Source organism: Anomalospiza imberbis, chromosome 2 (assembly GCF_031753505.1).
Source record: "Anomalospiza imberbis isolate Cuckoo-Finch-1a 21T00152 chromosome 2, ASM3175350v1, whole genome shotgun sequence".
In the NCBI taxonomy this organism is placed as follows: Eukaryota; Metazoa; Chordata; class Aves; order Passeriformes; family Viduidae; genus Anomalospiza; species Anomalospiza imberbis.
This window is the reverse complement of record NC_089682.1, coordinates 76,854,683-77,143,040: the sequence shown is the minus strand read 5'-3', so window position 1 is coordinate 77,143,040 and position 288,358 is coordinate 76,854,683. Positions and strand designations below refer to the sequence as shown.

The following is a 288,358-nucleotide window of genomic DNA, read 5'->3' as shown; positions in this document are numbered from 1 at the left end:
ATCCATATCTGTCTCCTTTTAAATTACACAAGGCTGGAAAAGGAGAGAAAAGATGTAAGAAGCAGTTGGGGCCAGATATACAGCACTTTCTCATACTTTTTGATATTCTTACAGGAATTTAGCCCTGGAAAGGAGGAAATTTATTTGTTTAGAAGCTACCCTGAGACCTTCCTATCTCCTACATAAATGCTCTCCTTTTAAAACTTCAATATACTAATATCCATCAGTGCAAATATCACCCAAAATATATTGCACTCGATTAATGTACTCCCTCACCCCATTGAACCCAGAGATCTGGTGTTTGCAAAACTGGAACAAATTTGGGAAACAATTTGATAGAATCATCATCTGGGCTGGTTCTTAATTTGTAATTGTCTTGGGCAGTGAGGAGGCTTTTGCTGGTATGCAGGAGTGATTTTTCCTTTCCAAAGTGGAAGCACATCTTCAAGTAACAGTTTTACTTTGGGCAACATTATTAGTGAAGATGGTCTTCTGTCTCCTAATAATTTCCTTCATCTGCCAAATCTCCTTAATGTATACACAACTGACAGTGATATTTCCATATCTGTGAATGTATTAAAAACTGAAGGCTTCAAATATTAATACTAGAATTAACAGAAAAAAAACGAAGAAGACGTAAAGCTTTAGTTTCAAAACAAGGTCGGCAAAGTTAAGAACTTGGTTGTTAGAAAATTCTTGTAAGCAAACAGATTTGTAAAATTCAGGAATAGGTAGGAATTCATAGTCTGAACCTGGGCTTTGTAACTCTGGTTTTCCAGTTTAGTAAGAGAACTGGTACCACTCTTTATAGTGGTAATTAATATGACATCTCTCTCACTTTCTCTAGAGGATATATTACAGTGTGAACATCTGCCTGTGACTTACATTGTTGTCCAAGATACTCAGAATACAATCTAGAAAGAATAAAGACGTGAATCCTTCATCCTGCTTGTTGGAATAAGGATCCTTAAGATGTGAGAGGAGGGTACAGAGAGATCTGCTTGTCTAATTTGCATTTAAACTGGGGGTCATTAGGCACCAGACACTTATGTAAAGACATTGATGTAAACCTTATTATTTATTTTTATAAATAGTCCCAGTTTCTATTAAATATACCCTATTCCCAATAGAAATTAGTCTAATTTTACTTTCCAGTTTTAGATTTTGTAACCTCATTACCTTTTAAGCTAAAACCCAGTTTAAGAAATCTTCTCCCCTTATAATCAAAGAATGTTTTTATTTTTGTTTCTTAAAGAAACAGCATGGACTTCCCTCCCCCCCCACAAACTGTTGTAAAATAGGCTTTACACATTTTAAATTACACTTGTGACTCAATCTTTTCAGCTTTTCAAGCTCTTCTGTTCAGGCTAAGCACCAAAATGTGCTGCAATACTATTTCTATTCTCATTATCATTCATCTGCTTCTTCTCAACCATTTGCTAAAAAAAAAAAACAAAAATAGAAGCTTTACTGAGAAAGTTTGCAGATGATGCACAGATTGATAGAACAATAAATAGCAGTTAGGTATCTGAGAATAGGGTTCGCTGCTGCATCGAACTAAGCTCAAATTTTTTTTAGCTAATGTCTATCAATTTCAGTGTCAGTGTTTTCCACAGTCCCACAGTTTGTAAGGGTGACAGGTATTTTAGTTTCCAGGTGTGTGACTTTCCCCATTTATGTGTGTTCAGACTCATTGCTTGAATGAGTTCCCTTTCCTACCAAATAACCCAGCTGTGTATAACTAGCTCAATGCAGTTTATCATTCCACCAAGCTGTGTATCATCTGCAAACTTTATTAGCAGCACTTTCCTATTTTCTTCCTTATGGTTAATAAAAACACTAATTGCTAAAATGAGATCAGGAGCTTAACACCTGTTGACCTGGTAATGATTTAACATCCAGTTAATGTACAGTTCCGTATACACTTTACTGATTATTTTATGCTAATCTAAAAAAAAATAAGACTATCATGAAGTACCAAAATAAACTCTTTTCAAAAAAATGTAGCTATGGCACAGCCAAGTGTATTTCTAGAAAGAATGAAGTACGTAAAATGCAGAGTTGTTATAATTATCTCTAAAAAGATCACTCTCATGTGATCATTTAATAACATTCCTAAACAAAGTTTTTCAAAGTTTTTCTGGTTTTTATTTCACCTTTTATGTGCACTTTCATGGCTATGCTCTAACTATTGTGTTCCTGTCTGGGGAATGCAAACCACCTATGGTTTATGGGACACTTTGACTCGGTATGCAGCTGCTTTGTTTCATCAGAGCAATGAAAGGCTGCTGAAACAGATTCTAGTACCCTTTGCTTTCTGAACTCTAAATCCCTCCTGATTTGTCACCCCCCACCATCAGTTATTCTTCATACCCCCTTGTTTGTATTCCCTTATCTTGGCTTTATCCTGCAAATGTTAGGAATTCCCCTGACTCACATGATTCTTCTCCCCTTGTATGCCAAACTGGTACTTAATTCTGGTGGAGTGACCAGCTGCCGAGGGCACCAGGTTTATTAAGGGTGACAGCAAAAACTCCCTGCTCTACCACCTTCTTATCTTGTGCCCTAGATTCAGAGGATGCAGATGTCCACTTTCCTCTTCATCACTCCTCCATGAACAGGGCTCCTGATTTCCCCTTTGGTGCAGAGGACAAGCATGGTGCCTTCCACCTTCCTCTCAGCTTGCCTGTAAAGAGGGCCTGGCACAATAGGTGCTTTCCTCCCAGAGGCTTCATATGAATGGCCACACTTGCTATTGGTTTTTGTAACTAAAAGTTGTTTGGTTGTTGTTGTTGCTGTTTTTCCCCCCATGCAGAGTTGTTCCTTTTTGTACTGGCCACCATCATCCATTGTTCTCCATGAAACAGAAACTGCCATTGCCCTCGGGGGAGATAGTGGCTGCCTATACTGTGAGGCATCATAAAACACAGACCCCGTTGGGAACAATGGGGAAAAGCCTTCTCGACGTGGCCACCAGCTGAGGCCCACGCTGAGCACTGGGGAGCAGCAGCCACGCTGAGGGGAGGCAGTTGTCCACCAAGGAGCCTCTTGGCCCTGCCTGAGGGAAAACGAAATTATATGCAACAGGAAAAACATCCAAACCAAACCAGCTTAGTTATGAGAAGCAAGTGAAATAAAGTCTTTGTGCAAGGTTGCAAAGAGCTCTACTTCTGTGTGAGCTAGCAGAGTTCTTAGCCAGTTTTGTAGGAGAGGTTGAAGTTCTTTTTGCTGCTTTCTCTTTTGGTTGCCTTGGCTCCCCCTTAAAAACTAAGTGAACAAAATTCTTATTTGGCAGTTTTAATAGGCAACAATTTTTGTCACAGAATAATAAGCATTTTATCTATTAAAATATTCTATTTTTCCACCCTCCCTCCCTTTTTACTAGACAGCCTTCTTCCTCATAACCTCTTGGCTCTATGGAGAAAGTATTTTTTTTAACAAGATCAGAGATAAAGATAGGTCTAATAATGGGTGGTTCATTTTTAACCTCTTAAGTAAATCAATATATTCAAATAGGTCTTTCATGTTACAGTAAAATATGTAACCAAACCATATGCATTGTGCTGCTAAGGAGAGTACACTGTATATTTTTCATGGAGAGTAAGGAATCAACAAAGCATGTCTGAATCTGAAAATTCTACCTAACTCTAGAATATTTTGTTTTCTCTGAAACATGCATTTAATGATAGAAAATATTTTAAAATATGAAAAATTTGAGAGCAAACATCATCAACAATTTTGCACAAGCCATACTCTAGGAATGTTGTGATTTTTTTTGAAAACAAGTATTGTGAGTCAGGGAAAGACCTCTCTTAACAGGAATTCAAACTGTTCAGGTAATTAAAATCATAGTTAGCATACTCAACCAAGTCAAACTGTGATCTGTTAAAATGTCTGGTACATAAGCCTCCAAATCTCCATTCTTGTGCATATACAGTTTCGTAGAATGAACAGTCATTTGCTGCCATTATTCTTCATAGCACAAAATTTCCCCTTGAGCAGAAGTCTTAACTCTGCGACAGAGTGGCACTTTATGATTATGGCCTATCGCCATCTCAGTGTCCTTGTAATTCAGTTGATAAAGTTGATCTGTAAAGTTTAGCATATGCTCTCTGCTCTGCAGAGTAGGGACAGTAATTACTTTGAAAGTAGCAATTGGTCTAGAATGGAGAAGCCGCATTCTCGACAGAGACAGTAAGTATTTACTGGCCCTGTACACTTATTAATGTGACTTTGGGAGCTGAAAGGCAGATTTTGGTTTTGAATCATCATAAATCCCACTCAGGGTGCTAGGTGTGCTGGTCATCTTCCACACTAAGAGTGTGTTTAGAAATAGCTTAAAAAATTGAGTTTGCTGCCCCAACATAAGCATTGAATGCAGGGTCAGAGGATCAATTACAGTGATTGAAACAATGGAAAGCATGAGGAAGCAGGAAGGGAGCAACCCAAAAATCGTGATACAAGAAATGAAGTGAATACACAATGGTCTTGAGAGAAAGCCAAGGAAAGGAGTTTTTTGAGCAGAGCCCTGACGGCAAGCAGATCTGGGATCATGAGCAAAGCAACGCATTCTTATTCAATCTTACTGTTATTTCAAGAAGTGGGACTTTTTTTGTAGTAAAACAAGATTACTTCAAAGAAATACCTGGCTCTTGTAACCAATTTCTCATTCTAATGGAAACAGCCTGCTGTATCATGCATACAGACTAACTGCTCAGGCCATGGTGGAGTTAGACACTAAAACCAGAGAGGGCAAACAGTGAAGAAAAATAGGGAAAGAGACAGAGGGAGATTTTAGAAAAAGACATGGCAAAGTGGGAGAAATGAAAACTTGCAGGAAATTAACCTAAGGCACAGAGATATAAAAGAATGTAGTCAGGATGTAATCTCCAGCATGATAGTCAGTCAACCAAGAGATGCTAATGTCTAGGGGAAAGAGTAAACCATAAAGTGTACCCATGTTTAAATTCCTGATAAAAAAGAGACTGTCCCTCCCACTCCATTGCCATTTCAGAAAAGCAGCCCTCTCTGACAGTCAGCCAGGCATCATGATGGAGGGCTAAAACACATGAAGCTGCTGCCCATTTGGAACACACTCTGTCTCCTTTCACATCTGCAGAGCATTTAGCTGCTTGCATCTGGTTGTGTTTGCGCAAATATAATTCCATATTCACTAATAATTCCCGAGGCTAAAGGCCCCTCTCCTGTAACCTTGTTAATATTCTCACAAGGCCTGGTGTGAACGCCTCACAGCATTTGGATTAGAATTCAGTCTGGTGGGTTTCCCCCCCGCCCCCGTCTCTTACTCCTTCTCTCACTCGTACTTTTCTGGCCTCCAGTTTCCTGGCCACCCACATGACGAGACACTCTCCCTCCCGCTCTCTCCCCATTCTCAGTTTCAAGGAATTTCCTTTTGTCAAAGGCGAAGTGTGATTGACATATTTTCCCCCTCTTAAGTGCAGTCTTCTTAATACTTGATTTAACTATGTCCTTATGGGGCTCGTATAATCATTACCTAGGTGAGAAAGAGACCCCCTGCTCCCTCACTAGCATCCAGTCTTGGCCTTCAAGTGCCAGACAACTGGCTACTTAGCGCTTTTTACATGGTTTTTATTCACTTTTTAAAGACATTTTTATTAATTTGGTGATTATGAGGTGTTCCAGATTGACAGCATTGGAAACTGAAGTAATTTGTTTGTCCACAAAACAGGTACCACTGAAGCAGCAGAACTGCTGGTTCCCCTATTAGTGTTCATGGGGATCCCCTTTCAAAGCAGCTCACCAAAGCCAGAAAAATTGCCTTCTCCGCTGGCCTTTGTGGAGAGAAAGCAATTCAATTTTCTAATCAGTCCTCAACCCTGATGCTAAGACTGATAAGAAACTGAGCTGCAGCTCACCCTGACCACAGTGTCACAGGAGTGAGGGACACAAGCATTTTGCTGTCCTGCTTCTGGTTTCTGCGCTCTTTAGCACGATAAATGGCTTCCTGTTGTTCTCCAGACTATTTTCCATGTGACCTGCATAGCACAGGCCATGAACAAATGTCCACCCTAGGTAGAGTTGAGGTGTGTTAGTGGAGGGACACAGAGTTGGAGGAGAATGGCTGTGGGATTTGGAAAGGTAGGTGGACTACTGGCAGAAAAAGAGGAAGGTGAGTCCCCAGGCTGGTAGTTTGGAGTCCTTAATGATTCCCTGGTTAATCTGTGTTGGGCACCCTGCTGGAATGCTCTGTTTTCATCCATATCTTGTATACAAGAAAGTAAAATTCTGCACTATGATGTCTGTGGGTTGGCTGTGAGAATGGAGTTGAAGAGGTTGCTCAGACTGAACCAAAAATTTTCAATACCATGTAGGAAGGGTTACTAATGAGTTTTTGAATTAAGATTTGCAAAATCTTAGGACACCTCTTAATCCATATGAGAGCAAACCAGAGCTTTGTATTGAATTTAACAGTAAGTAGTCCTGAAAACTGATTGCTATAACCAACATACGAGGAAATGTTTATAATAATGTATGTTGAAAATTTATGCCACATCACTGTAACACCTTGTTTTTGGTTTTGTATGGACTTTGCTGCATTTGAAATAACTACAGTGAAATTTCCCATATCAGGGATTAATCTCTGTATCTTGCATCCTTCTTTTCCCCCTTCTGTGAAAAATGGAGGAAAAATAAATAACTGAGTTTTCAGAAAATGTTTTAGGGGACTATTCTCACATATGCTAAAAAAACTTGAAAGGGATGCCGGTAACAATTAATAATCCCTACCTAATTTGGATGAAAGAGTTGTCTTTTGATCAGTAGATGGTGTGAAAGGTCCCTCTGATGTCAGGAATGTAATCTTGCCCATTTCCACAAAAAATTTCCCACATTAAGTCAAGTTGTGAGCCTCAGGAAGTCCCACTTCACACAAAGACATTAGAAATGCATGTTCTCGGAAGGATTTCTGCCTGTTCTCAACCCCAGAGGTGGATGGTAATCTTCTCTCCCAGCAGATCAGCGGGGTAGATGTTTTGCCCATGCTGTCTCAAGGCAGGGGAGCAGTGCTGCTCCTTCCACTGTGGTTTCAGTGTTTGTCTGACAGACCATGGGAGAGGAGAAGGAACCTTTCTGACAAGACTGCAAAAGGTAGGGACCTGGGACTGAAGTACTGTGAATGAAGGCATTGGGACAAAAAGCTGCTGAGCTCAATATCTTGATGTTCTGAGAAATGGGTGGGGGGCTTACAGGCAGGACTGCAAGCATGATGAGGGAGAGGCATGGATACTTGTCTCCAGAAACAGAACGGGAATTTCCACACATTGGAATTTCATCAATTAAATATAAGAGGGAAGAAACACCTAAAACTAGAAGTAGAAAAGCTATGGCTCAGGCTTCAGAGCAGTTTTTGCATGATATACAGTGCAAGACATGAGGCACCTATTGAACAATGAGTATAAAAGAAGACCTTGAATACCCAGAATCTTCAACAGAGATCCAATGGAAAATTGTGGGGTTATGTAATCGAACATGGTAAGGTAGCTCACAGATAGAGCTGAAATAAGGTCAGGCTTATTACTTGATGATGATCCTTGACACCTGAGTGTTTGGCTTTGCAGCATTAATAGTTTCTCAGCATATTATTATTCATACAGCACATTGACCTGGTACAGCCTCTAGGCCAGGAACTCACTGCTGCAAAGTGAGTTAGGTTCTTTATCTCATTAACAGCTTAATTTAAATTAATTAACAACCTTAACTCTGGCTTCAAGCTGTAAGAATTCAAAAGAACACATCCTTTGCAAAGCCAGATTCTGTGTATTCTGCAATGAGACGCGGGACCAAATGGTAATGATATAAAAAAATCCTTTCATTCTTGTCTTCCTTTCTTCACACAAACATGTGCAGCTGTGGCCCATATCTGCTGAAAATAGTCATCACCACAATATGGCAATGAATATTTTCAACCATTCTTTTAAGAAAGCTTTTATCTTTTCTTGGCCTCACAATGTCTCCAGGCAATCTATCTCCATTGTCAGGGCCTTGTTTTGTGAAGTATTGTTTCAAGAAGCATAGCCCAGGACTTTTTTTTTTTTTTTTTTGTATGTGCCTTGGAAGGAGTTAATTTGTAGATGGCTTAAACAGTGCATCAGATCGCAGTCCTCAGCCTTGCTGCTGCCATGTGCCAACTGCTTCCCTCGCCACAAAGACCTATGACCTGTTTTGCCCTGGCTTTGCATGCATTTGGTTTGCAAACTGGCCAGAAACTCATGTTGGGTACCTGACTACAGGTATTGGTAAAATACTGTGTTTATGAGTTAGAGGAATGTGCCAGATTCCGTTGCTGTGGAATAAATGTGGCAATGCTTCCAGAAGGTGTTGTGGGAACTGTTGTTTCCAGCTCCAAGGCAGCTCTACATTGCTGCAATGGTTTGCCCCTGGTTCAGGTTCTCACAGTTATTTCTGTAACTGCAATAGTCAGAAGTTTTTCTTAAAATCAAAGCTCTAATTTCTATAGCATGGTTTATGGTAGGTGGGTTGTCCATGGGCTGCAGAGCTTGGGAAGCAGAGTCTGTGAGTGTGCAGCAGGGCAGGCTGTGCCCCCAGAGCAGCTCACACCACACAGGATTGCTGTTCTGCCTTTTCCTCTGAGGCATTTCGGTTGAACACCTTATGCCACACATTGTTGTGCACACCACATGTGAGATGAATTCTCCACCCATGTGTCCTGTTGGGCCAGTCTTTTTTCTAATGTTAGGTGAAGCCTAACATTTTGTCTAATGTAGCTCACTTTCCTAGCTGCTCAGCCTCAGGGCTGTGTTGTGGTGTTTGGAGGGGTTCTCAGGCTTATAAGACTGCATTTTTAACAACAGTGCTCTTGGTGAAAAGCCAGAAAGCAACTTCTGCAAACTGCCAGCCTTGGCTTTCAGAATGACCCAATAGCTCAGGAGACAAGTGACCTGAAACCTGCTAGAATATTTATATACTCTGGTTTTGCTGAAGAATATCACCTCTGTTCTCTGTTGTCAAAAATTGACAGTGATACTATCTCTTCTTTTTAATTCAAAGTAACAAATAATCGTACACCTTCCTTGCCTGATTTAAATGTCTTTAAGTCTTTTTCTTTTCCAACTGTTTGAATTGTTGCTGGAGTGTCTTGATGTGTCAGGTGTTTTCCAGGTATATGTACAATACTATATGTTGCAGCTGTATGTAAAATAGTCCTTTCCTTAGAGTTCTTACAGTGTCAAAGAAAGGGTACAGAAATTCTGGAATTGGAAATTGGGAGTGGGATGAAGCTAATGACAAGTAGCATCATGGTCCTGGAGGATAGGCCTGGAGGGACCTATCAGCACCGGGGTTCAGTTTGGAGTATGGGGAACATAATGCAGAAAGCATTTGAAGCACTCAGTTGTCATCAGGTAACTGTGAAGCACACAGGTGAAGTGCACCTCATTTCTTTAATGGCCAGGCCAAATATGAAATGGCAGGCTGCTGCTTCTGCTTGCAAACTGAGAAACAAAGACATTTCTGTCCCATCCTTCCTCCTCAAAGAAAGAGCAAACATGAGGGATGCTGGGCCTTCTGTTTTTGAATCAATAGTTTGACAACTACACTGTGAACATTGAATAAAAGCAAGGACAATTAAGATGTGGAATGAGAGAATAAGAGCATCCCAAACTCATGATATCCCTAGGAAGAGGGAAGACTGGGATATGGCAACTGGTGTTTCTGTTGAGACATGAGTGACCAGGAGCTCCCTTCTGCATCTGATTTTGAGCTGCCTGCAGACATGTAAGGTCCTGCTGTGGGCTGAGGTGTGAGACATGGTGCCTCCTTTAGGCTTTGTAGAAGCAGCTCCTGTTCCTGTGGATGTTTTGGACAGTGAATGGCATTGTTCTGGGAGCTGCAGCTTGCACTGAGAGGATTTATACACCATGTCAAATCCCTCCTGTCTTGACCCCTCCTGACTCCTAGACATCTGTAAGGGAACACCTCTGAGAGGGTATCTTTAAGGAACTGTTTATTTTGCAGTGAAGGATAATCTCATAATAACCAGGGAGTTCCTCCAAGTTCCTGGGAGTACCCAGTGAACCTTGCCCAGTGTTGCTGGCTGAAATGTTGCAAACACAAGTACAATGGAGGCTCTGAAGAAAACAGAGGAGCTCAGCACCCAGAGCCCGTGTTTATTTTCTCCAGAGATGAAGGGAGAACTGCAGGTCAGCCAGAATTGTGCATTTTGAATGGTATTTATTGACTCAGAAGTCCTTGCTGACAGACAGACAGACAGTCAGGCAGTCAGGCAGGGAAGGGTTCCATTACAGTGACGTCGTTTCTTTCCCTATTCTCCCCCGAGGCTCCCACTGCTGGCACTCTTTACACATTGCTGTGGCTTCTCCAGCTGGTGCTGGGACGAATGGCAGCTGCCTTTCACCTCGCTGGTGCTGGAAGCCTGGCTGCCCCCAGGGAACACGACTGCTGGGCTCTCAGTGACACCCGGCAGCACATCTGTTAGAGATGTGGCAACAACACAGAGATTGGTGTCCAGCCTTTCCTCTGAGACCTGGGTGAAGGCTGGAGGTCTGGGTCAGATGCTGAAGGTGATCCCTGGGTGGCTACAGGAGGTCAGTATACAGGGTGTGTCTGAAAGAGAAATATATCCCTGAGCTGTGTTCAGCCCTATTGCCATCTTCCATTCCCTGATGCCCACTGCTGACCACTGATGCCCTGATGACCACTGCTAATTAGGTCTCTGATTGCCCATCTCTAATATTGTGCTTTAGGAGAGTTTTGAGTCCTTTCTGTAAGTGACAGTAAGGCAGATCTACTGACAGCTATATGCAGGGATACTCTGACACTGAGCAGGCTCTGTTTGTGCCAAGGGTCATGGCTTTAATACTTTTGATTTCTAGTATGGATCCTCTAGCATGTCCCTTTGGATTTAAGACCATGCTGGAGACTCGTATCTATTGCTAGTTACCTATGTTTTTAGCTATCAAGAGCAACTATTTTTTTTCATGAGTCCTCACTGGAAGTGTAAAATACTGTATTCTTCATCCTTTGTCAGAATTGAGAGGCAAAATGTGCATGTTTCAATAGCATGAATTGTTTCTCTTGTCCCCACATTCTCCACGGGTTTTTTTTAATATGATATCTCATTTTGAGTCCATTAAACCAAAGAGTGCAGCAGGCTGGGACAGGAATGGTTTGGGTTGGAAAGGACTTTTAAGATCATATAATTTTCAAACCCCCTACCATGGGCAGGGACACTGCCTGCTAGACCAGGTTGCTCAGAGCCCCATCCAACCTGGCCTTGAACATTTCCAGGGATGGGATCTCCACGGCTCTGGGCAGCCCATTCTAATGTTTCATCAACCTCACAGTGCGAAATGTTTTTGTAGTATCTAATCTAAACCAAGTGTCTTGCAGTTTGAAGCTGTATTGTCTTGTCCTGTCATTCCATGCCTTTCTAAAAAGTCTTTCTTCAGCTCTTTTATAGCCCCTTCAAGTATTGGAAGGTGCTATAAGATCTCCCTGGAGCCTTCTCTTCTCCAGGCTGAACAACACCAACTCCATCAGGAGTGTTTGCAGAAAAGCAGTGCCAGACAGATCTGGTGAGAAGTTTTTTATTTGCTTCACAAACATCGTATCAGCAGCATGGACTAATGAATCACAGTGATCTCTTGGTTAGTGAAACTTATATTAGGGATGCTACAAAGTGACAGTGAGGGTGCCCTTTCAGATACAATCACTATGAATGTGCTGCCTCTGCAAATACAGACGGATATGAATGAGAACCATGAGAACCCAAGCATCAGATAATTCAGTCCCCTTTTTGATTGCCAATGCAAGATTATGTGCAATAGTACACATTTTGTTTTAACAGTTTTTAATGTTGAGGTATCTTTGTGTTTGGATTCTGGCTGTTTTTCCTGTAATTTGATTCATGCAGTGAGGCATGGTTGCAACACTTTCTGTTCTGTGACAGAATGCTTCTTACATCACCTAACATATATGGAATTCTTTTCAGGCTCTGCCTCATTAAAACCCGATGCTTAGATCTCCTGCCTCTCTAATGCACAGGGGCAGATCTAGGCATATTTTCACTTTGAAAAGATTTCCTTTCCTTTTCATTAATGACAGCTGTACAGCTGTCTAAAGACTGTGGAGATTTCCCTCTACACTGCTGTGTTTACTGTGTTGGTAATCTGTTTTGGAGAGCCACATGCTTTTGTTCCCCCAGTAAAGCTCCTTTAAGTAGAACCTGTTTTCCCTAGTGTGGCCTTCCTAATGTGGCCCTCCCAGTAAACGGGAATAAAGAGGGTGAGGGGCTCAATATGTGTGTGGTGGATGCCAGTGGTGGGATTGTACTGCCAGGAAAAGGCTTTCCCAGCTGTGTCTTAGCTGCTGAGAGTGTCTCATGTCAAGGGGCTGGAAAAGTGCATCTCTCTGTGAGGGTGCATATGGAGCACCTTCACGGTGCTTATAGGTGCACACCAACCTACAGGGCTAAGGACAGGAAGACCAAACCAGCCCCCAAGCATTTTATCATCTAGTCCTGCTGAGCTTTATGGCTATCAAAGCAAAATATATTACAAGTATATTGTATATTACAAGTATTTGTATAATACAAGTATTTGGCAGAGTTGTCGGCACTCTAATGGTCTTCTGTGCCTGAAGAGGGAGTAGCTTGACCATAGTGTTTCACCTGTGGGCTGACTTAGCTAACTGGGATGCCCCAAGATAATTCCTGTTTGGACAAGAGCACATACATAGAAACAAAGATTGATTTGAAAGCAAACTAGGTGATTACCAGTCTATTACATGACTATCACACTGCAGCTTTTTCATTTTTTCCATCTTTACTCCACCACTTTTCTTAACTTTTCCCATGAGGTACACTGTCTTTATGGCAGTGGCTTTCAATTTGTTACCACAGAATCCTGGAAGTCAGGGGACTGCTTCTAAAGGGTGTGAGAAATAAAAGCAATGTACATGAGCTAAGATGTAATTTATGTATGTGAAATGTCTACAGTAGATGTCTCTGTGCCCATTGGGATGGTTAGGAAAGTAAGATGATAGATTTTTCTCCTGGGAAGAAGAAGAGTATTTGAATCCCAAGTTTATGGCAGTTTTGTAATCTTTAGATTCCTTTACTTCTGTTTGTTTCAAGAGAGGCATGGTACTTGGTACTTGGTGCTTTGCTGGTACTTTGTAGATTGGTGGCACCACCCAGGACAGTCCTGTACCTGCAGAAAGAAAGGATACACAGTGCAGAGGGTGTTCACATGTGATTAGAATAGGTTCCATGCTACAGAGGTATACTGTATCTGGCTCAAAATTCTGTCTGAGGAAATCTTGGACATGACATCCATGCCCAGGGGAGATGCTGACATCAAAGAGTGAAAGTAATCTCTTTAATAAATGCAGGCACAGATGCAAACCTGTCCTGGACTTGGAGGCGAAAATTTTTTGATCCTGTGCAAATGACTCTATATCAGTAATGTTTGATCTCTAATTCAGATCCTATTTAGTCCCTTTCAAGGACACTCCGTTGTGTTCTACTCTATTTCTTCTACCCTTGCTCAAAGTACTACCATGGCCAGTTTGGCCACCTGTTAACTTTTGATCCTGGTTTTGCTCAGCACCTCGGAGCCCCTTTTCTTCATAGCCTGTGATTTCATCTCTTTGTGTCAGCTGTATTCTAGAAACAGATTTTTTTGCTGTTTTTGTTTACCTTCAAAACAAGTGACAGGCACAATCGATGCAGCAAAATATCACATCCATTGTTACTTGTAGTTAGCCCTTAGCTTTTCCTTGCAAACCTCAGTCAACTCCACTTAGCTTAGTTGTCTTTGTCACTGCAGAAGGGGAGATAGACTTTGCTGTTTTGCCTTCTACCAGTGAACCCTCAGCAAAGAATGGTACTTACAGTACAGAAAATCCACCCACATAGTGCAGATCTGCAGTCTTACTGTCATTGATCCATGGCTTAGGCCTAGGAAAAATTAATTTTGGCAGTGTGGCTAGAGGCAGATTAAAGCATTTTTAAAAAAATAGCAGATCTCTGGGTTCTTTGACAGATCCCCTTTTGGTTTTGTTTCTTTCCCAAATCATCTTGTATTTTCCTGCAGACAAACTGAATGATATATTATGTATACCTAATTTATAGATAATTTCTGCACAATGCAATGCACATAACTGATTCTCCATATTTCTCTGAGAAATATGTACTCACAATTCTGTGGGTTTAAAAGTTTAGATACCTTAACAGATGCTGGATGTCCACAGGTGCTGGATGCTTTGTGTGCACAAAATGAAACTAAAATTTCATTAGCTGGAAGCTAATGAAATTTTGTTGAACATTAGGGCATTTTGACATATATAAGGATAGAGAAAAAATGCTTAATTAAGTATTATATTTTCTAAAATAAGCAAGAGTACACTTACCTAATCCTGGGTAGAAATGAAATTTTTGTCACTGGCTCTTGAATATACATATTTAAATTGGAAGACCTTAGCTTTTGAGTTCTGTTTTTGCAGCACGGATCTGCTGTATTATGAACTGGCAGTTATGAAATATGAAGTGGGAAATAGTGCTTTTCTTTAAAGGCTTGACTGCTTTTGCTTTTGTCAAGTTTTTGTTCTGTGTTTACCCTATGTCCCTCTACTTTATTTCCATGTCTCTCAACTGCACCTGGAATGCCTGTTATTAATGTGTACTGTTAATACTGCAAACTTAATTTTCAGAAGTGCAGCACAAAACCAAAAGCAGTTGCCTTAGGTCTCAGCTGGAATCCAGCACCTCTGAAAATCAGGCACTCCTGTTTTTCAGTTGGAAGAACTGATTCTCATCTATAAAATTCTTTGAATTTACAATTTAAAGAACTTCCAATCTATGTAGGTTTTAAAACACTGTGTACATGCTATGTTTGCACAGGAATCTGGCAGCCATTTCTAGGGAGCATTAAGCAACAAGATCTTGTAGTGAACAGCAGAAATATTTTTTATTTAGAGATTACATAACTCTGACAAAATGGAAACCAGCCCCTGTACTTCACTGTAGACCAGAACTTTCTCTTCCCAGATGGAAGGTGACCTTTAATTGTGTCAGTTCCACCCCACATCCTCAGAAAACAAGGACAGCTGCTTCACACATGAAGGGAAGCTGAAACTGAAGCAACCATGTTGATCAAGGATAGATCAAGACTGAGGTAACCTTACAATAGCTACACAAATCCGACTGCATCCATCAGTCGGGTCTCCAAGAGAGTCCAGGTAAAAATAATAGGTCTTAAATGTCTCAAAATTAATTAGCCCCCACCTACCTGTGTCCCTTTAGCAGCCAGTGCTCTGGCAGTACAGATGCAGCCAGCAAAGCTGCCTGTCACCGCTAATCCATGTGGGATGGATCAAGCAGTGTTTGATGCTGGCGGTACAAAGAGTGACACTGAGCTGGAGTGGGAGGACTGGTGCCCTCGGGCTCAGTCTGCTGGAGGAGGAGTTCCCATGTGGACTTCATGTAACTGGGACTCATAGCAAAGAGAGAGAGAGAGAAACTAGAACCACACCAAGTGTTCTGTCCTGAGTTAATCAATTGGTATCTTATTCCCGTTATAAATAATTGTCCTAAAAAAATCCACCACCAGCTATGCTCCCCTACCTTTCACTCCTTTTGTTCTAGACACTCTGTTAAACAGTCAGGATTTTGATTCTCTTTCCCTGCTCCTTTAATGTTTTCATGGTGTGGAGGGGGTGGGTAGGCAGGAGGTGCTGGGACCCCTTCTGTGAAGCAGCTGTGATTGCTTCTCGAGGATGTGCGAGAGTTGGGAAAGATTTTGAGGTATGATATTTTACTGTACGCTGAAAGGCTTTCTCCATCACCCTGAAGAAGGACCTGAGGAGTTGTGAAAAGGTATAGAGTTGTCAGCCCTGAAACAAAAGCATTTGCACAGTTGGGAAGTAACTGGACAGTGTCTGTGTCCTCTGATGAGCTGAGACAATTCTATTACTCGCAACTTGCCATAAATCAGCGAGTTCCCCTCTGAAACAGGTATTCGGTGTGTGCTCTGCTATTCCCTAAAGTTTGGGGCTCTTGGTCAGAGAAATTATTTCAGTGCCGTGGTGGCATGTAGTCATAGTGCTTTTTCTCTTCAAGCTAGGTCTTATAAGCTTTCAGAGATAAGCATTATATTCTTGATAGCTCAACTACCTCAGGTGTCATAAAAGAAGCAGGATGGCTTCTGTAACAGTGTTGGAAACAAAAAGTTTTAATAAAGGGCAAAATAAAAAAGCTCTTTACAGAGAAAAACCGAGCCAGGACAAGAGGTTCTTGCTCTTGTTAAAACACTTCACAAAAGTGATTACTTCTTTTGTTCTCTTCTTTTTCTAGGGAATTGCTTAGGTGGGACTTTTTGGCTCCTGTCCAATTAGCTATCCTTAAGTTTGAGGTGAAGTCCCCAAGGTCCTATGAGGTGTCTTTTAACCAAATTGAGGAGAGAAACTTCTGGGCTTTTTTCCTTTTTAAGGAGACAAAGGGTAACTTGTTTACTCCGTCAACAGGGGGCACATTCCTACAGAGCCACAGCAGTGAAGACTTTATCATTTCTTTTGACAAAGTTGCCACGGAAGACAGTTGCTTGCTAAAACACAAATTTAAAATAGGAATTCACTCTGTTTATGTTAACTTTCTGAGAACAGTCAAGGAATTTACTTTTATTGACAAGAAAATCTGTAAAAAGTCAATGTCAAAGATACATATGTGTGTATTTAAGTAAACTAGTTTAAAGTTCTCATGCATAAGCATTCAGTTTTGAAGTGCTTACACATTCCCTGAGCCAAAGGAATGGAAACAATACGATGTGATTTATCTGACCAATCAAACCTAACCCAGACAGCTGCGGCGCAGGCTCTCCTGCTGGATGCTATTTTCATGCCGGCAGAAGCAGAGGGTAGATGCCTCACATGATTGTGTTTTTGTTGTGATCTTGGCACTCTGCTCTTCTTGCTGACGACTCAGAAACTAGAAAAAGGACAACCTGCCTTGAAGGGTCAAACAGGAAAAGCCCAGGAAATCTGGTGCTCACCATGAAACTGCCTACCCATGGTCTTCACTATGTTTGGTCTTTCATTTCTATATTTGAATATGTATATGTTGATAGGGAGCAGTTTGTATGCTGTACTGGATATGAAATCTCCCTGCTTCATAACTGATCCAAAATCATTAAAAGTGGACAAATTCTATGCACCACGTAGCATATTTGTACAAAATACACTGACATTTCGTGTCACAGTGTTGTTCTCATGTAGCATGGGGAATGCATGAGATTATCACTGAAGCAACAGCTTCAAGCTATAACTTGTATCACTCCTGCGTGTATATCCCTGTGAACAGCTCAGAAATAAATTACAAAGGCCTCATTAAAAAGAAAAAAAAACCAAACCACTAGTACCAAGAACCAACATCAAGATTGCTCAGGAACATGCCAAAACACCAGCAAAGCTGCTTCCAAACCTGAAGATGTCTAAATTCCTTGCAGGGCTATTACACTGCCAGCAAAACTCCTTGTGATCTTGAAAGTGTTGCGAGGCAGTTAAAACTTGACTGCATTAGATAGCACAGCATGTAACCTGCAAAATGTCGAGTAAAAAACCAGAGAGGTGTGAGCAGGATTTCCCTGCACACCCCTCAGGTCTCTGTGACGCCACAGAAATCCATGCCTGGGATTCAGGTGGGTTATGTGCATGCTTGTGATGTGCTGGTAATCCCACCTGGCAGCATGGATTAGTTTGTAGCTCCCTGTCCATGCTAGTTCTTGGCATCTCTCTTACTTGTCTTTCCTCCATCTGAATCCATTACAGGGAGTCTTTGCAAAGAACTCAGGAGAAAAGGTAATATGAGGACAGGTCTGTGTTTTCAAGGGGCACATTTTGACTGGGGTGTGCATTTGGAACAAAATGACTCTCAGAATTCAGTGCTTCTCAAATCTAATACTTAATTATCTGTAGTAGCATGACCTGCTTGCTGTCTAAAGTCAATTATCAAACAGAAAACTCCTTATAAAAACATTACTTTGAAATCAGAAAAATGGAGTGCTTTTCCCTTTTCAAACCAGAGGTCAGAGACAGATGGATATATAATGTGTGATTGCTGCCATTTTTGGTTTGTTGCTGATCCCTCCCATGCTTTCAGGAGAAACCCCTGTGGCTCCCAAGCTGTCTATGGCTATGAAGGGACCATTTTCCAAGGTATGGGGAGCTTCTGGTGGCCTCCACAAGGGCAGGAGCAGCAGACATCTGCTGCACACATTTTATGTTGCTCTTGTTTGCAGCAGCCATGTGGGCAGCGCGGTGCATCTCACACGTTTTCTCAATCTGTATCCCAACCAGGTAGGATTGACAGCTGGGGAAAACCATATATTCTGGGTGCTAAATAGGTTATCCACCATCCATAAGAAAGAAAAGCAGTGAGCTTTGCAGCCGTGCCTCCCAGCCCTGCCCTTGGTTGTGACTTTGCCACCGGCAAGGCTGAGTGCCTGACCCCTGCTAACGTGCGGTGCCTTTAATAAGGAGAGGGAGGGAAGTAATTTTATACTCAGCATGCGAGTGATTCATGTTCTCAAAGGGGATAAAAATGTTATTAGAAAATTCTCCTGCCAAATGTATGGCAAATGAAACCAATTTATTAATGCTGTGAAGCCAACGTGTGAAACTGGGATAAAAGGTGAGGTGCAGCCTCACCCCTATGCTTGCTGTGGCAGAATGTGTGCAAGACAAAGGGCCCTTGTCCTCGGGAAGGGGATGCTGCTGTTGTGACCACACACACTAGCAGCAAACAAACACAGCAAGTTTTCTTCAGCACAGACGCACTTCAAAGTGTTAGGGTGAGAGATGCCAAGACATAAAGAGCAGACCTTGATCATGGGTGATCATCTGCTGCTTGAAACCTGTAAAACATTGTTAGGACACCTTTGAAAATGCTTTTATTCATTTCATAGTTCAGGGCTTCCCATTCATTTAGGGTTATTATTTATTTTATTATGTGTTAAGCAGTCTGGGTGTTCTCTGTGTCTCCAAAGACACGAAACAAAATCAGTCCCAGGCCCCAGAATACTCCTGACCTGAAATGAAGTCCACACAAGCAAGGCATGGGTTTGGAACCAAGAGGCCCCAGACATGGCCCATGCTTTCATAGTAATGAACTTTATATGGGTTGGCAATGAAGGTGACCATATGTTCATGAAGTACCTATAAAGCAGGTGCTGTACTAGTGACAAAAGCAAGGTGGAAGAGGTTTATATAGTGACCCTTGAGAGGTCAAGAGTCCTCTGCCCTGGTGCCCTTAAGTTGAAAAGGTCTGTGATTCTTCCTGCATCCCCCTAGTTTTTGCTCTCTCTCTCTGCCAACACCATGCGTGATGTGACTGAATGAGACTGAAACAGTATAGATGGAGCTAGAAACAGGATGAGCAATCTTAGCTCCACTTCTTTTTACCTCATATTCAAATAGCATCATCTGCCTGTTTTCAGTGCCTGGAAAACATCAGCATCTGGGCAAAGAGCAGTCATCCAGAGCCTGTCAGGACAAAGGAAATCGGCGGAGGAATTTCTGCCTTGGAAAGCTTATTTTCTCCAGAACCGTATCTGTCTTCAAATTATCATTTAAGTAGTCATACACAGTTCTCCCAGATTCCTTTCTCTTCCTAAGCAGCCCCCAAAGCATAGATTCTAATAACTCCATATTTTTTTCAACAGGTATCTAAAAATCTGGACCTTGTTTAATCAAATTCTGATTTCACTGGAGCAATCATCATCTCCAAGGTGGTTTGTTGCATAATTTCATAGTCAGAAACAAGGCTGAGGATTGTTCTGATCAATTTCTAGACAGCTTCAACTCAGGCCTCAGCTCACTTAGCCCATCCAAGACCAATCTTTCTGCTTCATCATTCAAGAAATCACTTGCCATATTATCCCCACACTCTGAGAGTGGGGCAGAAGGGTCAAGCTTTGAACAAAGAAGTGAAATAGATTCTGAATATTCCTGGACAAGAAATGTGAAATCTTCCTGTTGTTCTTTTATACTAAAGAGGAACACTTAGGAATTTCCTGTAAGACTATAGGGCATAAAATTTAGCTGCTGTAGTCAAGCCCATGTTGAGTATGAGTGGCTGCTTATATTTTTGTCATTTACTTTATGGATTCAACCTAGAAACAAAGTTGTGCAGATTTAACTATTCTCACAAGAATGAGGTTTGTTTTATTTTCATCCTCTCCTCCTCCCCCCCCTCCCTCCCCCGAATCTAGCTTCTATTAATGAATCTTGTACTGGTAAATTTATTCAGATATGGGATTTCTTCAAGCTTCTTTAAGTTTCCATTGTATGACTTTTCTGCCTGTCATCAAACCAGCAAACTCATTCCACAAGATCTTAACATTATTTGTATTTTGTCTAAAGAAGGGATAAATCAATTAATTTCTGGCATAATATGAACATTTTATTAGCATAAGTCACAAAGCTGAATGATCCAGAATCCAAATTAATTCCTGGGATTAGTATAAAGTACCCACAGTCATCTGTCAGGTAAGTGTCTCCATCTGTCTGTGTTTATGGCTTGATTTGAAAGGTGAAGTTTGCAGAATCAGTAGCTCAGTCCCTCACCTTCATATCATCAGCTAACAGCACTCAGCTTTCTTCCCACTAGCAAGAGTCCTTCCAAGAGTGAGGTAACCAGAGCTGATGCTCAGGACACAGTATTCTCAGACAGAGTCCAAGGTCTCTAACACATAAAAAGCCATAAATAAATAAAACCTACCATTGATTGGCAGAAAAAAAAAATTCAAGCTCCGTATATGCTTCAGGGTTCCCAGATTCATGAGAGGGCCCAGTATCACACTCCTAATCCAAGCTCCACAGTGTTTTCACCTTCACAAGCTTCTTATTGTTGATGCAAGTTCCTGTGTCTCTTAACTTTGTGAGTGAGCTTCTATGAGAAGCTCATAGAACATCTTTGAGACTCCAAGCTTAATTCCAGCATTTTTCCACCCTCTTTATGGAAGTGACCTCAGAAATACCTGGCTGTGGGCTTGCTCAGTTGTTAAAGCCAAGGAAAACCTTATGAGTTTATTGCACTTTGAAATAATTCAAGTATGCGCTTGCCCAGAGTATGGGTGTACTTACTAGCTTCTGTCTGATGAGTTGATTCCATGTGTTCTTTGGGCTCTTCAACAACACCGAAAACCCAGTACATTAAATTCTGGAACTTTCCTAGAAGAACCTCCAGGGCAGGTAGAACCTGTAGACAACTTAGGCAAAGGATACCTGTGCCTATATTAAAGCAAGACGAGCACCTGAAGCTGCATCTCAGGAGGTGAAGCCTGAGATGAATGGGCTGCTCAAACCATTCTCCAATAATCTGCTAATCGTATTCACACCTTTTTTTATTCTTCTCTCTCGTTAACCCAAAAATATTACTACAATCCCTTCAGCTATCAGGAAAGCCAGGAAATTGTCCCTCCCTGAAGAAGTCTTCTCCATGGGATCCCTGGAGACCAGTGTGCTGCATTTCAGGAGATCTAAGAGTTTACAGTCTGGTGCTAATTCTAGAAATGCATTCCCTACATAAAGACTATTATTTGCGCAGTACTAGTTTGCAGACCTGTTATCTGAATTTGCTAATCCCTTGCTAAAGTCTATCATGGGTCAGTGATTAAAGAAGAATATATTCTGACTATCACTAAGCAAAATAGAAGACAAATCACTCCATTAATTATGAAACTAAGGGAACATGGATGGCAACTTGTGGTATTTGTGTGGCATCCACTAAAATTTTGATGCCTAATAATGACATCAAAGAACCTCTTTCTCTAATTACGTTTAAGAGCAGCTTCCTGAATGGACTCTCTGGAGTCAGCGAAGAGATAATCTTGCCTTGCCATCTCCCCATCAGCAGGGAAGCACTTGTAAAGGCTTTCCTCTATAGATAGAGACTGTCATGTTGACTATCTGGAGTCAATATCTGTGAAATATTGTCACTTGTGTCAAATATAGTTGAAACTGGCTAAACTGTTCAAGCAACATAGTGAGAAGAGAGAGAATAGAAAGGAAATTCTAAGAAAATGAACATCCCAGTCTTCCATTTTCCCCTTTGACAGCCCACATCTTCATAAGCCTTGCTTACTCAGGAAGCATTTTATTTTACTCTCTGAGCAGCAAAAGCACCCAACAGACTTTTCTGCCACAGTTTGATTATTTTGTGTCCTGAACAGAGACTTAACAGTCAAAATGATGGAAAGGACAATTAACAAGTTTCTGACATCACCTGTGCTGGTCAGTCTATCCTTTGGAGCTTTGTTGAAGTCACTGGGATTACTCTGTATTTTCACTGATGTGAGCAGACTAAAGCATAGCCTCATTTGTGCTGCAACTAATTTTTTTAGGGAAGCACAGGATTTTCCCTTTGTGTTACAATACTTAATTAGGAGTTGTTTGTTATGTAGCATTATTTTCATATGGCCTAAATGTTACTGGGTGGAATAATTTCTCAATGTAATTTTCTATTTCCTGAAATCCCAGATCCTTGGATGTCTCAGACACAGCACTCCAGCTAGTAGCAGCATAGATGTGACTGAGCTGTAAGAAGCTTTTGGTATTGCCTTGCCACATAAATTGTGATTTATTGCTGTGTATCTCATTGTTGTTTTTTGCAGCTATATGGCAGCAGTGCTGTTCACAGCATGCCAGAACTGTATTTGGTCTTGGATATCAACATTTCCACAGCAGGACTGTGTGATTTTGGCTGGGCCAATTAGCATTCATATGTATATGGATATATTCATGTACATACACTCTTGTGCCTACTCCACTGTTCTGTGAATCAGTTTGATGCTGGTTTTAGAATCATAGAATAGTTCCAGCCTCCCTGCAAAGAGCAGGGCACCTCCCACTAGGTCAGGTTGCTCAGAGTCCTGTCCGACTTGATCTTGAATGTTTCCAGAGATGGGGCATCTACCACCACTCTGGGCAACTAGTTCCAGTGTTTTACCACCTTCATTGCAAATATTTTCTTTATTATAGCTAGTCTAATTTGACTCTCTTTCATCTTAAAACCATTACCCCGTGTCCTAATCCACAGGCCCTACTAAAAAATTCGGTCCCATCTTTCTTATAGGCTCCCTTTGGTTCTGGAAGGTGCTGTAAGGTCACCCACAGCCTTCTCCTCTAGAGGCTGAACAGCCCCAACTCTCTCAGCCTTTCTCCTTAGTAGAGGTGTTCCAGATTTTTGACTGTCTTTTTGGCCTTCCTTTGGACCTGCTCCAAGGTCCTATGTATGTAATATTTAAGTGTTAAAGTGTTTATCACCACAAAGAAAGAATGTCCTGACAAAGAGCTACACTGGCATTTCCCATCGCTTAGACTGCAAAACCCTGACTGAGAGATGAAGGTCGATGTGGAACACGTAGTAAATGTATGCCTTTGCAATGAAGGGTCTTTCAACAATCTGTGTAGTCACAGTTGGATTAATTGGAAATAATCCTAAACATTGGAAAACACAATCTTGAAGACTTCTCTTCTTAGTAGCTAAGTGGGGGGACAGGGAGGGCATGCTGGTTTTGCCTGGGGTAGAGTTAATTTCCTTCACTGGTACGGGGCTGTGTTTTGGTTTTGTGCTGAACAAAGGATTGATAATTCAGAAACATTTTTGTTATTGCTGAGCAGGGCTTGCACAGTGCCAAGACCCCTTCTGCTTTCCATACTGACACGCTGGCAAGAAGGTTGGGTGTGCATGGCAAATTGTGAGGAAACAGCTAGGACAGGTGACCCAAACCGACCAAAGGGATATTCCAGACACTATCACATCATGCTCAGTATGTAAAGTGGGGGAGGAGGGAGAAATGGGGGATGTTTGGAGTGACAATATTTGTCTTCCCAAGTCACCATTACATGTGATGGGCCCTGCTCTTCAGGAAATGGCTAAACACCTGCCCACCCATGGAAAACAGTGAATCAATTCCTTGTTATGTTCTGTTTGTGTGTGCAGCTTTTGCTTTCCCTATTTTACTGTATTTATCTCAACCCATGGGTTTTCTCACTTTTACCCTTCCAATTCTCTCCCCAGGCCTGCTGGTGGGGGAGTGAGCAAGTGGTTGTGTGGGGCTTGGCTCCTGGTTGGAGTTAAACCATCACAAAGGGCCACCTGCTCCCTAAGGGCTGGGAACCTGGAAGCCAACAACAATAACATGCCTGGCAGGGTAGCAGGTTTACCAGGCTCAGTTTACTTTCACCATACCTAAATGATGTAAGCAGAGTAGACCAGGGTCAGCTGCAACCAAGAGTCCAGATAATCAGGCAATCTTGTGATGATGAAGCAAGTGCAAGGTCAAGACAGGAAGTCAATCCATGGGACAGAGTCCAGTGATTGTGGGGAAGGTCTGTAGTGACAAGACAGGTCCATGAACAACACCCAAAACATGGGGTTCAAGATCAGACACAGGCAAGGCTGTGGCTTCTCTGGAGAACAGTAGCCCTACAACAAAGGTCAAGCAAGGGCTGTAGTTAACTCAGGGATAAACTCATAAGAACCTCCTGGGCCCGTGGTCAGGGTGTATGGGAGAGTTCCAGGTGTAAGGCTGGTCAGAGAAACCAAAGCTGGTTACTGCAGTCAGGGCACTGACAGATTTAAACTGAAAATACTGTAGAAATAGTTAGAAATATGGTCCATTATCTAGATGAAATTTTCCTGAGTACAAAATGCTCTGTAAGTGTCCTTACTATGTGCCTGAATTCTGCTTGAACTATCCCATATGAAAAAACCATTCTTTGTCTAAGCTGATCATGGTCTAGAGCTAATGTGAGCTCTAGAGCTTGCAGGAGCTCACAGAAACACTTTACCTGCAAGATTAAATGCATTTCCAGGGAACATGGCAAGTGTGTGTTCATCGAGCTTTTTCTTAGTCTATTAGTCTCATTTTGTGTGAAAGGGAGTCAAGGCGTGATCTCTTAATGGAAAACAGACTCTGTGCTTTCAGTTTGGGGCAGTATTATGTTATATTAACAGAAATACTTAGCTGAGAAGAGATCTCCAAAAGAGACTTTTTCTGCAAAGGAGAGAACCATATCTTCAACTTCTCCAAAAGACCTGTAGGTCAAGTGATTGAGCTGCATTGTGGGAAATTGTCTAAAGTCCCCACAGTACTTAATCCACACTTGCAGTCCTTACCTCATGAATTCCTAGTAAGAACTTAGTCCAAAGATCTGTTAAGTCTTTTCTGGAAATCCAGCAGTTCCTGTGGCAAATGCCACTTTTTATGATTATTAATTGGAGTGGTGACTTAAATCTTGTTTTCACCTGCACTGGACAAGTGCCATATCTGCTAAATGTGCAGAACCATTAGGATTATTGCTGACTTGCATTTTGACCCACCAAATGTCTGATTGTTTATCTGAAGTGGAATCCTGTCAATAGAAGAAATCAAAATGGAGAAAGCTAATCTCAAGTTATTAATCTTTATAGAGGTAAAACTGAAATCCACAGTTCAGTTCAGGAAAGTGTGTCTTCAGAAAAGAGTCCTACTATAAAATTGATATAATTGCAACTCTTAGTGATTGCCATCTTTCCTAGCACTGGACTACATGGTGTTGGAATTGATACTCCACAACTGAGTGGAAGGAAAGAATGCAAGATAATAAGAATAGCATGTTTCTGTCTTGATAGGATGCTGAGCACTGTAAATCAGTGTGGACTTCAGCCAGATACAGACTTCAGCTCCTGCTGAGAGTGTCAGCAGCAGAGAGTTCCCCAAGTTTATATCCCTTTGCACAAAATTTGTGCAAATTTGAGTTCCTCCTCTCTGGTCCAATAAATTCTGAAATAGATCTTCATTCTCTATTCCTGGAACTTGTGATTTCAGTCTCTAGGGATTTGGCTTTTCTGTGTATTTTCCCCTTAAAATGTCTTGCTGAATAAAATAAAGTTGTTTTTTCTACAGTGTATTGGCAGAAATAATAGAACATCAGTCAGAGAATTCCAATATATTTTCAGCCAGTGTCTAAACGCCTGTTCAGATATGCTGAGAATGGACAGTCAAACACCACGCTGGCCTTAACCAGCTTAATTAGCTAGTAGCACATTGTGTTCAGATGAATTGCATCACCTTACCCTAAGGTTAAAAAGGATATTTGGAGGGCATTCTCTTTATGCTTTTGCTCTTGTTTTGATAGAGCATGCCCTTTGTGGTGTGCTCTTTGAGTGAAATTCCACAGTCCCCAGCTGGAATGTAAATACAAGTGGAAATCCTTGAGTGGTGAAAAGTGTTGTATCTCTTGTTGGCCAAAAGTCAGGTGAATAAATACAATTTCCATAGCAAACATAACCCGTAGTAAATGAACAGCATGGATGAGTGGTATGTGGTCAATTTGTTTGTGTGTAGCTGAGCTCTCAAGTGGGATTCTGTATCTAGAAATAGTTCATACTGGGACCCCTCCTAGGCTCCTCATAGTTAGGTTTCTTCCTTTTAGTTTCATGTTCTATTTCCCTCCCTCTCAGGATGTAAATTATGCATCCTGGAGAATTCCTATTAAGCTGTCACATAAAGGATATTCCTTAGCAGGAAATGCAACTCAGATACGTGGCTTGAAAAGGAACTGGTTGGTTCTGTTACATCCCACAGTTAGTGCTGTGCTGTAGGGGTGAGTTGTCTTACTGTGAAATTCCGTGTGAGGCTGACACAGAGTGCCTAACCCTGATGGAAGAAAGTAATTTTTTTCTATATTTTTGAAGTGAATGGAATGCTATACACTAGCAGGACAAAAGGAGTAGGTATTGCTGCTGCTGAAGCCTAACTGGGAGGCAGTAACTATGAAAGTCCAGCTTCTGGCAGATGACTGAATATGACCTTTGGGTGCAGGGCTATGGCTGAGTGAGCCCAGTGAGTGATGGCTGGGTAATCACTGGGTATATAAACAGACAACACTGAATAAAAGGATCAGATGTCCTCGGCAAACAGCACTGGTCATATGTATCTGGCACAAGATCTGTGCCTGGTTCTGCTGTCCACACTTCAAAAAGGTGATGAAAAAATAATGAGCGTTTAGAAACTACTGCAGATAGGACCCACAAAGGGAGTCTTTGCAATGAGAAAGCAACTCTGCTATGGCCTGTAGTTAACTATATAGACAGAAAATTTTGATTGAACAACTTGGGCAAAGGCATAAGTCACCAGGAGTCTGCAAGTTGACACATTGTGAGATAGACAAAATCAAACAGAAAATCAAGTTTGGACACAGGGTGAGGCCAAAGAGTTGCTGAAAAAAAAAAAAAAAAACCCATTAGCAAATGCAGTGTATTCCTCTTTACTTGAAATAACTAAGTAAATTTACATTATGGCTGGCAGTTTGCCTGGAGGAAATGTCCTCCAGCTCAGAGTTTTATATAGGATTTCTGTGCCTTGTATTTCACTGGAAGTGAAAATAACCTCCTATTTTTCTCCTTTAGCCATAAAATCTATGTCTACCTTCTCACTTGCTTCTTTGGCCTGTGGGATTGCTTATTCTCCTTTGTGGTGGGCTTTGAGCACAATTCTGAAAGCTGAGATAGTTCATATTCCTAATCTACAGGAAGGGTGGATTAAATTCACTGGGATCATTTTTCAAATTCTCATCATAAACAAAGAAGCTTGCCTATGCTTATTTTAGTTGTGTTATTGTATGAAAATGTCACGTTTAGCAAATAACTGGGGTCTTGCTGCTGCTGCTGCTTGTGTCTTCACCTCACTCCTCATCTTCTTCAGGCCAACTGCAGCTGTTGTGTTGGTGCTGAGTGGCTAGGAAAATAATGATCTGGAACTCAGCAGCATATTGTGTGCAAGCAATGAATTTATTGCCAAGAGTATGTATAAAATAAATTACTGACACAATCCTTTAAAAATCCTCACTTTCCTTAGCTCTATGGCATCTCCTTGGACAGTGCTGCTGGGCTGGAGCTCTGGCAGGGACTGTGTGTACCTGCACAGGAGGTTGTGATTTGGCTCGTGGCAGTGAGAGGGTGGGAGAGGGAATCAGAAGGAGCTGGTGGAAAGGCTGAGGCTAAGTTTTGCTCCTTTGTGCTGTGGGACCAAGGTAATTTTTCTGAGACAGGCAGCTGGGTGAGGAGAGCAGGACCAAGGTGAGAAAGAAGCAAGACAGAGACACATAGTAGGATTGGTTAAAAATATTGGGAGGAAAAAAAAGGGCCATCATTCTTTTCCAGCCTCTGGATGGAAAACTGAGAATCATTAATTTTTTAAAATTCACTTACCTATGAACAATACTGTAAGGGGGCTTAATCGTTATATGTAGGATTAAAGACATTGACAATTAAATATTTCTCTCTATTTGATAAAACAATATAGATCTGTGTTATTTGAAAAATAACAGGATCTGTGTCCTGTTGTCTGCCATGCATTGCCACTAGCGTGCCATATTTTTGTGTTTCTGATTTTTCAGAAAGCCTTTAAAGAAAATGTGTCATATGGTTGTGTACTTAAGGGTTGAACCATAGTGTGCATCCACAAGAGAGCCTAATTAATGTAGGCAGCATAAAAACCCAAGCACATTAGATTATTTCTGATTTGTGATTATCTGGCTATCAGTGTTTTCATAAATTTCATTTTTCTGTTTGTTGAATCGTATGGTTCAACCTAGCAGGCAGTTCCCTAATCTAGTAGGCACTGACTGCTTTTTGCAAGACTCATGCTCGTCCACAGTGGTGTTACAACCCAGCCTCTGATGAAATCCCTGGTTTGCCTTCATTTTCTCATACTCTTATCATTCCATTTCTATGGCTTTCCTGAGTCCCAGCTGTCCAAACCAGCACATACCAAATTCTGCTGCCCATCTGTTCATCTACACAGAGAAGCGTGACCACATCCCCACAGCCTCAACCAATTTCATCCACTTCCTGCTGTCTTTGGATTCCAGATAAAGCTTTTTTTTTTTAAAGAAACCTGCCCCTAATCTGTCCACTGACTGATGTTAGTGTGCATGCTTTCATTTAGAAGGAGGCTTTATCATAATGGTTGCATTGCTTTCCTAACAACGCCTGCCTAAGTAGGTCTGTGAGTTGAGACCATGGCAAGATCAGGCATTTCTTTGGCTTTGTTCCCATTAGGCATTCAGTGCCGGCTGGCTCCACATTTCCACTGTCACCTGGTTTCCCTAGGAAGTTCTTGTATCAAAAATTTGCATTTATTATTGCTCTGTTAGGACTGGTGTCAAAAGCCCAAGTCTCTAATAAGGCCCTGCCATGTTTGGTGTTACATGAACACATGAAAATACAGCCTCTTCCCCCAGCTGCTTACAATGGGCTAGCACCACACAACACGTACCCCTGCAGCAAGCACTTCTCATGTTATTCTCTGGTATGGATGCCTGCAAAATGAACATCATCTGGAAGCAATGGATCATTTTACCTAGGCCACCAAACATGTGTTTGTTCCTAATAACTTTGGTTCACTATTCAAGCATGTCCAAGCAAAATGAATGGCCTGGATTCAGAAGCCTTTGTATCCCACCTCCACTTTTCCCCACACATTATTCTACAAGTCCCTGATCTATGGACATTTGTTTTATAGCCCTATGTAAAGTACCATGTGTTTTACAGAACAGAACAATAGTGACTGCCACATTTTCAGTCAATGTGGTTTGGGATTTGGATGTCTTTCCTCTGCCTCTCTCCCTGCTTTGGGACACTGTATTATTTTCAGAACTGGCATATCTCAGCAATCAGCAAGTTACATATGACTGGGCTCTGCTTTACCTGGGGCCTTCTTGAGTCCTGTGCCATGAGTTTGTCCCAAATTTAAACATTCAGTTTCTAGAAAAGATAATCCCTGCAAGGCAGTAATATTTAGCTTCATTTTTCGCAGCCCTGACATCCAAGCAATGAGTAAGCCCACCAGAGTACCTGTCTGGCAGTGCACATGCCTGTTGTGCTGGTCTGTAAGCCAAAACACTTCAAGTGATGACCAGTGAAAGCAGGACACCATTGCCTGGGAAACCAAATAAATAGAAGCACACAGCCATCCATCACTGCCATCTGGAAAAGATTGGGCTGAACGTCTTCCTGTCAGGATCTGCTACAGTATTTATTTGTGTAGCCGAGCTTTGACTTTGGGGATTTCAGCAAAATATTCCTTTCAGTGATGACTCGAAGAGAAGATTTGGGTCTGATTGTCAGGCTAGTGCTAATTCCTCTGTTCAGTTTTGCAGAACTACAACTGTAACTAATAGTTATGTTTCTTATTTTTTTTCACATGTATGGAAACAACATGTAAGAGATTATCTTGTTTTGATATTGTGTACACGTGTTACCAAAGCACCATGAATGACCATGAGCTGGTGACAAGTACAGGTGTAAATGATTGATGATGGATGAGTTTGCTCCTCCAGTGGATGTCTAAACCTGATAAGAACAAGGTTTTGCTCAACACAAATAGTCTGGTGGGTTCTCCTAACACAACTGAAAGATGGAGTTATTTTAAGCATTAAAAATAGAAACATCTGAATTTACCTAGTGTAGAAGGAGCTTGTGGGTCAGGTAAGCAGTTCAGAGGCTAAGGCTGTACTCAGGAATGTATATTGCAATGCATTAAAACAAACCTTGAAATGAACTGAAGCCGTACTTAATACTGGAAGGACAGCACGAGGAGTACAAGCTATACAGAGCAGAAGAGAGTAAGGAGGAAGTTGTACTGATTCATTTCTCTAAGTGAGAATACAAGAAAAGGAAATAAATTTAAATGGTTGGGGTTTTTTTTCTAACTACAAGCCAGAAGGAGAATATGAACAAAATCTTCTCAAAACAGAATATCATAGAATCATAGAATCGTAAAATCTTTAAGGTCAAAAAAGACCTCCAAGATCACGGAGTCCAACCTTTGACCAATCGCCACTTTGTCAACTAAATCTTAGCACTGAGTGCCATGCCCAATCTTGTCTGGAATACTTCCAGGGATGATGCTGAGTACAGGAGGACAGTCCCTGCCCTGCTCATCCTGGCCACACTATTGCTGATCCAGGCAGGTGCCACTGGCCTTCTCAGCCACCTGAGCACAGCTGGCTCATGTTCAGCTGCTGTCACCAGCACCCCCAGGTCCTTTTCCTCTGGGCAGCTTCCCAGCCACTCTGCCCCCAGCCTGTGGTGCTGCCTGGGGTTGTTGTGGCTCAAGAGCAGGACCTGGCACTTGCCCTTATTGAACCTCACACAATGGCCTCAGCCATCAATCCAGCCTGTCCAGATCCCTCTGCAGAGCCTTCCTGCCCTCCAGCACACCAACACTTTCACCCTGATGTTGTCCAGGACCTTATCCTCGATCCCCTCATCCAGATCATCGATAAAGTTTTTACACAGGACTGGCCCCAGTACGGAGCCCTGGGGAGCCCCACTGGTGACCGGCTGGATATAACTCTGTCCACCACCACTCTCTGGGCCCGGCCACACAGCCAGTTTTTAGTCCAGCAAAGAATGCACCTGCTCAGGCCGTGGGCTGCCAGCTTCCCCAGGAGAATGCTGTGGGAAATGGTGTCAAAGGCTTTACTGAAGTCCAGGTAGACAACAAGCACAGCCTTTCCCTCACCTACTATTAGGGTCACCTAGTCCTAAAGGAAGGTGAGTTTGGACAAGAAGAATACCACAAAATGTCAAGTTTCGGGAGGAGCATAAGGTTTATGTGTGCTGATACCTGCCAGAAATTCTCTTTAGTCAAAGAAGGGCAAAATAATTTCCTAAACTGAATAGAAAAAATAATATTACAGAAGAGAGGGAGTATAGTCAGGGAAGGCACTATGTGGTATCTGCTTAGCCATCTGAGAGGGCTGGAGAGCATGTGATAGGCGCAGAATAGTCTGGCACCAGGACTCGGGGCTGTGCCAACAGAGGACACGGACTGAATTACTGAATTCACAACTACACCGAAGAAGCAGAAGAAAGAAAAGGAAAATGTTAATTAAAAATAGAGAGGAAAAAAGAAGAGGGAATTGCAGTGGGCTTATCCTATGGGAAAACAGGCAGACATTTAATTAACACATTCAGAGAAAGATGTTAGATTATTAGAAAAGTCTAATAATCAAGGTTAATAGTCAAGAACAGAATGCAGGAGTCCAAGAGTCTGTTCTGCAAGGCTGAAGTGAACTTATCTGAGAGTAAGAGCTAATATAAAGGGAGAGATTATGGTGCGGAAGGTTTTGGTCTGGCCAAAACCACGTGCTGCTGATTTGCAGGAAATTTATTCAGAATAGTTTTGGTGCAGAGAAACCAAACCTCAGAGCACGTGCAGACAAGGGTCTTCTTTACCTTTCAGCTCTTTGCTTTAAGTGCTGTTCGTCCCAGTTGAGTGAATGAAATATGATTTGCCAAGAGCAGTAATACATAGATGAAAAAATAAGCACTAAGCAAAGGTGAAATTAGGCATCAAGCCTAATATGGTGTGTAGTTTCTGTACTATTTTACAGGAAGTCTTAGGAAACTGTCAGACTTGAAAGTAATGGCCAGAGAGCAGAAGAGGAAAATTTCTCAGTGACTGGCTTGCTTTCCAGTGAAGATGAAACTTTGGCATTCTGTAAATAAAATGTATAAACTCCTGTGTTCAGTGAAGTTTACATCAGCAGCACCACCGCCACCAACAACAAGAAATAGGAGTGGAAAATAAGGAGCAGAAATAAAATAATAAATTCCCTCAGCTGCTGGACTGAGGCTTTATGTTGCTGGAACAGTAACTCTGGGACTTCTATGCATCACGGTGATGTAAGTTCTACCAATGCTTAGATATTTAGATGGACAGATGTTGCAGAGATGCTACAACAATCACACCTTCTTTCTATATCCAGCATCTTGCTTACTTAGGTCTCATGCTGGAGATGTCAAACAGCACTGCTTCTGCTCCCTTGGAGGAGGCAGCGTTTTATTTTCTGCCTCGCTCTCTGGAGAAATCGTGACGCACAGTTGCATGGGGATGGTGGCAGTGTGAGCGTGTCCCCGATGAGCTCAGCTGGCCTCTCTCCTACGCAGTGATGCCTTCTTTGGCTGCCCTACTGGCATGTGGTAGCGAGCTCACAGTGTCCTGCCAACATGGAAAGCGTGATCGAGTATTCTGAGAGCAGACGTCTTTGTTTTTTTGATACCTTATATTCTGTAACAGAACTTGGAAAAAAGGGAGCACTGCTGTTTTCCTAAAATGGGAATGAAATTCTCCTGTGCCTTTTCACCTTGTTTCATGCTGCTAATTCACACTATTTACCTGTGTGTCCTGTGACAGGTAATATTTTGGTTTGTTTCTTTTGCTAAAGGGATTGTGTATCTCATCCTTTGTCCACAAAAATAGCATATTTGTATATTAAGAGGGCCAAATGTGAAGACTGAAAATGTAGAAAGGCATAAAAACATAAGAATTTAGTATTTTAAATATATTTAATGACTTTCCAGTAAGCCTAACAATCTTCTTGCATTTGAGTTGTGGTTTCTGAGCTCTCAGATGGGCAATGCAGTACCCTGAAGCTAAAGGGAATTTTTTTCTGTTGACCTTCATAAGTGCAAAACTATACCACTATGTGTTACTGCTAATAAACTCAATTTTATCTTGATTATATAAGCTGCCTCCAAATATGGTGTGTACACTGGGCTGATGAGGTAGGGGAAAGAGAAGAGAAAAGAAGAGAAAAGAAAAAAGAAGAGAAAAGAAGAGAAAAGAAGAGAAAAGAAGAGAAGAGAAAAGAAGAGAAGAGAAGAGAAGAGAAAAGAAAAGAAAAGAAAAGAAAAGAAAAGAAAAGAAAAGAAAAGAAAAGAAAAGAAAAGAAAAGAAAAGAAAAGAAAAGAAAAAAAGAAAAAAGAAAAGAAAAGAAAAGAAAAGAAAAGAAAAGAAAAGAAAAGAAAAGAAAAGAAAAGAAAAGAAAAGAAAAGAAAAGAAAAGAAAAGAAAAGAAAAGAAAAGAAAAGAAAGAAAAGAAAAGAAAAGAAAAGAAAAGAAAAGGAGGGAAGGAGGGAAGGGAGGGAAGGAGGGAGGGAAGGAGGGAGGGAGGGAGGGAGGGAGGGAAGGAGGGAGGGAAGGAGGGAGGGAGGGAGGGAGGGAGGGAGGGAAGGAAGGAGGGAAGGAAGGAAGGAAGGAAGGAAGGAAGGAAGGAAGGAAGGAAGGAAGGAAGGAAGGAAGGAAGGAAGGAAGGAAGGAAGGAAGGAAGGAAGGAAGGAAGGAAGGAAGGAAGGAAGGAAGGAAGGAAGGAAGGAAGGAAGGAAGGAAGGAAGGAAGGAAGGAAGGAAGGAAGGAAGGAAGGAAGGAAGGAAGGAAGGAAGGAAAGGAAAAATTGCCTGTTTGAACAGAGGCTACATTTTGCTTCGATGAAGCCACAAAGAATGTGAGCACATATGAAGAACATCTTATGGAAGTTTTTAGAACCCAAATAAGACATACTTCATTTCTCAAAGCATTCTCATAGAGCAATCCCTCATGTCCCATTTAGTACATCAGCCACAGTGCATCAAGCACCTTCAATTTATCACTCTGGCATCTCTCAAGTACCTTCTGTTCAATCCCCTCCTTCAACCCAGGCAGTTGTCTTTATTCCAGCATGTCTTTAAATGCAGGAAGACTAGGAAGGCAGGAGGACAAAAAACACAGCAGCTTACATCATGCTACTGACAATTATTTTAAAGTGATAGAAAATGAAGGACAAAGCAGGAGACTTAGTGAAAGCAAATGTAGAGACATCATCAAAAAAAGGAGCAAGATTGATGCTAGTGAATGCTGTGGCTGTCTCAGATGGCATGCAGGCTACCAGCTGGACTGTTAGCTGTGATAGAAATACTTTGTTGAGGTTTTTTTAAAATATTCATGGTAACTTTTTGAAAACATTTTTCTCATTTCTGGAGTCACACTCTATGAACTCTAAAGTCACAGTAATGTGCTTGTAGGCCAGGAATTGTTTAGAGTCAGGAGTAGAGCTGGTAGATATTTTTCACTTGAAAACAAATTTTTGATGAAAAATGGCCTCTTTTGTGAAACCTTCTGTATTTAATGAAAAACAGAAAGCAAATATGTTCCTTGACTCTAAGTTAAGAGTAAATATCATCCCAAGGCAGTGTGAGCTCCACATGAAGGGGGAAATCAAAGAGTGGGAAAGTGCACACACTCCCTAGAGTTTCTTTCACTCAGAACCTGTCATTTCCTCCATAGGGGTGCTTAATTGAAACTGGTGCAGGATACAAATGTTGAATACAGAGAAAAATAGCAATTGCAGGAGAAGGACTGCAGCTGTATGACTTATCAGAGAATATCAGCTAAGGGCTGATATTGTTGTCCTCAGATTCAGAGTCCCTAGTCTACCTGTATGAAAGATTTACCCATGCAATGATACTTTCTGGTCACTTTTCATCTTGGTGTTATTCATAGCCTTCCAGTGATTCTGAAATATTTATGGTCTGATGTGGATTCACAGAGTGAGCCATGGCTGAGGCATTTTTCACTCTAAACATAATTACCTTCAAGTTGTCATCATTTCCTAATGTACTTAGTCTCTGTTCAGAGCTAGTAATAAGCTGGATTAATCTCCATAATTTAAGTATTTAAGTAGTAAATAGTTTTGGAGTGATATGACATTGAACATCTCTGTACTTAAACATATGTGAACTCTCAAGGACTAAATTTAATCCCTGGCCTCTTCCTTTGCAGGGAGTATCAGCCTTATGTGGTGCATGGGAACTCATTTGTTGATTAACTTGGTGCTTCATTCCTTAAGCACATGGCACAAGACAGACTGATGCTGTGACTGGCTGCATTTCACTGATGTACTTCTATAAGTTGATGTCTTAATTACATTTCTTGTCAAGGTGAAGGGTTACAGACAGTCCAGAGGCAGATCTTTTGAACAGGACCTCTATGACTGGGACTTTTCTTACGGGAAGCGTATCTCAGATGAAGGTCCCTCCTTGGAGGAGCAATGAGCAGAGGCCATGGATCACCTAGGAATTCAGCTGGCAGCTCTGACAGCTGTGAAATTGTCCTATCAGCAGTGTCATTGAAGGGAGTGCCACACAGATCTCCAAATAGAGCTAAATGTCTAGGAATTGCTTATTAATTTCCTCGTGGTGCTTCACATTGGAATAAACTTCACACTTTACCCTTAAATCTGATCTGGTCAGAGACCGCTGAGAACCCTCTGCGTGAAGAAATGAACATAGGGAGGGGGCCATCCTGTGCCCACTGTAGAAGGTCCTCAATGTTCTGCAGGACTGTGTCCCACTGAAGAGCAAGGAACCAGACACACTGTGTCTGGGAAGGGAAGTCTTCCTTGGTAAGCAGTATTCACAGCTCATGGGCAAGCAAAAATCCTGGAAAAGAGGTAGCAACTTGCCATTGTCTTAATTTTTTTCTTCATTCCTAGTAGTACTTCCTTCATTCCTTCATTAGTAGCACTTTTGACATCCCAGGTTGTTTCTTCTGCACCAAGGTGAGTGTTAGATAGCTAGGGGAGGCATAGGGCATTATAAGAGATGTGCTACTGCACATCTGTGCTCGTGCTCCATGATGATTTTAGTTCAGCTTGGCTTGGGGGTCTTGTTATTTATTTTTTATTTCCTTTTATTTATGCTGATACTTGAAAGAAAAAAAAAAGCATGTTGTTTAATTCTAAAGAAGGAACAGTTGCAAATAAATGACAAAGCTTATCAATCAAGTGGGAATGATTGCTGAAGCTGAACATGCTGAAGTTTTTTTTTTTTTAGTTCAAAGGCTGTCTTTAATTTGTTCATGACCATCTGTAATTTTCACCTCTGAGACTCACATTTTCAAGTCTGACCACTGGTCACATTTTTTTAAAGTGTGAGAAAAAGTGATTTAGTAATTCCTGAGTATGAGGAAAAGTGCAAACCCCATGCTTTCTGAGTAAAAAGGGATGGAAATGTTCTTATGATACTATAGCTGCAGACAAAAACTTCAAAATCAGCAAAAAAAAAGTGTCTTCGCTGAAGACAAAAGCTTGTGGATGTCCTGGTGAAAACTGATTTGCTTTTGCCTCAGGGATCAGACTCTGCCTAGGCTCAGTTTCTTTTAAAGTGCTCTTGTGGTACTCTTAACAACAAATGCCCGCTGGAGCCTTTACTGTGTCCATTGTGTTTCCTGTATATGAATTATTTGAGTGAACTGTTTGTCTGGCACTTGCAGTAGTGAAGGGCACTGTGCATGTGCATTTGAAGCAAAGAAAATGGTATGGCAGAAATAGGCAGATTTCATTGGTGCTGCAGCATTATGATCACTGCTTTAATAGTTGCCTTGGCATTCTGAAGGATCACAATGCTACGGAAGTACAAGTTATAATGTAGTTATATAAAATTAGAGCGGCAGTAAAAATGAGAGCGGGCTAGAGCCAGGAGACGATACATGAGAAAACAGTTCCTAAAGTGAAACATGGATTAAAGGTTCATTTAAACAGGTTGCTGTGTAGCTTTGGACTGACCACAAGCATGTTAAGGCAGCATTCAGCTCCTCTGTAAAACATTTGCTGGTCCACAGGAAGAGTTTGTTGCATTAAGTAATTTATGGGGTGCTAAGAAGTTCCTTAAGCTATTATTAAAAACATACAAAATCTTCTCTGGTTAGGACTTTAGTAACTCAGACTTCTAACTAAGCAGAACTGATAGGGCAGGCCTTTTGATGTTTAATGAGTTCTGAAGCAGATGTGAGATGTGATAGACAGGGGAGCCGGGGTGATTTAGTGCTCATGGAACAAAATGATGAGATCCCCTCCTGAAAAAGAAAATGTAGCTAAAAAGGACAGGTTTTCTGGTATTTTGGTTTTTTTTTATTTTTCCCCCCTTCTTCCTTCTTGGTGCATGTGTTTTTGATTTCCTCACCCCGTGCCTCTCAGTGCTGGCTTGTTTCCATTCAAACACACACAGAACACTGAAAACTAATTAGCCCTGGATGCAGCCACAGGAAGTTAGGCTGCCAAGTCCCCTTTCCCCCACAATTCCTCAACTTTCTCAGCTTGCCTCAGGCCAAGGGCCTTGCACTGGGCCTCTCTGTGTAGGTTGCCAGGTCTAATTTTACAATTTCCCTTCACCTTATCAAGTGTGCCCCAGGCCCAACAAGGGGGAAAGGATCAGAGCCAATGTTGTGTTGTGGGTCTTTCTCCCCCACACCCAGTCCCCACCCACCTCTTTTCTTTCCTGCATCAGTTTTGGGAATCTTGGTCGTATCTAGTTTCGGTGTTGACTTGTTAATCTGACCTTTGCTAATGCTTTTTAAAGGAACTAAAGAGAACTTCACCATCTTGTAAAACTTGAAAGTCCCTCCTCTCCAAGAACTTCTCTTGAAGGTTAACAAATTTTCCCGAGAGCCAGAGGAGTACAGGTGTCAACCATTTTCAGGCATCTCATTTCAAAGCAGAGCCCACCACAATCCCAATGTGAGAAGCCAGAGTCTGATTAGAGGAACGCAGCAGGCTGGATGCCAGCCTACAGTGGGCAGAGTCGTGACATGTGCAACTCAACCAGAAATTACCATCACGGCTGCAAAGTTGTCATGGGCTGGAAGCATATTTGGGGCTCTCTTCTTGATTCTTATGCTTGGTTGCTGTGGGACATTAGGCAAAAGTCACTTCAGCACTTTTGACATGTCTTTCTAAGCTGGTTATACCAGGACATAACCCCTACAGAGAGTACTTTGAGCTTTGTGGATGAAAGGCGCTGAAATATGACACCTATTATCAAATCGCAGTGGAAAGAGTTGGAGAAGGAAAGACACTGGGCAACTGAAGCCCCCTTCCTTCTTCTGTGGTATAAAAGTGGAAACTCCTGGCCCTGTTGGACTGTTGCCCACCCAATTCAGTGTCCAGAACCCAAAAATCTTCAGAGGAAGATTTGAGGATCCTGTGGTACAATAGCTGAGGAAAGAGAAGGGGATGGTTTGACCTTGTGTTCCAGCGCCATTCAGATCTCCAGGAGTTAGGAAGTGACAGGAGCCCTCAAGTACAACACGTTTGCTGTTGTTGCCTGTGGCAGCTGTGGATATTCTTGGTCCTTTTAAATTGTTGTTAGGTTGTGAGCTGTGCCCATTTCCTGAAGCAATGAGTTCCACAGTGTAATTGTGTGTTGTGTGACCATCCTCTTTCTATTGAAGGGCTCTGTGAATATCTGGAGAAACTCATGCAGTGTCTGCTGGTGCTGCACCTGCTCTGTAGACAGAGAACTCCAGCAGGCATGGCTGAGAGAGGGGGGATCATCTGGGAACCAGCTCTAAATCAACTCAGAGTTTGAAGAAAAATGTTAAGTCTAGTGCTAAGAACAGCTGCTGTAGGAAAGGAAGAATATCCTATTTATAGTCTTATTATTATTTCATTCTTTTCTGATGGAAGACTTGAGAAGAGTTTTGTAGCTAAGTTACATTTTAAACATATTTACCATCTTGCCTTTGATTTCCATGAATGTTCTTCCTGTAGAGTAGGTGATGGCATCTGACTTGGAACAATGTGTGGGGAACCATACCTGCTGCCGGCCTCTTTTCACAGCCTGCAAAATGCCTGTTATGCTGTTACATTTAACATTTCATACATTTTGTAAGTGTTAGAGACAATCCAGTTACAGAGAAGTGACTTCACTGCACAAGCACACTGTTCTGGAGTGGAGACCAAGCAGGAGCACAGAAATATGGTGTTCTAGAGTCCAGTTTGGAGCATTCTTAAATGTGTGGTGTGTAACATGTGAATAGTCCATTAAAATGAAAGGGACTACTCTGGTGACAGCTGTAGTGCTAAGTTCAAATAGCTTATTGATCTCAGGCAAATTAGATAATTTTTAGGGAAAAAACCAAGTGTCTTCTTTGTGTATAGACGATCCTGCTCATCTGATGTCAGAGATACCAGCGTAGCATAAGTTCTGTTGGGCAGTCTGTTTTTTCTCTGCATCTAGACCTGGCACAAGTGACTCCCAGTGTGTTTGGCCTGTCCCTATTACAACACTGACAAATGTAAATTTGGCAAGGTTGTAGAACTAGCAGCTCACTAGCTGACCTATACGCTCTCCCTCTGGCTCCAAGTTTTAACTCTTCTTGCAAGAAAATAGCCTCTTAGTTTTTTGATCTCTGCCTGAGTGTCAGGACTCTTGGCCAAGATTATCACATCACTATTGGTTGCTCTGAAGGAATCTCCAAACCCCAGTGAGAACTAAACAGCAGGACCATGTGTGTCTTAAAAGAACAAAAAAAAAGACCAATGTGCTTTTTATGCAAACATCCGTATTTCTTTTAGCAGGAGCAGAGCAGTGCAGAAATGGAGCACTTGATAAAGATTATTTCTGATTCTTGCTTTGAAGTTTTCTGAGAGGTATTGCTAGTTATAATGACCTACAGTCCTGGAACCACAGCACACCCGTGTTGTGTCTATTTTCTGAGGTTGGATGCCTATAGTTCAGCTCATTTTTCAGAATTCTTCACTTTTTCTGAAGAGCAAAAGGAGGAAAACAAAAGTCCAATGTGAGAAATTTTCTTTCTTTCATATCTGTGACTTGAAAGAAGAGCTTGTATTTTACTAGAGTCCTAGCAAAATGAGCCCATGTGGCTAGTCCTAGAGCTGTGACATTTAGCTGATTGCAAGTAGAACAAGCTAAATAATTTCTATCCAAACTTCATTTTCTAAAACTAAAAAAGAATTTTCTGCTGAAAATGGAAGATTGCACAAAATAATCCTTATTTCTTTAAGCTGTTCACTTATTCTTCTTAAAACATAAACAAAAAATTTCAGAGGACATTTCTGAGTTCTTTGTGACTAGGATTTATAACTTTTTGTCAGATGTTAAAAAATGTGTGCCTTGCCTTGCTTCCTCTCTCTAGTTTGTCCTTTTTCTCAGTGATAGGCTTTTAAAAGGAAATGTTAAACATCCTCCTGTAAAGTTTCTCCTTCAGAAATCTTCATATTTCCAGACGTATTACTGCAAAAGTTGCAGTCTGTCTGCTTTTCATAATTCTGTGCAGGAGAAATACAAGTGTAACCATTGGTGATGCCTGAGCATGGTGAACAGCTCCAACTGAGTGCATATGGTTGTGTTTGAGGAGAAGAAATTTCCAGATTTGAATGTCTTAACAATTACATTTTAAAACATGTGAGAAGTTGATCTCTCACTTCTGAATTTGTGACCAACGATAGTCTTTCTCCAGTTAAATAGGCCTGAATAGACAAGATCTTAATTATCTTTCTGTGTGGTCTTGCAAATTAGTCCAGGTTCCTTCAAGATTCTTCCTAGCTGATACAGAAGATGGTGATCTCTGTGAATGTGTTTACAGAGACTCACCAGAATAAAATTTCTGCTACATTTTGCCATTGAAATCAGTGTGTAGGAATGGTCTAGATCAGGACTCCAAGCCTGATGAACACCCTCACCTGCTGCTACTGTGTCTTGGAAGATAAAAGGACCAGGAAAAAAGACAGACTAGTTTGATTGCTACCCCCCATGCTCTCCCCATCACCTTTGGTGATGTCTTCAGGCTGGGATTCTCAGAGTTTAGTTTCGGGGTGTTGTTTGGGCATTAAAAACTAGCAGCCTTCTCAATTTCTCTACCTTCTTTATCCACTTCCTTTCTTCCACTCCATTTCTGGGCCATCTTTCCTTCATGTGTCCTCAGGCTTTGATCCCCATGTCCCTTATACACCCTGCTGTTTAACACAGGGAAGGACAAAATTCATGTTCCCCAAACTTATCAAGCCCCTCACCCCAAAATCAAGAAAATGAGATAATAATGAGCATAAACCACTTTCAAATTGCTGTAGTTTTATGTATTTTCTTTTTTCTCACCCTCTCATTTTGGTTGTATACTAGAGCTGGTTGAGTGTTGAATTTTATTTGATTTGGGCACTTTCCCGAGGAACTTGGATTCTTTCAGTAAAAAATCAACATGCGCACAGAAAATAAGGCTTGCAATGCAAAAGTTCTGGTTTACATAGTTTGCTTGATGCCTCTCTTCTCCCTAATTTTCAGACTTTTGTCTCTTACAGCATCTGCTTTACCACCAGCCCTTTCCTGGTGCATGATTGTGCCAGAGCTTTAAGAAGTTATCTAGGACTCCACACTAGAGAGGCACAGGGGCCTGAGCGACCCAACACAGGTGAAAGCCAACATTGGTCAACAGAACTGTCATTAGTGATGATTCTGGTATCTAATATCCCATGGGTATTTTACACAGACACATTACATTTATTTGCATTTGCATTATATTTCTGGTACTTAATCAGTTACAAAAGAATAATTGCATGGTGTGCAGTGTGGCAGATAGGAACTAGTGAGAGAAAAATATTTATGCTGGTATATGAAAAGCAAATAAATAAAAACAATATCTCTCAAGAAAATGAAATTAAAAGATTAATTACTACTACTCTGTTAGTGGAAAACAAAGAGACTTTTCTAGTGCAGCTGACATCCTTAGAAAGTCTTTGGTGTCACTGTCATCTTGGGTTCCCATTTCTGAGAGACTATCTGTTTCACTCTCAAATATATCCATGCATATAAACATGGCTTTTTATTTTTGAATCACATGAAATAATTTAGTATAAACTAGAAAAAAGCTTCCAAATGCCCTTTTTTGCCTGCAGTCTTCTGAGAACATGTGAAGAAGATGGTACATACTTTTCTTACAAAGAAAATGAAAATTTCATTGTTTTCCCCAAATGAATTTGAAAAATTGATTTTGGAAAAATGCATCTTTGAGATCAACCCCTCCCATATCAATACATCAGAGGAGTAACCAGTCACCTCTGCAGAAACATTTATTAGTTTCCATCATGTTGCATTGTTCAAAGATGAGACAGCACACTCTGCAGAAGGCAGAACTTCCTCTTCTCTCCACTTTAATTGCATTTGTGTTCTCAGTATTACATAACTTTAAAGGCATGTTATAAATATTGTTCTGCATCATAGATCATGTCTATAATTTATACAGCAGTTTCACGTAGACATAGTCTCCTAAAGAGCAAGTTAAACATGGGAATTTAAAATAAAAGGGGCCAATGTGCCCATTTGAAAGATATTCGGTACTTTTTTTTTTCCCCTAGAAGCCAATTTGATGTATTTTTCATGGCATGGTAATTCTTAAAAGTCAGATTAGAAAGGTTTGATAATTTTGTTGGAGTCAGAAATAGATTTTTAATGGAATTTTCACCCCATGTCCATAATTTCATGTAATTATTTTTGTTGTATTATTTTAAATTCAAGATGAAATCATGTCTGATTCCCATCCACAGTGAGGTAACCAGATTAACGACAATGGGGAACACCACACTAAGAACAAGGCAAATGTGTGAGAACAACCAGCTTCATTCCCTGAGTTTTACATAGTAGAGCAAGAAAGAGGGGTGCCACAGGTACAGACATTTGCTCTTTTCACAGTTTGCTCCAGCAAGGTTAAACTGCTATGGCAGAGAACAGGGTCATAATCCAAAGACATCTTACTCCTTATTACAAGTTCTTCTCATTGTCAGCCTTACAACCCAGCCTACATTTTCCCATTTGTTCATGAAATTATAGCTATGCAAATTGTCACTTTTATCATTCAGTGTATGAAAATATTGCCATTTGTCTTCCAGTTGAGTATTTTTAGGTCTACTGTGGATGACTCACTGTAATTTTGAACTTTAGAAAAGAATGGAAATATATATTTAAATAACTTTTTTTTTTTTCATAAAAATAGCCTTACCATTAGCATATCAGATGCTCAGACCATCCACTTTCCTGCAGAGTGGAAGTTCGGAAAGCCTTGTCCAGGAAGATAATTTTTTTTGATATTTTCATTTCTAAAACACATTTCAATATCCCTGAATTATGTTTTCTTGGGGATTTTTTGTTTTTGTTTTTTATTTTTTTAACCATATTTCATTATTAAAATGAGTTTGTGTACTGCATTACAAGCTATGTAGTTCAAGTTCCTGCTGTCTCTTAGAGACTGAGTTCCCTGGCAGGACAATATCTTTCCATGATGTGCTTAAAATCTAGTGATTCCCAGGACAAACTTTCTCAGGAAAGGAGGAGAATGGGAAGTGCATATGGAGATGGGATGGATCTCATCTGATGGTTTCAGTACAAAGCATAAGAAAGCAATCATGGCTTTGTTGATGGCACAGACCTGGGGACATCATGAGCACAAAAAAGGTTGTGTTTTTCACTGGAAAAAACAAATGGCCATAAATACTGGCACATGGAAAGGGGAGGGCAAGGTTGTTTCAGAGCAGGATAAAAACTGAGGGTTTACTTGGTTGCAAGTTGGCTGTGAGTTGCCAGTGGGATATGAATGTGGAGAAAACATATGTCATCTTACAGTGTACTGAAGCATTTCCACCAGATGTTGACTTTTAATATCATGATACAAGAGTTCAGTGAGAACACGGTTCATACCTGGCAAAGCTTCAACTGAAAGTAAAATTGTAGAGGATGCCTTGCTGGCATGGCTGTGAGTAGAAAGCCTGTCTTATGTGTGGACACCAAGATAACTTGTCATTTTAAACTGCATTTTCAGAAGACCAGAAAGAAAATATTAATATTTTCTGTGCATAATCCAGGGCTGAGCAGCCAGGGTACAGAAGAGCCATATAAGCAGGGTGACCATCCTGGCACAAGAACAAATGGCTCTGAGCAGACATGTGCTGTGAATTGGAAGAGTGAGGAAAAGCATCAGTAGGAATAATGGAAACTGGAAGCTGAACAAATTCTAAGATGGAGCTGGTAGATATTTTAAAAGGATTACATGATGTGATTGCCTGCTTTGGTGACTGGGGAGGTTCATTATGGTTCTGCTTTCTGCTTCCTTTCAGCCAGTGCAGCCCTTTCCCAGACACCAGCCCCTGGAAACAAAGGCTGAGAGAGAGTTCATGAGATAAGATGTCTACCTACACACGGGCTAGCCAGAGGTCCCTTTGCACATCTGAAAGGATGGAGATCATCCCGTTGTGTCTCAGTGGACTGCTTTGGGCAGTCATGCAGCATCTGTCCCAGGTTTGCCAGGAGCTGGGTAGAAAACTTCCATTTCATGTTCTCCATATGGCTGCTGTCTAGCAGATAACATCACCTAAATGCCCATAGTCCTGCCCTCAAAAGGCAGAGTGATTAGGGAAAAAATAAACCAAACCTCCTCCCTAATCCCCCTCATCCCTGAAAAAAATGCAGAAGTCAAAAGTCTTAATGAATTTTGTCAACTGACGAGCAGCAACCCATCCTCAGCCTCATAATTTGTTACGGATACTTGATTATAGGGTTGGTTTTCTGTGTTTTTGTTTGGGTGGGAAGCCTGCAATTCCTCTTAAGGCTCTGTAAAGTACTTTGTGACATGTGGTAATGGTGGGGAGAATAAAGACCAGGAAACATAAGTGGCTAGACAGGCAGGGCCAGTCGTCGTCCTCCTGCCAAAGTAGGCTGCCTTCATATGTGTTTCTGGCAGGGAGCTGCATGACACCTCTGGTTCCCTCCCATGTCTTTCCAAGAGTAACAGAGATTTTCTTCTTTGCAAAGGAAAAATGAAATCATGACAAAAAGTAATAAAAGCCATCATTCCGAGGCTCGAAGGAGTGTAAGACAAGAGTTGGTGGGTTTCTAGCACAGAATTATTTCTTTGCAGATTATTACTGGTTAATGTATTTTATCATTTTGTAGTTTATTTTGAAGTGTTTCATTTCTTGAAGGTGGTGACCTTCAGCATGCTGACAGCATAAGTGGATGATCTTACCCTGCTTTGTATGGGCCAGTCATCCTGATGCATGTTTCAAACACTATGAGCTGCTCCTAAGGTATTTTGAGGCCATAGTTTACTAATTAAATTTTTTGACTAATTAAATATTGATTTTTCCCTTTAGCAGTGCTTGCACTCAGGGGAGCAATGGCAGTTTCCCTGCAGTGCAGAAGGAGCTGGCAGCAAGGTGGGTGGTGGTGTACCAGAGCTTTCCTGCAGCACAAATCCTGGGAAGATAGGTGTCCCAAGCCCTCAAAAGTGATTAGCCCATTCACTTTAAAATATTTATGGATGTACAATTCTTACAATGGCATAAACTGTCTTTCCCTTCACTCTGTTTTGTGATGTCTCTTGCCATTAAATCCTCTCTGAGAAATTTACTTTTTATTTCTTTCTCTTTCCTCAGGAGGGTCTTCACCTCCCCAGCCTCTCAACATCTCTTTGTTCTTTTTCTTCTGACCTTTACAGTCCTCTATGGTCCTTAAAATCCTACTACACCACAGAGTCCCCTGAGATCCCTGTCAGCTCTTCCTTGAACACAGCATGCACACAACTTTTTGTAACTACTTCCTCTTTATTCTCTGCGGTCTCCCCACACATCCCTATTTTCCTTATGTCTCATCCTCCTCCTCCATGTTTTATGATCTCTTTGCTGGTACAAAGTAGTCCCCAGTAACATATTTACTACTCTTTTAATAATTTCTAATGATTTAAATGTCATGAGAGGCAGGACTTGCCTAAATAAGTGATAATTCAAAGATGAGATCCTAATTCTCCCTTTAAAAGTACAATCCAATTTGTCTTCCTCCCCAGCTCTGCCAAAACTACAAACCAGTCTGTCTTACATTTCATGTATATGATCTCATGTCAGAGCAGAAGTTTTCTGGAAAATTTGAGACAAATTGGATGAGGCATTTTTGGACTTGTACAGAAACTGAAGCATTCTTTAAAAGATTTTTTTTTACACAGTTTTTTTGGCATGTCATGACTCAAAAGCACATGGGCTGGAAAATTCCAGATCTGCCAGAATCATGGGTTTTCTCCCCACAGTCTAGGTTTTCAGGTTCTTCTTGGGGCCCAGAGAGTAAAATCAATGAAAGGGACAGCCCTTTTTGGTTGGTTGTCTTTCTCCCTTCCCTGACTGAGCTGTGGTGTGTACCAAAGGACAGCCTTCCATCACCCCTCAATTCCAGAAACCAAGGGTTAGGGTACAACCTGGGCCAAACTGAGCCAAGCCCATGGGTGTTCAATGTCAGCCTTTTTTATGGTTACTGAATGCTGGTTTTTGAATGGTTTATCAATAGGTGGTTTTTCAGCTTGAATTCTGAGTCAAGAGCACTGAAATAAATTTTTTTTACTAATACAAATTAATTTTTTCTCCCAGCAAAATAAAACATTTTTTCAAGATGCCTTTTTTTTCTTCAATACTAAAGCAGAGAAATAATTTAAATTTAGTGAAATTTTTTTAATCTTAAGACTATTACCTGTAGGCAGATTTCAAAACAAAATATTTTGCAGAAAAATACAAATGTTTATCAAGAAAATGTTAAAATTATTTCTTTCCTGTCCCCTCCCCACCTCACTCTCTGCTGCAAAATTTCTGTAGATTTGCTCAATTCAGTGTGGATTTATGAATAGTTTTGATTAACCCCAAATGATATTTTTCTGGGCAAATAGGTTAATTATTTGCACCAATGTATTTTGTAGCTCCATTTCACAATCTTTTTCTCTGATGATCTCATCACTGTCTGTAGCCTATGACTAGTTTGGTTAAAGTTTGAAGTTGAAATAAACCTATGGATGCCTTTTGGAATTTTGCTTGCTGATTTTTATGAGTCTGAAGAAGCCCACCCCAGCCAGCTATGACATATTTAATTTTTTTTGTAGCTTTCCTTTTTGCATACAGCACAGGCTGAATTCTCAGTGGATATGGGGGAATTTACCCAAGCAGTTTTAAACACAGAGAAGGGAGCTCTGTATTTCTTCCATGATAGTGCCATCAATCCAATGCTCTCTCCCTGTGCATGCAGCAAGCTATTAGTATGGTTTTTATTCTTGCCCAAATCAGTTCCGATCAGAAGTAGAGGAAATGTTGCATAGAATGCTAAAAAATAAAACATAAAATACTATAAAATGTGCATTCTTTTATCTTGGGAGTGAGAACAGTGAGAGGAATCTCTCAAATTTTTTCTTTCTCCCTTTTTCCTCCTCCTCCTCTCTTGTACAAACCCTGGGATGACTCATGAGTGGCATGGGTATGGTCTGCCATGAGGGCCAGAGCTTTGTAGGAGTAAAGCTGGAGGCAAGGCTTGCATGAATTTTTTATTACACGCAAGTTGACAGTGATGGGCAGTGTGGTGCAGTGCTGCCAAGAGAACAGTGTGACTCTCAGGGCAGAACATGATCACAGCTGCCAGCACAGATTTCATGTCCTACCCTGGTATATAAATCAGGTCTTGCACTGGCCTTTTGCATAAGATTAATTTTATTCTAGAAAGGAGTGTCATTTCTTCTGTAGAAAAAAATGAGCACTCCAACAGTCTAAATTAAATTAAAATTAGGAAAATACCATCCATGTCTGAAGAATGAAAAGTAACGGTGAAAGACTAGAGTTTAAAGTAAGTAGGCTTAATGGAAATTCAGTGAGGTAACGTACAAACCTAAAACCTCAGTGAGTTCAAGGTCTCAGCAATCTGTAGCCTGCTTTCCTCCTGTTGCATGTCTATCATTTTCAGTAATGAAAACAAACCACACAGATCTGCAATCCCTGTGTACATTGACAAGATGAGCCATAAATGTGCACTGTATGTGATTTAAGAACATCTTAAGCTCCCACCCAGGACATGTGGACATCTACACAACCAGAAACTCTCTCCAGCTCTTGTATCCATGGCAAAATCTTGACCTTTACAGCTCACAAAAGGAAAAAAGATTCCCAGATTCCCATTTAAATTCCCCCTTCCATGTACTGAAAATATTAAAACAATTTAATCTCCTTAGAATTCCCAGTAGTGCCCTTTAAATCAGCTTTTCATTGGGAATTGAATACATACTTTCTGTAACATAAACTGAAATCTGGGAATTGTAGGCTGCCAGCAAAATATGAAGGCATGCTCAGATATATAAGATATGACAGTATTTAATATGTATCAAATTTAACAGGTGCAATGATCTCCTGCGTAGATACACAATATTCAAAGGTGTACTCCAGAGAACTCTACATTCCCTGCTGGTTCTGCATTTCTGTCCTTTGCAGCATATTCTTATCTCTAATCTTACCTCCCATTTCTTACAATCCAGATTCATTTTATTTAAGCAACATTATCCATATTTTTATCAAGTTCCTAAATTACAGGCAACATATACAACCTTAGCTCTGTCTTCCCAGAGGTGTTAGTTGGGGTAATTGCAGACTGTTTAGCTAAGCTTTGAGAGAAACAGAACAAAACTTGGATGTCACATTTCTCACCCGGTCAGAAAAGCAGTTTCTCTCACATGCTTACTATTTGAAACTTACGTGGAGAAATTCTTAGGGAAAAGGTGGGTGGGAAGAAAGGATATTTTTATTTTCGTGAGAGCTCCTTAGACAGTGAAGAGGCATCCATTGCTACCTTGATCAGGCATGTAAAGCATGTCAATGTGTCCACATTCTAAAATTTACACAATCTAAAAATTACAGGTCTTTCTGCGAGGATGTGGTTCTTGATTGCCAGTTATAGCACCCACACATTGATTTCACTGGTGCTGCAAGCTCTGTGTCCCATGTATCCCAAGCAGTGACCTTTAGTTTGTTTAATGTCTCACCCACTCAGGCATTAATAGAGACATCATTCCCACCCGCACACGCACGATTGCACTCCATGTTTCCTGAGCGTTTCCTGAACGATGCACACCCTCATTCACTCAGCACTCCCACATCCACCAGTCCTTCTGCAGCTCAAGGAAGTCACAGTGAGCTTTCCAGGCCAGTTTTCAGTGAGGATCTGCCAGTTGGTGAGAAGTGGGCTCTCTGAAAGATTGTTTTCCCTTTTCTGTCAAAGGAGGATGTTGAAACATCACTTACTGGGAGAGCTATATGAGAGGAAAATGTCATCATCTCAGTGGGCTAAAAAGAACCATATTTTGCTCACTGCCTGGTGCAATACTTATAAAAAGGGGCAACATTTTCCATTGATGATGCACTGTACACAATAGGAAGGAGGCTGCTCAACAAAAAAAGAGAGACACTTTTAGACATAAAGAAGCTGCATGAGGTTAAAAGCTGAAAATCAGCCTATTAAAACAGAAGAGGTAAAATAAAAATTAAACCCCTGTAAACACAGGACACTGATGATATTCCCAGAGATCTTAAAGCCCAGAGTAACTGCTACAATATTTGCAGTGTAGGCTTTTTCATAAGATAGCCCAAGGAATTGCACTTGGTGGTTCCATCAATAGAATGGTACCTTCTGCTTTATCTCTAGATTAGCTGTTAGAAATACATTCCATTTTTTATTTGAAAATGTCAGCCGATGAAGTGTTTCTTGGGTAAGTGTCTTCACGGACAAGAATATTATCTAATTTATACTCTGAGATGATCTTCTTCAGTTTCCAGTCACTCAATTTCCTTTTGCTTTTATCTGTCTTTCACTGGGTATCTTTTCCCCATCAACATACTTCCAAGAATTTCATGACTTAACTTCCACTTGTATAAATTAACCAGGATTATGTTTTCTTGCTTCAGAGAAGACCATGTCACTGAAGTTTGCATGAAATATGATGGAAATTTTTGAGTTTTCTTTCTAAATCTAACTTCCTACAATTATGTGGTGAACAGTGCTTCAGCTGAAATCTTTCTATCAAGATGCAGTCTCATTCTAAAACATTGAAGTGTCATTGTAAGAGGTATCTTGAACACCAGACAGAACCTGTTTTTAAACCTATAAGCAAACAGGAATTAAGCACATTTGAAACGTGTTAGATCATGCTCCATGATCAGAATACCTCAAAAAGAGATACTCCCATCCCACGTAGCTGTCCAGCAGAGAGCCTGGATACAGATATCACTAGTTGCCTTGAGAGGAGAAAAATGCTGATCTGGGAATGCACATTATATGAGGAATGTGGAGGTGTGCAAATTCTGGATGTTGGATGCATAAGTTGCATCCTTTGTGTGGGACTCTGGTGCTTTTGTGTATTTCATTGGTTTATGGATAATGTGAACTGGTGAGTCCATTTACTGCTACAATGGGCTGGTTTCGGGCCTCTGCAATACTTCTGGGAAAGGTGTCACATATATTAGCTACCAAAAAACAAAACCCAAAAGAAGTTAGATTCCTTAATGCTGGATCCATCCAAGATAATTTCAGAATCAGCAGCAGTATTGCCAGCCATCTATGGAATAGAAACACTTCTGACAGCCAGAGGTGCACTGGTCCAATCACATTCCAAATTTATGAAGCTTTCCTCTAGAAATATGATTGTTCCATAAAAATTTCTCTTAGCATTTTGCAATAAGGCATCAAACTCCATATATACAGCAGAGGTGCTAAACCTTCCAAGGGATTAGCTTAAGTTGAGCCAGAGTAATAGCATTTAGATTTTAAAAATCAATAGGACATGCATTTTAAGGAATGTAAATTGTATGACATTTTGCAATTCTGGCACAAGAGGCCTGGTGTTTGAAAGCCAAATCTGATCCAATTGAGATTGGGTATGAGGCATATGCATGGCTGTGGAGTCAGTCAACTACTGAAGTGACTTAGGCATATGGCGGAATTTCCAGTAGCTGGAGATTTTAAACCAAGCCTTTGAGCACATGGAAATGTAGGGTATCAGGACTGGTGTAGAGAGAAATGTTTTAGAGAATTTGTTTTGTCTTTACATTAGGGTAAAGCCTACAAGAGAAAAGGATGACAGGAAATCAAGCTAGCCTCATTTGTTGGGAAAACACAGTTCACACAGAATGAATAAACATCCTGTAGTTATGAAGTGGAAGGAGGAGAGTGAGAATAAAATGTGGAGCAAAATCTTGCATATTTTTTTTTTTATTATTTTGGTGGAGTATGCCTAGGCAGCATAGGGTGCCTACTGTATAAAACAAATAAAATGAAAGAAAGTAAGGTATAAACAGCTGAGTCCAGTGTGGTGGATATCCCTGCAATGTGGAGAAATGAAGTTTACATGCGATGGTATGACTTGCTTCTGTCAGGTGGTTGCACTGGTTTTAGAGCTTGAGGAGATGCATGGACACAGCAGCCACAGCCTGATGCCTGGCAATTCCCTACAGGTTCTCACAGACCTCCCAGCTGGGCATTACTTTGTGGCAGGATTTCCAGCCATTGTAAATACACCTCTGAATGGGTGTCGCCCAGCCCATCAGTCACACACTGCAGATGAGTGATGGCTCCATTATGGACAACCAGAAGACAAAATGGGAACACAACAGAATGTAATCATCTGTAACATCCTCAATGCTATTTGCTGTTGCAAACCACTGATAACCAAAAGAGCAAAACACAGATAATCACAAACTAAACCAGCAGGAATATACAGGGTGTATATGGTTAGTCCTGAAATCTGATTCTCACTGTCATAGCATATTCATATTATGATGCTGCCCTGTCAAATATCTTGTGTCTAAATTCTACACACGTTTTTCCAAAGTGATTTTTTTATGCTGCAAATTATGCATCTTTCCATCCCAGAACTTGGTAGTTAATGGGAAAACAATTAGAATACCATGGAGCTACACAGAAAATGGTAGCAAAATTGTGTGAGAAGCTGAGATTACTGGAAAAATGAATATATATGGATTGAAAGCCTTCCTGAGACCCACAGTGAATATATTACTTGTCATTTTGAATGACATTTGGCAGTTCAAGACCTACCAGTAATAGCCTGAACAAAGAAAAGGAATGCTGCATGCAGGGAACTCAAGAACATGGCCAGAGTGCTGAGGAAAACACAGGTGTTGTACTAAAGTGAATACTTCAGGAAAACCTTCCTAAGGCAGGAGAAAATGTTACATGAGGGGCTTATTAATTAAGCAACTGGATGTCGCCAGAACAGGAAATGTAATGGAAATGAGTACAGCACTTCTTAATTAAAAGTAAACAAACAAATACCTCTACAAGAAACTCATATGAGCAGAAAGTTTTGTGGTTGGTATTCTGTTATTCTGTTACACCTATCAGGACCCACAGAAGGCATAGACGTAGCAAGTCACAATGTAAATCTAGACACAAATTCCCTAAGGAGTGTGGGTATCCAGTTAAGAAAATTTACTGTGTTGCCATTAATTATGAAAGACTTGATGGCTGTTTCCTGGACTCACTTTCAACAGGGATATGCAGAAGAAATGTTTGTTAGCCAGTATTTGTGGTGTTCCCATTGTGTGCCTGACAACATATGGTAAAGTAGGAGAAAAATTACAGAATCATCTTTGGTTGATCTTGAATATTACCTAGCACAGAGGCTGCCAACAAGCTAAGAGGTTATTGGCAGAGTTACAAAAAACTGTAGGCCTCTACAAGATTTAAGATCAAAGTTGTAAACCTAAAGGGTTTAGAAATTTTTTTCAGTGACTTTAGTAGCCTGTGGTTGAGTTATAGCATATCCTTTGCAAATCTTTTCAGTTTTGATGTAAGGTGTTTTTGTAATGGAAAATCCCTCATGTCTCCCAGTAGGTGATCTCATTGTTTAATTAGAAATCCTTTCCAATCCAAATTTGTAACTTTCATAGTCTTTTCTTGCTAAACTAAAGAGCTCTTTTTTATCAGACACTTCTTCCCCACATACATATTTGTAGTTAATGTTCAAATCTCATCTCAAAACATCTACTGGATAAGGTAGGTTTGCATTTCTTCCTTTCTCACTATACAGCAGATATTCCTGACCTCATATTAGTAATTAAATTATTTTCTGGAGTTTTTTGGAATCCATTCAAATTTTGACCATTCTGTCATGGGTGTGGACACCAGAACTAGAACCATTGCTCCAATCACAATACTTCAGCTGTGGGTTTAACTGTTTGGCCGCCCATTTCTCTGCAGAAAATAGAAATATGAGAGACACACAGTTGTGTAGGCAACTCCAGGAAGCAAAGCAGAAGTGCCCAATCTCTAGTCCTCCAAGGTGCCTCTGGGAAAAGCCACCCTCTTGTCAAAGATGGTGGAGGGAGCCTAGAGAGACCAGCTTACCTAAGCTGAGGTTAACCTCAGTAAGAAACCTCGGAGCTAAAAATTGCTTTGCCCATATTGTCACTACATGATTATCAGTTTGTAGACAGATTTTCTCAGGCAGATGATTCAGACAGAACCAGATTTACTCTTTGGCCATGAACCAGGTTCCTGGTTCAAGAACTTTCCTGACAGTTTTCCATGTGGGATGTTATTCTGATTCATGTTTGGTCTGCAGCAATAATTCAGTCCCTCCATACAGTAATTTTATGCTTTTCTAGCTTGTGTTCTTGGAAGATCTCAAAAATGCTATAAATATTCATTGATTTACATTCAGGATGATCTAAGGAAGAAAGTAAATGTATCTGCCTTAATAAAATTCTTCTGAGTCTTGTTTTAATATTACATGTGAAGTCAGTTTCCGAGATGGAAATAGAGCCAGTTTCTCATGCAAACTACTGAGTCCATCATATCTCTCTACTTCATATTAGAATTATTGTACTCTGCACTGAAAATTGCTCTCCTCCTTTGTCTGTGTAAGTAGCCAACCTATTGCTCTAGTACACAAATACTTGGCTATATGCTGGAAAGGAACCTCCAAGTATGTGTTGAATGTGGCTCCTTTTTTCAACAGCAGTTTTTTTTTCCCTGTCAGCATTCAAAAGAAGAAGGAAATGTGAAAATAACTTCCCCAAAAGCATAATGGAATATTCCTGGTTCATGCATTTCTCCTTTTGGAGCACGCCCCCTTTGCTTGCAGAGGAAAAACTTCAAAAGGAGAGGGTAAAGAGTTCTTTTTCAGTATGTTTGTCTAAGCTGTGGTCCTTCATGCTATGAGAAACCTCTCAAGCAGCTTCAGCAAGAATCTTCTTTCTGCTCCCTTCCACATCCTCCTTTATTCCTACATCCTCCTCCCCCTCCTCACTTTCTTTCATGTGGATCAAGGCCTGGAAAATGACAAGCCTCTTGATTAATAGATACAGAAAGTCTTCTTATGTAATTTATTTGCTTTCTGCACCTGACTAGAATCACTAGGTTTATCTGGAAAAGAAAATATATCGTCCTTCCTGACTCCAAGTGGCAGCAGAGAGAGCTGAGCATGTGATATCAAGCTGTGCATGGAAAGCAAACAAAACGCCATTTCTGTATTTTGTAAGCATCTCAGGTCATAAAAGTGTCAGCACGCTATATTTCTTGCTGGGATCCTCTCTGTTTTATTATCTGAGCCCTTTCCATTGTGTTGAATGTGCAAGGAGAGTCTCCAAAGCAGGCAACATCTGTTTCCCTGCCATGTTTTTGATAATCAGCTCCATATTCCTTGCAAGTTTCTCGCTCACATATTCCAATCAAACTCAATGGGGGCTTTAACAGTGAGGATACTTCCTTATTTCCCTTCCCCCAGACTCTCCATCTATCATTCTCACATGCTGGCTCACTAAATGCTGATGCAAGAGGCCTGTTCTTACACTTGGGTAACACACTCATAACCTCTCCAATTTGTTTTGTTTCCTTAAGTCTAATTGCTGTAAGGATGCCTGCCTCTTGGTCCTTGATGGGGGAGAGGTCAGAGGAAGGAGGCAAGTGGGACATCTGACTGATTTTTACTTTGGTACCTGTGGAGAACAGTTTTCTAATGCAGTTTTAGATATGTTTCCCAGTTTTCTTCCCTCAAGAGGAAGTTTCTTCCCCTCTTTCGCAGTTCCCAATTGCTAAATCAATCTCTCTGTCCTTTGCCAAGAGATCTGTTTTACCATTTATGCAGGAATTTCAATCTGCGGATGGGGATTCTGCCAATAGGAATCAATTAAATCAATTGTCTTTTGCTTGTGGTATTGCACTTAGGGGATACCCGGCACATTGAGATTTGGGAAGGCAGAAATGTAAGTTACATTGAACTATGAGTTGTTTCTCCAGTGATGTTTTGTATTCACTTTCGCAGAATCTGTTTGTGTCCTTGTGCAGAACAGCATTGAACAGTCATAGGGTGATGCAACCATTGTTGCAGTTGAGATACAGAAATGGCATTCTGTACAAGAGAATTGTATTAATTTATTTAATCTGTAGATTTCCACCACCACATGTAACCCATCCACCCGTCCATCCATCCATCCATCCATCCATCCATCCATCCATCCATCCATCCATCTATCCATCCATCCATCCACAACATGGCATGGCAAAACATCCCAAAATATCTCCTGGATCTGGGGGAGACTGGACTTCATACTTGCCTTGATTCTTGACAGTTCCTCTTGCAGCTTGATTAATAGGTGTGTGAAAGAGATCAAGGGTTCAGCAGGTCAATAACAGCACCAAACTGGCTCCATGATGAAAGGCCACGAGGACTGAATAAAGAAGAAAAACAAAAGAAAGTGGCTCCTTGCAGAGTATCTGTCACTAAAGATGACTGCAGGAAACAAAAGATAAGGGTGAGGAAAAGTGGGAAGAAGAGATGGATGGACATAGCTCAGGTAGGAGGCAGACATGGAAGACCCCAGTCTTTGTTGGTGGGCCCACAGAGCAAGCTGTGAGTGCAAAGGCAGACTGTTGTGGGAAATTGTGGTGTTCAGGCAGCTGCAAAACATGAGTGTCCTAGAAAGGGGGTAGGAATTCCTGAGGAAATAAAAGGTGGGGGAGAAGAAAGGGAGCTTCAGTAAAGTGGATTACTGGGAGAGTCAGAAGGTGCAGGGTATGAATAGCCTGAATGGTAATCATGGTCAGGGAGAAAGAAATAAAAATAAGTGATCAGGAAGAGAAGGAGGCAATAGAAAATTGTGGTGGAGGAGATTCACAGACTGCTGTGTAGGAAAAAGAGAAAGGACAGGTGAGGAAAGAAGATAAAGAGTGTGAGTGAACATGGGGATGCCCATAAAAGGCAGAAAGAGGAGGGGGAGCAGAGATCACAGCAGAAACTTCCTGTCAGGGATCCAGTAACAGAACACACAATACCACAGCTGAGGCTACTCATCCACAGCCCTTGCTTATGTTTCATACACCCTTTATTTATTTGATTTTTCCTTCTTTTTTTTTATATGAATGCTACCTTCCCTACCTTCATGATCAGAAATATATTTACATAATATATTATTTCCTGTTTTTCTAAACATTGTATAGAAATTTTTGTGTTATTTTCATATTAAAATAATTATGTATGATTGGATAGATACTTATGTATGATTGGAGCTAGCTAAAATTATTTCCTAGGCTGGCTTCTTAATTCCAATTCCACTACATAAAATTGTGAATGGCCTCATTAGTTTTATTGGTATAATTTGCCATAATGTTTTCAATAAATTAATTGGGAAATTTCTAGTATTAGACTTTTCTATTTAATACAGTATTTTAAAAAAGGCATAATAATTTGCTTTACCCTTTAATAAAATACACAGCAGCAAGTTTGCATCAATGAAATAAAATATTTCAGCTTGAAAGTGAATCATCACCTGCAGAAAGTGCCTACAGAAAGCATTTCAGTTATCTTGAATTAAAATATGAGAGGGGTTGGGGGGGAATGTCCTGTCTTTCCCTGTTCCTTTAAAACCACAGAGTAGGAAAAACAGCATGAAAAACCTTGGCTTGGATATCTGGGCACAAAAAGCCTTTGAGAGGACACTGCACTTCTGAAAAGGGAGGTGGGAGAGAAGGTGGCTGTGTGTGACACTTTCCAAAGGCTGTTCAGCTGAACATTCAACTAGAGGCTCTTGATCATGAATTAGTTAAATTTGTGAAGGCATTCACTCTCATTGTGGAAGAAACCACATATCTAGACAGTATCAAGAACTGAATGAGATTATAGGGAAATGTGGATCCTGTTACTGTGAGTTAGTGACCTCAGTTTTCGTTCATGAATATTTCAGATGTGCTCGCCAGGAAACACAATCCAATAAAAGGCAATGTACTGTGCAGTGGTACAAGGAGAGTTGATTGCAAGAGAGATTGACTTAGGGCTTAGCTCTGCAATGGGTGTAAAAGCAAGAGCCAAGGAACATTGAAATTCCAAGTGCAGTTTAGCCTCAACTTGCTATGTGGTCCCCTACACAATATAAAGATGCCACAAGGTTTTGCCCTGTCTTTATCTCATGTCCTTGACCTTCCCAGTTTCCTCCCTCATACTTTTACAACTCTCCTGCCCTTTCTGCTTCATTGGGGAACGTCTGTCTTGCCTCTGCTTTCCACACAGCTTTCTGCAATGCTCCTCCCCACCCAGGAAGTTTACAACCTTCCCGTACACTTTGTTGTCCCCTCATCTTTTTGTCCTTTACGGATTTCTACATCAAGTTTGCACCAAGAGGCAGTTGCAGTGCCTTAACTGTGAGATGTCAGATCACTAGTCCTAGTGTCTGGGCCCGGCTGTTGATTAATATTTAGGGTAAATGCAGGCTATGATCTTTTTGCAGGCAAGTTCCCATTCCATTTAAAAATGCAGCTTTTATTAGTGTGCATGATTGAGAACAGCAGAAAAAAATCTGGAAAACCTGAGAAAAGCAATTATAATGTTATTAAAAAAAATAAAGTATTGTGTCTAATTTCTATTCTACTTAAAAATATTTGCTCATAAGTCCTACGTGCCTGTCATTTGTGGTGCAGCATCACAACACCTGCAATTTTATTGTCCAGACAAACTAATTCAGACTGAGAGAAAAGCTCACATGTTCCCATGTTTTGCAGTTGGGAGTGTGCCACCTTATGACCTGTGCCACATTAGGAAGGGCTCCTGGCAACCTTTCTGTGCTTCTGATCTTGCCTTCTGCTGCAGTTGCCTCCCCACAGTATATACATCATTTGACTGCCTAAATCCAGTGCTGTCTTTGAGCCTTGATGCTGTGCATCTGAGCTCACCTGTCAAAGGATAAGTAGCAAGATCTACAGTATGGAAACATGAAGAGAAAGTAGATTTTGTCAGACAGAAGCTTTTAAAATAGATTTCAGTAGTGTGTGAGATGAATGGGAAGAGCGAGGGCAGTAGGTGGAGCAAATATGACATGAGAACTTTAACACAGAACCAGCTTCAAATGTGCCTAACATGGCCCCCTGAGCACCCCCTGCTCCTGCACTGCAGGAAGCCAGTCACACTGCCTCCTGTTTTGTCCCTTCTCCAGGTCACCAATGCAAGCATGTCACCTTCACATTCTTCCTGTTCTCACCTCATCTGGCTTCCACCTGGCTAAGGTCAGTGAGATGAATCAGAGCAGCCTTCAAGCAGTTTTAGCTTTTAGGAGGCACTTCCAGGCAGCCAGACTGGGAAGTGCTGAGAGTGCTTTGCTGCTAAGGTTCCACAGTGCTGAGCAGCTTTGTCCTGTCTCTTTTTTAGGATTGTGTCAATCATGTTGTAACTCTAGACTCAGGCCTTTGGTTTTAGTAGCACAATTTAGAATGCTTTGTCAATAACAGGCAAGCTGAAAACTGCCTGAAAACCAGCTTACAGTCTATAGCTCTCCAGAACTTTGCAGAACACATTGCACACTGAACATTAATGTTGATATTTTCTAGATCTTTTGGGTAGGGGGGTGAGGCTCAAGTTCCTCATGTCTGCAGGCATGAGGGTACTACTCCAGGGTGATGGGAATAGAGAAAGCCCAAAAATCAGAGAGTAGGTTCACTGGGTGACAAAATTAAATCCTACTTGGGAAAAGATAAAAACCAATACATATGGGGAAAATTAACTGAAGCACATTATTCACCAAGGGAGCCATAGAAATATGTAGACTAAGAAAAAGACCTAAGTTTGAGAGAAGTCTGTAAATTAGACATGAGTTTCAAATGTGTCAGCAACAGAGTTTGGGATGCATACACAAATGATAGCACATGAAAGAACATGACAGTAAACCCCCTCTCTACATGCCTGGTGTGCCCACACCTGAAAATTTCAGGGACTTTGAAGTCAGTAGAGTTGTGCCAATGAACACCAGCTGACTGTCTGCCTGTTGGGTTTGGTCATAGCGGCATCATTAGAGATCATTATTGACAAACTGGGTGAATCCACTCAAAAGAAACAAAAGTTATGACTCAGATGGCAAGGTATATATATATATATATATAAATATATATATATGTATGTATGTATGTATATAGATTATACTAAGGATGTTTGTGGAATGGTTGGTTTTTGCATAGATTTGCATAAGAACAAAGGTCTGTGAACAAACACGGATGTGGGAGCAATGTTGGGGTAGTGCTGTGCTCCCTTGGCATCCCTTTTGTAGTTGCAGTGTCCCTGGAGCTCTGGGCCTTGTGGTTTTTTTCAAGCCTAACCCTAAGCAGAGCAGTAAAAGCAGCCTTTTGCTGAGGTGCCCAGCACAAGGGGTGTGCCAAGAAGAAAGGTGTGGAGAGAGCAAGCTTTGGACAGTGGAATGTTCTTTTTTTTGCAGTGAAATGGACCAAAACTTTCCAAAATTATACTCATTGAAATCCCAAAATCTGGGAATTAAGTGAAACAAAGAGACTGGAGAAGAAATTGATTAAATGATACACTAAAAAAACCCAAAAAACGGCAACAACAACAACAACAAAAAAAAAAATCTGAAGTGAAAATAATAAAAAGGAATGGGATGACATGAAGTGCAGGGAAATGGACCGAACCATGCTGAATTGATCCTCATTGAAATCGCAAGATTTCATTTCCTTTCACAAAATAAAGAATTTCATTTTGTGAAAGGAAGTGAAATCTCAAAGTCAGAGAAAAAAAATGAAACAAACTGACTGGGATGGACTTACAATGAAAGGAAATTTGATGGAGAGAAATACAAAAAAAATCTGAAAAGAAGTGATTGTAATCAAATGTAAGGAGATGACATGGAGTGCTCCAGTCTGGATGCCTTTTGTAATTGCAATGTCCCTGGAGCTCTAGGTTTTGTCATTTTCTCAAGCCTAACCCTAGGTGTAACCCTAAGCCTATGTGCATCATTAAATGACACATTTTGTTGAGGTGCCAAGCACATGGGTGGCGCTGAGCAGAGAGGTGTGGAAGGAGCAATACTGGGGCAGTGCTCTTTTCCCCTTGGCCTGTCTTTCACAGTTGCAGTGTCCCCAAACCTCTAGGGTTTTTTGCATTTCTCAAGCCTAACCTAAGCTTGTTTGCTCTCCATATCTATCTTAGTTATATAGAAGTTGAGTTTAGATGTATATATCTCAGACTAAGTGTCTAGATTTTTGTTGCTTAGTGTATGACAGGTAAAGTGGCCATGAAGCTCCAAACATTTCCCATTTCATTTTTAAAGATACACTGGCCTTTACAGCTACTCAAGGCCATTTAATGCCATGTCCCTTGAAATGAAATCCTGAAGATGAACGTTCCCAGTCATTCTGTATAAGACTATCCAGGACCTGATTCAGAGCTCTGGAATTCAGTGAAAATCTTTCCATTGACTTCAAAGAATTTTCAATCATTGCTAGATAATAGCACAAATGTCATTTCTTTCTTTCTTTCCAGTTGGGTTGTCTGAAACTGCACAATGTATGATTGAATCCCTATGTCCCTTGCATATCTTGCATGCCAGCTCCCTTTAACACATTCTCTGAAGCCCGTGATATTAAATGACAAACTCAGTTGATGTAGGCATCTACTTTCCAATCTGGACCCCAGCTGCTTGAGGTCATACAAATTGTTCTCAAAGGACAACGTGAAAGCAATATTTGATGGATCTACTCAGTTTAGCTAAACACCTCTAAACAGATGACTATGAAAGTTGGAGAGTTAATCTAGTTTCAGGCACAGAAGCCGCAGCAGCAGACGAGTAATTACAAACTTAGCTATTCATTAAGCTTGATAATGGTAGATATTTTTCTTTTTTCTAGTGATTATAATACAGAAGAGTCATAATGCTGACGTGCCTACAGAGAATTTTACCACTTAACTGTCAGAGACCCAGATGATCCACATCACATGCACAGATGAATGTGAATACATGACCAATTCTGAAGCAAGGCTTTTACTCACAGCAAATGACAAACTTATAAAGACTGCACTCAAAAACCCCATGCTAAAGACAGATAAGCTTCATGTGGTGAAGACTCCTTGAGGTCCTGTCGTGTTTTGTTGCCCACAGATGATGCCAGAGGTCAATATAGAGTTATTCATCTTTCTATGTGAGATGGGAAATAGAAATCCTGGAGCTACCTCTCTGGTGTCCCTGAAGCTTTTCAGTCTCTCCACCACCCTCCAGATAGTATTTAGCTACTATTTAGATCCTATTGTTAGCTCTGGAAACACAAAGTCTGCTAGTTTCATTAACATTTGGTATCCTTATAACAAAAACTTGAAGGAAGTGGAATTATCTATCACAAATAAATTATGTCAGTGTTTTTTCAGGGGATTCAGTCCCACCCCTGAAGCTGGTCTAACCTGTGGGCAGTTCTCCTAAATTCACAGACATTGTTTCTCTCTAACAGAGTACAATCCACCTGTGCTGTTGGCCTCCTCACTTGGACATTTCTATTGCATGTTACAGTGCAAAAAGACATCACTAACTAATATTGATGTCTAAGGAATGCAAAGAGCCGAAGTGGAAAAATACACAGAAGAGGAGGCAAGACTATTTGCCCTTGTCATGCTGGCTGACTGGTGATTAAAAAAAGAACAAAGTTGAGCAAGGCAGATGAGAGGTCACTGTATTCCCCTGTCATAGGGGCAAAATAGCAGCATGCCTTACTAATAAAACCTACAAAGAAACAAATAAGAAAGCCCTCATATGTAGAAATACTCTTCAAATACCACAAGCACTGATGGGAAGGAAATGAGATGCTGGGCAGGTGGGATGGGCGAGAGCACCTCTGGCCAATCAAACAATAACTCTCTGTATCACCCAGCCACAGATTTCAGACTCCAGCCTGAAATTTGGACACTCTCAGGAGCTTCTCTGACCATGCCAGACTGGCCTGCTTTTGTGCTTCCATATCAGTCCCAGACATGTGTAGGCAGGTGGAGTATTTGCTCTGTCACAGCTTCACACTCTCTTGAATTAATCCACATCTCCTAGAGAAGGGCTTGATCCCTGCTGTGCCATAATTTTCACTGTCTTTGTGAAACTGAGTGCCCAGTCTTCCAGTGTGAAATCCTCTCTCAAAGGTAATAGGAATTATGAAATAATTATGGACTATGACCCGTGGTGAGCCAGGAACATCTTCCATGACTGAGAGCTTAGAGGTGGACATCAGACAAAATCATGCATAATCTTTTGCAGACCAGAGCAGAGGAGAAGAGAACAGACAGCAGTGGAATGCACTTAAGAGAAATAGATACACAGATGAAAGAAAAAGGCCTTGATATTTAAAATATTTATTGTCTTAAAAGGCATGAAAACTGATACTAGCCATTAACTAATAGACGTTCTGCCTTTGTGATACAGCTTACATCCCTAACTAAAACCACATCTCTCTTCTGACTTTGTCTGAAGCCAGGTGCACAGATGATTAAATTTTGGTCCAGCTGTAAGGAGAGTGTCTCCATCCTGTCCTCTCCTCTAAGCACACACCATCTGTATGATACTTATCTCCTTTTGCTGGGCTGACATACTGAGCCCATATTCTTACAGCAACAGTTGTCCTCGTACTGTCAAGCTGTGCAAATGGAAGGGATCTAAGCCTAAGGGAGTAACAGGCTCTGGGAGAAGGCTTCTGCTGTATTTAAGCAGTATTAACTGCTCTGCTTTAACCTTGATGCTGTTCATATGCTTTTTCACAAAAGAGATTTGGGGCTCTCACTATCCACTGTTGCCAGCATGACTTACACATCTGTGTTTACCATATTGAAACGCTGTGCTGCTGTGAATATCCTCCGTGTGAATCAGAAAGGAAAGAGGTTGGCTTTGTATCTGCAACCATATGGATTCCTTGTAATGAGCAGAGGGTAGATTGCTTAAAGCATTTTTATTTTATTTTCCGAACATAATTTTTGAGCCCCTGTTCCTGTGTCATAGGCCTGCTTGTAGCAGGAAATGATAAACCTAGACCCTGCCTCTTTGAGGAAAGGATAGGTGGAGAAAAGGACTTCAAATACATGTATGTTTTTCATAAAAAGATAAGACAGCTACTTTAAGTGTGCTGAACATACCAGAGAATGGAAACAGACTCAATTCTTTTTTTTTTCTTTTGTTTGGTTCTTCCTCTGGTCTAAGCCATGGAGCCTAACCAGATCAAATATATGCAATAGGTTTGATCCACATGCAAATGTTATTCAGACCTGGATCCAATTCTATCACCCAGGTTTTTCACTCTAGCAGATGTTGAACCACACAAGAGGCATTGAGACTTCCATTTCAAGAAGTACCTCCAAAGCATGTCACTATTGACTAACCTTACCCTTTATTCTCCCTTGATTTCCTCTAAAATGCAAAAAGGCATTTTCTTCCTCATTTTTCACAACACATTAGGATCTGGTTTCTGTTGAGTATGCTGCCTTCCTGATGCAATTCTGCCTTGTACATCGCAGGATTATTTCAGAGATGATGGACTTGGGCTGCAGAGGGCACAGGTCTCTAATGCAACAACTTTGAGAAGAGCAGGTAGAGAGCAGAGAAAACACCTGATGGATTCCACAAATAAAGAGGCTGATGGTGGAGATTCAACACTGCTTGTTGAATATATCTTGTCAGGAAACAGCATCATCCTTTACCCCACATCACCCACAAGTGGTGTCCTGCCAAGGTACCAGAACAATGCTCAAGAACCCAGAAGGATGAGGATAGATCTGTGCTCTCTCTGCTTTACCCACCAGTAGATCACCCACCAGTACTGCATCAGTTCCCATCTTTCAGTCTGATTAGCATCTAGGCTGTGATAAGCCTAGGCCAGGCCAGACAGACATGCCAAAATTTCTAGAGATACGAAGGAAAAAATTAAAATGCTGATGAGAAGGCAACTGCTTGCCAATAGCATTCTGTCAAGTGTCCTACACCATTGTTTGGATGCCATAAATAGCATATTCTGCAGGACATTGTCCCTCAATAAAAATAGAAGCCCCAAGTGAAAGAGCATCCAGAGAAGTGAGATAGAAAAGAGTATAGAAATTACAAGCTATGCTTTGCAGCCACTTCCTAGCCACAAAGTCCTTGCTTTCCTCATCCACCTAAGAAAGCTCATAGGGAAAAACCATAGTTCAAGTACAACAACAAACAATAATTAAATATTTATGGAGTAGTCCATTTGATTAGTGGGTTAGCAGATAGATACAGGTGTAAAGGAAAAGTAGAACAGCAGATCATAGAAAGGCTTCTTTTAGAAGCACCAAGTTCCATATCAAGATAGCTTTTAGTGAACTCTTATAGTAAAATATGGCAAGAAATATTTTGCATAATGAACAATTCACATGTGAATGTAACAAACATATTCAGTCATGTTTTTGTTTTTTTTTTTTTAATTTGTTTTGTTTAGTAATGGGTAATAAGTTGTTAAACCTGTAACTGCTCACTCTGTCACATGTAAACCACAGTCCAAACATGGGACATTAGGGATAAAAAATAGATCTTAGTTTTATCTATACTTTACCTTAGGGTCATTCTTGGAGTCCAACCTTAATTCTGCTCTGAGAAAGGCTGTATATCCTCTTCTGTCCCAAATGGAGCTGGGTGAAAAATGTGAAACCACTGCAAATTGATTAAGAATATTGAGATATAATAACTTTATTGTGACATTATTAGTGAGATGATTTACTATGATTGCGATTATAATGCTTTCATGGGTGAAAGAATTTGCCTTGCTGGAGAAAAAGTAAGCAGGAGAGCAATGCAGTAGCCAACAAGTAAGCAACATTTCCCAAATTAACAGGGCAATGACCAAACTTCAGGCTTCAAAAACAACACAGCTGGAATATCCATGAACATTTATAAAGACCTCAGTACAGAGAAAGGGAGAGAAGGTGAATGTGCAGGACTGCCAGTGGGTTCTCTTTGCATGAAGATACGTTGTTCTGCTAGATTAGAACCTTTTCACTCTGTAAGGTTTTTTTACTTTCAAGAAATAATCCTTGTCACGGGGACAGACGCTGGATTGGAAGATAGGACTGCCCTTGTTTCTGGAAGGAGCAGAGCAGGAAGTGCTACAGGGAATCAAGGCACATCAAAGAAGTTCTGGTGTCCTTCAGGCCAGCCTGAGGAACATTTCACAGGCACTTACACCTGCCCCTCACTCGAAGCTTGCCAAGGCTCTGGACTTTCATGAAAAGGCATTGGAAAGGGCTGCTTTTAAAGCTTCTGCCATAGACCCTTCTGGCTAATAGAAGCCAGCAGAAATTACATGCATGAAATCTGTGTAAACGGTGAAAGAATGATACATTTGCAAAATAATGATTCAACTTTGTTGTAAGTATTCAATCTAAAGGAGATTTTTTTTTCAATAGGCTGAGAAGGCTGATAAGAAATTGATTCCTAGAGCAACCACATATATTATTTTCTGCATATACTTCTTTTTGTTACAGAAATTCAATACCAGAAAAAGCAACCAGAATACAAAGCTTATTTCCTCCACTATACCTCAGTTAGCATAGTACTGCATCTTCCCCTGCTGCAGTAAAATAAAAGATAAGAACAGCCCTAAAGAGCTGGAAAAAGAACTGGAAATTTAATTCACAGACAAATTAGCTGCATAGCATTTAATATTCCCAGTGAGGAAATGAAGAGAAATTTATTCTGTTCCTGCTCTCCACAAATTCACTAGAGGGAATGATAACCCTTAATTAAAGAAGACTGATTGCTTTTTTTTCCCAAGCTTTCATTTGCCCTAAAATAAAATGATGAGAAATAAATGGTGCATATAAAAAAGTAAAAACCTCACTGGAAATGCTGCAGTCATTCAAATTTCTCATTGTAGTAGATATTACATTCTAAAGAGCTCTTTAATAATCTAGCAGGAGAGGAGCTCAAATTGGGCAATTCCTGCCTGGTTTCAGTGCAGCAAATCCATTCAAGAAAACAAACAAAACCCAAGGAATTCTTTCTCTTACTTCAGGGCTCATAATTTTGGATAGTTTGCAAGTATACAGCCTTTTTTTTTTTTTTTCCATAAAGACTATGTTTAAATATGAAGAAAACAGAAAGATCTGGATGAAGAAGGAGATGGATGGCAAAGTAGAAAGGAGCCTAGGATTAGAACTATCTTGATGACACCTTGGCATGGTCAGATGAAATTGAATAGGAAACACAGGCTGAACAGCAGAACTGATCCTAATGCAAACTTAACAAAGAAGTGTTGTGCCCAGAGAGCTACAAACTATTAAAATATTTGTCAATATTTAAGGAATGAGAGGTGAACTAAAACCTTTATTTGCATCTTGTTTATAAAGAATGTTCATCTTTCCATTTGTTTAAAAATGCAAAATAGAGGAGTTGGAAAGTCTAGTTAGAGACATCTCAGTACCTTTTACTGCACACTTGGACCAAGGAGGAACTCTGAGGAGTCTGATGGCAAAGGGGCCTTTCATAATGGGTAGGTAAGGTAGAGGATGACTCTTGCATGACTTGTTTCTCCTGGCCTGAATGCAGCCATGGCGCTGCCTTAGACTGGTCACTCCAAGGGCTACTGACACTGTATTGACAGTCTTTGACACATTTCCCACAGCATTCTACTGAAGGAACTGTTACAGATCTTTTCCAACCCAAACAGCTCTAGGATTCTGTGTAAGAAAGAGGCCTTTGAAAACTGTTTTCCCGTTTTGATCAAGGATACTTTTAGCTCCAGCACAGATCCTTTTGCAGCTTCTCTGGAGACATCTGTTCTGAAAAATATTTATCGCTACTCTCTGTTTCCTTTTGTTCAATTAATTCATTTTCACTAACTTCCTTGTTGTACATTGGTTATTTAGTGTACTTAGCAAGCTTTGGTGAGGGGCATATCAAGGCAGATTCTGTCTACAGGGCTGTCTTTGACAATCTGCTGATGATCTTTTTAGAGATATCCAAGGAGAGCTCTCAGAGAAGACTTCTCTTTACACAAAGATTTTTGACTCACTTGAAGTATATTCTATTTCTTCACATATGAAGAACAAATTCTCTACTGAATTCTAATGATTTGTCAACAGCTGAATTTGCCCTCTGACACAAGCATGCCCTGGTCTCCTCGAGCTGTGCTGTTCACATTTCTAGGCTTAGAAAGTACTATGAAGCATAAGAACTGTGTTTCCCTGGAGGTCCCCCAGGACCTGTTTTAAAGATTGGCTTCATAAATGTCACCTTTCAGTCTTCAGGTCCCAAAAAGGTTCCAAATGGAAGGCTGCACACTGTGAATAGTAATTCAGGGTTTCCATCTTTGGTTTCTGCTATGTATCATTTGACTCCAGCAGCTTGTAATATTTCACTTTGTCTACTTGAAACAAAATCTAATCCACAATTACTTTGACTTCAGACATATCTTCTACATTTTCCCCCATATGAAAACTTTTCCCCTTTTCTTCTCAGTGAAAAGCACTGCAGAATGGCTTCATTGTCTCTGATTTTTGTCTAATCACTAGTTGGTCATAAAGAGCCCCTAGCAAGATTTTTCTCCAGACATTTTTGATGAAGTACTAGTTTTGATTTCTTTAGCTAGTTCTTCTCAAACTCTTCTAGGATTTTTGCTTTTAATCTGCCTGGCAACACTATTCTTTTCATTTTATTGGTTTGGATACAATAGACATCTTTTTGGAAATTGCCTTTTTACTGCTAATAAACTTGCTTACTTGGCTGTTCGTATGTGCTGGCCTCCTTTAATCCATTCTCCGGCCTTTCTCAATAGGTCATACGCAGCGGTGTTATGCTTCCAGTCTGGTGTTCTTCAGAAGTTTCCATGCTGTTTGCTACGATTTCTCTTTGCTGACCTTTCTAGATTCTTTTTAACAAGCTCCCTCATTCCTACATAGCTGTTCTTGAAGTGGAGGACAATGGCACTGGCGTATTTGGCCTGCAGTGCTCCTCTAGAAGCTGGTGAAGCTGAGCCCTCTGTGGTCACTCTCACAGAGTGGAGCTTCCATTAGAAGGGCTAGAGCCACAGAGCTGAGGACTGTCTTTGCTCCTGTGGGCTCAGACCAGATGCTCCATGAAATAATTGCTGACAGAGCCCAAAAATGTCATGTCTCTTTCATCTGCTGGTATGACATTTGTCAATCTACAGGAGGGCTGTTGATGTCTCCCATTGCTACTGTTTTTCCTGCTTCTCTGATTTCTTATGGTGTATTGAATTCAGGGCATTTTGCTATCCTGGGTCATTAACATTATCTATCATAACAATAATCTTCTGGTTTAGGCCTGGAATTTCAACCAGTACAGACTTCATGTAACTTGAGATGGTGAACTTGTAAATTTGTTTTGATGATGAGCCTTCAATGAGGCAGAGCAATGCTCTGCCTCCTGCACAGTTTATGTCTGTGTTTTATATCCTGTGCTAAGTGTCCCTTTGATAGTCTTCTTTGCTCCAGGTTTCCAATATGTATGGCTGATCAGTGTCTGCATTTTGGATCAAACATTCTGCTTCCCTATCTCCTTTCTGAGATTTCACATGTTATGTAGAAGTGAGTGTACCACTACTTTGGTTCTGTTATTGGCATCTTGTATAAAATTCATTATTTTTGTTTTCCTTTGCCTGCTGGGTTACTTGCATCTTCTGGATTGTGATTTTCTTGAGATTTTAGAACTTCCCCATTTTTTATCTCATAAGGATACTCATGCTGAGCCTGGCCTTTTCCACACCTATCAGCTTGCCCCGGCTACCTGGCTTTTCCAGCCTGTTGGGGAATATTTTAATTCCAAAATTACTGTCTGGGGCCTTCATTTTGCTAAGAATGTCTGAGAATGTTTTCAATTTGCTTCAAGACCAAGCAATATCATGAAAGAGACTTAAATATGTTGGATGTTTTCAAATCAGCTGGACTTGATGAAATTCCTGCTAAGATGCTGGGAAGATTGTCTGAAGCAATGCCAGCACTATTAGCTGCTATTTTTGAGGAACTGTGAGGTACAGACATAAATGTGTTGCCTCTTATATTTTTTTCAAGAATGAGGGAGCAGGGGAAGCAATAGTTGAGCCTCCAGAAGTCAACTACAAGGTGAGTGGCAACCAGGGTGCATTTATTAAGAACAAATCATACCAAACCAATCTAATATGTTCCTGTGATGGGACTTGTGGCTAGGGAAGAAGATTATTTTAACTTTAGTGAGGCTTGGAACATTGTCTCATATGTCTCATACCTTCTAAGAAGCAAGCTAAGGAAATATTGTCTGTATACAATTTTCAGCAGTTGAGAGCAATACTGACTGAAAAATATAATCAGAGAATACTGCTTGATATTCAGACTTAATTTGATGATTGAGATCTCTTGCTAACTTTTAAATCGATCAAATAACACAGAAAAAAAACCCACAGAATATATTTGAAGGGTTTGAAATTACTTTAAATTATCTTGATGACCTGGAGAAATAATCTGGAAAACCTAGCATGCAGTTTTGTAAGGAAAACAACATCTTTTGCCTTTAGCTTTCAATCACCAGCTGTTCATGAGTTGGACAGCAGTACTGCAGGGAGGAATCTGGAGGTTGCAGCGTGTACCAAGCTGAAAGCTTCATGCAAAGCTGCTGCAAAACAGAGAAACCCCTCAGTGGAGCCTTGCCACAGATCAGTGGGCAAACAGGGTCCCACTGCCTCAACTCAGCTGCTTCCCCACTCTCAGAGTCAGTGTCAGCCTGAAGACTGCCTCTGTAGTGGGCTGGTGGGGGTGGGGGCAGCCTCTGATCCCATACTGGGGCCTCTTGAGAGCAAATTCTCTACTTTCAAGAGAGACTGAAGCTCTGCTGGGTGTCTAGACATTAGCAATCGTAGATAAGCCAACTTCCAATACACCAGTGGAGGTTTGCTTCCTGAAGGCAGCAGTTCAGGTGTTCCAGAGCCCTAGGCTCAGCTTAAGCACTAATTCAGTCTCAAGGGTAGAAGCAGCCTCTCATTTATACTTTTGACTCCACGTCTCATTAACATTGAGATTCATTAAAATCTCCTTATTTCCTGCCCTTCCACCACCATGAAATCTCAAGGCTGAGGTGGATCTTTCATGATAGAGATTGTTCTTGACACTGTTGCTCAAAGGCCTCCTGTATCATAGCAGTTTTCTCTGTCTCTTTTTCTCTGAGGTGACTTCCAGGATGTATTAGGGTGTCTCTGTCGTGTATTTGGGATGGAGTCTTTTTAAGTCATCTGCCACCTCTCAACATCTTCAGCAAAACATGAGAGTTCTTTGCTAGGTGGTTGATCTCTGAGATTTGAGACTTCTATTACCCTTAGCCTGACTCTTACCTGAGTTGAAGAAGAGACAAGACTACTTTTTTGTTTGGAAGAGATGACCAAAAGTGTTTGTCTCCTTTCTTCCTCTCAGGATGGAATGGCACATCTGAAGAAATAAGTAATGAACATACTGCTGAGTAATGAACACAAAAATACTATGTATCATCACAGCTGAATAAACAATAGTATTGGCAAAATCTGTCTCCTTTGTTCCATATGAGGGCCAGGAGAGGACTCAGCTGGAAGATCATGTCCAGTTCCTGGTGCTTTAATTAAGGGAGGATGTTGAACAGCTGGAGAGTCAGAGGACAGAATTTGGGATGACCAGAAGTCTAGAAAATATGGCTCATGATGAAAAGCCAAAGGAATTTGCATAACTTGGTTTAGAAAAGAGACAATAGAGGGCGTGGCCCATTGATGAACTTGAAATATTTTAAAAATAGACATAAAGAGAAAGGGACTGAATCTTTTTTGTGCTGGTTATGGGTGGAAAACAACTGAAATTACAGGAAGGGAGAACCTGATGAAACATCTGTAAATTTTCCTTGTATAGTGAATTGATGAAACTGGTTTTCTTTGGAGGAAGTAACATCTCCATGAGTGGAGACAGGCACGGGTGTAGCTAATTCTGACTTCAGGAACAGGAGTGGACTGGATGTCTTCTCCTCTCCAGCCTACTTTTCTATTCTTCTGTGACTGTTATCCAGTGGCTGTCAAAGACTTAGTCCTCACTGATTCCCAAATGATGCTGCTGATAACAGGATCACTCCCACTGCAAGTAGAAGCTACCAGGACTTTTTCCAGCTGATAAAATAGAAGGGGGACATCAAGTGCCGAGCACTCTTCGATTCAGATAGGGGCAGCTCTCAGGTACCTCTTGTTTCTGTTTTTAGTGTCCTTTGTGGATTTGAGCAAGCTACTTTCACTGCTAGCACCATTGTACTTTAAAGACAAGACAAAGAAGGAAGGCCACAGCTACAGAAGCCTAATTGGCCCAGCAGACCAGGTAAGGCTATGGACAAAATAATCCATAGCTAAACCTACGTGAGGGTATATCATGATTAATGTAATTTCCAGCTGCCTCTGACTCCCTGGTTTCAAGAAGGACAGCTGTCCATGGAAACGAAGGGGAAAACCCCACGCTGAGTCTTGTCTGAGCTCCTCTGCTGCTCCACTCTGTGTAAGCTCAGTGTCTTCAGAGACAGCTTTGGCAGCAGCTGGTGAGAACCACAGGGTGTTCTGGGAAACAGCTTCTGTAGATCTTCCTCCCCAGCTCTATTCTCGCTCACCTCACACTTTACCCCAATTTTTCATAAATGCTATAAGCTGTACTTATTTGTGGAATTCTTTGCCTGAAAGTAGTCTTAGATATGTACCTGAGGGATGCTGTAAGTTCTCATACTGAGAGTATACAGTCACTGTCCTCCCTCCTCCAGCATTTCCCAGCAATAGTTCAATGACTCTGCATCTGCTCTCTGAAATCAATTTTTTAAATGTTTTGTTATGGTCTGCTCAGCCTGTGACTCTGCTTGCACACACCCTTCCTGCTACCTGCAGGTCATCACTCCTCACATGACCCAGCTGGGTCTCCTACATCAAACACTGATGTGGTCTTTCCTCCTAGCCTGTTGGATTTATTCAAGCATTGCTGGTATCTGAGTTTACAGCTCCAGGTCTTTTATGAAGAGAGGTAACCAGGGGAAAAGGCTGCATTATCTCTCTTCAACGCCACAAAGCACTCCAGATCTTCCTCATCTGAAGAAATACAATGGAACACACTTCCACAGTAGGACACAGAAGCATGCTTCTGAATTCCTCTGGCTTTTTTGTAGGGGGAGTGAAAGGAGAAATGAAAAAAGAAATTGTAGGGATGAGATGAAAGAAAGTATGCCACAAAAAAATCAGATGAATGCTAAGCATAAATCAAGTTCTCTTCTGGTCTTTGGAGGCAGAGGTTTTTGCAGAAAGAGCAGCTTAATGTTCGGTAGTCTCCTAGAACACTAGAAAAGTGTGTCACAGGCCGTCCCCTCTGCCTCTTGCCCAAATTTATCCCCTTCTCTTGATTCTTCTACCCCCCAAAAACCCTGCTATCCCAGGATATCCCTGCCTGTTTTGCTCCCACCTGCTCTGTGTCTGACCTTGTTGCCTCTGCATATCCCTCCCTGCGTGTCCCTGGATGCTGTCCTGTAGGTCCTATTTTGAGCCATTATTTTTTCTCTTCCTCCTCCCCTTCAGTGCTGTTTAAGGCTGCATCCAACTCTGGGTGGCACAGGGTGAGGTAGAGCAAGGCACAGCCAGCTTTCTGCCTTCTGCTCATATTTGGGGCTGAGGTCCTATGGCACAAGCATGCTCTGCACCAGGCAAGTCTTCAGCAAAGACAACATCTGCATTTCAGACAAGCTCTGCAGACCATGTGCACGTGGAAAGCAGTGATTTACAGCTAGGTCAGATCTGACAGGATTTTCATATGGCCACCAAGTACAGGCTGATGTCTCCAGGGATCAACCCCCGCTAATTTCAAGCCCCTGCATGAAGCACTGAACTGCAGTAAAACCACTGTAAGATATTTTCAGCATGGGCCAACCATATTTTTCACTAACCTCATTCTTGGAAGTTGCTGACCAACTTTCAGTGAAATGTTCCCAAAATAAAATTCAGCCCAACACAGAGAGCAAGGATGGAAAATTTCAGCCTAGAATAATTAAAATATGAAAAAATTAAAAGCAACAGAAAATTAGATCTTATAATCAAAACTATTAGGCAACATTAAATATAAGATTTGTTGCCCTCTCCACCTGTAACAGAGGGATGGCTATTTAAGTATTCAGTTTGGGAAAAGCTTTCTTGCATAACTGACATGCAAGAAGAAAGCATTTTCCTTCCAAACTTGAGGCATATGCCCAAGAAAGGCATCTGATAAGGAGAAACAGTGGGGACTGTATGCAAACTGTTATGTGATCTGAATTATTTACATTGCTTGGAGTTCACCAGATTCTTCACCAAAGTGTTTTAAAGTCCCACACCGAAGTGAGCAATAATGGATGCATCAGGGAGAGATGTCAGCTTGACCCACCGTGATTTGCCATCTGTGAAAAACAAACAAATACAAGCAACTGGAGGAAGGAGCATTGTGACTGTAATAGGAACTGGAGCACAGATTTACAGAGGATCTTCGTGTTTAGACTCACGAGCCTTTGGCTATGTTAGCATTGAAAAGTAAGCAGCTGCAAAAGCCCAGCTACACAGATCTGTGCAAAAATCAAGCTTTGGCTGTTGACTGCTTGACATTCTACCTGCAAGGGTGGACCAGATGTGTGCAATTATTTCTTATACTATTTTCTTTAGTTTTAAAAGGAGACAGCGAGGTTGCCCGCAAAGTTTTTAGGGAGTCTTTTTAAGGTTTTTACTACACTCCAATGAAAAGTGTCCAGGATTTTAAAACATGTCCACTTTTTTCAAGTATAATACAGGGGTTATAATAAAAGATATTATATCTGTGGCAAATTTTGATTTCCTCAGATTACAGCTTCACAGCTAAATCAGGAGTATTACTGCTATCAGAGAAAATACCGCTTTTGGAACAAGAAGTCACTGCTACTTTGAATTGAGTCCATTGCTATAAGAAGAAAATATATCTAGATGCAAAGTACAGCCTCTTAAAAGCCACAGCATAAACACAGAGATTTTTCCCCTTTTCTGATCCAAAATACAGTAGTCACAGACTATTTTTAATTCATGTACAATTATGATAATCATGAAAGCATAAACTCTATGGTTTGCTGAATTGGCTGCAATGTGCATCCCTAAAGTAGGGAAGTACTGAGATCAGCATAATAAGAAATATGACAGAGGACCCTGCAGATGACTTGTAGGCTGAACCAAAGATCATGCCAGACCAGATGTAGCTACATTTATTGCTGTGCTGTGCACCAGAAAATGTTAAAAATAAAGCATAGGGAGTGAAGATTTCCAAACATATTAACAGTACTCTGGTGATGTGATCGTAGCAGTTTTAAGGCCATAGTGCCTTGAAGGCCGGCAAGTACTGGATTCTTTTTATAGCTTTTACCAACCTCGATTGATATATATGACCCAAACCTGACATCTAGTGGAGGAAGAACGAGGGCAGGATTTTCCTTGCCTTCCCAGGGATGCACTGGGCTCTGAGCACACGCTTTGCTTTTTTCTCTTCAGAAGTGACCTGAAGGCTGCCTGCCCCACGGCTCATCCTGGGCAGGGAAGCAAACCAAGGAGCTTGTGGGCATTTCAGCTAATTGTGCACACCTTGTCTAGTTCATATCCACAGCTACCCATGCCAGAAGCCAGTTCCACAGTGCTGTCAGCAGATAATGAGCTCTGAAGGCTGAATTCAAAGAAGTTTCAAAAGACAGTAGTAGAGACGACCATGTCTGGTTGAATTTGGGCAGGGTCTTGTGAACGCATCTAACAGGAAGAAGAGGTGTTCACTACAGCTGCAGAGATGGTGTCAGTGACCTACAATTTCTGCTGTCACAAATGTCAGGTCTGCACTCCTGGACCAGACCAGCCAGTTCAATGCTAGCTCATGAGGCTGCAGATCTGTTTAGTTGCCAGCTCTTTCCCACCACAGTAGTTCATTCACTGGCCCATCTGGGCTGCTTGAGCTGGGAGGCCAGCAATACATTGGGAAAGTTTTAACAAGTTTCTGCACCTGCCACTATAATATCTCATTTCTCAATTAGCAAAAATCAAAACTTCAGGCTCTCATACTTGCACAGAAATGTTGAAGGCATGAACCCTAAAGGCTAAAAGAAGCTAAAAGCCAAATAAAACTGTCCACTGTTTATTTTTCATATCTTAGAAATTTAAATCAATATCATAAATTTGTTGGTACCTCTGTCCTGATCAGAGCACTTACAGACCATTAAAAATGGCAGAAGACAAAGGGTATTTTAGTTGGTTTTACACTGCAGGAAGCAAAAAAACATCTCCCATATGCTAGTAAAGGGTCCAGGCTTTGTAGCTGGGAGTTGTACCTACTCACACTGTCTGTGAATTATCATTTTGGAAGGATGAAGCAGCAAGTTACAAACAGTTTAGATTCATTAAACCCCCTGCAATACTGTTGCTTACCTAAGTGAATGCACAGCCATCAGCCACTGCCAAAGAGCTCAGCTACAGGGCTCTGTCCTAAGCAATCACAATGCTGACGAGGTGATGCATTTTTAGGAGGGATTTTTAATCTCCTGAGAGCAAAACAAAGTTAGTGTTATACAAACAGTACAAAGTTTACCACAGGATTGAGCTTTAATCTCTGGTGGTTGCTTATTGACTGCAGAAGAAACAGAAGCTACTCAGTGAAAAGACCTCCTCAAAATCCTGTTTGCAGGCAAACTTGAAGGAGAGGCTCTCACCCCCTGCAGCTTTCCCTGAAACCCAAAGTAAGTCTGAACTAAGGTCTGAATTAGAAGACAGGACTGGGCCTGGGTTGTTTAAAATTCCTGTTTATTCTGCCATGAGAGGACTCGGTTTATCTTATTGCGCTTGATGATGTTGATCTTTCTAAAAGTTAGAAAAGCAGAATTTGTGATAGATGGTTTAAATGATGTCACAGTGTATTTATGAAGACTTGTGCTATCAGCACAGTTCTTGAAGTCAGAGAAAGCAGGCTTGGGATACTTGCAGCCCCTGGTACCTAATGCCTGTCAGAGCAGAGAGAACAATGCTGAAGAAATCAGTTGCATTTCTTCTGCCTCTTCCAATGAGTTCCTCACTTTGGGCTCTTTACTAGCAGAGAATTGTGAATTCTTATTTTCAAATGCAAACACAGGTACTTCAGTCAGTGAGAAGCAGGGTGCCTGCAGTTTGACAGGTTGTGTCTGTGTACATAACCTGCGTGTTTATCTTTACCAAAAGTGACCAACATGGGACACATGGAGCTGATTTTGATGAAGCTTGCAACCCTTGCTAGTCTGGGGTGGGAGGTAATCCCGAAAATTAGAATATTTACTTCTTCCTGTACATTTTATAGAGAAGCCAGACCAAGCCACAGCTGTTTTAAAATTTCATGTTTCCACATATCTTGCTAAATACTTATTTTAATCAGGACTGCAGAAGTAACTGCAACAAACAATTTAGAAAATTGACTTTGTCTGTGCTTTGTACATGTTTCTGCACACACGGGCATGGTTTGCTAAAACATTGATTTGCAATTGCTTTCAGTTCTTGCTTCTTCAAAAGTATGTAAGTGCAGGCATTTTCTGGACAGCATTTATGTTGGTTTGATTAGACATCTGGGTCACACAGCTTCACTTCCATTCCCTGAAAGGCTGAGGTTAGTTCTCAGAAACATGTTTCATATTGTGGAATTTGTTTTTCGCCAGTGTTTTCTCATGGTTTGTCCAAATTCTGTATGTTCCTTTTATAGTATATATCAGTGCTCCAGCATGTAATGCAAACACCCAGAAGGTATTTGTTACAGAAGAGAAAGGAAGATCTGTAGAAAATGTTTTGTTTTTTCCACAGCACTGGCCTTGACAGTGACTTGTTCTCAGGGTCTGGACATAGTTTTACTGTGTGTTCATGCTGGAGCAGGTTACATGTAAACTCTGTATTTACTTGTTTCCAGATTTCTCCATCTTGAATTCCATCACTGTGCTCCGTAACTAATTGTTCAGTCACGGTTCCGTCCTTAGGGGTAATCTAACAAATGATGTTCTGGGACAACCTTTGAGCAGAATTAGTGGAACAAATAAAGCAGCTTGTTTTAAGATGGAGCTTATGATAGAATTACACAACTAAAATAGCAGAGGACCTAAAATGTCCTCTTCAGGCTGCATTTTAGAAGAGAATGAAGAGAGGCACAGAGATGGAAGCTTCCTCCTGCTCTCATGGCTGCATCTGCAAGTTTTCCCCAGACTGGGGTAGGGGATTCATAGACCAATGTGCAAGATAGAATGAGACAACTCTCAGCAGCTCTTCTGTAAAACAGATGTCTCCAAGCTTTGCATTCAGTGATATAAGAGCCCCTGGAAGAGAGAATTCAGGGAAGTTCAGGGATCTAATTTCTGCTCCATGTTATTCTTTTCTTCAAGGTTCCCTACACCACTCAGCAATGTCTATGGTGTGTCTTTCTGACTTCGAAGCTTATGCTAAGAAGTATTTACCCAAGATTGCTTGGGATTATTTTGCAGCTGGAGCAGACGACTGTACCACACGAGATGAAAACATCCTGGCATATAAGAGGTAATGTGAGAAGGAAATGAAGAGGGTACTGGGACCTTTTAAACTGTTTTTGTGCAAGTGTGTGGATTTGACAGGCAAAGACACCTAAAACCTTGTCCTTTCCAGGGGTCCCCAAGCTAAATGCAAAATCTGAGCAACATGCACTGTGTGCTCTGATGCCAGACTGAGTATGACACGAGATGTATGAGGCTTTAGGGATGCTGGGGGTACAGGCAGGTGCCAGGGGAGGGTAGGGTATAGAGTGCTATGGAGTGTGTGGCATTACAGGAAAGGGCATGAGCAGCTCTAACAGAATGAGCTGCAAGAGGGAGCTCTTGGTGAACAGCAGGAAGCCTATGTGCAAGTAGGGTGGGATTTAGGGAACATGCTGCAGTGTCTGAGAGGAGGCACACTGTACAGTGAGGATAGACACATGAGTGGAGAAGTGGAAGGACCCAGCCTGCCTGCAAGTAAAAGGAACCTGGGGGAGGGCACTGGGAGAACGTGACATGGTGAGCTGAGGCAGGAGATGCAGAAATCATGTAGTGTGGCTGGTAAAGCAGGACAAATGAAAAGTGGAAGCGACTGAACTGATGGCTGAATTGGCCTCTAAAAGCAAACAGAAAGGACAAAGAGCCTTTGTTGTATTTTCTTTTATTATAAATTATTATTTGATGTTTTCTTCATTGGCTCAGATTCCTACTTTGCAATTGGTGAACGAAGACTTGGTTTCCATGAAATTCCAGAAAACTCACTGAACATCTACAATATCCTGAAGGGGTTTTTTTGCCTTACAGAATTCGTTTCCGGCCACGTATGCTGCGGGATGTATCCGTGATGGACATCAGGACTAAAATCCTGGGTTCTGAAATCAGTTTTCCTGTAGGAATCGCTCCTACAGGCTTCCACCAGCTAGCATGGCCTGATGGAGAAAAAAGCACAGCCAGAGGTACTCTTCTGCTCTGGTGCCATGTAGCACCAAAAGGGGGATTGTAGGAAAGCCTCAAGAAGCATTTAGGATGACTTGATGTGTGACTGAGAAAAATTTTCAGGCTTGAGGGGGCAAACTCCATTCCCACTTTCTGACACACTGCACAGGAAGCTGTATAGATGTTGCTCTTCTTCTCCAGTTACCAACATAAAAAATCAGCCCCATGGAATCTGCTGCAAATTGAAGACAAGGGCAGTGGACATATTTCTGACTCATACCAAAAACCTCATGAGGTTTTCAGTCTTGGGGGTTCTAGATGGTTTGTAAAAGTGGTGGATGGGACTCAGACTGTGAATTCCTTGTTACTGGTTAAGAGATGTCTCCCTTGGACAAAAAGATATCTCCTTTTCACAAATCGTGTGGAGAGTTTGGAGACCTGACCCCTAGAAATGTTTTTTCTTCTGTGTACACTGAGTACATCTAACGGTACATTCCTGAGAGGACTCAGTCATAAAGATAAAATTCACACTTTTTCTAAAAATGTAGCTGCAAAATGAAAGCACAGTTTTAATTTAATTACCTCTCCCTTTTCTGCTTTCTTAACCATGGACTAACAGGAGTGCATGGTAAATACACTGTCATTGTGTATCCCAGGACATAGCTGCCCTGCACTTTGTAGGATACACACAAAATCAGGAGTTGGGGTGGTCTCTGCAAACAGTGCATGGTTTTGTATCTCATGTCTGGCAAGACCCTTCAGATGCCTTTGTTTCTGACTCCTTCCCCCCGCCTCCCAAGCGGCCAGAGCAATGAACATCTGCTACATTGCCAGCACCTACTCCACCTGCTTGCTGGAGGAGATCTCCGCAGCTGCACCCGACGGTCTCCGCTGGTTCCAGCTCTACATCCACCGCAACAGGGCAGCTTCCCAGCAGCTGGTCCAACGGGCGGAGGCCTTGGGCTTCCAGGGCCTCGTCCTCACTGCGGATCTGCCCTACACAGGCAAGAGACGCGACGATGTCCGCAACGGTTTCCGCCTTCCTCCCCACATGAAAGTGAAGAACTTGGAACGAGCCTTTGAGGTTTGTAAAATGAGCCCGTCCTTTCATTCACTGCTCTGGCATGGACCACATGAGAGAAAAACCACTGGGTAACTGCTGCCCTAGCATTTGCTGTAGTGGGGTGTATTTTCTCCCCTGCTGCTTCTGCAGCATCCTGGCTTGATCTCCTGCCAGATGGGTTCTGTCTCCAAAATCCCCACCCAGCTGCCTTAGAGGCACTGATCTCCACCCCCATTGCAATTATTCTCCTCCAGAGAAGTGTGACATTTTTGGAGCTGATGAACATGTCTGTTGGCAAGTTTGATTAATCTGTTCTAGGGCAAGGAAAGACACCAACGACCTGTGTATTGTTGCAGCCTGGATGAGTTTTCCTTTTGCTGTTCCATTTTGGCTGTAGGGAGATGACTGGTCTGAATATGGACTGCCACCCAACAGCTTGGATCCTTCGGTCACCTGGAATGACATCTACTGGCTGCGGAGCCTGACACGCCTGCCCATTATCATCAAAGGCATCTTGACAAGAGAAGATGCAGAGCTGGCAGTGAAACATGGAGTTCAGGGAATCATTGTGTCCAACCATGGTGGGAGGCAACTAGATGAAGGACCTGCCACTGTAAGTGAGAATGGATGAAAATGGATGTCCCACATTTTCCCCATTTACGGTCTGCACATTTGCATTAACCTGGATATCTCTATGCCCAGGTTTGTGCATACACTTCTGGTGAACTTGAGTTTGTCCAGTGGCCATGGATGTGTGCAGATATACTTTAGCTTTAAACTGGTGAGGTCCATGCCTTGGCATGGGAGCTACCCACTGAAGTATTTCCTCAGCTTCTCGGGAGGGTTCTGTAAGTACCACAGAACCCACTTAAGTGCAGATAAACCACTGGCCTAAGTCAGGGAGACTCAGGGAGAGTTCCTGCCCGTGTGTCCATGAGCTGGTGCAGCGCACTCAAACTCTTTGCGCACTGCAGCACAAACAAAACAAAGCTCTGGAACCAAAACTGTACAAATGAGAGCATAATGTATTCTCATTGTTCACATCTGTCAAAACATGCAAAACAATGCAGCTAGATTTAGTGAGAGGTCTGCTTGCGTATTTACAGGCTCAAGTCTAAATGGGAATTTATTGACTTATATGAGCCAGAAAAAGGATAACTTATCTGGAGAAAAATTCCCCTGCTTTTAAACTTGTACAAAGAAATCATGTATTGTTTGGACATGTGTGTATTTCACTGGCTTAATTTGGCTTCTGTCAGTTTTTCCAATTGCTCTTATTTTACAGTTCTGCATTGCAGAGTATCTTACGAACTTTCTTTGCTCAGTTTTCTTTTGTTAAATAAAAATAGGTACCAGGGAATTCTATTCTACGTCAAGGCTTAGGTAGTTTGAGCAGTAGAAGTCTGACATCAGCCTTTTTTGCAAACAGCTATATTATTCATCATTGTCTCAAATAAAATAAAATATGGATGACAGTTATTCCCATTGAAATTTATATTTAAAATCTTGCATAAATATATTGAAAATGTTACTTTTTCACTAATCAAAAGTTATATCAAAGAATATCAGTACAAGCAAAGCACTGGAAAATGGCATTAAGTATCTGGAAAGCAGAACAGGGAGCTGCACATGATTCTGCAGCTCCTGGTGCTGAGCTATTTGTGATGCATTGTCACGTTTCATTTTGAGAAGGTCTCCTACTAAAGCACTGCATCCCTGCCTGTCTCTTTGGAATATATCCTCATTCTCTTGGAACCAAAAGCTGCCCTCAAGGTGAGACTGGCTACTTCTTTGCAGATTGATGCTCTGGTTGAGGTTGTGGAGGCAGTACGTGGCAGAGTCGAAGTTTATGTAGATGGTGGGATACGAAAAGGAAGCGACGTGTTAAAAGCACTGGCACTGGGAGCAAAATGCATCTTTATTGGAAGACCAGCTTTATGGGGCCTGGCTTACAAGGTGAGTAAGGAGCTCTGAGTCCATATGCCTGCTTCTCACACTCTCCAGCAGTCCTGCAACTGAAGTCACAGGTTTTTCACTGGTGGAGAATATCTTTTTAAATTTTATTTTGCTGAATTTGAAGTGGAATCACCCCAAATTGAATGAAACCCTGATGTTTCCTCTTATTTAAAAATACCACTGAATTTGACAATTTCCTGGTATTTTGAACAATGGGATTTTGAAGGTGATAGCATTGTTTTGTGGGACCTGATTTCTTGTTGTTGCAGTTTGGTGCTAAAATACTTTAGGACTCAAGACCATCTGTGCTTTTGAAAACAGGGGCTGGGTTTATTTGCCAGAAAGATTAGTCTGACAATTTTATTTGCTTTCAGCAAATAGTTGGGAACAATACATGGTTTTGGTAGAACAGTTTCACAGCAGTGCTTTGAATTCTTCAGAAATACATACAGAACTCCATCCCACAGACGGCTGAAACATTTTGGACCAGGCTGAACAAAATTGTGTCCTGGAGGTGCCTGGGTTTTCCACTGCTATTTCAGTCCCAGCTTTACTGCTTCTCAACTCTGAGCATATTTCTATGATCCAGAGTCATGAATTAGACCTCTGATGCAGGAGGTAAACATAATATAATTAAAATTAAAATATTATTATACCAGTTGGGGTTTATTGCTAACTTTTTTGCTTTTTACACTCTGGATGGAATCTTTCAAAACTTTCCTCTAGAAGAAAAGATACTTCTTTTTTATGGTCTAGACACATTTCCTTTCTTTTAAATGGCACTCTTGTCCAGTGGTGTGATTGCTGTAGATTCCAATAGCAAAGCTTTGATCAAGAAATCACCCGAATCTCCTGAAAAAAACTGTAAGAGTTGGCAGTACTATTTCTTCTGCCAGTAAACAACAAAGGGCTTAAGATGAAAAAGTGTTCCTGTGAGTTGTTTGCACTTTTTCCACAATGGAAACAGAAAGGAGATGGGATTTGGGGGGCTTCAATTGTGCTTTGGTGTTATATTCCATAGAATATTCCTAAACATGTATCTCAGTGGCATTACCAAAGCATACAATAGAGGAAGGGCATAAACAAGTGTCTGCACCCAAAGCATTCATTTTTGCAAGACATTAAAAGAAAATTTAAGAGAAAAAAAAAAATTTAATCCTCCAGTATTTCACAGGAAGATCAAAATCTTCTGTACATTTTATTGGCTTTTGAGCTTCTTGGTGTCACTTACACAGAGAAAAACACATAGTCTACTATTTTTAAAGATTCCAGTATTTGAAGTAAACTACAGTTTACTGTCCAGTCTTTGAGTTATCTACAGTTTCTGGAGTGGTAACATATATAAAACTCTCATTACTTCATTAAAACCTGTCAGTATTATAAGGCTTGATGTTTTAAATAGCAAGCCTATTGGTGGGGGAAAACTGAAAGCTAAAAAAAAGAACTGGCTACAAATGTCAGAAGTGAAAAACAGCTTTGTTTTCTTTCCCTGTTCAGATGTATCCCAAAAGGAAAAGCATCTAAATTAATCTGTGATGAACTGAGCACATCCATCATATAATTTTAATCATTCATCTGCATGAGAGACCGGAATTGGCACAGACTTAAGGAACTATCCCAACTCTCAGGGTGCAGGCATCCTGCAGCACTGCTCTGTGCCAGTGCTCCATTTACCCTGACTGCTTTCTCTGTTGGTGCAGGGTGAAGAAGGTCTTCAGGATGTCTTGAGAATTCTTCAGGATGAGTTTCGCTTGTCTATGGCCTTAGCTGGTACGTATTTTGTTTGGAATGGGTGTTACAGATGTTTCTGCATGCAAGCCCTATAAAATCAGGAGTGTGCTGGTCAGAAAAAGGGAATCCACAGGAGCTGTGATAGCTCGAGTTACTATACTTGAGATTCTCTGCTTCCTGTGAAACCACTTGGCATTACAGGTGTCACAGCAAAGAAGTTCGCATGGAGAAAGCAGTTTAGAGCAGCTTTGTGACCCAAGTAAAGAGATGCAGAAATGCTAAGTACAGCCAAGCAAAACTTGGAATTTCTGCTCTCCTGGGAAGGAGAGAATAAGTTTTTCAGTATTTAATTAGTGTTTATCAAGGTAAAATGCAACTGATCTTTTCTTCTGCATTAAGGGTTCATTAAAAATGGATGCAGAAGTTTTTTCTGTATGTTAGAGAATACAGTCTGTAGGTGATTACACGGTTTAAAAGCCTTTGTGACTCCTCCCACCTTTTACTCTCACTCCTGCTCCCAGCTCTTGCTGCCCTGTTTGACCCTCTCACCAAACAGCAAATTTCCAGAGCCCAGTGCAAGCTCCAGTTTTACTCTTGAACAAGAGGCTTATGGTACTTGAACAAGGTCTCCAGGGCAGTGGTCAAAGCACCAAGCCTGACAGAGTTCCAGAAGCATTTGGACAGTGCTCTCAGGCACATAGTGTGATTCTTGGGGTGTGCTTTGCATGGCCAGGAGTTGGACTGGATGATCCTTGTGGGTTCCTACCAATGCAGGATATTCTATATATTATGACATGTAGAACTCAAGTGGATAGCAACACTGACTGGGAGACTGGAGCTGAAATCCCTCTGGCCATAGCGTGGTTTTATGGGTTACTTTTTCAACCAGTGAAAATCCCTGTGTTTTTTCCCCAGCAGACTTTTACAGTTCTTTTCATGCAAAAGGGTACAGGATTCAGCAAGAGTAGCAGGTTGGGATCCTTTTGCTGTGGCTGTGAAATTCATTGAATGATACAATCTTTTAGGTTGGAAAAGACCTTTAAGATCAACAAGTCCAACTGTTAACCCAGCACTGCCAATTCTACCATGAGACCATGTCCCCTAGTGCCATATCTATGTGTTTTTTAAACACATTCAGAGCTGGTGACTCAACCACTTCCTTGGCAGCCTATTCCAGTGCTTGATAACAATTTCTGTGAAGAAATTCTTCCTAATATCCAGTTTAAACCTTGCCTGAACAGAGGATTCAAGGTGCAGCCTCACCAGTGCCCAGGACAGGGGGACAATCACTGGCCTAGTCCTGCTGCCCATACCATTGCTGACACAGGCCAGGATACCCATCTGGGTACACAGCTGGCTCATGTTCAGCCAGCTGTCACCCAGCACCCTTATTCCACCCATATTTGTCCAAATTAAATGGCAATGCAAATCTTCACCTCTGGTCATTTGGCACAGCAACCCCTACCCGTCTTTTCTCTATTTTTTTCTGCTGACTTTACTGGATCAGATTTTGCCCTACTCAGCTTGTTATAAAAATAATTTTTTTCATGTCTCTGACTCTTCTTGTGGGGGGACTCTAGTGCTGAACCTCAAGGCTGAAGATGCCACTGAGGAGTGGAGATGTTGAAGTACCAACCTATTCTAACTTGGCTTGTACGAGACTGGGATTTAGAGCAGGGGGGCTTCCAAGCTTCATCCACAGACCTTTGTCTCTCACCAGTGTTTCATTTATTGCAGGCTGTGCCAGCGTCTCAGAGATTGGCCAGCACCTGGTTCAGTTCTCAAGGCTGTGATCAGCCTCCTGCCATGCCCACCAAACAGAGGCAGGTGAAGCTAAGGTCCCAGCCAGATTGAAGATGAAAAAGAAGGTGCAATAAGTATCTGATTAAGGCTTTCTGGAAACTTCTGAAGAGATTAGGAAAGGCTCTGTGTTAGCAAAGGCTGCTCTCTATTGAGACCAATGAATTCCATAGCAGTTTGTGTAATTGTTACTTATCTAAATACATTTTCTTTAAACTGGCTGTTTCACAGCATTACCTATGTTGGGTCTTCCTCCAAAGTTCCGCTACATTGGACAGCCAGACATGGAAAACCTGTGCCTTGCTTTTTCTACTTGTCATGCCAAGACTCACTGCAATCCAATCCACCCACCTCTCCTGCCCTGGGACAGTAAATGTTGTGGCTGCTATCTTCCATCCAGGCTTTTCCTGGATGTATTAATAAAAAAAAAAAATAGAAACAAGATGAATCAGCTGCCAGGCACTCCAGCTACCCTTTGCACGAGGGGGCAGTTCTTGCCCACTGCTTCTAAATGCAAAGCAGTGAAGGGGTGGAGCAGGGTACGGCTTGTGGGGAAAGAGCCAGCTCTTTTTTCCAGTGGTGCAAACCCCCTGCCTCACCCTGCTTTGGAGCCAGCAGATACCCTGATACCCATTTCCCTGGCACGTGCAGGGGGAGCCATGCTACCAAAAGGTGACCTTTTGCATGAAGCCTACTTTGAATCGGCCTGAAGGAGGCAGAAGGAAGAACCTCACCCTGTTAGCGCGCTCTGTTTAGACTTGCGTCTCTCTCAGAGATAACAGTGTCTGCAGTGATGTTCCAGAGGCCTTCACATGGAGGCCTTCCTCTCTGTTCCAGTAACAATAAACCTTGTCAGCAGACTGACAGCCTGGCAGATAAGACTCGGGAATTACAGCACATCACACACATTGATGGATTTCAAGGATGTACAAGAAGAGAATGAGACAACTGGGAGTGCTCAGTCCCGCGAAGGCTAAAGGCAGGGGGAGGGGGGATCACATCACTGCCTTTTACTACTCATTTGGAGAAGATCCAGGCCAACTTCTTGGATGTGTGTAGTAAAAGGGTGAAAGGCAATGGGCACAAGTTGCAATGAGGAAAATTCCAGGCAGAAATCACTGGGGTAAAAAATCACCATGAGGAGAGTCAGACACTGCAACATAGGGTTTGTGAAACCTCCATTATTAGAGATCTTAAGAGCTTGCCCGGACAAGGTCCAGAGCAACCTCTTTGATACTGCTTTGAGAAGAGGTCAGCACAGAGATCTCCAGAGGCTGCCTTTAATCTGAATTGTAGGAGGATATCACAGAATCATAAAATAGGAGCTGCACATGAGATCTGTACCCTGCTGTACCACTGTGCTGCATGGAGCTGCAGGTGCAGCATGTGTATCTCTGTGAAAGGCTGCAAGAAAGCATTTTCTGAGTGAAAAACAAAGATATTTGGTGAGTGAACTTAAAGTGAGAGTTCACAGGGTTCAATCAGGGTGAGAGACTATTTAACAAGCCCAGTTTTTCCAAGACATTGAAAGTTTTCTATGGTCTGGGTTAGGCCTAAGCCAATGCACACCAAAGTTTCATGCCCCATTGTCTGCACCCAGTTCTGCTTTATGTTCTTGATGTCGGATACACATTCAAGCAAGGTTAAATCTTACAAAAAAACCTGTCCTCAAAGTTTGTAAACATGTAGCTTAAGGACTAATCAAACCCTGCTGGTTCCCAGCATCCCTGAAGGATGGGACAGAGATACAGCCTACTAGCAAGGGTAGTTCATCTACAAAATGGATCCAAACATAAACATTTTTTTGGCATATGATGCAAATTTCTCCAGCTTTTAAATATATGAGTTACTCATCAATTTCACCTGACGAAATAGAGTTCTTCCTAAAACGAAAGGGAAAAGGAGACAAAATGTTTGTTTCTAGTTAATTGCCCAAATCATGTGCTGTCTAATATGGCAAAGACTACTGCAAGAAGCCTTTTTGATCTTGAAGATAATATCAGAAATGTTTACAATCACCTTCTCTGTTCTACCGGAAGAATTTTGGTATTTCTGAAATAGGAGATATTATCTTTGTCAGGTTTGAAGACACAGGAACATTGAGGCCTCTTAAGGTGATTTTCTTCATACCTTGATTAAAGTGATTAAAGTGTTTTACAACTCTTCTCCACTATGAGAAATTGCTTTTATTCAGAATTCAATACAGGACAGTTGTCCACAAGTTAATTATTTAAATATTTTTCCCCTCTTGCCAATGTATAACTAGAAGAGAGGGAAATGTTTCCAGGAGGGAACAGTGCCTCCCACACTGAAGGGCAGAAGTTTTCCTTGAGTAAATCTACATTTCAAAGTCCAGCCTCTCTCCCAGAGCTGCCAGCATGCCAGCTTGATTTTTCACATGAGAAGAAATATGGAATTTTTTTTTTTTTTTGGTATGTGTGTGTGTGTTTGGTCACAATAACTCTATATTTAGAAATCAAAAGGTCCAGCTAAATAATGAGTATGCTTTTGCTGCTTTGGGTTTTCCCTGCTTCAGTTCTCATAGGTCTTGGCAACAGGCCAGACTTCAGAAACCCCTTTCCTGAATTAAAATTCTTTCTGGACAAATAGATCTGTTCTTCCTTTCTTAAATCTGGATGCCCTGATTTATAGCAAAATCAGTTTACCTGATTCCATAATTAAACAGCATTGCCCTCTGTAAAAGAACTTTTTATCCTATAAAACTTCTATGCCCATTCCAATACCATGATACAGTTTTTTCCTAATGCTGCTGGGAATTTTCCCTTCACTATTTCTATTTCTGTCTTCTCATCTCCACTACACTCCCTCTCAATCCATTTTTCCCCTTGTGACAAGGTTAAGAAAATGCATTCTCTAACACCTGCCAGTCATTGCCCCAAAGCATTTGTCACAGCAGGCACAAGTAAAATCAGAGGAGCAACTGTTCCTGGGCCAGGCTGGAATGGGACATGGTCATTGCACATATACTAAGCTATCCACTTAGTCCATGTATAGCATTTCTCCAACACTCATCAGAATTTACAAGCTCTGATTTTCTAAAATGATGCTCTTAGTAATGCAGTCCATTCCACAGCAAAATACCAGATTGTGGTGGCTTCATTTGACAATGAAGTCAAAGAGAAAGAAGATATCAACATAGTTAAAAAATGTCCATGCCGTGACATAGCTTGGTAAACTTTTCAAATGCAGCTCAATTATGTTTAAGTCTGCAAGTCCCCTACCTGTGCAATAACTCTGAATTTCACCAGGTTGTTCCTGGTGGTCGGGGTCTGGTGGACTTTGGCTTTGTTGCTCATTGGCCCCGTTCTGGGGTGTGCAGCCCATTCCAGCATCTGCCTTCCTGTCCTTTGGGGAACACCAGAGCCAGTCTTGTCTGCACAGGAGGAGCTGGCATGCCACTCAGCAGCCCCAGCAGCAATGTCAACATGAAACAAGAGGTGAAAAAGTTGTCTCTGGGTGAGACTGCAGGAAGGAGCAGTAGGTCTGAGCTGAACAAATTGCTGCTGACCACTGACATTCACACACAGCAATTCCGATGAAGGCTGCTATGCAGTGATGTATAAAATTCTCTCAAACTAAGCCAAGCTTTTGTCTGAGTAGTACCTAAGAGGACAAAGCACAGCAGCAGTAAATCTCCCTGCAGTCCCCTGTGAAGCACTCGTATTCTCATACAAGCACTACCCCTGCTAAGCTTGGTCATTCTGATAGGCAGGCTTGGTGCACAAGAGTGTTTTCTGTCCTAAGAGACTACGTGGTGTTGTCTGGTTTTATAATGCCTCTTTAAAGCATTTTATTTCCTTTTTGAAAGCAAAAAGGAAGCCTTGTTACAGAGAATGCTGCTTGGAGCAGCAGGATTTGGCCAGTTATTTTTCCTTGCAAAGTGCACAAAATTAATTTGCAGCAGCTTCTGATAAGAATATACAATGTCAAGGTCCTGACTGTGAAAAGCCAAGGAAAGAAGCACTGATAACATTTTTTTTTTAAAGCTTTGTTGGGGTAAGAACAGATTTTCAAGGACTCTGGGATTTAAACAGTTGCCAAAACTTTGTCATCTGTGTCAGCTAGAAACCTTTCTCCTCCAACAGAAGTGGTTTTGCTTTCCTCCTGTCACTTGCAAGCCCAGTTTTGCTCTAAAAAAGTAACAGTGTGGGGATACTTCTTCTACAGCTTTTCTCCAGAGCCCTCTTTAATGAGTGAGCAAAACCCATGATAGAATAAAAAAAGGAGCTTAGCAGTTAGCGGCACGAACGGAAACAAAGCATTTTTAGAGATCCATTCCAGCTATACCCCAAATCAGGGATCCCTTTTGCAGTGATTTCAGCCTAATTAATTGTGTTGCTGGGCTTCTTTGTAACTTCCTTGTCGCTCAAGGCAGTTCCCTATTTATCATCCCGCTTCACCAGGGATGTCAGCCTATCCCTGTGTGAGAGAGAGAGAAAATACAGCTGCAGCCAGCATGTCCTGACAGACCCAGAAGGTTCAGGCTAATGCCCTGCCCTGGTCTCACACTACAAAACAGTTTTGCTGGAACTGGAGTGAAACTCCAGGGAGAAACACCTGGGCATTTTCCCTGCATGTTGGAGATGTAAAGCAGTAATGACACAGATCACTGCAGAGGCACTAACAGCCTTACTTTAAATAGGTACTCTTGCACAAGACATTTCCAGAGGTGAATCTTTCCCTCCTGCAGCTTGAATTTAACTTGGATGGTACATTAAACAATTTCATCACTTCAAATGCTGTAGTATACTGAACAAATAAAAGTCCCCAGGGTTAGTTTCTGATCTTGCACAGAGAGAGTGAGAAACCCATGCTATAATGAGGGAGCCCAGTATCCAGAAAAAATACAGCAGCAGAATTCACTCCTCAAACCACTTTAAATAGCTTGTCTTCTATTTACATTTAATTTAAATGCTCCCTTCCTTCCATACTGGCACAATATTGGCACTGTATTGCACAAGCAAGTACAGCTGAAGAGAATGATGAACAAGAGGGTTTATTTTCTGGGGATTTAGGGATGCAGGACCACATCTAGGCTCAGACCTCACTGTATCCAGAACCTTCCTCTTTGGTGGGAGTGGTGTAGAAGCATCACATTCTTTTGCAGCAAAGGAGGCCCTCAAGAGGGAGTGGAGCAAAGTGACCGAGGTGGTGCCCAGCAGGATATAAATACAGGCAAATCTCCCCCACAGCCTTCTGAGTGCTAGGGAGGTGGAACCGAGACTCAAGGCAGACTTTTGCGGGGTTTGTTTGGCATTGGAGTTGAACATGCTCAAAGAGCATTTTCAGATTTGTTAATTGAATTGGTTTGTAATGATTTGTAAGAATGTTTTCTTTGCATGGAAAAAATATGTAGACTACTTCTGAATAGGAATAGCTAGCAAAAGTAAGACGTGCTTAAAAATTGTTTGATGTAGGGATTAAAGTTTGTTTTTCAGTAGTCTCTCCTTCTGGTAACACCCTTTGATTTGTAGTGTTTCCAGAGGTTGATGTCATATGTTCCTTCCCTCAGGCAGGAGGAGAACCAAGCTCAAGAGACAGCAAGTTCACCACCAAGGAGCAACCCAGAGCGATGTCCCTGGCTGGGGTAAGCTGCCTGGTGACAGGGGCAGGAGGATTTCTTGGCCAGAGGATTGTGTGCTTGCTGCTGGAAGAAGAGGAGGCGCTGGCTGAGATCCGGCTGCTGGACAAAGCCTTCAGCGCTGAAGCGCTCGGGAGATTTGAGAGTAAGTGCCATTTCCTGAGGACTGTGTGCTGCAGCTCTGGGTGTTGCAGTCCCACATGGGTGGCTGGGAAGCCTTTACCTGTCATCTGAACCAGCTTTCCAGATAGAGGCTTTATCTCAAGGAAGCTTTGCTTTGTCCCTCCCTCTCCCTCCAGCACAGATATCAGATGTTAAATGTGAAAACAAGAGGGTTTTTTGTCAGGTCCTGAGGCTTCTATATACTGTTCGTGCACTAAAAAGGCTGTCTTCAACCTGACTTCTCTTACAACAAAACCCACAGAGCAAAATTAGTGCAAAAATCTCACACTTTTTCTTGGGGGAAAGGAAAATTCAAGCATTGCTATACTGGGTGGGAGGGCAGAGCTACCCAGAGCATGCTGTGCTGGACTCTGGTATGCCAGACAGCGAAGGCAGTGAAAAAGTCGTGGGTGCAAATTCCAATGATTTTCTTCAACCTGTGATTAATTTGATTAATAGTGATCTTCTGGCTGAGAGCTGTGGTGAGGTATTTTTAAAACTGCTTCTGTTAATAACATTATTGCAGTTTCCTGTTTAAGCATATGCTAACTAGAAGAGACAGAACCCATTTGCAAAGTGCGAGGCAGGCTTCTTGAATGGATTGGAGACAGCACAAGGGAGTGATGTGCACAGGGTCAGAAACAGTCTGTGGCAGGGAAAGCAGCTCAGAGTTTTTTATTTTGAATGCCCGATTTATTGAGATTCTAAGCATCTAGGGCATCTGGGGGTCTAAAAGGCATCTAGGGGGCCTAAATTCAGTCAGGCTCATAAGTCCTTACATTATATTTACTTAACAGTAACTTCCTCCATCACATCTTCATTGCAAGACTCCTCTTCCTCTATGCAGGAAACTCAATGGGAAACCTTGAGGAATATCTCTGTATGATTTGCTGAAGAGCCTCAATCACTCTATAGAGCATTAAAGTGTCATCAAGGAATAGACAGTGCACAATAAACCTGGTACAAATTGCACAAGCCTTTATCATGGTTTTACACAGCTCAAACTTCTTCTCCATTAAATCTGACTCAGCATTTCACTGAGGATTTCTAAATTCCCCTGAGCCTTGCAGCAGCCCTTCCTGCTCTGGTTTCCAGAGAGTTTCCACAGAAACAAACCTAAAACCTGCAGCTACAGTAGAGGCTGAAGCAGCAGGAGTGTGTGTGGTTTAGCACTGATGCAGCAGTGCAGAGGCATCTACACTGCTTTGGGCCAGAAGAGCTTTGTGGGGATAATGGAGCATCCTGGGGAGTGAAAACCATTGTTTGTGTGGGCACAGTCTTGGCTGGGCTGCTGCAAACGTTTTGATGTTTTATTTTTTTGTTAATAGGCAAGCTCTATGCCCTCTGTCCTTATCCTTCCTTCTTCCTCCATGGAGCACTGCCCACACACTCCCTCTCCTATTCTTTTAACATTCCTTCTGCCTATCTGAGCAGCACAGGAGATAGGGAAAAATCAGTTACCTTTTCTTCCTCATAAACAGGTAGTAGGGACCATAGGCTGACATTCCAGATGTGTTTAAACAGATTTGAACCCCTGCACTTTGACTGTTGGCTCCTCTGTCTGCATCAGCCCTTGTGGCAACATCTCTTCTAGTGTCCTGCCAGTCTCTGTGCTCAGTACCACCCAAAATATTTCCCTGCTGTTCTCTTTCAAGCCCTTCTCTGTCTCAGTGATTCCTATTCCAAGTGTGGGGCTGCTACAAAACCTGTGGGTGGGACTGGAGTCTTCTGACCTGCATTATTTTTACTAAATGGACTTTTTCTTGCTAGCAGATGTTATCTGGATTTCTGGAACAGCCAGAAGCAGAGCCAAGTGGGTTTTTTTCCTCACTAATCTCTTGAGCACCTTGCACTTGCAATATCTGTGCAGAGTCAGGGCTGTGGGTAGTAAGACAGAAAAGTATGGGCGAGTCACAGGTCTTTGTGCCAGAAAGCACTCAGGGGCACTCCTCTTTTGTCCAAACAACTTTCCTGCTGAGAGCTTGACCATCACACCCAGTCTGTGTAGGACCAGTGGCATTTGTGGTCTTCCACAACCCCAGGGAGTCAGGGATGATCCAGTCAGTGTCGAGGGCTGTGAGTTGAAGCCCACCCGGTTCCATTGTGTGGTTGAGAATGGATGTCACATTGAACATGGCACTTTGGTGCCCTGGGTTTCTTACCTCCCATCTCCCATGTCAGATTTATCTTTCTGTCTTTCCTGTGCTCCCACTTACACAATTCTTTTTTGTTGCTCACTATTGCATTGGCACTTCTGGAGAACTCAAAACTCCTATGTTGTTCTCAAGTTTAAGGCAAATAGTCTGACTGTACTGCTGAGTCAAAAACTGCTCACAACAGGACACTGAATTTTATTGAGAAATCATTGCATTTTCAAGCAAAAACTACCCCACAGCAAGCAGGGAGTTTACTTACAACTCAGAGGACACAGAAACCACTGGTGAAGAAGAACAAGCTTTCCCAGTGAGTAGGTACTTTGTCATAATCACTTTATGCAAAAATGGAGAGCTGCCTTGAATTTATTCTGTTCCTCCCCCTCTGACCTACCCACATGTGTTCTTGTGATGCCTGGGCAATGGTTTGTCTAGATGGAAATCAGGAACAGTTCTCCCTGCTGGCCATCTCAGACTGAAACCACTGTCTGTCAGACATTTCTTAACTCTCTTTTCTTCCAAGCTCACCTGTAGTTTTCTCTTCACCCAGAGCAAAACAAGATCAATCCGCTGATTCCTGGCATGCAGCTGATGCTGCTAGAGGGAGCAAGGTCCATATTGTACTTACCATAGCAACTTCTGCTGGCTAAAATGGAATAGAGGAGCAGATTTCCTGACTCATATCACACACACACAAACTGCAAGCCCAAACAAGGCACAAAGCACCTAGACAGCAGATTTCCTATGATCAGCTTTAAAAGGGACAGGCTTCTTCTGTACTTTTCCCAAAAGCTTTGATTTGCATGTGTAAAACTTCCATTTTCCTAACCCCTTCCTGGGCACTGTGACAACTTTGAAGGGGTCACATGTCAGAACTTATATTGTGAAAACTACCTCTGTCTGTTCTTGGGATTATTACAATCCCAAAGAGCCTTGTTCATGGAGAACATCAGCCTTAGGGCAGTATAGACACTAATATTTATTAGAGCAAATCTAACTACCAGGTGCTTAAAAAAAAGCCCAGCTGTAGTCTGACTCTTTTGCATCCACGCAAGTAGAGGTCAGAGTGAAGCTTCTGGAGATGGAATCCTAGGAAATGAATGCGGTCTGTAAAATAAAGGAGCAGAAGAGAGCATGTGGCAATGACTGTGCTGGGAGGGCAGCAACTCTAGATTTAGTAACAGTTCAGCAAATGTTTCACAAACCTTAATCTCAGACCAACTGTCTGTGGTGGGGAAAAAAGCCCCTTAAACCTGTATAATCAAAATAATTGTTAAATTGATACAGGATTATATTCTAGCATGCTATAGAGAAAATGAGATAAAACCATTTTAAAACATATTCCCCCTCAGTTCCTGATCCAACAGCTGTCTCTCTCAGTGTTTCCTATTAAAGACATGGGATGAAATAGTGCTTGCTTTGGAGCTGGTGACAAAGCACTAGGATACACGAGATTTCAGTCATGGCTGAAGCTAAAAGCTGTACAAATTAATCAGGTTCTTCTCTTATCTAAAAGGAGCATTTGATTACGTTGGAAGAAGACAGAGGCTCTGCCTGTGCTGCAGAGTTCCTGCCCAGTAGCTGTGCCTGGGGAGCCATCTAGTGCAGCCACAGCAGAGGCTCCCAGAGGACTTGCTGCGATGGCACCTCCTCCTTCTGCCCAGCACAGGATGGCTCTGAGACCTAGAGCTCCTCTGGGGTCACACACTGCAGCTGCTGTGGAGGGCCAGGGCTCAAAATGCAGGATCTGATCAAGCCAGGCTGAGGTAGCTCAGGAGAACAGTCTTGAGAGTCCAGGTATGAACCAGAAAGACGTGCAGGCTAAAAAGGACACCACAGCACAGACACTGAAATTGAGCCAGGGCTGGAGCTGGAAGAGGCACTGTAAGTCCTGGCCAAGGTACAAGAAAAAGATGTCAGAATTGCATGTAATTTATTAGAAGAGCTGCAATACAGGCAAGGTAAAGGGGCAGAAAGTAGGTATGAACACATCCCTGTGCTCATGTGCTCTGGGTGGAGCGAGATCATTCATCAGCTTGAAGACAGGAACGTGCAGTGCCTGTTCAGTGCTCTTGGGTAAACACATCTACAGCCAGCCAGCCACCAGAACAGGCACAGCTAAAGCTACTCCTCTGTGAACTTTAACACAGCCTAAACTCAAGGAAGCTTGCTAGCAGTGGAAAAGATCTTCTCTCTAAAAAAGAAAGTGGAAAGAAACATGTTGAATATTGGCTCCAGATCTATGGTAGGTAATGCAAAATAAACCTCTGTAGCACTGTAGTTAGTTAGTATTGTCATTTGACAATAGAGTCCTGGGGAAATGCCTTCTGTTTCACAGCCTTAAAATATCCCTGCAGTTCCTGGACAGTCAGCACTGCCAGGCAGGGTCAGCTCTTCACCACCCTTCCAGAACTCTTCTTAAGGTGCCTGTAAGGTCCTGTGCTCTGTTTTCTGCTGCCCCTGCAGAGTTCAAGGGGAAGACTGAGGTGAAAATCCTGGAAGGGGACATCCGAGATGTGACATTCCTGCACCGTGCCTGCCAGGGGGTCTCCCTCGTCATCCACACAGCTTCCCTCATTGACACCCTGGGCCTCATCGAGAAGAAGCTGCTCTGGGAAGTCAATGTAACAGGTGAGCAGGGGAAGCACCTTCCTCAAAGCCACATCTGTGTCCTGATCACCATCTGCTCAGGAAAGGAGCACCTGACCCGTGTTTGTTTTGAGCCAGGTTAACTGGGTTGTTCTGCATCTTGCACAGACATACCTAGGGCTGCAAATCCCGTGTCTGTGCAGCCACAAGAAGTGCTGGGCCTCTCCATACCCAGTCTTCCACTTCAGGGCAGTGCAGGATCACTCACTCTTGTCAACAGAGCTCTGCCTTCAGTGGTGATAGTCATAAACCCATGCTCAGTAGAACTTTCTGAAAGCAATTCCCCTCTGAAATCCCAATGCTCACCTCAGAAATTGGTTCTTACTCTCCCACCCCACATGGCATCCCTGCCTGTCTACGTTTTTCAAAGTTTACAAATACAGAACTGTTGCACTGATAACATCCCAGAGCCTGCGGCTCTCTCCTTGCTATTCTTTTTCTCCTTCTTTTTCTACTTTTCCTTCCTTTGCCTTTAAGTCTGTGTGTGCAAGAAGGCAGTTGAGACAAACAAGTGCTCTCTCACCCTGAGTTTCTAATTTAAAATTCCCCAACAAACTCAGAGCTATGGGAGGGAGGGGTTTCGGTGACTCAGTGATGGGATTTCCCCTTCCACTAAGGAACCTGCAGTCTTCAGGAAAGATCAGGTGAAGGCAGAAGGTTTAGACTTAGGAATGGCCCATGTAGCATCACCTACCAGGAAGTTTAAATGTATTTCCTAAAAGAACAACTTCACCCCCTGTCTGTGATGCCAAAACCCTCAGTGCCATTTGGAGAACTGGCACTGCCTAACCTGCATGCACACTGGCCTCCCTGGTTGTGTTGCTTCAACAGCCTGGGGGAGATTTGGGGAAGATGTTCTTATTTACATGAACAGCTTTCCCAGTTCTTTTTCCTCTCTGCCACAGACACAGGGCTTCTTCACAGAAAAATAAGGAACATACCTGTATAGGCATCACTTTCACATATATTAGCTGCTCACCAGTGTTCTGATGAAGAGAGAATTCTTGGCAGCCGAGTTGTTTCTTACATGTACCTTAAAAACAGTGGGATGCCATTTTAGTTGTTTTAGCGTGGCTCATTCCCTGTACCATTAGCTTCCAGACCCTTTCATTTCTGCTCAATCAAAGCCACAAATTGTCAGTGATCAAAACATAGAGCCCACGGGGCAGCCTCTTAGGCCCCTGTCAGGAGGGAAGAGTAGAAAGGCAAGTCCCTGGAAACCTGTGCATTGGGTAATATGAAAATTTATCTGGTTGGTAGCTCAGATAGAGGATTCCTAAAGCTCTGTCTTTACAACTGTACTCCCTCTATAATCCATTTTTCACAGCAGAATGTGCTGCTTAAACACATTTTTCCATAGGGAAAAATAAAAAACAACATTAAAAAACAAAACAAAACAAAACAAAACAGCAAATGACTATTAAAATGTCCCAAACCCAGAAAAGCTCTTTAGCTCTGACTCCCCAGTACTCACTCCCCTGCCAATAGTGTCTGCCCATGGGTGAAAAAAAAAGCCCACTGGGCCAGCGAGGATTAGCTGATAACATTTGCTAGAATGAAATACCATCCACAGTCCTGCTCCCAGAGCCAGCTGGCCACAAGGTCAGTGAGTGAATTACTGCTGTCCTCTCTTCCCTGTTTTCTTCCATTTCCATTCTTATGCTCTTCTGGTTTTCTGACCAGCCAGGGCACTGCAATGTATTTCACAGGCTTGCAGGATGAAAGTTTTGTTTCTCCTAGAAAACAGAACTTGTGTAATATAAATGTTTCAAGAATCAGGTGTGGATGTTCACGAACCAGGACAGAAATGTGAAAGTTAAACTTGCCTTGATGCAGGGCTTTCCTCCATTACCACACAATATCTCAGAGCAAAAATATCTTTTGTAGGAAGGAAGGGATGCAAATTTTTAAAAGGAAGATAATTGAGAAAATAATTAATTACAATCTAAACAAAATACCTTCTGTGAACCAGATCCTCAGCCAGAAGGGCAAGCAAACTATGGGCAACCTCTCACTGAATAAAGCATGTAATAAAGTAAATTACTGTATTACATGCTATATGAAAGATACTCAGATTCCCATTACTGTAGGAATGCTATTATATTTAAAATAATATAATAAATACATTTTTTCCAGATGACACTGGCTTTTATGTCATCTAAACAGGGTGACTTGCGTGAACTCATTTTTCACATTAATTTATTCCTGTCTGTGTAACTTTTTTCAGTGGACTTCCTTAATTTTTCTGAAAGCCTCATCCAGATTTGTTTTCCATTTTTTTCAGTTTCTTTCTTTTTCTTGTTCAAGCTTGAAAACAGGAATTTTGGTGCCCTAACAATATTCAGTTCAATAATTCTTCCTATTTTTCACTCATTAACAAGTCTATATTTTGCTGCCAATATTCCTGGCTCTTCTGAACCTCTTTAATTCATTATATTTGTTGCAGTCACAGTAGCCTGGTCTGCATTGTGCTGCCTTCAGTAGTTGCTGTGATGGACTGAGCAGACTTGGAAGATCTTTTATGTGCCTCACTGCTAGTGTTTGATTTTATCCCCTGGATTTTAGGCTACACCCTTCTGATATCCTATCAGTTATTTAAGTTTAATGTTCCTTTGCCAAAGATGTTTCCAAATGTCTTTGAGCTGTGTCTTCTCTTACAAAGTCACTGGTCTTTTTACATTTAATTTCTCTCATTACACCATGCACAACAAAAAAGGCAATTTCTGCCTCAAAGCTGGGTAGAAAAAGATGATTCTAATTGCAAGTATAACAACACAACTTATTAAAGTATTTATTTCCCCCTTCAGTGTGCTTTCCTTGTTCAGCCTTCTCGGCTATTTAAAAGACTTTGAACAGCTGACCTCTGCTGCCCCTGATGAAAGCATTAAAGGATTTTAAAAGTAAGAAATCCTGTACTACTGCAAGGAAAAGCCAGATTATGCTAGAAAAGGAGGCATACATACACAAGCCTCTCTTTTTTCGTTGCTTTATGATTCATTATGATCACGTTATGATCTTTGACTACATGTTACTGTGCCTTGCTTCACCATGTTTCTCTTCAAGCCCTTCTCTTCAGTCAGTCAAACACTGGATAGATTTGCACTGGGTGTGAGTGATTTTGGAGCAGACCTTCAGATCCCATAAAAATTCTGTCCCTTCTTAGCAAACCACCCAAGAGCATCCTCAAGCCTAAACAACATGGGTTTCACCACAGAGCATTGATGATAACTAAGGAGAAGGGCAGCTTCTGAAGGTTCTCTGCCTCAAGCCAACTCAATCCCACCAAGAGGCACAAGTCCCTGGATCTGTGGTCAGTACCCATGCTAAATTAAGGAAGGGCAAAAATTTGATTCTTGGCATAAAAAACAAACAAACCCACAACATGCAATTAGGACCGAATATTCACCCTTGTTTGAGTCTGGAAGGTACACTGATGCTACTAAAATATAGATTCAGAGCAGGTTCAGTGTCATTGAATGTAGAGCCCTGTACAGGACAGGATTCTTCCAGTTGCAGGGAGGAAGATCTGGCAAAGCTCAGGCCAGAGATGTTGTTTCTGATCTGAAACCCCCACTTTTTCCTGGTTAGGGGGCCCTAACCTAGACTGCCATTCATGTTTGTTTTCTGAAGGTACTCAGCTGCTGCTGGAGGCGTGCGTCCGCTGTAACGTCCAGCACTTCATATACACCAGCACCATAGAAGTGACAGGCCCAAACTGCAGAGGGGACCCAATTTTCAACGGTGACGAAGATACAGCTTATGAGAGCACATCCAAATTTCCTTATGCCCAAAGCAAGAGACTGGCAGAGGATTCTGTGCTGAAAGCAGATGGCCAGGTGCTGAAGGATGGTGGCACGCTGATGACGTGTGCCCTGAGATCCATGTACATTTTTGGGGAAGGCTGCCCGTTTCTCCAAGGCCATCTGGATAAGTGCCTGTTGAACAAGAACATCTACCTGCGCTTCTCCAGGAAGGAGGCTCTGGTGAACCCCGTCTACGTGGGCAACATCGCCTGGGCACACGTGCAGGCAGCCAAAGCCCTCCGAGCCCCGCAGAAAGCCAAGCACGTCCGGGGCAAGTTCTACTACATCTCAGATGACACTCCTCACATGAGCTACGCTGACCTGAATTACGAGCTGACCAAGGACCTGGGCTTTGGAATTGAGCCCCGGCTCCCCATGCCTCTGACACTGCTCTATTACTTCTCGCTGCTGCTGGAGATTGTCAGCTTCTTGCTGCGGCCCTTTGTCAGATACGTCCCCTCCACCAACCGCCACCTGGTCACGCTGCTGAACACCCCCTTCACCTTCTCCTATAGAAAAGCACGGCAGGATTTGGGCTACGTGCCCCGCTACACGTGGGAAGAGGCCAAACAGAGCACTGGTGAGTGGATTGCCTCTGTGATCCCCCAGAGAAGGCTGTACTTGCAAAGCAGCACTGCCTAAGCCTGAAGAGGAGCTGAAGCCCAGCTAAGCAAGTACAGCCTTGAGCCAGAGGAGAGCTGGGAGAGCAGCAGCAGCAGCAGCAGCAAACTGCAAAGCATTTAAATGAATACTTTGTGTAAGAGCCCACTGAAACCCCTCACCCCCAACCACAGAATAAACAAAAGTGAAATGTTCATTTGTTTGTTGAGTGCAGGCTGATGAGGGTAACTGTACTGCATATTCCACACCCACTTGTACATCTCTGCAGCACAAGGATTTATTTTAGCAAGACTCCACACAATCCATGGTGTGAACACTTCAGCCCTTCTTTCACTCCACACCACCTCCAAGGCTTTTGTTAAACACAACTTGTCCTAGAAGTATGATTACATTTTACAAATGGGCACCACTCAGCTATATTGGTGCAGCGATCAGCAACAGGGGAAGAATGATGCTCTGACTCCAATGATTTCAGAAAGCTAATTAATTACTTTATTACCCTATATTATACTGTAACTATATTACACTAACTAGAACTATTACTAACTACCTAAACGAAAAACCCGTGACTCTCTCCCGAAAGTCCTGACACACACGTGGATCCAATTGGTCAATGAATCCAAAACACCCTCACCAGAATACAGTCAAGCAATCACCTTGGGTAAACTATCTCCATAACACATTCCACATGGGCACAAACACAGGAGTAGCGAATGAGATAAGAATTGTTTTGATTCTTTTTTCTCTGCTTCTCCCACAGCTTCTCTCAGGAGAAATCCTAAGAGAGCTAAGTTTCTCTCTGTTCAGAGGGCATGTGAATACCACACAGCTGCACCCTATTCACTCAGAGTTTGCCAACCTCACCAAACAGGCAGCAGGCAGAAGCCACCTCATGGCAAAAGCTATAACAAATCTTGTTCACTTTTCAAGGATGTTGTGCATTTCATGTTATGACAGTCAAACTTCGAGCACTGCAAGCATCGTGAGATTAAAAGTACAATGTAAGTGCAATACAGTTTTAGTTAGGACAGTGTGTGGAAGGAGAGAAGGGACAGATTTGGTCAGGTGAATAGTTCTTTATACACCCTCATTTTGCAATAAACCTGGTGGGTTTGTTCCAGCAGAACAACTTCAAGAAAATGGAAGGAAGAAAAATATTGCAGGATGGCTTGATCACAGAGGGGCTCCCACTGCAGAGTCAATGTATTTGTGAACACGGAGGAAAAATAAAGAGTGCTGAAAAAAATCCTGCTCTTACCACGTTTCAGCTGGGAACAAAGGCTAACTTTAGCTGATAGGTACACCTGCGTTGCCCCTGTGCTTCTCTGATGGCCACATGAGCTTCTGCACAATGTGTAACTTGACTTGTGGGCAAAAATACAGATGTTGTTTGAACAAACAAATGTGATCCAGTGTTTGTTTCTTAAACATACATCTCACTTGCTGAAAACAACTCTAAAAGATGGGAATTCCTCTGTTGTTTTGGAGGTATGAACAGAAGCATTTTACCTGGCTCAATACTAATGTAAATAAATCACATTTCCAGGAATGCTGAGTGCTTGAAGTCTGTGCTGAGTTCAATTACTCAGTGCCCTAGGCATTAGATAGTCCCAGTGCAAACATTACTATGTGCTTTAGTAACATCTTTGGTTAACTATGTAAGATCAGAAGAAGTAGAATAGCAGACACCAGAACTGTCAGTCATATTCTGGGGACACAGACCCTCCACAAGGCTTTGGTTTTCATCTGCCTGTGAGGAGATTACTTAATCCCTCCCTCCCTTCAGATGTGTGATGATTCACTTTTTCTGCCATGGTGACAATGACTACCAAACATCCTGAAGGAACACAGGGTGACTTCCAGGAGAGGCCTGGGGAAAGAAGGAAGGGCCACAACCACTTTGGGTGCAGCTGCTCTAGGCCCTGGCAGAGCATCAGCTGGTCCTGTCAGGCCTCACCTCTCCCTGCAGCTGGGACACTGCACTTAGATTTCTGTGCTTTCTTCTTCTCCATCCCCTTCCTCTTCCCTCCCCTGCAGGCACACTCTTTATTTTATTTATTCCGTTCTCTGCACACCCTTAGAAAAGCAAAAACGAGTGTAACACAGTAACGCCCCCAGTTTTTCCAGACTAATGATATTTCATCCTAATGCTCAGTGAGTGTCAAGCAATGGGTGCAGCCATGGCAGCTCTGTCACTGAGGTAGGAGTAGGAAGGACAATCCAGACATGGGGAATGAGAGCAGGAAAGGAAGAACAACAGCAGCAAAGCCACTATTTAATAGGGGGAAACACTTCACACATCAAAGGGATGGGGTACTAAAACACATATCAGAAAACTGGGTCACCTTTCCACAGGTTTAACAGAGGTCCTAAAATACCCACAGATGCTGCCACAGAGAAAAAAAGGAAATGTTTTCTTCCACATTTCAGTGACTTGTTTCCCAAGTGCAAGCTCCCATTGCCGGAGCTTTCTTTGCCATTTTTGCCTTCACAGGAAGACAGTGGGATCTTTTCATCTTTCCAAGAGCCTTGCTCCCAACAGCCAGATTTCTAAGTGCCAAATTCCTCCTTTGTTGAAATTCTTCCCTGTGTCTTGCTACCACATCCCTTCCTTCAATCCTCATGACAAGCCACTCCTGCTTACAGGAAGCTTATTCCCCACTTCTGTCCCTCCCTGAGCACCCCTGGGTTGGCATCTGTGTTGTCTTTTGCTTCTGGTGGCTGCCCAAAATAGTAGAGCGCCTGCAATAAAACATCCTGGAAGCCCAAGGGAGTGGCTACCTGAGACACTTATCCTGCTGCTCAGAGGCACCAGAGCTGTTACCCGCTAACAAACACAAGCCAAAGAGGATATGCCAAGGATACCAAGAGGGAGAACAGGCAAACTTACTGCAGAGGGCTGATTTTCTGCAAGTTTGCACTCCAGTCTACTTTGCAGTATCTTGTTTCTATACTATTACTCTTGGCAGGTTAGCAAAATGGCTACAAAATGTACTTGATCAGGAGGAGCCTTGTTGTTTTTACATCAGCTGACCAGGACCATTCTTCTGATTTAATTAGTTTGTCTGACAATCAATAAAGCAAACTATTGGTTATCAATGAAGCACCACTGTCAACAGTCAGTAAGAACTTTACTTCTGTATAAAGAATGAAAAGAAAAAAACATTAAGGCTGCTTTGCTGGAAAGGTGTTTATTTACCCTGCAGACATGCAGAAAAAGATGAAATAGCACATATGTATCAGTGATACTTACGTGCTACAGGCAAATGAATGACTTCTGGTTCCAGCAGGTACAAAACCCTACATTTGTAAAGACCACCATTTGCTGGTAAATATTTTGTCATTGGAGAGAAGCAGAGTTTTGCTTGCTAAAAGGGACCAGGAACTATAATAATGCACATTTTGAATAGATTTAGGAACAAAGAAGAAGCTCCAGAGGAACAGAAGCAAAAGTGGCTATCATATCAATACCAGAAATCCATGCCTGGAATTGGTATCATTAATATAGGGTACAGTCAATGGAGGACAGCTGGATAGTTAATGCCAATGAGCATGTTCTTGTGAAAAATCCATTTCATCAGACAAGCATGACATTGGTATTCTGAGCGTGTTGCAGACTTCAAATAATAATAATTTTTTTTTACATTATGAAGTTAAATGAATTAATACAGACTAAATTATAAAAATACCAAAATTAATTTTAACTTTCTGAAGTATGATCTTTAAAATTGCTTTTTTTCTTTTTTAAAGCTTTGGGTCAGTTCACAAGCTTTGTGCAGAATAACAATGTGAAAAGTTATGTACAGCCTGTGTTATGTAGGAAACCAAAAGTAACAATTGTTTCTTGAACTGAAAAATCTGTCACTTATACATGTAGATATAATAGATTACAGTGGCTGTAAAGCTAAATTTGGGAAATGGGAGCACAGTCAGTAGATTCCTGAAGAACAATTTCACCACCCTTTGTCATGACCCCTGCACTCCCATGTAATACTCTTCTCCCTCCTGAAAGCTCTCCATCTGTATCTCCATCTCAGTTCAAAATCCACTGGATAACTGGAATTCATGTATGGCTGTGCAATGGATTTCTTACTCAGACCAGTGATTGCTATTTCTAGACATTCCTCATTCACATAACTAAACTTGTCTCATTTCTTAAATAAGAAGTGTCTCTCCAGTGCTGGCAGCAAGCACTGAATATTAAGCAGTTAAAGACTAATCTGCAAAAGGGAAAAGAACATTAATCAAAAATAAAGATTTATTAAATCTCCAGCTTGATCCTATAACAGATGCCACTCAAAATGCTTCACATGCATTGTGGAAGACTATCAAGAGAGAGAAATATTGGGATTTTTTGCTGCCTAAAATGTGAAAAGAAAATTTAGAAAGTTAAAAAGAAACAAAATACATGTGGGCAAAAATTTCTTTGAGGGTACTGATATACTTGGTAATCATCCTTTCATTTTTTTTTTGTAAAAAGAAAATAAATTACAGGAATAAAGAATCTTCAGTTTCTCTTTTTTCTTTTTCAATTATTCTTTCACTTCAAAATTTTCAATGTGGTGAGTTCATCAGAAGCTAGATATATATTTTTCTGATAATCCCACATGCAATTTTACTTATACATTTAAGTTTAATTTATCTAGACCAAAAGCACACTGGATTTTTTACACGCGCTTGGGCTTTCTACATGCTCTATCTGCAAGTGCTGATGACATAAGGAATACTGCACACTCACCACTAAGTCCAAGAAAGTTCATTTTTGGGCAGGTTTCTTTTGGTCCATCTTGGAATTGATGTCTCTTGTCTACGGGGCTCTTGAAATAAACTCCGGCACACAGCTATTGCTGCAGCAATGGTCTCTCTGGCCAGACATGAGCAATAATCATGAGATGACAACTGTTTGATCCCGATCATGGCACGGTAGGTTTTGCCTGTACAAAGTGGTTGAGGCGGCCGTTCTGCAGTGTGCAACTTCTCCTGCTTCTCCAGGAACTTTCCCTCAGCCCCCATAAATGTACTGCTTATGTATTTACAGGGAGGGAGTAGTTACTTTTACAATGGTCTCATTTAATTTGAACTCTCTGTTCCTGGCATTGCTATAAATGAGGGAATGGAACCAGGACAACTTCACAGCAGGAGCTGGATGGCCTCTTGCAACAAGCTCTGTGATTACCGGCAACCTGAGCGGTTCTGCTGCAGGATGCAGATCCCAGCCGGGCTCTCCTGCCCGTCAGCGCCTCCCAGCCTCCTCCTGGGCTACGGGAGCAGCCGGGAGCTCTGGAAGCCAAGCTGGGCATCAGGGGGCTAGTGCCAGAGGGCAGAGCTCCCTGATGGACTGGAAAGGCGGGTTGGAAGTGGCCACGGACACATCTGGGAGAGGTCCCGGGGTAAGGACCAGATCCGCATTCAGATCTCGCCGTCCTTTCACAGGCAAAGGTGAAAGGGATGTCCTTTGGGCAAGGGATGTCCTGGAGCGGCCGCCGGGTGGGGTGAGTGCAGTGTAAACCTGGGACTTTCCCTGCGCGTCCCCTCCCCGCAGCTCCTGGGCGAGGACGCAGCGGGATCGGAGCCTAGGATCAGGACTTGCTCCTCGGTGGCATCCTTTTTTTGGAAAGGGAGGAGTGTACGATCAGCTGTTCGGCAGGACTGGTGCTTTGCTTCACACGGCTTAGATCTGCTGGCTCTGTTGGTCTGTGCCTCTTACTGCCACAAGATGGTATCTTCAGCGATGGTTTCCCCTCACTTGCTCGGCAAAGCCCAACTTAATATTCCGACTGCGGAGTTTCTGTCTTCACAAAGTCTGCACTTTTATCACAAAAAAACACACTGCAGGGTTGCTGGTGAGGGCTGCCTGCTGCTGGGTACGGGGGATCCAGACAAATAGAGACAAATGATCAACCCTGATACATCACAGAAGTAAGTATTCATCCCACCTCCTCTCCTGCTAACATTCTTGGGTGCTTTGCAACCCAAGACAGCTCCTCTTACACATCAAAATGTCTCAATGTCGCTTTAAGGGAATGACTTGATACATGTATTTCAAGAAAAGGTCTCAGGTTCATCCTCTGAACACTGCTCCAGTGGGAGTGATTCCACACTTAACTGTGACAACACAAAAACTACAGCACAGCTGAGATAGTGTCTGGAACAAGCTTCCAAAACTGGAGTGTCACTGTCTAGCTTTTTGTTCCTGTCTGAGAACAAATTGGTTAATACACTGGAAATCTGCTGGGTCTCTCTCTACAAGCAGATAAGTAGCACAGGATTAAAAAATCCCTCAAGTTTCTGCCTTGCTTCCTCCCTTCCAGCACTCATGCATCAAGTGATGGAAGAACCATAGGTGATAGAGTCAAGGTCATGTGTATGAATCCCATTCAAGAATATGAATCCCATTCATTCATTTCCACTTTGGTGTAGAAAAATTATTCTGTCCCTATAAAGACCAGTGCAAGAATCCAAAAGTAATTGTGGGGCTCACATTTGTATCACAGGGAAGTTTCACTTGGATGTCCTGTTTCTCAGTGTTATGTTTTGTACTCAGTTACTGTGAGCCATCTCACTAAAACCAGGAGGCTGCCAACTGTTTGAACTACAGCAGTCAACAGGATCAATTGCATGGTATGTCTGTGGAATGAAAATCCATGTCTGCTTCACATTTAAGTTGTAAAAAACTAAAAAATTGTGTTTTCTGAAAAGCAAGTTGCCCTTAAGTATTTGTAGCAATGCTCAGGGTGAGTTTAATGCAGCAGTGCCCACACTGGATCATTTCATGATGCTGGAACTTCTGCCAGATTGGAAGATAAGCCAAGTTTTATTTTTCCTTTATTTTTAAGGGTGGTTTTCACCATTCTGAAAAAAAAAAAAAAGGTCAGGGCTTGGAAATATTTAACTATGAGTGACACAAAAGCTTGAGATTAAATAAAACCCCACAACTGCAGACATGGAAAAAGATCCTCAAACTCATTTTTTAGACGCAATCTCATAATTCTTGCAGCCCAACTCATCAGTTTTTGAAAAATCAGGCTTGTCAAGCAGCTGAAGTACAGCCTTTTTTCAACAGGAGCCAGTTAAAATCTCAAGGTGCCCACAGAGGTTACAGACCCTCCAAATCAGGTGATTTCTTTCCCTCCAGGAAGAAGGCTCCTCACAGTTACCATTCAAATCCCACATCACAAATGCATTTTCATCCTTTGTATTGATCTTCTGATCTGTTCAGGGCAGACTGCTGTGCCCCTATGCCTGGCTGGCTCTGCTCAGCCTCACGGACTCCCCAAACCAGGAACTTTGTACATCCTGGCAAGTTACACACACAGGGGTGGGCAAAGTATTGGGAGACACTGCGAGTGTTTGACATTTGGTGTTTAACACGGTGACATTCCAAATGTCACCATTCTGGAAGTCAGTCTGGTACTATTATTGAAAACAAACCATGACTTCCAGATTCTGAGCTGACCAGCACCAGAGCACATCCAGCCACGTCCTTGCCCTTCCCCAACAGCTCGAGCTGGCAAGAAGTTTCCACAGCAGGGGAAAAAAAAAGGATGTGGGCAGAGCATCTTCCTCATGCAGCTAACCAGTGTCTGGCACCGAATATAACCTGTTCAGAGGGAACATCTCCAGGGCTTCACACTGTGCTCTGTGAAGCCTGGATGTGCTTAACCCATAGACTTCTATTAAGAAATAACATGAGCAGGATCTGGAAGAAATTTGAGGCAGTATATTGAAAGGTTTTCTTAGGGGACACACTTGAAAAAGCAGCATTTGTGTATTATTTAAGCTAATAAAAAGTCAGTGCAACAATGTCACCTGGATGTGGCAGTGAATCTTTCACTGTTGTCACTGAACTCATCAAAGCCTGCTTCACAGCAAACCAATTAATTCCACAAGTTGATGGCTGGTGTGTATTCAAAGATTTGGAGGATTTTTTTTCCTGTGGAAAATTTCCACTTCAGTTGCAAAATATCTAATGAGAACCTGAAAACCTAACCTTGCTGTGATACAAGTAGAAGTACAGTGTGGGAGTTTGGCATAAGGTTTAGCAGACTGTAGTACTGATCTGACAAAAATAGTTGCTCAAGTTACACTGGTTGTAAGATTTGAGCACACTAACAGCAAGAATCTATGGATTCTTTAAAATTATGTGCCTGGCTAAAGTGTACAAAATGCATGACCATGTCTCAGTGCAGAGCTAAGAGAACACTTGCAAAAATGCCAGAGAACTGTCAGGGAAATCCCTTGATGTGAACATCAACTAGTGCAGAAATAGCCCACAGGCATAAAGCGCCTCAAGTAATAATGAGATGTGTACCCAAACAAAGGACAAGATGAGCCATCTAGACCTGGGTGCAAAAAGAATTTAAATGCATGCAACAGAGAGTATCTTCAGAGATTCTCTCCTGAGGGTACTGATGATCTTCTCTTATTTTGCTGTGTAAGAATTACTGCACAAAGGACTCTATTTGCAGACTGTACAACTCCTTTGTTTTAATATAATATTCTTAGTTACTTGGGTTTTGTTCAGTAACAATCTTTAGATCAAAAGAGATTGGTGTCTCTATGTTGTTAACACCGTGCTCCAACACGCTGCAATGTGTTTCTGATTTCTCCACAGAAAATCCAGTGGCGAAAGGTCATTGGATAAGCGTGTTAGAAAACTTAATAGGAAGTCTTTTGGTGAATTTCTATTCATCATTACTCAAACAGCATAGCAAATGTGAATGAGTAACTCCCATCCATGAAGTATGAAAGGCTTTTTACTTCCTGATTCAATGGAATTTCACACTCGCCCTGCCCTAGAAACAGATAACAGAGCAAAGGAAAGAGCTTTTGTAAATTCAGCCCTAGACTTGGGAGATCCCACAGGAGTTCTGGAACGCAGGACAGCAAAGGACCTCCTACATCCTTGATTCAGGTACATGAAACTGCAGGCAAACACAAAACATCATCCTTTTATGTTTTCCACTCCTAGGACCTCATTTTCAGAAATTATTCAGGCATTGCAGGTATCAGTTTGTGTGGGGCTTTTGTGCAAGGTTTGTCCTCCAGGAAAAACAGCTTTTTTCTCTCCCAGGCTGACCAACCACTCGATGTGTTGTGGACAGCAGATATCCCCTCTGTCAACCTTCCACTTTGCCAGGCTGAATTCCTCTCGCCTCTCCTGATGCCAACTCTCCGTTCCCTGGTAAGCCTCAATACTCCTGTCTCCACTGACAGAAGTCCTCCTGAATACAGGTGGACCAGAACCACAGACCACATCTCAGAGGTGTCCACCCATCTCTGCACAGCACTGACATGCTTTTTGTTTCAGCAGAAACACCCTTTCAGTGCATGGATGCCTTGCCAGCATGAGGGTCCTTGGCAGAGCTTGTTCTGCTCCCTGACAGCCACTATTGATTCCATGAGTGACTGGACCAATTCCAGAGAACAGCCCCCTCCCATGGATGTCAAGGCCTATTAAATACCAAGAAAACCACCTATGGCTCAGGAAGCTGCAGATCACTTCAGGGTACGTTTGTGAAGTATCAAAATTCACTTTCCTGCTTTTCTGTTGGAATATGCTCTTGTTCAGAGTTAAGATATGAGGTCAGACAGACCTTAGTTTTGACTCAGCACAACCATTTTAATTTTCACTTGGTTTTTTCACCCTGCATTGGTGATCTGTGTATTATGGCAGACCGTATGTTCAATTTGTTCTGTTACTGATTTTAGATTGACAACACCCCAGATTACAGTGAAAGGTTTTGCTCCTTGTCCCAGGAGGAACAACTTTACACTTCCACTTTTTAAATTTCTTTTGTCTTCTACTATTCCAGGCCTCAGCATTATCTGCTCCTTCATTGTATTGACAATGTATCCTTCACTGTATTGACAATTCTTTCTAGATTTTTCTACAAACAAATTCTTCTTACCATTACAGACAGACATCATACCTGTCACCTGTGACTACCTGGAAACCACCCTAAGAAAGCAAACAGTGACACTATTGGTACAATGAACACACAGTGCTTTTCCCTTCCTCCCCAAATTCTTCCCTGAATTTTTACCTGCAAGTAATTTTGGCTATATGAGTGACTGCTCCTTCTCAAACCATTTCTCGTGGGAGTTGGCTCAGCCTGAAATATTGTCAAAAAGACTCTTGCTCTTCGTATTAAAAAAAAAAAAAAAGCAAGCACACCGTCACCAGCTTTCACACATCCCACACGTGAACCAGCACAGATAGAGTAATACTTCCTTTCCAAAGCCCACAGAAAGCCTATGACTTTGCACTGAGAGAAGCCAGCTCCCAGAGCTACAAGACAAAGGCTAAAAATAACCCATTAAAGGATTAATTTCAGGATTTTTAAATACAGCTAATTAATATGCATAGGAAAGGCACATGGTCTCCAGGAAGGAGCATACACAATCACAGAGTCTGCAAGAGAAGGGAGGGGGGGGCGGGTGACATGCAGGCAGAGCGCCAATAGAGCGATAAAAGAGGATATTCCCTATATATATCCCTTGGGCTGAGAACAGGCAAAAGAACGTCTGTTTCAGAGGAGGTGGAAGCAGAAGCGAAAAGCACTTCACTGTTGAAGAGGCACAGACAACCACAAAGGGCAGGACAGACCTTGCTAAAGCAAGTGAATTCCAGTGAGGTGGCTCAGGGGCCGAGGACACCACAGGGAGATCAATGGATGCAAAAGCTGCTGCTTTGGAAGTGACGCTGCCGTTGGGAGCTGGGCGCAGCGTGAACGCGCCAGTGCAAGAAGCTACGGAGCAACAGCTGGATGAAAACCTGCATGTCAAGGTGGATGGCATGGCAGTACAGCAGGGGCCGTGTGTTGCACTCAGTTATGGCACTTTCGAGGCAATTTCCTCTTATGATCATTGCATCCTGAAGCTGAAGCACCCTGGGAAGGTTGGGCATTGGATGTAAAGCAGGACACAAGGGCTGGCAGTCTTGGCACATCACAAAAACAAGGTACCACATATGAGCAACATGGGTGATGTCAGACAGAAAGGATTATCTACAGTTAATGTGAATCAGAAAGCAAATCTGGTTATTCACAGGATGTACTGTAAAAAAAAATAGAGCTATAGTAGCAGTTCTGGAGAATTTCAAGGTGCAGGGGGAAAACAAGCTCAGTTGAAGCCATTTCCTCATACCAGTTTCCCTGTGAATAACACTTGGAAACTTTTTCCATTTCCCACACGGCAGAGGAATGGATGGACAGACAGTTATTGCCCAACTCACTGGCTACTGAAGTCACAAGAAAAGCTGGGGGTTTAACCTGGTGGCTTAATTATTTAGTACAACTGCTTGTCTGCCTGACCCTTTACTCTCATCTAAAAGGATCTTTGAACCTTTTAGCCACTTTCACACAATTTGAGAAATGGGGAGAAATCTCAAACTTTTGTGACGTTTGGTGGCTTTCACAATGGCACCCAGGAACAGCCTCGAAGTGTTGTGCATGAAGCTTCATCTTGAAAGCCATCTGAGCACTACAGGGACCTGTCAGAAGCAAGTACAGGGTACAGGGGTTTAATTTTGCAACAAGGGGTCTTGATACATGTTTAAATTGACAAAGTCCTTAGCAGAGCTGCAGGTGAAAGAAAGTTGCAGCACCACCAAGCCTTTGGAAATAGGGTCAGCTTCACAGGATGCTGCTGTTGGAGGCAAAGGAAAAAAAAAATACACCCTTTTCACTTAAAGACATTCTTTATTCAATCTTTTTTATATACAATATTATTTTTTAATCTGTAAAAAGTACATATGCAGGATTCCAGGTCAGAGGCAGAAGGTTTCCACATCAGAAGATAGACTTTTGCCCTTTTATTATTTTGGAGGAAAAAATAATCTGTCAGTTTTAGACAAAGCAAGAATAAAGGCAGAATGCAAATCCAACTTCCACCAAGCGATTAGGATTAAAGGCAACAATTCACTGTAACAGGTCAGGCTGTCTCCTCTGACTTTGGTGGTTCCCAGCTTTCCTGGGCAATTACAGAACAGTTTGTTAGAAGGCGCTGACAGCTGAAGCAGCTCGTGCTTATCATCTCTGCTACAGCTGTACGCACACAACTTGCAGAAGAGCCTGGGCTTCCTCTTTGTATGGCAACTCCAACTCTTGCATCAGAAGGCTGTTTTCTCAAAATTCAAGGGGTGAAAGAGGGATGTCTTACTCAGGGTGAACTGATCTCCCAACTACAATATGGATCAAGAGCTTGCTTTCATTTTTCTCTGGTATCAAGAAGCTTGTTTCTTATTTGTCCTCTTATAAACACGGGCTAGGCTTAGTAGTGTAAATACCACCAGGGCTTTGCTTAGGGGGTGCACCTTGAACCTTAAAGGATGGCATTACACAGAGTGTGTCATTATTGTCACCTTTCAGAACCCAGGCAATATTCAAATCTTGTAAAATACTGTGGGAGAATATGTCAGTGCTTGGGCGCTAGAACACAGTGATCCACAAATTTGGAGCAGGGAGCTGAAGGAACAGCAAAGGTGTGACTGGCACAGGGAACTACTTGCTCTTCCTTCTACTCCAGGGCACCTGCTATTTTCTATACTTTCCTTGAACATTCAGTTTGGAGGACTATATTGTGCAGCAAAATTAACACTCAGAATATCATTCAAGGGTTTTTTTAATTTAGAGGACAATGCTAAGAAGTTGACTTCTTGACTGTGGGACATCCACAGCTCCAGGGTTGTTAATGGAAGCTGCAGAAATCTGGCCTCTTTGAAAAGTCAAGCTCTAATTGTTAGAAAAAAAAATCTACTGCTGGCAAATCCTGACCAACAGGCAAGTTCGAGGCTTGGATTAGGAAAAGAATCATACATCCTTGTTTTGACTGCATGCAAACAGGAAATAGAGAGTTCTGGGACTTCCAGGTTCTTGCCCAAATCCAGTGTGCCAAAAATGCACATGAGTTTCTGGTTTTTATTTCATTCTGTAAGGGGAGAGGGTATTGTAGAAGTTGTAAAATGGGACAGCTACCTAGAGAAAATGAGGATTGTTTTGTTAGAGAGTACAGTGCAAGACTCAGAAACAGCTAGGACTAAAAAGTCATTTTTGTGCTTAAATTTACACTCTTATATTCAAGAAAGTAAGACAGCAGCAACAGAATGAAAATGGCAACATTCTACTGTACCTTACATACCCAGAGGGAAAACAGTCTGAACTTTGGGTTGCACATAATGCCATTTTGCAGATCAGAACATACTTTTCTGTGAAGGACTCAGAACGAGGGCACATCACTTCAGTCAGAAGTTTCAGTATCTGTGGTGCTTGGTAATTAAGCATGTACCTCAGTCAGAACCCATAACCTCCAAACTCTGCTTGATCTAGGAAATCTCAGGATGAAATTTGTGAAAGACACAGCAATTAATCCTTTAAATGCATTATTTTTGATAGACTCTGCACATCATTAGCTTCTGGAGGAAAAGGCCAGTTGGTATTTTAAAGAGTGATGGAGAATAAACTGACTGTTATTGGGGTAACTGGAAAACAAGTGTCCTTTATTTGTTACCTGCTGCTTATCTACACAAAGAAGAAATAGCAGTACTGTACATCTGCTTTGAGAAGAACACCATCCCATAATATGAAATGGCTTAGTCTTCAAATCAGTCATTCTTGTGGCAGTAAGTTAACCCACTAGGATACATGGAGAGGTTAAATTTGAAGGGCTCCTCTTTAATTCACAAGAGGGAGATGGAGGAGAAGAAGCAAGTTTGCTGTTTCTGGGACTCCTTGACCTTTCTCTGAACAGACTGGCAGCCATTCTACACCTGCATTTATCAGGAGGAGTATAGGGATGGGTCTATGAGGCAGAAGGTCCTTTTATTATTTTTTTTCTTTCTTTCTTCTTTTTTTTAACAGAAGGGTTTGCTTTTCCTCTTTCTTCTATATACCCAGAGCCATGTAGGAGAACAAGGCAATCGAGTGCAGTTTTAAACTAATAACAGTTCTCATAGGATCAGAAAAACAATTTGAAAACACAGCATATCTGAACTTTGGAAAATGAAAAATTACTAGTTCTTCAGTAAGTCACTGAATAATAATTAGAAAAATAAATTAATGTGGGGCCAGTAAGAAGAATCCTTTTATTAAGCTACTTCTAATTTTAAATAAACAATTACTGAAATCAGTTTTATTTACTATATTAATTACATTTTAAGTTCTCAAATTATTTTTAGGATACTGCTGCAAATTACAGTAACAAAGTAACTGGTATTAAGTTACAAACATTGAGACTGAAACTTTTCCCAAGCCCTATGTTTTCTTCTTCTTAAACTAAAGTAACTGTCAGGAAAAAAGCATCTGACAATATTTTTATTTGGATCATATGATAATTTCTATGTCTAAATTAGTGACACAGACAAATGAAGAGTAATTTTGGGGGAAAACTCTATAGTCAGATGTATTATAATATGATAAGAAGCAAAGTTTTTTTATGTAAAACTTAATATAAAAACATTTTTGAGGAGGAAAAATAGCACTCACACCCTTTGAATCTGATGTTGTACTACTGTAACTCACTGAAAAGTTCTCCCACTTGCTTCAGTACAAAAACATCATCAAGATATTTTAAAGACTCAACCTGTGCACTAATTAGGAGGGAAACCTCCACCTAAAGGCTGTTTGTTAGCAAAGGGGCCAGTCACCATGGCAAAAAAAATTGAGAGCTATATAAGGGAATAAAAAGAATAATTTGAGCTGTAAGGGTTCTGAACAGTAAAGAGAGATCGAGAAAGACAAAACTGAAAAGATAAAAAATCTGGAAATATGAAAATTTTTTTTAGCAAATATATGAAGACTGAAAAAGACTCAATTTAAGTGATACTATCCAGCCTAGCCATGAAGTATTTGAAAATACCCCATGCATTTAGCAGCATCATAAATTAATGAAAGAAGACTCTTCAGTTTCTTTTTCGAGTCACATATAAGAGATGTTAGGCTGCTTCCAAAGATCATGTTGGATTTGTACTGGAGCACCCAGAAGAAAAGCAAGTTTTGTAAAGTAAATCAAAGGCAATTTTAGGGTTCTGTCAGACACACATATACCTGCAGAGAAGGTTCTGTGAATAGAATCAAAAGAATGAAATGTAACAGATTGTGTACATAAATACAGAGCAGTAAATTCTCACTGCTTAGCTCAAGGGGAGCTTCTTTTAGTTCCACATACTGTATCCTCCTATATAAATCATGAAACAGTTATGCTCATGCTGTCATCTCTGTTTATTTAGCTAAAAGAACCAGGACTAAGAAGAGATTGTTTTTTTTTTCATGTGACATAATTTGTGAGGAAGGGAAACTTAGGGCTCCTTCCTACTCCTGTGATATGCTCCAGACTCTGACTGAGCTTGCCAAATGAATGAAGCCCACTCTGCTGACAGTGAACTACAAACCAAATGCTTACTAATTGTTTTTTCTTTTTGGATATAAGCATTATTTTGACAGGGAAAATGAGGAGGAAATACTTTTTCTACTTTAGAGTTTAGGTCTAACAGATTAGAGGCTCTGAGAATGGCTGCCAGTCTGGACAGATGCTCCTTAGAAAATTCAGACAGGTACAGAAAGAAATTCAAATCCTGATGCTGCTGGTGCAGTGGTGTTGCTTTGTTCATGCCATCATTAAAAAAAAAAAAAAAAAAAAGGAAAAAAAGAAAAGAAAAGAAAACCGAGGCATTTGGAACCCACCCAATCTGAAGAGGTGACTGTGTGTTGTTCCTTGCAACAGCAAGCAGTAAGTTCCTTTCCCTGGCTGGGAAAGCCTCTTCTTTCTTGTGCTGCTGCATTAATATTATCTGTAGATTCCATGTGTCGCCAGGGTTCAAAGCGCGTGAAGTCTCCGTCCTGCAAAAATCACACTCACGTGTTTTGGTCATGTATAAAACAGAACTTTTAACTTATTTATATGTTGAAGAGCTTCGTTTCCCATGCCAATACTTGCTTGACTCGGGGGTCTAGGTTTACCAAGTGTCTGTCTGTCTCCCCTCCTGCTAAGTCTCAAGTGGTCCATGTAAACAAAACAGAGCTGTAAACAGTCTCTCTTCCTCTTCATAGAACTGCTTTTATCGATATGCAGGATTTCCTGACAGTGTGGTGTTGGCTAAATGTAAAACAGGCAGAGGATGAGCTTCTGTGTTAAAAACCCAGTTGTCTAATGGTAGAAGATCATCATTGGAGAAAAGCAGATACAAATACCTGGATACCAAGACAGAGATGAAAAACATGGGTATTAAAACAGAGCACAGGCAGGCAGGGGCAACAGACCATCTTCAGGCCTCACAGTTCAGCAGCTACAGCTATAAACAAATTACTTGCTTTCAATCTTTATCAATCTTTTTACCGCACACACAACTTTCCCTATTATGATGATCTGAAGAAGTAATTTTTATTCTGATCAAGTCCTTCAATGAAAAGTTGTTTTAAACACAGCATTTTAATCTTCCCAAGAAACTTTTGTTTTTCAAGTCTCCCTTCAAAGACCTGCAGTGTAAAACAAACATCAAGACACCAACCACAAGTATTTGGGGGACAGAAGAGCAGAGAAGAAATTGTCAAAAAGCTTTTCTTAATGGAGTAAAACCACTTGGAAATGACTAATGCTCTTTAATCCAAACCAAAAATTTCATGGCAGCACAAGACAAGCTACTAAACCACGGCAGTATCTGATTTGTCATCAATGTTCTGGAAGCTGGTTCAGCTTCTGGTGAGAGGAAATGGGACAATAGATTGTGCAGAGGGTTTTCACAGATGTTGTACATTATAATAAAATGCAGAGGACATGAAGCATGCAACAAAATAAGGATTACTGGGCACATGCAGAAAACAAGTATTTGTTGTTCCTTTTGTCTTAATGCACACTGTTGAATGTGGCTGTGCTATAACTCTGTTATAGCAGGACATACTGGTAGTAGGGATCTGTCAAAGTTTCCTAACACAACAGCTAAAACTCAAACGACATTTCCCTGGTTACAGAAAACCTGGCTGTGTGAGTGCAAGCACAACAGCGTAGGTGTACAGGATCTCTCACCTCCCGCTTGCTTTCCTGCCATCCAGAAAAAGACAGCTCTTGCTGCACTTGACAAGGAAAGGGTGTCATTCCCATTAGTGGACTCTGCCACATCCAGAATGCGCACACTTGTTCTGCTGTTCCTTCGCTCTCTCTCCATCAGACACTGGGAGTGTCTGCTGCTTTCAGCCCTGTGTCACTGCCTGATCAATTCTTCTGCTGCCTTTATTTGCCAGCTCTACCCACAATCCAGTCAGTGGAGCCCTACTTTTTCTTTCCTTCCTCATCTATTTGCTGTTTACAGATAAAAATTTCTTGCAGAGATGATTCAGTTTTGTCACACATATCTTGTCTCCTTCTTCACACCCTTCATTAGTCTTTAAAGCATCAGGTCTTTCCTTTCCTCAACACTTCTGCCTCAATCTCTCCTGCTGTAGCTCTCCAAGCTCTTTTTCACCACAGCAGCAATATTTCATTTTACTCAAACTCACATTCCTCATTTGATTCACACTTTTCCTTTGAATAACTTAAGCAGCCTATTTCTCCATCTTGATCCTTCCCACTCAACAGGTGGGAAGCAGTACCTTCATTCCAGGTACTGCTCAAAACTCTCATATTTGCTGTGTATCTCTGATGAATTGAAGTATCCAAGCAGCAATAAAGCATATTTGGGACAGTTACCAAATTTGAATTTGAGAAGAATGAATATGCAGAAGTAATCATCAATAGCAGAAAAAAACTACAGCAGGTATTACTTAAGACATATTTTATGCCCCTCTTCTGAGGAACATCTTCGTTTTCCTCATGACATCACACCAAACCCTTCTATCTTTATTTTCATTTGGGCTATCTCATTGTTAAAACGGTTTCTGGTTTGGGTAATGCCAATTGCATCAATGTCAAAAAGATCTAATATCCAGCTCCTCAATAAACCTTCATTTTGTTCCACGAGCAGGAAATGCTCCAAACCAAAAGTCAGTAAAAATTGCTGAGTTCTTTCCTAGAACTGCCAGCATCTGCAATTCTTGCACTATAGTATATCCAGTTACTCAGTGATGCATCAGTGAATTTTCAGATCTCCTTGTGATTATTTAAGATGCAGACAGGATTCTGGTGATACATCAAAAGTCAGCCTTGCCACCACAGAAATGCCTTAGGAGCAGATTTCATTCTCTTATTTGGCTCTTATAGGCAGATCAATCATACACCATCAGCTCTTGCAGAAGTACTGTTTCTCTGACCTGACCCATTTGAAACTGCTGTCTCTCTCTTTGGGACCACTGCTTTTAGTCTCCAGAAAATGAACTTGAGGGAGTAAGTGAAATAAAATTAAAGAAGACAACAGAGGAGGTAGCAGTGTCTGACTTTCTTTTTATAATGGTAACATGAGGCAACAAAGTATTGTGATTACCTAGAGGAATTTGGTAAGGAGCCAGCAGAAGGATAGAATAGCTACACTATCCCCTTAGACATGATGAACTTGGAGCCCCTTTTTCCAGTGAAACACGCCTGTGATGCCTGAATTAGACACAAAACCTGCCATTTTCAGGACCTGCTTTCTATTCCATTTGGTGCTCCTAATACTCAAAATCAGTCTTTGCCTCATTTAGCTACCTGTGGAGCATCTTCTAGAATTTCGATGTGAGTTTTTACAGAAAGATACAGGAGTGAAAAGGACTTACTTCAACGTTTCAGCAAGGAAAAAGCTCTGCTGTACATCATCATATGTGGGAGATGAGGAATACACATCCTTGACACCAGAAAAGCCACCACTAACTCGGCAATACTTGTCTATTGCCTGCAAAAAGAATGGAAAAGCCAGAGAATTTAACTGTAGAACAAAATTTGGAATTTTTTAAATATCAAGCTTGATCAACACAGGTGGTTCTTTTTGTGCTGCATTTTTCTGCAGTGACTCTCTTTGTTGAAGGATGCTATGGACATTAACAGTTTATGCTGAAAAAAAAAGAAAAGGAGACTGGACACATACAGAAATCACATCCTTCCAGGGTTATTAATGACACCACATTTGGCAAATTCCTACATGCTAAGAAAGTATTCTGGGGAAGAACACTTTCTTTCTTGGGTATTTACTGTTGGCTGATATTGATGACATAACAAGAACTCCACAGACTTTTTCTCTGAGCTCATGCAGTTCCTCATCGGCGACACTGGGTAGAACATCAGTCAAATCGATGGAGTAAGTGCTGTGATGTGCACAGGAAGGTAACAAACATCCCTGGATTTTGGAGCTGGAAGAGTCTGAAGAGTTATACGAATTCTTTGATTGGTAGCTAGTCATGGAGACTTACTGAAAGTAGAAATAAAATACTGTACTTATCTTTATGGACTGTTGATTCCATCCTGTAAACTCTGCTAGCTGCTGCTTTCTCCCCTCATCTCCTTCTCCTACCTATGCTATTCTCAGTTTCCTGTTTATACAGCTGAAACTCAAGTCAGCTTGCGTGCTGGACTGCAGCAGAGCTCTTTACCTTTAAAGCATGGAGTTTAAATCCATGCACAATCCATGAAGGAAGGGGCCAATGGATTCTCCCCCCCCCAGCTCCGATACAGTACTGTGAAAAGCACAATGGAAGAGGAGGCGATTGGAAAGAAAGTGTTAGTAGCTTAGAGCACCTCTCGCCTACACTTTCATTATTCCACTCGCATGCACGACCTTACAGCACACAAGGATATCAGCCATTAAAACTCTGGCTCTGAAGAAACAACTCTGAAATGATTCACAGGTTATTTGTGCTTCCCTGCTGCTTTGACTGTGCTTCCTCAGCAGATACCAACTCTTTTAATAGATTCATGCAGGGACAGAAAAGAAGCAGGGATGAAGGAAAATGTTTGTCTCAGGATGTCTGTCATTACCAACGACTGAACACAGCCACCTGTAGCTCTGTAATCTATGATTCAGCCCAATAGCCTTGTGTGAAGCTCCTCTCCACGTGGTGCTTTAGGCCCACATTTCTGTTAATTCTGACTTTTGCTAGTTATACTCAGCAGAAGCTGAGGGGAGTCAAGGCAGGGGAGCAAATATGTTTTGAATGATGCCCTTTTTATGCAGAGAAAACAGATTCAGTCAAAACTAACTATTCAAGGACCTCAGTATCACCTTTGCATACTAGAAATACTGGGCGATAAGGAGGAATTTTCCACTGGACAAAAGGACAAAGAATGTCAGCAGATGCTGTTATTGAAATCAGGAGGAAAAGCGAAAAGTTGAGCAGGATACCCAGGACAGTAAGTCACAGCACAGCAGGTACTACAGCTGACATCCTCCTAGAATACACTCTTACCCTGTGGAAATCTGAGACTGTTCATGGACCAAAGAATAATCCAGACTGTACAAAGTTCTTCCAAATTTCCGAAAAGGAAGGATTTTAGAAAAGCAAGTGAAGAGACTGGCAAAAGTATGTTATTGGAATGGCTGTGGCTCTAGAGTCTGAATTTACGCCAAGAAAGGTACAGTCTTTCTTGGCAAAATCTAATGCTTGCTGTAATTCCTTATCTTAAGCACCGCCTTCTCCAAGTTTAGATGGAAACACTCCATTTTTTGTTGGGACTTCAGTCTAAAAGGAGACAGTGTCTGGGTGAATTATTTTCAGATTTAGTTACTGGTGCAGGCCAGAGCTACACTGAGACTACTCACATGATGAGATCAGGGTTGACCAGATTTTCTCTGCAGTGAAGAGAAAGGTGTATGTGACACATCTAACCCAACAGCACCAAATGCATGACAATCTCTTTGTCTGCATGCTCTTGCACAACAGAAGCGATGCTAGCTACCACATGGCAGCCAAACAACACCAACAACACAAACAACCCCAACATCACTCTCTCCACACAAAACCAAACCACACCAATCAACCAAACCAACAAAAAGGAAAGAAAAAATTAATTGCTTTGTTTCTGAAGAAATAATTAATATGCTGTTTACAGAACCATTTGCATATTCCTCCCCAGAACTCCTACAGTCACCAGGCAGGTGTTATATGAATAAACAAGAGCCAAAGCACTTTTGCTTTATAGGCAGAAAATGAAGCGCCTGCTCTTGGCACTATCCCTTTTTATACTAATGCAGAACATGACCTTGTGTCTGCTCTGAAGCATGGCAAGATGGAGGAGGAAGCCCCAGTGTTTACAACTCCTGCCAGAATTTCCAGCATACAGGCTGATCAGGACAGAGTTTCTCTGGTCAACCAGTCAGCAACCCTGATGCTGTGTGCCACAGCCTGTACAGGAGAAACCTGCTAGTGACTGTGGCAAAATGAAAACAAGGAATACATGGTACCACTGTTAGGACACCATCTCCTTCCTTCAGAAGAATTAAATCCTCAAGCCAGTGTAAGAGACAAAACTTATTTTGGAAATTGTAGCTAATGGACAGCACTGAGATCCTGCTCTGTGCTGTAGAGGTCTCATATTTAGGTAACTAAGTGCAACACTGGTGAAGCCAGCAAGCCTACAAACCTAGAGAAAGAAAATGTATGCTCTATATCCACTTTTTCTTTTTCTTACGGTTAGCAAGTAACCTCATATCTTCAGAAATTTCTCCTTGGGAAGAAAAATGCTGTTCAGAATAGGCAAAGATTTACCCTAGCTGATCAGAGTTCTACATAATACATGTAGTAATGAACTGTACAGGAAAAAAAGCTCTGAAAGATTGCTTTACAGCTATTAATCCAAATAGAAAATTTTAAAATATGAACAAATAATTTGTCCTTGATTCTGAGTCGTACAGAACTTTGGGACACTGGCTGAAAAGCTTGGTGCCACAGACAAGCTGCTTAAATGCCACTTGAAACTCTCAGTATTCTGTCTTCACACAGACCACAGAGCACTTGGTACAGGGCATCTGATTTGCCACCCAGATACACTTTCACTCCAGAGCTGAAGACCAGTCTCCCTGATAAAACAATGTTTAATTTATTGCACCACAGAATACAGGGAAGCTCCAAGATGACTGGAAGGGTATTAAGGTAATATTGCTACCATTATAAGGCCTTGGCAGACTGAATAATTTTAGGATGGCATACCTGATATTAGTTCCAGTCAATTACAGACACGCCTGGATATATATATATATATATATATATATATGCATGTATGTATATAATGTATATATATATATAACAATTAGAGGGTAACTGACACCAATCAGCATGGTTTTATAGAAAACTATCTTGGTCACAAGCTTGATTTCATTCTTTGAGAGCTACAAATCTGACAAATAAAGGTAACTGTAGAGCTGTAATAAACTTAAAAGCTTCTAAGGCAATTGACATGGTATTTAAGATGTTATGGGAAGACAAAGCAGCACTATACCATATCAATATAACTCAATTTAAAATTGACTGACAGCGCTCTAAGAAAGAACTGACAATGCAAAATCATCACAAAACAGAGCTGCTTCTCACAGAGATCCACAAGGAGCAGTCTGAAGTTTTATCAATCACTACAACACTGCTGTTGGCTAAAATGACATACGTAAGTAACAGCAGACAGTGTAATCTGCTGGTAACTGGGTGCCAAACAAAATGAGTTTCATAAAAGCAGGCACATAATCCTAAATCTAGTCATCAAGACTGTGCAACTGCAGACCCAGGCTAGCCTGGAAGGTAGAGACAACCTTTGGAATGCAGAGACACTTCAAAGCCTTCCATGGCCATTTAAGACAGTTCAGTCTGAGTTCCTGCTAGGACATTGCATATTATGATCTATGAAAATTCTTTGGAAAGAAAACATGGGGGAAAGGATATTTTTAAATGGCATAGGAAGTCATAGGAAAAGCCAGTGACTGAGAGCTGAAACTAGGCAAATTCAAATGGGAAATAAAATATGGAAGGGGTTTTAACAGCAAAAATAAATAAATAATGGAACAAACTACCAGAAGTAGTGGTTTTTCTACTTTCCTTTATTGAAATACAGAATAGAACAGGAGAATATTCAACAGTATACTCCTGCCAAATACATGTGTCTCGACTCAAAAGTGACACAAAGTGAAATTTCAGGGCCTGTAACATACAGGGAGGTCAACATGAAGCTAAGTTCTTTGGAAATAAAATTTGATGTGCTTCTAGATTGGACCCCAGCTCCCTCAGTTTCTCTGAGGGTGTTTTTTGTGGCATATGTGACTTTTCTTGACTGTGCCAACAACATGCCCATAAAAACTGTGCCAGTTTCTTCACCAGCTGTCATACTCACAGCTTCTAACCCACGAAACTGTGAAACCATATTTCTTTTACCTCCAACTTATGTCTGGCTCTTTTCTGTCTACTCTTCTTCTCTAAGTAGAATCACAGAATGGCTTGGGTTGGAAAGGACCTCAAAGATCATCTAGTTCCAACCTCACTGCCATGGGTAGGGATGCCACTCACTAGAACAGGATGCTCAGGGCTCCATCTAACCTGACCTTGAACACTTACATCCACAGCTTCTCTGGGCAATCTGTTCCAGTGCCTCCTCACGCTTTCAGCAAAGAAATTCTTTCTAACATCTAATATAAATCTGACCTCTTTCAGTTTAGGTACTAGAAAGCCCCCTTTAGGTACTAGAAGGCTGCAATGAGGTCTCCCTGGAGCCTTCCCTTCCCCAGGCTGAACAACCCCAGCTCTCTCAGCCTGTCTTTGTAGGAGAGGTGCTCCCAGCCTTGGATCATATTTGTGTCCCTTCCTGGAACCTGCTCTAACAGGTCTATGTCTTTCTTGTGCTGAGGACCCCAGATCTGGGTGCAGCTGAGGGCTCTCATGACAGCAGAGAGCTATAGGTCTTTCCACTCTGTCTATCAGTCCTCAATTTGCCTGAAGTTAGCCCAAGCTTCAGGTCTTGGCTATTAATTTTCACTGTTAGTAGTAGAAGCTCTGATGAACTCACTGCCTCTGTGGTGCAGTCCTACTTAGTGAGATACACAAGCCCACAACTCTTAATTGAACCCTTCATTCACACAGCTCAGATTAGTAATTGGCTTTACATACCTATTGTGAAGTGGCAGCTCTTACTGGTTTCAAATAATTAGTCTGAAAAGGATTTTAGTAATTTTCTGCATTTACCCTGAATATCCTGCATGCATATTTCTGTAATACTTCAGCCAGCCCCCCAGCACACCATCATCCAATTTGACTGGCCCAATACAATTGAGATGAATGCTGTCTCTAGTGTTAAGTACCATATTAGGGGGAATTAGCCTTTTTTTCATGAGGAAAGAGATAGAGACCCTGTCACAGGGATTTATGATCACTGAGGGAATGTAAGATTGAACTTCCTGTTTTTTTCCCCCCGAGACACTGGATTTGGAGAGATGCAACAAAACAGACCTTGAACAAAGCATAGGATTTGCACTAAAGTGCATAAGTTTTGTCAAAAAATATAGATAATAAATCCAAGTATGCTTCAGAGGTTGGAAGGCAAAAGGAAGACAAATTCAGACAGTGCTGTACAACAGCAGTAAGCCAACTGCTCTGCATGTCACACCAGATCCTTCTCTATTTATAAATGATGGAATAAACACAGCCAGAGCTGTGTGTGATAGGGAAGAAGAAAAAGTAGCGAGCAGGTGTGAAGAATAAACACAAGAACTTATTATCAATATGCAATGAACGGGATATCCTGGGGAACAAAAAGCTTCAAGCTTCTGTGTCAGTATGATGGTGGGGTAAGAAAATTCCTAATTGTGGGAAGGAGGGGTTTGCAAAACTATTTATGAAGAAGTCAAAAATATTTTATGGCTACGTTTGATAAAGATATCTTCTATCAAGTTTAAAACAAGCAGAAGAAGGCAGTCTGTAGGGACAGAGGCAATTAAGCACAGGGGCTGCTTGATTTACAACTTCAATGGAGGTTGACAGGATAAAATAAAATCCTACCCTGCACACAGAGAAAATTGGAGGCAGAGGAGGAGGAAGGGAGGGAACCAAGATAATGAAAGCAAATGGAGAAAACTGAGCAAAATACAATTAAAACACATGCTTTGCAGAGTGCTTAAGAGACCGATCCTGGCCTGAAAATCTTTACACTTGTACATTTTTTAACCTATTGCAAAGGACCCCACCTCAGCTTGGATCATCTAGCCATAACTTCTGAAAGGAGCTTGTTAGATGAGCAAGAATTTGTAGTATCTACACAGGCAAGGAGTAGGTTATTAACTTTGTCATGTTAGAAATATGCATAGTTTAGGCAGCAGGGATAATGAGACTCAATATTTGATGTTTTGGAGACAGCAGCAATGCATTCTGGAATACAAATGCTACAAATGTGGAACCTGCCTCCAGAATAACGTAATTCTTTTTGGAATAAAACAGACTAAAAGGCAAAACCACACTAAGACACAACTGTAAAATACTTGGCCTCTTCTAGGTGTTACAGCTGTGCTGAGGGATGGATAGTAATGAGCTTGGCTAAATATTCTGAATACAGGCATCTCTTCCCACCTTTTCTTGATCTCTTGCTTCTGGAGCAAAACTGGGTTTCAGCCACAGAATAAACTTACCCAGTCTCCTGGTTTGTCTCTTCCTTTGCTTTTCCCTCATGTCCTCTGGATGTAGTCAAAATATTTCATTACTGTCTTGTTATCTTTAATTTTATTCTCATCTCTGAAACTGGCTTTGAGCTGTTTCCAAAGCCTGCTGGAGCAATAGCAGGGAAGCAGAAAAACTCTCCGGGGCTGCGCACTACTGGCTACAGTAGCAGTCATGACTAGGGGGTTCTATTTCCACACCTAAACTCATGGGCTGTGTAATGCTGAATGCACCTCCCACCTGAGCATCTGACTCAGCAGATGCAAAATAGCAATAACTCTGTGCACCCTCATATGTACCCTGGTTTACAGGAAACTGTGAAACTCAATTGCCACTCCAAGTGTTTCATTACCATGAGACTGAAGTGGTTTCAAAAAGGAAATGGACAAAGTTCAATTACTGACAGACAATTAATACAGTTACCTGTGCTGCCTCCCAGCCCCACTGCCTGTACTTGGGATCGTGGGTGAATCTCCACATATACCAGTAGGTCTCAATCACCTCTGGCCTTAGGATGTAATACTTCTCATTCTGCCGTACTGCCACCGCCTCCACGCCACCATCAAATTTGAATGCTTCTGGGCCCAGCTTTAGTGCTGCAGAGGAAACAAACAACCAGAAAAAAAAAGTAAAATAAGAAAAAATTTGTTCCATACCAATCTTTGCAGAAAGGATGTGCAGGAGACTGCTATATCCCAAGCTTGTGAAAAAAACCCAAAACCTTTAAGCACTCTCAGAAATATTTCCTACTGTTGAGGCCTATAATTTTTCTTATGAATAATTTATCTAATTCCTTTGAGAAAACGACCTATTTTGACCGGACTACAGTAATCCTCTTGAAAACTAATGGAACAGTAAGAATATAAACACACTAACACATTCAATTATAGGATAAAATTGAAGTGACCGACATCAGTTCTTTACAAGAAAAAGAAAAAAAAGGGTCAACAGAGGTTTCCATGTCCTTTGATCCCACCTAGAACAGTAGGAAAAGATCTTGGAACTAAACAAAGTAGTATCATACCAAATAACCTGTATCTTTAACCAAGCTGTTGGTTTAAGGATGTGCTGTCAGGCCACTGTAACTGATGTGCTGTGATCTTCAAGTAAAGGGTTTACAACTGGGCATTGAAGTATTAAATACACTTGAAAATAAATCTCTAACTAAAAGATTCACTGTTTAAGCCCTTAAAGGAACCTGTAAAGGCCCTGAGCCAGAACTTGGAAGATACTCATATAAAAACAACACACCTGTAGAAAAACTGTCTATAATATGAAGTTACACATATTTTGTATTAGACAGCTGCACACTGGTCCTCAAATTTAACATTAATAATGTACTCTTATTACTGCACCTCACCATTTGTTTTGGCAGAGAATTTTTAAGGCTCTGAACTCTGAAGTTGCACTTGAGCTTTAAAAATTATCAAAGCAATTAATCATATAATTCCTATAGGCTAGAGGTTCAAATTAACCAAGGTTTCATGGGTCTGAAAGGGGAACCTTAGAATGCTATAATAAAAAATATGAGCAACTCTCAGTGCACGCCCCAGCAGAAAATCTCCAGAAGAAGTTCCTTCATCTTTTTGTTTCAAGAGACTATGGCTCTGGATGCCAAAAGAAAAAGCATCACTCTGCTTCAGCCACATGAATGGTAAGGGAAACTCCATCAAGAAATATTTATTGCACTTCTTTCAAAATGGGCCACTTTATCAGTTTCACTTTAAAAATTAAATAAATCTCACTATAAAATGGAGAAGATCAGAAACAGATTTCTACCTGTCCAAAATTCTGAATATAGGAATGCTTATACTGGACCAGATGGAATTCTGTCTGCTCCAGTATCACATCTTCAACAATAGCCAAAATCAGACATTGATGGGGAAGTGGAAGCACCCGCCAAGTATATGAGATACCTTTTTCCATCTTTTCTACCAGCCTCTACTGTTTTTGAGCTCAAGACTTCTCCCAAACTAGACATACTTTTATAGGTGGTCAGTAATTCTTAATAGATTTACTTCCCAAGTACTTATCTGGTGCTTCCTTAAATCTGTGTAAGCCTTGAGCATCTAAAACAACCTCTGCTAAGGAGTTCCACATCTCTAATACCTGCTTGATGCAGAACCACTTTCCAATCCCTATGTGATTTTGCAAATCTGCTTATTCCTACCTAGAAGGTCCCTTTCCCACCCTGATTAATGCTATCCAATTCATTTGTGCCTTGAATGGAAACTGTTCCATGCCTCTAGTTAATCTTCTTGCCCTTCTCTGCAATTCTTCCAATTCTACTATATCCTTTGTAAAATGAGAGAGGACCAGCAAATACAGCAAAAAAAAAAAAAAAAAAAAAAAGTGCAGGTGAGATTAATACAGTGACATAATGACATTTTCTATTTTTCTCTTTCTCATTTTGTTTTTCCTGAGTGTTACTGAGTTGACATTTTCATAATCTCAAAAGCAATTTCCTGAATTGCAATGGTCAGTTAGCACTCATCATTTAATATGTGAGGTTAGAAATAATTTTTTCATAGGTGCCTCACTTTACAATTAACTACACTGGATTTAATTTAGCAATTTATTATGCATTTAGTCAACCTCATAAGGTCCTTGTGTAGTATTTTTTTTGCTATTATCAGCACACTTAGCTTACTGTTCCTGCCCTTTTCTGATAATTTATATATGTGTATGCTTTATTTATATATAATACATACTAAAATATGAAATGTAAATATACTATACACTTATAATGTATATAAATACAGTATATATTTTACACACCTATACACATATATACACATACACACACACACACACACATATATATATATATATATATATATATTTATATATATATATATATATAATATATATCAGAGTACTGCTGGCTAACCAGCATTTACCCATTGCAAGAGTGGACTATTTACCTCTATCCTATTTTCTATATTATGCCCATTTTCTTCCTCCGTGCAGATACCTGCTGCTTAGATTGTAACTGTTTAACTGTTTAATGTCCATAATGGGCCTTAGTAAAAGACTTGTTAAAAAGCCTTTTGAAAATCTGGGAAACATGAGAGCTGTGTTAGCCTTATCCACCAAAGAAGCTGGATTTCAGGCAGTTCTGGTGATCCACTACCTAGAGAAAGTGTGATGTCCTCTCTTGCTTTGTAGCCTGCTCATTTATTAAATCTTTAATTATTTACTCACACCTACTCCTAATGCTGTTGGGCTCTACAAGAAATTAAACTACCCAAGGATGGGTGACCTCTGCATATTGTGATGATTTCACTGAATTCTTATCTGAAACCAAGGATGTAAAATTGATAGCTGACTAAAGAAAAGAAGCTATTATGGGCACAGTACCTTTCAGGGGCCATTCTTCTGAGCCAAGAACCATCTAAGGCCATTTTACAATGCTATAGTGGTCACAGAATAATCCAAATATTTTCATACTAATAACGCTGGTAGACTATAGTCTAGGCAGGGAGAGTAGATGATAAACAATTTCATACCAGTGCAAAATTGCAAAGCTGAACAAGCATCATTTTAAAGGATTTTAGCAGACATAAAGTTAACTTCAATGAGAGCTGTATTTAGGACTGCAAAAAAAGGGCAAATCTTTATACTTTTAGATAAATATATTTCTAATTTCATAAGTATTTTTGAAAATATTGTTGTCGGTTTTGTATGTTTCTTTAAGACTACAATCACTCTAGCAATAAATTTCCTGAAAGTAAGAAAGGATTCATAATGATAATACTACTTGCTAGGCTCTAATTCATACAGAACTGGAGGAAGAGAACATCCAAGACACTTCTGTTTGAGACTCTGAACTATTCCATCAACACACATTGCTATTTCATACATCTCACAAAAACATGTTATTATTCTCATTTCCTCAGCCTTGCCTGTTTAGCTGCTTACTGAAAGTCTTGGGGCAGAGACAGCATCTACTCATACCTCTGCATATGTCTCAGCTGAAATCTTAGTCATCTGGCTTATTCTGCACTACAATTGTCACACATAAAAACCATCTTAAAGCTGTACCGCAATTCTGAGGACAACTCTTGTCAAGAAACTTTAAAGAAGTGCAAAAAATTTCATCCTAAAATAAGCTCTCTGTAGTCAGTCAATATTTTACACACTATCAGCTAATGGCTAGGAAAATTCTTATGCATAAGGGATGGCAGAGTGTACTAAAAATACTGTGTGCTATATATCAGCACACAACGCCATCTATACAGATAATTTTGCTTATTTATCTAACCTCTACAATACCTATCAAAATTGATTATTCAGACTGATTTGTTAGTGCTCTTTCTATTCTTTTGATTTCATTGGACTTCTTTTTTGTTGCCATGTAGAGATTTTGCATTGCCAATTATTTTATGCCTGTGCCACATTTCTCAGTGGTGCACATCAAGCATGAAAAACAAAGAACTAATCCCCAGAAACTGAAACACCTCAAGATGTGCAGTACTCACATAAGCTTAAACATCAAGAAACCTTGTGCCATGAGCACATGAAGCCGTATTTTTGTAGCCTTACCAGTGCCCACTGATAGCATTATGATTTCTTCTGCTGGTAAATGGGCACACAGATCAGCACATGCCTCCTATTTTTGGTTTTTTTTTTTCAATCTTCTCTCCAAACTGAGAGCACACAGGACTCCAGGAGAATCCTGAAATCCCATGTCACAGGATGGGAGATTTAGGATGGCTGCAGCATTAATCTGTTGATAGTTTATGGTACGAAAAATAGTAGAGTTGGTAGGAAGCAGAGGCGTGTGTAGACTACACATCATAAGACTATTCTGGTTACAGTTAAGTTTTCTCATTGACCATCAATAAGTCTTTTTAATTCCTCTGTGTTTCTAAGGGGTGCCACATGCATTCACAATTTCCTGAAGAGGGGAAGAGCCTTGGAGTGGGCTCTCATGCTGCCATGTCCAATAAATCCTGGAAACACAAATCCCTTGCTCAGAGGTAGACCAAAACCACGACTACACCCCCTGCCTTCACCTTCCAAAGATCACCAGCTTCCTCCAGCTGCTGAATTAGAAAGACAGCCTTTGAGGAGTGCTAATGACTGATCCTCAGCTCAAGCAGAATCTACAAGGATTTTCACAGAGCCATGGCAAGGGCCCAAGCTTCTCACAACATACCTAGTCACTTCTCCAGCCTCTTAGTCTGGAGTCTAAGACCTTCTCTCAGATATTCCTGAGGAACACTGATAGGTGACTCAGACTATCAGTGAGACTACATCCCTGCATAAACTTCTCATTTACATGGCAATGATGCCACTGGGACATAATCCCCAAGAAAATACATCAGGAATAGTCTCAAGGACTTTCCAGCTTCTCTGTACTACTACTGAAATAACCAGCTTTCTGAAATACCAGGTTGTTTTTTTTTAATGGGCTTTCAAACCTGCAATATGTGCAACAGGTTGATGATAGTTGTCAATATAATGCCCTCATTTTCCAGAAATGCTTTTATTCTGTGAAATTCTGTTTCAAATTTTGCTGAGACTTAAGCTCAGCTATGGAAATTTAGGTTGCTTCATAAAGTAGTATTTTCATACTGAAGTATTACAGCACCAGGTGCATACAGTAGTTTATTATGAGCAGCTGTAGGATGACACACGAAAGGGCAGCTCTGCTGGGTCATCTAAAGGAAGAGCTGCCTATCCCCTGCACACAGTCTCTGCGTCCTTCTCTCTCCTCTGGGGATGCCAAATGGGGCAAGTTCCCCCAAGTCCATAGGAGAAAGAAATCAGGCAATCTCCTTTGCCTGCTGAACCATAAACCTATTAGCTGAACCAGGATGCCTGTCTGCCCTCTTAAAATGCTTTTTCTGCCATCAGCCAGTTCTGCCATTAAAGTGTACAATTATGCTCAAATCCTGCTGTTAAAACATAACAAAGAAGTTGACATTTTGCATGTATAAGTTCTTAATTTCCTTTGAAAAATCAGACCAGAAAATTAAAACCAAAACATCCAAACACCAACAATCCACATTCCTGGGACTGCATGACTGAACAAAAGAAAACAAGGGCATTGCAAATTTATAGCTGTCTGTACAGCATTCAGTCTTTCTTGCTCATGTGTTCTTATACAGTCATTAAATATGTAATCAAAACTTTTATCTCCCCCATCTTTTGACTTATTTAGGGTACAGAATAAACATCTGAAGGAATAAAATTAGGTCTGCTCAAACAACTGTAAATTTAACACTGCTTATTTTTAAATGTCAAATTAAACATTTAAATGCTATTTTTCAGAATGCAACAATAGCTGCTATGTCCTCCCTATTTATCTCAATCACACTCATATTTTTTCTTTTCCTTTTTTTAAAACTGTTGCTACCCAAATAAAATTATCACTTGTGTGACTGAATTATTTAAAAAGACTGGCAACTATACAATGATACAATGTAATCCTGTGAATAAATACATGAATTCTCATCTTAAAACTGTTCAAGTTATAGTTACCATTATTTCTACTGGGAAGGTATTTCAGAAACTGACTTCTCTGATAGCTATGTAAAACCATTTCCAATCTCCAACCTACATTTATCCACAGCGAGCTTAAAATCTTGCTCTTGTTACAACTGTGTTCTTTTATATCTTAAAATAACTATTTCTCTTCAGTGTTTACCCCTTGAGATGGCAATAAATTTGTTCCTTTCTACGGTATTATTTGTCTAGCCTGAGCAGGCCAATCTCTCATATTTTCCCCACTGTAAGATAAAAGCTCTGTCACTCTATTCATTCTGTTGGTCCTTCTCTGCATTTGTTCTGCTTGAAATTCAGATTTATACAGAGTATTCAGGGTGACGAATTACACATGTCTTCCAAGGCAGTCTTAATATTATCTAATCTCTGCTGAAAATTCTTCATCTGATACAGACCAGGACATTTTTCAACTCCCACTTCAGACAAAGAGCTCCTGACTTTTTCTGGCAAACCTTTTATTTCTGATAGTCCAGTTCTCAAGATGTCTCTGATTACTATTCTGAGACTCTTCCATTTTAATTATGTTTTACAACTATATGGCTGCCCTAAGCATAATCAGTACACTTCAAGCATCAAGGTCACTATAAAATAATCCTGGTGCAAAAGACTGACCTTGAGAAACTTCCAGTCCAGCAATGAAGTCTGATGCTGCCTCCTCACTAGTCAGGCCTTTGGCCTTCTCACAGTCAGCACAGTACTGTTCATCCTCTCTTGTTTAATTGTACTTACTCAGAATGCACTATTACTAAAACCAGTAAAAAGTCTATTTACAAATTTTTTCCTCTACTTAACTGTAAGAACAGTATATATTAAAGTATAAACTTCCCTAAATATCTGAGGGGACAAGAGTTCACACAAATTTCTTCCTCACCATACCCATATAACCCATCTTAGCTGACTGATCCAAAACTGAGGACAAACATGCATGAAGGAACCATAAAGTCTGGGTTTATATTTACTCACCATGATGTAGAGCAGAAGTAAATAAACAGATGTTAAAAATTCATACTGGTATAAAACCAGTGCATGTTAGACAAGGTCCATAACAAACCCTAGCAATAATTACAACAGTTGCTGTATTTCAATTATTGAAATAATTAGAATAACAATAGGTCTTACTTGTCCTGTCATATGACTCATGACATGTATGTGCAATTTCAGCTCCGAGCTGCAAATAATGTCCAGCTTTATCATCTCTGGAACCATCTGCTCCAAGGGCAAACATTCCACCTGCAAAACAGGTCAAATGGCCCATCTTTCTTTCAAGATGCCCATTCTTCCACTCCCCAATGAAGGTCAGTCCTCCATTGGACTTTCTGATGAGATGTTTTTCTATGGCCTACAAAGAGATTAAGAGAACTTTCAAATGCTGTTTTACATGCAAGTTTTACTTATTAACATACCTTTATCGAGCAAAGTCTGGCTTTCAAAACAAAAATAAACTACAGGAACAGACAGCTATAAGAATATAATTTCAAAGCACAAAAAACACCTTAACTGCTAAAAACGCTAATGACATCTAACATAGGAAAATCACAACATAGACAACATTGTACTTTTACTTCAGGATTTAATACTTATTTTATGGCTCAAACAGTGTTTGTCTGTTAACTCTGGGAATTACCTATTTGTTGTTCTGTGCACTCTATGAGTACTCAGAAAACACATCCATGTTGGAAACTTTTGGTCAACAACATATGCAAACCTGTATCCTCAGTCAGTCTTTAATAGGAAGTGACAGGAATGCTCCAGCTACCTTCTAGCTTCTCCACAGCAGCTGTCTGAGTGCACATTCTCAAATGATGGGTGTTAGAGCAGTTGTTCACAAAGAACTTCATTATTTTATACATGAGGCAACTGCTGCTTTCTTTTTGCACATTTGTATCAATATATGTTGTTGCTTGTGACTTATAAATGGTATCTTTCTCTTAGAAGAACAGCTGATCTAACTTCCCAAAGTTTGCAAACTAGATGGAACAACATTAGCTTAACCCTCTTTTTGAGAGGATCACAATTCCCACCAACCCACTGCAGTATTTTCTATCTAGCATTAGACAGTGAGAAAGTAATGAAAGAGAAGTGCTGGTCTGCACTCCTGTTGGGAGTGAATTAGTGAATTCCTTCACTAATACCACTGACAGATCTGAGATTTGTGCTCATGGCAGGATGCAGAGAGAAGGCAGAAATAACTGACAGAGCAGAAACTAGTAAGTCTCTGACAACTGCCAGGGTGGTTGTCTAACCATCATGCAAACTGGCATTGATGACTGCCTTCTGCTGCTAAGGAGCCTGATGTGGTTAACTGTACAAGCCTCATTTGGTCTGAAAGTACTGCTACAAGAAATACTGGATCTGCTGAAAACTACCACTGGAAAGGATACCAAGATCTGGAGCATTAACTCTGTTGATTCCATTACTCTAGACTGTGACAAAACTGTTGTTTTTTGACCATATGCTCTATGAAAGTTGAGCCCTCTTTGAAGGAAAGCCACTTTAACTATGAAGAGTGGGAAGGCACTAAAGCATATGGATTATTTATTTCCTAGAGAAAGCATTTTTTTCCAAATGCTAGGTGACATTTCCTTTTGAATTCTGTCTTCCCATAATTTCGTAACTGTTGAGGAGCAAATGGTTGCAGAAGCATTTCCAGTGGGACAAAATTGCTGTGGTTGGCACCAGCAAAGGCCAAATTTATATACTTCTCCATGAGCTACTCCTCTACTCCAGATTTGCTTTCACAGTTTGACTGAAGAGCAGGTTCTAGGTGCAACATGCTCCTCTTCTGAGCAGAAAACACATCTTCTGAACTTGAAAATAACTGCCTGGTAGAAGAGGTAGTTTTTGAAATCTGAAAATCAAGTTCTATCAGCTACTTAATAATAAGGTTAGGTTTTGAGAGTCACAAAGGAAGCATCTCAAGAATATAAATGCAACTCTCTCAAAATACTTTATCGTTCAATGACCCGCTGCCTACCAACTGCAGAAAAATGACGATATTTACAGTAATTAACAAGGGACAGTTGGACATTGTTGGGAGCACTGCCCAGGGGATAAGAAAAGTTTGTGCGGGTTGGGATAGATGTGGCATTTGTACCCTGGTCTGGATGGCTGAGGCCACAGAGCACTCCAACAGGAACTGCAAAGCAATGACATCCAGCTGGACTACAAGGAGTATACATGTACCAGAGTGGATGTGTATACCCCAGCTCCCAAAGAGAAGATTGAGTTCATATCCACTAAGAGATTAACTAATGAAGGAGCTTCCTTAGTCTGTGAAATGCCTGAACAACAGGGGTGGTTGAGGTCACTTGGTTTGTTCAGCCTAGAGAAGAGACAGAGGGGAGACCTCATTGCAGCCTTCAACATCCTTGCGAGGGGCAGTGGAGAGAAAGGCACTGATTGCTTCACTCTCAAGACCAGTGACAGGAGCCGTGGGAATGGCCTGAAGCTGAGTCAAGGGAGGTTTAGGTTGGATAGCAGGAAAAGGTTCTTCACCCAGAGGGTGGTTGGGCACTGGAACAGGCTCCCCAGGGCAGTGGTCACAGCACCAAGCCTGACAGAGTTCAAGAAGTGTTTTGACAATGCTCTCAGGCACATGGTGTGGCTCTTGGGGTGTCCTGTGCAGGGTGAGGAGCTGGACTCAATGATTCCTGAGGGCCCCTTGCTATTCAAGATACTCTGTGATTCTATGCAAAACCTGAATGTTCCCTGAAGTATATGTGCTTTTCATGACTACAAAAAATAGCATTTTCGGAGCTGTCTTGCAGCAGTACTTGCTATGTTGTGACAGTCAAGCACACTGCTGAATCCTTCTTTTAGCTACTTAATGCTGTGCAGTAAGAAAGAGTGAGGATCAAATTTATGAGCCTATAAGATTAGGCTACTCAAGGCAGCAGATCAAAAAGAAGCTTACCTATCCTCCAGCTGATGGGAGAAGGAAAAAGACACTTGAAACTAGACTAGGTGGAAGGCCCACATGATGATGTTGAAGGCAAAGTTAAGAGGTCCATCCTCAATTTTTATCACCACAAAAAATTCCGAACAGGTTTCACAATTTCAGCTTTTATCACAGCTGTGAACTTCCATACTAGGACATGGCAATGAAGTGTCCTTTACAGTGGAAGACTGCACCCATGTTATATACAGAGGGGTTATGGATATACAACTTGTTTGTATTCATGTTAGGAAGTATGTGGTGACCTGGATAAGACTTCTTATGCCATGGATCGGAAACCATGACATCTGAAGAACAGATGCTGCATTTTTCTTCCCTGTGATAGCACCAAGGAATGAGATATCACTGTCTACTGCAAGACGTAGGACTGAGGTTATGTTGTCCATCTTCCACTCACACTGCTGTAATAAGATAAGGGAGGGAAGTGTGGCTGGACATTCTTTTAGACTAGTGGGTGCTGAGAATATTTCCAACTCTGTGCTGTGAGTGGGAGGAGTGCATGCTACACCTTTCCCCTTCTGCTTGCACAAATGATGCAAAGAGCTCCTGCTCCACATTTTGAAAAACAAAGAGTAAAAAGTCTTAGCTACAGAGGAAGACCTATATTATAGGCAAGATCAAAAGAATGGTAAGGGAATGGCCTCTTAAAAAATTTAAATAAAAATTCAAATTGCAGTTATGCAAAGCAAACCCTACTTAATGACTCGTTGCCTATGTTTTTCAACATCAAGTAGGACCTGGGAGAGACACAAACCCTGAAACAGAGTATGTTCCACAGCACATAAATCGGTACAGTTCATGCAGACTCAAATGTACAGGGTGGGTTTAGCTGAGAAAAAGTGGAAGGAACCCTCTGATACTTGGACTGCAGGACATATCACACATGAATAAGGAACAGCTTGGCTTTTCCTCCCTTCTGTCCACAAAATGTTTTCACCTGGTTCCAAATTTGCCTTGCTCTGTCTCCATTCAGAGCTGTGCCCATCTAAAATGTTTGCCAAGATGGTTTACAGTGAAGAGGATGAATAGGAGAGTTTATTTCCTCTAATTTTGAAGTGTTCACACTTTAAGAATCAGAGTAAAATATTTCAACAGTAACCACAATGGAACCTAGATATCACCTGCAAAACATCTTTAAACCCTCAGGACCCCATAAACTGTATTTTAACCTATTAAAAATACACAAGTAATGTTTTGAACTAGTAATGTAGAATTTAACAAACCCTGGAAAGCTAAGGAAGTTCAAAAGGACTGGGAAACAGCCAATGCTTTATCAATAGTTTAAAAAGTTAATAAAACAATGATATAAAATGAATTATATGGTTTCAAAAATAAATAATTGATCTGTGTATGCTGATACTAGAAATATTAGGGATTTTAAGAATTTCTTGGCATTTTACAAAATATTAGTCCTAAACAAATTCAAGGCAGCACATATGACGTGGATTAAAAGCTGGTTTGCTTGAACAGTTCAAAATAAAGAAAAAAAATCCTTATCCCATGAAGATTCTGCATAGATACTTTATTCAATACTGGGCAGCATTTCTAACAATGATCTCCAAGAAAAATGCTAGAAAAAAATTGCAGATGACAAGAATTGATGGAGCTATAGATAATGATAAAGAAAAAGTCAGTTCTGTAAAATCACTGAGAGCAGGTGACAAAACGGGTTTTGCCTGAACAATGTGCTGCAATAGAGATAAGTGTAAGGTCAAACACTGAGGAATCGGGAATGTAAATCACAGTGGTAGGAAAGCAGTAAATCAGAAAGATTATAGCCAGCTTCAGAATAAAGCAACTGGAAAGTGGATGATGGTTTGAGGCAAAGGCTAAGAGTACAAGCAGAGCTTCTGGCTGGATGAAGAGGATAAAACCAAGAAGGAATCAGTTGGAAGAAGAATCACATTAGAAGAACCATTACAGTGCTGTCTCCATACTGAAGATACTGGAAAATACATAGAAAAAAGCTTAAGAAATAATTGAAAATTGTTTTATCTTGTGAGACCAAAAAAAAATATTTTTTTTGCTTCAGGAGAGAATGTCTATTGTACATTTGATAGTAACCAACTATATGGTGCAGATAGAGAAGAAAGGAGAGATGCAGATGAAGGGAAAATGTAGAGAAGGAAAAAGTCAAAGCAGCTGAAAGTCAAATGTAATCAAATTCAGGTCAGGAATAAGACATATCACAGCTTCAAAGTAATTTTGTACTAGAACTTTCACTATATATCTTGTAAAATGTGAATTTTGAGAATTCCAAGAACAGGTGTTTTGCTTTAGAAGACCGATTGAACTAAAACTAAGCTGTAAAAACTTACATTGAAAGCAACAGGGCATGCACAGAGCCTGGAACACATCAGGCACCAACCACACATCAGCACTGGGACAAGGCTACACAGTCACTACTGCTGCTGCTGGTACCACAGCTCGCTCAAACCAGCTCAGCTACTCTTTATGTGTCTAAACTGTAGCAGAGGAATGGTGGCACAGAGGGAACCACTATGAGAGGCTGCTGAGAGAAGATGGGGAAACTGGGAAAGTAAGAGCTGGGCAGCAAAAAGTCCAGAGCCACCACAGAAAGGCCCACACCCCAAATCCCACGGAACTATCCTGCATTACTGCCCTGCTGAGGCAAGCACTTCTTTGTCTGTGACAGGAAGTAAGACCACAGCACAAAAGAACCATAGGAACAGGAATAGATATGAACTATATTTTACAAGGTAAATATGTAATAGAACATGCAAATACCTTAGAGAATAATGCAAAGCATAAAACAATTTTGGACTTCAGGTCCTAAAATGATGAATTCTCAACACTGGAAAAAAGTGACTTGGTTGTTCTGCACATATCTCAAGGTTGCTAGATGTCCTTCTAATAAATTAGAGCTTGGACTTTTACATTGTACCATTTGGGACAAGCTGATTATTTTTAGCACAATAATCGGCATCACATGTATTCCACAATAATACTTTTTAAACTACTCAAAGTGAAAGCTAGTATTATTCATCACTTGATTTCTTAAAACTTACATAATCAGAACAAGCCCTGTGGCTGGTGGTGGTTTTTCTGCCTAGGTTTCTTTTTTTAAATTTAATTTGATTTCCTTAAAATCATTAAATATGGTTCCACTGTATTGGAAAACTCAATGAATTATAATCACCTCAATTGCATCGTCGTACATTTTCCTTGCCTCCGTGTCCATCTTGTCTGACATAAGCCAGGCTTTCAATAAATATTCATAAAAACTGTCTCCCAGCCCGCCCACGGATGTGTGATCTGTAGAAGGGAAAGAGGGAAGAAAACAAACAAAAAAAAAAGTTGAAGTTGTTATGCAATAGCACCTTAGATTTATTCAAAACATAAACTTATGTTTTTAAGGCCTACTGCTGTAGAATTATAAACATTTTTAGCCTGTTTAGCAGGAGAAAGCTGCATGGCACTCTTTCCCCTCCAAACTTACATCCCAGGCATAGAACCTTCTGTACGTGTTCCCTGTTGGTCATTCTGCACAGGCTATCCCTCATATCAAAAATGTACTTTCACCTCTGTTTTTACTTCATTCCAAAGAACCTAATTGTTTTGCTGCTAGGGTTTGGGGGTTTTAGTTCTTGGTTTTTTAAGGGATATGTGAAAAAAGCATGTAGAAAACCTCCTAAGACCTCTGTATCCAGGATGTAACCAGGTCATGTGGCTGGCTACAAGCTGCCATCCATGAACTACACAGGATCCAAACTTTCCAGTAGATTATTTCTTACAGGGTTGTTACTCAGTAGACTAATTAATTCCCTAAACTAAATGTTCTTATTGAAATTATTTTAGTCAAAAGGGAAGCAAGCTGTCTTTGCAGTGTACAACACAAGTCCTGCTCTGTTCCACTGTGCCTGAGCAGCTATGCAGAGTTTGTGCCATGTGCCACAGGGTAAGACTGCTTCACTATTAGAATCCACCAGCAGATAAACTGAACCTCCTAACACATAGATTTCTTTTTTGTCCCCTTCTTTTCTTTTTTTCCCTTGCAGAGGTTGCCTTTCACAAATAGTGTCACTGCTATTCTGTGCTGACAGACCACTTGAGAACTATCTATGTTTCTCTTTGGCTGAACTATCATAGCTCCCCACAAAAAGCCTACTGATGGTCTGGCAGCCTTGCAGCTCCAGTTCCAACCAGGGTATGCACTCACTCAGTACACTCTTCATTCAAAAAGCAGCACACTGAGATTTAATAAGTGACTCCAAACAGCATACACATAACCTTCTCTTTCCTTATGCTACAGCTCTCAAAGCAGTAGCACCAGAACAGTCTTAGACTCCTGAAGCTAGGCGAGGGAAATGTTTAACACCAACATTGTCACAATGCCAGAAATTCACTGCCCTAAGCATGGCTGGTTGAGTCATGCAAGTACCCTTTCACTGGGTGAAGAAACGATATGACACTTCCTTTTAAAAAATACCTCAAAAAGTGGTATTATTCACAGTTTTTCTGGGATAAAAGTGCAAAAGAGAGGTTGAGCTCTCCTTCTGTTCTTTTTTCATCCAAGCACCACCCTATCACAGCATGTCTGCTTGTTTCTAAAGATGTGAGTAGGAGGTTAGAGCTGGTAGATGCAGCTATCCTAACTCTTCTAGCTGCCTCTTGGCTCTTCTGCTACTTAAAAATGGATTTCTAAACAAAGGAAAGAGCAAGTAGAGAGCCTGTAGCTTTCCCATTTAGTTTCAAGTTGTGAATTTGAAGCAAATTACTTCATGCCCTTCTCTTATACCTCAAAATCTCCTCGACTGCCTTTTCACACCCAGTTACTCAGTGATTATGAGTTTTCATAAGCTTTCTCACCCTGAGCTATAAGAGGACATTCAGGTCATGAGTCACTTTCTTACACAAACGCAAGGGTTGGAAATTACTCCTTCGATTTACAATTACATTCTTAAGTAGAAACAAGGGTCTGTGGTTTTCAGGAAAAAAATTTTAAAACCCACAAACTATCCCAAGACTTCAAAGCTACAGCTTATGCCTGCACTGCTCAGGGACTGACTACTTCACAAGAGACAGTTTAAAACTACTTCTGTTAAGCTGCTGCCTTGTCCCCAGCTGAGCTCTGTCATTTGAGTAAGGGATGATCCTCAGCCAGATTTCCTTGACAGATGCACTCAGGTCCCAACAAGGACAAGCTGTTGAACCTTCAGCAGCGTTCTTGTAGTAGCTCCAGCTGGGATTGGGACAGGAAAGAGCAGGAAGATGAGCAGAAAAGGTTCATTTCCAAAACAGAGAAACCCACATTCCAGGTGTCTTTCAAAAGTCAATTATCAGCCACACATCCCATTTCATGACTACTTCTCCAGGCAGTCAATTGAGAACTGTCCTTCTCTTCTGTCAGCAGCCCTTCTCCTTCACATTGCTTCTCATCTTTGCCAAGAGTATAGGGAACACAGACACCAGAAGCATTGAGGCACACAGAACTCAGAGCCATCCCCTAGACAGCACCTTCTTTGCACCTTCTTCGTGCAGAGAACAGGGCTGCTCAAGCCTCTTCTATTCAGATCCTCCTCCCATTCAGAAGCAGACAAGAACAAACTAAGGCCTTTCAAGGGCCTTCCAATTCCCAGCAGCAGCAGCATTTTCCTTGCTCCTTTTATGCATACCTCACTCCAGCTCTGACCAGCCTAGAGTTTTCAAGGCTCCTCTCTCATTCAGCAGTGGGCTACTTCACTCCCCAGCTGATGGCTTTCACAGCTGGACCAGAGGGAAGACCTGTCAAAAAAGGCAAACGGATCCTGTTCCTTCTCTTCAGCAGCAGGAGAAGGACATATGAAATATTGCTGGTGGGAACATATGATGGTATTTCAGGGGAGCTGGCCGCATCAAGATGCAACTGTCTTTATGTCCTGTCCCCTCCACATCCACAAAAATAGCCAAAAGGGGATGGAAGTGAAAAGAAGGCCAATGCAGCAGCTGAACTGAGGTTTAAACAATGAGTTTTCCAGCTTCTGCAGCTGCATTAACTGCATTTAACCTGGCAAGGTCTTCTTCAGCTTCTTCAGCTTTTCTGCTAGCGTCTGCTAAAGCAGAATTTGCTGCATTTTACAAGAACTATAAGTAGAAATTACTTAAAACACAGTTTATGACAGATTGTGGGTCTTTGACAATTTGCTCTCATCTAGAGCAGAAATGCTAAAGAAATATTTTCCAGGATTCCTTAGCAAATATATAACTGGCGAAGACTGTAGAAATTGGGTCATCGCATTTCTCTCCTAAAAGCAAACCTCCCCATCCAAACTTATCAGAATGCCCATGGTGGTTATCACTTTCTCCTGCTCTTTGAGCTATAGCTCAGATGGAGTCAAAGATTCAATTCAGCTCAACTCAGTATGTTTTGCTCAGAAAAATGTTTTCCACATAAAATTGACTGATGTTTTCAAACTGGCCCTAACCTTCCATGTCAATCCACAGTACTAAAAAGGAATAACTTGTGATTTTAATAACTGAGCTCACAATAGCATCTTGACACTGGCTACTCCTCAGTAAACAACGGAGAAGATAAGCACTAAGTACAAGCATTTTGAAAATTTTAAAATGGATTCTTTCTTTCACATATTTGATCTACAAGTATTACTTAATTACCTCTTTGTCATGTAAAGTTTTTTTATTTTGAAGAGCTGTTTTACAGTGAAATCCTTAAGCAGAATTCATTCCAGAGTAAGACAAATATAGCAAAAAGAACAGAAGTATGATAGCACAACAAATGTGGCTGAAGCCACATGTTCTGTTCAATGTATACATTTTTAGAACATTCATTCCTTCAAATCAAAACAAATTTGGGTAATTTCTACATTCTGCATTTTTTCAAATGTAGGCCCAGATGACTGGACAAATATAAATGGATTCCAGTCATGGATTACTTTGGAATTCTTTTCAAACTGAAAGACACAGTAACTGAAGTTGGAAAGAATACCTTCAACTTTTGCAACCAAAAGTAATTACAAGAAACCCCGTATTTTTTGTGTTTTGTCACACTTGAAAGCATATTGTGTGCAAACCTGTGCAGTTAGTCTATTTGTAAGGATTTTTCTTCCCAAAGAGGGACAAATAAAACCTTAATAGAAAGAAAATTATGTTTCAAGTTCATAACATTTTTGCTCAGCTACTACATTTACATCCAGTTAAATATTGGCATTTTTCTTCTTAATAAAGAGCACTAACTGTGAACAAAACCCCCCTCAATGAACAACACACCAGTCAATCTCAGCACAATACTTTAATGAGTTTTTAATGTATTGATAAAAGATCTATACTCAGCAACATATTGTGTCTCAGCTAATATACCAAAAACCAGATCTACCTCTTTCCCACAGACTGAGAGGGGGACCTTCTTTTAAAACCTCATACCATCATTATCTAATATTCCTAAAGATAGTTTCATTCCAAATGATCTTATTGGTATCAGCAACCCATGAGCTCACTGCTGACACAGTCTCCCAGACAAGAAGCAGGACAGCACTAAACCACAGCGCCAGGCACGAGGTCAGACAGGGCGCACACAGCCTCGCTGAAATGCCCCTGGACCTCAGCTCCAGAGAGGAGGGAGGGTCTGCAGAGCTCTGGTGATTTGTTCTCTGTAAGTGAAACTGTTTCTTTACACATCTGGGGAGACAAATAAACAGTTTTTTACCACAAACAGCTCCTGAAGGCATAGGCAACAAGGTTCCCCCTCCTCAGTGAGGCACTGAGACGGATCTGGTTGTTCTTTCTCTTCAGAACTAATTTTTGGGGACGGTTGTAGATACCAGGGATACAGTGCATTCACACAGCTCATCCCCATTTGTCATCCCCAGACCTACCCAGTATCTGTAAATAACTTCCTCCACAGCAAGCCAATTTCCACATGAACGGCAGTGGTTCCTAAGAATACGGTTATGGCCACAGACTGCAAGTTACCAACATGTGCCACTTCCTTTTGTTTACAGGGAAAGTTTGGTTCAGTGAGCAATAGCATGTTTCCCACAACAACTGACAGCCCCCTAAAGATAACATTAATAATGAAGCCTGTTCTAATGAAGGTCTACCTGCTCTCTAGAGCAAACTTAAGATGTGCAAATTATTTTTAAGCAGATGGCTTTAAGTAGTTAACAGCAGCTTAATGAGGCAAATTAAAAACAGTTCGTGATTTGCTAAACCCTCTCTGCTTTGTGCCTTAACTGTTCAATTGTCATTTCTTGGCAAGGAGCATGAATAAATAAAGAAGCCAGGCATTGTATTAAAGGCAGCACCTCCTGCCAGAACTGATGCTGCAGCCCCAACACCTGAGGGTGAGGCTTCCTGCTAGCCGGGAGCAGAGGGGAGCGAGCCACTGCCCCTCCCTGACCCCAGGCACGTCAGCCCTTAGCAGAAAGCTCCTGCATGGCTTACTGCACATAGAATAAATAAAATGAAATACAATGCTGAGCAGAGGTATGTTCAGCATGCACAGGCTGCCCTGCTGGAAAGCAAGACGGTGAGATAACATTGGAGCAGTGCAGAAGCACAAACAGGTGGAGATGAGGATCAACCATGCCCACAGTATTTTCAATTCACAAATTGTAACGACAACACTGATTCAGTATTTTAAACTAGAGACAGAGAGAGAACAACCAAGCAAAAAATTACTAATTTGGCTATTTGTAAACTCGAATCTCGGAACCGTAATAATTACTTTTGAAATTAAAATAAAGCAAAACTCACTAAAACCTGCACTATACTCAGCAGACTGGAAATGCCAAGATAAACAAACCACTGATTCATTTCAACCAAGAGCAGTAGTAGAGAATCACTTTGCAACAAAAGAGGGAAGCAATAAAAAGAGAGGCTGAGCTTCCTCAAGGATCACAAACTGACAATGTGCTATTGTAATATGTCAGAGAAGGAGTTCAAGAGTGGAAAAGTTAAGTGACCAGGAGGGGGTAGCAAAGTGATTAAGCCAATACTGACTTTCATTAAGAAATCCACATACCCTACCATCATTAGTTGTTCTGGCCTGCACCAACTGGCCTTACACTGCAGGAGCCCTCTTTCTCTGTGCAGGAAACTTCCAAAGAATTGTTTTTCTGTTTGTCTTCAGGCTGGCTCTGATTAAATTTCAGTTCAATCTTTACTTCATGTAGTTGGACTTACTGCTTCTCAGCTGCTCTAAATAGGTGCAAGCTCCCCTTTTAATCCTTTAATCCAGAAAACTGAGGCCCTGGAAATTGCAGCTGCTGCAATTCACAGCAGAAATTCAACCTAAGGATGTCATAAGCCATAGTGGTTGACTTAAAAGTGCAAACACTTGTAAATTAACTGCAGCAAAGGCAGCCCTGGCAAAAGGAGATGCAGGTGCAATTTACAGTCTAAACTATGTATTACTGAGGAACACATCACTAGCATGAGAATTTTTCTGAAAACATTCAGAGTCTCATATAACAGAACCACATTTGAAGAATATAAGTTAAGCATTTCTCATTTGGGAGGTAGCTGAACAGCCACTGTTTCCCATTCTACTGTCTGGTGCCACAACAGAATCCAGCAACATGAAACACCTCACTCAGCTCCTCCCGACCTGGGGGTGCGTGAGCATGCCTGCTCAGCACACACAGCTCTGCAGAATGGAGCAGCTGAACTCTAAAAACTCCAGACGGAGAAACTAGATGAGAATATTTTAACAAGGCTTGGAAAAATATGGGTGGTTCTTGAGTTCCTTAACTTTACTCTTTGAAAAAACAAACTTTAATCTGAGTAGAATCACGTTCCATTTCTAGTTTCATTTAGAGATGGCTAAAGCATTTCTGTCAAAGTTGTTTAAAGAAACCCCAAGAGAACAGCTTGAGGCACACAGAATATTCCAGTTGGAAGAACTGAAGTCTGGCAGCTACAAGAAATTGAAAACACAATCACTTAATGGAAAGTATTAAGCAATCTTAATTATAAGTGCTACCAGTTTCTCATATAATAAAATTAAGCAAAATTACTTCCTAGATCTGTAGGGACTATCAAACTAAAGATTAAAAACAGTTAAACTTGCACAATTCAAGTGTGTCCAAAGAGAACAGAAATACTTTGAAACAGACTAGCAAGTATAACGAGCCAACTAACATACATATTTAGGTAACTAATGTTCTTAGAATCAAAACATTTCTTCAGACTGAATGTAATTTATTGTTCTGTAATGTCAAAGGAGTATCCTAATTTTGGTATCTTACAACAGACTGTACTTTCACTCTCAGGAATTCACAGCTGGAAGAAATATTTTCTTTTTTTTCTTTTTTTTTTTAATTCAAACTTTCCTGAAACATCAAAACATTCCAGCTATTATTTATAATTCTGGAAAGATTTAGGTCATCTCTCAGAAGATATGTTCAAGAATTAAACACCAATCAACTAAATACATCAAGTCCACAGGCTAAAATTAGAAACACATTAAATCCTTATGTCAGTGTGTTTACTGAGAAACCTTCTATCACCTGAAGTTATCTTTTCAAGGTTATTACACTCACCCACAGAGCCACCAAATGAAGCACACCTGCCTCTCAGCCAAGTTTAGAGTCATTGTAAATACCAACAGTGTGGGCAGCTTTAATGAAGCCTCTGGGATTTGCAGTGGATTGATGGGAAGTCACGTGCATGCTTGTCTCTGATGACTTTTTTTAATTGACAAGGTGGCTGTGAAAGAGCTAAAAGGGGTAGCATCACCTGCTGCAAATAATACTGCTGTAGGTATGCACCCAAAACGCAAAGAGTCCCTTCTGAATAAGAGTTCATTTGTAGGGGGATTGACAAGTTCTTAAGGTCATTACACCCTTTAGTTTATTCACCTTAATCTTCCTTGAAGATCTGGAATCTCCTCTTGAACATTATAAACAAGAACATGGGAGAGTGAAACCTTTATTAGATTAAATCTAGTCCAACACTCATCTGTACCAAATCAGCTGGCAAAACCACTGTCAAAAACGTCACCCTTCAGTTGTATCAAGACATGGCAGTTTATATATTTACACCTATATAAATATATATATCTCCCACATGGAAGCTGATAGTCAAAAGTGATTCTGAGGAGCAAAGAAAGATACTCCCTGTTTTTGATCTACTTTTGGATTATACCACATGCAATATAAATCCAGGCTACTCTGATGGTTTCTTTCTGCTAAACTTCAGTCTATGTAGCTCTTATTTTTCTTCTCATGACAGATACCTGAAATGGCACACGCAGCCACCCGAAGTTTGGATCACTCTGTAAGTGCTGGGAAATTGTGTTGATTATAAGACTTTCAGTCCATGCTCTGTGACTGAGACTGAGCTACCACACCATATGTGGACTGCATTCATTACCACCCCTCTCTTACTTGACTATGCATGTCATACAGGACCATATCTGCAAGATCACACAGATCTTCAAGTCAAGATGGTATTTTAGCTTGCTGCTACAAGGACAGTCCAACTCCCAGTGGAACTTGAGGATTAAAAGAAGCCATTGGCAAGGTAACATTCATTGTTCACTGAACAGAACTATAAACCCTCTCTTCTCAATGTCACCAAACTGGAAATGTTTCTCACATGACCATCTCCTCACAGAACTCATCTCCTCACAGAACTCAGAATATGAAGTCTCACATACTGAAGACAGAATAAAAAGAAACAGATGTCAGATGTGACAACAGATGTGTCATCCAAATTTACCAATCATCTAGAGAGCAACAATGGAAACACTTAAGTGCACAGCCTCCAACACGTTACAGAAAAGGAATAAAATCCAAGAAAGTTTAATAAGGCTGTAACAAGTTTGTAACTGGACTTTGATAGGCTTCCCTTTCATAAGAAGCTAGTAAGTCAAGAATGGCTCAAAAATGCAGCTTTAGGCATAAAATTAACAAAGAAACAATGAGATTCCACAGGAAATCGAACTCTAAAAACTCACAGAGGTGTCAAAGGATAGCTTTTTACTCCCCAATTATTTTAAGTTAATGTCTTCAAAGTCATCAGTGTAAACTCTCAAAAATATCAGGAAGTACTCTAAACATGCCAGACTTCATTAATACAGATGAATTTACTGAATTTACAGTAAATGACAATGATGAGAAAAACAAATGGAAAAGCGGCTGTGGGACAAATCACGAATTCTAGCTATTGATGCACTCCCCACCGAGATCACGCTCTGAAAGTATAGTTTGGTGGTACAGCAAAATGAAATACTCATCTCTTTGTCTAGCAATGTATGCAAGCATTCTCATAACCCAAAGTTATACCATATCCAAATCCTCTCTTTAGGAATTATTTATAGACTCTCCTTTTCAAATGCATAATTCATATACATGTTTAACCTTCCAATAACACTAGAATCTTTAACACACTAAACAAAGGTTTTATTTGTTCACCTTTTTCAGCATCTTGCTCAGCAGACCAGCAAAGTGTCTTAACCTTGTAGTCTTATAAAAGCATATTCCCTGTAATGCACAGTTCTGTTGTATTTCATTAAAATAAAGTTTTAACAGATTATCTTGCTCTTGGCTTCTAATGAATAAACAAATTTGAATGCAGCTTTTTCTTGGAACACAGCTAATTACATTTGTACAAGGTTGTAAAGCAAAAGTGTAAGGGGAATTCCCCAGCAGAGATTCCACAGATTATCTTCTATTCAAAACACATACATGTTCCTAAGGACAGAACAACACTAAATAAATTGGAGAGTAAAATTAAGGACACCTGCCAAGATAGCAAAAGAAATTAAACTGCAAAGAACCACCCCCACCTTCTAATATGCAACAGCATGCCTACTACTGGAAGTCTAGAAATAATGGAGTAATTTTATTTGTTCATAATGTAATAAACTGAAAACAGATTTCAAATAGAAAAACCTCTGTAAATAAATGCTTACACCAATGTCCAAACTAAACATCACATAGATCACATATTTCCAGTTCTATAAATGATGTTCCAAACAGGAATTAGAAAAAGAAAGGTACTTGCCAAATCAAGTAAATGTGAAAAAATGCAGTCAGGTTGGGAACTACTCTACATGTACTTTTACAATATGCAATTATTTTACTTCTGTACCATTTCTATTTAAAAGGGAGAAAATCTTTTCCTTATGCTGAAGGGGAAAAATAATCATTTGTGAGTTAAAGTATTAGAAATTCTATAAGTCCAAATAGAAAGTAGTTATCTGATGAGTTTTGGAAAATACTTTGGAACATACAAGGCTTACTTGACCCAAATTCCCTTTGCTTCCTTTAAGGTTACAGATGTTTTGCCAGAACTTGACATTACATTTCACAGTTTTATTTTTCCTGACTCATGGCATTGGTAGTTTCTTTAAAGAAGGTACAGATATTAATAGACCTAATTTAAGATACTCCTTGTGCTAAGCAAGGCATGTAGTAAATAAATAAGGGTAGGAGAGAGAATGTATAATATCCTCACAGTTAAAGGAGATTATGAGCAGCTTCAGTTGGCAAAGACATGTTTTCCAATACTAGCATCTTTGCACTATCTCTAACTACACTATCAACCTGTTAATTTATTCCACAATTATATTTTTATCTGAAATATTTATCTGCAGTATTTATTTAAACTCTTCAAAGACTACTTCATTCTTCACTATTATTCACTTCACCTTGCCATCTGCAAGGGTTTTCATCTCCCAGAGGCAGGTGTAAAGACTGAAAGGGTTTCTTGCTTAATTTTAAAAATGAAAGGCCCAAAAAATGATAAAGAAATCAAGATCTGGATTTCTATCTCTGCAGCACCCTTGAATGTTTGCATTTTAGAGAGCCAGTCTCCCTATGGATCAGGTAGAGCTCACACTGTCAGGGAAATACCCTTCAGCTGACATGCTGATTTTTCTCAATGTTCGCATTCTCACGTGGGCACAGGCAGACTGTGACAGCACCTTCTTCATCAAAAAGGGTCTGCAGATCATAGGGGCTGGGAGAGCTGGGTGGCAGGGATCAGAGGCTGATGGTGGGTCCCAGGGCCCTAGCAACTGAAAACACCTGGGTGTGTTTGCTTTTCCCAGTGAATTTAATCCTGAGTGCATGTTCATTAGCAAACTCCCAGCTGGACAGCAGGAGACCTGCATCTGAAAAGACCCAAGCTCTGTGCTGATGGCTGCAGAGGTCCAGGGTGCAAACACGAGCACTGGACTGAGAGCCTCTGCTAATATTTGAAGGGTCCCTGAGCATGAGGAGACTTGTGAAGGGTGCAAGTCTGTGCATCTATTTGACAGTGAACATAAGGAGGAGGATCAACGCTTGGCTTGTGGGCACATTGCAGGTGAGTTGTGGCAGGACTACACGGGGGTGCTGCAAAGGCAGGGCTGTTGGTGGCTCTCTGTGTGGAAAGCTGCAGCAGTGTCCTCTTAATGCACCTCTAGAATATGTCCTGACTGCAAATGGGAACTTCAGCAGTCACATCCATCAGACAGGGATGGAGACACTTGGACCTGGCTGGCCTTCAAGAGCTAGGAAGGAGGAATGCCCAGGTCTTGGAGTTTACTAAATACAGTGGTTTTCTTACCATCTTTAACCATGTTATATACATTGACATCAAATTTATTTTCACTGTTCCTTTAAATTCTGAAAAATAAATATAGACAGATGGTGCTGTGTATTTCATACAATACCATATCACAAATGAAAATACATAGGATGCATTGCTCATGGTTTGTCTATTACCTGCAAGAGTTTAAATGAAGCAGTTTGCTTAATGACTTTGCTCAGCCCAAGGGCATTAGCCTCAAACCAGCTGTACAGACAGGCATAAAAAACCTGGAATATTCGCCCAGTATTTCCATTTAAATGACAGTAATTTAAAGTTTTTTTCCAATGTTTGAAAATTGCACCATTTTAAAAGAAGTGTAAATCTAACACAAATAAATTAAATCTACAGATGTGTCCTCCAAGTAGCATTTTGAAATTAAAAGTGCTTGGTTTAATTTAAGCAGTTATTGTTGAAAATTAAAGACCACCGGAAGAAAAATCAGTATGCACATCCATAAAGATATTTGCTTAAGTTTATTTGAAGGCCAGTCTACAGCACAACCAACTGGGAAATAGAGGATGTAAACTTCTCCCATTCAGCCACCTGGGCTCTACCTCTACCTACTATGTAGCAACAGGCGCAGGAAGCTGCAAGAAAGTGAGAACATCACCAGAGGGGGCTAAGGTAGTGTAACAGTGTGAATCTTCTTACTGTCTTTAAAGTATAGCTATCACTTTGACATGGAAGACAACATTTAAATTGAGTACATTTAATACTCTTATCACATGTGATCAATATCACACTGTCAATGAGTCCTTATAAAGATGATGACAGAGTGTCCCCCAATGGACTTTTAACCTGGACTACTTGTATGTCTGAGTAAGGGGCTTGTTTTCTGTAAGGAGACATGAATAAAGCAGCAAAGAACAGACTGCAGCCTGAATGTTCATCACATCAGCATTTGGTGGTGACAAATTCGGTGTCTGCTGTTACATTCCTAATAGCAATGCTCAGCTCATGCACTGTAAATTTACACGCTAGCTTACTTCACAGCAATTTGTTAATGTGCCCACAGATCGCTAAAGAGAAATAAACATATCAGATCAATACAGAATGACATTTCTGCTTATTTTCTTGCATATGGAAGCCAAATTTGGCCTAAACCCCAACTTTAGTTAAACTGACAACTCTCTTAGTAACCAATCCAGGTAACTCCATAGGTAGCCCAGACGCAGGAAATGAGGTTTGATGTTAAGAGTAATTAGAGTTCCCCTTCAATAACATTCTTACTTGCAAGAGATGTTGGAACCAGAAGAAATTGTTTCTTTTCGGTGCTGGAAAGCAGAAAGGAAGAATGCCCAATTTACAGAAATGTGCAAACATGATGTGTGTACCCTGACTTTGCAATAACATGCAGATTTGGCATTTCTTTTGTTATTGCCCTTCTAGTTGGTATTCTCATCTAACATGTTTGCAAATGCAAACTAAATTTTTTCAACTTATTTTAATTTTTTAAGAAATCACTTTTCTTTAGTACCAATCAATTTCCATAATTTTGAAATCCCAGCTTTTTAATCAACTTTCTGTTACATCTGCTTAGGAGGCTTCTCTAGAAAGCACTGTTACTGCTTTTGAAAATAATCTAAATTCGAAGTTCTGATGCTCACACCAATCCAACTACTCACCATGTGTAAACGAAAAGCTAACACAGTCAACTGAAGGTTAATGAGAGAGGTTAGAAAATCCTTCCTGACAGCTATTTTCTTTTCAGTCTTACAGAAACTGAAACCCCAAAGCAGAAATATTTAAATAACTTGTTCCTACTGGACCATCACCCTAGCCCATAAGTAAAAATTGAATCTGTCAACATTCCTGTAGGCATCATAGCTCTGCCTTCTAGCAAATGCCCCAGTGAGCTGACAAACACTGAGCTGAACCCATTCAAAAGATGTCTGGCACGACCTCCATGCTGCAATAATACCTGCACATTATAAGCTTAACCCCAAATATTTAGCTATCATTTTCCTCCTCCTGGGTATAATGAAGTCCCTTGCTGCTACACAGCATTAAGTGTCCAGTTGTATTACAAAGCATTTGCATTGGAAAGGACAGGGATTTAGCAATGACCAGTAAGCCATTCACCCAGCAGTTTTTAGGACTGGGGTTTACAGCATTCAAGTGGAAAGAAATTATGGGATGAAGCAGTAGTCCCTGCTCAGTCCTGCCTGCTGTGGCTTCAGACCCTGGCTGCTGCTGCTTCATTGAGGCAGGCAGTAAAAAAAAAGAAGTAAACTGTCACCCTTCTTCAAGGGCTACGTCAAGTGCAATAAATGCAAATGAAAATTTGCATTAATTCTATTGTAAGCACTTCAAAGACATGCCTATAGAATAATGCCACACTGACATAATGATTTGACTCATCTCTATAACTTGTTAAGAACCTGGAAGCAATGGTCACATCCTTCTTGATGAAATCATTATCACTAATTGTCTGCTAAGTTACTTCACTGGTTATAACTGTTCAGGCATTTGTAACAGACACACTGACTGGTTTGAATGAAAGTGCACATCTTTGTAAGCTCCAGCAGACAAACAAGTGGAAAAGATGGTCTGCACATCTCAGGGCAGTGTCCCCAGCACATCATTCCCAGCGGTGAAACTGCAGAACATGCTATTTATACTGAGATCAAAAGGCCTGCACTCTGATAAATCAAACCCCAGCAGAAATGACTCACTGGACCCTGCACCTCACATCAGAAGGATGTCGACAAGGTTACAGCACATCACATACACTGCTCCCCTTCTCCTAACCCAAGAAGAGCACAGACCACATTTTGACCACACATTTAAACGAGGCAAATCAGACAAGACACAGCAACGTGGCCTAAGATCTATGGAGGCTAAGACAGAAATATTCTGAGGCACAGAAAAACTCTGTAACAAGTGCTGAAAGACTCTTACAAAAGGTAGCTCATCACCATTCATGAACCCTGGATATGCAAAGAGAACTGGGGGGCCGGTGTACCTGTGGTTAAAACCCACAAAATTAGGGTGTGCCTAGGCTCCTAGTGGAAACAGCTCTGAGAAGGTATCAAAATACTCTAACAAGTATTAAGGTAGAAGGTACCACAAACTTTCCACAAGGTCTTGCTTGCAAGTAGAGATGGATCCAGTTTACAGCCCTATGGGGCCACACAAAAGTCACAGAAAATAATGCTTCCCATTTTTCCCACAATCTTGCAACAGGAATTTCCTTTAAATATTCAAGTTTACCTGTTGGCTTGTTGGAACAAAATTAAACAAAACAGCAATACTTCCAGAAGGGTACAATTTTTTCTTCTATTCAAATAGTGTAATTTTTTTCTTTAAAAAAATAAATTAAAAGGCAAACACAAAATATAACTGCTGAGAAAACTTGACCTAAATTAATTCTTCGACTATATATCTTGTCTAATACTAAGAATCAACTGGTAGTAATAGCATTAATTGGTCTGACTGCTAAGTTCCCATCACCACTGATGTTATTACTACTTTGAATAAAGTATTCTAATTGCCACTAGAATGAAGGGTACTGAAATATTCTACTTTGAATAAAGTATTCTAATTGCCACTAGAATGAAGGGTACTGAAATAGAAAATAAACTCACCACTAGAAAGATGCTATATTGCAGCTACGTCCCATAGTTCTTCAGCAGTGCATTTAGGTATGTATTTATGCTGATTTATTTTATCTATTTCACACCCCTCATGTCTTAGTTGGAATATTTTACAGATTGAGAAAAAGACTAACTAGAATTGAACCAAAAAAAGTCTGAGCAGAGAAAAAAAACTGTTGAAAGGACAAAAGAAAGAAAATAAAAAAGAAAGGAAAGCAACACTAGAAAGGTCAGAGTGAAGTTACTTGTATCTAGGCAAATAAAGTGTTCCGAAATAATTCTCCGAAACTATCTGCAGAAAGTACTTTGTACAAGATAAGATGCATCAAACTAAAGGTCACAGCAAAGATGAAAAGGACAGCTTTCCCAGAAGCTGGAAAAAGAAAAGTTATGCTTTGATACTCTTTCCATTGTCTCAGTCTTTCCAGTACAAAGGTATATAACAAGCCAAATACAATGCTCTTTGAAATTACCTTCTGAGGGGAACATAAAAGCCTTGCCTGCCTGTATTACCAACCATGAGACTCAAGCCAGTAACAGTGTAGGGGACTTAAACACGAGTCCTCTAGTGAATTGGGATGCTGTGTGTGAAGGCATCATCCTTACTCGACTCACTCATGCATAGCAGGACACAACCTCTGCAAGGGAGAAAGAAATCCTCAGCTATTCCATCCCATCTGCCCAGCGTTTCAGAACACGTGCTCCTTTACTGTAACTTCTTAAATTTTTGCAAGCAGATGCACTGAAGAGTGATCTACCAGGGATACAACAAAGACATTTTCTCATCATTCCAGGTTTGTGAAAGGAAATGCAGAATTATGGATTCTTGCTATCTAGTCCCCACAAAATCAGTATTAGGTTTACAAATGCTGTTTGTCCTAGTTTCAACTGGGACAGCATTAATTTTTTAGAGTAGCTGGGAAGGGGCATGGCCAGACCCCAGTGTTGTTCAATACCATCTCAGGTCATTGCCAGAGGCAGGGAAAATGACTCATCTCAGGAGAAGGGCATCCTTTCTGGTCAGGGAGAAGAAACTGGCTGCAAAGAACAGGTCTTCTATGTAAACCTGGTTTTTTCCTTTATACCTTTTCTTATTAATATTGTTGCAGTTACTGTTAATTTTCTTTTCTCATTGTTGTTTCCAGTAAATTGTTCTTATCTCAACCAGTGATCTTTTGTGCTTCCAACAGGAGGCAGGCAGAGGGTGAGTGAGCAGCGGGTAAGGTTTTAGGGAACTACTAAATTGGAGACTACCACCCTAAGCCATGACGTTGCACTGGGAAAATCCTAGAAATATTACCAGAATATCTAAATATGCAATTGGAACCTTACTTGCTCAAAAAAACTCCCCAAACCCCAATCACCAAATTCCAGGAAATAAATTTAGGACTCATGTTCAGCATGGAAAAATTAAAGGCTTTAAGAATTTTTATTTCTTTTATCCTCAGAACATAAGTCTCAGTTTCTAATCCTAAACTTGAGTCCCAAACGTATTATCTTGCAAAATCCATTTAATAGTATGTTTGAGCTTCACCAAACTTCTGCAAAGTAAAACTTTTCACTGTATGTTTATTTTTAGTGATGAGGAGTATTTTATTTCCAAGAGATATTAATTCTGTGCATTGTTATTACAAAAAAGCTGGAGAGGAACTTTTTACAAGGGCATGTAGTGACAGGACAAGGGGAGATGGATTCAAAGTGAAAGAGAGTAGGTTTAAATTAGATATTAGAAAGAAATTCTTTACTGTGGGGATGAGTTGCCCAGAGAAGTTGAGAATGCCCAATCCCTGGAAGTGCTCAAGGCCAGGTTAGAGGCTTTGAGCAACCCAGTGGAAGGTGCCCCTGCCCACAGCAGGGGGGTTGGAACTAGATTATCTTTACTGCTCCTTCCAACCAAAGCCATTCCATGATGTTCTATGAAAAAGCCTCTAAAGAATCCTGGTGATACGTCACATTAGACGACTGTCAATAAAACCCAGCACAAGCAGATGGTTAGGAATAAAAAAAAATCCACACAAAAATTGTTTCAAAGCAAAAATACAAAATTGTCTTTTGAATAAATAATGCTGAAGTATTTGTATTTGCATGTTTTCTTATTTCTGAATATGTTGTTACACTTAAATTTATCAGAAGAATTTGTCCCATCAATCCATTTGCCCATCTCAGATGGTGTCATGATTCACTCAGAGATATAAGATGCTTTGGAGAGAATTTTGGCTTTAAAGATGGGATTAGACAAGTATTTCACAATGACTGCAATGACAGCTGTATTCATCTCCCTCACATACCAGATTCAAAGTCAGAAGCAGATTCTCAGTTTGCAAGCCAGAACATGTTCTGCTGGATATTTACAGCCAACCACTGAAATCCCCAAAACCTATCAATGATGTCAAACAGGACAGAAATAGATCATCTTGCGTGTTTTTCCTAAATAGACCTGCATTTATAAAAGAAAAAGAAATAAAACCTTGAAGAAAAAAATTCTCTTTTATCACTGCCACTATCAAAGCACAAAACCACTCAACTTTTTTTGAAAGAACCACTTCAAGAATAGAATCTTGTGTCCCTCTCTTGATGTTTTATCTCTCCTCTTACCTTCTTACCTTGTCAGCAACAATGCCTGCTTTTTCTTTTCATTCCAAAGCTTTTTTTTTTTACATCTATAAGGAGGTTCATCATGCCATTTCACATGCCACCAAGGAGATGAATTATGTTTGTAGATGTCAGTGCCTAACACAATCTAACCACCACAAACATGCATTAATGCACGTCACCTTGCAATAATCCACTTACCAGATGGTTTGCAGAACAAAACCAGGAACAGAATCAAAATGAGGAAATATTTTCAGCCTTATTCTTTATTACTGAAGATTTTATTGACTGATAAACATAAGGATAGGCATCAGATTAAGTAGCGAGCTGTTTTCAGGAAGTACCCTAAAAAGTGAGCTCTCTGACTTCAGACAGAGACAGGCAAAGATTCATTTCAGGATATCTCAAGTTCAAGCAATCCTTCTGTGTTTTATGTTATCAAGCAATGCTGTTTGTACCCTACAGAATAAACTTTCTGATCTCCAACTCAGCAACAAAGTAAGAAGTAGGCTTCTAATTAGGAATTAATAAAATAAGAATACTTACGCTGACCCCACCGGCCTGTTCTTGGATTCAAATAATTTGGATAAAGTCCATTAGGACGATCCATTTTTTGAAGTAACTTCCGAATGTGCATGACCTAAATTAAATCAAGAATCAGGTTCACCACTAACAACGTTCATCTGCCCTCTGCACATACTTAAATCTAATATTTTTTATTTTTCTTTCCTTTTTAGTAGCAAATTTTATTAATCTGAACCACAAACTTTCCTGAGGGCTTTCTTCAGATTTGTACATTTTTGGTTTTAAAGGATGTTCACATAAACATGCTTAAAATCATGATTTTTAAATGTATTCTGAAACAAATAAGAAAACCTGTGTTGTCATACATTTCTACTTGAAAAATACATCTATTTGGTAATAGAAATAGAAGCATGAAAATATTTACCTGCTACCAAGAATGGAAGTAGAATTCAATACAGAAAGTACTTCCCCTTTAATGAAATTTATGATAAGAAGTATGATAAAAATATTGATTTTTGAGACTCACCTTGTTGTAATATACAGGGTCCCCTGTCAAATAGCTGAGGTGGACAAATTCCATGTGCAGAGTACCAAACTCAGCAAGGATGCTGCTGCCAGCAGAAGCCCAGCCCCAATTTCGACCAACACCACTGAATTCCAACAAATATGCATAAAGAAAGAAAGAAAACAACAGAAAATTCAGAACTATTGTGCACATCACAACTACCACAGCCAATTAAGCAAATAACAACAATATTTTAACCCACACTTAAGATTACAGGAGTTGTGATTTGATTGATCAGTTGGTTCGCTGGTTGGATCCTTTTGGAATAAAGATACCATAACCTCATCAACAAAAAATCCTATGCTTAAATAATATAATACCTCATCAACAAAAAATCCTACGCTTAAATAATATAATACCATGAAGTCACTCAAATATGATGACTTAACACTGGGCTCAATTGCAGTTGTTCTTTATTCACTGCATGTTCTTAAGAACAAGAATCAAGGTAAGACAAGTTTTGAAGGCAGCAGCGTTTGCTGTCTTGTCCTGCTGATCTGTTGTGTTTCCTTTACTTGTGTGGGATGTGCTTCCCTATCTTGTGTCTACATAGGAATACAGAATGTTTACTGTTAGCACAATATGAGTTCCTCAGGCTCACCTAAAGAATCAGCAGAAAGTGTGACATATCTCCTACCTTTTGCACTCAAAGTGATACCATTTTGCTAATCCTAACTCCTAAATTACCTCTGGTTTAATCTAATCTGGGAGTTTTCATCACCTTTCGGGACTGAGTTTTTTAATTTCTGTAGTTAACGACATATTTCTGAAGATTACTTCTACTTCCTCTCATAAAAGATTTCAGTTATGAGTAAGTATACGCACAATCTAGATATACATCCCAATTCAGCTACTGTTTAGGACGTAGTGAAAATGTAAAGAATGCCTTGCATCAAAAACACTCTCAAAATCTGAGGGAAATCCTAGCACTGAGCAAGCAATACAACATACATTAGGCAAGGCAGTTGTTTTCCATGAGGCAGTGCAGACCATCTAAGTTCAGTCTGATCTGAACACTCCTCTAAAGGAGCCTCTCTGTCTGCACAGACCACAATTGACTTCAGGAAGTCAGACCTTATACCCAAGGTAAAACGTAAAACGAAATAGTAACTTCAGAGTCCCATCATCTTCTGAAATGCTAGGAATCTTCTAAAGGTAACATACAGCTCACACAGTACAGAAAACCCAGTAAGTTCAACCATGTCCTGCAAACAATTTTGATTTTTAACAGATTTTGTAATGACTAAAGAAACAATTACTAAGCTGTAGAGCAACACACAGATTAATATGCTAAGTGTGGTCCAATGGCAAATTGAATGCTTATTGCAGAATCATAAAAATAAAAACAGGATCAAAATGTATTGCAGTTAATGAGTTAGATTGTGCTGAACTCTATCAAAATGATTCTACCATACCAGGAATGACAATTTGCATTTTCTACAGTTCCACTACTAAAAAAAACCTAATATATGCCATTATTAAGTTGGAGAGAGGGAAAGGAACACATTTCACAAAAGAAAACTCATTACCTTTTCAGATTCACCATTGCCCATGGTATACCTGTAGGTGTGTTGAAGGCTGGAAGAAGTTTTCCTGCCAGTTGCACTGCTTTGATCTTGAAAACCTAAGATAGTAGGATCAATTGCAAATAGTTACAAAGTCTGACTTATCTCCAAGAACTGTAAAGACTGAAATTTCCTTGCCTCACCTACCTCTTTGTATTAAAAAAAGCTTTACATTGTAGAAAACATATTAACTTATAATTTTTTTGCCACTTGTTCACTTTATAACTTTCGGTTAGATTTGAACATGAAAAGCAAACTTGTCATTTTGATTTCTTTCCTTCTTAGCTCCCCAGCAACAGTTCTTAGATTCCTATTACAGAAGAATATCAGGTCTCCTCCTACCTCCCTCGACCGGTATTAGGGAATTCAAGTGCTTCTTAAAACAGTCTTTAAATCATACATTGTATTTTTCAGTTAAAAACCAAGACACAACTCTCCTACCCAAGTATTTTAGCTTTTACAAACTTCCAACCTCTTTTTAATGAGATTAGTGCAGACAGAGTTCCTATTCTTTTATGAACATTGTCTGTGCAAAAGCAGATATGCAGTTTCCTCTAGTTTTCCCTTCATCGATAATGCATATGAAAAATAATCTTGCCTCTCTAGTCTCTTGCCTCACAGAAATTACTGACAGGACAAAATCTCAGTCATTTCTAGTGTTATTTCTACTTTTAGAACATAAATCTGTAACAGCCTTACTCAGAGCCCAACATTTATTAGACAGACAAGCAATTGGGGAAAGTTTTCCAAAGGTATATTTGGTATAACCCCATGGTATGAATCTGTTTTTACCAGTTAGTTGCTAGCATACATTTTAATTAATGCACTCTCAGTATTCACTACATTTCTGGACAAGTATCTCCTTAACCTGAAGATAACATTATTTACCAGTTTGATACACCATACAAACCAGTTACAAAAAGAGCTACCACATCCCAGAATAACTTATGCAACACAGATGTAGTATAAAAACATCATCTCTTTTGTGACCAGCAATGGGACATGAAGAAATCTAATGAAGATGCACAAAGACAATTTCAGATAGGGAAAATGTTCTTCACTAAGAGACTGGTCACAGCACGAAGCCTGTCAGAACTCAAGGAACTGTGTGGATGATGCTCTTAGTCACATGGTTCAGTTTTAGCTAGTCCTGAGAAAAGCAGGGGGTTGGATTCCCCAGTCCTTAAAGGTCCTTCTAACTTGAGATATTTTACAATTCTATTGTCAACTACATGACCAGTAATCTGTAATCAAAATGAATAAAATCTTTAAGAAGGACTGCAGCAGTTGATTTGTAAAGTCTATGGGAAGAAACTGAAGAAATGCTCACTAGAGAAGCAAGCTGAAAAATAAGCAATCAAGAATATCCTTATTTTTCATATGAAGGTGGGAAAAAAAATCAATATCTTAATGTTTGAGGAAATGACTAGTGAGACATGAAATAAACCAGAAGAAAATATTAAAGATGACATCTAGTTGTATTTGATGCAGTGGAGTACAGAGAGATATAGGTGAATCTGAAAGCAATCAGCCAGGATAAAGAACTTTTAGAGAGGTTCTCTATATGAACTGTAAGATGGGATATGTCTAAACTGAAAAAGGATATACCTGAAAATATGATTAGGTAGAACTGTGAAGCAACAGAGGCAATACGGCTTGAATGATTTTTAGCAAAGAAACTGACAAGAGACAGTCTTTGAGAAAACATGCAGGAATTTAACAGTAAAATTAATGTAGCACTTTGACCTTGAATAAAGGACCGATTCAGAATAGGAAGGCATAGTATAAAGAAGAGGTATAATACAGGTGGAATCTGTGGTAACTGGGAAAAAAAGAAACCCTTAAGAGAACTAAAACCTCAGTCTTGGCCCAGTTGCATAGGAACTACCTCATTTGAATGTATAAATAAGCATCAAAAATTCATGTTGAACTTTCAGAATTTTAAGTAGCAGATGGGTCAAGACCAGACAGAACTATCTACTGGGAGTCATCTGGGGGGACTCCCTCTACAGTGCAGGCAAGCTTCAATACCTAATCAAGAACAGAATGATGACTTCCAGTGAAATGGTAAATAGTTTGGAAAGACATTTGTAACATGAATTTGTTTATCTTCAGCTTTTTTATCTTGCATCCTCTGAAAGTGCTATGCACTATCATATTGTTCATTAATGTAAGATACTGAAACATTAGGGTAAGAATATTCAGTGGAAGAACATCCTTAGAAACATCCTTGCTCAAGAATATTCTTAATGGCTAACTATTTACATTGCTATCCAGCTTTTAATCAGTTTGAAATGTATGGTACCTGAGGAAGGAGTTTTTAGCTAGAGTGTACGAAGTAAAGGTTGAGCTGATCTAAATGTGCACGAGTCTGGACAAGACAGTTAAAGCAAGGCAATCATGGAGCCATTTCAGCATGAAAGCACCAGCAGGAACTGCTAATTCAGACAACCATGCTGTCAGCAGTACCTGCCCACACTGGCTGCAATTAAAGGCACTTTTGTCACCTCTGTTGGGCTGAGGACTCTTAAGCACCACTGATCTAGCATCAGAAGGGTACAACACTCCCTCTGTATATGCCTCTCATCCAAAACCAAATCTACAGAAACAAAAAATTGGTTAAAGGCATGCTTTTACTTTCTATTGCTGTCATCTCAGTCCAATCTTGCCGCTAGTTCTGCATAAAAAAAACCACTGAGTGCTTGGCACAGTGGTTACCTATGCAGGCTGGAGTAAGAACTGGGAGACAGCTGCACAGGATTTTATCAGAGCCAAGTGACCACAAGAGCATTTTTTGGAGAGAGGGAGGGAAAAGAAATGTAGCAAGCAGTGGTGAGTGAGGTGTCATTTATGGGAAACTGCAGATATGTTCCAGAGAGTTTTCTGCGCTCATTAAAGTGCCTTCTTTAGCAAGTTTCAAACTTACCATAAGAACAACAGTAAAAGCCTCGTGCTCTAGCTTATAAATAATGTGCTGGTATCAGACAACACAGCTACTTATCATGTAATATTTTTACTTTATTTTTTTTAAACTGAGTTGAAGTCATAGATTCTATTTCAGCCCTGGCAGTTCCCTGTTGACAGGCAATGCTTTTCAAAAAATACATAGGCAAAAAGAACAGAAAAGAACAAAAAAATGAATGGCTGCCTTAAAAATAGAGCTCATTAGGAAACAGAAGAAGAATTGGGGTTATTTAGTCTAGACATAAGATGTTCAAGAGAGGACAAGATAATGACTTTTCAGTATATAAAAGGCTAACACAAGTAAAAGGAAATAATATATTTTCCATGGACGTGAAGAACAGAAAATAACACCAGAATGGACCAAGGAAAAGTAAGTCAGTTATTAGAAAAACCTTGGTGATAAGAATAACTACTAATGCAGCATGACTGCGATTGCTGCAAAGTCATCACTACAGCTTTTAAAAACACTCTGTACAACACATACAAAGAATTAGCTGATTTAACTTTGCCAAGGAACAGAAAAATAACTGAGAATTACTCAGCTGCCTTACCACTCTTCCAGCCATGTTGCTGCATTTTGTTTGCACGGCAAGGTTTTGGTAGTGGGGGGCCACAAGTGGGTGGCTTCTGTGAGAAGCTGCCAGAAGCTTCCCCATGTCTGGCTGAGCCAACATCAGCTGGCTCTAAAACAGACTAACCATGGGTCAAGGCTGAGCCCATCAGTGGTGGTGGGTCGAGCCTCTGCGATAACATAGTTAAGAATGGGGTAAAAAAACCAACCACAGAACAGCAACTGCACCCAGAGGAGTGAGAATATGTCATGGAATCAACCCTGCAGACACCAAGGTCAGTGCAGGAGGGAAAGGAGGTGCTCCAGGCATCAGAGAAGAGATCCCCTGCAAACCATGGAGGTCCATGGGGGAGCAGAGATCTACCTGCAGCCCACGGAGGAGCCCCAGATCAGAGCAGGTGGATCCCCAAAGGAGGCTATAGGAAGCCTACACTGGAGCAGGGTTCTGGCAGACCTGTGGCCCTGTGCAGAGAGAAGCCCATGATGGAGCAGGTTTGCTGGTGGGACTGACAACCTCATGGGGGACACTCACTGGAGCAGTTTGTGAAAACCTGTGGCATGCTGGAGAAGTTCACGGAGGGCTGTCTCCTGTGGGAGGGACCCCATGCTGGAGCAGGGGAGAGTGTGAGGAGTCCTCCCTCTGAAGAGGAAGGAGGGGCAGAGATAACACCCGATGCAGCCCCATTCCCTGACCCCCATGTGCTGCTGTGGGGGAGGAGGTAGAGAAAATTATTCATGAAATTGAGCCGGTGAAGAAGACAGGGTGGGGGTAAGGTTTTAAGATTTAATTTTTATTTCTCATTATCAATTAACTACCCCTAGTTGAGTCTGTTTTGCCCATGACAGTACTTGGCAAGTGATCTCCCCCTGTCCTTACCTTGACCCATGAGTCTTTTATTGCATTTTTTTGTCTCTCCCCTGTCCAGCTGAGGAGGGCAGTGGAAGAGCAATTTTGGTGGGCACCTCGCATCCAGCCAGGGCCAACCCACCACAGTTCCCAAATATGAGATGGCTTGTGCACATTCTGTACATGTAAGATTAAAATGTTTTGCCTCTCAGGTATGGTATCTACTCTGTAGACACATACAGCACCTTTCAAGGATAATGGAGACCATCTATGCCCAAGTTTCTACGTTAGCACAAAGCTACAAGTATAGAACTGATCAGAATTTTCTTAAAGACACCGTAACAGCAGCAGCCAGACACCCTGCTTTGAAGATCCAAAAATACTGTTCTAAGTAAATGGATGTTAATCCCAAGGTAGCTGTTCTGTCCACTCCCAAGACATGGACATTTTCAAAAAAGTTTTAGAAGCCATTGTAGACTTGGAAAAGTGTCTCCATTTTACACAGCAAAATATAACATATTAAAGCCATCAATTTACATGGCCTTTATTAGCCTAACACTTCTTTCTGCAAATACTGTAAACCAATGGAAGAATTTTTCCCCCTTTCAGAAACAAATCAAGCTGTTTACAGCTAGAAGGAGAGTAAAAATTGGCAGAAAAAGCAAAATCTAAACCCCAAATCGGATAAGTGGATCCCTCATTAAGATGAAAACAGCAATCAGTATTTCCAAACTAGTATGTACAGCAGACCAGCTGTGAGGGCCTGAATAATTTTCATCCATTAAATGGATGCTTAACATATCAAACCTGCCACCCACCCCACAATATGAAAGCTTGCTCCTGAGCCGATTAATCCAAGCAAGGCCATTAAAACATTCAGCAGAAAAGGGCCTTAAAGATTTCAACGATTCTTCAAAAGCCTTATTGATGTATCCAGTGACTGCCTAGATGCATGGCTGCAGCTCTCATGTATTATGCTAATACTGCTGTTAGGTGTTCCCTTCCAGCACTGTGAATGGCATACAGCACCAAATGGCCTCTGTTCCTAACTCTGAGAGCAATGATAGATGTTTTCTACAAATAAGGAATCTCTTTCATTTATGTGCATAGAACAGCCTTTGAATCATTCTTATTAAAAAGTAATAAATGCCAGACTTCTCTGTAATCTGATGGTTATTAACTAGTGAGAATCTATAGCCATGCAACGTGACTGGGTCCGTAGGCTTGATAGCCCTGGATCATTGAAAAAAACATCAGACAAAACAGACATACTGTGCAAGTTCATAGAAATGTAGTACTTGGTTCACCATCAGCACTACTACATTGGTATCAAATCCTGAACACATTTCCTTTGAACACTAAGGATGAAGATGGTGGGGGAGACCTATCTAATTACTAAATGTAGATTGAAAAACCAGAGCCCTTGACAGCAATACCAGACTCAGACCCTTGAGGAAACCATGTGGTATTCCTTGTCCCAATCAAGAATAGTTATCTTTTTACCTTCAGAGTTCAGTCTGCAGCAGTAAGCTCCTCACTGCCTTTTGGTGGCAAAAAACTCATTTAAAGGTCAACTTCCTAGAGAGGACTCTCTGCATGAGTAAAGGCTCATGGTGAAAATTAAGCAGCATTATCACCAAAAAAAACATATTAAGAAAACCAGAAGTAGCTTAATAAGCATTGCGGATTTGATGACTATTTATACCTAAGTCTTACTGCATAGGAAAAAGATGTCTGCATGCCAGATAAATAGCTCTAAGATCCTAGATGAATAGCTCTTAACTTCCAACATACTTTGCCTCTGTAAAGTCTGGGGGCTTCTAGGTTTTACACTGTTCCTAGGGCATTCTCCCCTGCTAGTGGGGGCCATCTTGCTGCTGAGAAATGGAGAAACAGCTCCCTCTTTACACATCTGCTTCTAGTAATTTTCATGGATGTAATTATAAAGTCATCTTGTGAGATGAGGGAGATGCAGTAAGATTCTGGTAACATTCCAGCTATCACAGTATGAAATGAGAGTGGGAAACACTTGAGGTATATTTCATAGATGTTTGTTAGTGATGATTGAAGAGGTATGCCACATCTAGAATTGGTCCTGGAGAATGCAAATCATGTTCATGTGAAACTTAGCAAGGCAGTTACACACTGTACTACCTACAGAGGTGAAATGATGTAGAAATACATAAATTCAACAGCACCACATCAGCACCGTAGGTTTTTTGAGCTGTAGCAGATGTTCAAGGACGGAAAATTTGCAGATACTGTAAAGACAATGCCATAGCTGAGGTACTATTGCTGTCCTTGGTGAGCTGCAATGATTACCAAAGTACTTGATGAACAACACTCAGTATCTCCAAAAGACTGAAATTCTTTAAACAAGAGAAGACTTATTCTGCAAAGGGAATGCTCTATGAATTTATATTATTTTGTGACAGAAGAAAATCAATATGGAAATTAAAAACCTAAACCCATCCCAGCAGTCTAAGATCAGAGTTAAAAAGCCAAGAATCAACTTGAATCTGGACTATGGTGACAACTTAAAATGGCTAAAATGCCATTTGCTCTACTTTCTTTACTTCCTCCCTTCAGATATTTGCACAAAATGATGGGATCTCTCCTGAGCCTTTTTTCTCCAGGCTGAACAGTCCCAGCTCTTTCAGCATTCCCTCAAATGAGAGATAATCCAGTCCTTTAACTATCTTTGTCAGTCCTTTGCTGGACTCTCTCCAGTATGTTAATGTCTCTTGTACTATGGAGCCTAGAATGGGATACAGCAAAGGCTAAGAACTACCTCCCTTGACCTCCTGGCATATTTCCTAATGCATGCCAGGATACCATTCACTTTCTTTACTGCAAGGGCACATTGCTGCACATGGTCAACTTGGTGTCCACCACTTTTCTGCAGAGCTGGGTGGTCCTCACAGATAATGGTGCCTGGGTTTGTTCCTCCCCAGGTGTGGGACTTTGCCCTTGCCCTCACTGATCTGAATGATGTTCCTGTCAAGCTTATATGTCCATCCCACTGAGGTTCCTCTGCATATCAGTTGCTCTTCCTGGTTTGATGTCATCAGCAAATTTGCTGAGAATGCCACCTGTGTCATCATCCAGATCATTCCTGAAAACATTGAACAGGATTGGACCTGGGGTACACCACCAGTTACTGTCCTCAAACTATATTTTGCACAGCTGATTATCACCCTCTGAACTTGTCTGCTCAGACAGTTTTCAATCCACCTCACTATCTGCTCATCCAGCCCCCACTTCACCAGCTTCTTTATGAGGATCTTATGAAATAAAGTCAGTTCATTGTAGGTCATTAGGGTTGGTTAAACACGAGTTCCCCAATCATCTTGTTGTTCTGGGGAACAGCTTTCTAAATTAGTTGCTCCATCATCTTTCCAGGGATGTGCCATCTGGCCAGGCTGTAGTTCCCTGGACACACCTGCTTGCCCTTTTTGAAGGTAGGAATAATCTAGGGGCGAGGCCATCACACTCATCTTGAACATTAGCTTTGGTGCCCAATGATACCCACTTAAACCTTTGGTGGCAAAGCTACTACCCCTGTGCAAGGCATTCAGCTGTTACACACAGGCAAAGGGAAAGAAACTCTGCTTAATTCTAACAGTCTCCAAAATTTTAAAACACTGCCAAATTCACCCTCATGAAAGTCTGGTTACATCTGGTTACATCTGCTGCCACAAAGTATTCCTGTGCTATGACAATTCTGGCCTCTCAAGAGCAACAGAATAAAGCAGATAGTACTTAAGCCATAAATATTACATAACTTGATGATTTGCTCATTTTGCAAGGCAATAAATGCTTCATGGCATGTTCCTACTTTGTGGAAAAAAGAAACTCCCTTAGTTTTCAGAACATGTAGACTAGGTTGACATTTTCTTTAACCAGTAAAATCACAAACAAGACTTCTACAAACACTTTTATTTAAAGAAGTCACACCAGATTCCTCCCTGAAAGATACACTTTTGCTGACATTTTTAAAGAACAGTAGGAAAGGCAAGGAAGGCTGTCCAGTTTCAGATGACACATGAAATCAGGTAACAAAACACCTAACCTAAACTTCATGGCTACACAAGCTTGGCTCTCCTTAGTTTCTCTGCTTCAGGATCCAGAGATCAAGTTTGTAAAAATTTTCTAATGCAGGGTATCACAACTATCATGACTTCCAAGGAAAAAGCTGCAACCGTGCTCTGCACTTTACCTCTCATACCAAAAGCTCAGTAAAGCCCAGAGGACTGGACAGGTCCATTCATACCTCCAAGCTGCTTCTTTCCTAGAGGCTCTACACTGTTTTGAGACGACAATACAGGTCATGATTTTTTAGAATAATGAATACAGGGATAAAGACTATCAAAAGAGATGGGAAGAAATTATCTGATCATAACAATCTAGGAGAACTATCCTAGTGGTGGTTCCTAAATTAAGAGTTGTACTGAAAAGCATTAAAATACCTATCTGATCATATTGTTCAGCTACAGTCTACAAATGAGCTGAAAAATAAACACACAAAAATACTCCAACTCCATCAGTTAATTGCAGCTAAGACATATTGTCTGGTTGACTACAACTTCCCCTATTTACTTTTTACAAATTAGCAATTATATATTCAAATGCTGCTTCTTAGATAAAAGATAAATACTCTGGTGTTTCTCTACCATCAGCAGGGAAAGATTTGCAAACAGAATTCTTAAGTGATGCTATCTTTATCTTCTTCAAAAGTTTTCCAAAGCTGGTTTCCTGGACAAGAGACATGAGGAATCCAGTTACTGTTGACTGAGGCATCTCAGGATGTAATGAAATATTCATTGGTTTCACACTACTGATATTTTTGAAAAATCCATATGAGAAAGTCTGTGCATATATTAGCTTATTAGAAATATTCAACATTTTTGCTTTAGAAGATCTGAACATAAAAATTTGGCAGGTACTGGACAACCAGCTAATCATATTTGAACTACCTGGCACTGGCTAATAATACTTCAATTAAACTGCATAATTTCCATTTACTTCAATAGCTGTATTAGCTTCCTTGGCACAAGTTTCATGCATTTCTGAGTAGAAATGCTACATGTTCTCAATTTTTAAAGGGCCTTCAAATCCAAGGCACTTTACACCAGTCAGTCAACATCACAGATGACTTAAAATTCAAAATAAATGTGATGAAAATCTGGCATATAAATGCCTCCTCAATCTGATAATTCCAGAAGATGTAGCACACTGCCTCACATCCCATCTAACTGAGCCAAAAACCATGGCAGTCCTGAGTTAATTTTCTCTTCTGCTATTATTATTAGAGTAGTAGGCAATTTCTGTGCTTCATCTTTCCTGCTTTTCATATCTCTGGCTTCTTCACTCTAAGTTTACCTGCACAAGCAGTATTAACCTGCCAGTTTAGTTACCTTTGCAAAAAAATCGTCCCTGAACTAAAAGCAACAATCTTGAATTTGCACAACAAACCAACAACAATCACTCATGCCTAAGCATTATCTCCTCTTTCTGTGGGAGCTGCTACAGTAGCAGAGGGAACCAGATGTGACACCAAGGACAATGCCTGGCTTCTGGCATAAATGTTCCCCCACTAGTAGCTGGAACAGAGAAATACTAATTTAAACTGTGGAGAAAGGGAATGGAGAAAGGAGAAAAATTAATCTGAATGGCCACCAGGAAATTGAAGAAAAGAGCCAGAGGACAAGGGACATAAGATCACAATGGAGCTTTGCCAGTGGGGAAGCAGAAGTGGTAAAGGACAGGGCTTCCAGTCCCCCATCTCCTACAAGGTGACGTGTCAGGGAGAAGTTGGTAAAAGAAGGAAGCATAAATAGGCAGTGAAGGGGAGAAACAAAGGCATCAAGAGGAGAGACACGGAACGAATGGAGATCTAAAGAAGGTCTGTTTAAGACATAAAACAGATGGACTGCCAAAAGTACAGCTGTAAGGAACAGGATTATGAGAAACATCTTGGGGAATCTGACATGGGAAAAACATCAGCTCATTCCTCATCTCCAAAACATATTCCTAGGATCTAGAATTGACTCTTAATATATCAATCTTTCAACATTCCATTGTAGCCAAACACATCCAGGCAAAGCAAATGGTATCAACGAACCTTGGGGTTTTTTTTTTTTGTTTGGTTGCTTTTTGTTTGTTTGTCTTTGGTTTTTTTGGTTTTTTTTTTTTTTGTTTTTTTTTCCTATTAATCAATGATCTTTGGTATTTTGGTACTACCAGCTGTTCTCAGTTGAGTTACAGACTGCATTATGTGCCTGAAGTTCGCAACCCGACTGATGATTCAGTCACTCTGTGGTTTTTAAGAAGAAAAATCTGTGTTAGAAACCTTAAGAAATGGTTCTGAAATAAAATAACTAAGATGTTTGTACTAAGCTAACAAGTTTTATTAGAACCATTTTTGTGCAATAGATGTCTCTTGACACTGGTTTTCTTTTTGGTAACACCTTTTCCTAGCACCTTCTCTATTCATGACAAGTATCTCATTTATTTCTCATATTTGTCTATATCATGAAATATATTTCCCATACATTTTTCTTTTTTGTCTTTCAGCTCTATGCTTAGATTATCTCAATTTCTACTTTCTTTCTCAGTTATTCCTCTGTCTCCCATTTCTCTTGAATGTGCTGCCAAGCTTTCCATTTTAAATTTATCGTGATTTCCCCTTTAGTCTTTGTCAGAAATGACTCAGTCCCTTTTCTGTATTTGCCTTTACAAAGAAAAGTTAAACAGAGATGAAATTACATATTGTTTTAAAATATGTGCAGTCATTATACACACAGCCGCCCTTCTCCCACTGGTATAATGTGACAGATTATAATGCAAAAATCATACTCTAGGGGGAAAAAAAGTAAAAATCACACAGCTTTTACATCTTCGAAAACATATCCCTGACACAATGATAGATGCAAAGCACATTACATTGCACCTGATTAAAGTAAATAGTGTTTGGTTGATGCTTTTTGTTTGGTTTTTTTTTTCTTTTTTATGAACTGGCTTGTTTTCCCCAATCAACAGATATGTAGCTTAGCTACACTTTATATATATGTATATGGACTGAGTTGTGACAGAAAATTAGTTGGCAAGCAAAACCTATGAGCAATGAATTAGTAAGCACTGAATCTTCATAGTTGCATAAATTCTGCAAGGCACTTGAAAAAACAGACATTTGTTTTGACAAAATGGTGAGATAAATATCCAGACTCCTGCAGCATAATTTATATTTCTCAGGACCAGAACTATAAGATAAGAATGTTGTTCTTTTATGCCACACAAATGAAAATAAAAAAGGTTCAAGAGCAACAATCTGATCATCTGCATAAAATAAAGAGTAAGTGTAGAGATACCTCTATAGTTACATCAATAAGCAGTACTTAAATGGAAGAGTCCCTTCAGAGAGATATCTGGACTGTGTCCTGTACCACATCCTGACTATTCATGTGTCCAGGAGGCACAACTACCAGTCCTCTAACTTTTCACAACTTTCTACTGCTTCTACAAATCCTTCTAAGAACATCATTACCAAGAAGCTTGCAGCATACCAACAGCAGTCTTTTAAGTCTCATTACCAACTTCAACAGAAATAAATTCCTCCTCATATTTGAAGTTCCTATTTATAAACCCAAATGCTCATAGGTCTTTTGCCACAGGATTTCATACCGGAGGTTCAAGCTGATCAGCTTGCCTTTTCTGAGTTTCACATACTCTTCCAAAGCCACAGCTGCTCAAAATACAATCCCTTATTCTGTCCCCATGTTGGTCTGTTCAGCATGAGTTGTTCATTTTTCTTGTAACTGCCAGTCTGCACCTACACCTTTGGCAACACTAAAATGGATTTAATTTTCACAGGCCTAGTTGGACATTTAATTAAATTTCTCAGGAGTTTTCTACTTATTTGCCATCTCAACAAAAGCAAACCCACAGTCAGATATAAATTCTTAAGTAAAGACTTTTATTGTTAAATCACTACTGTACTGATCATCTCTTATTTTCCATTATATAAATTTCTGGGATGGGCAGAAGAAGTGAAATCAGACTGTCTGGCTCACAATTACCTAGGTCACCTTAAAAAACCTTTTCTTAAAATGCACATAGTTGCATTATTTCGATATAGGCGCTTATCTTCAATCTTGTGCTTGAATTTAAAAAAAAAATCACAGAATCACAGAATATGCTGAGTTGGAAGGCTAGAGGACTTCTTGGTCATTCTCTTTGAAAATTTGTTTCTTGATTTTCCAATTCATAAATGGAAACAAAATGTTACTGCAGACAGCATCCTCTTGATTCTTAACAGATAAGAAGAGTTCACCATCTTTATCATGTGGTAGGTACACACACCATCAGAGGCAACATATTTTTATGTTAATATTTTCCCTAGATTCTAGTTTGCTTAGCAGCTATTGTAGCATTCCTGGCATTTATTTTTCTCTCACCATATCTGTTCTCAGCTAGCATGCAAATTCCTTTCCAAGACAAAAACATAAGAGTTAGAACTGAATGAGAACAAGTTCCAAAAGGCAAAGCCAGCCAAAGATGCTCGATTTTAAAGTAGTATCATGTCCAGAGTTGTATTTTAGTTCTGTTTCAAAGTGAAAAAAATCCTGCTGGAAGAACTATGTTTTCAGTTGACAAAAGACAATGCCATACTTCCTTTCTGGATCAGACAAAGTGTGAAAACCCTCAGGAGGAAAGAACAGGAAGACTCCATGGTAGAAACTAATGTGTTACTGTGTCAAGAGTAATGCCAATAAATGAATGTCTAGAAAAACAACAGGAAGGATACTGTGCTTGCTGTCACTGGTGCCCATCAGCATCAATATGTTTTTTAAACTAATGAAGAGGGAGAAAAACTAACAGACCTGGTCAAGAGGAGATGCATGACACGTGAAGAATAGTTACCAATTACCTATTCCTTCTTAGTTTTTACAGGAACATAGTCAAAGAATGAGTTTTAAGAGTGGCTATCACTGCACAGTTATTCTATTTTCTAGTGCTAAATCAGATTTTCCAGTATTTCCACTGTTTTAAGTACATTATAGTAACAGAAAAAACCTATTTCCAATCAGAGTGGAAGAAACAAATCCGCAATGAAGTCAGTTTTCTCTGCTTCAGGTGTTGTGCAGCACCAAGATGCAGCAACAAACTGGGTTAAGTGTCCTTTGCCAGTCAAGAAAATGTTTACTACAAGCCTGATAAACAGAAACTGCACAAGCATTGCAATCTGCACTGCAGTGAGCAGTGGCAACGCCCAATATGAGACAATGCTTTAAAAGTCAGAGAAAAATAGAGGGTTTTTTTCAGGCTGTGTCCTGTTAAGAGACCAGTGAGCTGTCACAACTACTTATGAATAAGCAGCTCATCTCCTGGCAACAAGCTCAAATCTCATCTTCATTGAACAGGATGTACACAATGCTGTTAATTCTTCTGAGATTTTCACCCTTTGAAAACTTAATTTAGATAAGCCTTAAAGCTTTAATTTAGGTAATTTCATCAGTACATCTAAGAATCCTGTGAAATCAGTAGATACAGGACTGTTTTACTTATTGAAGGCCTATATTTCATATACTTAGGTTGGTTGTTGGGGATATCCATTGATACATATAACATCATTTGACTAATGAGTTTTCCTGAACAGAGGAGATGCTGCCTGTCAGATTCCTGGAAAGGATTAGTTTGATTATCTGTTAATAGAGTATCAGGTACTTAACATCCCTCGTGCTCTACTTTAAATGAGATTTGAGGCTGGATTTATCCACACAAATGATATTACTATTTTGCCCAGAAAGATATGTCATTTTGATGGTGTGTAAAAAGATGAAAAAGACAGTCATGTAAATGAACTGCTTTATATCTAAAGCTGGCAAAGGTAAACACAGTAAACTATTAATATTTTTTTTATATTGCAAATACCGTAAATAACTTTGCTCAACAAAAATAAAATAAGCTACCATTTTTATTGTATTAATAAATCAGCAGCAGACAAGAACACTTTGTCATAATGGGTGTCCTCCTGCTGCTATCACACAAGAGACATTAGAATAATATTCACTTTGTTTTTCTTACTTGATGCTGTTCCTCAAGCACAGCCGTGCACACTGTGCACCAAGCTACTCTCTATCCACCTCTGGACTTTTGTCATTCCATGCAGTACTACTAGCAGGAATATTTTATTTCCAACTGCCAGTCACACCACAAGTTTTAATGATTTGTGGAGCTTCACTTCATGAAAAAAAAGCAAGCTGTCAATGGGTCATTTGTGCACTCTCTCCTCAGACAAATGCTGCTCATACCAGAGAACCCTTAGTTACTCTAAGACTCCTGCATACCCTACAAATCTCTTATGGACTGCTAACAAAGGAGCTCTTGGCAGAGCACGTAAATATCACTTAGCCCAATTCTCAGTCACTTTTCCTACAAACCAGAACACGTGCAAGAACTGGAAACAACCTTCCAATTCTGCTGCAAACAGCTGCAGATGAACTTTCGTGGGAAGCAATTCTAAAGCCATGGGCTCAACATTTGGTTTTGTTACAGACTTTCTATCAGATACTAGTCAGAAAAGTTAAATCCAAGTTTTAAGAGATCACTGTGGCATTCCTTTTTCTGGTTCTTCTTGCTTCAGAAAATGTGCTGAATTGTCAGAAGCTTTAAGGACCCTAATCTGAGAGGGCCACAGGCACTCAGAGTGCTAATTGCTGAGAAAAGGTAATGTCATACTCCTGATCACTGAAGCACTCCAAATCCAGTAACTATCTCCAGTATTTTTATCCTCAAGTCTATCCACTTTGCAATTACTAATGCTTGAAATGAGCATGACAACACACACTCTCACAACACTCTAAACCTTCATGAACATTCATGGGACATATGTCCAATACAATTCCACAGAAGAGATTGAGAACAGGAAGTTCACTCTGGGTGCTCATAAAGACAGATGTTACACACACACACACACCTGCCAACTCTCCTGCACAGCACCTATGAGTGATGACTAACTAGCCCCTCCTCTGTGATCACCCCTCTGGCTGAGGTTGCATTTCATGCATTTGCAGAACAGAGCACTGTTTCCCAAGCACTCTGGGATATAGTAACCATCTCAGACATGGAATAGAGGAGTGCTGGTAGCATGATACTACAGTCAGCACACGCACTGCTTTGGGGGAAATCCTAGCTCAAAACAACCAACTTGCCAGATGCATTCTAGAGCCTGTGATATAATTTTTTTAAAAAATCTCAGAGTAAGCACATCAAAACAAGCAATGATCTCTTAAGGATCAGAAAACAGGCTTAGTCACTGAAACAACCATTAAAGAATTTTGTTTCTCTGTATAGACGTGGGCTCTATTTACATGTTTTTGTACTATTTCATGTTTAATGTTCAGAAAGACAGGGGAAATCCACACATTTAAAGGATCCATCTTAATTTGGATAAAATCTAAGTACCTGGAAGAAAGTCTGCAGTAAAACAAAATAGATCATGTAACATCATGTTCCTCTGACTCTCTTAGTCTCACTTAACTACACCTCCTCAGCCTCCTGATGATGACATGCATTTTGCATCCTGGCTTCTCCTACTTGGAGACATAGCTCTAGCAAGTGCCTGCATATGTTTGCTCCAGATACTCTCTTTCAGTGTTACAGGATTTTATTTCCTGCTCTCCATATAAACAGTATCTCAGTTAACACATATCCTAACACATGATAAAACAGAAAATAATGCATGCTGGGAACACACAGGGGAAATACTAAAATCCCCAACCCAGGCTGAAACTGCTATTTGAGGGAGTTCACCAGCTCCCACAGGTGATGTCAAGCCCCAGAAGGGGTCCATGGTCATGAGGGCTTGCCACCACAGCGAGCCACCAGATAGCCAGCCATTCAGTGCCACAGCCTGGGCTGTAGCCATGGGGAAGGGGAAGACTTGATATATAGAAGGTAGAAGACTCGACTCCCTCCTCTCCTGGGGAGATGCTGATAACTCTGTAATTATTAGTGGATGGGGACCTTTTCTTTTTGGCTAGGGCTTGCCATGTAAGAAGTATGCCAAGCCACTCTGGAAATACAAACTTTTTAAAAGGAAGAAGTGGTCCCACAGCATGGAAAAGAAATAATAGCCAAGGATTATTAACCTTTAGGGAAGATGTCAAGTATCCAGAGACAGCAGACATGACTGTGACTGGGATCACTGTGAAGATATTACTATTCTTGTAGATTTGCTCGAAAAATTGGACTTTATCTATCTATTTTTCAAGGAGCTGGACAGACATTTGGCAGGCAATCACGTTCATTCTAGCAGTGGGTATCATCAGTACTGGAGGCTATTGGGCAGGAGCCATAGAGGAGCAGTGACAGCAATTCATCAAATACAACTGTAAAAAAATTGGATTTTGAACATAGAGCAATAACCTCTGGTACAAGATTGTTCTTTGTCTTATTTAGACTTTATTGCTCCAATGATGATTCCCTGTGTTTAATTACAGGATGATTCTGCATGTACGCAACACTCGGGCTCTGCAGATGTCTGTCCCTCCCTCCTTGAACAAATTCCCATTTGGAGAGCAGAAAGTTCATTTACAGTGTGTTCACAAAGACTTGGAAGTGAAAATACTGCTCATAGCAGGGTTCAGTATCTTCACTGCTGTCTTTTGGACGGGTTTCAGAAATGAGGAACAATGGATCCTGCAAGATGCTCTAGGAATCTCCATCTGCTTTTATGAGCTCAAAGAAGTTCACACACCCAATAGGAAGGCTTGAAGCTGCTTTTTTCTGGCATTGTCATCTGTGAAGTCTTCCTTGTATTGACTGCTCCTTCACTAGCCAGGTCTGGGGACAGCATAGCAGAAATTACAAGTCTTGGACCATTTGATACAGCACATCACAAGAAAATCCAACTTCTGTTGAAAATTCCAGTGTGATATCCTACATCAGGTTGCAAAAGACCTTGAGGACACTGTAACTCCTGGTCTGCTGGTAGCCTACTCTCACAAATTCTACATTCAGACACAATCATCATGGATCTATTTTGTAAACTCTCCTGCAGCTCATCGCTGTGGTCTGTTGGCAAGTTCCGCTCTTTCAGCATTAACATAGAGAGATCAGCCAACTCATTTCTGCTTTGTGCCATTCATTCTTACTGTTTGCCTGCTTGTTGCTCTTTTGCACCAGGAGTTGAAAGCATTGTGGACAGGCAGTGATTTTATAAAATAGTGTTCCTATCCTCCCTCAGAAATCAGTATCAGCTACCCTGATGCCCAAAAAGACCCAGACCCACAGATGCGACTGAAAGAAGTGGAAGAACATATAATCAACCATATACCAGATAAAGATCAATTAGATAATTTGTGTTGAAAAAAAAAAATTTACCAATACCAACATCCACACTGAAGAGAAAAAACTCCATGTTACGCAGAGAAAAACCAAGCACCAAATATGACTGATCTTGAATAAAATCTTGAACCACAGAACCAGACAGACACCAAAGGAGATCAAAGAGTTCCAGAGGCACATCCTCAGAAACCAGCCATGCACTGCGGGTTCATTTCCAGATAACCTCCCTAGAAAATAACTTTAGAAGATTGTACAAAAAGATAGTTCCAATCTAATAAGAGTACAACTTGCAATAGCATACTTTTTTTTTGTGAAATACAAGTAGCTTTATCTTGCTCTAATCTTCTTGTATACATGATACTCTTTCATTAAGCATTCCTATCCTAATGCTGTTACATACAATAGAGTAATATCAAGATATTTTATTTCATTAGTGCTGGATACTAAGTTAAAGAAAATCATAAAGAATACAAAACATTCTTATACAGTAAGTCTAGGGAATTAACTTGGAATAAACAAAGAAGCCTACTGTTCTGGGGAAAATGCTAAACAGTGCCTTGCTAGGCGTCACTGAAAACTATAAAAAAACACATAGATTCATAACCAAAGACAAAAATTATATTTGTGCTGGTATGATGCACAAAAGAAAGAAAATACCTTAATGCAGCTACATGTAAAAGAAAGTTGCTTTTTTGTTGTTTCATTTTGGGATTTTATTGATGGTTTTTGTTTGTTTGTTTGTTTTTAAATCGGGTAAGGCTGGTTTTCATCCTAAGCTGCCATACTCAATGTTTACTCCAAACTAGGCATATGGAACATTTAATTTCTACTTATTTCTGTTATATTATCAGCTGTATCACAGTGTTGTCCCTCACCCCCAAACCACAAGCATAATGAAGACTGTATATAGTTCTTACAGAAATTAAAGGATTGTTGCAGGGATTACTGAGAAACAGTCTGGTTCACTTTAGAAAATAAGTCATTATATATTTTACCATCAATATGCTATTTTGGACTATTAACTCTATTTGACACATGCAAAAGAGGAAGCACAGTGATGCCTCTGAACTCAGAAGGTGGGAAACTTGCAGTTCATGGACTTTAACTACAATCCTGTTTGATCAAAATGTAAAATACAAACATGTTATCCATTCTATCACGACCCGGGGTAGAAAATAGGAGTGCCTAGTTTTCACAGTATGTCTCCCAGTCACTCACAATTCTACTAAGCAACTCTCATAAACCCTACACCTCAAAAATATTTAATTAGTGGCTCCTTATTGAATATAGGCACAATGAATTTTGCATTTCTTATTTAGGGTATTTAGGCACTTAGAGATTATACCTATTAGAATACAATTTAATAAAGAATAATAATGAGTGAACACTTTGCACTGGTTGATTACTGGAACTGGGAAAAAATCTCTGGCATACAGCAAAATACAAGAGAGTCTGCCTGGAGAGGCTGAACTTTATTGTCAAGGTCTTTTCCAACCTAGATGATTCTATTATTTTATGAAACCCAGCACTCCCAGGAGAGATCATGCTTTTTTCCTTCATTTTTTATTGAGCCTTTTTCTGTTGCACAGAATCTGTCAGGTTGGAAGGGACCCCAGGGGATCATCTGGTCCAACCTCCTCTTTCTTTCATTTGTATAATTTCAAAAGAAATACACTAAACCCCCCACTTATACTGAGGACCCTAATACCATTTGCAGCTCTGGGGTCCCAATAAAAGAAGAATGTGGACCTGTTGGAGCAGGTTCAGAAGATAGTCACAAAAATGATCCAAGTCTAAAGCACATCTGCTTTGAAGGCAGGCTAAGAGAGTGGAGGTTGGTCAGCCTGGAGCAGAGAAGGCTCCAGAGGGACCTTCTAGCACCTTCCAGCACCTGAAGGGGTCCTGGCTTCCATGAAAGATGAAGAGGACTTTCTACTACAGCCTCTAATGACAGGAAAAGGGACAACTGTTTAAAATTGAAAGAGGGCAGTTTTAGAGTGGATAGTATCACAAAATGGTTTAGGTTGGAGAGACCCTTAAAGATCATCTCATTCCAAACCTTGCCATGGGAAGGGATGCTCAAAGCCCTCTTAGGGCCCTATTGGAAAGGCATTTCTTACAATGAGGGTAATGAGATTGTACTTCCAGGGAAGCTGTGAACACACAGCAGTGTTCAAGGCCAGGTCAGAGAGGGCTCTGAGTAATGTGTCTGCTGAAAGCTGCCCCTGCCTATAGCAGGTGCGTTGTACTAGATGAACTTAAAAGGTCCTTTCCAACCCAAACCACTCTATGATTCTATATTCTATGGTTTTTGCATATATTCATTATATAATTCAATAATGTACCCTGGAGAAAAGTCATTGCCTCAAAGAATCTCAAAATTGAAGACAGATTGAGACCTCATTTCTCTGTGGGAACAGAGACAAAGAAGGCACACTCTTTTATCTGGTAACATACACCTAGCCAGACACCAGATGGCCTGTCCACAATCAGCCAGGAAAAAAATATTATGCAGAGGATTTAAATAAGACCCCCACCAGACTGCAGACCCCACCAGACTGCAGACCTACGACTCCTGCCACCAGAGAGGCATCAATGTTGCTTCAACTTCAGAAGACTGAAACAGAATGCATGGGCAAACTTTCCACTGTGTCAAGGTTTGCAGTTGTATCTTGATTATCTTCCATTTAAAAGGCACACTGAGATGGAAAAATGGAGAAAGATGGTGATCTTTCATACATCAAGAGAACTGCCTGTTAGACAGGGAAACAATTTTGTCTCCCTACTTTAGCAGACACGTACAGCAAGGCAAGACAACCATGACATTTGCACCAAAATGCATCCTTCTTAAGCTTTAGCTTTGCATGCTCATCACTCATGAAAGCCCAGCAGAAATTCCCACATGTGAGCTGAGCTGTTAAAAAATTTACACAAGTCATGTTTCACAAAGAAAGGCCCGTGACTCGGCACTGGACAGAACAAGCCCTACAGCATTTTCAGCTGAGCTGCCAGCTGCTAAAAACAGCAATTTCATTCTTGGTTGTATGGGAGATATATTTCATTATTCACCCATTCATTGCAGTGAGTATGAGGGAACCCTTACTGATAAAAGGACAGCAATACTCACAATCTTAGCACCAAAGTCTTAAAATTCTTCCATTAACTATAATCAGCATTATTAAAACCATGATCTCAGTTGATGCTCTTCTAAGTAATAGCAGTAACATGACAGTTTAAATACAGCATGGAAGCCCCAGAGTCATGCCACTAGACATTCTAAATAAACTTTAAGTATAACATGTTTTCAGTAAAAGCATTAAAAAGGACTATTTAATCTAAATTAATAATCCACTGTACTTGAAAACTATGGTCTGTAGCTACCATTATGAATCAATCAGATAAAATCCTATCAAGCAAAGTTGCCCTCTCCCTACAAAGAGCATTGTAGATACACCATGAGGACTTTGAAATTCTCCAGACATGGCCATTTACAAATTATTAAAGTTCCACAGCTGATGTTGAGTCTTGAACACTGTTTTATGGTTGTCCCTACAGCACCTTTATCAACAATAAGTGACAGGAGTCAAAATGAAGTAAGAGCAGCTTTTGTAACTATCACCAAACATCAGTAACTCCTGTTGCCGACCTAAGCAGAAATTGTATTTATTTAAAGGAGAAAAACAGAATTAATTCAAAGCAGCAGTCCATTGTACTGGACCTTACTTTAAATACCTCAAACAAGACATGCAAAAGTATGCAAAATTAGTATGAAAACCTTCTAAAACCAATCTAGCAACAGTCTTGCAGAAGTAGAGGCTTGGAGGTAGGAAGATGGTGACTGGAATATCAACAAGGTGTGGTAAGTGAATATGATCAAGTAAATGATGGCTTGATGAACAAAGAAAGGACACCTACCAGGAGACAGAGACTGCCTTAAAGGTGTAAGCCCATGTACATGTTCACAACCTGATCAGGTAAAACACCCAAAAGGCTGGGAACAGTCTTGGCTGTCTTAGCAACACTAGAAAGTGGCTCCTCAAGTCTGAATGCAATGGATAAAGAAATGAAGCATACCCCAATCCTGAGCTAAGGAATATGTTCCGTTTTTGGGGAAGAGAGAGGACCAGACTAGAAATCACATCTCAAGCAACCTGTTTCCAACTCCAAGGAGATCCCAGACGCAGGTGTCTCTCCTGGGCTCAGTTGCTGAAGAGCCTCAAAATCCCTTGCTTGTCATATCCACAGTGACAAATTGCAGAGAAACCCTGTCCAACTTGGCAAAGAAAGGAGTCTCTCAGATACCCACAGCAATCCTAGCTGCCACACTATTTTGAAAGAAATGCAGTCTGAGCTCATTTTTATAGCAGTTCTTTAGGAAAATAAAGATGATACATATGGACATTTGACGGGAATCCTGTATCACAAGTCATGAAGCATTTGAAGTCTGTTGGAGAGAATGATGCCATAAAAACCTTAAAAACAAAAGATTCAGCCCAGCCAACATCTAGGAAAGAAAGGGTAGATGCTTTTTAAGAAGGAAAGAAATTAAAGCTATTTAAGCAAAGGAGCTTGTTCTGACTCTACCAAGAGGTTAGAAGCAAATTTAAGAAGGAATACTCTGCTTTAAAAATGCAGGCAAAGCATATGTTCTGGCAGTGCTTGGCTGCACCCATCTGCATATTCGGGCAAAAAGTTCTTTTTAAGGGGCTTGTGCACAAGTGTAGTATCAATATATACAAATAATTCAGCTGTGAATGTGTGATTCTTGCTTTTTCTCTGAGGTTTTTCATATTCACAGTAGATACCTCCAAGGAGCATGGTCCTCTTTGAAGAAGGTGAAGCAGGAGCACTGGATGAAAAATAAACCACTCATTTCTTTCAAGATGTACACAGGATTTTTGCTTTGCCACTGAACTCTTCTAGCTAAGACAAGACACTCATAAAAGAGAAAAATCATAGATTCCAGGATGATGCCGAAGACTTAGACAAAAATTATGAGTTTTCTCTTGGTTACTTTTAGAGCTGCAGTCTTAAAATCCCTGAGAACTTTTTGATACGTATGTGGTGCTTCCCTAAACAAAGGAAGAAGATGCCTAAGAACACTTGAAAGCCATGAAATATGTCTGGTAGTGGGCTACAGAAGGGTCATGAAAAATAAAGGACAAACCCAAAGAATCAAAGGCACGGGCAATAGGTTAAAGACACGCAGCTCCTAAGATATGAGAATAGCTGGGGTCAAGCTCTAGTCTTGTTAAAGTATGTGAAGTAAGAGGTCACAGCACTGTGACTGCTGGTCTAAGGAAGTCCATTGTTGCAAGTCTTGGGGGATATGCATCTTGTCAATCTAAGCATGTCTCTAGACAGAAGCTGTATAAGACTGGCTTGCTATTTCTCGGTTTGTCACTGAAAAAATGGTAAGAAGATTGAGTAGCACTTTGATGAAGCAAACCTACAGCCTTGCAGGACAAGTGGCAAAGCTATTATTTCTACCTTCATGGAGTTACAGAATATCAAAACAAGTTATTGCTGGCATGAGAAGGTTGACATTTTACTTGACATTTCAAGCTGACGCTTATTTGAGTGGATATCTTCTGAAAACATCTTGATAAAAGAAGCATTTCAAAACTGTAACCAAGTGTCCTAAATGCCAAGAGACCTACTCAGAAACAAACTTTAAAGATTCCATACTCTAAGAATTTGGTTATTTTGGACAACTGACTGCTATGTAATTAGTTTGCAAGCTACTGAGAAAAGTCTCCATCTGCCACATTTGCTAGAATACACTGAATTTCAGACACCTTCCAATCTCCTTACCTCTTGTCCTGAAAGGTAGTATGCTGCTAGAAGACCGCCAATGAAGCGAATATTGACCTCAAAAACAGACACTTCGGAATTCTAGAACAGAAAGAAAGCATTAATAAATAATTAACCAACTCCTTAATGAAGGAAGAAAAAAAATTGTCAAGGCAGAACAAAGTACATATCATCCTAAGGCAATCCACGTGCAAGGGTCTGTACTGTTGCAGTCTCTACACCCAAAATGAAATTCTCGTGCACATCTTTGTGACACTAAATGACAACTCCAGTTACAGCTTCAACCAATTTTATTAAAATCAAATTAGTTTTTCTCCTGCCCTCTAACCATTTTATCACCACAAAGTGCAATTACAGTAATTTGGGGCTGGTGGGAAAGAAGGCAAGGATTGCACATATCTATAACTTAGCATCTTCTCTCTTATGCTTCAGCATAGCACCGAACCTTCTAGGTTTAAAAGATAAAGCAAAATAATAATTAGAGAATTCCCCTAATGCACTTTTTAAACCTAAATTACTAAATTCAAATTCAGAGCTCTATTTTAATACAATCTTTGTCTCAGAATAGCCTTTACATTATGACAAGTAGTACTGCAGGACCACTGAGAAATTCAAGAGAATAAACGATTTTATTGCCTTCTTCTACATTATTATCCTTAGGTTAAATTCAACAGTGTCTTTTGACTCATTTAACCCACAAAAAATTAAGAGGAACCAGATAGTTTTAACAACTGACTCCCTCTGTGCCCCATTCAGCTAATTTTCCACATACACTCCATCTGTCTCCCCCATAAACTTCTCTTCAAGCTATTAGACACAGAAATGTAGTTTTATTAAGAGATTTTGAGATCGGCAAGACATTTTCTTTTATCCAGAAAAGTCACTACAACGTGCACTGAACAAGCTGACTCACCAATTTGCACACAGCTGAAATGACATTTACAAGTATGTCTTTCCTTTTGTGCTATTTCTATGGCACCTGCAGTGCTTGGATCAAAACTAAATTCATTTTGCACATATTACATATTTCAGAAAGATTATGTGAATAAAAAATTCTTCAAACAGCACTGATTAAAACTTTGAAGTTTGAAATACTCCCTAATGTTTTTAGTAAACGGCTTTCTCTTTTCACATAAAGGTGATACAAGAAAAATAACACCAATGCAGCATGATTCCACTTAATACCTATTAAAGTCATGAATCATACATGCAGTGGGACAGTGTAAAGTGAAACCAATGACCTCCCTTTACCAATAGATGAATCCAAGAGGATAAAATTTATGTATTTATTTATAAACTCAAAACCATATAAGGAAATTACTCAAGTTTGATGTATGAACAAGACAACTCATTAACCTTCAGAAATGGATTTTGATACATAGGAAGATGTAACTGAACCCCAGAGGGTCATGTAATTTTTTTCCATCCAAATCCTAGATTAATATTGCAAATTTATATTGAAACTGCCTTAGATCAAATAAAAGTTATGGAAGCAATTTAGTTCACCCTCATAATGGTATCATTATCTCTACACTGTCTCTGATATATTTAGGATCTTCAGTTTTAGACTGAATAATTATCTGGCACTAACTGAAAAAGCAGAGTAAAACTTCTTTGATGTTTGCCAGACAGTCAAGGTACAAATCAAAAGGAAAAAGCCCAAACAAATAATTTTTGAAAAGTAGGTTAAATTATAGAAATAACAGTAAGCATTTGCTGAATTCAGAGCATACAACTGTATTTCATTATGTGCATTTACTGAATGAAAAATTATTTCTGGAACCATAGGGCAAATCCAAGGATTGAAATACAAATTCCATCACAGAGTCTGTGAAAGTCCCAAAATTAGTACTAAGTACACTAATCAATAAGACTAAAATAGAGCCATTTCTTCCATTTAATACTTCTCAAGAATGTCAGATGCTACATGACCAACTGGGAAATTCTAGTGATAGATGAAGAGCCTGTAGGAAAACTCAAGGATTCAAGTGGCATATTTTGTGTTAAAACTCTTAAGAAATAGAAGAAGAGATTGTATTCTTAAGTAATTTATACACTATAGTTTGGGGGAAAATTGTCTTTCATAGCTCAGTTATTTTGCAACGACTATCAGTCAATAAAACCTCATCTTTCTGTCTTCATTTCAGAGGCCTGGTTGTTTCTCACAAAACACTTCCCCTTACTTCCCTTACCCAGTTATAATTTGTACTTTGAAAATACAATATATAGGTGTGTCTCTACTTACAATCATAACTGTGAAAAGGTCAGGGCAATTTTTTTTTCTAATACAAAGACACACAGAGAATGTCACATCTGTGACAAGTTTACATCTGACACTTTGATCCCTAATTTTTATTAAGTTTCACTTGAAAGACCTCTTCTGGCTCCTCCCAAGATGAACACCTTGAAAAGGACTAGAGAAATATTTAGGGCAGGCTCTACTCACCACACTGAAATCAAGATTTTTGTCAATCCATTCTTGTCCTTCTCTGAATTCATCGTGAAGGCCCATGATATAAAGAGTATCCAGTGCATCTACTATGGTAGCACCCATTTGTGAGTTTCCTACGTGCAAAAAAAGAAGGGTTTCTATTACAAGTGACTATTTCATGACTTCTCTTAACATCACAAACATGAGAAAATAACCCAAGCAGTAGCAAAGCAAAGTTACTACAAAGGAGTCAGCACAAAGAATTATCAAAATGAGCAAGGAATTATCAGGTACATAAGAGGATTCCCACTTCTCTTTCAAAGTATCAATCCTCTGGCACAGTTTGGCTTCTGGGGAAAAAAGAACACTAAAGACAGAAAAAAAGAGCCCTTCTCATCCGCTTTCCTAACTTAAACTTGAGCAACTGTACTTTGACACAAAAAGAAGACTCAAAAAAACCCATAAAAAAACCAAAGGACAGAAAGACACAAAAACCCACAAAAAACCACAAAAAACCAAAGACATGCAGCTTCAAAAAGCTACTAGGAATTCTAGGACAGAAGAATTAGGAAAAAAAAAGGCATATGCAAGATAAAGCAATCAGTACTTGCAGTAATTCCTCGCATTTCCCAACATTTACTCCTGAAATATTCAAAGTTTCACAATTACGGAGGCTAGCTAATGATTGGAAAGCATGGACTGATGAGCAGGGCAGCGCTGGCCTGGAGTGACTGCCAGAGCCGCAGTCCCAAGATGTTCCCCTGGCTCTGCAGGGACGCAGCCATGAGCGCTAATGGATTTCTCAACTGTCACCACTTCAAGTGGAGCATTGAAAGCCAAATAAAAATCAATGGTGCTTTAAGCTAAAATGCCATTCACTTGAAACAGCAGCAATTTAGAGCTGATTGATGAGTGACTCATCGGTCTGTGCGAGGGATGAGGAGATGGTGAGCCATGGCCCATGACAGCCCTGGTCTCCCTAGGCCATCCCAACCCAAGCTGCTGCCCTCAGTAGGCACAGATCTTGATTTCTAGAGGAAACCAAAATCATGAGTTATCTGTTTCCATTGAGTGTTTAAAACTTCCTGTGCACCAACAAAGTAGCCAAATTTCACTGTTCTTATCTGTTATCTATAAACCAGCACACTCTGGTTTATAAACTCCGGTAAACTCTGATTAGCAATTTATTGATGCTAGTGTCCTAACAAGTCCATTTTAGGGTTCTTTTAATGTGCTTTCTACCCATAATGGGAATCTCTACGGCACAGTGTTCCTGCTTGGTAGTTTTTATTCATCCATTTCTGACTTTTACATAGTTAGAGCTATATTTTTTCTCCTCAAACATAACAGTAACTGAATGAAGCCATCACCCCCACTGTGTTTCTTTCACAAACCTAAATGACTGAAATGTAAGCTTAATTCCATTTTCAGGGACTTCTTTCCCCAGATAATAAAAATTAAACACAACTGTATCCATCACAATGTAACCACCAACTAATTTTTAAATAATAGCCATGCATTGCTTTTAATTAATTTCAATTAGATTTGGAAAGCCTGAAGTTGGCAGTGTTTGTTAAGAAAATTCAAGTACAGATTGGGGAACACTACCTTTTGCAAGATTAATTAAAAGACAAATCCTTTGACAAACTGTCCACCAGCCATACCTATAACTCTCAGGAAATTAATTCACTGTGGTGCTCAAGTACTGTAAGATTTAACGCCTTCAGCCAAATGACAAATTCCACTGCTTATGCTAAAGTGGAGGTTGCTTTGAGCAGAGCCACAGCACTGCACTTAACTTAGCACCTTCTCAAAAGCATAATGTGACAGTTATCTAATTTATCACTTCAAAAATATGCAAATAAGACCATGACACAAGGACTACCTTCAGTACCAGCTGACAAAGTATTTTTTTTAACATAAGTTGGAATGTGTTATACAGCTTCCACAACACACTCAAAGCAATCTGTTTCTTTATTTAAACCACATTTATAAAATTTTGAAATACATACAGTGTTTGAATGAATAGGGATACATAAGTCTTGGGAAATCCTGGAAGTTCCTCGTGCAATAGTTTCAAAAAGTAAAACCTTCCAACTTAAACACAGTGGTAATTAGATCAGTAAGCTCTTGTATTCTTCAACTTGCAAGGGATGTGGAAAACATGTAGCATGGAAATGGACTGGTGTGTTCTTGTCTGCCACCCTACCTCCCCACACAGTTCCAAAGAACTTCAGACACCACAAATCTTCCACAGTTTTCTAGGTCTCAGAACTACATTCCAGTGTCAACAACATGGGAGAGCAGTATGTTGGGGGCAAGAATATCTACTTGCCAGATGTCAAGAAAGTATCTTCAAAAACACAAATTTAAACAACCTTTTCACAGAGTTCTCTCTGCACAAAACCAGAAAAGAAGGACCATGGAAATTAAAAAGCACATAACTTTTGCCATCTCACAAATCCAGTAGATGAATTTGGAGAGAACAGAACAGAGCTCTCTCCAGAGATGATCAAAGGCATTCAAAGTTTCCCCAGTGCATCCCATAATGACTGAACAGTATGACTCCACCAATACAGACAAGAAATTTGCTTTCACTATCACTGTGTTAAAAGTGAGCCCTCAACCCCATATACAGACATCTCACCTAAACCAGTGGTCCCCAAAAGGGATTGCCTACAACCCATTTCACACCAGATCCTTTGGCACTGTTTGCAGCCACAGAAACAAATGCAGCCCAATAAAACCAGCTTGTTCTGCACTTTTTGTCCCGAAGAGTCAATTAAAGGTATAGGCTCACACTCTGAGATTTTTGTCTGGGCCATACTCTATTACTTTGTTCAAGCCCTCCTTCCAGCTGCCTTTACACTCCTTTCTTTCACCTGTTATGTTTATCTTTTCTAGAACCATGAATGTCCAACAAAACATTACTGAGAAAAGCTCCTTCTACTCTCATATGCCTCTTCCCTAAGCAGTGATGTGCACCTGTTTTTGAGGCACAAATCAGTGTGGTTATAGTTTCTAGACTCCATGTGAGAGCCCAACTATTTTTTATCTCAATCTCCTAAGGATAGCATATACATCCCAACCGATAATAAATTATTAGTTTTTCATTTTTCATATAAGCAGACTATTTCAACCAAATTTGAGTTATTTTTCTTTTTTCTACACATGAGTACTTCGTCCTTGAGGAAGACTCAGAAGAATAATCTTTCCATTTTCAAATCCTTTTGGCTGAATATGTTTCCAAAAGGTCAAGAGATGACAAGTCAAAATTTTGCAACAGACTGTCTGGTCTGTCTTCTTCCTTTAGTATCAACCAGGCAGCAGGAAGCAAGCTAATTCCTTCCTCATGGCCATTGAGGTGGAAAAGTCCAAAATGTAGAATTTACACTCAGAAGTCTTGTGCCTAAAAGAATACAGGGCAGAACTGAACACAATGCAACACTGAGGACAATACACATTTAACACCTTGGCTGCTCCATACTGCAAGACAGGTACAACTTAAAACCATTTGTGGGCTACATGATGTTTGGTCACAGAGTAAAATTAGCTCTCAGCTTCTTTCTTCAAGACTATGTAGAAAGGATGTCATTCTTAATTTGCTCTTAAGTAAGAGCTTCCACTGAATTCTTCAGTATCTACAGCTTGACCAAAACAAGCAGTGACATGTTATTAGCTGTCTTCATCTTAAAATGTACTGCACTGTTGCAGCAGATAGGCCTGCTAGGCCCCTCTGGAGATTAGCTACCTAAGGGCAGAGAAAATGCATAGTCATGCTGACTAGCAAAAGAACCCCTTTTCCCGCGCCTCAGACCCTCTGTTATCTTCCTGTAAGACAACAGGTCAATTTGTACCCTGACCCACACCATTGGACCATTTCTCAAAACCCCTGTACCCTATAAAAACCCCTCAGTTTCCCTAGCTCGTTGGAAGTAAGCTGTCCCTGAACCCTTCACGGAAGATGAAATAAAGATCCTCCGGTGGAACCTCACACAGCGCTCCTCGTCTCTCTCTCCCTGCGTCTGCCCGAGGCACCCCAACAAGCCTATGAGCTGAAATCACTTCTCAAAGAGCTGAACTTTGCTTAAGAGCTGCATATCACTATAACAGCTTGCTGGGGCTAGCCTGTGCCTGGGAGCTCTGCCAAAGGTGCTTGGGCAGGAGGGTGTGCAGATCCCCTTCTCACCCTAGAACACCAAGGCAGCCGGACCAACTGAGCATCACCGGGACCAAAAACAATACTGCACTTCCAGCAAGGCATTGACTGAAAACTGAAGAAGGAAGAAAGAGCATGCGTTCCCATCACTAGTCTGCACTAGGGTCACATGTGCTGCTACAGGTAAAGCAAAAATGGATAAGCAACGGTGCTTCCCCCTACTGATGCTGATAGAAGCCATTCATCTAAAGTCACAAAGTGAAATAATTTTCCATTCATAACAGAGAATGCTCTTTTTTTTCCTTTCTCAGCCATGCCAAGATCCATAAATTTTGGATCAAAAGGACAAGGGGATAACCTTCCTGGAATTAAAGTGCAGAAGGTATAATTTGAAGTGCCATAAAGTAACCCTAAATGATGAGATAACAGTTTGTAGTATACACTTCTTGCTACCACTTCGAGCAGTCTATTATTGGTCCACATATAGAGGGAGCAGATGTCCCATTGTGGTGAAAAAAACCTATAAAACAATTAAAGTATAATAGAAAATAACACTTCTGCTAGCTGAAAGGCACTCCTCCCAGAGTCTGCCTCTGTTCAATACAAAGGCTCAGCTAGTCATGTCACGTAAGATAATAACCAATTCCAAAAAGGCTCAGTTTTAAAAACGTCAGATTAGGAAGTTTCCTCGCAATATAATTATAGTTCTAGTTGATTGAGCTCCAAATTTAATGAAGTTTGCCTAATGAATGCAATGCTCATTCTTCTAAATAAAACAGAACATCCATCATGAGCTAATGGAAAGAATTTAGCAGTGAAATAGCTGAACTATTAAGAAAATCATGCACACTCTCATTAAGGAAAAGTATTATTCTAAAGGACTGCAAAATGGTAGTTCAGATTTGTAGTTAGGTAGACGTAAGTTTCCTGAGATAAGTCAAATAAATCCTTCACTTGATACCACATAAATCTACAATTTGAAATTTCTAGCAAATCATATGACTAAGTGTAAATATCAGGCCTCTAAAAGAAAAATGGTCTTCTTATCTGGAATTCTTTCAGTATGCCAAAGCACTAGATGAAGAACTGGCTTATTAATGCCATTTGAAAGTCTCACAAGAGACTATCAAAGTACAAGGGAGACAGATCGCTGTCAAGTGTTCCACAACAAAAGCAATATGAAGAAAATAAATAGCCCATTTTCATTATACCATAAGAAAAAGTGCAGATATTTAGCACATCTGATACCAGCTCAGGGCTGCTTTGCGTATTTATTATGTGGAAGCAGAAGAGACTATAAGCAGTGAGGTTCTAGAGAAAATATATTAATAGATCAACTATGCATATATCAATTATGAAAAGACTAAAGATATGAGACATAGACAAGTTAAATAAGAAACAAGATGACAAAACTCTGCACCAACAAACTGAAGTCATGCACTAAGCTGAAAGGTAATCATCAAATAGGTGCTTCGCAGAAACTCTGATTATTTAACATATCACCCATACCTCCTCATTACTTCAACATGTATACACCACACACAAATCTCATTACCTCTCCTGAAAAGCACTTCCATAGGGGCTTTCAATAGCCCAAGTGGAGGGTTAAACAGGGATACTGAGTTTGCATGAGAGTGAGTTAATTTTCTTCACAGCAGCTTGCATGGTGCTGTGGGGTTCGGATGTGTGACTAAATCAGTGCTGGAAACACCAGAATTTTGACTATTGCTGAGCAGTGCTTGCACAGCATCAAGGCTTTCTCATTCCTGCCCCCCTGCACGCCCACGGTGAATAAGCCAGGGGAAGGCATAAGGTTGGAGAGAGAATTTCCTTCTTAGCCTTTCTCCCTCTGCCTGTGCTCCAACACCTCTGTGCCACAAGTGTATGAGTGTCTTACAACACACTTGGCATTTACCCAGAGACTTGCTAGAGGAGTAACAAACCTGAAGGAAATCCAGCCTACTCATATGGATCTCTCATTACCAAAATGTACGCTGCTGCTACAGTCAATGAAACCAGCCTAAGTGGAAAACTACTGAGGTCGCTCTGCTTCCAAGGAAGTCATATAAATAGGCCTAATAGATGCATGTAACCATTCCTACTCTTCCACCTCAAGCAGTGACTGAGAAGGAAGCATTTTATTTTTCCTCAGAAAAGACAGCAGATAACACATCCAAAGCAGGATGCTCATCAGTCCATTTATAATCAAGGTAGGGTTTTCGTATTTCCTAAACCAGTGACAAAATCATATAGGAATCTAATAAAGACTTTTATTCTCCTTTGCAAGGACAGCCTGCAGACATCATCAGCAGCTAGATTTTGAAGAAAGCTACAGGAACTGGCAAGATTGAGGAAGAACAAGAAGTTGGATACAATAAAAGCATTTGGGCCATTACTGAAGACAACTGTCTCTGACAACACCACACAAACAGCAAGTATCTCTGTGTTAAGACATCCCTGCAATCAAAATAAATTATTTTATACTCTAGCAAGCAGACTTATCTTCCTAAGAAATAAAAAGCTGGAATCCACAGTTAGTTATGTGCAAAGACTAGAGATCTAGATGCAAGAAAATAGCCTTCACTCTCAAAACAGCTTCCCATGGCCAATGGGATGATCATACTGATTGACAGAACCATAAGATACAAACAGAAATAGTGCCAGAAATAGTATTGGTCTCAGCCTGTCTCATATCTGACTCTTTTTTTTTTGCAGGGCCCTGGACAGACAATACTTAGTGGAAGCTGAACCTACTCCTACTGGTGCAGAACATGCTGGATTGCTGCTGTAGCTACCTGGAGATGGAAGCAGGATCAGCTTGCAAAAGGAACGTAAGAGGACCAAAGCCTCAAGGGATAATTTACTGTAATTTCTAAGATAAATTTCCACTAAAGCAGGCAACCTCAGCTTCAGACTGGCCCAGCACCACTGACAGAGCAACCCAGTGGTGGGGTGTACACAAGCATAGAGCACATCCTTACTTTTCCACCACAGTGATTCCAAAAACAAAAGAGGAGATGTAAAACCTCCCCAAGGAAAAATATATACTCTCTCACACTCTGAAGGTAAAAGTTTAGTTATTTTTCACATAGGCAATTGTTTTAATTCCCAGTAACTGAGTTAAAATGCTTCCTTGATAAACTCAGCCTGACATTAAATACAGAGTTATTACAATCCTAAGGAAAATAAATATTCTTGTTATTGTTGTTCCTGTCTGCGCAGATTCATAATGTCTGAAAAATACATACTGGGCAAGACTGCATTATATATTAGAAAATACAACAATTTCTATTTGAAAATAGTTAAATAATTCAAGTTTTGAGACTGTAGCAACAGGATTTCTTGATGTGACAGACAATTAGAGACATGGTATGAAACTATGTAACATGAAAATTAAAAGCAAACAATTATCAACCGTTTTCTGTATCTCTAATGAGGGTCTGGCAATAAAGCTGCCACTACTGAAGCATACCACTTGCAAAATATCTTAATGACTCACAAGAAACAAGATAACATTTAAGAAAATTAATTAAACTTTTGAACAAAAGAGTTTAATTTCACTGAGAAAACAAGTGCTTCAAAATTAGTCAATGAAACCATACATTTCATACAAAACTGCAGTGTATGATTTCAGCTCAGTCATAAAATGCAATGAATAAGCCTGTAAGTATCCATGAAGAAACCAATTGCCTTAAACATTTTAGACTAATTAAAAAAGCACAACAAAAAAAAATATGCATGTTGACTGCTTAGTTCTGTTAAATTGCTGATAATAGACAAGATGAAAAGGAGGTCTTAATGTTTTGTACCAGACAATAGAGTACTTTAGCATATAAATAACATTAAATTATCAATTTTAATGCTTTCCTTAATTTCACAACTGAGGAAATCATAGGAGTAGAACACTGAATTGTAAGCTAGACTTTGAACCTATTAAAAACTGAACCTGCTGGTATTTGTTAATAATCAACAAACTGCCACCTATGCTCTTAAGACCTGAACTTTAAAACTTTGTCTAAGAAAATACTGCAATAAACCTTCCTCTCGACTGCTCTTCACTTGATGGCTTTACTTTGCTCCCTAAATCTTACATGGCTCTTCAAATTAATTCAAAATTCATGCAAGCAAGAGCTGAATGCAGTCCCCCTAGTACAAAGCCTGATTATCCTCAGACCATTTCAATTTTCTACATTTCTATCCAATTTCCTCCACATTTTTGGGAGTTTTATTTTTAAGCACAAAGACCAAACTGAATTACTATACACAGGAGGAGGACTGTATGCAGACCATAATAGAGATTAATGCTGGAACTATGATCTGAGTTAGTGGAAGGTTAAGACCTGGTGATAAGTGAGAAGCCGCAATGTCAGGAGAGAAAGGTTAGGATGAATTTCATAGTAGGAAAGGAAGGAGGGAGAGAAGATGGCATTGCATACAAAGGAGGCCATGGAAGCATATCAGAAAGAAAACAAGAATAATGCGGGGAAAATGAGTGGTGACAGCAAATCTGCTGCACACACAAAACAGTTCATCAAAACTAACCAAAAATACAGATCTGAAATAAGTCCATTTTAAGAAAAGAGGAAGTGGAAGACTGAAGGGAAAAGTATCTGTGAATGATGGCCTGGAAGTATGAAGAGACTAAACATTGGCAGCAATCAGTTAAACACCACAGCAAGCAAGATTTTTAGAGTAAATAAGAGAACAAGATGTTATCTGGACTTGAGTACAGTTGTGTGACCTGATGTATGAAGCAAGCTAAGTACAGATTTTCCAAGACAAGATACAATCTCTCACCGATAATTGTAAGCTAAATTATTTTGTCAGCTAGGCAGTAGGGAAAGGCATATTAAAAAAAAAAAAACAAAAAAACACCTAAGAGCCATCATGGCACACAACTTTTCTATCTTTATATTTGGACCACTTCTGCACACTTTGGTCCAAACCACATTCTAAATTGTCTTTGGGACAGCATAAGAGGAGCTGATTTTCAGTGAGACAGCCACAGAACTTCACCAGACGGGTGCAAAACTTGAGTGAACAGTATCAGTGTATGAGGCACAAGAACAGTGCTCCACTCACGTCGTTGAATTCCTGAATTCCAGCTGCCTCATGTATCTGCTGGCTTCAGACGACAGCAAAGCGTACCCACACCCGACTCCCTCACCGGACACATGCCCATGGACCTGTCCTCAGCAGATTTAGTTTTACAGCTCAGAATGCTAATTCTTACTCAGCTGTCATGCCTGTTCATATTTTAACACTGTCCAAAACAAGACTGCATAGCCTTATCTTCATTTCTTTATTATGCCCTCTGCTCTCAATTCCAAAGGAGAGGAAAAAAGTTTAAATTCACGAATAGCATTCCCAGAACCTAAATAATTCACGAATCAAAATAGCGTTAATTCCAAAGATTCCCCACAGTTAACAATGTTTTTTCCTCAGAGGAAACCATGTGGTTTATACAAGAAAAACAGGAGAGAATGCTATTGGGAAGAAGCAAAATTCTCAGTCTGAGCCTCAGCCCTTAAGTCTAGTATGACTTAATGTTTTCATTGCCATTTCATGCAGATGTTTACCTCACTATCCTACAAGGCAGGTTACAGAAATGAGGTGTGTTTATCTAATTTCACTTTGCATTTGTGCATCTTTTTTTTTGTTCTGTGGGAGTTTCTGGTTAAAGAAGATTTTTCCATCTTCTGAACAGGATTTAACATAATTGTTTCAGACACTTAAAAAAGTCACCGAGTACAACTGCCCTAATTGTGTTGTACATGAACTAATACAAACTGTGTGAGAAGAATTCAGTAGAAATATTGTATTATTAAAAAGAACAAGACAACAGCTGCTCGTGGTGAATTTTCCTGATATGCATAGGCACACTTGTGACAGTTTGATGAAATATCAGTGACATTCAAAAAACATTCTTAGCTAAGCAGTTGCTTTTATCTACAGTACCAGTACTGCATAACACTTAAGAGGGAACACACAGACAGATTGTATCCTGTCTGCACAAATTTGCAAGTTTCAGAGAACAACTATATTCTGAATAAGCATGATATGCACTGCAGTGAAGCAAAAGAGTGTTAACAAATCACTATTTGCCCAATTGGCAGCATCAATCAGAAGACAGCTTTAAATGAGATAAACACAGGAAAAGTCATAAATTTTGTAGAGGGAAGTCTTGTCTTAGCATCAATGTTAAAATCATTTTAAGAAGTGAACTTGGATATAGACAGACAGCATACACAGAAGGGATTTGAGACCACTCCTCAACAAAAACTCTTAAGAAAACTGACCTGCCACAGGGTAAAAGAAAATTGTTCTCATGCAGATGAATAATGGTTTAAAAGATAGGAAATGGGATACATGTAAACAACCATCAGTGTGAGGTAAAATCACCAGCAGGTTCCTACTGCAATGACTGATCAGGCAAAAGCTTAAATATTAAATAGATGAAAATATTTATTAGATTAGATTTATAAAATATATCATTGGATACAATGGATGAGGATTTCCAAAAGGAATGCTACTGCAGAAAAGCTACCCTGTACTGTGTTTGTAGAGTCAACAAGGAGCCTAAAAGACAAGAGAATACAGTTATTAGGAAAGGAACAGCAAACAAAACAGAAAATGGAACAAAGTTTTAGTCTTCCTGTCAAAGACCAAAAAAGACCCCAAAGCCACCACCTTGAAAATATACAAAGAAATAACAACATATCGGGTATGAAAAAAATATAAGTAAAAGAAATGAGTTTACAGGCTAAGACCCTCTATGCAGAACAGAGGCACTACTGAGGGCATATGCAGTTCTATAAACTCATGAATGGCAAACAAGAAATGAAAAACGGATTTTTTTTTTCCAACACCAAAAGCAGTAATCCAGAACAGCGAGCAGACTTCAAAACTAAAAGGTTTTCTCCACAATATTAAATCAAACTATGGAACCACTTGTAATGGGCTATGTTGCTTCTAAAGTTGCCCAGACTCCAAAGCAGTTTGGACAAAATCAAGGAAAAATAAACTAGAAGCAATTAAATAAAACTTGCTGCCTCTGACCACAGAAGCACTAGCAGTACACAAACTTCTGAAAGGCTGTGGATACTCTGAGACAAGCTCACTATGAGCTTTTCCTGCTCTTACACGTCTTCCCTAGGTACATGCTGTGAGCAATTTTTGAAGACTGAGTAACTATCATGTTTGATCTGTCATCTGACCTGAAGGAACTTTTCTTGTGATATTAGAACACTGTTCTCGTTTCAAATAAAGCCAGCAGCTCAAGAGTTATGCGCTTTCTCAAAATTTTATATTTCCAAAATTTGTCTTACTGGTTGAAAATTTACACATTCAATGTACATATAATATTCAACATTATCTCACTGTAATCACTCATTATGGAGTTTGCAGGGGACACAGATGCAAAGGCCTGTCTTAAGGCCATTTCCATTTCTTTTAAAATTGACCTGAACCTGAAATACAGAGATTAGGCTGAAATTTGCATTGTGAAATTACCTCTCTTCCCTAGTTGGCATGAATGGATTTTCTTTCCCCTTCCATTTGCCACAGAAAAAGGCAATAATGAGTAAATTACTTGTGCATGTACAGTTAAAAGATAAGAACTAGTGCTCACTGAGGAGGCTTTTGTTTATCAAGATAACATATAGTCAAGAACATTTTTGTTTACACATATACCTCATATTCCCTTTTTGTGCTCATTTATCCTCTACGTGGATTCAGAGGCCAAACATATGCACAGAAGAAGGATGTTGAGCAGAAGCTGTGTTTTCCATCTGTCTTTTTATTAGAATTTTACAGTGAGAAGACACCAGAAGTTTTCCACCATATTTTTAAAAGGTCATTCCATAGTCTTTAAAGCATATCATCTATTTTCTTTGCAGTAAAAGTGTTTGTCTCCATACTGTTTACAAACAGGTATTTTGCCAGCTAAAAACCAAACAAACAAACAAACCAGAAAATACAAAAGGCTTACTAAATCAGACATCCTTAACAATTAATGTGAACTTCAAAAGTAAATTACAACTAATCAGGTGACAGCAGATGGTAGTGTCAGAGCAGCTCAAGGCAGCCCAGTAACTGCTACACGGACAGATAACAAAATTGTCCGATAAATTAAAGAATATTTCCAAGGGTAAGTAATAATAAAAAATCTGTTACAGTGTTTTCTTGTAGTGCTTAGAAGAAATATTCCACCTATCTTACTTCAGGAACCATGAAGTGGACAAAGAAATCGCATTGCTCTCCCAAGCTATACTAGCCAAAGGTATTGGAAAAGCAGGCTCCTGTGCCTGACTCAGCTACTTTTTGCAACAGCCTTCCATTCTTGCAGTGTGACAGATGCATTTTCTTCGGGAGTTTTGCTGCTCCTGCTCCCTGGCACAGGGAGAAATGCACTGTCAGATCTCCATTGCTTAGCAACACAAGGAGCAGCCGCAGGAGCTTCCTACACTGCTGCAGCACTGGGCAGTCACCTCAGCAACTTTCTCCCGTGTCACAAGGGTTCATCAGTGGCACTGGAAGCAAAAGGCTGAGGCTGGACATGCTCAGTGATGTGGTACAAACCAAGGAGTCCACTGGTATATCAGGGAATATTCAGCACACGAGCTGCCCCACCTGAATCCTTGAGTTACTCCCTTGGACATATGTCGCTCACCAATGACAATTAAAATGCCAGACAAAAATCCCTCATAAAAGAGAGAACAGATTTATTTGGTCAATCTTCAAGGAAGAGATAAGGCACTGCATTGCAGCCTTGGGGCTCTACCAGGTGCCACAAATGCAACCACAATGTGACTTCACTGACAATTCTCTCTTCCCCCCTAGAAGACAGGATCCCAAGAGAGAGCTGGCAGGCAGCTCAGGTTAAATTGACTGTTTGTGTGGCATGTGAGAGGAGAGAACAGGAGAGGCATGAAAGCACTATCAATGCGTGAGACAGCTCTAGTGTAACAAAACACAAAATAATGACTTTATTAAATCTTTGTGCCTGAGAATGGGCACGAGAATATGCAAAAGCATCTACAGCTTTTAAACTTTTAAAACGTTTTATCATTATTAAAATCTTTCCACACCCTTACAAGACCTATCTAGACACGTAACTGTCTATGGATTATGTGCATTACCAGATCATCTTCATATAAAGCAGCCCATCTCTAGACAGAATACATCCAAACACAAGGTTTAGAAGTGCACTGCTACTAATATGGGAAGTTTTCAGTTTTGCAAGAGTTGTATCAGTACTTTGCCATGTACTTATTACTTGACAAACTGCACATCTTCACTTTATTTTTAGATAATTAAAATTAGCAAAACAAACCAAAAAACAACCCCAAAACAACAAAATAAAACGCATCACCAATGTCAGAACCTTCATTTCAGAAAGCATCAGGTTAGATGGCAGCCCACAATCTCTAGTTTTGCTGAGGATAGTGCTCCAAACTGCCCAAGCACTGTCTGTTTTCTTTATATTGTTCCTTACAGTAGTTCAGGTTCTCAAATAAACATATTTTAGAAAAACAGATTGAAGAGTGATGCAAAATAACTAGTATTAACTACTCAATTTAACTCACAATAAAGTATCCTTACATCTTATGCTAGGTAATTAGTTTATATGATACTGGAGTAAAAGATACACCACAAACACATACAGTTTAAAACTCTGAAGCATATCTGAACTAAATCATTTTAATTGTGTTTTCAGGAGATGTTCACCTACAGGTCATCAAACAAGCATAGAGACAAATAATCTTCAAACAGCATGTTCCAGGTGGTTAATCTCATCCTCAAAAGCAAATTCAGTCAGATTTCATTACAGGGAGAGAATCCAACAATACCATCAACTGCTCTGGTTTGTGCTAAACTCAGAAATCCTCCTGAAGCAAGCTCAGTGTTTGCTGTGCTTGCTCATTATCTTACATGCATCATTTTCCATCAGTCTTTTCTCTTTACCCTTTGTGTTCTAATGAGAACTTGACCGAGATCTCACACAAACCCCCTCTGCAGCAAGACCCTGCAGCTGCCATCAAATTTTTTCACCAATTTAGGCAGTCCAACAAAAAAGGTCAACTTTTCTTTTTTAGCTTAGCTGCTACAACCTTCAGCAGAGCTGCAAATAAAAATTTAAACTGGAAAGAAAATTTACACCTCTCTGCTGCACTTTCTCCTTGACTTTTATATTTCATTTTACAGGGTAGGAATAAATGCCAGCCTTTTCAAAAGCAGTTATCGCCCCATTTCACTAACAGAGAACCTATTAAAGTTTGTTTAATATATCATCTAAATGTAAATATCTTTAAAAGCTGACCCACTCCCAGTCATACTTTCCCAAAGCAGTACCATACTACTAGTGCTGTGACCCAGCTGTGGAAGAGGAGCTATTCAAGATATTGCCTGACTACACAGTTTGAAAGACAGTATTTTTAGCAGACTCTCCTTTACAATTTACAGTCAGACATCTCAAAACAACTGGCAAGAGTTTCTTGCTGCAGGGCAACTAAAGCAAACTACCATGTTTTGTCATAGAAGTCAAACTAATAATTGAGGAAGCCCATAAACATCCTTGCTGGCATGCTTCAGTGAGGCATAGAACATCTTGCTTTCAAGTTTATCCTTCCTTATATTTTTAATTACTTAAAACAAAGATTTATAAGAGCAGAGTAGACCACCTCCTCTCCCCTTCTCTGACCCCAGACTGAAACCTGCTAGATCTTGCAATGTTAGAAACACTTGTGTTCTCCTGGGCATAGATATAGATATACATTGCTTTCAACAAAAGTGGAGTCCAACGGGGAAGACTAATGACTTATTTGTCTTTGAAACTGAATCGTGTTTAACCTCACTGGGGAGTTATCAGCAAACCTGATTTCCCAAAGATTCATGCAAAGGGCTGCCGTTCAACCAGCGATACCATCTCCTTGCAGGATCTCACAGACGTGCTAGGAATTGAAATGGAAGCACAGTAGATTGCAGTAATGGCTGAAAATAGTGTGGATCGAATCATCTTTGAGATGAATAATAAAAACAGATTTTGCTGAGCATCTTTTTATTAAAACTAGCATGAGGTTTCAAAAAAAATTAAGCAACCCTTCTATAAAGGCAAATACTGCTGGGAATCATGTCAATAGGGGTAACAGAGATTGGTAAAGAGCTTGGAATAACAATACAGCCTAGTCAGTCCTTGACAAAGACCAATTTCCACACACCCCCCCCGCCTCAACCATCCACCAAATGAACAATAGCTGATTCTATTTTAGACTTGATATGTGCTGAAGATTATGTGTTTCAGAAAGTTTTTCATATGAAATAGCCTTGAATAGAGCAATCATGACATTATTTGGCTAAAAACTAAATGGCACAAAATAGCATCTGGTTTTTAAAAGGACAAACATGTACGACATTGGCTGCTAGAGTTAGCTGGAACAAGAGGAGCAGAAACTTTAACATGGACAAGGCCTGCAATTTCTTTCAGAATGCAATGCCAAAAATTCAAAAATAAGCACTCCAAAGAATAATCATTCCAAGAAAAAAAAAGCAGAAATCCTCCAGACTCATTAGCAGACATGTTAGAAGTAAGCAGAGGAGGAATGGAAAAAAAAAGATTACAGTGACATTATAATTCATAACTGCTTCAAAATATCATGTCAGTCACATTAAAAACAAACATCATAAAAATGTCTTTCTGCCACATGAAGGAAAAAAACTTACTTCATAGAGTCTGGGTTACAAACCAAGGCTAATCTAGAATTACATATGGCAAATTAAGCAACAGAATTGCAAGTAGTAAAGACTACATGATCACAGAGGTGAACATTAAAGATTTTTCCCTGTCAAATCCAATTTCATCAGCTGTAAAAAATATAACGGAAAGCCATCAATTAATCATAACATAAAACTAAATCACAGTAAGGTTCAGAAGAGATTTTCTTAGAGAAACTTAAAGCAGTGCCTATGTACAAGATAATAAAGTAACTAAGAGTACTACACAATGCTGTTCTGGTACCTAAGAAATGCCCTTCTGTCAAGGAAGCAGCTTTTTGCTCCAGTGTTCCCTTCAGCTCACACTCTCTCCTTGCACTGTGCTAAGCACCACTGGCACAGGTTGCCCAGAGAAGCTGTGGGGTGCCCCATCCCTGGCAATTTTCAACACCAGGCTGGACAGGGCTCTGAGCAACCTGGTCTCATGGAAGGTCTCAGCCCACGGCAGGGGGGTTGGTCTAGATCATCTTTAAAAGGTTCCCTCCAACTCAAACTGTTCCATGATTCTCATGGAACTAAACACAAAGATCTAGACAATATGAAGTGGGTTAAAAAAAAACCAAACAACCACATTTATAGTCATTGCCTCTCAAAATATAACCAAAAAATAACCACCATTGCATCAGGACTTTCATTTATATATACACACACACAAAGCATCAGTGCACACAGACACAGCTTAGCCTCTGCAACAACAAGAACATACTACTCCCAAGAAGATAGGTCAATAAAGTAATTCAATGAAATACCACTGAAATAATACATTTCTGTCACTCACACTTCAAAAGATTCTTTATTAAAACAGTTTGCTAGAAGGTTTGGGTAGACTTTTAAAGATACATGGACAGAAATATTAAAAAACAAAATCACAAGCAAACCAGAAAATATAGCCTACCAAATATGTTGGTGGAATGTCCTTTCCGGGCAATTGGTTTGAGCTCATTATGTCCCCATCCATATTGCCTATAATTGTCCCAGGCATGCTTCATCATCTAAGAAAAAAAAAACAGGATTTGATTACATTATAAGACTATTCTCTATGAATACAATATTTTACTCCTTATTTGAGACTTCATCTTTCATAGGCATCCCAGCATACTGACTAATTACTTTGTCACTGCTTCTATCTGTTACAGAAATCAGATTTTACAACATGAATAAATTTGGAAAAAATTAAAGTCTATTTGACTTGAGCTATGGAGCCTAATGCTCTGCATTAAGTCGTTTTCTTGTTCTTTCTTTTCCTTTAAAATATGCACAGACATTTAAGAATGTAACCATAAGGAATGCATTTAAGTGTAAGGAATTGCTGTAAAACACTGGCTAATGTCTTAAGGTGCTAACTAAAAGAAAAATATATCTACTGATACCTGAAGCATTAAAAGGATTTATTTACACTGGTACATCCATGTAGGAATCAACAATTTTGCAAAAGGCATTACAGATTTCTCATTAGCAACACCTACTTGATGAAGATGTACCCTCATATAGCCTCTACCAAAAGAAATGCCACAAGCTTTGCTTTTTAGAAAGCATAATGAACAAAGCAGTATAATGTTATTAATATTTACTACACAAAACATTCAGCTTTTTAATAGATATTTCCCCCACCTAGTAAGAAAATTGCATCTAAAAACCCAAAAGGTCTTGCCGACTACTTGCGCACATCAGCCACTAAGCAACGCTTTTATGAATTTGCTAAAACTCTTCAAACTCCTTACTTGTTGGAAATTCAGCAGCCACCAAACTGCAAAGTGGCAGTTTTAAATAAATAAATATTATTAGTACCTAAACAGATAAAAGCAAGTAATAGGAAGAAATCAGACATCAAAAGACACTGACTGCCCCAGACATAAGAACAGTAAGAAGAAACCTTTAGAACAACAGCCATTTGTCTGTATCCACAACATTATACATATTTTATTTTACATTTCATTTTTAAATGGTATTAAAATAGTGTTAATATAAACAAAATCCCCAAGAAAATGTATAGGACTTAAAATAATGATTTTCATAAGTTTGATAAATGCTAAGAGGGGAAACTATGTGAATGCAACTAACAGAACAATACTAACCCTTTAAGAAACTGAGGCAAGGCAATCTGTTTTCACTACAATTTACATGACTGTAATTTTCTTATTTTAATCAGGGTCACCATACTCACAGAAAATGTGAGGGAACAAGCAGATGCTGGCTAAAAATTGAGGTGCAGCCAGCTGCCTTACCAGCACTACCTCATATCTCTCCTCTTACTACCTCTCAGATCCCTCCTCCCACCAAAATCAAGATTTAGTGGAAGTCAGCATCCAAGAATCCCAAATCTTTCAAACTGCATCTAAACTGTCAGCTGAGAATGGAAAACAAAGACCCTGTTCTCACTACAACCATCAAGACATCCCTATCCAAACTACAAAGCTGTAATTCCTTTAAATGTAAACTCCCTCCAAATTTCCCATGGCTCAGTTAACTCACGCCTAGACAATAAATTTGAACTCCACACACAGGTCCAAGAAGCTGGGGAGCACTTCTGGGTTAAACTGGCATCAACCTAAGCACACTGCCCCTCTCAAGATGCCGAAGTCCCACTCCTACTGCTTGTCAGCTCACAAGTTGCTTTTAGTATTTGCACTGATTTTGACACCTGATTAGGCCACAATACTCTAGAACTTCTTTTAGTGTCATGAACTATCAGTGTAAGAAAAAGTGGACGCAAACATACTAAAAGAGGAGAGAAAAACCATTTCCCTAGCATTCACAAACGCCTCAGTGTTTACACAGCACTTATCAAACTGGCCAATTCATGGCTATTGAAACATCAAGATGAGTCAGGTAAAGGGATCCTCTCTTGACAGGTAAGAAAACTGCAGCATGACAAATCCAATAAAAGCCTGGTCACAGGCAGTAAGCACAGAAGTTCCTCTGAGAGCTCTCGCTAATGTTATCTAGAACAAACCTACAAATTCCCTTATAAAATTGTTCATTAACTTAGTATCATAAACTCGAGACTCACAGCATCATTTAGATGGGAAGGAACCTCAGGATACCTCTCCTGCTCAACCTCCTGCTCAAAGCATGATCACTTATGGGATCACTCTAGGCTTTAAGGACTGGGACAAGTCAAGGCTTCTGTGAAGGCTCCTGCTCTAACCTGCAGCCTGCCAGTCCTAAAAACTCTACCTGGGAAAACAGACCTAAAGGTTTAGAAAGAACTAGAGGATGAAACTAAAGACTGACCAGTGCACTCTATGTGTGTGAAAACAGAGAGATGACTAAACAACATGTGACCACGACGTGGCAGATCCAACCAACTGGCTTGCACATAAGGGAAACTGGGCTTCTGAGATCTTTGGATGCCCCAAATAAATATTTCATTAAGGAGAATCAAATAGCCATTGACATTCTAGCTTTGTAAAAATCTGATGATATAGCAAATACCAGAACAGATCAAAACTAGCTAAGTCCAGGAGAAGAATGACTTGTTTCCCCACAGCAGAATGTTAATTGTGGAATATTTCACTGTCCTAATTTGCTGTGCTTCTGGGGGGAAGGTACATAATTTATTACAGAATATTTCATTTTGAAGAAACCCAAAAAAGTATGCAAATTACAAAGGGCTAAAACAGAATACACACAACAAGATGTTATTATATATATAATTTATCCTAAAAAAATTTTATTAAGATAGAAACTGCAAAGGAGTACATTTCAATGGATGCATGAATTAATGCAGAAGTAACTTAAGAATACACTAGTGAGAGCTGAAAGTCTCTTGAACACAAGAGACTAAGACACAGTTGACTGCATCAACTGAGATAAGAAATCGTATTTTGAGGAGACTAAGCTACTTTGGTAACCATAAACACGTCTATCCTGCCCCTCTGCCTACCCCAAACACTAAGAATATGGTGGTGTAAGTCCTCAAGAATCATTTATTACACTAAGTAGCCACCTGATTTTTTCCAGATGAATGCTGACCGTTACTCTGGCACTCAACTTGCTGCTTTCCTCCGCCACAAAGCAAGCAGACTTAATGGTGTCATGTTAGCAGAGAGCTGCACATTACACGCAAGTGAGAAGCCCCAGAGCTCTTGCATACAGTATTAAGTTTTGTAAGGGTGATCTGCCAAGAGATCTTGTAACAACATGGAGGTTTCTGTTACTGCCAGAACAGGTAGCATGTTATACTATAGACAGAACATCTATACTATTGGAAGCAGTTGTGCACACAAAAGCTTTGGAGAGACACGAGAAGACAGATGCCTCTGACAGCTACAAAATTTAACTGAGGATGGCATTTTGGCTCAGAAAGTACAAGCAACGTGAACTCCTGATTGGAAAAACAAAGTTATTTCTGTAGTTACACTAGGAAGCGTTTGCATAATGCAAACTGGAAATGCTGAAGAATAGCTGCAGGCAGCTATTAGACAGGCTTTTCCTAAGACAAAGCTCTGTCTCTAAGAGGAGAGGAAAGTCTCAGAACTGACTGGAACATCAGCACTACAGATAATAGCAAGAAGGTAAAACTATTAGCAAAACAAATGTACCCAGCCCTTAAAGAACTCAAGAGAGGTACTTTACGCTCAGTAGAATGAAAATTACAAGCATGGATGAATAAGTGTGAAAAATGCAAGACACACATTTTCATAGCTGAAATTTCCATACCTGATAGCAGTTTGTCATAGGAAAGGATTGGAACTTGGCCATATCATATATAGATCTTGCAATCTGTCCAGCAGAGAACAAGAAGTTTTGGCAATGGACTTTTTACTGACACCATTAATGACAGATCTTGCTTTTGAAAACAAAATCATTCATAGCGTATTGGTCTGTTGCATACTAATCTTAAAAATGTTTATTATGGGATGCAATGGAAATAACAAGCAGCAAGATACTATTGCAAATACAACTTGGTAATGCTACAAAAAAGACTATTTTGGACTCTGCTGCAAGACAGAAAAGCAAGAAGCAGGACCTGTGAAATGAACATGCTTTTGTAGGCACACCATTATCTAGTTGGTTTTGCTGACTTCAGAACATGTTAATGGGATCTAATCCTCTACAGTTACTGGGAAATCAGATTTTTATAAAGATTTTTTATAAAGACAGAGTGGCAATGATGTCTTTTGACAAACAATAAAAGAAGGCTACAATTATTGAAAAGAGTTGTAAGGAAGTTCTACCACTATATCAGCATGTCAAAAACAGTAATTCAAGCTAAGAATTGGTTCAAAAACCCCTTTCTAGTCTTAAAAAACAGGACAGGCAACTGGCAAACAGAAAGCAGGGGTCAGAAACAAGCAAAAGAACCAATTTTCTGGCAAATTGCTGTATTTACTGGTTCCTGCCATTCCATCAGGAACATGCATAACAGACAGCAAATAGGTTTTGCTTCCAAAGTAATATATTCTCCTTAAGGATACAATTTTGAGAGATTTATATAAACTACCTTCAAACTCTGTTTTAAAATTAACCAAGGACTTGTTAGACAAAATTACTGCTCAAATGGCAGATTAAAAATTAATAACCATTTTCCTACTGTTGGACATTAATTTTAAAAATTATCTTTTCCTTGTATACTCAGATTTTTGATGAAAATTAGAAAACTCACACATTTCTTTTTATTTTTCTGGGAGCTCTATCTCAAATTATTTCAGGCATCAGTTCATGCCTCTGTTATGCATTTTTAAAAATTGTCACTGAAAAAGTCTGTTTGGAATATGTTCCTAACACACACAGAACACTGGGTTTTCTTTTACTGTCAAATCTAGTAACAAATCCATTAATAAAACAAAAGCACTTATCAAATGGATGCAAAGTGGGAAGCTCTTTTTGCTGACATTAAATACTTGAAGCCTTAGATGCCCAATGAAATTACATAGGAAAATCCTTCAGATTGGTGAGAACTGGAACGGTAGATGTAAAGAGCCTGAATTTGGAGAGCTTGCAGCAGTGAACCTTGCTCAAAAATGTTCAACAAAGCCAAATATTTTTAATTCAACATGATGGAGGTATTTTTGACCTTGGGCATCATCATGGTTTCAAGAGAATAAGGTATTCACAAGATTGATTGGTGTTGTGTTGTTTAGAAAAGTAGAGCCTCTCGGATCATCTTTGTAAACAGCCACAACTGCACATCAGCCAGGAGAGAGAAGTTCCTATAACTCCTTTCTTCCAGTCTTGTCCTTTTAGGCATCAGTCTAAGCTTAGCCACCATCTGCTTAGCCCTGCACCCCTGCTAGTTTTACCCTATCCTTTTTGAAGCTGGAAGACTAGAACTACATGAAGCTTAGAAGATGCAGGGGCACCTGAGCTTCACAAGCTGAGGTAAAGAACCTTACCTATTCTATTCTCCTCTGAAATACTGAATATCTGCTCACTGTCTGCTGTTAAGCACTACAGTGACATTTCCAAGGAACTATAAAAAACACAATTTCTCATTCTGAAGTGTACTAAGTCACCTCACAGCTTTTTATACTTAGCATGAAGTTGGAATCTCTCCATCTCCAGCCCCAATATGCATCATATTACATTTAGTTGTGAAATAAAAAAAGAGATTATCACTCAGTCCCATAAGGTTTTTCTGCAAGTCTTCACGTTGGTAGCAAAGTTATCATACCACTACTCATCCTTTTTTAAACTCTAAAATTTCCTTTGTATAATTTAGAGCATGGATCCCCAGCACATGTCCTCTGTGGCCTCCAGCACTATTTATCTGTATTCTCCATTTCCTGCCTTCTAACCAGTTTCTCCAGGCAAACTATCCTCCATCCCACGGCTGGAGTGTTCCAACACCTATTAGCAGTGAACCTTGCCAAACATTTTTTTAAAAACTATGTATCTAACCATCTCTCCCTTGTTCACATGTTTCTTGACTCTTCTTGGGATCTTCTATGGCTTTGGAGCAGGACATCTTACATATCTGTATGCTCAGTGATTCTATTCCCTGTTCTGATTTCTGGTAATCTGCAGTTCATTCAGCAGGCACAGGGTTCTGCAGTGCTTCGGTTTCCCCTTGAATCCCTTTCCAAAACTGATGCCTTGTTAGCCACTATTCCTCTGGTAACAAAGCAGAAAATAAGAGTAGATGCCGACGATGCAAATCAGGAATCCAAACCTCAGAGCAAACTAATTAGAGTGAACTGTAGGGAGTTTCAGGTAGCTCAGTATTGTATGCAGATGGTCTCTGTCTTAATGGAATAATGGCACTGTGAGAGGTTACACATCAACTACCAGCAGCTCGCACTGTGTATCAGTGACATCATTACTATCAATACTTGAGAGCTAACACCATCAGGAAAACTGCATCTTAAGGACACATTGGCATATATTCTATGGAGCTGCTCCAGCAAACACAGAGGGGACTACAGGAGAAATTATGTAAAGATGACTAACAAGAACATAACAGGATGCTCTGGCTTTCCAATTAAAGTCTCCATAGCTGAAAACACACCTATTGTCACTTGCGTAATAGATCATGTGTAATTTAAAACAGAGATCTCTTCAATCTAGCTGTAATTCATGGGTTTTGCTACCAACATTCCTGTTTCACAGGAATAAATGGCATAAAAAATACAAAATTTAAAAAAATAGCAGTAAGGTCAACTAGATTTCATTGAGTCTTTTGATTTACCCAGTTCTGAAAATAAAAAATTTACCTGGAGTTTTGCTCATTTTTGTTTGGCTGATAATATCAGGTAAGTGAAATATTTCCATATTTCTTTGATTTTAATTTGCATTTATTAGTTTTAAATACTGCAAATGTGCTAATTCATTGTTGAAAGACAGGTTCTTCTCACAATGGTCTGGGAAAAAGATATCTTTCATAATGAACACCTTCCTGAATTTTTAACATGCTTCCAATACTGCATGAACGCTGGAGAATTCTGTAATTTCCACAACTTGACTGAATTGATTCATTTTTAAAATACCCTCAACCAAAAACTTGCATTCTTTATGAGCAGCACAAGTTACAAATCAAATCAACATATCCAGGATGTGCAGCAGAAATATTGCAAATGAAGCTGCACACTAGGAATTTTATTTCCATTCTTCTATTCCATCAAAATAAATACATCAAGCTGCAAAGCTTCTCACAGACATAAATGATTGATTTAACAAATATAAAATAAGTTCTTTATAAAATCATTCCAATGAGCTGGGGCACAGTTTTGTTCAGGGCCACTCCTAACATGTCTGTACTGGCCAAAGTGCCAATTGAACAATATTCATTCTAATATATAAATGAAAAACTAGTTTACCAATAGGCTCAATCAAAAAGATTTTATCCTTAATTTACAGATTTCACTAATGCAGTAAAATTAAGATAAGCTTTAAAAGAGTGTAGCAAAACTAACTGAAAGCCAACTTACCTGTTCTCAACTTGTCAAATTACTTTGGAAAACCCAGAACACAGAGAATCCAAATAGTGTGCAAACAAAACCAACTAATAAACAATGTGTGTGTGTATACACATATATAAATGCAAAGAGATTTTTATACACACACACTTACATATAAAATGTGTGTGTATGGATTTTATACCAACATTCACACTGCATGGAGTGTTACCTTAAATACTGAAAAAGTTGGGTGATGATAATTATGTCCTTCAGTTTCAGGAAATAACTGAAGGAATGCAAGTCAGGAGCAGTGAGCTACAAAACAGAGTGCAAAACCCTTAACAGGCATGGATTTTTACAAACTGATGCTGCAACCAACTAGAAGTCCAAGTAAATTTGACCAAAGAAACAAAGACTGTAAAGTGTCAGCAATAATGAAATTGTTCTAAATTGGTTTTAGATTTTCAAAAAAAAGTCCCCCAGTCACAGAAGGCAGCCTATTTGGCTAGATCAGAAATACTGCAATTAGAAACAATAAATGAGATCAGCTCTGAAAGTTTTATGAATAGTAACTATGAAAAGAGGACTTAGGCAGCATGAAGAGACCTCTGGATGATTAACTAATTCTTTCTTCTACACAGCTCTTTTCTCAATAAGCACACAAACTAGAACTCAGGTAAAGGGACACTTACTATTTTTAGCCCAATTTCTGAAAATAATGAGGCTTATGCAATCTTGCAGTCTGTACATCCATCATTTGACACATATACTTACAGTAGTCTTTTAATCCATTTTCTAATTTCACTCTTGATTTTAAAGAGCTGGAGGAACCAGATACTCTACTTTTTGTGTTGAGGAAAAGAAAAAATATCCGTGGCTAGATAAGGCAGAACGACACAAATTGCTACCCTGACTGAGACAAAAGCAGTTATAATTCAACCCTTTATTCATTCAGGGGGGCAGCATTTAGCACACCAGTAGCTCTAAAGAAGGCACAGAACACACTGCAATCCATGCAGTCAAACAGGAAGGTAAGAGGATATTCACAGCAACAAGTGCATGATGAGCAGAGGGTGGTGTAAGGGGATTTAGGTCAAAAATCCATAGGAAACTGTAAGTTTTGCTGCTTATAAAACAGCCTGTTACTTCCCAACAGTATTGGCAGCCTCTTGAGTACCATCCAGAGACCATATGAAAATACATTTTAATCACTTTTCTTCTTGGCACATATCTGTAAGTACTTCTGACATTGCCTCCACTAATATTAAATAAATTAACTTCCTACCTTCCCTTCAAACATGCAATATATTACAACTCTAATTTTGAAAGAGGATAAATGGAAAGTTTTGCTGAGGGAAGTTTACTGGCGAAAGAACTCAAGTCAGAACATCCCCACCTTCCCAGACAGACTTGTTCCTCACTTGTGCAAAGCATCTAAACTTAACTCTTTCTACAGGTGTCATATGTCACAAATGAACTTTCAAGTTGGAAGGGACCTTTAAAGGTCATCTAGTCCAACCCAAACTATCCTATTATTCAATGACCTTTAACTCTGGTGCCTCTACTTCCTGGATGTCCATTTCACAATAACTTTTGTTTAAATGTCTTCACCTTTTTTTTTTTTTTTTTTTTTTTTTTTTACCAGAAAGCTGTGACACACAGGAACAGAACCAGAATTTTGCTGTGTTGAGAACAGCTTATCAGAAAGATACCACCTTGCCATTCCATCTCATTAAAAATAAGAGCTTTTAAACTGCACTAGCAAGAATGGTACAACCAGCAGCTTCAAACACTTCATAACTCTGCCTTACCTCTGTGGACACCACACCTCCTTTGAGCTCAATTTTTAAAAAGTGTAAATCACTTTTAAAGCTTGTAAAGCACTTGTAAAGCACTGTGTAATCACACAACTGCATATCACAACAGAGAACAAGTAATGTACAGAAGCTCCAGAGAATTCAGATTTCCCAATCTATCTGAAACCTACAGCAGTATTATTTAGCTGTTAAGTTTACCATGTGCACTCATGTAACATTCTGGAGAAGCTGTCTTCCAGCTGACAGGCTTAGTCAACAAACATCATCCTACCTCAGAACAGTTGAGGTTGGAAGGGACCTCTGGAGGGTATCTGGTCCCACCTCCCCGCTAAGTAGGGTAATTTTAAACAAGCTGTCCATTCCCAGTCATTTCCAAGGAGGGAAACTCCACAATCTTTGTAGGCAACCATCTCCAGTGCTTGGCCACCCTCACAATAACAATGCTTTGTGATGTTCACATGCAGCTTCCTTCCCATGTTTCAGTGTATGCCCACTGCCTTTGTGCCTGCCACTGGGAATCACTGAGAAGAGCCTGGCTCTGTCTTCCCTGCATCCTCCCTCCAGGTATTTTGCAAGGTTCCCTCTCTTGTCCAGCCCAGCTGCCTCATCTTTTGCTCAGATGAGAGACTCTCCAGTCCCTTAAGCATCTTTGTGGTCTCCCACTGGACCCTCTCCAACAATGCTCCTCTTTCATACTGGGGAGTCCAAAACTGAACTAAGGACTCCAGGTGTAGCCTCATCAGTGCTGAGCAGAGAGGAAGGATCACCTTTATAGGATTAGGACCATTATTAGATGAAATACACTATTTTAACAAGTATCCTAAATGAGTGCTGGCAGTACAGTAATACTGTGACACCTTAGGCTGAAATTAAAGAAAACATGAACCCTGAATAGGCTGACAAGAACTACAAAATTTTCCTTTTTGACTGGGTAAAATTTACCTTCCCATGGAAATAAAACTCACTATAGACCTATAGCACTATGTAATAATGACATTGAAACTGAAAGAAAAAAAATACTCTGAACATCTTCAAAGAGTACAGTAATGGAAATTAAGTGCCAAAATTCCAAGTGCTCAACCAATTTATAACTAATTTAACTTGGAAAGGAAGCCAATGACTTCCAAAAGACAGGATTTATTCTTAATTTCTCTGCATTGACCACAATGAAAATACTCATCTTAAAGTCTTGCTGTAAAATTATACAAGTTGCACTTACAAACTTAAAAAAAAATATTTTCTCTTTTCAATATTTTTCTTCTACATAGTACAAAAAGCCAAAATGTGAATACAAAGCTAAAGTGTAGCAGCAAGAATTTTTAAGAACAATTTTTAATGTGTTTGTTCTTAAAGTACCAGTTAATTAAACACCACAGCATCTTTTAAAAGCCTGAACAGCAAGCTAATATGCCAGAGAAGTGCTATAAAGCCTGTATGGTAATCAAGTGGAAAACCTTTACTTCCCAGAGTTGTCAGTGTCAGTGTGCATCTAAAATAATCGGCCAGCTCGTAAATTCTCCTTGTTGAAATAATTGATAGCTTCTTAGAAGAATATAGACAGATTATACAATTTTGTAAATTAAACCTAAGAATACAATGTAACACTATATATAATTATCAGAACCAAATGACACACAAAAAAAAAACCCAGTAAAATGCAGATTCTGCTCCCAGTTGTATTCCTTGACCTTAAAAAGCTTCTCTCTCTGTGCTCAGCAAACATTCCTATTATATAAAGCTTTCAAATGTTTTGCAAAGCTCTCTTAAGAGCATTACAGAAATTATTTTTTACTTTTATATGCACTTTTTTCTAAAATCAAAACATGCCTTTTTAAAATATTAAACTACTGCCAAACCACTTCTTATAAAGAGATGTTAAAAAAACAGCCTTCATCAAGTTGCTATTTGGAAAGAAAAACTGGTAATATATTTTCTGCAAAAATAATAGAAACTGAATCCTCATTTGAAATTTTTCCAGCCTTTCTCCCTAATGTAAAGATTCATGTGTGTTACAAACAGCCCCATAATTCCATCCAATTCTCTACAGTTTTTCACCATTTGATAGGAGGTGAAATAGGCTGTATAGCATCATTAATTTTGTGAATTTGAACAGTCTAAAGCTGTTCTTTGAGATTGAAGTTCCTCAAATATGTATCAGGACAATTCACAGTAATACAAAGCAGGTCAAATGCTGTCTTGAGATCCCCAGGAATTTTGAAACCAGATGTGCAGCCTCCAAAAAGCCAGCAGCTTCCCTGAGCTGTTTTTCAGGCCTCAATCCAGGCAGTCATAATGTCTAACGTCAAAATTTATTTATATATATATATATATATATATTTAATATATACATCAGCCATGGACCTACATTAGAGATACTGTCTCCTGGAACTTGTTCTTATTTTCTGTTAAGTCTCTATCTACAAAAATTATTTGTATTAGTCTACATTGGTTACATAAAACAGTGAGGGAGGACCTCAGTGATGAACGTATTTCAAAATGCAATTCACATCTCTGAAATCAATGCTGTCTTCTCTGAGACTCGTGATGCTGTCAAAAACAGGCTTCAGATAAAATATTATTCATTTGACACCATTAATATAAGTTTTAATCTCAGCCACATTGTTCCATCAATGGCTCCTCAGCATTACCATTTATCCATTCTCCCTAGCGGACTTCCCACTGCAGTGTTCTATGCCTTCACACATCTAGCTGTAGAAGTGACAATCTTCTGCCCTGCATGATACAAAAATTAAGAATTCTGGAGATCACCTGTTAGCTACAGTACTGGCATGGCTGAGTCAATGAAGGCAATTCATATAACAAAGAATTTTCAGTCATGCTCCTGTGATCCTGGGCTGTTACAAGCACAGTGTGCGCACCAGTGAAAACTGCTCAAGACAAAGGCATTATTATCCTAACGGAAGGACCGAACCACTTAAAACATAGTCCCACAAAAACCTACGGTCTGGTAATGAAAAGTCACACTTCAGAAACCGTAACAATAGTCATCAACAAGTTATGCAATAGAAAAACAGCTTGTCAGTGTGACTCACACGTAGGCTGATCATCAAAAAAAGGAGTAAGCCTTTTACAGCACGAGGTGTGTGGCAACTGCAGCTAAGGATCACCACCTGGTGATTCTTACTCACAAACTACCCTGAGTTCCTTAGAATTTGCTATACCACCAGGTTTAGATCAGCAGGAATGGCCCAAATTTTGCTACTTTTTCATGAGACCAGGAAAACTGCCATTGCATACTAACCTAGAGCTTACCATCTATCAGTCTACACTCTGACCAAACAACCTAAGAAATGCAAATACTAATTTTCAACCACCACTCCAATTCAAGACTTGGTCTATAAGAAGTTTGGTTGATTATTTCTTCCAGCTACTTCTTCACTGTTAGCTGTGCTCAGTAATTTTGAATTACTTGGTAAACTCAATTTTATTCTGTGCATTAAATCCATCTCAAAGGTATTTTGCTACAGTAATCTGTAGTAAAAATTAAGAAGTGTTGACAACCATCCCATTCACTGTTCACCCTACAAAAACATTTAGAAAAGCAAACTGCTCTATATATTCTCACTCAAAATATTTGCAGACAAATTAGTAGAGCCTTTTCAAAACCACAATTCAATTCTGTTCTTCAGGAAGCAGCCCTAACCAAGCAGGGTCCAGGAGGTCCAATATTCCAGACACAACTTCCTAGGCAAAAGTACTTCTGCAGTAATCACTAACAGGCACATCTTGCAGGGAAGGATTTGCCACTTCAGATATCCAGACTGTGACAGGGCTCTGTATGGAGTAACTACTACAAATAGCAATACAGCTCCACACTGCATCACTCATGTATAATATCCAGCTGCTCATTACTTTATAAGAGCTGATTCCCTCTAGCCATCATTAGTATTCAAAGGAAAATTCCAGCTTGGGTGGTCTACCCACAGAATGGCACATAATTCAGCTACAACTCTTTCCTATGACAAGGACAGGTGTATGACAGATTTCTTTTTGGTTTTATAAGCTAACTAAACTCAGATTACAATAGATTTATCTGATGTAAATACTAAGTGCTATTGTCCTGGACATTCTTTAGTAACAGAGTCAGTGCTTATCTGCGTCTGGCCTGAACCACTCCTGCTTTGTTTAACTGATTTTCTGGCATAAAACTCATCAGAGTGCAGGAAAGAAAAAGAATAATGAGGCTGTACAATGTTCCTGCCATATTAGTTAGAAGGTCAGACTCAGAGAAATGTCTGCCAATAGTAATAGGAAACTAGCATTGCCAGGACAAAAAGGGGCAATGAATCTCACAGCAAACCAGTAGTGGAGAGAATAAGACTACAAACAGCAATTCCCATAGCATAAGTTGCCACAGAACCAAAAGCCTAAGCAAAGATCTTAGTTTGTCTCATTTACCTGTAAAACATTCAATCCATTTAAATTTACTCAATTTTTAAACCCATTTAGAATGCATTTTGAAAAGTGATAATTTGGTGATTTTCAAATATTAGCAGGTCTTCTTTTTCCTTATCTTTTCAATCTAATGTTTTAACATCTAAAAATATCCTGTGACACAGTAAGATATCTCATTCTTTCAAAGGAAACTCACAAAATCATGCTATATTTTAAAGATGCTCTTGTTACTCTTCCATGTGTTAATGACAAACTCACTTTGAATCCATACCACTAAGCTGAAGAAATTTCTTGAAATAATTTTTAAGTTGTTATCCAGTGAAATATTAATACTCCAACACCAGGGAAAAAAGCATGCAATAATGCTGATGCTCATTACTACTTGTGCACTTTTAGTTTACTACATGATTTGTAGATCTGTTTTTCCTTTTTAACATAAATCACAGCAAATAAATGCCATATAAATAACTGTTGTCAGACACAAGAACAGGTAGGACCACATCATCATCATCTTTACCTCTTTAATTTTGTTCCTCTTCTCTCGGATATCCAGGTCTGCTGGTTCTCCACTGTTTATCCCTATCAGGTTTGGTAAAGGAACAGGGGGCAGTGGCTTGCTGTCTTTCTTTTTCAATTCTTGCACTACTTTGTTCTTTTCTGTCTGAATCTCAGCTTGAATCTCATCCCGTGATTTCTTCAATTTCTCCTTAGCTTCTTCCAGAGCCTTTTCATGATCTGCTCGGATCTTATTTCTCAGACGTTCCTCTTCTTCTCTAGAGACACAAATACTAGTCAGCATCTCATTACTAAAAACATATTCCTTACAAACAAACTTCAGCTTCAACAGAAGCCACCTCTTAAGCTAGTATTCTTTAAGGACTTCTAACAATTCAGACAATTTATTGATTTGTGCTAGTGCACTGTCCTACACTATTTTTGCCAGGAACCCCAAAAGAATACCACACACATCCACAACACTATTGTAGAAAAATTTATCATAGGAATTTTTTAGATTGTCTTAGCACCTTTGCTTGTCCACTCAAGAACTTAGAGAGTTGCACTTCAACTACAGGATATGTTCTGAGGCATATCTAGCAATAATTCAATAATTTTTTTTAAGAAATCAGAAGGGCTTTTCTTCACTTTCTCCACAATAAATAAACTGTACCAAAAAAAAAAAAAAAAAAAAAACAAAAAAAAACCCCAAAAAACCCCAAAAAACCCCCAGCCACTTCATTTATTAACAATCCCCACCACAGCATGTTTTCCCTTAAATTCACAACTCATTGTTCCAATCAGTACAGTCCTTAAACCATCAGTCCTAAAAGGAGAATTAATTATAAGGCCATTTAGGAGCATAAGAGCTTTTAGTAAAACATGAATTTAGATTTTGAAATTCACTTTCAACAAGACCAACATTGTCTTGATTTTAAGCAGTATCTTACAGTGTGATTTTAATGATCAGTTAAGGGTTTAAGATTTGCACATAGAACAAAGTGTACTGTTCTAAAGCTTGGCTTAAAGAGGTTATTCTAACAAAAGACAAAAATGGCCCATTCCAGTCTAAAATATTTCAAGGCATCAGAAAGACACACATCAGACTCTCAATATAGCACCACCTTTTCAAGCTTCTTTAAAAAACAGAGTTGCTCAATGACTAATGTAAGCCAAAAAAAGTTGTAGGCATTTAAAACAAGCATTAGGTAAAAAAATGCATTGTTACACAAAGAGCACTTTATTAGCCCTTCCATTTTTCCAAAGTGCTATTAGGTTCACATTTAAAATAAATTATAGCAGCATTATTACCTTCAATATATCAGTACTAAGAATACAAAGCAACATTTTAATAGATGCACTGATGGAAACACTTTCAAACTGAAGTTCTTCAGCCACTTTTCTCAATATGATTCACACCACATCCATATTTCTTCCAAATAATAAAAAAACAAAGGACTGAGCTCCTCAATTTGACTGTCAAATCCAAGATCATTAATACTGTCTAACGGTATCAGTGCCTCTCTCCCTTAACTGAGAAGCAAAGAAAAAACTTCCAAAGCAGCAAAACACTACTCTAAAAAGAGAAAACAAGTAATACCATTTAGGATAACTTCTACTATGACCCACTTATATGAGAAAATAACTTCCTTGTGTTCCTGCAAAAGCTACTCGCACTCTGTCGTGGCAGCAATGTCGTGCTTAAATAGCAATAACAAAAGCAGACAAAAATTTCTACCACGTGGAAGATTTGAAGCTTTGGAAAGCTTTTCCAAGGCTAGCAGAGGGCTCTGCATAAGATGCAGCTAGAGAGAATGAGAGTGAGGTTGCCAGAACAAGACATCTTTCCCACAGTCATGTTCCCCACAAGAGACAGCATGGTGTAAAGGAGCCAAAGAGGTGCTTGACAGAGAATGAGAAATCTGAAATGTTACTGAACGGTTAAGAGTCAAAATACTTCAGTGTGGGAATAATGTGTTTTGCAGGTACATTTCTCATATTCAAAATTCAGTATCTGTAGGCAAGTGACAGTCTTTACTTTCTGACTAAAGTCACTAACATTTTGCTCATAGATATTGAAATTCTTTTTGCAAAGGACCAGCCATCCTTGAAATAACTGCATTTTTATGAGGAAAAAGGTAACAGTGTATCTCAGACCTTAATAAAAAGCTGGTCAAGGTGTATTTACATTAACCTAATTGCTTTATTGATAAATAGAAATATGTTTGGTAAAACACAGGGTTAACTTGGAAGTGCCTAAGTACAATTCCCTGTGTGAAAAAGATTTATGAAGTTTGAGTAGTTAGTGAGTCTGATTCACTGAAATGAGTCATGGCTAATGTGCTTTGTGCACCTTCACAACTTTGCACCAGCAATATCAAGTGCCAGGAAGATTTTCCTTTTACCTTTTAAGTTTTCAGTTCCAGGTGCTGCATGCAACAACCATAATATAAGCTCCATCACTCTACCAACTTCATCTAGATTCAAACTGCATAAAACAGCCATAAATTGGAAAACAAGTTTTGAACTCACATCTGTCTACACTGCAGGAACCACTGTATAAACATACAAAAGCTGTTCATTTCTAGAGCACTATATCCAATTAGAGTCATTACAAAAGTTTGAATGGCATAGTCTGCTTTCCTTCAGTCACTCAGAAGAAAATAAACAGACTCAATAGAGATGAAAAATCCCAATGCTAACTGTATGATCAGCTCAAAGCCTTTCTTCCAGGAAGGACATTTTGAGATAAACAAACAGTAAGATGAAGAGAAAGGTCAACAGGTATTTGAGGGAGTTTACAGGAGATAGCACAAGAGCTTTCTTCTGCAGACACATATTCTCTGTGCAATTACCAATGATGGACAGCATGAGCTACATGATAGGTCATATTCTACATGCCAGCTAAGGACATATTTTTAAATGTATTCAAGTATAAGATCCTGATGGAAGAAAAAATACACCCCTAAATAACAATACCACATGTTTCTTCTGAGCTCTTAAGCAACAAGAATTAAGTGAAAATACAGAATAAAGTTAAGAGAATGAGAAGACTGATTATGTGTGAGCAGCTGACACCCCCTCCAATCACCAACAAACTCCCTGGCCGGCAGAGGAAAGAGTAAGCAACAATTTATAACATGCAGAGAGCACTATATTAAAATACTCATAATTAGAGACCTCAGAAGGATCAATCTAAAAATATAAGATTGGAGAGAATCCCAGCATAAATACATATACCAAAACCTGTCAAACTGTTTCTGTATCCCACCCTCGCTTCCAAGCAGCATAAGTAAACTCTTAAAATTTAAAGTATTTTGAGTAACTCTTCCAAACCTCATCTAAGAGAAAGCTACTTTCTTCTAGTCATCCCTAAAGCTCATTCAAGAGTCTCAAGAGAGGTTCAAGTACCATGAAACGACAGCAGTAGCTACTTTAAAGCAAGCAATGTTATTAAAATAACCTGTGACTAGACTGCTTTTGCCAAGAAGAACCATAAATAGATCTAATAGTTAGAATCTGAAACTAGAAACAGGTGCAAGTTTTTTAAACAATAACTGCAATGAGTTATTGCAGCTGCCTATGCAGGAACACTGTATGCTCTCAAAGTGTCCATGAGCTGCCTAAATATCATTCAGAGAAGACCACAAATTATAATGCTTGACACCCAAATCACCAACTGGAACTTAATGTGCTTTAATTATGCACTCAGTAGCGAGTCTTCTGAACAGCTACCAAGCCCCACTTGTCAAGACAATGACTTTTAACAAAAGTTTTTCCTATCTGCTGTGGCTCTTCAGAAAGCAAACTAAAAAAACTCTAAAAATTTGTTCAAATTTCTTTGTGAGATTCAAGATTTAAAAAACAGAAATAAAAATTAGAACAGAGTCAAGAAAAGCAAACAGGCCACCAGCAACTGTTCCTGCCACTAAAAAGTAGGCCACTGGCTTACTATACCAAAAGGACACACAGTTTATTATCATTTGGAATTTCAGCAGATGGATAGACAACTGTTAGAGGACATAAATATTTGTGTAAGCCTATCACTCAGAAATAACCTCCTGTGTGGAAATCATGAACTTTTACCCTTTGATCAGGCTTGATCTTCAACCAAAGGCTACTTTTAGAGACAGTGAAAAAAAAAAACAAAAAAACCCACACAAAAAAAAAAAAAAAAAAAAACCAAAAAACAGGCACTAATAAAAACAAAAAAGTTTGAGAGTCGGCACCTAAAAAACATTTCACGCATTAACTGCAAGACTTTACTCCAGTCTTTCAGCATACACAGTTTTGTAATAACCCCACTTTCTCTCAGTATCTGGTGAATATACATTCATGGCATACAAGAGGCATGGAGATACATATACTGCCCCTCACATGATTGGAGTCTGAAAGAGGAAGAACTGGAAGAACAGAGCAGTTGTGCTGGGGTTTGTTCTTTCTGGATCACCCTTACTGTATGCATGGCTGTATTACTGTCAAGCATGTACACAAAAAGAGGCCTGATTATTTTTTTTCTAATGCTTGGTTTTCATCATGATCATCCTGCAAAAGTGACCACTTGCTCCCAATTTGCTGGGTTGCTCTGAGACATCAGAAGTACACTCATGAAGGAGTACCAGAGCTGTATGTGTCTGTGACAGCTGAAGAGGGAAGCTCCACCATTAACAGGGAGGCTGTTACTTAGCAAGAGTTTTCTCTTTCAAGGCAAGCTAAGGTTGTATTTATTAGAATGAATTTTTTTTCTTCAGGTAATGAACTGAGTGAGAGATCACTGGTTAGAAAGGAATATTTTTATTGGAAAATAAATGAATTCCACAGATGTGAAGGTAACTTTAGTGTATCAAAACCACTGTCAAAGTATTGATTATAAAGATTTTCCAAACAAACTTTAAGAAGAATATTATGCATGTTTTCAACAGAATGTTTTGTCCCCAGATCTGACAGTGTTTGTCCACAGCACTGTTTCTAAATGTATTTTCACCTTTGTTTAAAACAACCTTGCAGATGGACACACAGGCCTACAACTCTAGCACAGGCAGAGTAAATAGATGATAACTTAGTAGGAAAAGGTTTCTGTTATTTAAAAAAATGACAAAGTCAAACTGTCTATTGTTGATGTTCTAAACTAGTTTAAGAACATTATGCTTTTATTTATCTGCAAGCATCCTACCTGGTCACTGTATTACTTAAAACAGCAATACCTACATGTGCTATATGCACACACTATACAGTTACTTATGCATGTATGTGGTGGCCTGGGAATGAAATGCTGAAATGCAGAATATTCCTCATTTCAACCCTTCTTCCCCAAGGGAGTTGTTAAAGTTCATTATGACATCAGAAGAGAACATATCTAATACACTTCGAAAAACTACTGTTGAACAACTTTTCCATATACAGAAAACCTGTGGAAAGGAATCTGGGAGTTCTGGTCAATGGTAAGTTGAATCGGAGCCAGCAGTGCCCTGGCAGCCAGATTGCATCAGGCACAGCATCACCAGCAAGGCAAGGGAGGGGACTGTCCTGCTCTGCTCTGCACTGGGGCAGCCTCACCTCCAGTGCTGGGGGCAGTTTTGGGTGCTACAAGAAAGACATTGAGTTATTAGAGAGTGTCCAAAGGAGAGCCATCCTCTAATGGTGAACAGTCTGGAGAGGAAGCCATATGAGGAGCAGCTGAGGTCACTTGGTCTGTTCAGCCTGGAGAGGAGGAGACTGAGGGAAGAGATCATTGAAGCTGCAACTTCCTCATGAGAGGAAGAGGAGGGGCAGGCACTGATCTCTTCTGTGTGCTAACTGGTGACAGGACCTGAGGAAATGGCCTGAAGTTGTGTCAAGGGAGATTTGGGTTCGATATTAGAAAAGGTTCCTCACCCAGAGGGTGGTTGGGCACTGGAACAGGCTCCCCAGGGAAGCAGTCACAGCACCAAACCTGACAGAGTTCAAGAAACACTTGGACAACGCTCTCAGGCACATGGTGTGACTCGTGGGGTTGTCCCCTCAGTACCAGGAGGGGACTCAATCCTCAATGATCATGGGTCCTTTCCAACTCAAGATACTCTATGATTCTGTGATTTATTGCCGAGAAAATTACCCCAAACCCCAGATTCATTTAATGGTTTCTTTTAGACAATTATGACAGCAGAATTTATTTCTAGCAAGTGGTTAGATTTGCATATGACATGAGCACTGTTCCTCAAACAGAAGGAACATGAGACATAATCCTTATTCAACTCCTAACCCTTTCCATCTAGTTTTAGCTTTTTTTCTTCTTGCTGTGACACTCCTCTTGACCTCCTTCATCTTCCTACCTTCCTTTACTATTATTTGCACCAACTTAAGCTTCACTAGCTTGCTTCCTTGGTCTTCAACAAGGGCATAGCCACCACTCTGGATGCCAGTCCTCCTCACTGAAATCACTGAACTTATTTAGACAATGACAGAGAAGAGATAATTCACTGACTGGCACTCTCCTTGAATTCTGAATACTCCCACAGAGTCTACGAAGATCTTCTTCAAATAAAATTTCCTTCCACCTCTCTGCAAGAAATGATGCCCCTAACTGATCTTGTTTGCAGCCCAAATCTCAGACCAAGAATCTGGGCTTTCGGCCACCTTCATCACTGCTCTCAAGACTTCTCATCTCCATGATGGAAGCTCACAGATCCTGTTTCAGATCTGGTCTTGCGTTTAAACCAAAATCTTAGCCTCTGACATTTCCTTGTAGATAGCTGGGTGTCACCTTCAAGGCAAATAAACCGTAACTTTTTAATCTTCCTTCCATATCTTTTGTTTAGCAGTGGAAATTTTGCCATTGTCCAGATAGCCAGTGTCTGGGCATTCTTCCCATTTTCTAGAAGCTGACTACACCTAATTTATCTGCTTAGTTGCCAAGTATTTTAAATTCAATCTTTCTTAACACATACCATTAGAAGCCCTCAGAACTTGATTGTGCTCCTTTCATCCAGCAATTCCACCAGGAAGACAAGCCACTTAACTACTGGCATCCTTAGACTGCCTGTCTGTATTTTTCCCCTGCAACTGTAATTTATTGTATGCAATTTTTTTAGAAACACCCAAAAAACATGTCTATTTCCAGACATCCAGTATGTTAAATTCACAGCTTTCTAAGCTAGTCATTAGAGGTCTTCTGCTTTACTCCTGCTTTACTTCTGTTACTCCTTTACTGTCTCTACCTAATTGTTTTCCTTTGTCTTCTAATTTAGGTATGGGCTTGGAAACAGCTCTAGAATGAGGACAAGCAATATCCTGTGGGAAATATATTTAGAGAGAATTTCAAAAACAGATTGAATGGGCACACTGAACTTGCAGAAGAGAGTGCAGAGCCGAAGCACATCCCTTATGCATTAAGTCCTCTACAAAACAAAAAGATACTGAGTATTCCTTAGTATCTTTTTATCTTGGAACAGAGCCAGGACCTTCATGAATCTTCATATGCTAATAATTTATTAATTAAGAATGTTAACATAAAAGCCAACACATAGGGTTTCTTTACAACCATAATAAAAAGAATAAAACATACCTTCCAGTTAAGAATAAAACAGTACAGCTAACACTATCAAATGTGGAACATGTATAGCCTTTGAAGGAAGAAGGAAAAAAAAAAACTACATGCAGGTAAGGGATCATCCTTTGGGAATCATTTGCTTCCTATGTTATGAATATTTACATGAACAGAATTGGTAAAACTTATTTTGAGAATCCGTCAAGTGGTATGAGCATTAGCAGAGGCATTCACTCTTCACCTCTGTCTACAGCAGCCATGTCATCCCAAAAAACAACTTAAAAAAGGATGAGGGTGCGAAGCTCAGGAATCATAGCTATAGCTGGTACAGTCAGCTCAAGTTTTACTAGGGATGAATAGTAGTTGTTTTCTACAAACACTCCTACACTTGCACTTACAAGAGCAGCCAGGCATTTGTCAATGCTAAGAAGGGTCACTAGAGACTGTGCCAACATTTTAAGATTACATGAAACTTCTTTGTTTTGCAAAACAATTTACAGTATCAACTGAAACAGATTTTTTCAAAATAATCAGATCAAATATTTCAGGAAGAAAAATAATACCTTTTAAGACTACAACAGCAATGAATGCAATGTTCACTAGTGGTAAGCAAACAAAATTACACATTTTCAACTAGATATAAGCAAACTCATTTAGTTTTTAGCGTCTTAATGTCATTTGGGTACAAAACCACTTCATTAGAAAAAGCAGTAGTTGCACAAAGTTCAACAGTGTAGAGTTTTCAATCACTACAGCCCTATCAAATACATCTCTCTTGTATCTCTTCTGCTCCTCCAGTGTAAAAGAGAAAACAACCACATTTGCCTCAATGCACTAACACAATCAAAAATATGCATTATTTCAGATTTTGTGATGATTAAAGGAACTTGAGTTAACATCTGAAATTAATTACTTCTGTGCAGAATATTAAGCGTCTGCAGAACAAGGTCTTAAATCTGGTCCAAGCACTTACAATGCTAATACAGAGGGAAAAATACATCTTTTAGGAATCAATCTTATGCCTATAAAAGGACTCCGAAAATTCTACTAAAAGTTCAGGAAATTTAGGATCTCTTCCTGTTTCCTCAAGAAAACTGAGTGAGAAGAATGGTGGTACCTTGCCCTGTATAAAATGGTTTTAAATAGCTTCCTGTATCCTAACACCATACTGACTGGAGCATCAACTCTTCTTTTCCAGCTAGCACCCAAGTGAGACAGACTTTATTTTTTTAAAAGTAATAAAGATAAAAGAACTTTACAAGAAATGGGAGCAAAAAATACATATAGACTATGGGGGTAAGAAACAGAAAAATAAATCAGTACTGAACAAGAGAATTGGGTAGGATAAAAAGTTAAGAATTCACCATTTGGAAATGTAAGGTTTATTTTGGTGTGGGTTTCAATCCACCAAAAAACAGTAGGATTATTTTAATTCAGGATTAATTTCAGAAACCCATTATAATTAACAATGTCAAACCACTGTATTTTCTACTACAAATCACTCTAGGTCACTGGAAACACTACTGTTACACAAATTTAATCATGAATATAGCAATGTATTTACACTCTACTCACTACAGTCAAGTCTAAGAAGCATGGACCAACACCTTGCATACTGTATCATTTATCAACACAAAGGATAGTTTGATGAAGACAGAAAAATACATAGCTGGTTGTGTGACACTGAGGAAGTAATGAATTGAGTTCTCATGCAAGACCAATGCATCATCTCTGCTTCCTAATAAAGAAGGAGTTTTTAAAAATAAGCACATTTACATATAGGACCAGGCAGTCCCACTGATGCTGATGGCACAGATCAGATACTGAAGCATATGCTCAAGCAGAACTAAAGGAACCAGAGTACTCCCACATACAGCATTAAGCTCTTTAATATTATTTCTAGTCTACCACTGTTGCCCAAAACTAAGTTTCCAATAGGAAAAAAAACCCCAAATATTTAAACTCATCCACACAAAACATAAAGGAAAAGAAGAGGGGTACACTCTATGAATAGGCATATATCACAAAAGTTGCTATAGTGTCTGAAGCATTACTGCATTTTCCTTATCACTCAAAGCTCATCTTTCGCAAAGGTAACTACACTACAATCTTCACAAACATTACTTATTTTTCTTTATTCTATACAAAACGGAGTATTTGTAAACTCAAGTTTTTCACTATAATAAACAAAGCTGCTTTGATAAAAGTTTTTTCAGGGAAAAACTTGCTAACTTAGCTACCCAACATTAAACAGAATCCTAAAATTAGCTAGACTTAGCTAACCATAGATTTAAAAAAATAGATTCAAACACCTAAACCCTAAGAATATCACTGATTTCTGCTATACCTTAATTTTCACCCTTTCAAGCATATGCAGACCCACAAGTTGCATGTGCAACTACTATTGTACACATTTTAATATTCTTGGGAGTGAGAAGTTTTTGACTTTTCAGAAACATAATTCTTAAATATTTTTTACCTAAGGAAAATGAATCATGGGTTCCATTTTCTACACCACCAGCAACTGTTTTAGTGTATGCTCTACAGAAGCTTGAATTACATGTTCAGCACTACAGTACTGACTTGCTACTCCTTCACCCTCTGTACCACCCACATTACCTAAGAGTTGTGCCAAGACAGGACGCTGGGCACAGGAATTTTGGGAAGATATGGGGACAAACACAAGAACCAAGTGACAACAAAGGAACTGCAATCACACACATGTGTTATGCACAGTATCTTGCCCTCCCTCCTTTTATCATCTTTCTTGACCCCAGAATCAAAAATCTCTCCTTTTACATATGATACTACCAGAGGAAAAGAAAGAGCTTCTGAAGTCATGCCAAAACATCTTCAGGACTAATACAGAGGACACAAATAATAGCCTCCAGAAACTGAAGTTCTGAGTAGGAGCTTTAGCCAGTTGAAAAAATTTATTTTGCTTCTGCACAGGCACATGTTAAAGCAAATGAATTTTTAGCACGTCTATTGATGTGCATATGCCTTTGTTCAGGTTGTTCAACCCACTAAGAGAATATTTGTCTGTCTCATAAACTATGAAGAGTTTTTGAACATTTCACCTGACATACAGAAACAAAAATATATGAGACTCTTCAAGCAAAAGAGAAACAGGATTTTGCCTACCTTCATAAAATTATAGCTTGAAAACTTTCATTCAGCAGGTATCAAAAGCTTGCTGCAATCATTGTATAAGATTATCACAGTTAAAGCTGCATTAGTTCCTTGCAATGAGAAGTGCTTAATACAAAATCTTTAAATACTTAATAGAACAGGATAGCCTCATTCTCCACATGTGGTAGGACAGATGATTCTGTGACATTCTACACAGATATTATATGCTGTTCTAAAATGAAGGAACAAGAGGGAACATACTTGAAAAGAATTTGTCAAAAAAACCCACACTAAATGTGTGATTCTAGGATGAAGTGTAGAAAGAAGAAAACTCCTGGTCTACTGATGTTTTGGATGAAAGACCAAGCAAATCATAACACAGACCAAGAAAACTTTTCAAGCAACACAGCTAACAAGCCAACCCCCTTTTTTTTATTTTGTTAACAGGGTTTGAAAACTACATAACAACCAGGAAAAGTTAGATACCAACTGTGAGCTTCTAGAAGCACTGACTTCTAGAAGCATCAAGTAAGCACCCTAAAGAACAGAAGCTAAGACAACAGAAAATAGGCTGACAGAAGACATTTGTCATATAGAATTGCAGTTGGGGGTAACGGTGTGTTTTTTAAGAAAATTAAGAAGCAGCAATCACTAAAAATTATGACAATCATTTTAATATTCTTTTGTTTCAAAACAGAAATCCTGGAGCTTTTTGTCATTAAGAGAATCCACCATTTCAGCCAATAGCAGGAGGCTGTCATCCTCCATCTATATACCTAGCAGAGGAACAGAAAATACCTTGAGAGGGTTTCACACATATCAGCTCGCAGCAAAAAAATTAAGAGAGACTCCAGTTACAGCTGCACATTATATTTAAGCTGATTAATTCCTAGCTACTGACAAGTGAAAGGTCCCAACAACAATAAGGCAAGGATCTGCTGGAAACTGAGGACTACTGGATGAAAACATGGTGAGATAAATGACAATTGGACAACTGAAACAACACCTAGAGCACAAATCGCCAATGTGTGCACAAGCCTGGGCAGGTTAAGCTTTGGGAAGTTCTTCTCTGACAAACTCAGAGGGGACCCAATCTGCAGACCCAACTTCCAGCTGCAGAATAACACTGCCTTCACTGCACACCTGAGATTGAGAAGTTAACCTGTGTGGTAAGATATCACTGGGTAAGTAAGAGCTGCACACCATCAGCATGGGTCCTCTCTTCTGATCACCAGCCAGATAAAGCCCTCTGCTTCCCTGGCATTGTCACAAGCCAGTCACCTATGGCTACAAAACTAGCACTTCTGCAGAAACAAGAAGTGGCACGTAAGGATGCTTGGATGTCTATACATGCTGCTGATTTGGTAGGTTAAAACTGATTGTGTGTGACTGCTGCATTACTAGAATGATAAACAGTAACAGCTGAAATATTGGTTTACAGATAAAGGATGTTATAACCCTATATTCCTTACATTGGTCACCATCTCTGTGCAAATCATTCTTTTCTCTGGGTTTTAGTGGCCCTGTAAAAGCAAGCTCCCTTACTCCTTATGCTGGTACTCAGGAAACTGGGCAACAAGCCATTCAGCCAATGGTGAGCTGAGCCAGCTGAAAAATTATGGATCATTTCAGGCCAAATCAGGTCTCCTAACTGGCTGACTGCCCAAACACTGATGTTGGGGCTAGAATATAGTCAAGATTAAATGTCTGGGGACACAGAGAACAGGAAATGAACTTCAAAGTGTTTAGACCTGCATGTTCAGGGGTGTTAAACTAAGGCCCAAGGTATAAGTAGTGTTTTCTGCACACAAATTCACATGGCCATTATCCATGGCCATTCCCTGCTATCACTTCCATCTATTCCATCACTCAGCCATACAGTTTCCTCTTCTCTAGCTGACCCCACTGATTCTGCTTCTTCCATCAGCAAGAGTCACTCCCCACCATCTTTAAATAATAATAAATAAAATAAATTTTATTTATGCCTTCCTATCAACTTCCTCCAAATGTCTCCTCTCCCCAAGGCCTCTGATTAGTCTCTGGTATCTCACTCAGCTAATGCCTGCCTCTTCTTACAACTGAGACAACAATAATCTTTTTCTACTCAGGGAAAAAGAGAAGTAAACCAAAAAGCACTATTTCAGAGTTCTCCTACTTTCATCTATTTTGCTCCAAGTGCAGTTTCCATGTCCAGCTTTCAAAGAAATAAACTGCTGCTGCTCCTCACCACCACCAAGGTCCTCTGCTAGCCCTGGCTCAATCTCACTCCTCCACTCCAGGCTCCCATACCTAATCAGATACTTCCTTGCCTTTTTCCACACCCTATACTGGGAAAATGAGAACTATATTAACTGAAGGAATATCCTCTTCCTGATGTCTGTGTTCAAAACAGGTACACAATAAATAAAGTAGCTCCCTCCATTTACACTCTGAGTCTCCTTGGTAGCCTGATCTCTAGCAGTAAGCAACCAAAACTCTCACCAACAGAAGAAAAACAGCTGGAGAAAGTTAGCAATTTAAAGCAATAGCCATGATATTGGTATGGTCTTAGTCTGACAGTTCTTAATTGTTCAAAATACCAAACAAGTTGACAGCAAAAAACCACATAAAGTGAGAATGGCTGTTACAAAGTAAAAGTAGCAAGTGGCATATAATGCAGACTCAGAGATGGCAAACTTTCAGGTAAGCAGATGGTACCAGGTTTCTCTGCATGGGAAACCCTCTGGCAGGTCTTACAGAGCACTAAGGAAGTGACTACCCTCACACAGATGTTCTGTCAACTCAAGCTACCACATTTCCATAATGCTATTTTAATCATCCCGCCAAAGCTGCCTTGCACATCCCAGAAGCAACACTGCTTTAAATATCTCATTGGAAATTCACACACATTGCTCAGATTTATCTTCCTCTTGTACCAATAATTGTTACCATATGTCTATATGGTAAATTGACACCTGTCTATCAATGTGTTTAAAATCAGAATAGTACTCAACATGCATGGTGCCATAAGCCCTGCACTGAAATGTTGTATGGCAGAGCTTGAAGAGAAAGAGAAGGATGACTATCCTGGGATCTCCCACAGGAAAGTGAGACAAGCTCTTTGTTATGTGGGATCAACACTACTAGGGTATGCAGCTCTGTCCAAACACAGGCCTAGAACAATTTCTCCTGACTTGCTCCTCTTGCCACCAGGACACCACTATGCACAACCCTCCTGGCTCACAGAGCATCAGTGCTACTCAATGTGCACAGTCACTGTGGCACAGCAGCAGCACTGGATTTGGCTGAAAGACACAGAGCCTTGGAGTGGAAGACTGGCAGGATCACTCCCTTCCTTCTACGTGGCAGCAGTTTAAAACACAGCCCTGATCTGAAGAAACTGGATGAATTACTGGGCAACAACAGTAACAAACAAACAAAAAAATAAATTAGTTCAAACTCAGTCTCCGAATATCAATAGTTTCCAGAAGATATTATGTGACATGTCGTGAGAAAAGCTCTGACAGGACAGGAGCTGCAGGCAATGTTCTGCTGGTAAACACAGTTGTCCTTGTTTCAGGGTGGAAATACATATACACACAAACACACATATAATACATACACTGTGATTCAAAAGGTTTTCATATAAAATGACACAGGCTGCAGTGTGGATATACTTAACAGTAATGCTGCATTAACTAAAACAGAAATATAAGTTCTTCTCCCATTCAGTACCACTGGGACTAGTCAGAAGGAAAGAACACCAAAGCTCTATACCTCTCCACTTAGCAAATCAGCCAAAACAGTAACTAAAGCTAGAGCAACAAAATACCTGGAAATCATGACATACAGTCTAATCTGCACTGTTTCCACAGAGCAAAACTCCATTTCATTACTCCCAAAGTTCTTTAATCTTGTCAGTAAAGCAGAGGATAAGAGACAACGATATGACAAATTATTTAGCCTTCCAGGTGCTTTTAATAAGTTTCCACATAACAATAATCCCCACTGCTAATAAAATATGCAATTTTGATTCAGGAGACAGATGAACTGGATGTTGGATTTTTGCCTTTTCAAAAAGGACAGAAAAGCAACACTAGCTTAGTAAATCCCCATCCAAAAAAAAACTAACAATGCAAGGCTCAGACTATTCAGTACATCTATGAATATGGAAAGCAGGTATTTACATGTCAGATGAGAACACAGTCCTCATCACAGAATGACAGCAGGGTTGAGGGGGAAAGGGGTCTCTGGAGGTCATCTGATCCAACCCCACTGTTCAAGCAGGGTCACCCTAGAGTTGGCTGCCCAGGATCATGTCCAGATAGCTTCCGAATATCTTCAAGAATATAGACATCATTGCCGCAAATTATGCAGGAGCTTGCTCATTTGCTCCATTCCATGAGCAAATTGACAAAATATGAATGATAAGTTTCACTCTGCAAAAGATACCTTCCCAATTGAAATGTCTTCCCAACTGAGTAAACAACACTGTTGACAGCCATCTCAGCTAGCAAAATCCAGGATATAGTCTAAGGAATCATTGACCCATAAACAAAGTAAGGATGGTAGGTAGCATCATGACAGTAAACACTACAGAATGCAAAAAGAAAAAGTACAAGGGAAGAAACTATGATGTGTAAACTACTCTTAACACATTACAAATAATTCAGCCAAGGATGACTTGGCATTCTTCAGGAATTGCTGAGCAAATCTTTATTAATGTATATCTGCAATCAAAATATTGTCAGGACACAAGAAGTGAAACAAAATACAGCAAATGAGCAATGTTTCAGCAGTATGTACATTCAGAACTACCATGTGTGCTTTTTCATAGTATTAACAGATTAAGCTAATGTAATGAAATGCTGATTTAAAGCTATTAGTGCTATTTCCAGTATCAGTTAAATACTTTTAATACTAGCAAGTTTTACAAGCTACATATACAGGCTTTAGAAGTATGCAGCAGCAGATGAGCTGGACACAAACTACTCTTGACATGACCAGAACACACAGAAGTACCACAGCCCTAAACATGAATCTAGAACAATGGGAGAGCTGGGGGTTTAAAATGTCTCAGCAATTTGATCTTTGAATTGTCTTCAACAATAGAATCTCAGGTTTTTCAGAGAGCTTTAGAAACAGTACATAGCAGCGTTGTCTTCCTCTGTTCGTTTGCAGAATAAAACAATATATGCATCCAGCATGTGAAGTCTAATTTCTTCTTCCTCTACCACCACCACATCCAACTTCCTGAACTCCCAACAACAAAGTGCAATTTATGGATAGTCATAGTTACATGTTTGATTCCTTCAAGATTAAATTAAAATCTGTTTCATTACTTAAAATTATTATGGCAATGTTCTTACCTCATTCATGAAAAAGAGTTCATTTCACACAAATACATCCACACTCTAACAGCACATAATTAAGAAAGAGACGACTCAAGCAGGATAACACTGTCAATTTGACTAATGAAAGTTTTGGAAATGGAAAAAGACCCACAACCCTTTCCTTCACTTCACTGGCTGTAGGCAACCAAGTCATGTTTATTTTGAGTTCAGAGCTAATAGTTTCAAATACACTGGTCCAGAGTAAACAAGCATGCAGTCCCAAGATCACCAAACCAATAATTCTGCTCTTTTACTACCCAAAAATCCAGTGTGAGCTTGGGCTGAGTGCCTCCAAAAATAAACTGGTACCTTATAAGAGGATTCTCTCATTGCTGTAAGCCACAAATGGTAAGAAAAAGTGTAACTGATGAGACACTAACTTAATTCAAGAGAAAAATACTGACTAAAAGAAGCATAAAAGCTGAGAAAAAAAGTGGAGCTGGAACATGTTGACTCAGCAAGATCAAGAATCAACCCACTCCAAGATCAAAGGAGGCTGGTATTTTCCTACCTTATACCTTGCAGGCCAGCAGGGACTCCTTGAGCTGGTAAGCACATTAATCCACAGTAAATTGCCTAACTGGCTAGGCTCTCTGCATGAGCCAGTAAATAATTGCTGTGTATCTCCTGCTTGGAGAACCTCTGTGCATGACAGAAGATGCCGAACACTCACCCATGGCAATTTTAAAGACAGACTCTTTCTCAAGACTAATGGTCTGGCAAAAGGTCATGTCCTTGCAGCCAACGTTCTGCATGGAAGATAATATTAGCTGGAAGTTCTTTCCAACCCTAAAGTAAAGGCACTGCAAAATTAAGCACTCAGACTAGGAAACAGAAGTTTTATTCCCTCCCCAATAAATATTATGTCACCATCAGTCACCATTTTGGATTCCAGAAAGAAGGTATGGGGCAAAATAAATAACAAAAAACGTGGTATTTAAGATGGCTGTCAAAGCCTAACGTAACTTCCTTTCTTGAGGATTTTTTTAGTTTTACGGAGACTTTTATTCACTCCTTCTTCTGAGAGGTTAAAGTTCAGTCATTGTCAATAGGTTAAAAGAGGTAGTATTACCCATCCATCACCATAACACATTTCAAGACCACACCAAGCCTTTGTAGAAAAAAGGCTGGGGCAAAGGCTGTGATGTGAAAAACAGCATGGCTGTTCTGGTTTAGGGGAAAATTTGGGGATCAAACCTCCAAAGGGGTCCCTCTAGAAAGCAAATTCAAGCAGCCCCTCCTGGTGGCTTCAGGAGACAAAAATTTCCTTCAAAAAAAGTGGAAAAAAACCTGTTTATTTAACAAGCAAAGTACTCAAAACATGGAAAAATGAATAATATTAAACAATGGAACTTCTCCTTATTCTGAAGAGATGGCAAATTCAGAAAGTCCTTTTCATGGGTGTGGCTTGGCTCACTCAGTCTCTTATCCGTCCCTCCGGTGCTGGAAAATGCTGCATCCAGGGCCCCAGTGGGCTACAGCTGTGAGCTCCCTGTGTTTTTGGTATAAAGCAAGGCTCATCAATTCCAAGAAAAAGAAAAGCCATAGTCTGGGGAACTCCCCTGCCTCAGCTAGCAAAAAAAATTACTAAAAGCAAAGGAGAGCTCTGTCCCACTGTCCGTGCTGCAGACAAGACCATCCCTGAGAGAGCAGGCTGAAGCTCTTATCCCTGTGTTTTTGAACACAGCCACCTCAGACATTCCACAGCTTCTTCTCCCCCCCTTCACTCTCAGATCTAGTTTAAAGGTGCAAAACCTATTTCTGGGCTAAACAGATGAATGGGGATACAATTCAGCATCATAAAGTCACCCCAGGACACTGGTATAAAGGAATACAAGAAAAATTTCTGGGTTACACTTCAATCCAACTCTTCCTACCCTTTCCTCCCTTCCCAGCTTTTCCATCTCTAGAGAGCATAGAAGATGATGCTGCTATTTTAGAAGTTCTGGACTAGAGAGCCACTGCATAGCCCTTACCACTTCACTGCCCTGTTTTATTTCAATTGTTGAGCACTGAACTGAAAGCAGTAGGGTCAAATTGCTAAAAATAAGTGAACAATTCTATAAAAAGAAAAGGTAAAGCAGAAACTGAAAATAAAATACAAAACCAAAAACCATCTGCCACAAATGTGTTTGAACAGTTTGATGTAAATATAAGAGTTTCTAAATCTCAAAAGACATTCTATTTTAAGCATTACTGAATATACTTTAAAGATGGAAAGAGCAAGGTTATGGCTGATGCAGTTTAAGGCAATTTTTTCAAGACAGCTTGGAAGAACTCTACTTACAGTCTGTACAGGCTCCAGGAATTTTTTCTTCTTTAAAGAATTCAGATACAGAATTTGTTAAGTATCATATTTAAGGAGTACTTAATTTTTTTTATGCTTCCATATATTTTCCACTTACTAAAACACTAGACAATATTATATAGCCTGCTTTTTTCCTAAAAATACCACACTATGAATCCATGAAGGTTCAAACCAAATTTGCTAGAGAACCAAAGAACAGCAAGTAATTACAATTGATTCAAAAGTGACACACAATGCTTTGGAGTTTAGGCTAGTTGCTAGCAGGTTCACTTGTTACTCGACGAAAGGAAGTTCCACAGATATTGCCTTGGATTTTTTCTTTCCTTTTAAACTCAAAAGGTTCTTTAGATCTTCCCAGGATCACCACCACCATATTCTAGAGATTGAAAAATTATTAACAAAATTAAGTATCTTAATGACCTAAGCCACAATCCTGTGATGGGTACTCATCAGGTGGCTTGTGTCAGTATCTGAACATCCCAGCTCAAGTAAGGCTGGCATCTTCTTTGCATTGCCTCAAGTTTCTCCAGCAAGTGTTCCTCAGGTTACATTCCCACTTGAAATGTCACATATTTCACTGAGCATAATGATTCGGGCATCTTGCCAAATTGACACGAATATGTCAAGCCTCATTTTTCTTTGTAATAGCAATAGATTGGATGATCTAGTCCCACTGTAGTGTGATGGCCAGATGCTATTCCGAGAAAATTATGTCTGAAGAGGGGAGACAGGGTGTCAAGCAAATGACGATGCATAACTGCAACAGCAAATCCATCTGAATAAAATTAGTGCTCAAGTGATTTATGGAAATCAAAACAAACATAGCAAAAGACCACAGATGTATAAAACCTGGACCAAACTAAGTGCTTGGGGTTCACATGGAGTGTTTATAACACAAATCACAAAAATTCCATTGTTTCACCAATACACACAAAAACAAAGTCACCATCAGGCATTTGGCTTAGTGAGTCAATAAACTGTTCCCATTGCCTACTATGGCAAGCAAGCAGCTGCCAAACACTGCAATGCCAACATGGGGCTAAGTAAAAGCCAGTCAGAAAGAACAACAAAAAAACACTGGTGGAAGAGAACCTGGAATCTTTTTCGCATTAAGGAATACCAAGAATGATGGGGTGATGGCAGGGTTTATTGTTTGGTTTTGGGTAGGGATTTGAGTGGATTTTGGTCTTATTTTCAAAAAGAGCTTCCTTTGGTTACCAACAAAGTTGGCTGTTTGTTTAACAACTCTGAATTCTTTCCGATCATTATGTTCTATCTCCTTAAGAAAATACTGAACTAAGTTCATACAGAAGTTATTTATAAAAACTGCCAGTACAGTATCAGTCATCTCCTTAAGCCATTGGCTTTGAAGTTTCACATTCAAGTACTTAAATGATGACAGTGACAATTGATTATTCACCTCACTGGGCAGTTTATAGATTATCACATACAAAGATACCTTGGTATTCTTCCATAGGTATCAGACCCTCAAAATGACAAAGCTCCCAGACATGATATAAAACTAAAAAAATTCTGAGTTATCAATGTGACAGCTACTGAAGAGCAGTTAAGTTCCCTTCCAGTATCTGGGATTTGAAAAAGTAACTCATTTCACACAGAAACAGGTGTAACGGTGAAACCCTTTGAACTTTTCACTGCAGGGATCTGGAGCAATTTAACAAGTCTAACAATTAGCGGATCAAGCTTGACTGTTTTTAAGTATCTAAATCAGAACTGATCACAGTAACAACCAGTTAAAATCATGTGCAAGACAGTGATAAAACTGAAGTTAAAGTTTTGTTTAATTGCTTGCATTATCTCACATTTGTTCTGATTTTTTTCTACTTATTGGAAAATGTCTGTATTACAGACCCATTAATATTTTGTCATGGATTCCACGTCTGTAGAAGGCAGAATTATTCACAAATTAGAAATTTGAGTTTCCATTATACTCCTTATAACATCAGAACTCCACAATGCAAAAAAACTTCTTACACCTCTGCAATATTTTCTTCTCCAGAACACTGTGCAATGCAATTCAGAATTCACTACATGTGTTACTTAATCACTTGGAGAACACTTTCCACTCAAATAGAAGCCAGTGACAACAGAACAGATGCCTTTAGGAAACTAAGCATGTGTGATTACAGTACTGGAAAAAAAGACACATGCTTGCATCATCTGCAATTATTAAGTTTAGAATTAAATAGTCATCAGTGTTTCCAAGATAAAACTGATTAAGAGATTTAAAAGGTCACTAGAATCACTGTTCTCAGTCAAGCTACTTCATGCTATCATTTTTTCAAGACAAAATACTTTCTGTGAGGAAAAAAAAAAAAAAAAGGAGGGGAGAGAAATACTGTATCTTAACCAGGAAAATAACCTCCCTCTTCTCTAAGCATCTTTCCCACTACTGCCATCTCAAACAACCCAAGAGAGTGTCAGGTTTTCTTTCAAGTTTTGTTTTTGAAGTGTACAGCAAATTTTATTTCATAAAAGTAATGAAAACAAACAGGAAGTTTGGGGTCCAGAAAGTCAGCTCCGGATTACGATTATCTAAATATACTGCAGAAAGGATGCAAGTATTCTGGAGCAACAGCAGATCCTCTAACTTGCATTGGGAAAACTGCAAATAGCCCTCCAAATGCAATACATTGGTAAAGATAGCAACATACCCAGAAAAATCTGCTGAGGAAACAGCACATGGCTGTAAGCTATTCTTACTAGCCAACAAATCTAGATCAGGAATAGAGCCTAGTATATTCACCACAGGTTTGTTTATCCAGCAGGACAATTAAAGCAAAAAGATGTGATCTTCCCATTCCCACTGAACGATTTAAGGGATATACTGCTCACACAAACTGTATGTTTTTCCCAGCCTTTGTAAGTACATTCAGGTTGATCCAATAAAAAGTAAATTGGATTAGTCTGATTTACCACTGACGGTCACCTGCTCTTAAGTGGCCTGATGGTACACTTCAGCCTTAAAACATGTCAGCAGGTCACAGAGAGATATGATAACAAATTACTGAGAAAATACTTACACAGCTTGTCTGCACAAGCATCAGATGCCTTGCTGACCTGTAAACTTTGCTAAAACTCAGCTGAGATGAATGTCATCATGCAAAAGACTTCCAAATGTGTACTAGCAAACAGAAAAAGCTGGAGCAGCTCATTATGAAAACAGGCTGAGAGAGCTGGGGTTGATTCAGCCCGGAGTGAGCTCCATGGAGACCTTCTACCAGTCTTCCAGTACCAAAAGGGGTTCTACAAAAAAGCTGGAGAAGGACTTTTTACAAGGGTGTGTAGTGATAGAATAAGGGAGAATGGCCTTAAACTGAAACAGTTTTAGATAAGATGTTAGGAAGAAATTCTTTACTCTGATGGTGATGAGGCACTGGAATGAGTTGTCCAGAAAACCTGTGGATACCCCATCCCTGGAAGTGTTCAGGGCAAAGCTGTATGGGGCTTTGAGCAACCTAGTCTAGTGGAAGGTGTCTCTGCTTTTGGAAGGGGAGCTAGTAATTGATGTTCTTTCAGATACTTCCAACCCAAACGGTTCTAGGATTCTGTGAAAATTGACACTTCTGCACGCTGGTATTAAGAGAAACAAAGTAATCTCATTGAGGAGCTCTTAGAGCTTCATATAGCAAGAAAATACTTTCATCACATGCACTCCCTTAAAACTGTAATTTTGCTCATGCCATACTGATCAGATTACATAATGTTAAGTCTAGTGAAAACCTCAAACCTGCTCTCTCAAATAGAACCACAGAAAACAGCTAGCTAGCCACTGAAAGCTGCAATGGCAGTGCTGCTGCAAGAAGCTGGGGAAGCACTTCCAAATTCCTCTGGTGGGTTAACAGTTAACTAACAAGTAACAGAGCACATCAAACATTAACAAAACTCATGTTGAATACAATATGCAAGGTAATCCAGTTCACAGGTGTGCATCATAAGAACATTTAAAAGAACAAAGACAGCAAGAAAAAAATGACAAATATGATTCAATGTTTGAGCAAATAAATCCTCTGAGAAACAGAACTAACACACCCCTCTATTTCAAACATGAATGGCCTTTAGCTTTCTGTCCCAATGTTTTCCACTACTTCAGTAAACACACCCCGTTGCTACTGCTATGCCATAAAACCCAGGCTTCCCTTACCACAGCATTCATTTCCAACCACCCTTCTCTAACAATCAGTGAAGAACAGAAGACTCATGCTGTGGCTGGCTCAAAATTACACTTGTGCAGACCAACTAACAGCAGCAGAAGTATCACAAACTACTCTTGGGCTCTGTGATCCTTCCTTCAGCACTGCTCCCAATTAAGGTCTTTCTCTCAGCACCAGCACACAAGCTAGAGAAACGTAATTCTAACAGGTCACCCTTTGTTACTGATTGACTGGGGAAAAGGAGGGAAGAGAGAAGAGCCAAGGATCAGTGAGAGCTACATCCACATAAAGTTTGCTGGCTTCAGAGACAAGGCCAGAAAGACCTTTCAAAAGCAGTCTCTAGATCACAAAAGAATATTACAGCTTACTTATTAACCTATCTTCTCTGCTTTTTTTTCCCCTTTTTAAATTTTAGTAAGGCTAGTGTACCTGGTTAGGTACTCTAAAAAACAAGAGTGGAAGGAATGGAAGTTACCAGGGAAAGTTATCTCCCTTACTGTTTATCATTTAGTATTTGTAGAGCTCAAAAATAATACAGAACCTCCACATCCTTGAGTGAAAAGATGAAGTTACATAATTTGCTCTATACTAGGCACTAGATTAGACAAGGGAATCAAAAGCCTACAGATTTTATGAGCAAACATATGACAAAAACTTGGTCACCAAAACTTTTCCCAATCTTCCCCACCATGAATACATGTATTCATTCTAAATAAAACAGTTACAGGCATACAGGACATTTGGACCACTCCAATTTATTTCAAGGTTTGAGGTGGCAGAAAAAAGGCATTTATTTTTCCCTTTCTTGCCCCTTACTGGCTTATTGGCCTGTTGAGCACCCCTCTCCCCACAGTTTACTTGCAACAGAACTCTTAAGTCAGTAAAAAAGTGATCATCTAGTTACTGAATTAAGACAGATGACAGCGCTCACTTGAGCCTGCTTCTGAAAATGAAGGGAAAAGAACAAATCCCACAAGCTATTCCCAAACACACGTCCCCAAGTTCCTACTCTGTTAGCCTGAATAACTACTGTGAGAAACAGCTGCCTACCCATGAGACCAGACTTTTCTCAACATTGAGAGCTGCAATAATTAAAAGTGAAGGATGCTGGAATAAAAGCACTGACCATGTTTAGAATTTTACAGGCTTCTTAGGGACGTACATAAGAAGAAAGGCATTACAAAATTTGTCCTCTTTGCCCATATTCAGCCTCAGTTCAATTGTTATGAAAACATGTACACATACCACACATAGATGTAAAACTAATTACAAGTTTGGTAATATTTGTTGTAAGGAAGAAAAAACCCATAACTCAGAACTAGGCCAGTAGGATTGAGATGTTTGTATTTACTACAGGAAACTGAAAAGACCAGAAGATGGGGAAACTCTTGTAGTGCTGTATGCCCACAACTAGCCATACTGCTTACTACTGCCTGCACTGCTACCATCATCAAGCAACCCACATTTATGCTAAAGTTCTTCTGAGATTTCAATCTACAAAACTCCAAATGAACCAAATTGCTACTGCCTTCCACCCACTAGCTGGCATAAATCCAGCCAGCAGGCTTTCTGCAGTTTTCCCACGCCTGATTGTTTCCCATCATGTAGACAAAGCGTAGATCATGCAGAAAACCAACAAGTTCAAGCTTTTTTTTTTTTACTGGAAATGGTAAGAACTGAAGAATAGCAGCACTCAACTCCTCTCTTTCATAATACAGGAAATACTTTGACTAACTGGAGCACAGCAAGAGAACATGAAGAAAGCAGCACTCTACATATGATGTAGGCTGCTCAGCAGATTAGGGGGGGAGGGAGGACATCTAAACAGATGGTCTAAAATTTGCATTTTGTATTTCAAAGTTGAAAGCATTTCTCAGCCAACAACATAAAGCACTAATTTCAGCAGAAACCTTAGAAATAATCCAAGAGGGCACCTCTCCCACTGTCCAGCGCAACTTCAGGAAAAATCCCAATTACATTTAAGGTTATAATGTGGGTACTCCAGAAGACATCAAATTCCCATAATTCTTCAAGTACCAGCATCATGTCTCAAGTCTCTTCTCAACATAGGCCCCAGAGAAAAGAATAACATGTGGCTACTAAAAACTCTAGCTAAGAAAAGTCTTCAAATAAAGAGGGTCAGTGCTCTTGCAGAAGCTTCAGCAGCTGAAGACTGAACCAGGCAGTTACACCTCAACTTCACCCTAGACATACGAGACATTTCTGAAGCCTGACTTGGAACACACTATCCTGCCCTCACTGGCTCCAGAGATGTCACCATAAGGACTTGCATTTCCTGGATGTGGCACTCCAGAAAATCCTTGATTCTAGATCAAGCATCTCAGCTTAAAATCAGTGCCCACATTTCAGAGAGACTGTGGGGACTCTGCTCTAAAGGCTCAATCTCATGCACTGAAAAATTGAATGGAGTGGGAGCTGGGGTGCAGACACTAGAGTGGTTCCTGATTTTTCAGGGATAAAAAACAGGCTCCCTGAATCATAATAGCAAATACTCTTAATTTCATTAATGAACTGTGCCTCAAGTAAAGTTGGAAAGGAAGAGCAAAGAGTTTTATGCACTTTTATACTCGATGGCATGGCAGTGGATGACAGAAGACACTGATCCCACTGAGTAATAGAAGCTAAATTATCTCCTCTGCCCACTTTTACTATGGCTAACTAAGTAATATAGATGAGAGAAGATAAAGGGATTCAAAAGAAGCATATTAAGCTTTTCATGTTTCTTTTTTTAAAAAATGCAGAAGTTAGAAGAAGAAATTAAGACCAAAAGCATCTCAGAATAATTTTTGTTACTTTCACCTCCTAAGAGTAGAGACAGTCACTGCTACTACCAAAGAGACAACCACATACTGAGCAACAGAAGAAAGAGCATAATGCTATTGCCATACAGCTGCTGACCCACAACTCATCGTATCAGACTGCAGAGCTTCCATCTTTGCATAACACAGCGGTCAGTATTCCTCAGCATTCCAGAAACAGAGTGAAAAGCATGATTTAAACTGATCTATACCCACTGCCACACAAAGGCCAAGGCCACTGAGGTGGGCACTTGTATTAGCAGCAGCTGCTGTCAACCTGATGACTTGAGGGTTGGTGAGGTTTTTTTTCAAACAGACAGAAATTTTGACTTGAAGTGATACACAGGAATTCATCAGCTGAAGATACATCTTCACAAGTTCTGAAGGACTGAACTGTTTGCCGCAGCAGTCCAAGTGCTGCTACAAAGTAGCTAAGAGCTCATAAAATTACATTATTCGTTGCCTCTAAGATTAATGTACTTTCACCACAAAAATGGCCTTAGCTTTTGTCAAGTAATACAGAGAGCAGCTGCTTCAACACATCATTAAAGAAACAAGTCTTGTCAATTTACATATTGCAGATAATCTTATTTTTAAAAAATCTGAGAAATCAAGGAGATTACAGGGCATTTGCATTCTCACTCATTTGCATCAGATGCAAAGAAGCTATAAGAATGTTCTGGTTTACTTCCAGAGCTATCTTTTAGATCTGGTACTGAAGAATGAAACACCACAGATAACTGAAAAGTAACCAGGTAGTAAGAAATACCTTAAGTATCTTTGTGTGGCAAGAGATGCAGAAGTTTGGGAAAAATTACAGTTATCTAAACTCGTGTAACAAATTTTGGGGGCTACACAAGTCTGTTTGGCAAGATGTGTCTTCAAAACTGTGCATCTCTCATTCTAGAATCTCTGCAGTATCCTATTTGAAATGGAAAGAAATTAATCTTCAGGAAATAAAATTGATTTTTTTAAAACTGTGATATGTGTATGCACATATCTTCCTAAGTCCTGGACTAATCCTTTCTCTCTCCCTCCTCTCAAAGGCAAAAATTTGTGGCACACCTTCCCAACATTACTCACTCATCCCCCATGCACTACCCTGCAGGAAGAGCTTACAGAGAAAATGAACAGCTGAAAAGTGAGTGTTACCTTGCAATACAGCCCATCCATTTCCCAAACACAAACTGCAGTTTTACTCCAGATTTTAACCACCTTCTTAGAATAAATGTGTTTTTCTCCGTAGATAGGCAAGAACATTGTAATTCTTGAATAAATATTTAACCATCAGGAATGGAGTAGGGACACCCCCTCCCCCCAATTTTTCTGCCTGGAAGGGGAAAACAAAAGACAGGAGCAGTAAAGAAAACAGTTTAATGGAAGATGTAAAGTTAATGTCAGCAAGGGGTAACCACTGTAACAATAAAAATAAAAGCACTCAAGAATGTCAAGGGTGCCCAGGGGAAGAGGTGGGAAAGCATGCAAGGAATACAGAGAAAGTCCAGTGGGAACCACTGTTTGCACACCCAACACTAAACCATGGTTGGTACACTGATTCTCTACCTACATCACCGCTGCATTTTTCTAGAAGATAGAAATACAAATATTTTCCAGTAGCCTACAAAACTAAAGACTTGAGTAAGGAAAAATGAGCATTAAAATATTATCGCCTATATACCAAGGGAGCAGTATAATAAGATGTGTGGTTTATCATTTGATAGACATCAATACCAGCATTCACAGAAGAAACACTTTCCTTTTTAGTGACTAAATCAAAACATCTGTCACTTCATCATCAAGTGTATACTTCATATGAATGGCCTTTGATCCAATTAGTTCTGAAGGTGCTCGATTTCTGGAAATGCAGCTTGTCAATCCATCCTCACCCTTCACACTGCAGAAGGGTGCATCCTCCTTCATATTAGGATTACGTTAGTTTTTCTTGACCTAACTCCTCTGCCTCACCCAAAAAACAACACTTACAAAGTAGCTGATGCTTGACTCTACCCCTTGATAGTAAGCAGAACAAATTTTTCCATCCCAAACTGCGACAGTAAGTAATCCAGAGCTCACCACTGAAGATCCTACACTTTCTCAAAATACCATCTGTCAATGTCCCTGCAATCCAGGAGGAAGAACTCCACAATGAAAACGGCAGCATGTGTTTTCCATTATGGTAAACAACCACATCAGCCCCAAGCTGATGGCAAAGAGCCCACTGATAAAACTGTAGTAATCAGCCAAAGTTGCTTCTAAAGTAAAGCACATAACTTTGCTTCACAATGCATATTGTGACATTCACACAAGGGTCTTACAAGCAGGTTAAGCAGGCAGGCTTTTTAAGTCGTTAAGATATGCCTGGTTTGCAAAGCTAAAACAACAGGAATAATAAGTATTCTCGCTCAAATAACAACCCAAGAAGTGAACACAACACGGAAATTTTGGATGGAGGGCAGGTGGGAGGTACACACAGCCATAGCAATTACAGGAACCACAGGACAGTTAAGTCATGTCAGGATAACCACTTTGTTTAAGAACAGATCCCAAACAACCAAAATGCATTTAGCTCTGACAGTTGTAAGCTACTGCTTATCTACACATGACACACAAAAAAGAAGTACTTCATTCCTAAGGCTGTGGCCTCAGTAACTAAAAGAGGGAACCTGGAAAGGATTCATATGAACTATCACCATCAACAGACTCCTGTTTTCTACAGCCCATCTACTGGGCAACACAAGGTACAACAGCCACAGCTGGAGTTTTGAACATTTCTGAACTCTTCATTTTGTTTCATGTGTCCTATATTTTAGAAACTGATTTTGACTGTATGTGGCACAGGGACTGAAGAAGCTAAGAAATAAGATCACACATCAAAAAAAAAAAATAAACCCACACAGTGAAAGACAAGAACTTCAAAGGCATATTAGAGACTGTCTAAACCTATGTTTAATGCACTGTTTAACCACACCAGCAATTAACATCATAGACAAAATAAGTCCTTGTTAAATATTAAGTACCCATGCCCTCTCAGATAGGGAGAAAGGGCTCATGGTATGTGCCCCAAGACATCCAACAGCGAAGATACCTTAAGGAAAAATACCATAGTATTCATGTATTCTTTATAACACATAACAGATTAATAAAAAGAAGTAAATTAAACCTTCTCCTTTTAGTCTCATACAAATAACCTTTAAATAATTCTTACACCAGTAAGATATATTTTACTCTTTTCAAAGGAACACTATCAGCATAAGTAACCTTTCTTTAAAATTCCCTGTATTACTAATTTGAGTATGGAAAAGCAGGTATTTTATCACCCACCATCATATTTTAACATATCTTTGACAGTAAAGAGAGATCTGTCAGCCTCATTAAGATCCAGGCAGCAGGGTAGGATTTAGGCAACTGAAGTATGTTAGAAGCAAATATACTGTATAATCATCATTTAAGGTTTTTACCTCCGTTTTGAATGCTTAACTTCACATGATCCAGTCCTGAACATTTAGAGGCTTGCACCACACAAAGCTTTAGGTGGCCCCCAAAAAGCTGTTGATATAGCATATCTACCCTTGATACTCTTATTTTATCTGTGATTTCTTTACGCTGGCAAATACAATTAAGGAAACTCAGCCACCGGCACCTTCAATCGTCTGGATTATCATTAGAGCAAGTGATTTTAAGGGCCAGAAAAAGGCAATTGTGCCATCTGCACTAGTTTTGTGTCCTGCACGTCATAGGCTGACAGCCTCTGGATCACAGCAAGAAGTCTTTTTCAGATCAAAGTTCTTGTGCACTATTCAGCAACAAGCAGCTGTTTTGAGTAAGCACATAATAGCTCTAGAAGAGATGCGGCAGTTTTTCAGTCACTTATACTGCCTCCACAAATACCATAACTTAACCCCCTTCTTTCCATGACTGATGCATGGAATTGGCTAGAGTGAGAAAATAAATCAGCCGCTGGAGGACACCTCGTATTTGCCCTCCCAGCTCTAGCTCGCCAGAAGGCTAAATTCACACTGGGGAAGGCAACATGGAGCCACAGCTACATATGGCAGCTGGAGGACGCAAGGCGAGCGCTCAGAAGTTGATACACGTTGGGGAGACACGAGGATGTCGGTGAGAGGAGGGACAGCAGCACGGGAAGGACCTATTTTAAGGGATCTCCCTGTCACCCAGTCCCGCTCCCTTGCCGGCGAGCGAGGCACCCACCTGTGCCGGTGCTCGTCGTGCCCTTGCCCGTGGATGAGGAAGCCGCCGAGGTTCTTGCCCCCTTTGCTGGTGTCCACGTGGGGAATGAGCACATCCTCCAAGCCCAGGTCAAAGCGCTTGTGCTTCGAGGAGTCGGGGAGGAAGAAGAACGCCCCGAAGCACAGGGTGATAAAGGCACTAAGAATAAGGAGCAGGATAAATTTTTCGGAGAGTCTCAAGGTAGCCCTGTGGTGCGGGAAGGCGGAGGCCCCCAGGTTCAGCGGGGGCAGCCTCCGCCCGGAGAGCGGCAGCAGGGCGGGAGTGGTCATCCTTCCGCTAGCGACTCCCCGGCGGGGCACGGCTCATCCCCTCAGCCCCTGCGGAGGGCGGCCCCGGCCCGGCTCGGGGGCTGCGGGCGGCTGCACCATCACCATCCTCCCCGCGGGCGCCGGAGAGAGGGAGGACGGGGGGAGAGACCGGGCCGCCCCGACGGCCCCCGCCCCCACGGGGGCTCGGGCCGGGGCGCGGTCGCCCCGCTACCTGCGCGCCCCCTTCCCTCCTTCCCTCGCCGCGGGGCCAGCCGGGCCCGAGCGAGCGACTCCGGTCAGCGGCGCTCCCCGAGCTCCGCGGCCGCGGGGCTGCGGGACGAGCGGCAGCGGGGAGGCGGGGGCCCGGCCTGACGCGCGGCGTCGCCCCACCCGCGTCCCCTTATCCGGGCCGGGCGGAGGCGCATCCCCCTGGCCGCGCCGGGGCCCCGCTGCGAACGACGCCAGGAGCGGCCGCCGCGCCGGTCCCGCTCCGGACCCTCTGCCCGCCCCCACGGCGCCTGCGCGGCGGCAGCGGGCAGCGCACGCGCGCGGGGCGGGGGCGGGGCGGGGGCGGGGCCGGCACGGCCCCCGCGGGGAGCGGGAGCGGGAGCGGGGCCGTGCTGGGCTGCGGAGCCCGCACCTCGCGCGGGGAAACGTCGCTCGGACTAACAGCTACGGGAAGTGGGCCATGAGCGGCCACAAAGATGCTGAGGTGGCTGGAGCATGTCTCTTATTAGGGAGCTGCGGGAGCTGGGCCTGTTTTGTCTAGAGAAGGCCGAGAGGGAATCCCGTTAATGCACATAAATATCTCAAGGATGGGTGCCTAGAGGATGGTACCAGACTCTTTCCTCTGGTGCCCGGCGACAGGGCGAGGAGCAGTGGCCATAAACTACAAGAATTTTCACCGAAACAGGAGGAAGAACTTTTTTTACTGAGGATGGCAGAGCACTGGAACATGAAGATCCATGGAGTTTCCCTCTCTGGAGACATTGAAAGCCCACCTGGATGCATTCCTGCTCTATTATTTGCACATAGTAAACTGCTCCAGATGACCCTGCCTTGGCAGGGGGGTTGGACTAGAGGATCTCAATGAAATCATCCTGGGCACCTCATAAAACAGAGCCCCATGACAGGGTTTCATGCAAAGGCAAAAGGAAAGACCTGGTCAAGGGAGCTGCAGGAACAAGATTCAGTGGCGGTCACAGAACAAAAGTAGGTTCATAAATTTGGGAAACAAGTTGCATCTGCAGCTCATTTCAGAGTAAGGTGTTTTCCACATTTTAAAGGTTTAACAACAACACCGGAGATTCAGGTACTCCCAGATTATGGAGACCAGAGTCTGTTTAGTGAACCTGGCAGCCAAATCTGAATCACAGCTAAGGAGGTATAAAGGCAGGGGAGAGAACAGGTCAGTTCAGCCGGCTGAAGTAAAGCTAACTGGGCTGGAGAGGACTTCCCAGGTGCAGGCGGCAGCCCCAGGTTCGGGTAGGAGTGACAGGATGAGAACTGAACTGAAGCAGCAGACAGCAGCTCCCTGCAGGAAACCTTCCTGCTGAGACAAGCTCCAGAAGGAAGAGGAATCCCATCTAGAGGTGTAAATACACAAAGAAAGTGAGAGAGAAAACATCTGAGTCACGTGTCCTGCAGGTAGACAAAGCAGACACGCAGCCAAGAGTCGTTTCCAGTACCACAAATGCTGCCAATGCCCCTGAGTGGGGTGCCCTGATCCCTGCCACAGCGGCTGGAATCTGAGCAATGCAGGTTTGATAACAGCAATCCCAAGCATTTAAGTTTGTTATCTGGCTTATACTTTGTTTTACATGTTTTGAATTTGTAGAATTATGCTGGTCTGTGAAAATAGAACTCCAACTGGATGTGCTGCAGGTTAGTCCTCAGCTGCTCATCTGAGTGCGGTTTACTATGAAAATTAAGCCCTCAAGAAAGGTTTCTTTGGGAGGTCTCCAGGGAAGGAAAGCAGCTGAGCTAACAAAAAATACTCTGACAGTCGATACAGTGGCACAGGTGTGGGATCGTCAAAAATATCCAGATTAAGAAACACTTGGGGCCAATCAAGTTAGTTGAAGTTAACTGCTCACGGTAAAGGAGACCTTGACAAGATTAATTTCTCTGCTCTGACAACTCCTTAAGTCCTCACAACCAAGCTCTGAATTCCCCCTTGCTGGATCTTACTGCATACCATGTCGGAGCTGTTGGCCTTTCCCATCTCTCCGCCCAGCTTAAACTCTTCCATTGAATTATTTTGTTTCCTCTTCTCTATTTTCTACAAAGAGGACCCGTGACAATGCCATGCAGCAGACAGCTGGGCCCTGCTTAGTAATCTTGCACTAGTGAAAAGCAGAACAAAGTGAGAAACTGCCATGAGGTGATAAAACCCAAAAAGCCAGTGTGGGACAAAGATACCAAAGAGACAACACACAAAAAGAGCTGTATTGTCAATGATACTACAATGCACTCCAGTCAGTACAGAAACTAAACCCAGCACTGAATGTTGTTAGAACAGGATCAACATGCTTCAACTGGTCTGCTGGCCATTTCAACTGTCTTCTAGTTTTGATCTGGTAAAGTAAATTATCTTCAAATATGTTCATGTCTTCACTTGTTAAATTGCTTTTACGCACAGTCTGGAAAACAAAGATCAGTCCATGAAGACTTTTGTTCTTCAGTCTTTTTGCCCTTTCCTTCACTCTTCTCTGCCAACTGCTAGTTTTTCCTTTGCTTTAAAAGACTGAGCAGAAGCTTCCAATTTCTTTAGAAAATGTTTCTTTGTGTTTAGCTTATTGGAAGAAAGTGACATTTCTGTAGGTTTTTTAGTTTATGATGACCTTTCCAAATTCTAAAGCATCTGTGTCTAAACCATTATGAAGTTTTGTATTTCTACAATTTTGTGCTTGTTTTGGCTTCCTTACTTTTTACCAAAGTCTATTAGTAATTTTTCATCCTTTGGTTCTGTCATACTGGGTAATATGCATAACCCTGTAAGTTTGCCAGTGATTTTCCACGCTGCAGTGGTGTTACTCTGTTAGCTGAACAACATTAAATATAGACCTGTAGTGAATTAGTTGGGTTTTGTGAGCCTGTGCTACATTATATAGGTTTTGCATCTATTAGTGTTTTATCACAGATACCCGAACACTCTTGGAAGTCTCCTGAGCTGAAACATAAAGGTTTTCACAAGAACCAGGAATTTCCTGTACTGACTGCCTTGACTTTGATCAATTGCTAATGTAACTGGGATCTTGAGGTCCAAAAGTGCTTGATCATCAGTACTAAAGTCACTGTATTTCCACAAGCCAACATTTCTGGAAAGCTATTAGAGCAGTTCACATTTTTCAAAGGTACACAATGTAAGTCTTGTAGAAGTACAGATCCATATCAATGTACTATTTCTTTCTTCTTGAAACTGCAGTGATCCTTTCTAGCATCAGAATTTGGGCATACAGTCTGGATTCATTATTTGCGAAGCCTCTTTTTCAGTTTTCTCTCCAAAACTGTCCAGCCTTTCCAGGTTCCATGGAAAATCCAATGTAGCTTGAAATAACATTCATGTTCTCTTGGACTCAGTGGTGACTGGGGTCCCAAGAGCACATTCTTTATGAAATCTAGTGTCTAGACTCACTAGTGGCTCCTGTGACTGTCTTTATGTTTTTCCCCCTATCCCTCCAATCACAGCCCATCTGAAAAAGACTTTACCCTCAGCCAAGCTTTGCCACAAACCTTTGGTCTTTGACCCACTCCCCTGCTCTCTATATCCCCCTCCCTGTGTTGCTGGATGTATGTAAACATACATTTTACTACTATTTCTATCAAAATAATAATCGCAAATCAACCTTTGCAATTCAGATCCCATTTTCTTCCAAGCAACCCTTTAACTAACCCTATAACTTTACAAGGAAGACTAGCCTTCTTCAGCTTTAATGTGGCTGTAGCAGGATGATTATTTCTGTCCTAATCTCGTTCTCCTCCTTCCTTTTTCAATCAAGATGAGAACACACTCTTCTCCTAATTCAGACCTATATCATGTGCAAGGTCTTCTGCTCTGAATTCTCCCTATGTCCTCACATCCAAATTCTGTCTCACACCTTGCTGAGTTCTTTCTGTGTAACATATCAAAGATACGAACTTTCTGATCCATCACCTCAGCCAAACTATTCCACCTAGGTATTATCATGCTTCCTTGTCTCTGGTTCTGAAAAAGGCAGTATTGCACATTTCATATCAATTCAGAGTGCTTCTGGAAAGGCATTTTCTTTGTGAGTGACTGCCCTTGCTGTGTCACTTCAAGCTTTGCATCTTCCCAATATTTCCTGACATGCCTTCCCCCTCTCCTAGCATTTCTGATTCATCACTAAGACACCAGCTCCTCCTACAACCAGTTGGCCCATAATATCAGCCTCCAGCACCTATTTATTAATGTTTCAAGTACTTCCATGCTTTCTTCTGTGATGAAAGGACTTGCACATCAAAAAGAAATTTGGGAACCACGAAAGTGTATTAGACTACATCAGAAAATTTGCAGCTATGAAAACTGAACTTACTCATGGCAACTTCTCTACAGAGATACAAAATGGGCATAAATATCAGATTGTAAAGGAAAATGTGATATCTATGAGTGTGTATTGGAATAAGCAGCAGCAGCAATGTCATTCTTTGGCTTAAAAGTGAAAATAGGTTTCCCAGGGATGGTCAGAAAATAGAGCAAAGACTGCAGAGCTTCAAGGCCTTGAAACCAAATAGTTGCCTGTAGTGTGTACTGGGAAGACCATCCCTGAATTATTGCAGCTTGTTAAATGCATGGAAGAGATTGTGTAACAAGTTAAATATATCACCTGCTTAGTGGTCTGGGTTTGCATATGGTGAGACTTGATGGCTGAGGTTGTCCCTGAAAATAAAAACCAAGCTAATCATCAGATGGACACAAATCTCACACATTTGATGTTCGACATCCTGGCACAATCTGCTTTAAAAGAAAAGCAGGATTTATACCCCATTTGTGCAATCCTAAAAATAGAATTGCTAAGACATCTTTACGATAATAGAGATGAGAAATTTCTAAGTAAATAAATTATAGCTTCCCGTTGCCAGAAGTTTATTGCAGAAATGAGTCAAGATAAAGATTTGCAACATTATAAAAAACAAGTCAGAGTCTGCTTTGAACCATAATTAGAAAAACCTGTCACCCATTGCCACAGGCATACTGAGATGGACAACATTTAACAGTGGCAGATCAATCAATGTTTCAAAGGGTCATGTTTTTCTTAAAATTCCATCCCTAGTCTGGTGAGCACTACAGGAGAGCGTGAAAATCAAGTTCATATTTCACAGTGAAGCGTTCTTCCATTCTGGAGAGGGCAGATTAAAATTTGGCTGGAAAAGAGAGAGATTCGCTCCCTTGCAGCTGTGTTTTGGAATATCTGCATGTCTCCTGTTCCTCTATGCAGATCTTCGTGCCTGTCTCAATGAGACTCCCTGCAGGCATATGGACCCAACTGCACTGATTACTTTGCAGAACTGGGGGTTAGAAATTACAAAGCCACATGCTTTATAATTGAGAACTCACTAACTTATCCCAGTCTCGTTCAACGATCTTCTCCTTCCCAGCAGGGCCCATCTGTCACCATTTCGCTAACTCCATGTTTTAATGAGATCCAATTTCACTCTTTGCTTTCAAGTGTTTTCATTCTATATCTGTACATTGAAAGGAAAAAAAAAATGTTTTCTATTTAAAGAAAGTCAGTCATAAATATGTGAAGGGCCCCTGACTATATCGCCATTTAACATTTTATCCTTGTATTATTGATAGTTTTGCATTATCTTCCTTCAATACCAAAAGAGCAATTAAAAGATGTTTCACTTTAGAAAGAGAAAAAACATTAAGGAAAGGTGGACATTCAAGAATAAACTGCCTTAGAACTACAACAAGCTGATAAGCAAATCCTTTGGCAAGCCTAATCTTTGGGTAAAATTTCTCATTCAGCTCATGGTACTGAATGAGCCTTGGACTGTGAACAGTCAGTGAAGAATTCTGCTGTTACAGGAGAGTATACCACTTGATATAAAAATAACAGTGTCAGCTCTCACATTGTTACCTCCCTTCATTAGCCCAGCCACAGATCTGGAGGGAAGAAAGGTTCTACACAAATTGCAGCTCTTCCAGGCTTTATACCTGGGATCTCCTAGGCTGACTTAAGCCTGACGGTGGAGGTGAAGGCATCAAGACAAACTGACCAAATGCAGCAGCTGTCAGTCCACAGGATAGACTGTGAAGTTCAAGTACCAATGCTCCTTTGTTCCAAATGAATCAAAAAAGGCAGGTCAGGAGCACCATCATCAGCTACAGTGGGAAAATACATTACTTGTTGCATGGATGCAATGCTCACCCAACAAATGTCTGTCAGACTGTTGTCTGTCCTGCATTTATCCAGCCAGCTGCAGAGTGATGTGCAGCTGGGAAAGCTGCTGTGCTGTGTCCCAAGCATTTGTGCTCATCCTTGCTACCCTGTGAAGCCATCAGGGTGCCTATTGGGACTGGTAACAGTAAGACAGGGATTTTTCCATCTGCCTCTGTGCAGGTTGAAAGTCAGCCAGTGGAAATGGAAGATTTACTCATCCAAACACAAGGCTTCCTCTTGATTTGTTAGTCTGCCCATTACACTTTCCAGTAATCCTGCCTTCATTTATCTAACACTTTCTCCCTCTCTCCCATCATTCCCTCCAAGTCATCTAAAGCCACCTAACCCTCGGGTGGCCACGCTCTTCCTACCCACCATCTTTTAGCTGAGCATGTGTGTGGGTCTGTAATTACACATACCTGGACAGCAGACTAGCACTGCAGGGCTTCCCTGCAGAAGCTGCAATGGAAATGTATCCAGCAAAGACCCTACATTGCATCTCTGAAGTGCCTCTAGTTAGGAAGTTCTAATATCCTCCCCCCCCCCGCCTTCCAATGCATGAGGCTTTCTAGCCACAAATCCCACAGGTTCCCTGCCTGTATTCCAGCTGTGCCATGTGAGCCTGAGTGGCCTCCCACTGCTGGTCTGGGCTTTCCCAGATGTATGGAGGTGTGGATGAGTAGTAAGCCTGACCTTTTTGATCATGCTGCATTTATTAAGGTATGAATCAAAGTCATATATACACAAGAAACCCAGAATTTGCTTAAAATGCTGTTCAGGCTCCACTGGCTGAGTAGCAGACAGAAAGTAATTGAGTCCAGTGCATCATCATGGCACGAGCTCTACTTGAGAGCTATGCAGCAACTGTGTGAGGGGTGTGTTTGAAACCACCCTGACTTCCAGATACACAGCCCCCCCCCCCAGCTGGAACAACTATGCAGGAGATTTGCACCTACTTGAATCTATTAGATACACTTAGAAATTCTACTGTTCCAGCAAGTTTGAAAATCTGGATACTGAAACAGAGCTTCTCTGGTGAAATCTAGGCATGTGACAATGGGTGAAGAAAAAAGGTGCTTCTGTGCCTGCTTCAACTGGTTGTGATGACCAGTGTTGCCACTGCTGATGAAAATGCCCAGAGACAGCAGGCTGGGAACTTCTGCTCTACTGTATCTGTGATTATATACTTTTACCATCATTATACATTCTCTTCTTTCCCCTTCCAGAAACACCCTCATGTGAGCCCACACTCTGTAAACAAAGAACAGGGAGCTGTCTCCCTTCAGGAAGAATGAAGCCAACTTCATCCCTTCTCTCAAGCATGAATAAAAATCTGCTGATCTTACCTGAACATCTTCAGAGCTTTACATTTAGTCCTTTCATGCCTCAGAGAGCCTATCCAGCCTCCCTATAAATGCTGCAATAGAAGTTTATGTTCCATCCAATAGTTAAATAACTGCTGACAGGTTATTGTGTAGTATCATTGCTAGATATTCACATACTTCTTCAGGGACAGTGGCCGAGTCAAAAGCTAGAATAATACATAGCAGCATGAATGCTGTGCTTACTGTTTGTGGTTTGGTACCTAAAATTTGTATATAATAGGACTTCAGTGCATTAGAGTCCTTAAAATGGAAATCACAAGTCACGGTAAACATAGAAAAAAGATCAAGGCAGTGGAAAATGTTGCCAGATCCTGCAGTTGACTCACAACAACCCCATGCAACACTATAGTCTTGGGAAAGAGAGGCTGGAAAGCTGCCTGGCAGAGAAGGATCTGGAGGCTCTGGTTGACTGAACATGAGCCAGCTGTGCCCAGGTGGCCAGGAAGGCCAATGGCATCCTGGCCTGTATCAGCAATGGTGTGGCCAGCAGGATCAGGGCAATGACTGTCCCCCTGTACTCATCACTGGTGGGGCCACACCTCAAGTGCTGTGTCCAGTTCTGGGCCCCTCACTGCAAGAAAGACAGGGCCTGGAGTGAGTCCAGAGAAGGGCAACAGAGCTGATGAGTAACGGCAAGGGAGCTGGAAGTGTTTAGCCTGGAGAAAAGGAGGGTCGGGGAGATCTTATCACTCTCAACAGCACCCTGAAAGGAGGCTGTAGCCAGGTGGAATTCAGTCTCATCTCCCAAGTAACAAGCAACAGGACAAGAGAAAATGGCCTCAAGTTGTTGGGGAGGTTTAGACTGGATATTAGGTAAGATTTCTTTAATGGAAAGGGTGATCAGGCATTGGAAGAGACTGCCCAGGGAAGAGCCTGAGTCACTATCCCTGGAAGCATTTAAAAGACGTGTAGGTGTGGCACTTAGGGACATAGTTTAATGCTGTACTTGACAGTGTCAGGTTTATGGGTGGACTCGATGATCTTAAGGTTCTTTCCCAACCTAAATGATTTTGTAACTCTAAGATGAAAATCACTAACCTTGGTAGAGAAAAATCACAATAAAAGCAGAGTTTCAACCTCTCTGGGGTGGAACTGTGTAAATAACATGGGAGCTTTAAAAATTATGAGATGCTGATGAAATCTTGAAAAAGATCAGATTCAACCAGCACTTTTGTTGTACATGAAAATCATTTAGACTAGTAAAAGAGATTACCATTAAAGGAATGGCACTAGTTTGGGGGGTACTGGTTGCCTTTTATATAGGGAGATAAAAGAGAACGCTGATTTGAAATGCCAATGCAAAAGCAGGAAGAACATTGTGTCCATAGGAAGAAATGCCCATTTTCTCAGAGAGTTCAGAATAGAAAAAGGAAGTAGGATTTCCCACCCCAACCCTGAAGAGTTTTGTTGTGGGGTGTAGGGGTTTTTGGATTTTGGGTTTTTTATTTGGTTGGTTGGTTTAATCAGAATTATTCATTAATGACTTGTGATTCATTGAAAAAGAAATATCTAAGTGAGAACTGAATCAAAATCCCAAAGGTCTTTAAAAGGCACAGATTACATGATACTAAGCAACCCATTTAAAACTATTTCAGTAATGACTAGAGAAAACAAAAAAGCAAAATAGATAAACATGCCAAACAATGTCAGCAAAACAGCAGCTGACATTGTTTGAGTGGTTATAACAGAAAATTTTACACCAGCAGTTGTAGTGACAAGCCCAACTAGTTCACAGAGATGTATATAAAAGGCAGGAAAATATTTGGGTTAAAGATGGAGTAACTGGGAATAAGGTCCTTGTAAGCAAGATGAAGGGGAAATGTGCAATTTCTGAGTATACCTAATGAAACCAGGCACAGAAGTCTCATATTCTAACATACAGAACAGACAGAACACCGTCAAGGAAAGTGAAAGCAGAAATAGAAATAACCGAAAGAAAATTATTATATACATGGAACAAGCTTGAAATGTCAAAGAGTAAAATGCCACACTGGGGGAGAAATTCCAGAACCAAGTATCTGGGCAGCATCGATTCAGAGAAAAGGCAGAGCAGTGAGCTAAGGGCACGGGGGTACACCCAGGCAAGCAGTGAGTTTCCATCAGAATCTCAGGGGGAGTACATTTGTTTTGCCTTAACAAGGTGTGGGTAACTACAGAAAATCAGCTTCCTTAGCAAACCTGACCCAGATCTGAGCGAGCCAGTTGCATCACACCGAGTTGTATTCACAGGAAGGAGATGTCTCCCAGAGACAAAAGAATATTTATAGAAGGCCTTGGAGATCACTGTAACTTGCAGATTTTTTGCAATACTAAAGGTTTGTTCTTCTTGTGTGTTTGGTAGACAGTGCCTCACAAAACTCTTTCATAGCGTGCTCTGCAGCTGTGACATTTCTGCACAGACACAAGGACCTGACTAGATATTGCCAGGCCCGGTTTCTACCTCCTACTTGCTCCTACTCTGCCTGCTTTTGCATTCTGGCAGAAATCCTGTGGCTAAACTGACATGTTCCCCAGCCCATCATTCTCCCATCATCAGGTCTATCAGCTTCTCAATTTATCAACTGCATTTTTTATGAGTTTATGGCATACCACACCCACATTTTCTGCCTCCTTTGTGCTATATTTGACTCAGCCTTGGTTGCACCTACATCTCAGTGTGTAAGAATGTTCCAGAAATTCATTCTTCAGTTATTAAAATCTTGTAGCATCTGTTTTAAATTTGCTCAGACTAATTTATCACCATTTATTTCTGCTCAAATGCTACTGTTAAAGTACCAGCATTCAGATTTTATGATTTCTTTTTATGAAGAGCTTGAAATTTAGTTTTGGCTGAATTTTTCTCATGGCAGAGATTCAGAGATTGTTCATGGATATCACATAATAAATAATGCAAATATCTGTAACATTTAGTGTAGATCTGTGCGTGGAATGCTTCTCTTTATGCTATTTCATGTCTATTTACCTACTTACAAACAGGTAGAAGAAATGTACTGTTTACATTAGACAGAAGGCTTTTAAGTGTGGCTTATTGCACTAAACTCATGTACAGCTAATGACAGCACATAAATCTTGGATGTTCTCTGTCAGCAGCTACACTTCATATCCCTCACAGACATTATTTAACAATTGAAATGTATTAGGAAACTAATTTGATGCACTTTAAAAATAATTTTAAGGTACATAAGTACAAAATAGTCTTGGCATGGACCCTGGGAAGCAAGGGAATGAAAAGTTTGGGCAAACAACCTGCTTCTACCTTCCACACCTCTCCCAAAGGCATGTGCATTGTGAAAGTTACCTTCTGAATCAGCAGCTCAGCTTCCCATCTGCATTTGCCTGGGGACCCCCCATACCTGGGACACCAGCACGCTCCACCCACATAGCACAGCACCAAACAGCCTCACAGCCAGGCACAGACAATTCTTTAGTCCCACTCCCCTCTTTGTCAGCTTTCCTTAGAAATGTGCTGGCACTGCTGCACTCTTCCCTCCCTGACACAAGGTATGATTAATGACAGTTCTTAAAAACTACAAATTCCTTTTTTGTCAGCATGGCAAACAACTGTTGAGTTTCACATGCTAGCAGCTTCATCAGTCTTCAAGCAGGAAACAAATCATGACACATTCCCCACAGGTCAGAATAAATGTTCCACTGTGGTGCTTCGTTATCATTACTGAAAGAGAAATGCACCTAAGGAGAAAGCACCCAAGATTCATTCTGAAAAATCCTTCCAAAATTCCCTTTAGTCTGCCTCTGCTCAGTGCTCATGGACACAGTTTGTGGGAAGCAAAGAAATATGTGCCTACACTGAGCCCCTTTTCAGGGAAAGAAAGAAAAATTGAAAAATTGACGCTAAACAAAAGATACTTAATCTAAAATGTAGTTTTATTGAATCAGTAATGCTCATTTTGGCTAGGATGCATAAGGGTTTCAATTCAACTCTCTTGTTTACAATTGCCCATAATTACCTTCTGACAAAAATTTCCCATGCCTGGTTTATCCAGTTGCTGAATTTTCTTCTGTTAAGTTTTAGCAAAACAAATTTCAGCCATTCTCATCAGGAAAGCAGGGGGAACTCCAGTTGTGCTACAATCTTATCTCCAAACTGTTTCCAGTTTGAAAATCGAATTGAAAAAGAAAAGTTCTGACTAAATTAGGTAAGGAGACTTTGAAAATATCTTTCTGGGGCATTCCTGCCACGGTCAGGGAGAAATCAAGTTGGCTTTCCTGCCCAAGAAGAGCCAGTCCATGGCTGTCAGATCCTCTGACCTGATTTGCACCAGGTTCTTCTGAGCTATTTGTTCATGGACTATCAACCTGAGTCTTCCACTGAGAAAGTGGGCATTTTCTTTCAAAGCCATCTAGGGAAGAAGCTGTGGTCCATTTACCTATGGCTTTGTGCTGGAGTTATCACCATGAGAGTCCTCAAGCTCCTCACAGTTGCTCCCATGGCACCCCAGAGCACGGCCCTGCTGAGCACAGCCCAAGCCACCAGCGGGTGCCCAGAAGCAGTGTCAGAGAGCCCACAGCACACGGCACTGACGCGCCCGCTGCCAGCTGGTGCTCGCGTCCGAGGAGCACAGCACAACTGCTCAGCCACGGCTTCTGCTTTGCAGTAGGTACTGGGAGCCCTGCTTTAGCCAGCTATTAACCCAGGTTATGTGGGCTCCCTTCTCACTGCGCTGTGCAAAGTTTTGATTAGTGTAATGAGGTACTGAATCCACTGCCTTATAAACATCTGTATATTGTGTATCAACGGGGTTGCCTTAATCAGTGTATCTTGCTGTCTTTCCAGCACAACTGTTTGATCTGACTCATTTCCCTAAAAACATGCTAACTGACATGAATTATAATCTTACCCCTCAGGTCTTTCTCAGCTAATCCCTTAAACGCTTTTCCCTTATTTTACCATGACTGAATCAAGCTAACTAAGTTATAATTAGCAGTATCATTCTCGTTCTCTGAATATTGACACAATATTATCACTAAGACATGATTTTCCGGGGTTTCATCATTCCCATGTCTGTTAAAACTATCGCAGGTGCAGAAGTCAAGTTGCCCAATACTTTTATAACTCGTAGGAGCAAAAAGCTGGGCCTGCAGATTTATCAATGTCAGCATCTGTTACTTAACAAGCCAATAATTAGTGGGTCAGAAAGCACTTCATTTGATAAATGTGTATCACACTGATTTTACCCAAATATAGTAAGGAAATTCTTATTTTGTCTTTTCTCCACCATTAAAAGCAATTTTACCAGCTTTATCTAGCTATGGCCAAATATTTCTGGGGCTTGAGGTTTGAGTGGGGTTTGTTAGAGTTTTTTTTTACATCTATGCTCTTGACTTTATATCCCCTTTTGACTTTCCAGTCAGAGACCTTCTTGTTTAGCAGCTCTATCTTCCCATATCAATTTCACAAGATTTGTGGCTCCTCATATGACATTCTTCTGGCCTGTGTCCAATTATTTTCATTTGTTAAAAATTGCTTCTTTATTTCTAATCATGGCATTCCCTTAACAACTGAAAACAGTACCAATGTTCTTTTCTTTGGCAGTGACAATAATATTGGACAGCTAATAAATGCTCCTCAAGAGCCATCATCTTCCATGTACATTGTTCTGCCCGGATATATTACCCAAACAGATTCTCCTTATGACTTTCCTGAGATTTCATAAAGTAAAGCTTTTGAAGATTTGAGACTCTCATGTGATTGGCCACGCTAAATATAATCAGGCCTTGAACACAGGTCTCTTGGTAACCACCAGCTTCCAATTCAGCAACTTTTATCTTTATTCCTTGTAGTGAAGTCCAAAATATTTATGCTATGATGGTAAGTCTTTTAAGTTATGTAAGTGACATTTTACCAACTTTTTGGAAAAGTGGTTAGGTCACCATCCCTTTGAATGCAGAAGACAAGATTAGATCTCCTTTTAAAAAAACATTTTTTGATCTAGTTCTGAAAAAACTTTATCCAGCCTCTGCACGGGGAGGGTCAGCCTAGGTGAACAAGGAGGTCCCTTCTGTCCAGAGAGTCTGAAAGTCCTTGAACAAAAATTAATCTCTATTGATGTTTAATTGGTTACTGCAAACCTTTCAGTTTTTAATTTCCCCATAACAGTGCAGATTTGATTTCTGCCCATTACAGAAACTTGGTTAGGTGTAATTCATCAGTGTAATTCCAGGTTTTCTAACCCTTCTAAGGGGTTGGCCCTTTTTATATTTCTCTTATTCTCTCCTTACACTCTGCTGCTTCATTCTACTTTCCAGTGTTGGTTTGCACACTGGTCTACAGGCATTCAGGAATCTTCACTTCTGATTCATCTCTTCCTGCAGCTGCCCAGCAATAACATGAGAGGCAAAAGACATAAGTTAGAACATAAAAAACTTCAATTATAGATCACTTTATTTTGGTTTGATTTGGGTTTCTTTTTTTACCTTGAGAGTGGTCAGATACTGGAAGAGGTTGCCCAGAGAGGTTAAAGGATCTCCTTCCCAAGAGGAGTTCAAGACAACTAGAAATGGTCCAGAGCAACCTGATGTAATTATACTTTTAGCAGGGAGGTTCCCCAGATGACCCCCAGAGGTCCCTTCCAACCTAAATAATTCATGGCTCTATGAGCTATAGACCTAAGACAAGGTAATTGTATCTTCATTGTACAGTCCTACCTCTGAAACTCTTTTTTTCCTCTCTATCTGTCTTAATCACATCATAACCAGAGGTGTTAACATTCACATCATTAACATCTCAGCAGGTCAATGTAATTGATAATGTCAGTGAAATTAAAATGTCTTTTTATTAAGGCTGTACCATTTCTTCAGGTCTTTTCCTCACCAGACTGGAACCTAGCCTTTATGCTTCATAAAAACAAAATCCTTGGTAATATTTCAAGGGTTAGTATGCCAGCGCAGTGAGGTACTCCAATGCTGCCCCAGACTTTTTGTAGGATATAAATAGTATGTCACAGAAATAATGCTTTGAAGGAGGTGTTTGAATGGTACTACACAAAAGCAGATACATCTGCCTCAATTAATGAGGTTTTGGCGATGCCATTCTTACACAAGAATGGCACATTCTTGGTACAAAATGGTTTTGGTACATTGCTTCCTTCAGGCCTACATGAATGAATGCACTGGGCAAGGCAGGTGGAGAGTTATAATATATGTAGGAATTTCTGAGTTTTGAAGAGCCTGCCTTTGCAATAAAAATGTAAATCTAGAATGTATAAAAACCATATTTGTCAATTTTATAATAATTTTTGGCGTATTCTACTGGACTAAATATTTTCAGCATTGCTAATAAACTCCACAGCCCATCACATGTGTTTGAGAGATCTGTGATGAGGTACCAGAAGCACATGAAATCACTTTGAAGAATATTTCAAGATCCATTGGCTGTTATACATAATGCAAATTCAAGGTGAAGTACTTTGAGTTCTAGAAGTTACAGCAGTTAAAAAAGTAGAGCCTAGTTATGGCACATGACAGAATATAGTGGGAACTACAGTGTAGAGCGAATAGATTTTTAGGAGACCCTAGTTGCACAAACAGTCCATTAAACCTTCTGAAGATATATTTAATTAGAAATAGCTAGGGTTTTTTAATATTTATTCACACCCTGTTAATATAGTACTCACTGACACACAGGTATATGTAGGCATCTAAAACCTAAGGTAATGTGAGGTATGTAGTCCTAAAATGTGTCTTACACAGAAGTGTATAAAGAGCACAGGTACATCAAGAGATAGGGATAAATATTTACCAGCAGAATTACTACAGTTTTTATAACCTTACTACACTTCTGAAAGGGAAGAACCCTGTGTCTGACAGCCTTTTACAAGGGTGATTACCCATTAATAAACTAAGAAGCCTAAACCCAGTATTACCCATTAAGCTAAATAAAATAAAGCAGGATAGATCTCAAATTAAATTACAACTACAATAAAGTGAATTAATATACTTTTAAGATACAGTATGAAGTCAACAGCTGCACTTTATATGAGCACAAGTGGGATTCAGATTGTGAAATTACCTGTCTGAGACTTAAGAACACAAGATAATGGCAGTATAACAAACATAACCTCCTTCCAGCCTCTTTGAGGCAGCTGCTAGGCTTATCAGAATTGCTGTTTATTGAGCAACTCATGCAATTTTCCATTATTTAACCTAATTGCCCTTGTTTTCTTCAGAATGGCTTAAAACCCTCTCTTTCCCATTTTGGCAAGTTAATACATGACAAACACAGTTTCCAACCCTTGGAATGCAATATGATTTAAGACAGCAATTTCTGCATATTTGGATGTGTACAACCTGTCGTGCAGAAACACTTAATCACAGTTTCTAAAGGTTACAAATATTACTCACCCATTGGGAAACCATCTATAGGCAAGTTTGCAGAGCCTTGAGCTGACATCTGCTTTGGACTAGCCCCACGACAGCAGTAATCTGCATGTTGTTGGTCCAAGAGGAAACTTCCTGTGCTGCTTACCCTTCTGGACGGGATCCTCCTTTCTCTTCAACTGCTCAGATGTACTGAGAGCTGTCACATTGTACACCTCTGAAATTTGCTGTTTCCTCTCCTTTTTTCTGCCCTCTTTAATTTCTGGGGATTATCTTCAATTTAGCCCCATGTCAAACCCTGTTAATGGAACTTTTCTGCTAGCAGTTTGCATGTTGCCAACCTCTTTTAAAGCCATGATAGAAGGGTCTCAAAACAGGAAGGTTTCAGGATAAGGAGATTAGTGCACAGCTCTTTTATCAAATCCCACATAGGATAAGAGGTGAATTGATGATGCTGTCAGTTTCTCTCACTTCCTCTTGTTGTTTAGTTTCATTGGTGATCTAATTCACCAATATTTTCTCTGACTTCATTGATACTTCCATTGCACCTGCCAATATTTGGAATTCTCTCAACGATTTTTCAATCATTTTTGGTCCTATGAGCAGCAAAGGGTCAGGAGAACGAAGTAATTTTATTTACCCCAGCCAAAGGAAGGTCACCCCTGGCAAAAGAGTTTTTTGCAGGTACATCAATAAGAAATTTAGTTAAGCAAGTAAAACCAATGTTAGCAGAGCATTAGATAGGAGAGTATGGAAAAACAGCTTTAAATACATAAGCTTTGTCCAAAGGAGTTTATTATTTTACTGCTGTCTCCAAGCAATGGCTTCAAAGAAACTAATCATTCTCAGTATTTATTTTTTAAAAATGCACAAAAGTGATTGAGAGATTATAAGTTGTCAGCTTCTGTGATTATTTTCATTTTTTCAGCAATGAGTTTAATTTACTTCAAGGTATATATAAAAAACCCTCAAAAACATTTAAAAGTAAAATCTTATATTTCTCCTTTGATAATATTTCCACACAGTAGACTTGCACTGCAGAAGAGGTTGCAGTAATTTTCTTCTATTTTCAGCCAGCTTTTATTTTTTATTAGGAGGACTGCCAGATTGTCTTATGCTTGGAGAGGACTTGAATTGAAAAGGATATTCTCTCTGCTGTGGTCTCAAATGTCATAATTCTTCCAGCTGGCATAATATATAAGAGGAGTGAATAAGTATATAGGATACATGGGACAAGAGCACTTCAGTACATTAGCATATATACAGGGGTAAGTATTTGTAAACTCATTCCCTGTATTTAAATTTCATGGATTTTATTCCCTTGCATGTTTAGCATCACTTCCACATCAAAGAATCACATTTTGTTTAAACAAGTTGAGAAACCAGATGCCATGAGAATGAAATCCTCTCCAAATGCACTGGATGCTTTAATCTCCATCTCTCAAAATGCAGGCATTATATATAAAATAAACTTTGCTCCCAGTTTAACTGGAACATCCTGTAAGATCCAGTCCATCAAATAAACTTAAAGATTGAAGTTTAAATGTAGTTCCCCTGCCTCATAATAGCATCTCCTTCTTTCTCTGAATCAAAACAAGCAGGGTGTTGAGGCTCTCCAAGCCTGAGAGTTCTCATTCTTGGACAACTGTTAGGACTTGCCAAAATGGGCCCTGGGACCAGCAGAATTTTAAATCTCAGTCTTTTCTGAAGGGTAGAGGGTTTTCCCAGGCACTGCTGGTCATGGCTCCTAGGAACTGTAGTAAGTACCTTCTTCCTATAGATTTCTTTTAATCTCCAGAAGCTTTTTCCATGCTATGGGTTGAGAGGATGTGGGATGTAATTTTCAGCAGACATTGGTACTCACCAGTGATCAGAGACATAACAGAAAGCAATGCAGGAGCTGCCCCTGGCCATGAAAGGAGAGAAAAAGTCTGTCCAGTTAGGACAAATCCACTGAAATCTCTCAGCACTTAGGATGGTTCCTGGGCTGGATTTAAGGCATCTAAACACAGACTGACAAAGATAAAAGACCCTTTTCAGCTGTTATTTAGCCTAAATTCTTTAGGCCTCCAGGATTTCAGGTTTCCAGGTGACAAAACCTGAGATGCTTAGAGACAGTTTACTAATTCAGGCCCTATAAAGAGCCAGTCCCAGCCTTTCCTCTCGTCTTGTTTGACACACGTGACATAGTTGGTTGTCTCAGAACATATATATTGAATGAGTCTCTGCACAAAATTGGATTGCAGGTGCTTATTCCTTTGGAAATATGGTTAGAGGAATGATATCTCTCTCTGCCGATTGGACTGGGACTATTTTTACACTTGCTTAGTGGTTAGAGTTCTCATTCAGAGATCAGGAGGGTGCAGGCCAATTCCCAGTCCTGCCTGTCAGATGCTGGTATGCTTCCAACTTTCACATTATGGAATAGCACTCTTGACAGCTATTCCCTGGTAGATGGCAGTCCTCAACCTCTCCTGAACCTGTGAATTAGAAAGGAGGAATATTGCTTTAGCTACATGACGCAAGCAGTCTCAAAGAAGAGGTCATTCCTGGTCTTTTCACAGCCCCAACCACTGCCTGTGCATTTGGCATAATAATACTTAACACAAAACTCTTAATACAGTCCTGGGGGCAGCAACAGGAATCCAGAGTTCCCACATCCCACTTAAAGTACTAGTAAATGGAGGTCATTATGTTCCTTCTTTTCTGACCAAAAGATTTTGTAACTCTCCTGTGCAAAGTGGAGATGGTTCAGAAGAGATTTGGTCCTACTACAGGACTGCCTTTAGCCTGCTACACAAAGTAGTCCTGCAGTGTGAAAAAGAAACTTCTGACGAACCTGAGCCTCCTAAAGAAGGCAAAAGGGATTTGCTTGTGTCCTTATGATACAGGAGGTGATGAAGGCGCCTATAAGCAGAACAAGCTTTTGGACTGGGAATCCTGAGGGAAATCAGGTACCCATTGGCATAGAATGAGAAAGCCATATCCTGGAAAGTGGTCAGATTGAAGACATATTTATGCAGGCTTCTCCCATAGATTAATGTAGGTGAGTCCCTCCTCAGTGTGCTAATTGCCAAAATTTCCATTTGGAAGCATTGCATTCTCCCCATGAACTATGTTTAGCATTTCTTGTTTTCTGGATGTGGGCATTCAAAGCCTTAATTATAATAGTAGTATTGATGTGGCAAGGATAGTCTAAATGAAGTGAGATTTGTAGACAGATCATGTTTCCTATTAGAAAGGAAAAAAAACAGGAAAAAGAAAGCAGTCTATCAGGCATTTTTAAAGCCTTTTGCAGCTCCTCCTGTTTTTTTCTGCCAATATTTGGATTAATAAAAGATATTTCTCTGTCTACAAAACTTGCCTCATCAATTCATGGTAAAAAATGCATCACCACCTTTCCTAGATTTTAAGATTTGTCCAGTACAACCCATATTGGTGATATTCCATGCCTTTCATTTCTCAGAGTGAGCTGTGACTGTGTGAGCAGAAACAAGACAGCTTGGTTTCTCAATCTTTTTTGTTCTTTGTACCCTCAAGCCACTTAGCTGAGGTTTTGGCCTTGGTGGTAGCCAGAGATTCTAGGGGAACTTTGCCAAAACAATTTCCTAATCCTATCTCCAGAATCAAGATACCTCCTAACAATACCTTGGGTGCTTCTCTGTTGTTTACTGTAACACACCTTTGTATGGAACTCATCTTGCTTTTTAATCACTCAGGCATCATTTCTGCATCAGCATTTAAAACTCTGGGGATAATGAAGAATATTTTGCCATCCCTTATGCCTTTAACAGAAAACTCAGATCCTACATCTGGCTAAAGGGGCTTTGTCACTGTAAAATAGGTGGTACTCTTTGCCACTGATGACACCATCACAGTTTTGGGGTCCTCATGATTTCTCAACTGCCTTCCTGGTTGCTACATCAGCCTTGGGCACTGGATCACACAGTTCCTCTGGAAGCTTTCTGAGGTTCCCAAGGAAGGCAGCACTCACTTTCAGGCCACACCATTTCCTAGGGCACTAAGACCCCTTCCTTCAGGATGTCCTTTACCTCCTTTCCAGTACAACCCAATACCAGCTTTCTAAAAAAAAACTCTCCACATCCTCACATGGTTCAGTACACCATCTGCTTGCCTTTGATCATTTTATTCCCACTCTGATAAGCACCTACAAAACATCTGCCTACCATAAGTAAAATCTTTCTAACATTAACTGGTAAACAGTATCTGTGTGTACAAAAAATAAGACTTAGGCATCCTCACTGTGGCCCTGTTTCAGTCTGGGGAGTCTGCTGAGCATGTCTGGGCTGCTCGCAGCATTCATACCCATGCTGTGGGTGACAGGCTTATGTCCCTATGTGTCCCCATATGCTTCAATCCATTTTTTGCACTTACAATCCTACCATAACGTAAGTGTATTCCAATATCACAAGCAGCTCCAGATTGCCAAACCTTTTTAACCTGCAGCCCTGATGCACAATTGTAAATTGCAGTAAAGCTCTGTGCTCACCTTAGCATCTTGTCCTTGCTGCTATGTATCTCCAAGGGAAACCTTTTCAGAGCTGGAATCTAGGCTACAAGGAAACATCTTTCCAAATAACTGTCAGCTTTTAGGGTTGTGCTGTATTAGTCATACACACGTTTTGTGCGACCCAATTTCAACAAAGAACATGTTTCCTCTTTCTATATGTGCCAACTTGGAGATCTATTTTCAATCCTTACTTTGTTATCTTTGTTATTTCTTTAATTTCAACTTCAAGGTCTTTCTTTTAGCAACAGACAAAGAAGTGGATGAAATTCTGATGAAAACTCACTCTTAAGCCCAGGCTTTCAAGTTCAGTCTTTCTTTCTAAATAATTGCTTACCTTTTATTTATGACCTACCATGAAGTATGTTTTCCTCCTAACACTATTAAAGTTTTCTCACTGACCTCTTCTTAAAAACCTTCCTATCAGCTGCTAACTTCTATTCTGCAAAATCCCTGCCTCTCTATGATCTTCTCATGTAGTTTTTATGTTTCAGTTAAAGCCTGATCTAGTTTCTCCTTCCTTGCCTATACACTGTCTTTGTCTTGCTTCAAACTTTTAAGATTCTCTTTTGATTTAGACACATTGGTTTCCTATTTCATATGTCACTCAACTAGAGAGCATCACAAGCAATACATTGCCAACACAGCTATCCCCATTAAATACATATGATTATAAAAAAAAGTATAGGTAAAGCCAACCTATAAATGCATAGCAAAACTTTCACCATGAACTAGGAACTACATCCCGTCTCATCAAAAGTTACCCAGGCTCATACAAAGAGCACTACCTTCTAATCCATCTGCAACCAGCCTGGCTGGTGGGGGATTTGACTCAGATGAAAACTGAACTCAATAAATTAGTATGACATTCAGTATAAATGGTCAGACTCTGTAGGCAGAAATACAAAGAATATTTAACATTTCCAATTTGATTTCTTCCAGTGCAATGTTTAGGTCTCATCCATCATTACTTTTGGTGACACCTTAGAGTGGGAGGAGGATACTCCATCATCTCTGAAAATTGTATGCACTTCTCCTGTTTTTCTTCTTAACTGCAAGACTAAGTTGCATGCAAGGAAAAAATCTGAAGCCTGTAAATGCTCCTAGGTTTTAGATTTTTGCTGAACATGTTTGGGAAACACTTAAATTAGGTCCAATTAGTCTTCAATCAATCTAGTTGAAGAAATTATTCTTTTGGCTGCATTCACAGGAAACTGTTAAAAGTAAATTATAGTTCTCTGATTGCTACAGACTGGAGAAAAAACTTCCCCTTCTTCACTCCTAACAAGCCTACTTCTCTATTTTTAATCAGAGTGTTGAGTAGTTTGTCCTGGGCAAAGAAAACCGTGCATACAGAAACTGATTTGGAATTCATTTCTAATAATAGGCAATAGATGCAGATGCTTAATAGGCAAAGGATACAGGATGTATTTTTTTTTTCACCCCAGGCAGCCCCTTTTTGAATGCCACATATAAAATTTGATTCAGACAAAAGAGACTCAGGTGTGACTATTGTTTGATCTACAGCTGGCAAGAACAACTGCACTCATTAAGCTGGGCTTTTAGGAGACTCACTGCATGCTTATAAGCCAACTTGAAACAAATCTAAATGGATGATAAAATTACAAGTTTTACTAAGCTGGCAGAATCAAAATGAGGTTACAGGAGAAATCAAATTCCATGTAAATAAATTGGCAGTACAAGAAAATGAAGTTATCAATTTACCAAAGAATTATACATATAAATAGTCAAACACATAAGCACAAAGTCTTTACTCAGTCATGTAGAAAAGTCAATGACAATATGGCAAGAAGGGCAGCTGTGGCATAGATATGGCCCTAAATTTCTTCAATTTCCCACAAATATTATGGAATCAGTATTGATATTGCTGTTCTTACATAACAATCCATTCAGATGTGTTTTTACTGTGTCATCAGTTCTTAAATTGACTTGGTGACTTTCAGCAGTGGAGTACTGGGGAAGGACAGGCTGCTTTTTAAAATCTCATTGTAGTAACTTCAGTCTTTGCCAAAAAACTGTATTTTATATTCAAAGACCTATTTAAGCAAAGAAAAGTGAATGGTATTTGCCAGCCATAAGAACTTCTTCAAAAAGGGTTATTTCCTTCAGGAAAAATCGGAGCAAAGGTTTCCGTGAAGGCTGGGGCTACGCAGCAGCTTAGGGACACTGTGAATAACACTGGCACTTGTGAGAGAATTAAATGTGCCTTGAAAGGGGAATTTCAACTTAAAAAGAGGAAGCTTCTTTTGCACAGAGAGTACTTGCTATAAGTAGCACAAATGTATTTCTGATAGGAAAGGGTGGATTTTCTGGGCTTTTTGCACACAATGGAAGACAAGCACTGAGGACAGAGGAAAGGATGAACATTTCTGTTATCAAGCATGATCCATACTGGAGTATTTTGCTGCCTCTGAGATAGGAACACTGGAGAAAGAAATAAGGCATTCCCCAGTATTGTAGTAATCCTTTTGATTGAGTGCTTTAGCCTTTCTTCTTTATCTGATAATGATTTGGACAGTTACAGACGCAAGCATTTGTAATGCTCCTATAAACAAGTAGGAGCACACCTTCATAAACACATAATTGCTACTAGTGAAGTGACTCCACAGCTGCTCTCTTTTTCATTTGAGCCACAGCTGCTGTCATAGCATCTTCACACACATCCCTTACTTCCTGGAGCAAGCTGCTATAGTAGAATGAGCCAGAGCCCTATGGTGGCATCAGCACAATCAATTTCTGAATTCCTGGAGCAAGATGTTTATAATGAGGACCTGGCTGAAAGGACCAAAGTGGATCTCCAGAGTGTTGTCTGATCACACACATTATAAGGAGGCTGATCCTAATTTACACCAGTGAGTACGAGAATCAGGTCCTTTCTTCACAGCTCAGTTCTGATGGTTGAAAGGAGAAACCAAAACTGAAAGGCAGAATCTTTTCCTTTGTAAAGTTAATGTGCCATAAGAAGCACTGTGAGAAAATCAGTATGTGTCCCCAGAGTGATTTCTGCACTAGAACAGAGGCTTGGCTCATTTAACTGAGCTACTGAATATCACATCTTCATTTAATAATTGAGATTAATTTATTGCAAGAAAAGTAGTACTTGATCAGCGCTCCGTCTGTTTGGAAAGCAGTATGAGGTTTGTGTCACATGCCCAGCTGGTTTTTAAAGACTCCTACTGAAAATAAAGAATGTAACACCTGAGGACGAAGCATAGAATATATTGCATGGCGGCTAATCCTCGTTAGCTGCATTTGTGTAGATAGGAATCAAATAGAGATTCATCTTTCTGTATACAGCACACACCTTGACACCAGAGGTGCCTTGCAAACTGCTATTTGAAGTTATGCCTGTACTGCATTGTGTAGCCTTGATGCCATTTCCAGGCAAAGTGTCCTGTGCAGAAATGGGGGCTTGGAACAGGGACAGCCTGGGAATAGGCATTTACATTTCTTTTCTGTACAATGACTGTTGAAGAGTCTCCAGCAACTGACTGGCCTGTGAATCAGCTGTCACCTCTAAATAGTGACCTGTGTGAGAACAGGGGTGTGCTCCCTTTCTGTTTCACTGCAAAGTCAAACAGGCTGCTGTGATTTGGTGAGATGTGAACCCAGCAGAGAAGTTTGCTTTACTAGCCTTGATGCAAGTGTGAGAGCTCGGAAAAGAGCACAGACGTCACCTATCGTACCTGTGATGCAGAAGTGGTTCAATCAACTTGCCAACTCTGTGGCCAGGTCTGGCTTCAAGTGAGGAAAAATATGTACATCTGACCTTTCCTTTAGGTGGAACTCAAACACCACAGCTAATCCAAACGAATGTCTAATTCTGGTTTGATGACGTTCTTCCCCTCCGAATTTCCCCCGCAGTTTCACTTGCAGGGAGAACACGGTTGTGTCCTGTAATTTGTGCAGCGGCACTGTGTCATTCGGCAGCCGCTGTGCCCTCTTTCAGAGATACCTGCCCCAAGTTGTGGATGAAGGATTCTGCTTGCAGAGGCACTGGAATGCTCCATGATCTCTGGACCAAAGGTATTATTGAAATAATTGGTGTTTTTTTATTGTTGTTAAAAGAGGAGTTTCTAGATGTTAAGAGCAAAGTGATCCCAGAATCATAGTGAAAGTCATGGTTCTCCTGAAGATCTTAGGTACAGTAAAGGATATTGCTGAATGGGAAGGGATACAAAATGCATTCAGAAATCAAACATTAGGAACACAGAATGTTGGATTTTCTTCATGTAATTAAAAAATAATTAAACAACAAGCCCATAATTTTTAAATGTAATTTGGACTGAAAGATAGTTATAAAAGAATGAGCAATAGAAAAAGTTTTGCAATTGATTAAAACAGTGATACTTTTCTGACTGGGAAAACACATAGGAAACACAAGTTGCCTGAGTAATGTATGTTTTTAAAACATGCCCTTTGTTGGATAGTTATATGGTCATATGGCTTAGTATTAGGGTGGAGGGCAACATAGAATCCTCTGAACTTGCCATGTTAAGGAAATTTTCTTAAGGTGTGATTTCCTTTGATAAGACTTGTACAAATCAACCTATATTTACAACATGGGGAAGCCTGGTAAATGCATTTTTAGGATAATTTTTTTACAAGCCCCTGGAATAGCTTCCAAGTCAGCAGTCGAAAGTCTTTGTCACAGATGTCCTGCCTCCAGGAGGCTCACAGCACTCCTCATGAAGCTGCTCAGTGTTGCATAGGGCGGAAATTTTAGAAAAATTCCCCACGCTAGAAAAATAAAAAGAGTGATTTACTAGTTCAGTGTTTAGTTTTGTTTTGAGTTCAACATGTGGCAGGAGAGTCTTCCCATAGAATATGTGTACCTGTTGTAAGAAAATAAGCTAACTACCTGTGGGAATATGCAAGAAAGGAACATTTTGGAAGAGACTTAAGGGTAATGAAGGAGCTTAGGAGTCAAAGAGCACAGATGTGACAGTGTCTTTCAAAAGATAATGACTACATACAAAACTGAAAACAGCAAAAAGGAGAGCAAATGAAAAACCAGGCAAGCGTACCTGATACAAAGCTCTTGTTTACTCCAAGACCTTCATGCTTCGCTGTGCCTATTGGGTTTTACGTGCTGGTTTCACACACTGGACTGGGAGGCACAGGAGACAGAAAGCCAATCTCAATAAGTTACACTGGATTTTCTGGCAATTGCCCTCAAAAGTAAAGGAATGAAGTTGCCTTTTGTTCCCAAATACTAGTGTTAGAGTTTTTGCCATCCAGAAGGACCTTGACATGCTTGAGAGGTGGATCAATGCAAACATCATGGAGTTCAATGAAGCAAAGTGCAAGGGCCTACACCTGTGTTGTGGCAATCCCAGGGACACCAACAGGTTGGTGAAGTGATTGAGAGCAGCCCTGTGGAGAAGGACTTGGGTGTGATGGTAGATGAAAAACTCAACATGAACAGGAAGTGTGCACTCATAGCCCAGAAAGCAAACCATACCCTGGGCTGCATCTAAAGCAGCATGGCCAGCAGACTGAGGCAGGTGATTCTCCCCCTCTACTGTCCTCTCCTCTCATGAAACCCCACCTGGAGTGCTGCGTACAGTTCTGGTGCCCCCACACAGGAAGGACATGGAACTCTTGGAGCAAGTCTGGAGGAAGGCCACAAGGTTGGTAAGAGGACTGGAGCCCCTCCCATAGCAGCCTTCCAGTATCTGAAGGGGGTTGCAGGGAAGGCAGAGGGATTCTTCATCAGGAACTGTAGTGATAGGAAAGGGAGGAATGGATGCAAATTGCAAGAGGGGAAATTTAAGCTGGATATTAGGAAGAAATTCTTTATTGTGAGGGTGGTGAGGCACTGGAAGTGATTGCCCAGAGAAGTTGTGGATGTCTCAACCCCTGACAGTGTTGAAAGCCAGGTTGGATGGGCTTGGAACAGCCTGGTCCAGTGGGAGATGTCCCTGCCCGTGGCAGGGGGCACTGGGACTAGGTGATTTCTAAGGTTTCTTCCAACTCTTAACATTCTACGATTTTATGATTCAGGACAGGAATCCCCCTGTACTGAGCCAAGTGGGAACTGCCTCATGAGTTTTCTCAGACTGGTTTGGACCAAACCAAAGCCCTCTTGAATCAGGCTTGTAAAGTGCATGTGCTCATATGGTTTCTAGTCCTTTCAGTGATTGCACTGCAGAGGTAGTAAATAAAATGTTGAGCGTGACTCTTGACTGCATACTGACATAATTTCAATTAATATGCTTCTCCATTTTCATCTCTGACATCCACATGTGATTTGTAATTGTGAGTCATCGAGACACCTCCAAGAATGGCTGAAAAAACTCCAAAAGGAAAGAAAGACACACCATGTATGCTAACTTTATTTAGCAAAGGAAAATATTTACCTCACCATGGACTGACCTCACATTATTCAGGATGTGTAGAAGTAATTTTAAAGTCCTCAGTCTTCAAACCACTCCCATCTCATCAGTTATCACTGGCACCATGAAAAAGTGCCACTTCCACAGATGGATGCACTCAGCCTGTGAACAGCAAAACTGCACATCCACACACAGACCCACAATGTCTATCTTTCCTCTCTTACCTGGCCCCCTTTGACTGCTGGTCAGTTCTGAGACACAACAAGACTTTCAATGGCCTGCAGATATAAGAGAGAATTGGGCACAGAATTTGTATTGAATATGCCAAAGGAAAGGTGTGTGTAACCCACAGTAATACTGTGTAATTCCCCTTCCTCCCTTCAGTCTTCTGGACAATGGCTCCAAGGATTTGCATTAGTTGGTTAAAGGCATTTTATTAAAAAGGGGAAGAAAAGCTCCTTGCAGCACTGAAGTGGTAGTGGCCCAATTAATGATTCAGCAATTCTCTATAAAGCAGCTCCCATGAGAGAAGCATCAATTCCCCTCTGCAGGGAAGCTGGGTGTACATCCCTCTGCAGGCTCACGGGATCCTTCTTCATGCCAGCACCCCCAGCAACGTGCCTTCTCCTGGAAGATGGCAGGCAGGAAAACATGTAGAAACTTTGAGGACTTCTGTCCTCACAACTCCAAATCCAAACCATAAAGAAAGGCATGCGGTGCTATTTGGTATTTTTGCCTGGGTTTTTTCTCTCTCACTCATTTTCAGTTCTGGTTTTGCTCTTTGCTTCTGTGAGACAGTCACTGCAAAACATGCAGAACACTCTCTTCACTTATGTCAGTAGTTGCTGAATTGCTTTAATTTCTCCTCTTACACACCTGCACTGAATCCAAAATAGAGCTATCCTTTATTTTTCACTTGACTGAAAGCCAAAATTCTTATTTATAGGATGGAAATATGACTGCTGCAAAGTAGTTTCTGTCACTTTCAGTGGCTTGGCACAGGTATTTTCACTTAGGCAGTCAATTGTCTGGTTTAGTTCAGTGGGGCCCAGTCTGGGAGGGGAAAACCCCTTGATATAAGTTTATCATGCAGTTGGGTGGCTGGAGCAGAAAAATAATGACCTCTGTCTATGACAATGGATTCTGCATGAGCCCTCCCTCCCCTCCTACCTCTTCTGCTATGACAGGTGGATCAAAAGAAAGTTATCTATATCCTCCAAGCCATATGGACTTCTTTCTCCTCTTTCCTAAGAAAAGGTAGGATGAAGTTGGAAAAAATACCATTGTCAGTCCTGTACATTACAGTACACTCACTAAACACATGTCAGTGGACTGAGTGGAATTCTGTATTAAAGAGAAGAAGACACCAGAGACCTGGAGTAAAGACCCAAGTATACCAGCCTAAAATAAAACATAACAAAAAATGGGAAACCATCCATCAGGAAAATGTATTACTAGTGAGGACAGCAAACAGAGATCTCACAGTTTTTAGGCAGTATGAGAGCTGGAGAGTTTTACATCTGCTCCTGCAAAAGAGGTTTCTTTGGAGCTGTTTGAAGGAGGAGAATGAAGGACTTTGGCAAGGGTGGTATAGAGGCTTCTCTCAAATATATGGAAAAGGCACACAAAAACCGCAAAGGTGCTGCTAAAATGCAAAATAGCAAACACAGACTGGATGCAGGTGCCACTCTCAGACTGCATTGGAATGACATTTGGCTGTTTACCAGGACTATGAGCCCTTACTCCACATGAACCCAAGCAGCCAGAAAGGTGTTTTGCTTAGGAGACAAGACATAGGGGGTTTTTCTTGTTTTCTAAAGAGAAACTAATTTTTTCTTTACAACGAACTGTGTGCTCTTTAGCATCAGCTCTCTGTATCATATATCATAGAATTTCTCTATGCTATCCTTTGCTGTTGTTAAGGAGAGGTTCCTGTCACAAAACTGAAGATCACACACTTCATCACTTTTGGTAGCTGACATCATTGAGACGTCTCCCCCACCTCTTCCTTTTTCATCATGCTCTCCTCCCCCTCTACTTTCAATTCCCCATCTTCTTCCCCACACTGCCAGGCGAAGCATGCTCCCCATTCCTCTTTCCTCCACTCCAGGCATTTTGGGTACTTGTCCTGCCCTTTGGACCTCAGGGACTCTGTGTTCCTCCCATGGCATACACAGTCTGCAGTAATCTTGCACCACATCACCTTCTCTGTAAACCAGAGATCTGCCATAGCATGCTAGTTGTGGTTGCTAAAGGCTGGGAAACACATAGAATCCCTTGCACCAATCTATAGAAAAAGGTGAGATTAACTTTCTCAATATTCTCTCTTGCTAAAACTTCTTGTTTTACCACTTCTTTGGGAGTACTGGAGTGTTTTCAACCTCTAACATATTTCTTTCTTTCCTTCTTCTTACAGTGTCATGGAGGTCTGCATATTCTTCCTTTGTGCTATGATATTTCTCCCAGGTAAAAGGCACATTTTTAATTGTTAAAATTGTTTTGATTGTTTGTGTCCTGCTATATGATACTTTCTCCTCCACTAAGAAGCTCATTCCTTAGTAGTATTAATCACTTCCATTGCACAGTCAAGGTCATATAGCCTATGTGATATTTATTTAAATTGTGTGCAGGGACTCTATAAAACATATATAGTAAGTACTTTCTCTCTTCAACTTTATATCTTTACATTACACTTATTTTATGTTGCTCTTAAATTCTCAATTTAAATCTGTCTTTAAAATGTGTGTGTATCACCTGTGTGGATTATAGAGAAGAGGAATACTAAACTGAAAACTGCCAGTTTGATATGGGACACCTGGAGTTTGAGACAGCCACAGAGATCATTTTGCAGTCTGATGCTCTGGAAGAACAGTCAAAACTTTGCACCAGGAGAGAGACTGTAAATCTTCTTCTCCTTTTGAACACAGCAGAGATGTTTGCATCTTCTGGGACAGAGGGCTGCATTTCTTATTCCGAGAAAACCCAGTCCCCCCAGGCCACCACTCATAATAGTGAACACACGGACACAGGGGAAAGCAGGAGAAAAATCATCCCTTGTGTAGTGCAGTTCATCCTTTCTTTGCATGAGAGCATAATTGTGTTTATTGACCATTTCTGTTAACAAGATCAGCAACAGAACAGTTAAATCTGACATTTACTCTGTCATTAAATTCTAAATTAATTAGAGAACAGTTAAATCTGACATTTAATTTGTCATTAAACTTTAGATTAATTCTTCATTGAGACTGAAAGTGTTCACCTGCTCTGACCTTCTGGTCATGCATTCCCCTAGACACTCACATTTACCACACAGTGTGTACTTCACAGTTCCTTCAAAAATTTAATGCATTGTTATTTTCTTAGGAGAATTAACACAACTTTTTAAACAGAAATTGTGCAACTATCTTCTTTGTGGCAGAATCTCATTACACTCAGGATGTTGCAAGCAAGAATTGTTTGGATCTTTGGCCTGCAGATAAGTCTTCTAAAATATAGATGCTCACAGTCTCTGTGTGGTAGGCCTTCTGTGGAAAGTAAAATATAGGAAGAAAAATAAGAAACAGTTTTATGATCTGAACTCCTCAAGACTAAATGAGTTAGTTTGAACAACTACGTGTCCTGTCATACCTAGTGGGAGAATTTGTGTCTAAATGCTGGTGGTTTTATTTCCACTGTTGCTAAGTGTAGGGTCTCTGAGTGCAACTTGGTATTCTTTTGTAGCTGATGTAAATCTTAATTTTTCTCTCTCTCTGTCTAAGGTATTGCTGCCAGTGTGCATCCAGTGAAGGCATTTCTCCATCACACTGTACACCTATCCTGCTATTTTCCAAACTCTCAGAAATTTGACATGAAGGATTTAATAATTTTTTGGCAAAAAGGCAGTAATAAAGTGCTGCATGAAGTATATTATGGCCAAGAAAAAGACGATTACCGTAGTCCTGAATATATAAATCGCACCAAGGTGGACATGGGCAAATGGACCTTGCAGTTGTTAAATGCAGGAGTTGAGGACGAGGGACACTATCAGTGTATTATACAAAAAATAACTGAACAATCAAGAGAGGTCATACACCAATCTGAGTGCTCGCTGCACATCATTGGTAAGTAATCTCTTCTGATTGCCATCTGGTCTGTGGGATTCTTTGTAATTTTGTTCAGTCCAGAAATATGGGTCCTGTCTCCAAGCCCCTGAAATTGTGCCTGTTCTGGAGCAGAATTTCTAAAGATGGGTAAGAGACTTGCTTCCTGCAAGTTTTATGGCTTTTAGGACTCTGGAAAATAAACTTGTTTATTTGCATCTGACAAACCACCTTCTATTAAAAGTAGCAGTATTTATCCAACCTTACTAACACTGGTGGCAAATTAGAATTGAAACATAGCAAGATCTCTGCAAACACACAGCTATTTTATGATACTATAAATCATAGGGAAAATAAAGAAAAATCAGTCCACATGGAGAAGTAGAAATTTATATGTTCAGCTAAAGAAAGACAGAAAATACCCCTGAAGAAAATTATATACATACATTGGTGAGATTACACCTGATTTTTTTGCATCAGAGAATATTTTTAAATCAGAGAAAAAGACAGTACATCTTTTAATAGGGAAATGGAAGTGAGGCACCAATGTTTTCTTCACATTTTCTAATATTTTTTTTTAATTCCTAATATATAATCCTAAAGTTTCTTTATTTTAAACTATTCTGTTAGTAACCTTTATCTGTATGCCTGTGTTCTGTCTTCCACTGTGGTAGTGCTAGTCATTCATAAAACAGCTTCTAACTTGCACTGGTGTTTTCAGGCTTCAGCATACTGCTTTAAAAGGGAACAGGCCAAGTGAAACAGCAGCCAGAAACAGGGTACCAAGACAATTGACCCTATTTAGCTTTGTACTACTAGCAAGTGTTCCCTTGATCCACAGACAGAAAATGTAGATTGTTAATTTTGATTCTCCCAGGATCTACTGGAGAAGCATTCTCAGTGACATTTCAGAACTCAGAAACTCAAAATGTACACTCAGTATCAAGGCCCTCGGCTTAAGATGTGTAGCATCAAGTGCTCAATCAATTCAAACAGTTGAATCAGTTATCAGCTTAGCCAAAATCTGAGCAACATGTTTTAGATATCTCACACTTAGGACTAAAAGTCTCCTATACCTTTTAAGGTTTAGCTTAGGAAGACAGTTTTAACAATGTGCTATTGTCTTCCTTCCAAATTACTTTCTGTTCAATAAATGCCCAAAGGAAGGAGGAATATAAAACCATATTTTAAAAAAACTCAAGCCCTTCAAAATAATTAGATGAAAAATGCAAATATTGAAATGTACCTGTGCTTACATGCTGCTTTTTAATTAGAATCTCATATCATACATGGAGGGATTTTTGTAGTTTGGCATGTCACACTTAAAATGGGCATAAGAAAAACTGAGGGCTGTACAAGAATGACAGGGCAGTCACACAAAGCTATCTAGATCACTTGGTGACAAAGCATTCAGAAATACTGCAGTACCTTCGAATACAATTTAAACATGTTATTTTTATGCATTACATTAGTACAATATATAGATAGCATGAAACTGTGTTAGGGGAGGTTTAGGTTGGATAGCAGGAAAACATTCTTCACCCAGGAGTGTGTGGTCAGGCACTGACAAGTTCCCCAGGGAAGTGGTCACAGCACCAATCCTGAGAGAGTTCAAGAACAGTTTGGACAATGCTCTCAGGCACATAGTTGTTACTTTTGGGCATCCTTTGTGGGGCCAGGGGTTGGACTTCATGATCTTTCTGGGTCCCTTCTAACTCAAGAGATTCTAGGATTCTATATATATGTTAGAGGTATTTCATACAGCCACAATGACTTATATAACTACGAACTCAGATCCTTCTCCAGATAAAAAAGGAAGGCTTCACAGTGGAAAACTTTGGCTCTTAAAAATGCAAGGTAGGGACCGTGGCGACAAGCAGCTTAACTGGAAAATCTGCTATTGTGGCATGTCTGCAGTGCTTCCTCTGGATAGATCAATAAGGAAAGTAGGTGAGACTAGGGAAGCTGTTTCAAAATATACACTACTCGAAGTGTTGAGACTGAAATGATGTCACAAGAGAGACTTACAGTTGCTCATTTTAAAGGGGATGTTGAAAAACTGAAAAGTGTGGAAAAAGCTCTAGTAGAGTTATCTGAAGGCTGGAAATAATACAGTACAACTAGAAACATGAGAACAACAATCTTACAACCTTATAACACAGAATAATCAGAAGAGTTTTGTTTCCAGAATGTGAGAACCTGAAATACATGTAAAATACTGAATATTTTTTAAAAAATAAAATTAGTAAATGCTAGTTAATTAATTCAGTGACAGTCAGTGTCTGGAAGGAAGTAAGGCAGATGGTCACTTAAGAAAACAGAACAAAAGCAAAGTGATTAAGCCATTGAGAAAAATAAAAATATTAAGGGCTTGATGGACTGCTGTCTCTTGAGGTATTTAATCTAATCCCAAAGTTTTTTGGAAGACACTATCTTTAAATACAAAAGACTTCCTGAAATGTGCTTTTCTGTTAACACACACAAACCCCATATATGTAGCCCACACCCTGCATGCAGCCAGCATCACTTTTCAGTGAATTGAGGTTCCAGAAGCTATAAAAGAGAAGTGCAAAGTACATTCCACTATTTTCACTTGCATACTGTCAATAAGATTGAAGCCCTTAAATCACTTGGATGCTGTGGCAAGTTTCATAGCCATGGATTACGTTCTTGCCACCCCTATAAAATACCAAGGAGAGAATAAATACTCCAGACCAGATGTCTGACAGCAGTCAGCTAAGCAAGTCAGACCTTGAGCTTTTCTGAGGGACAACTTAATTAAAATTTGGGGTATAGAAAAGGGGGAGCTTTTCCCGTTTTGAATTCATATCCATTGACTCTCTTTGGGGGATTTAAGTGACTAAGCTAAATCCTATGCATAGAGAAAATAAAAGCAACATCATGTTTCTTCATTCATCCATATTAAGAATTCTCTAGGGCAAAGATTAGATCCTTGTTCCAACACATTGAGTGTGTGTGCAGAAGAGTGAGACCCTCTCAAGACTCACATTTTTCTAAGAACCCTCCTCCCTTCTCCAGTATTTCTCCATATTCTCTTTAGTCCTATTGGCCCTAAAATACTGAACAATTTTCAATGAAATCTTTAGTCTATTTCTCAGGATTTGTTTCTGAATTTTGGGGGGTTGTTCGGGTTTTTTTAACTTACTATGTGCCAACTTAGTGGCCAGTATTATGTCAACATTCCCTCCTTCTTTTCCATTACAGTCTACTGTTTTTACTGTGAACCTCTAACCAAATAAATACTGGTTGAGAATATCTAGATTAATTAATAGAGGGTATTCGTTAAAAGCTTCTATTTATCATTCATATTTTATGTTTAAATAGTTATTCCAGATCCTGTTTCACTATTTCTTGCATGGGAAACTTTTTAAACAAATAGGTGTGTTTTTCACTTATTGTACTCAATGACACAAAATAAAAAACCTTTATGCTACAGTCAAAATAAAAAATTCTTATGCTATAGTCAATTCCATCAGAAAAGCTAAGCTAAGGGAGCCCTACCACAAACTGATGATGAATTATACGATGCAAAATGTTTACTTACAATATTGACAGACACAGGGATATTTCTACTTAAACAGCACTGCACTTTGAACTTACTCCATCTGAATTCTCTCAGATTATTTCTTTCTTTACATTTCCCAGTTAAAAATTTGTGGGTTTCCCCTTACCCATTCAGGAGGCCAAAGGTAGGGAACATTGTGATCCCTTCCCATTTTCTGCTTAAGCCCTTATTTGTAAGCAGGTCAGGTTTCATTATTCTGAGGTATTAATGTGTCTTAAAGAGGTGCAAGAGACAGAGGCCCATTGTCTGGCTGATCAGACTTGCATCCTTTAAACATCTTGAGAACAAGAAGCAGGAAGTCTACATACACACCAAAACAATGCCATACAAATCCATTCTTGGAATGCCCATTGTCTTCCTGAAGAAAATTGTTTAGACTTGTTTCTGCCTGAAAATCTTAAATAACTGGCAGAAAAACTTAAATAACTTTGGACTGTCACAAACATGGTGCAGCTGGCTCATGATGCTCTGTCTTTGGTCTATTTCAGCCAACTATAGTCAACCTGAAATAGCAGAACTGCACTCCGGGGAGCTAAAGCCCAATGGATACTTGAACCTCTCCTGTTCTTCCAGTGGAGGTTATCCAGAGCCCAAGGAGATGACTTGGCTAATTTCACATGAGAACATAACACTCAGCAGTACGGCTCACATGGATGTCTCACAGGATGCTGTGACAAAGCTGTACAATGTGACCAGCAAGCTGAATATCCCTGTTCCTACAAAGAGCCGCACTAATATCAGATGCTTGCTTCGCCTTAGGGAGCAGCTGGGAAGCCTTGTCTCAGTCCCACTGGGCATAGGTGAGTCTCCGTTTGCCCATTCCAATTTCTGCATGGGTAGGAGCAGGCAGTATTGCAGCACAGCTGATCACAGACAGCAGCATGGTCAAGGCAGGGAATAAACTCTAAGTAGGAGTATAAGTTGGTTAAAAGGGTTTTTTGTTCACCATCCTGTTCGCCACTGAACTTCCTCTCTTTTCCACATGGGAAATCTTATTACAGCAAGGAGAGGGCACAAAGAAGGAATTGCTACACGATCCAGAACACAGCCCTATTGATCCCGTCCCTGGAAGATGCTGCAGTAGCATCAAAGCAACCTAGGAGTCTGGATCAGGCAGCAATTGGTCTCTGGAGGTGACAGCTGTTGGGAGAGGTTGTCACTTCACAGAATCAGAAGACTGGTGAGGTTGGAAGAGGCATCTGAAGATGATCTAGTTCAACCACTCTGCTCAAAGTAGCGTCAATAGGTAGCATAGCACTTTATCCAGTTGAATTTTAAACATCTCCCAGGATAAAGACTCCACAACCTCTCTCAGCAAACTGTTCCAGAGTTTAACTACCCTCATAGTAAAAAAGGGATCTTTTGCTGGTTTAAAGTGCTTGAGCTGCTATTCTTAATCATTCCTTAGAAAGAGACAGAAGGCTAAACAGAAGAGTGCCATGTACCATATTTGGTTCACAAACTGCCAAATAGACTGTGCTGAGTTTAAGTGTAAAGACTATGAGACTTGGACTAATATTAGAAGCATTCCTGGTGGTTTTCATAGTATTAAGTCCACATTCCAAAATGACTATTTGGGGATTTTTCTTCTCTGAAATTGTGTCTTTTTTCAGACACCTCTTGCAAGAAGAAGCTGGGGACCTGAGTTCCATTATGACTTTACTGCCAGATTATCTCAGGGTTCCACATGGCTGATCCTTTCTTTAAACTAAAGCAGTATTTTATTTATCTTCTGGACCAGGAAAAGTTCTTTTCCCATGTTTTTGTTTATAAGCTATGGCACAAGAACATCAAAATAAAGACAATTCCCACTTTGGTCATAGGTTCATTTGGCTTGCACATCTGTTTTAGACAGTGCTGGAGAGCTGTGCTTCCATTAACAGGAACAAGAAGCCAAGAGGGAATGGTAGCATTTCAGGAAAGCCTACCAGGGTAGTATAAACATGCACCTTATTACTGCAGATTTAAAAGAAATTTGCCACTTGTTCTGAAAAAGTTTCACAGTGCAGTTTCCTTAATATAAATTTAGCTAAAGGGTTATCAACACCAGATATGGCAAACTGCCTCTATGTCTTTGCATTCCAGGACTTTTAAATATTATTAAAATACAACCCAGAAGCCTTCTAATGTTTGTTCAGCTCTGCACATTGCTCATTAGTCTTGAAATGGTTATGTTAGCTATAATGCTGAATCTTCCTCTTCCTTCTTCAATTCTTCTCTCCTCTCTGGCTTTATGAAAATAGATACCTGACAAACAGTGATGGTGGGTAAGAAACCAGGAACTCCACACAAACATAAGTTTTGTTTGGCAATAACTGAAGCTCTATCAGCTGCTAACCCTGCCAACCAAAACCTCAAAAACACAAAAGCCAGAAATAGAGGGAAAGTCCTTTGAATTCCCTGGTACTTTCACATCCCTTACAGCATTTCATTAGGCTTTGACCATCATTTCCAATAGACACCACGTAGTAACACGTTCCAGGATCTTTCAACTTGCTCGGTAACACGGAGCAGCATTGGCACAGTAGCTGCCTCATAGGCTGTTGTACCAATTAAGTTGCTGATCTTTCACATGCTACCCAAACCTCAGAAAGAGTGCTTTGCTTTACTGCTGTTGAAGTGACCAGTAAGACCAGGTAGTTTCACTAGTTATTGGAAAGGGAAATAAAATAATGTGGATGGTGATTTATTGCCACTAGTAAAGCAAAAAGGATGCCAAAGGCCTCGACCTAAACTTCTACTTCATGTAACTTTGGGATAGAGCGTTTAAAGTAATTGTCACCAAATTAAATCTTTGCTGTTTGTATCTTCTCTGTTTTCTTATTCAGAGATACAAGAGAAAGAAATGGAGCAAGCAAAGATAAATTTCTTTGGCCCACTTATAGCTGTGGTTGTACTGATCACTTCTGCACTTCTTCTGGGTTTTGTGATATTAAAGAAGAACAGCAATATCTTGTCTACCAACCAGAGTAAGTTACTACTTGTCATTCAGCCCTACCGTCCCTCAACTTACAGGCTTTGCCCTTTGTAATCATCCCTTTACCTACTTTCAAGCTGCTGACAGAAAGTTAGGTTTCATGTTGGACTTAATCTAAACATCCCAGGACAATTTTGTTCCTGTAGCAACTTAGTCCATCCTGCAGCAAGTCAAAGCATCTTTCTCCTGTCTCATCCTGGGATCCACTTCTCCCTCTTTTTTGTGCTCTGTGAGACTGCCATGGCACCAGCTTACCACCTTTTCCAGAAGTTTCATCCTTCGTTTTTTCTGGGTTTGGGGTAGATTTGGCTCTTAAAATCATTGAACTATATAAATCTTTCTTGCCTATCACTACTTATAAGAAAGGTGGAGTAGGGGCAGGGATGAGATGAACTTACATGAAGTTCACGCAAGGATCTCTGTCATCATAGCGTTGAACATTGCTATACCAGAAGCTGCCCACACACTGGGCTGAAAGAATCATCTTGTACTGGGAACAGAATTTGATCTTGGCATTTCATTTCTCTATTTTGTTCTGAGACTAATTCTCAACAGTCCGGAGTTTATTCAGCTCTGAATCATGTTGACATCAAAATCTATTTTCCTTGTAGCAAGAGGGAAATGCATTTCTCAGTCAGTCCTGTTTCCATATACAGCCAAGGGTCCTGAGCCCTACCTTGTTATTTTCTCAAATTCTAAGATAACTGGGCATTTACTGTCAACTCCTTTACAGCTCCTATTTTTCACTTTTCTGTAAATCACATATTGATCTATTCTAGGTGTCAGTCTACCAGTCTAGAAGCTATCCAACTTGAAACTGAGGCCATCTGCCAGACTGCTGACTGTGAACCATGTCTGCACCCAGCAAAGCATGAGGTCCTGTGTTTTTAGAGATTCTGCCAGAACAAGAATCCTCCCCAGAAGCCCTACAGAACAACATGCAACACTTTTGTGTGATGGCTGAAACCTACTGCCCAGTGTTCTCTGTTTTATTGTTGCTCCAGAATGGTAGTAAATGGTAGTAAATATGATGCTCTGCCTGTCTGCATGACTACCTTTTTGTTGTATCTTTTATTATGCATTGTGACAATGAAAAATCCTGAGAGTCAATGGAGAAAGCAGAGCTGCATGGGTCACAGAATGTCTCAGAAATAGAAAGAGTTAAGCCACAATCTGTGAATCATAAACATCACTGCAAACACAGAGGTAAGCTATTACCCATAAATCATAGAATCATAGATCCATAGAATAGTAGAATGACTTGGGTTGGAAGGGACCTTGAAGGTCATCTAGTTTCAATCCTCCTGCCTAACCATGAGCCATAAAAGCTTTTGGCAGAGCCACTGTGGCTTTGTACTTTTCTTGTAAAGTTTCACATTAGGAAGAGGAACTTCAGGGCACATCCCCGCTTTTTGAGAAAGGTCATGGAATTCCTATCAAGCATTTGAAACTAGAAATAATCTAAAGGAAATACTTGCTTTAAACATAATTTGTGATTAACTTCATTTTTTTTAATATCATCCAAGCTCAATATACCCAGACAGTTAGTACCTCCACACTTTGTTCCTCTGTATTCTGACTGAGAGTTGTAAGAGTTGTTCAGGTGGATGCAGGGATAGAAAATGATAGCATGAGGTATCATAAGTGTAAATATCTAACCATACAAATTTAGGCTGAGCAGATAATGAAAAAATATTACATAAGGCATGTTCCTTTTTGATTGACTATGTTCTCCCTTTCTTAATTTTACTTCAGACCTTGATGATAGAGCAATTCATACACTGTGGTATGTTCAGCCATAGGAAGCAGTTTTATCCTTCAGAAAAGATCCTTTGTTGTGCTCAAAATATGTCAGTTCTCCAATCTTGAATGATCTCTGCACTTTATATTCTTCAACAGCACTGACATCTTTCCGGAGGAAGAATGCAGCAGAACTGAGACAAAATTCTTCTGAGATCTTGATTGTGTTTGTAGGTCTGACACTTTCAGAAAGAGCAGGGACATTAGCATCATATTCTTAAGACAAATTTCAGCTCAGAGTTGCAGTCTGGGGACATAAATTCTCTACAGTTGTTGGGTAGAAATATTCTTTTCTGTTAAAATATGTGAGTTGCTAGATTCCACCTCAATTTTTACTCCATTTTCAAGTGTGTGGGAGAAATGCATGTCCTTTTGAGTTAGCTAAACTATTTGGGAGTCAGTTTATTAATCTATTACACTAACATTCCAAATATTTTCATTCAGATTAATATCATTCAAATGTTATTAGAAGGTAAAGGTTTAAATTTTTTGTAGAGGTTTATACTTTCTAGCAAGCTTATTTAATGATGGATTAAAACATGTCTTTTTCTGTGTTGCTATTTTTATTCTCCTTCCATTAAAGCATCATGTTAGGGAATACCAACATTTGGTATTCTCAGGAAGGAAACATTTCCAGAATTACATCTTGGAATCAAATTAATAAAAAAGGTATTGCTGCAAGGACTAAGAATGGCACAACTGGAGGTTTCATGCGCTCATTCATACATATGTACATATGATATGAACATCAACAGCTGTAACTAGTGGAAAAGGCAACATGGTGGGTTACATTTATCTTTTGAAAACTCCCTTCCATCCTTAATTTGTTCCTAATTGGTGAAGTTGTTTGTTTTCTCCCTTGCCATCCCTCTACTTTAGGCTGCCAACCTCCTACTATTAACTGCTCAATTTCTCTACCTCCTCTATTCTTTCCCTTAAATCAAGTCTAATTCCTTCCTGCAGGTAAAGATTTAAGGGGGAAAAAGCAAATGGGCTTCAGGGAAAATCTTAATTTGTCTCTGTGTATTGAAACATTAATCCTCTGCACTAGCAGGTGTAATGGGCACAGTAGCAAGGCACAGGAAAAGCATGGCTGACATGCTGGCATTTTTGTCCTCTGTACAAATGCATTCAGATTTCCAGGCTATCACCTCACACACTTCATTTCTTTCTTTGGCAGCTTTCAGTCGGTTAGTGACTCCATAAATGTGGCAAGCACATGGAAGAGTGTACATCCACTACATACCACAGCACGGAACAGCTTCACTCAAAAACACCATTCCTTTATTTTTAGGCAGAACATTATGAATTTCAGAAAACAGAGAAATGTTAACAAAGAAATGGCAAAGATGCATCAAATTCACATCCAATGCCCTAATGTAAAATTCTGTTATCAGACTCAGAGTTGTGATAGATAGCTTCAAGTTCACTGATTAACCAGCACTAAATCACCAAATAGTTGAGATTGGAATGAATCTAGGGAGTGTGTCCAGCTCAACCCTCCTGCTCGAGCAGGGTCACCTGAAGCAAGTTGCCTGGATCTATGTCCAGACAGTTTGTGAATATCTCCAAGGAGGGAGACTCCACAGCATATCTGGGCAACCTGGTTCAGGGCTCAGTCATCCTTCACAGTAAAAAGGATTTCCTTCTGAAAGGTGTTCATAGAGAACCTCCCATGTTTCAGTTCGTGCCTATTGCCTTTGGGCCTGTCACTGGGCACCACTGAGAAGAGTCTGGCTCAGTCTCCTTTGCTTCCTCCCTTCAGGCATTTATACACACTCATGAGATCTCTCCAAGGCTTCTTTTCTCCAGGCTGAGCAGCCCCAGTGTACTCAGCCTACGCTCAGACAAGAGATGCTCCAGTCCTTTAATCAATCTTGTAGTCCTTCACTGGACTCTCTCCAGTATGTCCATGTCTCTCACATACTGGGAAGCCCAGAACTGGACACAGTACTCCAGATGGTGC

General features: G+C 40.2%; 4 protein-coding genes and 3 long non-coding RNA genes across 14 annotated transcripts; 4 read left to right on the top strand and 3 right to left on the bottom strand.

Moving 5' to 3' along the window:
- The first annotated feature begins 76,361 nt into the window (after positions 1–76,361).
- Positions 76,362–88,152, top strand: HAO2 (hydroxyacid oxidase 2). Of its 3 annotated transcripts, none has more exons than XM_068181884.1 (8): positions 76,362–76,508; positions 78,261–78,312; positions 79,089–79,240; positions 80,021–80,304; positions 80,681–80,896; positions 82,081–82,239; positions 83,940–84,009; positions 85,708–88,152. In XM_068181884.1, the coding sequence occupies exons 3-8, from the start codon at positions 79,108–79,110 to the stop codon at positions 85,761–85,763; spliced, it is 918 nt and encodes a 305-aa protein (XP_068037985.1). In that variant the 5' UTR covers positions 76,362–76,508; positions 78,261–78,312; positions 79,089–79,107; the 3' UTR covers positions 85,764–88,152. The 3 variants fall into 3 exon arrangements, with proteins under 3 accessions (XP_068037985.1, XP_068037986.1, XP_068037983.1); XM_068181885.1 differs by having other exon boundaries at positions 76,378–76,519; positions 78,171–78,312; positions 80,225–80,304; XM_068181882.1 differs by having other exon boundaries at positions 76,378–76,519; positions 78,171–78,312.
- Positions 88,153–90,875: 2,723 nt separating this feature from the next.
- LOC137469287 (3 beta-hydroxysteroid dehydrogenase/Delta 5-->4-isomerase-like) lies at positions 90,876–102,163 on the top strand. Of its 3 annotated transcripts, XR_010996426.1 has the most exons (5): positions 90,876–91,035; positions 91,304–91,517; positions 96,154–96,318; positions 99,967–101,140; positions 101,568–102,163. XR_010996426.1 is itself a non-coding variant. In XM_068181880.1 (4 exons), exons 2-4 carry the CDS (start codon positions 91,364–91,366, stop codon positions 100,779–100,781), a joined length of 1,134 nt encoding a protein of 377 aa, XP_068037981.1. In that variant the 5' UTR covers positions 90,976–91,097; positions 91,304–91,363; the 3' UTR covers positions 100,782–100,956. The 3 variants fall into 3 exon arrangements, 2 of the variants coding, with proteins under 2 accessions (XP_068037981.1, XP_068037982.1); XM_068181880.1 differs by lacking the exon at positions 101,568–102,163 and having other exon boundaries at positions 90,976–91,097; positions 99,967–100,956; XM_068181881.1 differs by lacking the exon at positions 101,568–102,163 and having other exon boundaries at positions 91,033–91,177; positions 99,967–100,956.
- On the bottom strand, positions 95,604–100,431 carry LOC137469288 (uncharacterized). Of its 2 annotated transcripts, XR_010996428.1 has the most exons (4): positions 100,293–100,431; positions 97,901–98,072; positions 97,278–97,369; positions 95,604–96,147 (listed from the first exon to the last, which is right to left on the bottom strand). It is a non-coding gene; the product is annotated as an uncharacterized lncRNA (long non-coding RNA). The 2 variants fall into 2 exon arrangements; XR_010996427.1 differs by lacking the exon at positions 95,604–96,147 and having other exon boundaries at positions 96,780–97,369.
- Positions 102,164–116,566: 14,403 nt separating the features above from the next.
- Positions 116,567–247,443, bottom strand: MAN1A2 (mannosidase alpha class 1A member 2). Of its 2 annotated transcripts, none has more exons than XM_068181878.1 (13): positions 246,645–247,443; positions 217,127–217,382; positions 202,933–203,029; positions 186,122–186,240; positions 183,676–183,756; positions 160,094–160,188; positions 158,526–158,649; positions 158,021–158,114; positions 139,909–140,024; positions 133,913–134,132; positions 126,704–126,876; positions 119,441–119,556; positions 116,567–116,947 (listed from the first exon to the last, which is right to left on the bottom strand). In XM_068181878.1, the coding sequence occupies exons 1-13, from the start codon at positions 246,950–246,952 to the stop codon at positions 116,815–116,817; spliced, it is 1,932 nt and encodes a 643-aa protein (XP_068037979.1). In that variant the 5' UTR covers positions 246,953–247,443; the 3' UTR covers positions 116,567–116,814. The 2 variants fall into 2 exon arrangements, with proteins under 2 accessions (XP_068037979.1, XP_068037980.1); XM_068181879.1 differs by lacking the exon at positions 246,645–247,443 and adding an exon at positions 244,509–244,650.
- On the top strand, positions 176,224–177,894 carry LOC137469286 (uncharacterized). The gene is made up of 2 exons (XR_010996425.1): positions 176,224–176,572; positions 177,015–177,894. It is a non-coding gene; the product is annotated as an uncharacterized lncRNA (long non-coding RNA).
- Positions 247,444–249,413: 1,970 nt separating the features above from the next.
- Positions 249,414–255,176, bottom strand: LOC137469284 (uncharacterized). The gene is made up of 2 exons (XR_010996424.1): positions 254,688–255,176; positions 249,414–254,592 (listed from the first exon to the last, which is right to left on the bottom strand). It is a non-coding gene; the product is annotated as an uncharacterized lncRNA (long non-coding RNA).
- Positions 255,177–271,484: 16,308 nt separating this feature from the next.
- CD86 (CD86 molecule) lies at positions 271,485–286,941 on the top strand. 2 transcript variants are annotated; one of them, XM_068181876.1, is made up of 6 exons: positions 271,485–271,638; positions 276,367–276,416; positions 277,709–278,050; positions 282,104–282,415; positions 284,444–284,584; positions 285,372–286,941. In XM_068181876.1, exons 2-6 carry the CDS (start codon positions 276,371–276,373, stop codon positions 285,389–285,391), a joined length of 861 nt encoding a protein of 286 aa, XP_068037977.1. In that variant the 5' UTR covers positions 271,485–271,638; positions 276,367–276,370; the 3' UTR covers positions 285,392–286,941. The 2 variants fall into 2 exon arrangements, with proteins under 2 accessions (XP_068037977.1, XP_068037976.1); XM_068181875.1 differs by lacking the exon at positions 271,485–271,638 and adding an exon at positions 275,974–276,249.
- Positions 286,942–288,358: the final 1,417 nt, after the last annotated feature.

Bases quoted from the DNA above. Each gene is read 5' to 3' on its own strand.
- CD86 (XM_068181876.1), top strand. From the start codon at position 276,371: ATGGAGGTCTGCATATTCTTCCTTTGTGCTATGATATTTCTCCCAG. The intron at 278,051-282,103 runs GTAAGTAATCTC...GGTCTATTTCAG, and splicing joins GTGCTCGCTGCACATCATTG to CCAACTATAGTCAACCTGAA. The intron at 282,416-284,443 runs GTGAGTCTCCGT...TTTCTTATTCAG, and splicing joins CTCAGTCCCACTGGGCATAG to AGATACAAGAGAAAGAAATG.
- HAO2 (XM_068181882.1), top strand. From the start codon at position 78,182: ATGTCTATGGTGTGTCTTTCTGACTTCGAAGCTTATGCTAAGAAGTAT. The intron at 78,313-79,088 runs GTAATGTGAGAA...TTTGCCTTACAG, and splicing joins AACATCCTGGCATATAAGAG to AATTCGTTTCCGGCCACGTA. The intron at 80,305-80,680 runs GTTTGTAAAATG...TTTTGGCTGTAG, and splicing joins ACTTGGAACGAGCCTTTGAG to GGAGATGACTGGTCTGAATA.
- LOC137469287 (XM_068181880.1), top strand. From the start codon at position 91,364: ATGTCCCTGGCTGGGGTAAGCTGCCTGGTGACAGGGGCAGGAGGATTT. The intron at 91,518-96,153 runs GTAAGTGCCATT...CTGCCCCTGCAG, and splicing joins AGCGCTCGGGAGATTTGAGA to AGTTCAAGGGGAAGACTGAG. The intron at 96,319-99,966 runs GTGAGCAGGGGA...TGTTTTCTGAAG, and splicing joins CTGGGAAGTCAATGTAACAG to GTACTCAGCTGCTGCTGGAG.
- MAN1A2 (XM_068181878.1), bottom strand. From the start codon at position 246,952: ATGACCACTCCCGCCCTGCTGCCGCTCTCCGGGCGGAGGCTGCCCCCG. The intron at 183,757-186,121 runs GTGAGTAGAGCC...TTTCTGTTCTAG, and splicing joins AAAATCTTGATTTCAGTGTG to AATTCCGAAGTGTCTGTTTT. The intron at 158,650-160,093 runs GTAATGAGTTTT...GTTGGAATTCAG, and splicing joins GCAATGGTGAATCTGAAAAG to TGGTGTTGGTCGAAATTGGG.